Raw genomic sequence first — 226,098 nt, 5'->3', positions numbered from 1 at the left:
GATTATGAATCAGCTGTTTCTGGGGTATAGTTATGTTATGAATCTTGTTAGCTATAAATACTTATGGCTTATAATCACTAAAATTTTTACATATCGCATGGATAGTTAATGCCATGTTTATGCAACTACGTCAGATGATAGATGAAAAATTAATGTTTCAAACAATTGCTAAAGGAATCTTTTCGAGAATGAATACGATTATTTGAGAATTAAATAATACATACCTAATATTATTTATTTTTGTATTTTTTAAAAATACGTCGAAACGAAAAAATAATAATAATTAATAATGTTATGTAGCACATGCATAACACTACAATTTAAAATAAACAAAAATATTTTAACAAGTCCTAGACAAAACAAAAAAATGATTTTTTGAATGAAAAAAGAGGGTATTATTATGTTCATAGAAATAATCGATTAAATATTGCATAAATGTTTAAGGCTACCTTCATACAATTTTGTCAAATGATAGATGACATATTTTGGTGTAGTAATTTTTTTTTTTTTTAAAGGTAATTTTTTTACTTTTTAGTTATTTTAACTTCTAAAAATATATACCTTATTTTGGAAAAAAAGCCAAAAACAGCACAACTATACGCCATTTGGGAAACTAATTTGAATTATTTAGTTAAATCAAGAATGTATAAAGGACTTCTTTAATAATATCTGGACAATACAAATTCAAATAAGTGAATTAATAATAATCGTAATCATAAATGACAATATCCGCCACGTCCTCTTCATTCAAAATTATAATTCGTCATAACTCATATGTAAGTCATACCAAGGTTAATAGAAATATAATGTTAGCACAATTAAGATTATTTGATGATGCAAATAAAATATGTGAAGTATATATTAATGGAGAATAGTAGAAACGGCGAAAAAGTCAAAGTTGTAGGAGATTGTGGAACAAGAGCAAAGAAAGATTGTGCAGACAGTGTGTTCTCCAATTTCCTCATAAGAATGGGAAAGTTTGCCTTCCAAAAAGCGTCGAATGCACAAGATTTGGTAAGAGAGGCCACTATGCAAGAGTAAGAAGGTGTCTAAAAGAAATTTCTATTTCGATCAACTCTATTCAAAAGTTTGAACTGAGTAAATTATCCATCGATGCCTTGAATGTCCATGGAAATTACTTCAAAAATATAATAGCTACATATGACAGTGGTGCAATTGTATCTGTCGCTAGATCAAGAGTTTTAAATAAATATCGATTCCAACCCAATTAAAGGAATAGCGTATAGAATATATCTTGAACTTAAATTATTTATTTATTGACATATGAAGGAAGAGGGATTGTTGTATATTACACTGGTCAACAATTTTTTTTTTTTTTTTTGCATGGACTTTGACAACAGATTCTTATAGAATTTGGACTGCTGATTCCGAATATATGCTTAGATTTGCCACTTCACATCAAGTTTTTTGTGGTATCTGATATTTAATATTTGTGGATGTTTACATAAAAAGCCTATAATGATACCACATGTTCCTGTTATGTATGTATCTTTCTCTCTCTTTGACTCGAGTACTTAACGTGTTTTAATATATATCTCGATGTGTGCTAGCTCTTCCTTTAGCAATCAATATATCCTTTATTTCATCCAATCTATACCACCAAAACTCTCATTGGATATTATTTCTTGTGTGGCTCTAATTTGGATTAAGTAAACGTTGAAGATTATATATTAAATATTTTTTAAATCACCATCATAGCTGTTTACAAAATCCGAACACATCTGTATAAGCTAACCATGTCTACATCCTCACGGAGAAGAAAGTGCTGTAGCGACCCACATATATTCTGCTATATCTGTGGATGCTTCACGTTATCACCTCAAAGACGGAACATAACTCACATCGTTAAGAGTGTGTACCTTGCTTATTTTAAAGTACCGCTTGGAGACTAAAACAAAAAATGGGCACCTCACATAGTATGTACGACTTGTCTCGAAACTATGAGATCTTGGTCTCAAGGAAAAAATGCTGAGCTCAAATTTGGCGTGCCGATGATTTGGAGAAAACCAACAAACCACCTAGATGATGGCTACTTCTGCCTTGTAAATGTTAAAGGATTCAATAAAAAGAACAAGCGATACATGACATACCCTAGCATCTCCTCCGCAATATGGTCAGTTCCTCATTTGGACGAAATAACTGTACCTGTTTTCCCCAAGTTAGCAGATATTGATGATGAAGCACACACTTCAGTCGATGATGATGATGAAGAGGATACAGATGCAAATTACACACCATTGGGTTCATTGTTTGGTCAACTTTTTCTGTATAGTCAACTTGAATTGAATGACCTGTTCGAGATTTGAATTTACCTAAACAATCTGCTGAGTTGTTGGCTTCCAGACTACAAGAGTGAAACATGCTTGCTCAGGGCACAAGTGTCACATCTTATCGTAACAGAGATGCAGAACTGAGGAAGTTCTTTGATTCCGACAATCACTTTGTATATTGCAGTGACATTGAAGGGCTTCTTGTGGCTATGGAGTTATCTGCGTATCATTCAAGTGAGTGGAGACTCTTCATTGATAGCTCAAAGTTTAAAGTGTGTTTTACTTCACATTGGTAACATATATTAATGTATCCCTATGGGACACTCAGTCTCCATGAAGGAGGAGTATGGAAACATCAAAATAGTACTTGAACGATTGAAATACCTCGATCACCAGTGGTTAATCTATGTGGATTTAAAAATGGTGAACTTCCTTTTGGGTCAGCAAGGAGGTTACACAAAATACCCTTGTTTCCTTTGCTACTGGGACAGTACAGCTGACAAGGATCACTGGGTTAGAATGGAATGGTCATCAAGGCATACGTTGGTACCTGGACAGAAAAATGTCATTAATGAACCACGTTTTTAATCGAAAAAAAATAATCCTTCCACCATTGCACATCAAACTCGGTATTATGAAGTTGTGATTGTTTTCAATACATATTTTCAACCTTTTCGAGTCTTAGTGATACGAAGAAAAAGGCAGGGATATTCGACGGACACCAGATCAGAACATTACCAAGGGATATACATTTCATTGAGAGGATGGACGCTGTCGAATCTCGAGCGTGGACTGCACTTACTAATGTGGTACAGGGTTTTCTTGGGAACAAGAAAAACGACAATTACCAAGAGATTATAGATTAACTTCACCTTAGTCTACGAGAGCTAGGGTGCAGAATGAGCATCAAACTGCACTACTTACACGGTCACCTGGACACGTTTCCAGACAACCTTGGAGATGTTAGAGACGAACAAGGTGAGAGGTTCCACCAAGACATTAAAGTCATGGAAAACAGACATCAAGGTCGTTGGGACTCACATATGATGGCTGATTACTGCTGGAGTTTGATGAGGGATCATTCAGATGCTCTACATTAGAGCGCGTCATCAAAAAGGAAGTTTACCCCAAAAATGAACTAATATGTTTGTCTACAAACAAAAATACAGTGTTCCTGCATCTACTATTTTGATATAATATTCTATGTTTGTAATAACCTTTAATTTTGTCAAATATGTGTTAGTCCTTTCATGTTTTGTATTTTTTTTTAGTTTTGTATATTAAACAAAATTAGATTGTTGTGTCTTGTATTGAAAAATAAAATACACCCTTTTAATCAACCTATAGTTCAAAAAACCTCATGTGATAACCAACAACTAGTGACACATTGAAATCAGCAGTGAATATGCAAATAAAATTACAAAAAACAAAAATAATGTATTATTTTTCTTTCGTAAATTAAGGATTTTTGGTATGTGTTGTAGTATTTTTTTCATCACGCCGTTGTTCAAAAACTTGATATGATAGGCAAAAACTAATGACAGATTTGGAATCAACAGCCAAAATGAAGTTAGATTCACTTTAAAACCCCCATGCAAGAAAAATTGTGTGGGCCAGTGTTATTAATATATTACTTCCCTATAAATAACTTTATAAATGTTCTGTTATATTCTGTAAATTTATGCAAGACAAAATATATTGTTAGTTAGAAAACATCAAACCCATCATTACAGGAATTATAATAATTATAATTTTTTGATCATGATTACAAAGTAAATATTAATTGGTCAATAAAAATTACTAAGAACACTATTTGGATTTTAAATAAAACTTTTATTAAAAAAATCAGTAGCAAAAAATAAATACATATAATTTCATTAAGAAAAAAATAACAGTATGTTAAACAGGATCCAAATAAGAGGTATAAGGAAATACATAAACAACTAGAAATTAAATTTTAAATGATAAACTGATATGAAATCCACAGTCATAAACTGTGGATCACTAAATCATGGAGTAAACCATCATTTCTGTATCGTTAAGGACATTATAAGCAATCGATGTACGAATCATTTAATCATACCTGGAGTCAAATTGTGCATAAGGTTCATTATTTATTGAGGCTATTAGTCAACAATAGGGATAGTTTCGAGACATAAATTAATATTTGTAGAGTTATATATAATGCCAAAATCATATTAAAAGCTCTTCATATAGATGTTAATAGTTGATAGTAGGATATTGGTCAAGTAAATGTCATCTATCGGAATAGATACTTGGTTTGTTTAACATATTAGTAAAGTGAAAAAGAGGTTTTATAAAGTAGTAGAAAATTTTTCTGATCCAAGGCACCATAATTAATGGATTATATATTATTATCACAATAATATAGACTTTGGCATAAAAGAGATTCATTTATAGGCTTGAACCTATTCCCCCCTTCTTTCTTTCAATCATTCATTTTTTCGTTCAATCGTTCATTTTTGAATTATTTATTTAATGTTTATCTATGATAAAAAGTCCAATCTACAAAATACTCATTAATATATAAAGACCTTTTTGTTTTCAATGCATAAAAATGAGCCTTAAGGGCTTAGCGTACTAAAAGTAAAACAAGCAATCCCAGGTGTCCTAAAATGTACACGGTTACAATATACTTGTAAAATGATGCTCTCAATGTTTCGAAAATAGTGTCTAATTTATTCAGATTGTTTTTTTTAACAGACTTATGATAGCCTCCATGTTTTTTGTTTTTAGGCAGCACTTTTATTCATGGCAACCTCCAATTTATTTTCAACAGCTTTCCTCCTTTAAAAAACACCTAAACATACATATTTTTTAGAGTAACCTTATTTACTAGGAAGACCGACTCGTTGTATAGACAATATAGGCAAATACTAAAGGTGCTGTTCATTCAGTGAGTGTCATAATAGGCGCAAGGGGAAAAAAGGTGATCCCGAACCTATCCTGACTTTTGGGTCGATTTCAATTTCTCCAACATGATAGTTGGGCCATAACCCTCAGAACTAGTCAGGCCTTAATTTTTAATTGTCATGGCCAATAGTGTTTCTGTTTTTTTATTTTCTGGCTGAATTATTGAACTATTTAGAAGAGACCTCTTTTGGGTTTTAAATGGTTTTGCTGATTTTTGAAAACTGTTAATTCCTTTGTGTTCGTCGATAGTGTTAAGCTCTCCAGACAGGTGGGTTTCTATTTTTTTTTTAATCTTTATTTTTAGAGACATTAATGCAAGACTTTTTTTAAAACTCTCCGAATTCATTTTACTTATTTTTTTTTTTTTTGATTGGATATTTTTTTCTTTATTCTTTCTCCTCAATACTTGCTGACATTCCTCTCTCAAAAGAAGTCCGTTTTGATTTAATTTGTTCTCATTTGTCTTTAAACTTTGGAGATCTTCGAATGTCACTATAAGTAAATCCTTTGCAATTATGTTTTGACTCAAACTACGATTATACATGTTTTGTTTGTCATCCAAATTGCAACTCTCTTCCTCTAGTTCTTCTTGGAGTTTCCCTCTCCATCACCCATAATTCTCTCTTTTATTTTACAGACATAAAAGTAGTATTAAATATTTAGAAGACATAGGTTCTTCTTTTAGCATTCTTCCATTAAGACTAATATCCAACGACGATTATCATATAAAATCAAGTTCTTTGAGGTTATTTGCAACCAATGGGTCTAGAATTAGAAATAAAAGACATATTTTTCATCCGGTCTAAATATAAAAAAGAAAATATAATGTACATTTCAAGTTCCGTAAATCAAAAATCCTATATTAGGATTAGATTTGCTCAAAAGAAGCAGTATAACCTTCGATATCTCACGAGATCATCTATTCATTCAAGGCTATGATGCATCTGGAAAAATATATAATCAAATATCCTCGATTAATATAAATAAAACTTTCATTAAGTAAGAGTTCCAAAGCTGTTTAGGATTATCGTCACATTTAGGAAGTTTAACATTTATAAGAATATATCTCCATGGATTGTAACTACTGGAATACTTGTACAATGTAAGCCTCGTAGATACAATAAAGAAAGATTAAAAGCAGCCAATTCAGAGTTTGATATGTTACTCAATGCAAAAATAATTGAAAGATCACATCAGATATTTGGCGAATATGCGTAGATTATCAACTTTTCAATAATCAAACAATCCGCTACGTCTATGGAACATATCACATTCATCATATCGCAAAAAATGGTGAAATGTTTCCACAGGTGACAATGTAAAAACATAACACAAAGTTCCCATGTGCTTTTAGAAGATAGAGACGAAACTATAGTTTTGACCCCCCTCTGTTCATTTTGATACATTGGAATGTCATTTGGAATAAAAAATTCGGAGCAACGTTTCAAAGATATATTGACTCCATAATGCAAGGGTTTAACAGAGAATATGTATATATGGCCGGTTTATTAATATCTAATGAAGTGCTTTACAGATATGCAAGCTACTAGAACAAAACAATCTAATACTTAATATTAAGAACTGAAAATATACTACATAATTGGGGTACAATATTACGTTTTATAGAAAGGAATTAAACAGAGGTGAAAAAAATAGTCTACTTTCGATCGTGAGGTACTCTAGGGTTATCAAATAATAAAACAGTACAATCACATAATTGAAGGTAGTGAAATTGACGCTTTACATATTCCAAGCTGATAGTGGATGCCTTGAAAGTAAAAAATCCAAATGGGATAAACCTAAAATGAGATATTTCTCTCTAATTTCAGAATTTTCAGCTTTGCTGGTTACTCAACTTGAGCTACAAATAAGGCTATAAAAATTCCATAGCCAATATTTTATATTTGATCGAAGTTAAAAAGTCAGTTGTATCGGTAATGGATAAAGAAAAAGGAAAATCAATACATGAAAACTAAATGAATTTATTAGAAAGTTTGTTCTTCTCATTTTTATGGTTGTATTAGAGTTTTCGAGAAATTAGAAAAAAAAAAAGTAAACAAGGCACAATTCTTCGAACTTTGATACGTAAGTTTCAAATTATTTGGAAGGAATCACGGAATTACTACGGTTACGATCCGTTGCGGAGAATCATTGGCATTCGTATGCCGTTCATTTCTTCATCAAACGACCGTGAAATTGCTTTTAACGATTTAAAATATAATATAACTACAATTATTATTCCACAGTCAATTTCAAACTTCTCAAAACTCAGAAAGTCGTTGCCTCAAAGGGGACATTGGACATCTACGGGAACCTCCTTAAAGAGCTAATCGAACTATATTATAATAATTTTCCAATACATTAATCTCAGTCCCACATACTAAGGATAACATTAAGGGCTGAGAGAACATTTACTTACAAGACTCGACGGAATAAAGGATATTGAAGCTCCAGTGTCGATAAGAGCATAAATTATAAGACATTTGTATTTCGTCTATTAGTATTACATATAATATATCCTTGTATATATTGATGTAAATGTATATTATATATATAGAATAAAGTAACAATTTTCTATAAATTTTCAACAAAGTACAAATATTCAATCAACTAATTGTAAGTCAAAATTTAGAATATAAAACCTCAAAAGCATCGTCCAATTTTTTATTTTAACGTGTGTACTAGGGTGTTGTACCCTTTTTCGGTAATCTGATTTTCTGTTGTGTATTGATGACAAATATATATTTGAAAAGGTTAGTCGTGAAAGGCCATTTTGGTAACCTCTAGTCTTTAAAAAAAAAAACAACACATTTTTAATAGAAATTATATATTTGTGAAGGGTTTGAGATTGTTTTAATTTCAAGTTATGTAGCTGAATTTCAAAAGTTTCATTAAGATTCCTAATACAATAAATTCTGGTATAATTTACTTCTCTTAAAAAAGAAGTGGTAGAAGAGTAAATCTCTCAATATTAACAAAAATATTCAAGGCGAATAATTTTATGGATACAATAACAGCAACTAGTGTAGCTGTTGAAATAATTGTTCAATTATAAGCACGAAAAACACTCGTATATGATATATAAAACTCATAATGTCCTTGCTCAACAATCTCCTCAATATAATTGATTTAGTAACTCTTCCTCCACGACAGTATTGTAACTCACCTCTTCCAGAAGCATCTACAGCTCCCGTTCTTAATAATAACACTACGCCTGTCGAGTACACGACCGGAAGAAAGGGTCTCCGAAAGTAATATCCAGTGACCATTGGTACTCCAAGGACAAGCAGAGGAACCAAAAGTCCTAATGGAAATATACACTCTACCCCCCAGTTTGTTAATATATATTCTAATTTATATATACTTTTGATTTTTCAAGAAAATATTGCAGAGAGAAATCTGTTTTTAAATGTGGTTTTCCACCACACTGATTGGAGACTTGAAGCATAGATAAATATATTTAATTAAACAAAACCTATAAGACAGGAAATCCTCATGACGGTTGCAGGTTATCACTGGTAAAAGAAGTCACCTTGTAGCCGATGTCGAATGCTGACAAAATTATGATTTTAATTATATTTAGAAACAATCTTCCTAGGGTTAAACCAATTTACAGTTAGATAAAATGCCACTACTTGTTTACACGTTGTCTGAATTCCTGTCAGCATTAAACATCAGTTATTAGGACAACATTTTCATCTGTAGTCTGCCCAAAAATAGATTGGATCCTTGAACTTTCACCTGTAAAAGAAAGTAGCCGAGATTAAAATATGTGTATAACAACACATATAAAACAATTCAAGTACCTTCATCAAGATCATTACGCTTACTAGAGGCATAGAGTGCTTATGTTCCATTGCTTGGGGAAGTTTGGGCCGTCAAACTCCGTACATTAAGTCAAACTTCTCTGCTAGTTGCTCTCTTGACTTCACAGAATTGGTTGTAGTCCTTGGTCTTCACACCTTCGATAATATAAATTGAATGACATGGCTCCAGGTAAACGACGCTTCTGTCTTCGATTATTCTCATAGTCAATGTTATTTTTGGTGAAGTGCTCAAAACATAGCAAATGAGAGTTAGTTCTTTCTTCTGAATACACGTATCTAAGTCTTCCCTTCTTTAGACTCCATTGGAAAACGATATGTCAGGGCCTGGGAACTGTCCAGTAATAACTCAAGTGATTTTGGAACCCAATTAAGAGCAAGCAGGCATTCTTACAAAATAATGACCAACTCAGCACAATAATTCTTATTCACTATTGACTCTTTCATAAGCTTCAGTTATTATTATCACCTGTTTATACATTCAGACTCTCCTACTTGTCAAGATTGGGACCTATAAAAGGATATGAACAAACTAATAATTGAACTTTACTACTTGATGAACAATTTACTCACGTGTTAGGCATCTCATAAAAAATCTCATCTTTAAAATTAAGTTCACCTTTTGTGACCTGCCACACATTTCTTGAGATATAACATCCCAGTGATGCCCTCCTCGCCACCATCGTCTGAAACTTTGGTACTGCTTTGGACGTTATCCTCAAAACCACATTTTAGTTGTCTGGCAATTTTGCTGCGTTAGTGCTCTCCCAGTATTTTGGAGAATGCCCATCGCCAGGAATGCCACTACATTCTTTTACACTCCCTGAAGTCGTGCTCTCATTACAGTGAAGCTAGAAACTCCCCTCATAGTGAAACCTCTGAGCGATAAGTAGAGGCCCAATCCTATTCTGTACTTTATACACCTCTATTTGCTGTTATTATAGGGTTTCGTATTGTTTTTAAATATTTATCTTCCCTTCTCCTTGTCCATTGGAGCTCCAGAAGTTCGACTTGTTTAGATGATATGAATATATCATAGTACCTTGTACTCTATTTTCCTTTTTATTTTCGTATGAAGGAATGATCATTTTTACTGTGTTAAAATAAAGGTATTTAAATCTTAACACAGCCCTCATAATAATTTCCAGTTCATCTGAACTTGGATATTGCATACGGATTCTTCTTTTGCTGGAGTGATTGGGAACATTCATAACCACGTTCATGGGTTTATGTCCTTTAGTCAGGCTAAAGGAAAGCTGAAAGGACCACTTCATCATCGCTATTGCAGGGTGAGTAGTTTCATTGAATTTTAAAACATTGTTTATATTATTTAGGCCCAAGTCCTTTTTATTTCCCTAGATCATTCTATTTTTACTTCTCCGTATTTCCTTGAAGTGGTCCACTTGCTTCCATTATCTTTCAATATATGCTCTTGATCTTTGTTTTTGCTATCTGGCTTTTCCATGCCGTTAGATTAGTAGTGATCACGTAGTTTCCTTTACAGGCTACATGCAAAGACTTTTTCCAGGGATAATTGACCTGAAATGCTCTGTTATATCCGGAGAACAGAGAAAAGGTTGCCAATGAAGCTTCACATATATAATACCTAATCCCCCCCCCCTCTATTTCTCCATTTGCAGCTTCCTACGTATTTTGTTACATTTACGTAATCAATTTCCATTATTCCCTTTCTTGGCACACACCTCGTTATATGCTTGGAACTATCGTTGTATTCCAATATATGATTCTGTCAAGTGTTTTGAACTTATGTTTTCTAATTGATAAAATCATTAATTCTATTTTATTGTATATTTTTTAAGCATTTTTTATTGTCATTTTCTATAGTGATGATATTTCCTGATATTGTGGGCTCTTTTACCAAACAGGATTCCTCGAATAGTTTCCCTGGTGCTCCCATATTCGTCATTACTTGAGTCTTTTCGTCATGTACTTTTAAGCCCGATCTTTCTTCGAAATAATTAAAGACTCCGCTTAGGTATCACAAGTATGACTAAATTGACTGACCACTCATCAAGATAGTCACATCATCTGAAATTAATAGATTTGTAACCTTCTTTCCTCTTATTTTTGTTCCCACTCGATGTTTATCTATCATCTTTTGTAAGGGGCTAATTACTCTGGAGAAGAGAGATGGGCTCATAGGATCCCCTTGGCATGTGCTTCTCTCGATATTTATTCTTAGTTCACTTTCAATATATATGACTGATTTCCCTTCTGTATGCATATTCCTGATTGCCTTTATAAATACGGGAGGAAACCCCCAAAATTTAATTTTCCTCCATAATGCCACATGCTCGAAGGAATCGAATATTTTTTTGGAAATCCAATAAAGGAATGGTCAGGGACTTTCCTGACTCATTTCTCCCCTTCCCCTGTTGCTGCTTTGAAGGACATAACGACAACATTCGTTTTCAGGAGGATTTTATCTGTGACTGGCCTCAGTCGTTCTGTTAGGATCCTATAGTATATTTTGTATTCTACTTCCAGGATTGTTCTGCATCTCCAGTTTTTAATATTTTTCGGAAACAAAGATATTTAACCACTCTATTGAGGTTCGTGTAACCCTTTTCCGAAGAAATTTTCTATGAAGAGGTTTGAAAAAAATTCCCAACAAGAGCTTGGTATAATTCTCCAGGAAACCCTGACAATCCAGAGTTTTTTTTCCTTCTTTAAATTTGTTGTAACGTACTCCCATACATCTTTCTCTGTGAATAATTTTGTAAGTGTTTTTCTATCTTTTAGGTCAATATCATCTTTCTTTGCTTTCTGATGAAAATCAGATCTGTTTGATTAATATAATTCCTGAAAATATCACTCCACGTACCTTCCACTTATTTTTTTTTTGGCACTATTTCTCCTTCCCATCCACCTCTAATAACTTCATTTTCGTTGTTCCCCTTTTTTCTTCCAGGCATCTAAGTAAGTTATAATTATATCTTATAAATGACATCATGTCCTTATATGAGCTCCTCTTATTTTTATATCCAACAATTCTTCCAACTCCCTTCGCCTTCTTTTCTGCGCCTCACGTCGACTACAATTAGTATTTTTTGACCGTCTGGTAAGACATATTAATTGCCTCTTTTAGTTGAAAACCACCATTTATATCCCCTTGTAACCAATATATGCCCTCCCTTAATACTTCAATCACTTACGTGTCCTTGAGCATTTTTTTATAGGTATCAAGATATATATATTTTTTTATTTAACAACATCAATCGGTTATTGAAGATATCGTTATAAATACAATATACAAAATGGAACTATATTAAAATATAAAACTATGAAGGGTGATCTATAGTTTATAAAATGTATAAAGTAGAAGACAAAACTAAAAATTTGGACAAAAAAAGTATATTTTCATACTCTTCGAGGTAAAGGTAAGGGAGTAGTGCAATCAACCCATAATATTTCTGTAAATCCTATAATTACAATCTTGACATTATCTTGATCTTTGTTCCATATTCTGAATAAAATCGGCAACTTGTGGATTAAAGGAAGAATTATCTGAGGAATATATATTCTCCATTGCGTTGGCATACTTTGTACAAATGCATTTCATTTGGAGAATAAGAGTCCTTCTTCGATTGCCCAAGTCGATTTTTCAATATTTTCTTTGCTATCGTATTTGTAATTGTCGTTACAGGTAATCAAATAAGTGGTCAATTAACACAGGTTAACCAAGCCCATAACTACGGTGTATGGAGGTTACTGACTATGATATTATTTTCTCTAATTTGTCTCAAGACTACATTATTTGTGATTTTTTTTTTTTTGATAAAGTTTTGAATTAACAATATTCGTTGTGGTCAATTTCTGCTCCCCCAAAAAAAAAAAAAATAGTTATTCGTCATATTTTGCTCTGTAGTCAAAAATCTTTGCACTGCAATAACTTTATTACATCCTTTTTTTCCAATTTTTCGTTCCTCCAATACTACAATGACGTAGTATCGCGATCACTCTCTGTTGACATTGCAGTGCAGTAATTTAAACAGTTCAGAACTATTGAAGAACCCTCAATTGTTTATCTACGAAATCCTCTAGTTCTGACGTCCTTATTATAGAGCCTATAGTCCAGGCGAAGTATATAATACTGATGACTTTCGTGAGAACTACATCAGCCTTTAGATGAACCCGAGTCGTCAATAGCGTAGACACCAGCCAATCTTTTCTTTTGTATTTCTAATTCGAGAGCATCCTCAATTTTCTTTTCCATGATTTCCCTTACAGGTATCACTAAATTACATTAATAAAAAAATGGAAGGACGTTTCCGTGCAATCCTTGCAGAAAGACCAGGGCCTTTCCGTCTCATCTTTTTTCGAATATTGGGTGAAGAATGTTAACGTAATGAGACAATATCGTAACCATTTCTCTCTTGAATCGTTGAATGGGTTTCTCAAGACCGGTCTCAATCTCAGTTTCTCGGTTTTTTTTCTTCTTTTTCTCATTATGCTAATTTGTAGGACCTTTATTTTTAGTATATCCCTCAACTTTTTTGGGTTCAAGAGACTGAGGAAGAGTGAAGATTATTGGGATAGAAACATAAAAAAAAATATTGATATAAATCAGAAGATTTCTATTTGTTCAGAGAAATACCGAGTTACTTGAAGAACTTTTATCTACTTTACGAAAAAATTAGCCTTATTGGAAAAGTTTGTCGCCTTCTAAGAGCTTATTTCTATCTTGGGTTATTCCACTTTGAAGTAATTATGAACTCGTAAATTTTAATGACACTTCAAGAGCAGAGACCAATTGATGATGTACTTAGAAACCTGACTTTCCTAAGCCTTCATCCAGAAAACATTGTCACAAACAATAGGATCGTTGCTATTATCAGATTAAAACAAACATGCATAAGCCCACACAATCCCTTCTAAATTTGAACCTATGATAAAGGTAGTGGAGAAATAAATAAACAATGAATACGGGCTGGACCTTATCAAGAAGACTAGGTAGAGGCTATTACTGTCAAGACTCTATCTTTACAAGGAGTATATGCAAAAACTTACGAGAACCAGAAGTTTGGTAAAACTCGGAGAACATCCGGTATGGATGATTTAATAAATAGGCAGTTTATAATTTTATATCACGTTTAACAGTGAATAATAGTTACTTTTTATTTTACCAATTAAGGATTAATATTTCGGTTAATACTTCATTCCTCTTTTTGGCGTGTGTTTCCTTTTCTTTTTTGATAGAGTGATATACTTGTTCATAATTGTTTTTTTGATACTAAATCGTAATTTTGCTTTGTTTTTCTTATTTTACTGATCTACTTCCAGCTTTGAATTCTGAAATTTAATATTGTGTCTTAACATTAAATTGAAAATTGTAGCAATAGTCGCGTCATAGCCTATGAGGTGTTCTTTGTTTTGTAACAATCTACCTGTTTTACTCAGCAGTCGGTGCAATACATAAGATTGAAAATTCTAGCAATCCCGATTACATGATGGTCTAAATTTATATTTCTATTAACCTTGGTATCTATAACATAATTTTATGTTTGTTGTGTGTGCGTTTTCATTTTATTTTTAAAATGAGATAATTAGACATATGAAGAAAAGAAAAAAAAATATAAATACAAGAGTAAGTTTGCCTGGTGTTGCCCAGGATATTAAGAAATTAAAATTAATTCTGAACTCTTCTGCTCCATATAAAACAAACAATTAAGCCTTTAAAATTCTAAGAACTATTCTTGCTACATCTTGATATGAATCTTTGCATACATTTATAAAAGGATATTATAAGGGTTAGAGAACAAAAAATATTCAAGTTGAAGGTGATTCCAGTGGAAGAGAAATATAAGATTACATCAATCAACTCTATGGAAGGAAACAATAGACCTTCAACTTCACAAAATAGTTTAGAGAACGGTAAAAAGGATAAGAAGGCCCAAGAACAGAATATTATAAAGGAAGGGAAAATGCAATGAATGAATGGGATTCAGAGATTAGTTATGGGTATGTTTGATAATTTTGGTAAGAATACAAAAGCGTGTGAAGAGAAGAGAAGAAATACTTATGGCATCATTGATTAAATAATATACATTTTCTTCTATCAAGAATGTTATAATTCCCGCCTTTATTATTCAATATTAATATAATATAAGATGGTGATAGTCGATAGAGAACTGAATAAAGTGCCTAAAATAACGTCACTCTGCGTCTGGATTTCTAAAAATGGAAGCTCAGGAATTTGGAAAATACTTACTGGATGAGGAACAGATGGATTGTCGGATTTATCGATATAAATGTGCCTTTTGTCCCCTGTCTAGTATTACAAGCCACTCATTATCCTCTTTTCATATCAAGAGTATGGATATGCATCTATAAAATCAAGTTAACGATAAATACATCAATTCAGATTTTAACATTGATCTCACAAAGATGCTTCTTGCATGTACAGGGTGCGTGCACAAAATCTGTCACTTAAAAAAACAAAAAACTTATTTTATAATATTTATTGATAAAATAAAAACAAATATCTTTATTAGGATATAGAGTAGCTATCTATTCAATATAGCCGGCCAAAACCTGCTCAATGCGGCTACAAAATCGAGAATAGGCATTTTGGATCTGCGCTGCTCCTATCTCACTGAATGTCTCCTTGATGTAGGTGATAAGAGACTACTTGGTGTTATGGGAGAAGCGGTTGGTCATGTTCTCTACGTACGACCAGACAAAGTAGTCCAACGGGTTCAAATCCGGTGATGAGGGAGGTCAAGAGGAGAAGGGTACAAACGCAAAAGCATTGCTTTTCAGCAATTCTTGCGTCCGCTTAGATTTGTGGACCGGAGCCGAGTCCTGCTGCCACATCCACAGACTGTCGCTGACAGCAGACTTGATCCACGTCCACATAACGTCCTCCAGGACCTACAGGTAGATGTCCTTGTTCACCCTCAGTCCTGTCTCGAAGATGTTGTGCGGCATGACATGACCCTCACTTGACACGACCCCAAAGACCATGACAGTGGTCGGAAACTTGGTCTTCATGACCCTGGGGACGTCTCTGTTGTTCACGGCAATCCAGCTATGGTTCTGAGAGTTGTTGATTTGATCCTGAACAAAATTCTTGAGTCTTTTCAGTCAGAAGTTGGGCTGCTTGACTTTTGTACGACTTGAACCTTAAGTACTCCTTCACACAAGCCCTCACGGTCCATTTGGCCACGACTTTGTAGATGAAAGTGACGTCCCGGACAATTCTGGTGCTCTTCTCCTCCTTCTTCTTCCCTTCAACAACGTCCATCGGGTCCGATGACTCCTCCAACTGCAAACTCCGACTTTGACTGTTCTAACTGGCATTAACAAAAGGCCAGAGATGTCAGCATTGCTTAATTTCATGTGATCGCTAAGCATAATCTCAATAGCAGCGCATCTACGATCTCTCTCATTGAACATATTGACTTTTCTTGGGCACTTAAAATGATGATATCGCTACAAGTGGTAAACAATAATTGAAGCCTATGTCCCGGAAAATTTTAACACCAAAAACAGACGGATCAGACATCAGCTGATGGAGTAATGTCGTCTTAAATATGCAGCAGATTTTGTCCACGCACCCTGTAATATAACCTTATCTATTGCTAATCATCCTACGTTCAAAAAATTTATGTTGAAATACACGGTAAATTCGTCCCTTCCCGAAGAAGCATAATTAATTAATGGAGGATGTTGGTAATGATGTCATTTATAGAAATACCCCCATTGTAAATTGTGAAGTTAAGATAATTTTCAGCATTTTTAGAGTCATCCACACCAAAGTACGAAATGGAACTCTGAATTTTGTACCATCTAACAGTAAGTATTCATTTTTTTTTAAATATAATCATAAAATATGATTCTATTTTAGCTAAAAATATGAAGAATTATGATACATAAATCATTAAAGGCAGAAACAACTGCTTAAATGGTCACAACAAAGGTGGTAGTAGCTTTGGATGGTTTGCAACTAGTTTGTCTGAAACTAGTTTCTTCACTTAGACTTAGGTATGTTCTTTAGTTTTTCCAATATTCCATAGTCAATCAAAATTACTTTTTTATTACTTAAGGATTAGCTTTGGTTGATAGGCTCAAGAAATGATGTTCAGAAATCTTATAAAAGGTAAAAACAATTGCTTTAATTGTCACACCAAAGGGGGTAGTTTTATTGGGTGTAGCATTATAATTAGTAATTGTGTGTATCCTTCATGATAATAGTATGTTGTTATATAAGCATAAATAACGGGGGGGAAATCTTTTTTGATATTCTTAATAAGGAGTAATATTGCCGGACATTACTACATAATTAGCTTTTGCACTAAATCTTTACGATGGATTTAATTCTAACATTTTTTTATCAGTATATTTATTGTCCAATTTTATAATTTTGACATTTATTTTATTATTAATAATTATTTAGATCTCATGAGTAGATCTATCCTGTGCACAATTGTATATAGCAACTTCCACATGAAGAAAAAGGGGGGATGATCTTCTTGATTAAACTCCACGTCTGGTTTGTGTTTTCCAACCTAAAATTATGACATAATTAACTGAATTCCTATGTCAGACCAAGAAAATATTAATTGGATCAATCTATTATTTGAATATTCTGTATTTATAATTTATTGTTATTATTAGTTATATGATAGTAATTGTTTAATTTTTTATATTTAACATAAATGTATGATAGTTTATTTTTTTGTATGTAGATTATATTTAACTTTAGCCTTTTTTTTTAAACTTGGTACTTCAAATATATTTCGAAATTTTCTATATTGTCGTTTCATTAGTTATTATTCTGGGAGTATGGTTCATAATGAATTACAATTTCATGGAGTGTGACGTTTTCAAATCTACTGTAACGGATAAAAAACGTCTAAGTAGTATATCTTTATTAAACATTTTGCTAATAAATACTTCCGTTATACCCTCAAAAATCATCATAAAGCAGGCAGCTGATAATCACTTCGGTATTTTAAACAATGATAACATAAGTCTTTTTTTTCATTGTCAAGACAAGACTGAAGATTTAATGACGTCACTGTTGATACACATAACCACTGATGAATGTTCTATGTCCCGCCGGTATGTTAAAAAAAAGAAACCGAAAATTAACATGGTAACCCTCACAATTTGAAGAACGTTTGAAAGTAGGGCAGCTTAGCTGTCATGACGTTTTATTAGATTAGGTGTGAGTAGCCTGAGAGAGATGGAAAAAAGAAAAAACAAATTCTTCTCCGTATATACATTAGAAAGAGAAACTGTGCTCGGCCAAGAAGAGGTAAACACTTCAAGCCTAAATACTGAAAATTTAGAATCTACTGGTATATAATTTTTTTAAATAAAAATTACTAATTAGGAAATGATAAATTAAACAAAAATTAATTTATCTATTTATAAAGAGACGTTATGTTATGAAATACCATTAGACAGTTCAAAGTCTTAATTATCTTACATAAATATTAAATAAAGGCTTGATACAGTTAAATTGTAGGTAATGTAAATGCTGTTTTAACCATAAGACGACTACAGTTTAACTAATTTTCTTTGTGTTTTGGTGGGTCTTCCCGAAGTTCTTTTTTTACAATAATTGCAGCAGTATTTTTGCTCATTACATTATAGAGAATTACACAAGCTTTTTGTAAAATATTAATCCATTAATGCCCTACTTCACATTTCGACCTCAATATTGTCTCAATAGCTGTTTCCGAAATATTAAGCATCCTCCAGTTAAACGTAGAGACGAATTTTGCTCTTAGATTTGAGCCGTTAAAGTGGCAATGCTTCTCCTCATCATGTTTATAAATAAGATTAAAGAGCGAATATGTATAAAAGCATGAGAGGATTAGCATGCCCAAAGGGTTCGAAAGCCTTCCTCGATTTCCAATTTTAATGAACCTTTGTATTCCAGCTTTTTCAAAGTTTGGACGTAGTAAATAGGATCCAAGAAGTTAATTATTGGGAACAACAAAATAGTCATTTCGTTGAAAGTAATTATATACATTTTTAAAATATGCATTGCCTCCCGTAGACTTGATCATGAAACTGAAGAATTTTTCGGTTGTTTGGTTACTTTCTGAGCTTTTGATCTTTGCTTTCAGATGTTTCAATTGTCAAAAAACTGAATATTGACTTAAGATATCTTGCCCATAGAATTGAAATAGTGTTGGAGGTAAAAATTTCCTCGTTAAGAGCTGGACTGACATTCTGCCACATCATGGAATAGAGTGAAGTGAAGGAGAGTATCTTTTGGCCTAAGGAGACTTGAAGATAATGATCATTTGTTGAAAAAAAGAAATCATAGCTTCGAATATTGTAGATGATTAATGTCTGCAGAGTTAATGAATTGAAGGAATTGGTTACAAATATTATCATATGTATCTGTGTCTGTTTTAAGCTAATTTGATCCCAAAAAAGTAGCAATGTTGATGGCTTCCGTTAGAGTGTTTGATTCTTTCAGAAAATCTTAGACAGTGGGATACACAACTTTTTTTGAGTTGAATATGATAATGTTATATTTTGAATGACAAGTCATCTTTCACTTCGAAGCTGGCACAAATATCCAATCCTTTGGCATCTGAATGGATTATTTTGACCAGAGCAACATTTGAGACTTACAGTAAAACAAATATTGAAGGCAATGTTTGAGAAGAGAACTCCATGTAGAGATTTTTTGCCGAGTGGACTGTTTCTTGCAAAAACATATCCGTTCCTTATGCTTTGAACCGTTCGTAACTGGAGTCTTTGGCTAGAAGTTGAGGCTCTCGTTGGTCTGGTGTAGGGGTGGGTAGTGGTGACAGGTAGGTAGGAGGATTAGGCCATTGTGATGGAATTGCATCTTCTTTCAAACGTCTAAAAGGTTAAAATTATTCAAAATGTAGACATCCAATTGTATAATAATATAAACTAATTACCTGAGTTCTCTTTCTCACGTCTTGTGTCCACATATACAGCGACGAAATCATTGGACTTATAATGTTTGCAAAAAAATCTTGAACTAGCTGATGGGCGTCTAATGAGTAACAATTAATTACTTGTGTCTCTCGGAATGGCCGTTAGCCACTTTGCCAACATGCTAAAGTCCATCATTGGGAAGTGATGCCTGTTCACTTCAGAATCCTTACTTGCACTAAAACTACACACAGGAGCAGAAAACGTATAAACCATGGCGGAGACAAATTTGCCGGAGTATGACCGATAACTAACAACATGATCAACATGAAAAGGACTTGTTTGAAAAATGACCTCTGAATGGGAGGTAAAGGGCGTACGATTTTTAAATTGCACTTCCATGAGTTTCTAGTCTTCCTTGGAAGAAGTAAGGACATAGACAAGGAAGGTGATATAACTGGAAAAGTTATTATTTTACCAAGGTTAATAGAGACACAAGTTTGTACCATAGCACATGTACGACTGATGTTTAACTTCCACCACACTTTTAATATTCACGTCATATTAGATGAGGGGTTGCGTGTTTTGTCGAAATAGGGTTTTCCTTCTTAGCATTGGTAGGATACATTAAATTGAAAATTCTAGCAATATTGACGTCTTAGACTATGAGTGGTTCCGTGTTTTGTCAAAATCTGCCTGTCTAGGCTAGCAGTCGGGACTATATATAAGATTGAAAATTCTAGCAACCCAGATTACATGATGGTTAAGGGTGATAATTTTGGTAAGAATAGAAAAGCATGCGAGGAGAAATAAATAAATACGCATGATTATCATTAATTAAATAATATACATCTTCTATCAATCAAGAACGTTATCATTCCCGCCTTTATTATTCAATATTAATATAATATTATATACTGATAATAGATAGATAACTGAATAAAATGCCTAAAATAACGTCGCCTTCTGTCTGGATTTCTGAAATGGAGGCCCAGGAATTTGGAAAACACTTATAGGATGAGAAACAGATGGCTTGTCAGATTTGTCGATATAAATGTACCTTTAGTCCCCTGTCTAAAATTACACGCCACTCATTATCCTCATCTCATATCAAGAGAATGGATATTCATCTAAAAAATCAAGTTAATGATGAGTACATAAAGTCAGACTTTAACTCAGATCTCACAAAGATGTTTATTACATGTAATATACCCTTATCCATTGCTAATCATCTACGTTCAAAAATTTATGGAGAAATACACGGGTAAACCTATCCCTTCGCGAGGAACCATCATTAGCTTAATGGAGTATTTGGTACTGATGTCATTTATACATATAAAAATGTTTTGAGTCATCCACACCAAATGACGATCAATTTATCAGTAAAAAGTACAAAATATTTACATATTTTTAAATGGAACTCTGAATTGTGCACAGGATAGATATATCTCTATCGACGAAATTTAACTAATTATTAATAATAAAGTAAATGTCAAAATCATAAAATTAGACAATAAATATACTAATAAAAAAATGCACTCTGGATTACAATGGAGGACTTGAGATCCCATTACATACATCGGATAGATGATAAGATATCTCGCTCAATAATTGAAACGTAGAAGCACAAACTTGGGGGGCTTGATAAAATATGATATTAGAAGGAATAAATGACATTCTTTGATGCACCCCTTTTGACAAATTGAATGCCCAGAATTGGACTAAAAGGAGTGTAGAGTTTGTGGGCACTTCAAAGTCAGTCGTCAGAGACTCTTCTTACCAAAGGCATAATTTGAATGATGGACCTAGAGCTGCACTGGGAAATTTTGATTTTCTTATAACACAAGAAAGCAAATCATATGACTTATACTGGGAAAACACTCTGCGTGGGAGCATGTGGAGGTACCATTACTAATACACCGAAATCAACTTTCTAGAACAAATTAATGACATCTAACGATATCTTTGGCCAGTAGTTACGAATGGTCACTATTTAGAAATCCAGAGCTCAAAATAGGTCTTCCCAATAAGATCAGAGAGGAACTGGGTCTTATGATCATAAATGATGTTATTACCAAGGATAAATTTAGTTATACAATTGTGTGTATGCTATGCAATTCCCTTCTTAGAGTCTTCAATCCCACACAAAAATCACTTCCGCTAAGAATAGCATATAGTGAGAAGAACCAAACCATTAAGGAGTGAGTGAGAAAAAAAAGGCCTGGCATTCGACCTCTGCAACACTATAAAATACACTAAAATTAATATAATGTGCCAGAAATAATATGTGATGTAATTGTTTGATCCCTTTCTCACTCACAAAGGGACACCTTACAAGGAGTGCAATAAAAAGAAAAAACACTTTTCTATGTTTTTTGTGACTACAAATCACTTGAAGTAATATCTGTTATAATGTGTGAAGGACACACTCACTAACTTTATGTCAAATATTATTAAAACCGTAAATATACTCTAAAAATGTGATTATTTTTAGGGAATATTGCCCATCAAAAAAGAAAAAAATATTTGTTTAACGATGTGGCTGTTCAGCTCAGAATTTGATACAAATCTATTAAAAAATTGTAAAACATGATTTCAAAGTCCAATTTTGAAGAAACTACACTCCACAGAAATAAAGCATAAAAGTGAAATTTTATGGGAATTTACCTTAGTTACTAGAAATAAGGAATATTTTTTTGGAAATGGGACTAAAAAATAGCAAAAAGGGAATTATACCTATTTTCCTAAGAAAATAAAAAAATGATCGAGATCTGAGAAAAGTAATTAAAAGTTTCGCCTCGAGGTCATTGATCTCTTTCATGACTTTTAAAACCCAGTTATCACTTTCTCGAGGAGGTTCATAACTGATGATATTATAATTAATATACTAGACCATATTATTTGATCTTCTAACCTAACCAATTTTCTGGTGGATTTTTACAGTGTTTCCTAAATATATATCCAACTACACACCTATCATTGCCAACTTTAAACTGAAAGATAAAAGCTTGAAATCATTTAGAAACTCAATGTCTAACTCTAAGACGATCATCTTATAAAAAAAAAAAGGAAATATATAAAATAAACTGATTTCAGATTCTTGCTCGATAAAAAATTACCTTCTCCCTGTTCAGCACTTGAGTGGCTAAAGAATCGAGACGTATACTCATGACAAAAGGCAAAGTCGGAGATTCAAAAGATTAAACGGTTGTGAAACGTCTTTAATGTCTTACAAGTTTTTAAGAAGATAGAGTTGATATTAAATTGGAGCTAGATATCATTATAAAATATTGATAGAAAATTAAAACGGAGTCAGCACTTATGAAATAAATATAAAATGCTCTCCTTTAACCTCAACAATACAAAAATAATTAAAACTAAAGGAAAATTTCCACACTAAAGTTAATTAGTAGTTACTTCACAAGTGATCCAACAAATTACGTGCTATTATGAAAATATATATAAATGTTGTTGCTTTGAGAAGGATAGTATTTGTACCTTCTGTTTTAGGTGGAAGAAATCCAGGGAAAAAATAATATCAGAAGATATAATAATATTTAGAAGGATGTCACCTCGGAATTCTCGAATACCGTAAGAGACAATTCGGAGTCTCCCATTTCTAGAATAGAGATTCAAAGTTTATTAAGTACTACAAAAAAGATTGAATTCACCAGCCTGCCTTTTAAGTTTTATAAAAAGTTAACCGCACAACTGGGACCATTTCTGGAAGTGGCTTATTGTGAGATTTTGGTTTGTTGTAAAATTCATGAGTGACGAAGTTTTAACGGTCATACTTTAAAGAAAAAAGAACACTTGCCGATCGTTTATTTACTTCAACTTCACAATGGAAACTTTGCGTCAAAGCGTCAAACCAATATGGAAGTCCCTTAACTTTGACTGGATAATGAGATTTATAAATAAAAAGAAGTGCTTGGCGTTGTTACACAAGAGAAATTTTACCATACACTTGGACATCTATTGGAAGAAAAAGTTTTATGGGACCTCTGGAATTATTCAATCGACTGCTATAAGTGATGAATATTAGAAGAAGATGACTGAGTCCTGGAAATTTATTTCCGACTATGTTCTTCAGCTATTGAGATCTGACTAACCAGTCCACTGCAACTCAAGATGTAACTCAAGAGACTAGTTTTTTCTAATTCACAATTTGACATCAGTAAGCCAAATTCAGATAGCCACTGTGATGTTCAATCCAAAGACTTTCTTTGAGTTCGGAAGAATGAAAAGAATAATTAGTCACGCATATAATAATCTTAAGGATATACTTGCCCCATGTTGTATAGTACTAGAGTACATAATATCCTTATCTAAAATACAAAAAAAATAATGCGGGTAGCCACATAAAAGAAATATCTACTAACATATTATAGAGTCACTTCCTGTACCCTGGCTGGCCTCGAGTAAATGGGATTTTCAACGAGCCATGTAATTTTTTTATGAGCTCTAAAGTAGGATGGTTTGCTTCTTGGATGGCAACTTTGTCCCTCTTTGTAAGTAAATACAAGAGATAGAAGAAGATAGGAATTGTACATTCTGTGACTTGGCCTTGTATACTGCACGACACCTACTTTGTGACAGTTGTACGGTAGAAAACATAGTAAAGTTAGTTAAATTACTTCAAATTTTCTGTGTCCATAGCGAAGTTCCTGGTTACATCTCCTCTATTATTAAGCTATTTTAAAATATATTATATAATATGTTTAGTCCAGCTAGCCATACATGCTGCCCACTTACATTGAAGATATCCATTCATGATGAATATGGAATTTCATTATTTAAAATATGATTTGTATTTACTTTAATTGAATTTGTAGGAAGCACGGTATTGATAGTGAGATCTTGAGATGAATGGCCAAGTTAAAATTATATCTCTTCTATTTTTTCTATCTGGCTTTGTTCCTATTTCTTGCAGAAAATATCTGAAGAGTTTCTGTATTTTCGTCTCATCAAAAATACTGACCCTGATTTTCGCAGATATAAGTTAAGTTGTATCTAGATTTACGAAAAAACGAAGAACAACTGTCTGGATAGTCTCGAAAGGGGTCTTAGCTTCACATAGTGTGTACGGTGTTTGTTGAACATCTATTTCTTCGGGTAAACACTTGGGTATGATCCATGAATTCGAACATGTAGATGTGCAATTATAAGTCTTTTTATGTATTTGAAGTATAATAGGATAAAGATGGTATTTATTTATATTAATAATTTATAAATTCTGTTTAAATATGTCTCATTATATTTTATATATAGATTTTTAATTATTACATTTTTCGCTAATAATTTGTTGAATCCAATTGTAATACTTAATAATATTTACTTCTGTGTCGTATCGTTTGTCATCATTAATTTGTTTGATTTTTTATTTATAACTTCTATTAAAATCTCTTATTAATATTTTTTGTAATAGTCAATCGTTTTTGAAGTTTTTTATTTTATTTTACTCATACCTTTTAACTTAATATTACAAATATACTTTATAATACTTTAACTTATAAATTTACAGGTAAACTAATGCTACAGCTTAAGTGTTATCCATTAGTTTTTGATTAATCATTGTATAACATATCATATTAGCGACTTGAAGGAAAGAAATTTAAGAGATCTAAATATCAATAGATCAATAATATAGAACTAGGAAGTTTTTTTTATGTGGTTCAAGAAGTAAATCCTGTATTCCTAAATTTGAAAATTTTGACTACTTTTGATATGAATTGTCTAGTGTTAATTGAAATATAGAAGATTTTCCTTTTTATAGCAAAATCACATGATATTCTATTTTCCAAACCCATAACTTTAATCAGTAGTACCATAAGTATCACTCTCGTGTTATCCTCACACTCACTCGAGCCCAGCCATACATTTGTTATAAAATAAGTTATTGATCGACAAAAGTAAATAAATAGTTTAGAAATAATAATAATAATTTAATACTATAGTTACAGTTGTTATTGTTAATACTTATTATTATGTCTATATCAATACTGAAGCATTAAGTCAACTAGATTAAGACTATTTTTCATATTTTTTCGCGACATATATCATTTCCTATGAGGTCAGACAGTTATTAACCGTACGTTTTCAACATTAGGATCAATAAATGTTTCTTACAAAAGTATGACCAAAGACCAACAAGTATCTAATACTGTTCCACCTATTACCTCGGAGTCTAAACCGGAATCCGATCATAACTATGGTAGGCAAGCAGATACAGATATGCTTTGCCTACACCAATAGCACGTAGGGAGACAGACAGGTGTAATAACTCCAACGACAATAATCTAAATAAATTAAAAATACGTTTGGGTATTGATCAACACCGGCTGTTCCCAGACGATTATCAGGGCGAGTGTTTGATAAAGAAATTAATGGCAGTTGATGGATTCATTGTGTAATAATCGTAAGGAATGGAGAAAGAATTGAGGATGGACGTGGATCCAAAAGAAATAAGACGGCGCTCATATAAACCTGGCAGAGTTAAATACATTTGTGAGAGGGCTAATATGGTAATGAAGTGGGGGCGGAAAAAATATCCATTAAGATCGACTCTGCTACAGTATACTCATGGGTTACGACATTAAAAAGGGAGTAAAGAAACTAAGATTGTCTGGAACATTGGAAATGCTTGTCAAAAGAACCACTACTTGGGGAGCTCCTGGTTGAGTATGGGACAGTTTGGGATGTGGAGTTGGTCAGATCTGATAGAAACTTAGCCAACACAATGAAGAGAGCCCCCAAGACAAGGATGGCAAAATGTGCCAGGGATGAGAAGGAGTTGGAGGAATTAGTGAAGAGAGGCCATGCGATGTACTATCCTGGGATATACACCATACTACATTTAGGGAAACGATCACTGGGCGAATTACTGAACAAGTTGGTTGAGAAGACAGTAAGAGAATGCGATAAATGTAATTCTATCGACCCAACGTCAAAAAGGTTTGGTGGAAGCTTGTTGTCAGTGGAATTAGATTGGCATAGATTAGTAATTGACGTCACCCATGTTGGTTAAGACAACTTTCTTATTGTAGTAGACTGTAGTCCTGGTGGGTTTGCTGTATGGAGAGCTCTTAACAGTGAGACATAAGATGAGGGGTTTCACAAAATTGGAGAGATATTCAGTCAAATGGGACTACCAAGAGATAACTTTTGTGATAACCTTTGTGATAATGACAGGACATTTATATCAAAAAAGTTTACATCAACCCTCCAGAAATGGAACGCAAGTCTTAAGTTCAGATGTGCCTATAGACCGTCAGGAAATGGAATATTCCTAATTCAATAACATTTTCTTTTGTAACCTTCCTTCGGAGGTATTTCATGACCTCTTGGAGGTCCCATCAATTTATTTAGTCTAGAAGGCGATTATCCAATTATGTCTACGAAATAATTTTTCAGCAATCCAATTTGGTACATGAGATCCTGACAAGACATCTAAGACATTGAAAGATGCGAAGGCTGCTACAACTTCTATAATGGACCAGCTGGATGCCTTATAGAGGTGAGTTAGATTTGACTGAGCTGGACAAGTATCGAACTGTCCCAATTCTGGATTAATTAATGAATTTCCATCAATCAATCCACTGAGAAGACCACATACAATTCAAGGAGTTAATTCTTGAGGCTTGAAATTTTATATCATGACAGAAGATTTTCTTGTCAATAAGACCCAGGTCTCTTGCCCATATGGATTGGAAAGATTCGAAAACCTGATGGGAAGGCATTTATTTCATAGGAGTAGAAGAGGACCGAGTGCACAATACTTATTTTTGGAACACGAAAAAAGGGAGGATAATGACAAACTTTCTTGTTTTACTTGATTTTCTCAACACCAAACCTCCTCCTCAGGGATATCCTGGGAAGAATTGAAGTCCTCCAAAACCAAACCTGGAGTAGGGAATGTTGGACAAGCTATCTGACAGCGTTCAGCTTCCCTCTACACTTCAACCCATGCAAAGTACTTATTAGTAGAGTTTTAAGAACCTTCTATTTCTTTAAAATGAGTATTTCTAGATGACAAGTTGTAAAGATTACAAAGTAGATAATTCTCGGAAGATTCCGATAGATTAATCTTATCGCTGACATAATTTATAACTCAAATAATTAAACTCTAGCAATTTATTAATTTATACTATAATATTTTGTAGCATGTAGTTACATTTATTCTCTTGAAGATAGAAATAACAACAAATTACTGCCTCTAGCGTACAAAAAAAGACATTTTTTACCTGTTGATCACATGGGAACTTGTTGCACTACTTGGCTTGGGACTAAATAAAGGGGACTTGCATCTTATTTTCATACTATACCTTAATAGGTATAGAAGAAAAAGATGAAAAATGTATGATTAGTAGTAGCATTAGTTATATCCCAGCATTGTGGGATATAATAAGTGATTTATGAATATTTTTTAATACATATTTTTTCAATTAAAAGAACTAGTATCATTATGTTCAAATTGAGTATATATTTTTAATAAATAAAGAAATGAATTTATACTAGAAACGTTACATGAAAATCAAAAAATAAGTATGAATGTGAAAATAAAAATATCACATAATTTGTAACCACCGATCCAATTGTTCCAACTACCTATATTTATTTTCAGTTTTTCTAATTCTGTTATGGAAGAATTTTAAGCCAATCTATTGTTTTAAATATCCAGGTACATAGCCTCTTCCATCATTAAGTTTTTTTAAATTTAAGATTACGAACCTTTTTGATTTCTGAGAAATCAAAAACTCATGGTGTTGAATTTTCGGGCGAAGATCATCGAAACTTTTCCAGGTAGTGTTAATAGGGGTGGTCATAAAAGGACATGAGATTTATTAAATTTATCTATGTTAAATGCTAGTCAACTTGACAATTTGATATTCTCATAGACCAAAACTCAACAAATTTTATTTACCTCGACTAATCCATGACGATGATTTACAAAGCTATTTGTCAATTTATTAGAGATGGGGGATGGATTGAAGTGTAAAAAATGAAATCATTTTCCTAATTATATTTCTCAAGTTGAATTTGAATGTATCTAGCAAAAATGTCATAAATGAGGGTAATAGTAGCATATCCATGTGTAAAAAAGGTCGAATTCTCATGGTGCAAGTTCCATAAAAATTACTAAGTTATCTTCTAAATCTAGATTTTTCATTTTGTTTTGTTTTGTAAAGTATTTACTCTAAAAAAAGTGTTTTATTCATATCTTAAAATAATAATACATTTTCAAGTATATTCATCCCATATAATAAATCAAAGAAAAGTAGGATAAAATATAAATAGTTAACTTTTAATTTTGAACGTCTGTATCTATGCCATTAATGAATATTTTTTAAATATCTAATAGTTGAAATGGGAAACATTTAATAATAAACTTTATTATTCACTCAACAATTCACAAATATATTTACGCAGATAACATCCAAAAATAATATGCATTGCTGCGTTAAGTATCGAGAAAAAAAGGCTGCATATTCCTTAAGAGTCTAAGAATGACTTCTACTTTTTTGAAAGAGATTTCTGCCTTATGTACATCGAGGAAACTGGAGGACTCTTAATAATGAAATTTTTCTTAGAGTAAGAGACGAAAAAAAGTAAACTTAGGAAGGAGCAGGCTTCAAGAGTTTCAACGGAGGAGAAGTGGATGAAAAATTTAAGGAATTTTTAAAAAATTATTGCTCTGATAGATTAGAATTTTCTAAGATTTAGTCGAGGACTTAAAATTCAAATTTTTCATTTCCAAATAACTACTAATATCTAATATCAGAATAGAATATGTCTTGTAGACCAAAATATTGAAAGAAGAGAAGTATTTTTCTGTACGAGCCTACTCTGACAAAAGAGACTTAGTAGTAATAAAGAAATCAGGCGTGAGGTTGAAATGTCCAAATTTATATAATTATCCATGTAGACTGAACATCACAAAGTCCAACTTATAAATGGAATTGATATAAATCTGATTGCAATGAGTGATTTCTGCATTATATACAATACATCAAGGGCATTGAACGACTTTTATTAATGAAATTATTTTCTAAGAGTATGAGACGAATTACAGTTGACCATCAAAAAATAAAAGAAGGAGCAGTGGATGTAGGATGAGAACTCTCTTTCTATACTCGATGATACTACATAAGATCTGGAGGAATTACATCTACACTAGTGTGCTGGGTGAGAGCTAAAATGAATCAAATCCACGCTTGGGAATACATACATACACTTTAGAAATAGAACATATAGAAATAAAATACCTTGTTCACCTAAGTCTCTTATTTACCTGCTTGTTAATTGGGAGAAAAAGGAGGGAAACTAAATGTACGTAAATCAGTTATTCTAAAACTCTGGTCTCTACATCATATTACGATCCATTCTGTATAGAGCATGCAAGGTTGTTAGGATTTTTAGTTGGATCCATTTAATGAACATTGTAGGGATGCCCAGAGCCTTCTTTAGGTCAGTATAGGGTTGTTTAGGCATTACTCCTCTCCAATTTATTACTACAGGTATTACAATTATATCATTTATTTAATACTTGTCACTGAATTCAAGATGGGCAATTATTGATTTTTTAAACAGGACGTACTTATCTCTTTTTCTCGATCCGCAAGTTCACTCGCATCTGATACAATTTACGGTCGAATCCACCATATAAAATTTGTCACCCTTAACATTATAATATCTGGCTTCAAGCAGGATCTCTCATGCGCACAACGTTACCATCCTGGGCAAATTGGGGGTTTAATCACTGGAGGAGCATAATAACCCCCCTATCTGTACCTGTACCAGCATAGGCATATTATAACTCCAGACCTCTATCATGGTTTTGTCCCTTGCTGTGCCGTAGCACCCGAGCTCTACCGTTTGCTAGGGCCCGGCTAGAGATGAGAAGCTCTTTCAGCCCCAACCTTCTATCGAACACCCTAGCATGGTAAAACTCTTTTGGAGTATCGTGGGACAGCCTTACCCACTCTCTTACTAATATCCTTATCAGGAGGTAACACCCCTTTATATCTGTAAATCTTTCCTAGGTGAGTGAGTAGTTTAGATGGGGGACGAGATGATCCCTTAGACCTATATATCTGTGGAAGACACGGAGCTCACTGGCCTCAAGGTTTCTTATCCCATCCCTCAACTGGTCCAATATGATGGCATAGATCACTCCCAACGGAACATCAGTTTTTTATGGGGTGAAGAGCACCCCAAGGTACTTATACATTTCATTTACTGCCATTTGGGCCACGCTCTGGCCATCTATAACCAGTTTAGTGTCTGCATCAATAGAATATCTATTTGTTTTGGAGTTATGGTCAATGTAACTGTGCACTTTTTATAGTTTGCTTTAAGCCCTACTTCCTTACATTGACCCAAGAAAACGTCGCAGATTTGCTGGAGGCTTTTAAGGTCATCCGAGAAGAGGAGATATTTTATTGTTTCTTTTCCTAGTTTATAGGTTTTAAAACCTCTTATTGGGATTTTGTTCATTTCTACAAGGCACCAATCCAGGACGAAGTTAAAGAGTTACCCCGAAAGGGTGTCCCCCTTGCAGGATTCCTGACTTGAACTATATATTCTTCCTACCATGTAAGGTGGCATAGATATTCGTTATATATTTCAGGAGCAAGTGTGGGAGGCCTATCCTTGCACTGACCTTGAACAAATGACTCATGTGAAACTGAGTCAAAGGCCTTTGCAAAGTATATAAGGGCCACTAGCACTCACCTTTCCTTGTTTGACTTTGTGGCTAATTGTAGTAGGGTTCTGAGAAAGAGGGAGTTCTTTGAACCTCACAAAACCCCTCTGACACTCACAGTACTTGCTTCAAACGATTGGCAATAACCTTGTGAAATATGTGGGTCACATTAAGCAAAACAGTGATGGGTCTGTAGTTCCCCATCTCTATCAGGTCCCCCTTCTTGGGAATGAAGGAGGTATTGCCACAAAGAACCTCCCAGCTAGGAGTATTTGATTATAACATTTGGTGATCACTGCGATATGAGGGATCTAAACATACTCTCATCCATAGCAAGATTGTCCTTCCTTGCACCTTTGGATGGGAGGCAGTTCTTGACCTCATCCTCAGTGATTGGCCGTTGCAGTTTGTACATAATAGCGTTGATTACTTCGTGCTGCCTGTTGTCAGCTTTTGACATTAAGGAAAAATTATTGGCCCATCCCTTCAAAAAAGCCTCAGGTATTTTATTATTTTTGAGGTGGGATGGAGCATTTCCGTCTATCACGGCTAACAGAGTTTCCCCAGATTATTTTTTAGTGAGTTGTATAGGTGCCCTTTTGGTGTAAAAGTCCCCCAACCCTTGTTTATTGCTCACCCCATTTGTAGACTTTTGTTGCTTACATTTTTGATTTTCTTTCTGCTCTATACAATTGTCCTTCGCCATTCTACCTTGGTACCCCCCCCCACCGAATCACGGATTAGTAAATTAATAATTTAGTTAAATGTGGGCCCTACCTCCACTATGTTAAATGTAAACAAAACACGCAAATACTAATACATTATGACGTCACTATTACAAGCGTGGTGGAAGTCAAACATCAGTCGTAAAAACATTATGGTATAACCTTGTATTTCTATTAACCTTGAGTGAATCCACCTTTAATACAAAAACTTGATCTTGATGAAATATAAATAAATTATTTTTTTCGAAGGTGTTCATCAAGATTTGTAACGTAAAATGGATTTTGACCTTTTATCTAAAGTTTACCCATCAATCATATTTGCAGAAGTAATTATTAGAGTGCATTTAACGGCTCTAAAAGTAGTTATAGGTCCTAAGCATAATCCTAAAACCCAATGAAGACGACGAGCACAAAAACAGATTTTATTACACTGTGAATCCGTTCAAGCATTCCACTGAATTGAAAAGGGTAAAAAGTTGTCCTAAGTTGATGAACACTACTAAATATGGGATATGTTGGAAAAATTCTTCTTAAAATTGGGTTCCACGATCTGTTTTTGTTTGCCTACTTATCATTTTTTATAAAAAAATAGAAGAAGAATAACAGATCGTCACCTATTTGTTATAACTTATAAGAATTAGGGGAACATCAAATCTAGAAGGATGGCCCAGTATATTATTGTGGACGGCTTGAAATCTACAAGATTAATTAAAAAATTTATTTTCGAGCTTTTGAATATACCTACTGACGCTTTAGTACCAGGACGTGACAAAAAATGAAATGAAAAAAAAAAAAAAATGTTTGGTGGTGAATGTAGGAATGCATGGACGAAGCATAGTATGTAGTTGATTTTTCACAAAAAAGCTCAAGACTTCCGAATAAAGAAACTTTCATAAATTTGTTTGGATTTTCTGTAGCATTAAGGATTTAATTTTTTTTCAGATAATATGTATCGTGGGTCCGAAAAACATTCGATTCAACGGCATTTCTTTTAAAAAAGGTATTGATTTAGAAGTTGTTGAATATTTTTCTTAAGAAATATATTTATGAAATTAAATATTTTAGCTTTCCTTCTAAAATAAATATAAGTCATAAAGTATTTCATGTTGTAATATTTATATAGAAATTAGTTAAGTTATATTGATTTGGAGAGAAGGAGAGAAAATAAAAACTTCTCCTTTCTCATAATTATTAGAAAGCGCAAAATTGTATAAATTTAATGAGGGCCCGCCAAGCGTGTTTATAGTTTATATTTATTAGTGATATTCTTTGTTATAAAATAAATATTCCTTCTCTGTTTTATTTTTGTGTTAGTGAATGGATGTGATAAAATATGTCTGCCAAATCAATAAATGATTTTCTAATACGTATGTTTGTGTGTGTTGTGTTTTTCTTGTTATTTTCCACTGTCAATACTATTTCTTCTGAAAAATGTCATCAATATCGTATAAACCATACTACAATAGACAATAAATTAGCTTTGAGTCCAGTTGTATTTCAGGGACGTTTGACTTCTATGAGTACGCCAGTAAATGATTTGCATTTTGTGTCACTGCGTGTACTCAAGGTTATCAAAGGGAAATTGAGTAAGAGACTACGAAAACAGATTCGTCTTCTATTTTCATTAGGAAAAAGGAAAAGACAATTTGTTAATAGAAATAAGGAGTGTAAAGATCCTCCCATCTTTAATCCTAAATCGTCGAGAAAGAAGTACATTTTTTTCGTTCAAAAGATAAAACCTGGAAGCTATGTTGCATTAGCCGAACCTGAGATTTTTAATCGTAAAGTTAGAAGAAATATTAGGAAGATTCTCTGCAATAATTGTTGTAAGTTACAAACAACGAATAAGACTGAATTAAATAATGCCTATACTCACAAACTGCATTCTTGATTTTTTACACATCAGGTTTTTAAAAGCCGCTAGTTTGTGTCTTCTCATTTTTAAATCCTATAAACTTGAAATAAATCAACTTTATTTTATAGATAAAATATTTATAGTACAAAATTGACATAAAAATATATTATCTTCATTTTATATTTTTAAGTTATATTTATTAATTAAAAATTGATATTCTAAATTTAAAAAATTATATTCCCAATAATTCAATCATAATGTGTGTGTATTATATATAAAAATGAATAAATAAATGAATTAACTCATTTTTTTTTCCAAAATATAATTATTTTTTATAAAATTAAACTTCTACAGCAAAACAATTTTTTTATAAAACAAGAGTGTATTGGAATATTTATAGTTATTAAGGTGTAAATAGCCTGATTTATTTTATTTTTAATAGATTCAAACTCCCAATAAAGCAATAAAATAAGGTGAAAGGTGGGTTTTTCTGATTTGGTTAAAAGTGGCATTTTAAATACCAATACTTTCAATCAATGATAGTTTTTTTATATTTATCTTGTACATTAATTAAAACTAATTTGATTTTTGTAACTTTCGATCTATAAAATATAAAACCTTGATCTCATATTCATTGATATTATAAAAAAATCTAATTTATTATATAAATGTATCAATTTATTAAAACTTAAAAAAAACCCTGAATTCTATTAATACATAATATTAGACAATATTTTAGAAAAAAAAATCGAATGTTATCAAATATATAACAGTTTAGATTTCGGCATTGTCAAAACTTACAGTTTCAATGCATCATTTTACAAACATTAATCTCGATACAAGAAAATGTTTAACTTTTTTTTACTCTCCATTTCTATATATATTTGTATTCCATTTATCTTAACTTTGATCTTTTCCATTCAAAAATATAAAAACAATCCATGTTATTGATAATTAATGTAATAATAAAAATGCCAGTAAATGATGAAAATTACTCTTTCACACTTTTAGTGGACAACTCAAAAAAATAGAACAAAAACAAAAAATAACCCAGACGAGTTAAAATATTCAACCAATTACATCACTGGTTATAGGTGAAAGTCCTTGTTGGGCTCAGAGTACAATTAAGGATCGACATGGGAGTAATTCCTAACTATATATTTGCTAGATACGGAGTGGGATTAGTATTTGTTCTGTTACTCTCATAACAGTTTGCAACTAATCTAATAAGTTGTTCAAATATTCTTCAAGTTGCAGGGGCTACCATGTTCTGACTTTTTAACATACTTCTATTGGGATGTGGGATCCCCTAAGATATCAGGCAGCTGAAGTGAGAGAGGTACTGATTGAAATGTGAGACCTAACCAAACACCTATAATTATACATGTAAATCCGGTGTGTTTTTTAACTGGCCTGTTAATTTGTAATTGGTACTATAAAGAACAAATTTTATTTTCCTTAGCAGTTGCCATTACAATTTAATTCCTGATTAGTGAACATCCTTTCCTAAATAGATTCAATTATATTCAAAACCTGTTTGAACGTTCATGTGTGCGTCTTACTGGGCATAACCATGATGATTTTTTGTAGATATATAATTGTAAGTCCTTGTTGGACTCAGAGTAGAATTGGTGATCGACATCGGAGTAATAGTAGGAAATATGATTGTTTTTATCCTTTTTCCTTCCTCTCTTGTCACAACTGATTGTAGCTGATCTAATGAGACGTCATGAGCATTATTCTTTCTCTCCTCCACAACATTCTTCAAATTGTGAGGGTGACCATGTTGATTATCGGCTTCTTTTTTTTTAGCATGCTCATTCCACACTGGATTTTCACGTTTGCCTTTAATAAAAATTGAGGCTCAATCTCTATCAGAGATAGTGATGGAGATAGGAGATAGTGTCATACCACTTCACGATTTGTTCAGTGGTGGTGTATGATTCTAGAGAAGTAAAAATTCACGCATTTTTAAACTGGTAAGGATTAAATTGAACAATCTCCTTGTACAACTTCAGGGAAGGAGTCAATTTTTAAAAGCCGAATGCGCTCATTTTCTCTTCTCTATATTCGACCTGTTGAGTCAGATACAGCATGTGAGCAAGCAAATTATGAAAGTATGTTTATGTTGCGGTAATTTTCCATGAGAAAGCCGAGAGAGGTATCTGCAATTACAAGGCTACAGGCTTTGTGGCTTTCAACAAATCTTTCAACAAATGAATATGGAAACTCTCTTAAATTAGAAAGTGCGAATGTCCACATAACGGGATTTCTAATACGAAGCATTTCATTAATGACTAATACTTTAAAATATATATATATATAAAACAAAAAAAGTACAGGAGGGGATATTTTTAGCAATTCTTGATGCTGCAACATCAGCCATACAGGGAAGATTTTCCACATTGGAAAAGGTGAGAGAGTGCTGGCATATTGCCAAATTCTCATTGATAATGAGATGACAATCAATGTGTCGCTCTTATTAATGCACTGCACTTTATGGAACAATCTAAGTTGAATGGCGGAGAGCTTGAATAGGAGCACAAGAACATGTCAGATTTACGATCAAATATATTTTCCTTTTTTGAGCTTTGTGTGTAATCTAATAAATAAGTTATTACGATTTTATATTATCTTTTTAGGGAGGTGGCTGCAGGTGTAGTTCGACTAGAGTGTCACGACAGCTTGGACCACCACATCACATATAATGTATATAGGGGCGAAGTTTTACTTGAGGACGCTGTTATTTCTTGATCTCATGTCACCTGTAGGTGGAGGATATATATATATTAATAATTTTTTTTTTACTTTTGTAATATTGTAAGATTTTCAAGTTTATATGGTATTTATAACAAAAAAATCACAAAGCAGTAGCTAAAATGATGCCATGCGATAACAACACCTTCAAGCGATCTATATTAATCTATAGTGAGCAGACTCACAATTGAGGTCTGGATCCTCTGTGTCATTCTATGAGCTACATGCTATTGACAATAAATAATACTGATATAATTCATCAAATTACAAGTATAAAAAGTAATTTTTCTTTATTTTCTTAAACTCAATTCTATCTTTACATTTCTCCTTACTCGACACATCAGCTAATCTACCTTTAGCTATTGCATAGTTTAATTATTTAATTTAATAACATTGAGTTCCCATCTAGAGCGTATCCTGAAGTTAAAATTATAAAAATTAATAATAGCAAAACAAAAACATTTCCTGGATTGTTACTCAATTTGTTGTAAAAGTATTGAAGAATTTTTGCAGGTTTAATAATTATTTTTATAATTTCATTAATATTTTTTTAGAATATTATTATTATTCTTATTTCTGGCATGCATTCAGTTACATTATTGTAAGATAACACTTACAATTTAAACAACATACAATAATTTACCATACGGCTTGTGGTTGAACTGTATTACCCCTAAATATTTTGCCTGAAAGGTTAGAAATTTGGAATAAATTAATTAAATAGAGCGACGTAGCTTAGTGGACAACAACTTCGAGAGAAATGATTCTCTTACATTCAATGTGTGTAGTTTTGGTTGATAGTTCCTGTAAGAAAAGGAAATTGACATAATATATGTCGATTTCAAAGACAATTCTTAGGTCAAATGGAGTAATTTTATAACTTAAATACTTAATGGGTGCAATTCTATCAGATTAATTAAAGAAACATAAAAAAACCTATTTGTTATGGACATATGATTAAAAACTAACTGATAAATTGTAGGTCGTTTACAAAGTTTAATCATATCTGAGGAGAAATGTCAAATCACACAGCTTGGGAACCAAGTATTTCTAGCTTTTGATTAGTTTGATACCTAGTCAAATAAGGAAACATGCAGAATTATGACTCATTCTGATTAATGTTAGCGTAGATATACTTGATTTTGTTCCGCCCCTTTTCTGTATTAAAGGGTGAATTTACCATGAAAGGAAAAAAGAATGATATTATTTTGACGAGGAATAATAAAAATTAAAAATTAAAAAATTTAACTTTTTTTTAAAATTTAGAAATAAACAGAAAAACATACGAAACTAAAGCAAATGCTTCATATAGAAAAGACCCATATCACAAAATACACGTTTTTTCTCTTTTTTTTTAATAGCTATCAACTTTATTTTTAAAATTAAGCTTATGGAAAGTTTCATCAAGGGCAAATGAGTATTTATATTGAAATATGACAGATTTAAGTTAGTCTGAGTTTTTTTAAATCCATTTCTCCCAGGATCTTTCAAATAACTTAAAGGTTTTCATCTGAACAACTCAGAATTTAATGAAAATTAGTATACATGTAGATTTGTACCAGCAATCTTTCCTCCTTATTTTTTTTCAAGTAATCGTATCACTAGTTCATGAGATATGAGACCTTTTATACAGAAGGATATTAAATATAAACATAATCTTAGTATTTATTGATATAAGTCAACAGTTACAGGATTATATTGAAATACTAAAGTCTTTGAAAAATCGTAACTATCTTTAAGGTGAATGTTAGGAAAATAATCCAGTATGAAATTTGCGATGCTCATAACTCTCATTATGGATCAAATGGAGTCTTAAGATTTTAAACTGAAATGAAATAAGTTCTCCCTTGGAAAGTCTTCTTTCTACTTTTGCCTTAATTCTCTCAGGCATGGTTTTTACACTCACTGTAATTAAGCCAGTATAACCATCCCTGATTATTGACTTTTCTACTATAAATTTATTACAAATGGAATGGTTGTTCTTGAAATGTCTTTCAAGGTCATCTCAAATAGAGTAGGTTTTTTTATTTTTTTAAAGAACTTGATATTAATTTTTATAGTAATTTACTGTTTTAAATTGAGTTTTTCAAAATTATTTATCTTAAATATACTATAGGAATTTTTTACTGTGCAGAACATGGAATAAATTATATAGGTATGTTTGTATAATTTCATTCTCAGAACTAGTATGGCTTATAGAATGTGTCTTTCACTTGGTTAACATTTCTGTCTGAACTATGGCCATATCTATTCGCGAAGATTTGTTTCCACTCGATCATAATTCATAACAATCTGGATTTTTTTTAAGTTAAGAAAACCAAATGAAACATCACTATTAGTTTCTTTGGATTATACCAGATGAATATATATATATATATAAATAGATAGATGGATGGATAGTGGCTAGTTAATATTTAAAGATTAATATTAAGAGTCAACTTATCATAATTAGTATCCCAACATCCCTTTACATTAATTATAGATTGATAAAAAGAAATAGATTTTTCATTAAGTCTGTAACTATAAGTAATGAAAATACTGTATTATAGGATCTTATATTATAATGATTTTTTATCTCTAATTGGAACTTAAAGTTCATATTCGAGCAAATGTAAGTACAGATCTAAATACTTCTCTCATATTTTATCCGATACCATACGAAAGAACGTTTAAAGAAATGAATAATTAACAACTTTTCCTGTAAGAATTCGATACATTCCAATATTTTTTAAGCAAGTTACACAATTATTCAAAGAGTGTAAAAACTTCATTGAACCATGTCTTTTTTTTTCTATCTTTGCTCCCTTCCTCTTAACACGTAGCAACAAAATCTTAGGAAGGTCCGTAGTAAATTTCGGAACTCTAGATATGATTGGATATAAATTTTTATGTAAGCAAATACAAATACATGGATAATTTAGTTTAAAAAATCCCCAGTCCATGCAGGCAAGCTGAAATAAATATAGTCGGTCGAAATTGGGAAATAAGTTGTAAATTTCCTATACACCTTAACAAAAGGGTGGGATTCCATTATTACCTTTTCCCATGTTTGTAGTAGATCAAGAAGATCAATGAATGTCTGACATGTTTTCTTTGCATTATGAGGCTAAAGTAACATTTTTAAATGCCAAGGTATACTGGAATTATGAGATTAAGCGCACTCTTAGAATAGAGTATTACCACTTGCGAAATTTAACCTTTGATTCTTGCATATCATATCGTTAAAATTTATTTTGAAAAAGCCTAAACCTCGAGACTAACTGGGCTATCAAGAAATCCAAAGAAGCCCTTCTTTTTTGTAAACTGATAGATAATGTCGACAATAGAAGCCAATGCATACGTTATAGACGATTTCTAAAATATTCTTCGGGTCACAACCCGCGAAAAAGAAATGCTAAACAGTAGATAATTTGAAAAATCTGTTCCTATCATAATGTATTGATAGATTTGGCTATTACAAATCACAGAACACTTTTCTTTTCATACTGAAGGATCGCGGTTTAATTTTATTTCAATTTGGAACATGAGGTTTTCTTGTATTTAGCTAAGAACAAGAGTAAAATATCAATCCTCTTCCTCTATTGAGATTCTGTGTTTCTTCTACATGCATAGTCGTATCATATATGAGTCCATAAAATGGCAAAATTCTTTTTAGCTGATACCTTTCACCAATATAATACATGTATTCGAGGCATAAAGAATATATAAAATATAAAGAAGTTTTATGAGGAGACAAAGAAATTGAATAATCCATTATGACTAATGATATTATAATGGATGGTGGATAATTAAGTGATTAGCACTTATTCTATTGTAACTGATGTAATATTTGTTTATTTTTATATTATCTTATTATATATTATAATGGTGATAGGTATTTTATCAGATGAAAAGAATTGGGTTGATTGCATAAGTTTGCCCATACGTCATACTTTCTCCTTCTATCTCGAAATAAGTACAAATTTGAAATTCAATTATTGCAACCTATAGATAATAAGGAAATAACTTTGCCAAGCGAAGAATATATGATTGCCATTGTAATAGGAGAAGAGGAGATACTTTTTCAAAAAATTTGGGCAATTGGCACTTTGGAGGATCATGAATGTAGGTGGAAGGTATCATTATTTGGAGAAGGTTATGAGTTTCTCTCTTATGGAGTATAAAGGGGGAGGGGAAAGAGGGACTCGGAGTCCATCCATAGACTGAACAAACAGGCCGGAGGATATCACATCGTAGAAATAATCGTAGTACATAACATAATGAGATGTGATCTCCTCCAGTCTCATCATCAATCCACAGATAGACTCCTAGTCCTTCTCCTTCGACTCCAATAATATAATTTTCGCGTTGGTACATTTAACAAAGTTGTTTCGTTATTATTAAAAGGTTTTGATAATTGAATTGAGCTTTCCGCTGTCTCTGTCTCCAATTTTGAGATAGAAAGAGAAAGTATGTCGTACGGCCTAACTTATAAATATAGTTGATAATATTGTAGAGAAAAACGCGTGCAAGGAGGAGGGGGGAAAAAGACATATGGTATCATTGTTTAAAATACTGATGTGATTATCATCTGCCTGCTTTATTATGATTTTTGAGGGTATAACGAATGTATTTATTAGAAAAATGTTTAATGAAGATATACTACGTATAATTGACTTCGACGTTTTTTATCCGTTACAGTAGATTTGAAAACGTCACACTCCATGAAATTGTAATTCATTATGAACCTTATTCTCAGAATAATAGCTAATGAAACGACAAAGTAGAGTATTTGAAATATATTTGAAACTCAAAGTTTAAAAAAGAAGGCTTTAATTAAATATAATCTACATACTAAAAAATAAACCATTAAACATTTAAGTTAAATATACATAATTAGACAATTAAAATCATATAACTATTAATAATAATAAATTATAAATACAGAATATTGAAATAATAGATTGATCCAGATAATTTTTTCTTGTTCTAACATCGGAATTCAGTTAAATATGTCATAACTTTAGGTTGCAATACACAAGCGAGACGTGGAGTTTAATCAAAAAGATAATCAGCCCTCTTCTTCATGTGGAAGTTGCTATATACAATTGTGCACAGGATAGATATATCTCTACCGATGAGATCTAACTAATTATTAATAATAAAGTAAATGTCAAAATCATAAAATTAGACAATAAATATATTAATAAAAAAATGTTAGAAATAAATTCATCGTAAAGATTTAGAGCAAAAGCTAATTATGTACTAATGTCCGGCGATATTACTCCCTATTAAGAGCATCAAAAAAAGATTTTCCCCCGTTATTTAGGTATGCTTATGTAACAACATCCTATTATCATGAAGGATATACACAAATGTTAATTATAATGCAACACCCAATGTAACTACCCTCGTTGTTGTGACCATTTAAACAGTTGTTTTGTCTTTTATGAGTTTTCTGAACACCACTTCTTGGAGCCCATCAACCATAGCTAACCCTTAAGTGATAAAAAAGTAATATTGATTGACTATGTAATATTGGAAAACCTAATTATCATACCCAAGTCTTAAAGCGAAGTAAGTAGTCTCAGACAAACTAGTTGCAACCCATCCAAAGCTACTACCCCCGTTGTTGTGACCATTTAAGCAGTTGTTTTTGCCCTTTACTGAGTTGTGTATCATAATTCTTGATATGTTTAGCTAAAATAGAATCATATTTTATGCTTAGATTTAAAAAATTGAATACTTACTGTGAGATAGTACAAAATTCAGAGTTCCTTTTCGATATGCGTAAATACTTTTTACTGATAACTTGATCGTCATTTGGTGTGGATGACTCAAAACATTTTTATATGTATTTCTATAAATGACATCAGTAACAACATCCTCCATTAATTTAATGATGGTTTCTCGGTAAGGGATATGTTTACCCTTGTATTTCTCCATAAATTTTTTGAACGTAGATGATTAGCAATGGGTTATATTACATGCAATAATCATCGTTGTGAGATCAGAGTTAAAGTCTGACTTGATGTATTCATCGTGTTAAATTGATTTTATAGATGAATATCGATACCCTTATTTTTGATGAGGATAATGAGTGGCGTGTAATTCTAGACAGGGTACTAAAGGCACATTTATATCGACAAATCCGACAAACATCTGTTTCTCATCCGGCAAGTATTTTCCAAATTCCTAGGCCTCCATTTTCAGAAATCCAGACAGAAGGCGACGTTATTTTTAGCATTTTATTCAGTTCTCTATCGACTATCCCCATGTAATATTATTATATTAATATTGAATAATAAAGGCGGGAATGATAACGTTCATGATTGATAGAAGAAGATGTATATTATTTAATCAATGATGCCATAAGTATTTCTTCTCTTCTCCTCGCACGCTTTTATATTCTTACCAAAATTATCACCCTTACTTATACATTGTACCCAAACAATTTTTCTATTTTTCCTTTTTTTTAGCATTGCCATTTTTTCCTAAAATCCGAGAAAGGCATTAGCAGATTTCTGCTGTTTTACATTAAGTATTTCCATTATGTATAATCCTGCTGATTGATTATGTCATAATCTTTTCTTTCCTCTTCAAGTTTTTTATACGCTGAGCATGGTTTTTTTCTTTTAACACCTTTTCCTCCGCATCCTCTTCAGAAACTCCTGATATTCGATAAGTATTTTTTAAGTCTGGCCTGTAGATTCTTAAAAAAGGGAACTATTATCCAAAATAGAATCCAGATCTTTTGAAAACTGCAATACTGTGGCACATGTACCTATAACATTATTACATGATGATAATTTAACAATCCTGTTAAATTTTTTTATCGTTTGCATGGCAGAAACATCAAAAGAGCAAACAAGTCTGATTTTCATGGTCCTATGAAACACCTCTTCTTCAAGAATCTATTTGGGCATTTTGTAAATTCGTGTTTCAAAAGGCTACATAATTCAATTTCAACTATTTAATGATTCTGTGCCAAAACTGGTAGTCTTAACTCTTGACAAAAAAAGGGAAACGAAAGCAAGATGTATTAATGCTTAATGCAGTCCCCCTCTCCATGAAACTTTTTCCTCTGAGGATGGATAGATTTCCACCAAAGTAAAAAGTCAACTACTCTAGAATGAAGCTCAGCTTTGTTCGGTTTTCTTATTTGGCTAAATTTTCCTCTTACAATCCCCTAGATACTGGAATTCGAGCATCTCTTGTTGAGGATAAAGTATCTCCGGTCTCTTCTTTTTCATAATTCATAAAGAAATTTTCGTCTTTAATGAATGAAGATCAATCTAAGCAAATGAAAAACCCTTTTATATTTATAATTTGTCCCTCCATTAACTCAAATATTTTTATAATTGTAGTTTATGTATAATATTAATGCTCGGATAATACCTAATACTTTACTTAATTATAATTACATATACGATATCAAGTCTTTTATTTTATTCAATTAGAATTATAGTTTCTCGAAGAGGATGTATGACTTGACATATACCAATCCAGCATACATATTTTTTCACTTACCAATAAATGTAACATTTTCATGTCTCTTTTTTTTTTTAAATTAATTGATAAGAAAAATCTATTATATGAAAATAAGGATATCTCAGATACAATAAAAACAATACAAAATATAATTTTGAAAATAGTACATACCTATATTAAATATACATATATACTTATATTTCATAATTCAAGGTAAAAAATTTCTTTTATTACATTTTATTTTATTCAACATCACTACAATCTCTTTTTATGGTCTAGGAATAATCAGCTAGTATATGCACATGCCATCTTCCCTCAAAGTGTTTTTCAATTATCGTTAAATCATGATAAAATCTTTCCTCTTATTCAAGACTTACATCACCAAGAGTATCCGAAACCTTGCAAGATGGCTATGAAAGAAATTTATTTTTATACACGTTTTAGATCCCGTGACTTTATAGTCCTTCATCATTCTATTCACCTACTCTTTGTAGCGTGTGGCTTTGTGGTTCCCTAGAAAGTTATCCACCACATTTTTGAAATATACCCAAGCATTCCTTTCCGTATTGGTCATTTTACTAGCAAACTCTTCATTCCTCATGAGTTTTCGTATTTTTGGTCCGCCAAACACACCAATGTTTATTTTCTCAGTTGAAAGTTTAGGAAATTTCGATGCAATGTATTTGAAGCATTCCCCATCATAGGATAGATCTTTGATAAATTGTTTAATGAGTTTTAGTTTTATGTGGAGAGGGGTGAAAATAATTTTATTCTTGAAAGAATTTATTCAAGAAGGAAACACACCATTTTGAGATCAACACAGATTATCGACTAATTATTTTTACATATTTAATTAGTTCAAGTACTTTCTGTATGTCCCCATACACTTCAAAAAGAATAACAGAATGTTCAATTGGAATTGTAGCAAATTATTTCCAATGTGTAGAAGGACACATTTTAAAATATTTTTCGAGCTTTCGATAAATTACTTGTATTCATTGGTTCGATAGACTATAAATCATCATTCATTTAACAAGCCAAGACGGTTGGGGAAGTGAAAAGGGATTGGCAACCCTTTCCATTATGTAATCACTAGTGATGAAAATTTGGTTTATTTTTTTGGAGTAGGTAATCTGAAGAGTTTTTTTTTTATCCTGAGCTGTTGCCATTATTATATAACCCCTGAGTAGATAACATCCTTTTGGACTAAATTTAATTTAATTTTAGAAGCTGCTTTAACATTAGTGTGTGCTTATTAAAGACCTGAGGATTTCTGGTGGAGTTATAATTGTAAGTCCTTGTAAGACTCAGAGTAGAATTGAGGATCAACATCGGACTAATTCTTGCCAATGTCCCTAGTATATATTGTCTCTCATGGCAGCTGATTGCAGCAGATCAAATGAAACGTCATTACAGCTACGCTGCTCTCCTCCACTACGTTATTCAAATTATTAGGGTTAGCATGTTGATTTTCAGTTTCCCTCTTTTTTTAAGCATACCTAAAATATACGCGATTTCTATCAATAACAATAACGATCCCTCTATCACTTATCACTTGTATCAAATACTTCATCAGCTTTCTAACCCTCTTTATCATAACCGAGTGAATCTTTATTAATAAACAGGTGTTGTAAATGTCATGACGTCATTAACATGAGTGGCGTCACTATTACATTATATAAACATTCATATAATATGATATACATAAGTCTAACTATACATATAAGCTATGATATTCATTGTCACTACGCATTACAATAAATTAGAAGATGACTTCCTACCTTTATACTATCAACACGTCAATCATTTTGTCTTGAAGTTTAATTCGTTCAAAAGGGTTTTTAAGATCATTTTCACATTTTTATTAAGTTAAAAAGTGTTATGAGTTCTGAAACAGCATTCGAAATCAGGCATCTTCATTCCACCAATAAATGGATCAAGCGAAAGCTAAGATAATTATCTTATCTTCTTAATAAGGGTGTTTCCAACTCTCTAATTGAGCTGAACATTTTTGCTCATCTGTCACTCAACCTTTGACAATGGTGAAAATGAAATGGAGAATAATAATACTGATGGAAAATATCTGGATATAAATAGAAATGGCGTCGACCTGTAATAGGGATACCTTCACATACAACAAGTTGGGTAATAGGGTAAGAGCCGATCCCACGATGGGAGAACAAGGTTCCAAAGAACAGCAAAATAAAAATAACAAACTTAGAGTCAAAAATACTAACTCCATAAAAAATAATAATCAGAAAGTGCAACTCTCTGCATATGAAAAACTAAAAATCAAGCCCCTCAAAGTAAGAAACGAGAGAGGGAGGGTCATTCTAACGAAACTCCTCCATCCAAAAGGCCTCAAAGCTCAAAGAAGGAGTCTGCTGAGCAAAAAAATGTTTCCACAATCAAAACCTAAGCGTAAATTTCTATATGCAGAAATTGCCAAGGATGCCACAGAAATCCCCATTGTGTGCAAAAATGATGATCATATCTCCTTTGTTGAATGGAACAAAGTAATAAAAATACTTGACACATACTATATACGTATCTTATGGAGGCGGAGAAAATGATAGAGGAAAAAAAATGCCAAGAAAAAGCTTACCGGCTTCATCAGACGGGTCACAGAAAACCTTTGGGATGAGATACTTGCTCAGATTAATTGTATATCAATGTAACTCCCTTCGTATTAGAGGTAAGCTCGAACTGACCAAATCTGAAATAACACAGTTAGGAAAAGTCCTACCCCTTGATGTGGACCAAGCAGAATTTGACGATCTGCAAACTATTGACTTCACCCTAAAAGGGGCTTGCCCAGCTAAGGTGTGCTTTCAGGGCCCTCGGAACGCACCAGTAACTCAAGAAAGTGAGGAAACTTTGGAAAAGGTGATAGACAAAGACGAAAATTGTAAACCTTGTGTTGATTAGACTTATCAATCATACACAACTACCATTGTTTATGATTGTGCAGGTAGTTCCACGGAGGAAATTATAAATGTACAAAAATATTAAACAAATTATTAATAATAACCATAAAAGTGAGTAGGACTTAATATCAACTTCTTCTGTAGTAGCATATATCCCCCTTTGTGTGGTCGTGTTCTTTGCCCTATGTATGTATAGTTTTGTAATGTATACATATCTGTATTATTTTATAATGCATGTATGTACTATGGTAAACTGAAATAAGTTCATGACTAACTATCAATAAATTATAAGGGTCTAAAGAAGAGTGTCATATTTCTACCTAAAAAAGGAAATATATTGAGTTCAGAACAAGGTACAGAATCAATTATAACAATTTTCAATCATAAAATAATTCTAATAATCCATTTTTGAATTAATCTGTGCATCGACACAAACTAAATATGGATTTCCATTCAATGGGAACAAGTCTGTTGACATTGACTCAAATATAAGAGTTAATACTTGATCGGGTACCATGCTCTCTTTACATTAGGTTGATTGCATGGGTAGCATTTCTCAATCATTATTTCAATTTTGTTATTTATTCCAGGCCAAGATATTGTTTCTGTGACTCTTCTTTTTGTTTTGGAGATCCCTCCATGAGGAGAATGAGTAAATCTGTGACAGGCATTAAGGATTACAATTCATTTACCTTTCAATAATAAACCATCATCAACTGATAAGTTTTTTCATTATTTTTAAATAATTTAAGAAATCTATTTGCTTCTGTCTTCTTTTCACTTCCACCATTTTTGACAAACTTAACTAAAACTTTGTAATATTCATCAGCCTTGGCAATATTTTGAATTTCTTCAATTATTGGATAAACGAAACCAATATTGTGAATTTTTTCCTTTTACGAACAGTATTTTTATCTATGCTAATCTTATTATATCTGTTATATTATTTTTCAATATATCTTCTTCAGGGTTTGCTACGGAGGCACATTACAATGTATTTGTTACTTTATCTTGATTATAATCTGTAAAAAGTTTATATTACTATTTAAAAATCAAGTAAAATGAAGGACCTTACTAAGGATCAAATATCTTTTTATTTTTTATTCAAGTGTTTATATCCTAGTTGAAGTTATAGAATAGACCTTAAATTTCTATTTAAAAAAAATTGACATTAAAAAAGGTTTGATTTTGATTGATTTTTGGTCAATTTAGTTTTTTAATATTTATTAAGAAATTTAATAAAATACGATAGTTAGGTTATGTGAATATATAACATTAATATTCCAGAGAAAAATTAAATATGCTTATTTATCAATTTATTGATACTTATTTTTTATTTTTTTTTCCTTTATTCGCCGTCCATTAATATGTTAATACATACATAAACCGGCAGCTACACGTAAATACTGATACAGGAAAAAAACGTTATGGGTTAAATTTTTAGATCTAGTGTTGAATTTACATCAAAATTCTAGGTTTTGTATTTTTAAAAGTAAAATCGGGATAAAAAAAGAATAAAATTCATATCACCATGTAAAATTAAAATTTCAGCGAAACATAAAAAAAAACATGCAATAAAAAACATGAAATAGACTAAACGTGTTTGTTAATTATTTTTTAAAATTTTACTTATAATCTTATGGGTTTGCAAAGAGAGAGTTGGGAAAATTTTTATTTCTCTCCCAGTCATCGTCCAGGAATTGTCGAGTCCCAGAGAAGGTATCTTCAGTGATAAAGCTGCATATCTTGCTGCAGCTGCCAGTAAATTACTCCTCATTTCGTAGGGTTTTAGCAGCTCGTACGTTGTCATCTTCTGTGTAATAAGAGCCTTTGTATTGAGAATGGCAAAGTCTATTGCTTTAGCGCTGCGTCCTCAAAGTCCAAAAAGGATTATACCCATCCAAGCATTGGACGCACATTTTCAGAGGTTTTTCAGATTATATATTATAAAACGTTTTAAAATAAAGGGAGCAGAGATCTGGAGTTGGGCCGTAAACTTCCTTCAGCAATTGTTTTTTGCTAAGTACCAAACTATCCTTTGTTTTCCATTTTGACGGAGACTAAGTAAGGCTTGGTATTTTTTTTTTGCATATCCTATCAACTTCAAAACCTTAGTAGGGCCTGGACTTTTTTAGATGCCACAACTTCGACAACTTATGTTCTTTCAGAGATCTTAATAGAGGGTATCTGAATCTACCATCAGGAAAAGGTACAGGTTGTTGATAATCGTGTAACTTAAAAACTTTTTCCCTGATGGCAATAACTTCTAGATCTTTTGGGTTATGTAGATTTCGGAAGACAAACTTTTTCCAAAGATTTTTTTAAATCACATCAATTTTTGTATCGCTCTCATAAACTAGAATGGACTTCCAAAGAATGCTTTGACCTGCAATCCAAACATGGGATATCCTGGAAGTGGTATCTTTCAGGATATGTCCTACACAAACATGATCCACTAATAAATTTCAATATGAGTCACAGTTTGGCGCCGTTCAATGTCTGGGCTTCTTGTTAGTTCTGTTAAAATTGTAATATAAATATTAGGAATGATAATGGAAAGTCTTGTAATGCAACCTCCAAGTTGGCTTTTCGGTTTTTTAATCACAGGAATGTAACTTTTATGCAATAGAATAATGAACCATTTTTCTTCTTCAATAATTGCTCTCTAACCTACAAAAGTGCAAGATGTGGATTTATCTTGAACCCAAGGTACTACGAATTTGCTGTACAGATCTATTCGTTTCTGAAATTGAGGTTTCTCTATTTACATAATCTTGGAGGAACAATTGAGCAAATGTCCTTCCAGTTTTTTTCATCTTCGCTGTCTCTATTCCAAACGAAAACGATACCCAAGATCTCAATTTTATTTTTTACACATAAGGCAACTCTTCGACCTTGAGAAGGGTTCCACAGTCCAATGGGTAAGATGGCAGTATTTTTTCTGTTGATAGAAAGACACGAAACCTTCTGAAATCTTTCGATAAAATTAAATAAGACTTAAATTCCACAAGTTGTGGCTCAAAATTACCATCTATTGTTAAAGTAACATCGCCATTGTAGGAAACTATCACGTGATTCCCTGCTGGCTTTAAACTAAATACAACAAAAAAAATTAAAACACCTTCGACCAGGTCCTCGACTGCAGCAACGAAAAGCAGTCGAGCTAAAGGACAGCTCTGCCTTCAGATTCTTCTTAGCGAAATTAGTTCACTTTCCACTCCATTAATTGTTATAGTTGATGTTCTATTATATAATAATTCTAGTACTGGATTAAAAACTTCCTTTGTAGTAAGGTTATTAGAAATACAAGGTTACACCATCATATAATCAGGCTTACTAGAATTTTTTAATTTGATATATTGTACCGACTGCTAGGCAAAATAGGCAGATTTTGACAAAAAAACGTAACTACACATAGTTTATGACGTCACTATTGTCAGAATTTTCAATTTAATATATTTTACCGACTGCTGGCAAAAAAACAACAGATTTTGAGAAAACACACAGCCACTAATACACTATGACTTAAATATTAATAAGCATTGTGGAAGTCAAAAATCAATCGCAAACGTGTTATGGCATAACCTTGTATTTCTATTAACCTTGCTGGGTAGGAGCTTTTTAACAGCTTTTAATATTTGTTCGTGTGTAATAAAATCGAACCTTTTTGAGTAGTCGATAGCAATTACAGTTCTAAATTTTTGCCCATCTGCAAACGAGTCAATACAAACACGAATATTTCGAGAGACATCATATATTTACCTCTTCTTTAAAAAAATCTTTTTGTTGAACCCCGATCCTTTTATTGATAATTTCCCCCACTTTTTCATCTATAACCCCGGACAGAGTTCTGCATGAATCATTGAGCACCGTAATGGGTCTACAGTGGCTAAAATTGGAACCGTCTCCCTTCTTCAGAATTATAGCTATTCTTCCCTTTGTCAGTGAGCTTGTCATCTAGCCTTTATTTTTCATCGTTTTACCAATTCACAAAAGAAAAGGAACAACCTCACTCGGAAACATGGAGTAAACATTCCCCATAATTCCATCCGGACCTGGAGCTTTACTATCTTCATATTTTTGAATAATATGTCGAGTGATGATATTCTCCCTAGTAAGCACTTTTTGTTCATGATTCAGCGCTCTTTTTCGCTTTTTTGGGAAAATAAGTCTTCCAGAACAAACTATAGCCTGGAATCCAGAATGAAAGTATTTTAAAATATCTTCAGCTTTTAGTTAGCATTTTTCGATCAGAAACTATTTTTTTGACATTAAACTGTGACCTTTTTTTCATTTTAGACAGATAATTTAATCTTCTCAACAAGTTGTTTTCTACAATGTCTTTGACCTTGATTTCCACTTACACAACCTCTGCCACTCTAAAAGAATTATTTGAGTCTGCCATAATCGAATGGGCAAATAGTGAACTGTTATCAAGAATGTTTTCTATTTGAACTTGGTTATTCTTGGAATTCCTTCGTTTTTCGAATAAAACTTGTGATGTCATTGTCCGGATTATTTTTGTAAGATCATCGACTGACGCTTCTTAAGAGTAGATGGAGGAATATCCCTTTCTCAAATTACTTCTCATTCTCTTCCTGAATCCATGATCCTCTATAATCCATCTTATAATCCTAAAAAGAACGTTTGGAGGCTGATATGTAAATTTAATTTATATCATTCTATGATCAGAAGAGGGTTCTGATCGATAAAGTGCGTCCTTAGCTAGGTGGAGAAGTTGCAGAGAGATAAGAGCTATATCAATTTTCGAGCTTTCTTCTCCTCCTGAAAAATAGTAGCTCCCGGGTAAAAAATATTTTAATTATATCAGTCATTTCAGTTTGTGAATCGTCTCCTTTAAGATACAACTGTTAGGGTAAGTATTAGGATCTTTGTCAACGATCAATATAAGAGGTATATAACTATCCACATGGTCATCAATGACTTCTTACTGGAAGGCAATATGTCTTTCATTGGGTCCTACGTATTACTTAAATAAAATGCCACATCAACGTTGTAAATACGAATTTTGTGCCACTCACTAAAAAAATAATATTCTTTGATGCAAGATGTTACTTTAACATTTCTTTTATTTACTAAAGTTATGAATCCCCTTCTTAAACAATTATCTGTAAAAAAGTGGAAGAAATTCATCGGTAGGCACCAAGGACAATCCTTTCTTCATGAGGAGGACACAGAAGATTTTATATCCTGTAAGTAGATTATATCAGCATTAAATGATAAAATCTGTTTCATTAATGCAAGTCTTTCTCTCCTGTCCCTTCCTCCTCTGACGTTCAGGGAGATTATTTATTTAATGTATTAGTTCATTTTTATTTATAAATCATCCTATGCTTTGGGCTGCTTTGATGGAGTTTTATTTTTGTTCGGCAAATATTCAGAATCTGTTTGATTTCTTTTCACTGAAGATTGTGAGCGAGTTCGATGTTCTAAAATAGCATGCACTTGCAAGTCCATGTTTGATATATTTGTATTGTTGTGACCATTTTTCTTAGAAATATCTTACAATTCAATATAAATTGAGTTACTCAAAGGGGAAAAATTTTCTTACGATTTTTGAACGACAGAATCCTTTTTGCCTAGTTCCAGGTTATTTATAGAAACATGCTCGGTTTGAACAGATTTTTCAGTCTGTACAATTACAATTCCTACTAGATCCTCCTTCCAAAGAGGGAGGTTGAGTCCCCTCTGAGAGTCGTTCCTCTTTTGATTTTGCTTCTGATGTTAATTGCTCCTTATTTTCGATACTAGCACCTTTTTTTTCTCCGGCAGTTACTTCCTCAATTAGAGGACTCTTTTTATCAACTTACGGTGTTTAGGGTTAAGCCAATCAGCGATTGTCATTTTAAGAGCCTGTTGATACTCGTAAATTTGTAATCTTTTTTCAGTACAATATTGTTTCATATACTCAAAAGTGAAGTATTTATACACTAAAGTTTGACTCCTGAAAACTTGGTTTTTATTAGGTATCTTTGAATGGGTGCAATCTGTGGTATGGTTGTGGGATCAGCAATTAACTCCACAATATATCGCTGTCACGGCAAAGTTTCTTATAACTTCCATATTTTTCTTCAGCCATAGTATCTGAAGGGTTCTTCTTTTGGTAATGGTCAACGATCTCAACAAATTTCTTCATCCACTCAACCATTTTTTCCTCATTGACCTTCTTGTAAGTATTGATCAATATCACAGCTATTGTTTTTCTTTTTATCCACGTAGATTTTATCAATTCCTTTAGGCTTGAAGATAACTGTCTCAGATGCACCATTTACATTCTTCACTTTTACTTTTTGTTTTCTTTAAGATCATGGATCCTTCTTCTGACATCAACAGGGAATCTATTATAGATTCCGGCTTGACTTTTGGCAAAACTCAGATTAGCTCCTGCTAGTTCGTGTTCAATAGCAAGATCATACCCATCAATATGCTTAATATTATCCGCTTTATAGGGTAACCTTTCTTCATTTTCCATTAAGAGAACAAACGTTTCCCATTTAAAACTATTTCCCAAGTTCAGTCGAAGTGCAGTATCCGTGTGAAAGGATTTTTTTTTAGAACATTTGCATATCCTTCGCCATTTTTTGTTTTTATTTTGAAATCATCCGGGGGTGTTACGAAGAGAGGAATGAGAGAAGAAGAAAAAAAAAAAAGGGAACAATCCCAATGGATTATTTAAATCTACGAAAGCGGAACCCCAGTAGATAAAAGTCCAAAATAACGCCGATAATGGGGTCTCCTGGCACTTTGAACACTTTTAAGATGTATACAAAGGTCTAAACACACCTTGAAACTACAAAAATCGAAATTATTGATGCACCAAAAAAAAAAAAAAAAAAAAAAAGACGTCTGCACGCTGTTCATAAACATACGTCACCTCCAACAATTTTTAATATGAAGCATTTATAAACTTGTTTTAAGCCCCTTATATCTTAAATATTTTTTCATATTATTATATATTATTTCTTAAAAACTCATGACGAGTTCAATTTTTTCCACAAAATAATATGGAAATTTGTATTCAATGCAACCTAATGAGCTTATTTTATAAAAATTCCTTTATAAACTAAATTGACCAAAAATCATAACGGCAGTTGGAACAGATCTTTTTGGGTAGTCCTTCATCACTCTGCTAGCTTCATTGAATTCAGAAATATTCAGCATTCTTAAAGGAAGAAATTAACTATTTAGCGCGTGTGCTGATGCAACATAAATATCATACGGATATCTACTCACACTTACAAAAGGGTTGTTTCAGTTTGACATATTCTTGTTGAATAGTATATCTAATAGGGGTTTGGTTGGTATTTTTCATTTATGCAACAAAGAACATTTAAGGGTTAAAAGTCTAATATTAATAAGTAATAGCTGATAGGTCAGGTGTGATGTATTTTTACTTGGATATATTTATATCGTGGCATATTAGTTTTAGTTACAACTTGTAAATATAGTAATTTTATTCATCTATCGTTTAATCCGTACCCTTTTTACCTTTTTAGTGTGCAAAGGGATCTCAGCAATAATAATATACATTTCATTAGTTCAGTCCTCCATCTTTTGATTTATTTTCGTCCTCAAAGATGTTTCTTCCCCTCTCCAATTTGTAAATCAACTCATAATATTTCCTCTAAGTTCCTTAAATTAAAATATAGTTTAGACAAATTCAATTTTCAAATTATAAATTCATCTCTATGATTAGCGCACGTCCCCACGAAGAATACAAAATTGGTAAATTATTAATATTTTGAATTTAATTAGTTAGAACCTCATTTATCTTTATATATATATATATATATTTTTTTTTTTTTTTTTTTTGGGGGGCAAAGGAACTGATCGTGATATAATTTGTTGGAAGACAACTTCTTATAACCCATTTTCTTAAATGATGGTTTCGAGAAGTTTCCAAAGTGATGGGTGCTGGCACTGAAAAGCCAAATACCAAGAGTTTACAGAGTCATTTGTTCTAGGCAAAGCTTCTTCTGTACGTATATTCATATTTAATCAAGCTAGTGGATTCTGTGGCTCTCTCTAGTTCTTCCCATATATCGACCGATATAATTGTTATATTCAAGATATTTCCTGTTTTAGTCTGAAAAATGAGGGAAAAAATTATATAAGCCCATATAACTTATTCATCTCTCATAGTAATAAAATATTATTGTTTTATTATTGAAAATATTCAATCTCTTGCTTAAAAAATTAGATATATTAAAAAAATATGCATCTCTAAGGATTTATGTTCCATTTTATATTTTGTGCGTGATGTTTTTGGGTATTTTTTGTAGGATGTATAAGCGAACAAGCAACATAATCCTTTTATTTCTTATGATAATTATGTCTAACAATGCCATCCTCACCTGTAATAAATAATGATATGAAATAATTCTGTGCTTCCTACAAATAAAATTAAATAATTTTATTTGAAATATATTTGAAATATTCAAATTCCCTACTCTCCATGAATAGATTTCTTAACTGCTTCAACCTGTGAACCACTTCTCAAGCAAGGAGTCGACTATACTCTTCTATGAGGCTTGGTAGTTTTTTTATGATTAATTTTAATCTCATTGTACCTTGAAAAAAACGGAAAGCTCAATTTGAGCATCTCTTATGATGAATGATGAAGTTAGAAGTACCTTCCCATGAATCCCACTGCTTGTCTTTTGTCCTAACTCTTTCTAAACATATAAGTCTACTTCTTTTATTGTCTTAATGATTAAAGAATTATCTTCAGCCTTAGCAATAGTCAAATTAAAAGTTCATTAAAATTTCAAATTTGTCGTAGTTAGATTGCCTCTATTGTTTAATGTGTTTTAGATCTATGGTTATTACTTCATGTAGTAGTAGTACCTAAAAAACAAATCTTTATTGTATATTTCACATCCATTTCAACCCTAGAACCCCATTGTTATATATGGATTTATATGATACCCCCAAAGGAAGGAGTTGATCGACTCTTGTATATATCTTGTATTCCCTGTAAATATCGGAACTCAACACTTCTTTTGAAGTATAAAATATCTCCGACTTGTATCTCTTAATTATTATAGAACACGAAAGTTTTTCCGTTCTCAATTAATGAAGATCAATCTTAAAAAATGGAAAGTAAATCTAAATAAAGAAGTTATCTCTTCATTTACCCAAATGTTTTTGTGTGTTATATTGAATATACTTTAATTTAGTGCATAAAATTTTAATTTTTCCAAGATGAGTATTTGTTAGTGGTTCACTTTTGAAGAATTTATTATTAAGGATGCCTCATCCTCCCTTGTATATATATATGAAATATATTTACTGGAATATGTACCATTAACATCAGGAATTTTAAACTTATATTAATTGATTAAGAACCTAAATGTGGATAACTATACATGTTAAGCATGAATGAGTCCATCTTTTTCCTATTTTAACACAAAAAATCGTTATTATCGCCACTACTTAAACTAAAGACACTGCACACAATGAAGTTGGGTTGATATTTCTTTCATTTCAAATAAACTTTGATAATTTATTGTGACAGTAATTTCAACATTCACTTCCTCGTTGATTTATTTTTTACATTATATTTAGAATGTATGATAATTTTCCACAAATATCTCATTCTGAAGCTTAATACAAGCTTCATCTTCCACCCAGTCTACTTTTATTTTTGTATGCACACAATTTATCTGTAATCATTCAAATAGATTGTCTATTTTGGTAGTCATTTTGTTCTTTAACTTATTTCTATCTGATATTTTTTATAAGATGACTGGAGCGTATTCTGTTTTCTCTGAAGCTTCACAGTAGGAATATAAGTCAATTCATTTTCTATTGTCAAAATATCATAAAAACTGCATGATTTTAGTTTTTGTTTCTACTTATTCTAGATAGGTAACGTTAAGTTTTCAGAAGGTTTTTATGTTTTGTTTTGTCCTCAGAGCCTTGTTATAAGGAGATAGTGATTTGAAGAATTTTTATGCAACACCTTCAACTCATTCTTTTGAATATAGTTGGTAAAGCGAAAAGAAAGTGCAGTCTACCTTGTTTTAGACTTTAAAAATTTACGGAAAAGAGAGGTAATTTGGGGTGTTTTAATTCGAGTTTTAAGAGCATCAGAAGATGTAAGGATACACAACCTCAAGGTGTGCTACATTTATCTTACTTCTCGATCGCCCATTTTTTGTTTTAATCTCTCCAGGGTTCCTTTTTATCTTTAGGTGAGCAAATAATTATCCAATATTCTGGATATATATTCTTCCGATATAGCTGAAAAAGAAAACCAAATCGGAGTTTGGAACATAAGTATAAAATATTCTAGATCTTCCTTCTAGAGAGTAAACGACCACCATAACAATATAATCCGAGTACATCAGGGTTGGACTTAAAATTTCTTTAACGATCACTATATCTCCTCTTGATGGCAATGTTGTTTTACAAAGGTTTTATAAGATTTAGGAAATATATTTTCAACAATGGATACTTTGTCAATGCGAGTTTTAACAAAGACAAGATAATCTAGAATGGACAACGTGTTCTAGTATTGGGAAGTTTTTATGCACTAAACGGAGTGGTAACGGAATTTACATTATACTATCTTCGGCCAAAAAGGTCTGCTGAAATTGTAATATTTATTAAATAGCAACTGCAATTATTTGAACCAAATCATGTCTTATTTACTGTGACTAGTGAATAGCAAGAGATAGTTTGTCTCTCTTATTTAAAAGAATGCTCGGAAAATACTCCTCCAACAAGTGCTCTCTCTTTAACAACTTCCAATTCAACCCAGGAATTTACATCCGTCTTCATGAATGACTTGACCTAAGTTCCATCTCAGGGCAGTTGTTTGCTCCAGCCCGGTACAAAGACAGTCTCTCCATATATCTTGTATGGCAAATAAGAGAGCTCCGAATTTGCCCAACCAATCTCATCCAACGACTTTAGTAAGGTTCAGACTCATATTTACTTCTTGCAAATATACATATTATATTTTGACTCTTGAAGTAAGAATAATTCATCATCCTTCCCACTAGGAATTAGATAGGGCCGATTCCAGAAAAGATTTGAGAAGGTAGCACGAGTTCCCGTTCCAATTATTTCTACCACAGGTGGTTTTCCTTCTAAGGAGATTTAGTTAGGGGTTGAGGAGATACTTGTTCCCATATCCCATACTATTCCAGCATAACGACGGTACACTCCTCTGATTTAATCAATAACTTATAAATAATAACTAATAATTAAAAACTTATTATTTATTACAATATAAAGGAAGAATGAAGATCCACTGCTGATTTACTTGTTTAAATGAAGTAACCGAATTCAATTTTTTATAAAGTATTTAATGTGATGATGACTAAACATCAAATTGCGTGGCGTTATATTCAAAAAAATCATGCAAAATATACGTTATCAAAAACTTAACACTTTTAACAATATTATTATTTTACCAGAATAAAAATAAATTTTCTGCTTAAGTATAATTTTTTATCCATAAAATTATCATAGTAATTACTTATTCAATAAAAACAGCTAGAAAAGAAATATGAAGTTTTCTTGTTTTTCTCTTTAAAATTCTAGGATCTTTCGTTGCTGCCTCTAATTATATGAACATGTTTAAGATTATAATTTTCAATTACGCTATTAATATATCGACCATACATAGAATATTCAATTTTTTGTAGTATTTTTAACAAATTCTTCATCTTATTTTTTTGTAGCAACGTTTACAATTTGTTTATACAATATATTCCTCTCCCAAAATTGTAAAATTTGACTTCCATTCGGATGTGGGTAGGTTCTTAACATTTTGACTAAAGTTGTAAATTTTTTAATATTTGCGGAAGTTTTTATTTTTAACACAAATAAAACGTAGAATAAATTAAAATATCACTAAGAAGACATCAAATAATGGTCCGTTTTGTAGGTAAAGTACTTTGAAATACAGTTAATAATTCCCTTCATGATGTAAAAAAGGATATAATATTGTATTTACAAAAAAAGTAGATAAAATATATTAATGCTTACAAATAAAGTTGACATAGGGCAAAATAATAAGAAAAATTAATTAATGTCGAAAAAAAAGGAAGAAATTTAGCAAATTTTTATTATGATGGGAACAAAATAGGAGAGAAGGAAAACAAGTAAAAGTAAAATACATTGATTTTTTAGCCTCACTCTATTATACAAGCTTTTCAACAAAATTTTAACTTGTACACGATATCTTTTTATTTATATGATATGTACAAGTTGACATTTTATACAAGCTGGTCTTATAAATTACAATTCAAATATTAGACCAAATAATAATTCACTTTTAATTATTATAATTTAAGATGATTGAATTTCATTAGAATTGGGCAACTAATTATTTTATGGTGAAAATTATAAATTGATATGGATTTTGTTGTACATTAAATAATCCAAATAAACAATGTTTAATCACTAATAAAATATACATACCATAAATAAGACATATTAATTGGAAAAAATAAAATGAGCGGATCTCTTAATAACTACTTACGAAAGGGGATTATATTATATCCGAATATAAGTGAGCTCGCACATCTAGTGGCGTAGATATTAGGTGATGGTGAGGGGGGATATATATCCCCTTTTAACGTAAGAGTTAAAAAGAATAAAATAATTTTATTTTTATTCATTAAAAATTATTTCTCTGTCTTCCTGAATAAACTAAATTAAATTACTGAAGCAAGTCTTTAAATTCAAATTTCATAATCAAATTCCTAAAATTTTTATTCATCAAAAACAATTATTTTCTGTCGATTACACATAAACTCTCCCCATTTTTGATATTTTATATTTTTAAATGGGAAATTTATAATTGAAAGTTCCTCCGATTTAGTATTTTTGCCCTTCAGAGGGAAAAGTCTGTAAAAAGGTTGTGTGTGTGACGTCACCTGCTCTATTAATATGACTACAAGAGGTTGGTGAATACTACCAAAACTCTCTGAAAAATAATGAATGATTACAATGAATAAAAAAAGCAGAGAAAATAACACATAATCAAATATAATCGTACTTAACCACAGTGAATACGAATCTATAATTAGATTTACAGATTAAATCGGTTTTTTAGAATTTTTTTTTTGATTTTTTTTTTTTTTAGTACATTTACCTTTTTATGGGTTTGAACCAACTTTTGAATGTAAAAAAGGATTAATCCACATAAAAATTATTTTATTCTATGAAATGTTTTTGTTGATTGCAAATAGGTGGTTATGATTTTTAAGACATAAGATATCTAAGGAACAAATTCTCTTTTGTAAATGAAGTCCTCATTATTTACACATTTTTGCAGAAAAATCATTGTAACCCCAAGGCGCTATTCCTTTTCAAACAAATCTTTTAATCATTATGATGATTTGTAAACCTTTATATTGTATTTCCTCTTGATGGAGGATTAAATGTAAGAACATGTGTTTTTTTTTTGTTTTGTTTTTTTTGTTACTGACACAGTTGTTACTTCCTTTTTTTTTTGTGAAATAATAACTGATGTTTTTTTGCTCTTGTAATAAAATGTTCAAATATCTCAAAACCTGGATCGCATTCATTTTTTTGAAGCATTCCCTTTATTACATACTCTAATCGTTATTGGGGATGTTAAAATTGTCTAAATCCTCGTAGGTGTAAATCAAAAAGAAAAATATATGTTGGCAACTTTGATATACTCATAATAAAAAAACTCACTATAAAAACTACAGTGCTCTTTGCTCGCTAATACGTTTGAATTTTCAAAATAGGGCTAAATAATTGATAAAAGCATATAAGGGGATAATAAATGCTGATAAAAATAAATTCATGTCTATTCCACCAAGGATGAAAGAGTATGTACTCCATTAAATGGATATCTTAAAAACCGTTTCTGCCAGTCTGAGATTACATGTGGTCTAGAACTATCTTCGCATGATTTTCATCCATTTTTAATTATTATATTGTGTGTTTTATATTTTTTGTTTGTTTAAATTTGAGATGCTCTCAATTAACTTACAATTGTTATAACGAATACGGATCTAATATCTATTTAATCACCGGTAGGTGATCATTAAATCAAATCAAAAAAATAAAAGCACTATTATTTTGCAGATTATTACCATATACTTATTTTAAAGGTTTGCTCACGATGATTTCGACCTATTTTCTCTTTCCTAATCATCATACGTACACCTATAAATAATTGGCTTCCAAATTAGTGAAAGAGGTAAGTTTTAGTGAAAAAGGATTGCTGTTATTGGGTGGCTTAAGCTGATTGATTTTAGATGGGTGCATGTAGTACATAGCCATGACTACGACAATCCATAGAATACTCAGAGAGAAACTCATGTAATTAACTCGATTGTTACCAGAGGAGGAAGTATCTCCCAAAACTGGGTCGTCAAAACAATAATTCTCTATTAAAATTGATTGCTTCAAAAAATGGAGTTATACAAGTTTAATATGACCATTTACTGACCATAAACTTCTTGAATCAACATTAAAAAGAAAAAAAATTAGCCAAGTCAGATGACCAACAGCATTATTTGTTATAAATTAACGAATTTGTTCAAAACCATCCACCATAGTTAAAGCCAATATATTCCCTGACTACACTTTGCACCAACATTTTTGCCCTCCAGCTAAAACTTACATTTACAATTGTCATAGAACACGAAAATGACCATGAAAACTTCCAACTGCTATAAGTTAGATCTGTATACCTTATTTTTTTAAATCACGTTTTTGGAGTATTATTTTGATTCAGAGTAATATTTCAAAGTGAAATAATAAAAGATTTGCCGCAAAAAATAAAAAATAAACAATTTTTACTTATTTTTTTCAGTTTTCCTTTAAATTTTATTATAGAGTATTAAAATAATAAACAAAACAAAAAGAACTAAGTTACGTGAAAATTTCCAAAAGTAAATGAAATATGTCAATTAGATGAGTTAATCTGTAATAAACAATAATCAAATACATTAGATAAAAATATACTCTAATTGGAATTAATCTACTTGCCTGTAAAATATTAGTTATTTCTTACAATTAGTCTAATAATAGACTTAACTATATTTAATTTCTGATTTTTTTTTCACTTAGCCTAACATTGCTTATTTATTTATTATTATATAAGAAAATTAAAATCAAACTAAAAAAATTAAAATTGAACTTTTTTTAAGGCAAATCTTTTGAAGTATATGGTATATTCTTTATTTTTATCTATAATATAAGCAATTGAAACAAATATGTATAAACACTTGTTAATTATACAAAATATTTTTATTATATACCCTTGGAACATTAAGACGGTACCCCTAAACTTTGATGTAGATGTGAATGGACTCAAGAGCTTCATGGCTTGCGTTTGGGCCTCCATATGAGTTGGAAAAGAAGAATAATGTCTTCTCTGAGAGGGGGATAAATGATGATAAAATGTTTACCGTGCAATTAAAAATCTCCACAGAATGAAATGAAAAGGACTGTGGAAAACTTTATAATTAATAAGACACTTCACGCATTCGCAGACTGCAATCTATATGCTTAAATATTTTGTATCCATCAACCTAGAAAGGTTGATGAATAGGGTAGAGAAGTACATTATAGGTCTTGTTCTTTTTGGAATTTCAAAATTCCGACTATGTCTCTCACAATGAAAATTCTTATATCAGAATGTGAGTCATATAATTTTGCAGGAAAATAAATGCAGTATCTCCCAATGACTTCACGTAATCATAGAAATATTTTAAAAGGGGTTTCAAGAAATTTAGGAGTAAATTAGGAGTTATTGCTGTTGAGGCTGTATGGTATTGATCTATAGCTCACAAAGGTATATCATTAATAACACTCGCTAACTCTATAACCAGTGTTTCTATTTGGTAGATAGTTAATCGATGTCTTTGAACAATAATTCTAAATTGTTTTTTAAATATGCCAACCATCCTTTCTGTGACTCCGTTTTTCCATGGGGCATTTGGTTTTGAGTACTCCCATTGTATTGGTGAGTCTCCGTTAAATGTTTCCTCTTTGACTTTATCGAACTTTATATTAGCCAACAAATCCTTTCGATGATCGTTAGCTTCTTAGGACAATTTATATGGTATTCCACATATTTCCACAAATCGTTTGAATGCTTCAAGGAAGTCTAATTTCGAACAAGATCGTGCAATTTCTATATGTATTGCTCTTGTATGGAAATACGTAAAAAGTATTAACCAAAAATTTTCTTGTCTTTGGATGTATACATTTTTTTCTTAATTCTTTTATTTTTGTTGATTTTTCATCATTTGAGATCATTTGACATTTTTTATTTGTAGGTATCAATTCAAACATCTCACTGACACAATCATGCATAGTAATGAGAGAACCCAAGTAGTCCACTCCAACATTGGACCATGGTTTTGGGAAATTTATTCCTATAGTTGAAAGTGGAGACATTCTAGGTGACTCATATATGAGATATCTATATCTTGGTGTTTTACATGATCTCATAATTGTTTTACGTATGCTAAATTACCTATAACCCAATATTTTTGCTGTAAAATATTAATAGTCTGTTTTTTACTTACATGAAGTCTAGACTGATGCAAGTTTAATATCTTCCTTTTGCAATTATACTTTTTGGTATTATTATTGGATTTTGAACTTTGTGTGATAAGGAAGAAGCCCAATGAAGGCGACTTTTTAAATTATAACTTCCTCTTTATCATTCCAAAAAACTGGTAGATGTTTAAAGGGATGAACCCTTGGGTAATTTGTTTTTACCATCAAGTTTTCCTTTTTTAAGAATAGCTATTTCTTTATTTAAGTGTTTTTCTTGAGTTTTTCATTATGGAGAGATCAGCTCATTCAATTTCTTAACTTGTAATTTATTTTTCCAAGTTTGAATTAGGTTTTTGAACTCTAACCCATTGAGGCTTTTTCATTTTCTCAGCTAACCGCTTAATTCTAATTAATATTTTAATGATTTTATTCCAATAACTTACATTGGCTAATTCAGGCTGTCGACAAAATTGTAAATTGACGTCTTTTATTATTTTAAGACTTGTATTTATCGAATAGATTTGTATCTTCGTGTTCTCAATATTTGAATATTTTCAGCGTTGATTTGATTGAAATATATATCTAGGCCTTTTTTATATTTAGGGTAAGACCTCTGCTGGGTAAATCTGCCGGATTCAGTATCCCTGGACAAAATCAAACTGACGAATCTTGAACATTGTCAAGGATTTGAATTATTCTTCATTCTTCCCAAACTTTACAATTACTTTTTCCTCTTTGACCCCTTTGTAAATTAAGTAAGAAATCTGAAAAATATGTTATATTTTTATTTGTTATTATTCCTTTGTATGTATTTTGCAAATAAAGACCAACTCTTATTGCAAATTGTAAAGCCATTAGTTTTGCTCATGCAATGATCAGTGTATCTTCAATTTGTGCTCCTTTACGTAAGTTTTTAGGCATATTAGATGTTTTTGATAATGCTAGCTAATATGTTAGAGTATTTGTAGCCAATTTAGATGTTATGTAGGCTGCTATTCCCATCCCTTTTTTGCTTGCATCTCCGAATATAGCAATAAACTCAATTGTGAAAATGTGAGTTCTTTGAGTTTAGGTATCTGAACGATCCAGTGATTGAAAAGTTGTACAGCTTTTTTGAGACAGGATCTGGGATGAGTTAGTCTTCTTTATTTTTTATTGTTTTTGTTAAGAGATTTTCATCCCATGATGTTTTATTATGCCATAGCATAGGTAGTGTTTGATTGAATTTTATTATAAATTGGGACATATACCCTTGTGTATAAAATATTTGACTGACCAGAGATACAATATCTCTTCGTCCTATCTTTTTTTGCTTCATGATTAAATTGCTTAAATTTGGAATATAGATCAAATTTATATTCATTTGTTGTTTGATTTAATTTAAATCTTAAGATTGACACATCTGATGAGACTATTTTATCTTTTTCAATAGAATCCAAAACATATTTGCTATTGGCCGTAATTTTATGACCTTTAACCCCTCCACTCTAAAGAATAATGAGAATCTTTTTTATAATCTGAATTATTTTTATTTCTGTATCAGCCCCGATTAAGATGTCATACATATAGAGTTTTTGTTAGGATTGTATCTACTGCTTTAGGGTATTTATTTGTCCATCTTTTAGAAGTTGATTGGAGACAATAACTAGTGATATACACATCCAAAGGGGATTCTTGTGAATCGAAATAACTGTGAAGGCGATTAATTAGAACTGCTCTACAAATTCCAATTATATTAGATGTTACTTGTTTAGCTTATGGTCTGAACAGAATAGCAACTCTCCGTCCTGATTACTTCTAAAATACAAACACTGTCTTATATATTTCTTTTTAAATTCAGGTGATCTAAAATAATGGAATGTTACACCAATCACGTCAATTGAGAGAAAAAGTATATTAATGTTATGGATGAAAACAATGATGGAATCTAAAAAGAAAAATATTTTTGAAGAATGATACACTTTTCTCAGAAATAATGTTAATACAAATTTTTTTGAATCCAATTCAGGTAACCATTAAAACATTGAAAGAGAGATTGCCGCAACTCCCAGGTGTAACTATCGTTTAAAATCTATGACGATATATTACCCTTTAACCTTTGATAACTAAATGTCAGGAGATGATAGAGAAAAAACAAGGGATACATCAAATAGAGTGAATGAACACCAGAAACCATCAATTACGATTATGAGTTTTTTAAATACAAAAACGTTCCTATCGTCAACTTGGATTCTGAAAAGGGTTTTAGTTGGATGTCGGTGATAAATGTAACAAAAAAGACCCATTTGACCGAGGTCACATCAAAAGTATGATAATAAGACAAAACATTGAGATTTACTCTGCAGATAGTTATTTTATTTATAAGTTATAAATGTATTAATATTATTAAATAATTCGAAATTTTAACTTTCATTTTAAATATTATATACATATTACAGCTGGCAACGTCTTTAATAACGAAACGGATGAACCGTCATCATAAACAACGGTTCCGATAGCCAAATTTAAGTACCTACAAATGTAAAAAAAAAAAATCAAGTAAATAATAATAATAATACTTGTATGATTTATAAGAGCACTTAACTATCTTCTTAGTAAATATCCAAAGTTTAATAATTATATGTTACATTTCACAATATCCTTAACCTGATTTTCTATCAAATTATGTACATTCATGTCCGACAACACACTGAAAACTCTCTTAAAACCACAGTTAACCATGGGAGTGTTTTTGTATTTAAAAAATCAGCTATCTTTCGGAAGCCAATTCTCTCAATTTGATGTATTATATGAATATTACTAATATTATTAGCCTTGCTATTCTGTTCAGATCATAAGCTAGACAATTGACATAATATTTTTTAAGGCTGGACTTCGGCTGTTTTAATTCAATATGATATATTCAATTAAAACCTTCAGTCTTTCGCCACATTTGTAATCATTTTATTGTCTGCTTTTGTCACATCTTCCAAATTAATGGGATAATGACGACCCAAAAATAAACATCTAAAGTACCAATCAACACAAAAGTCAAAGATCGCTGTCGAGTTTTGTAGTTTCATCCAATGCAAGAAATATACACTTCCCTTCAAGTTCTTTCTTTATCCTGGACAACACTTCATTAATTTGAGACTCAACCGACAAGGTGATTAAGAAGCGATAGGGAATTAATTTTATAGTATAAATTTCCAAGAACTTAACAAAATTTGAATGATTCACGATATGGAGTGGAATATTGCAGGTAATATTGCTAAATCTGTAATAAAATTGGAATGTTCAGAATTGTAATCAATTATGTGACTTTATACAGTACCAAATTCCTTTCATAAATTTGAGTTTTACTGTGTTGTTCTACTTTAAACGTATTCAGGACTATAGTTCCATATTTACAAAGACGTCATGCAAAAAACCTCAAATGATCTTCGTAACTCCATACATTTTTACCACTATTATCAACTATCCAGGATTTAATATCTACACTTTATCTCAAATTTAATCACTATACTACTTTACATATTTCTAAAACATATTAAATAATAAATAAGTATTTATAGTTACAGATTACTTATTTTTATATGATCATGAATTATGATATGTTTTCTCCTCAAGAAGGAAAAAATAATGATGACAGCTTCGATTACAAGTTTCTAGTAATATGAATTGCCAAAAAGCCAATACTGTTTTTTATGGACATATAATATTCATGTCTGTTTACAACAAAAGTGGTTTGAATTATTTTATTCTTATTTTTGAGAAACATGTATTTACCACAACTATCTATGAAAAGAAGATAAAAAAAAAAACTAATAAAAAACATTACTAACTGTTTTTTTCCTTTCCTTCACATTAAACCCATAAAAGTTTCCCTACAAAAATTATATCCCTATTAAAAAGTCATGTTTGTTCAAATTCACAAGATTTTTTTTGTTTAAAGAATATATAAGCAAAAACTTTATAAGAATGTTTAGGGCAAAAAATAAGCAAAACTCATATGATATTTTCTGAATTAGTTTAAAAAATGGAAATAAAAATATCTATTAAAATATTATGTGTACGTCCTAAGCTACTTCTCCCCTCCTGCCTCTATGTAAGGTTAATAAAAATACAAGGTTAGACCTTCATGTAATCGGCCTTGCTAGAACTTTCAATCTGATGTAGTGAGCCCACTGCTGGGCAAGACAGGCAGATTTTGACAAAACATACAACCACTCATAGTTCATGACGTCAATATTGCTAGAATTTTCAATTTGATGTATCGTAACGATTGCTGGGTAAGAAAAAGAGATTTCGACAAAAAATGTAACCACTCATCTACTATGTCGTCAATATTAAGAGCGTGGTGGAAGTTAAACATCAGTCGCACACGCGTTATGGTATAACCTTGTATTTGTATTAACCTTGCCTCTATGTACATTTTTCAAACTTTTCAAAAATCACTCTTTAAGGCTGCCTACGTAATATGGGAAAAATAAATTTCCATCTTAGTGATAGAGAATAATTTTTTTGAATTAAATTAATTGATTTTTATCATTTAAATATCTAAAAATGGTAGATTTTTTATGGTTTTCACATTACATTCCGTGTACACACATGATAAATGAGGTTACCCGCCTTAAAAGATATAGTTTCTCTAGCAATCAAACATTTTCTTCTCTAGAACATATTTTTCTAAATGATAGTACAAATTCTTACCTCTAATAGCACAAGTTTTAAGAGTGAAATAGCATCGTGGTTACAAGTTATTTGAAAAGTGAAAGCAATAAAATATATTTTGTCAAAAGTTCAAGTATGTTGTCATTTTTTTCACAAATAGTAACATAAAAATTAGCTCAACAAATTTTTAATAAAATTTCAAAATATTTTTTCAAAAATCAAAGTAGGTTGTCATATTTTTTTATTCTGGAAAGTTTTTTACTTTACTTTCCCTTTATGCCTGTGTGTGAATAATTGGTCACATGATAATTTTTGGGAAAATCTATACGTACTCAAAGAAAATTAAATTTTTTTGGAAAAAAAGTTTCAAAAATTAAATTTCAAATATTAAATTTTGTCAAAAAAAAATTCAAAAATCTATAACTATTCACAAAAAATTTCAATTTTTTATTTGTAAAATACAAATATTAAATATCCCACCCTAATATTCATCTTTAAATAGTTATTTTTTAATAGTTCTATTTAAGAGGTAAAGCGGAAAGGGTTAAGAAAAATTCTTCAAAATAAATCCTGAAAAGAAAAAAATAATCTTAAGGTGGGCTCACTAATTTGCTTACACAAACGTATCATTCCTTTTGTGTTATTATGATCGTTAAGGCCAGGCTTGTGAATGGAACGCAAAATTGAACGGCGTTCTATGGAACGTACTTTCAATGAACGGAACGCTGACAGGAAGGGATTTTTTTTAACGATGAACACTAAAAATGAGATTTTAGCGTTCCGTTCCGTTAGATAATAGTAATTTCGGAAGGGGTTTAGGTGTCCACGGGATAAGTATCATAGAAACTATGCAAATTCAGGGGCAATTTTTGAAATTGGGGAGGTATCTAAAACCTCCACTCCTGCAGACGCCCCTGATATTAATATTCTTGTAAATGTGAATTAACCACTCTAGAAGTACATAATTATTATTTATTTCTCTTTTATACAGTATTGATTTAATTTCTCTTGTACTTTAAGTACAATTAGCGGTGCCTTAAAAGGACCATAATCATTTCCTCGTTGAAATGAATGATAATATGTTGGAAAATTTATTTGATGTTCAATTTTGAGAAAAATTATTCTAACTTCCGTTGGGGTTAACGTGCTACAAATATACAATTTCATTACAATAACTCGGTATTATTAAGAGTTGGTGAATATTTATATATAATAGATTTTAATAATTAATTATGACTTAATACATCCATATTTACATATCGAATTAAGAGGATATCGATATGAATCACAATGGACATAGCTATTCTACTTCTATGAAAATAAAAGATGGTTATTCTAGTCGGCTATTTGTCTTTTGAACTTTAGTTTGATTTTTTTATGACTTCCATTGATATTTCAGACTAAAAAAAGCATTGCCACTCCAGTCATATATGAAAGCGTTCTCATGTTTCTACATTCAATTTAATTTATCAATTTCATTTGGAGTATTCGACTCAAAAAATTACGTTATAAAGAAATAATATTTTCCTAAAGTTATATTGAAAAACGAATATCTAAAACAAACAAACATGAATCACGTCAGTAAAATATAAACAATCCATTATTTATATTTAAATTTTGTCATCGATATAAATACTATAATTTTATTATATGGTAATTGTGAATAATATTATATAATAACTGTGAATAACATAATCAAATTAATTATCCTGATCAAAGCGATACTACTTAATATTTAGTACCACTGAAGGAATTTTATTATGTTACATAGCCATATTGAAATTTGATATAAAAAAACCACTTAAAAAATAAATTAACAGAAGAAAAAATTGAAAAAATTACCGTCAAAGTTTTAAAACTTTTTGTTCTTACGCCTTCGTGTTAAAATAGTTAAATATAGTTTGTTTATTAACCATATTCACGATTTTCTTATATAGTTTCTTACAATTTTTATTGTTCAAAAACCTCTTGCAATGTCTGAATTTTTTTTTTTTTTTTTTTTGAAGTAACTACTTTCTTTAAAGATTGAAAAATAAAAATATCACATTGATTTGAATTGAGCATTAAGGAAATACTTCAAGTTTACAGCTTGTTTATTACTTTTGAATATCCTTCTTTAGCTTCAGTTATAAGATTTTATGAATCAATTATTACTTTTTTAGTACTTTATGTAGTGGCGATAATAATATTAATTATTCTACATTATTTTTCTATTTTATTTTAAATTGTTCTTTACCATCATTGTAGTAAATAGATCGCTTTTGCTCGCATTTCAGTTAAAAGGCCATATGTTAAAGCGATTATTTCTAATTCGGGGCATGAAATAAAGGAAAGTGGTCAAGTAAAACTAAAATGTATTCTATCTCAGACTGGAGTTCCTTCTTCTACAATATCATGGACTTTAAACAATCGTAAGCTAATGCAAACAATTCGGCACAACATCCGAACAAAGAAAAAAAGATCTATTCTCAGGATTCAAGGTATGCTGAAATCTGATTCTGGAGAATATAAATGCAAAGTGCATAATATAATTGGATCATCGAGTGCGTCATGGCAATTAACAGTCAAATCATCAAGTATGTACAAAATACCTTATGTGTATTAATGGAGCAATGTATAATAAAATTTCCAACAATTAAAAGATGTAATAATAAAAGTAAAGATAATTTCAAATAATAAAATTTTAATTATTTTATTAAAAATAATATACGATTTATACGATAAAAACTTAGATTTTTATTTAATAAATATGTTATATCTTATAATGAAATTTTCAATTTATATAAAATAAGCTAAAGAAAATATTTAAACTAAAATATAGTTGTTCAATGACATCACTTGTTTAAAAAAATTTAAATGCAAGTCATGGATTTCTTATATTTTACTAAAGTTATCAATAAGCACTTTTTTTTGTTAGCATTATCTTAAAATTATCTTGAACTAATTTTGACCCAGCCGTTAAATATATTTTGTTGAGTGTGTAATAGTAATTTTATGTGGTGTAGCTTATGATAAGCGCTTTTCTACTAGTAAAACATTCCTATATAGCATAAGGGTAGCTACACAAAATCTTGGTTTTATATAACTTTAAAAGCCTATCATTTGGTTCTTTACCCCAATAAGGAAAAAAGATCAAACTTCTTTATTTTTATAACCCTTGGTAAATAAAATATCAAAATTGAAAAATTGTCTAAATAGTTTGAAAAAATTAAGAATTTAAATCATAAATGAGATTTAATCTACAGCTTCTTGATTTCATTTCTGTTAAGTACTTCGAATTTTAATTTAATACATCAATTTATAAGGAAATGTTTACAAATTCACTGACGATAAAGAGCATAAGGGTATATTGAGATATATTATATATTAAAAAAATAGCTTTAAGATTAAATTTATAGTGGAATAGTCGTAATGTGAATTTATTTGTATACTTTTTATTTTAGCTACAAATTTACTTATTTTGTGTCTTTCATATAATTTTCTAATATAAACTTTAATTAGTTGATTGACTATGTTTACACACTTGTAACTATTGTGCATCCAAAATTGATTTTGTATAGCATTTTCTCACCTACAAACAAGAAATGTTCTAAATCAAAGAACCTCCTCCGCTTGAGAAAGAAAATTGTCGAGGAAGATTATGATATACAAAATTTTAAAAATAAATTGCAATGGGTCTGTTCCACAATTAAACAAGTCATAACGTCATTGTTTTGGATATATACATTTCGTCCTCTTGCTTGATACGTTATGGCTATTTCATGATGTACTCTTTTTGATAAATAAACGAAGTAATATCTTCGTCACTGATTTTTAAACTTATGCTAATTCTATTTTTACGATTTTAATAATGATTGAATTAGTATGTAATACATGAATATTGTCTGTAATATGTGAAAAAATTAAGTTTAAATTCTCGATAATTAAAAAAGTTATAATCAAGTGTCGATTTGTGATAACTCGATTTGAAACAGATCCTGTTTTATTAACTTATGATGACTCAGTTGTATTTAGCAAACATATATAGCAGGGAATGTATGTTTCACATAAGTGTCCCAAAATTGGTAATTATAATTAATATAGTTTAAAAGTTATTAGTGAATTAAAAAGTTAAAATTCTTATTTTTTCTCCACCGAGAAGTGGCGAAAACGAGTTATCACAAGTATACAAAACAGCAACGAAGTTAGTCTATATTTATGCTCGGTTTCTAAAAGAATAAGAATACATTTTCTTGTTGATCCCTCGTCTTTTATATATTATATATATATAGGCCATTTTAACATTTATATGAATACGTTTTTGCTTTCATATAGAAATACAAATTTTAGCTACGCTTTTAATAGAATATTACTAAGCAATATTATAATACAGTATGGAATAAAATATTATGTATATTTAAATATTACGAAATATATTTATATACATTTAAAAAAATGGTGAATAAATAATATGACGGTGATCGTTTTGGCAGTAAAATAAGAAATATATAGCAGTTGGTATAATTTACTTATTTGGCTAATTACTAGATGATTTGGGGCTTTTCTTCTGTTTCTTTTTCTAGGAAAAGTTGCATAATATAATAAAAGTAACAACATGAGTATAGTTGATAATATTGTAGAGAAAAACGCGTGCAAGGAGAAGGGGGGGGGGAAAGACATATGGTATCATTGTTTAAATACAGATGTGATTATCATCTGCCTGCTTTATTATGATTTTTGAGGGTATAACGAATGTATTTATTAGCAAAATGTTTAATGAAGAAATACTACGTATAATTGACTTAGACGTTTTTTATACGTTACAATAGATTTGAAAACGTCACACTCCATGAAATTGTAATTCATTATTAACCTTATTCTCAGAATAATAGCTAATGAAACGACAAAGTAGAGTATTTGAAATATATTTGAAGCTCAAAGTTTAAAAAAGAAGGCTTTAATTAAATATAATCTACATACTAAAAAATAAACCATTAAACATTTAAGTTAAATATACAAAATTAAACAATTAAAATCATATAACTATTATTAATAATAAATTATAAATACAGAATATTGAAATAATAGATTGATCCAGATAATTTTTTCTTGTTCTAACATCGGAATTCAGTTAAATATGTCATAACTTTAGGTTGCAATACACAAGCGAGACGTGGAGTTTAATCAAAAAGATAATCACCCCTCTTCTTTATGTGGAAGTTGCTATATACAATTGTGCACCGGATAGATATATCTCTACCGATGAGATCTAACTAATTATTAATAATAAAGTAAATGTCAAAATCATAAAATTAGACAATAAATATATTAATAAAAAAATGTCAGAAATAAATTCATCGTAAAGATTTAGAGCAAAAGCTAATTATGTAGTAATGTCCGGCGATATTACTCCCTAATAAGAGCATCAAAAAAGATTTTCCCCCGTTATTTAGGTATGCTTATATAACAACATACTATTATCATGAAGGATATACACAATTGTTAATTATAATGCAACACCCAATGTAACTACCCTCGTTGTTGTGACCATTTAAACAGTTGTTTTTGCCTTTTATGAGTTTTCTGAACACCATTTCTTGGAGCCCATCAACCATAACTAAGCCTTAAGTGATAAAAAAGTAATATTTATTGACTATGTAATATTGGAAAACCTAATTAGCATACCCAAGTCTTAAAGCGAACTAAGTAGTCTCAGACAGACTAGTTGCAAACCATCCAAAGCTACTACCCCCGTTGTTGTGACCATTTAAGCAGTTGTTTTTGCCCTTTACTGAGTTGTGTATCATAATTCTTGATATGTTTAGCTAAAATAGAATCATATTTTAGGGTTAGATTTAAAAAAAAGTTGAATACTTACTGATAGATAGTCCAAAATTCAGAGTTCCATTTCGAAATTAGTGAATATTTTATACTTTTTACTGTTAACTTGATCGTCATTTGGTGTGAATGACTCAAAACATTTTTATATGTATTTCTATAAATGACATCAGTACCAACATCCTCCATTAATTTAATGATGGTTCCTCGGGAAGGGATAGGTTTACCCGTGTATTTCTCCATAAATTTTTGAACGTAGATGATTAGTAATGGATAAGGTTATATTACATGCAATAAGCATCGTTGTGAGATCAGAGTTAAAGTCTGACTTGATGTATTCATCGTGTTAAATTGATTTTATAGATGAATATCCATACTCTTGTTATGAGATGAGGATAATGAGTGGCGTGTAATTCTAGACAGGGGACTAAAGGCACATTTATATCGACAAATCCGACAAACCATCTGTTTCTCATCCGGTAAGTATTTTCGAAATTCCTAGGCCTCCATTTTCAGAAATCCAGACAGAAAGCGACATTATTTTAGGCATTTTATTCAGTTCTCTATCGACTATCCCCATCTAATATTATTATATTAATATTGAGTAATAAAGGCGGGAATGATAACGTTCATGATTGATAGAAGAAGATGTATATTATTTAATCAATGATGCCATGCGTATTTCTTCTCTTCTCCTCGCACGCTTTTCTATTCTTACCAAAATTATCACACTTAAACATGGGGTATATTAAAAAAATTGTAGAGGCACTCATTTTGTTCTCCAGAAAAGAGTAGGGAATTTATAAGTAATGCGTATATTATTAGGTAAAAATTTATGTCAAAATGTCATGTCATTTTTAAAATATTTTATTTTTTAAACTTTTATCACATACTTCAATATTTCAACTACCATTTGACGAAATTTCATGAATCTGTCATGAACTATCTATGTGATTTTGTATGTCGAAAAATCATAACATAGAAGTTGAGAAAATGAGAGTAGTAATTTCTGTCGCTGTCAGTTAAATATAGGAAAATATTGAGATCACTGAAATTAAAGAAAAAACTCCATCAAATCATGTTTGTTATAGCCTTCAAATCATTTTTTTTGTTTTTTGAAAATCATACATACCTATAGATATGTATATATTATTTGTTCATTATCATATGTACAGACTTCACGAGTACGATTATCATAGTACTGAATAAATAATAGTACTTTCACATCATTCTGACAAGTTGTTCACTGGGTAAGTCTAATCCTGAATTTGGCCCACTGATGTCACAATTAATGATTTAAGAAGAAATTTATCACGTGAGTTACTTCTTGAGTTGAAGTTTACTGGTTCATCAGATCCTAATAGTTGAAAAAGACTGTAGATCTCCAGTGCTCTAAATAGTTAATTTTACCGTTACTAGGAAAGCAATTATTTCATTAATTAATTTTGTTTACGTATAGACGGAATCATTATGGGTTCTCCATTTATCATTCGGTACCCTCTGTTTTCTCCCTTCCCACTTTTTTTTTTCCTCTCCTTCTCTCTTTTTTTCAGAGAATATGTAATGAGGACGGGAATATTCGTAAAAATAAGGTGCGTTCAAAAATAATATAGGGTAATATTGTTAAAGTGACATGTCAGCTGTTGATGTTTGAGTTATAATTTTAATACATCATTCTACTGCTGAACTTTTATAATAGCTATTAATATTATTATGAAACTATTGATTAAGTTATCATTCAAATATTAGTGATGAACTGCATGTAAAGTATAAAGTAATTTATAATGATTTGGATGGATCTTTAACACGAAGCATTTGGATACATGGATCCCAAACCCCCCATACTTTCCTTTTCTACTTTCTGATTCCTCCCATCGGCTTCATGTTCAGTTCAAGAGATCTCGTCTCTTAGTGCCTCACTGGGTGGATATCATCTCCTTTAATTGAAGGATCCTTCATTGTGCAAATGTCCTTTACATAAAGGTCTGGGATAGTCAATACAAGATCTTTTATGGTATCGTGGTATACTTCTATAATAAGAACTTAGTAGTTCCATAAAAGACAGAATAATTGAATGAAAGACCCAATGAGAAACAGAGAGAGACCCCATCCACTGCTCATTCATTGAAATTTTTTTTACCTATTCTTTTTCTATATCCCAATCACAACACACTATTTTAATTTTCCAAAGATTTTATATTTCTTACTTAATTCTTGGAAGACAGAACATATAAGCAGAAAGTAATAACTAGTGCGTATGATCATGAAAAACGTAGAGTAACATTGAAGGATTGTTCCAGGGATATCGAGGCATAAGTCTTTGGTGGACTCAGAGTAGAATTGCTATTCACTAGTGATGACTAAGGACGTCCAACATGGAACGTCCAAAACAAAATTACGTGTGCTAAATATATAGAGAATGTACTCTTTTTAAATGAATATTTTTCTACAAATCTATTCCTCTTGTATTTTGAAACTTAGTTCAAATTCACACCACAATACAATTAAGCTTTAATTTATTCTGATTATAAATATGTATATACTCACATTGTTCAATGAGACTATAATATCTCTTGATTGTTGCGTATAAAGTATGGTGCAGGTAATAATTCTTGTATCTTAATCTATTTTGGTTCAAAAACTGGATAATTAAACCATAATTAATTATACAAATATAATAAAGATAACTATGTTATAATTGACATTTAAAAAACCAATCTAAAATAAATACAAAAATTGTTTTTCATTTTTTCCCTTTTAATCTTTTTTTTTTTTTTTTTTTTTTTTTGCTGTTTCCTTTTCTCTTCTTCTAATTCATTTATCTAGCAACTTCCTTACTTAGTTGCAGGTCTTATATTCTACCATGAATGATGAAAGTATTTAGTGTTTATTGCCTAAGTCATGCAAGGAGGTAGCCATCCTCAGAAGTAAGGGGATTAATCTCATCTAGTGGTACACATTTTATTATTTTCAATCCGAAATGGCATTGTGCGAAATAATTAAGACTAAACATTAATAAGAAACGTTTTAAGATTTTTTTTATAATCTATTCATTAGCCCCAAATGAAAAATGTCTTCGGATTGAAAATACAGTTCTATATATAGAAAGGTAGCCAATGATAAATTTGAATGATCCTGTGGGGGTCAGAATATGATTCTTTCATAAATACACAAAAATATCTATATTCAACTTGTGAGAGTTGAATATAGGTACTAATCTACTCTTATCTTTTCGACTATATTACCAATGTTAAGTTTAAAATATCTTTATTCTAATTCAGTAAAATGATGATTCGTTTTTATGAAAAGGAAAAAACAGGAAAAGAAAAACAACGTACAAGGAACAAAATTAATATTATCTATAAAAGTCGAACTCCAACAAAAAAAAAAAAATAATATAAATATGCAATAACATGGAATTCTAGAGACATCGAAGACTAATACCATTTCTCCTGCGTTTTTTTCCTTCCACCTTGAGTGCTAATAATTTATACTTTCATTCAACTATGTGAATCTTCTCTTTGATGTTAATAAAACTTTATTATTCTTCATCATTAGTCATTACTCATTAACGTTCCCATATATTCATCATCTCATAAAGATAAATATATAATATCATTGGACAACAATAGTTAATTTTGAGGAGTTTTGCAAATAAAAAATTAATTAAATTGGTTCTTCAAATACTCTTAAACATCAGCTTTTCTCATTATAATAAGGATTCTCTTATGAATTATTCTATGATGATATTGTATTAGAATGAAGATTATGTTACTAAATTTGATCTCATGTTTCAGGTGTTTTATAAAATCATGCCAACTTGTTTTTGTGTAACCACTTGTCGAACTGGATATAAAAAAGAACCTAAGGCACATACCATTTCTCTTCAATCGTTCCCAAAATATGAATTCTTAATATTACCCGGCTTAAAGCCATACCTAGTCTCTCCCTCGTCAAGACACAACACTTAGGCACCTTCTAAGTATTCAAGAGTTTGTTCCGTCCATTTTCAAGATAAGGATTTTGTTACGGAAAGTCAACATGATCGTCGGAAGAGTTGAAAGAAGCAGTTGTCGTCTATGGATCCTAAACTCCGGAACCGTTATTTAAAACCGTCGGCTCTTCCTAGAATTTCCCCTAATCTTCCAAAATATTTATCTACGGGAAAGCGTGAGAGGAAAACAACGAAAGCTTCATCATCAGCTAGGCTTCCTGCTGAAAATTTATGCCTTATCCAGGTGGAAGAAAATTTATTGAAAATTGATCTTGGGGATGATTTTGAGGACTTGTGCTCCACATTGGACGTTAAACAACTTCCAGAAAATGTATGTGCAAAGAAGATAGAGGACTGTATTCAACTTTACTGCTTGGAAGGTTCATCCGAAGCATTCGTTGAAATAAAATTCAGTCTAAGTATTGAAATAGATCTTACATTCGCAATTTTTAACAAAAATGTCAAAGTGGATCCTAAAATTATTCAGCATCTAATGATCAAAAAAAGATTACTTCCATAAACAAGCTTCAAAATATGCTGTCCTATATGAAATCTCCAGGCTCTCCATCAATGCAAGAAATAATTTCTAATTCAGTTAATGATATGAATATGCTTCTTCAAAATTGGTCATTGGACATCAACTCTCAGCAACGAAAGAAAATAATGTTCATCTGTGAACACTCGTCCTTCTAAAATCCACTCCTACCTCGACGCTTTTCTCTTATCTATTTATCAACTTCCCTCGTTTGGCACAATACAAGTCCTGCACTTTATACACAATTGTCCACTGATAGGATAACTTTTCTATCACCAAACTACTTGAAAAAACTCTCATCGTCTTTTACTATGAATTTTTGACTATCTTCTTCACCTAATCACTACTTGTCTACAAGAGCCAAGTCACTGTCTCATAATAAGAAAATAAATGTGATTTTGGTAGATGAAGTTTATAGGAGTCTTGACTTGTTTAGATGTTTTTATTTATTCATCATAGTACCTTGTATTCTTTTTCATGTGTTTTTTCCTATCTATTTTCGTAAGAAGGAATGCTCATATTCACTTAGTTAGAACATTGGTGACCCGTCGTGATATCATATTTCCTTAAAAATCTCATTCTGATGGTCAAGATCATGCGGACAATGCCCCTCAGATCCAACAAAAAAACGTGGCGGAAGAGGTCATCAGCTCAACTCTTGCCGTAGTAGAACTACGTCTTCTGAAATTCTTGGCGATGGATCTGGAAAATTGGTTTCAAAGAATTGAACTGGATTTTTGGATGAGGAATATCAAAGAAGATCAGGCCAAATATTTTTTTAGTGGCTTCTGCATTACCTGGTGAAGTTTTTATGTATATTCCTGTTAAAAAGGAAGGTCTCATGCATGATTGTGAAAAAAAAGGCAAATTTACAGAAATATAGCCGTAGACCTTCAGATAGAATTTAAAAAATTCTGATTTATTGTGCGATTCATCGGGATTTTTCCCTGGGGAATTTATAGATGAAGTTGAGCGTCTCCTTGACGAGGAATGCGCCCATGATTTGCGTCACTATGATTGACATTCGCAATCCCTCATGGACACCAAGACAGTTCCGTACTTTTACATTCATAGGAGAATTCCATTTTGATACTGAACACGTTTCTGGAAAATTAAATCATACTGCAGACATTCTTTCTAGAAGGAGAAATAACATCACAGTAGGCCCAACCTTCATTGAAGAAAAAAATTTTTTTTCGTATGAAATAATGGTCATGGTCATTCAGATAGAATAAAGATATTTAAATCTTAAAAAGTTTTTACTGCACAAAGAGTGGAGTTTTTTGAGGAAGATTAACATGGCAGGATGGAGGTCAAATTACAAAAAATTTACTTGTTTTAACGATTAAATCAAAGGGTTCAAGTTACCGGGATACTGTTGCACTTTATCCTATGGTTAACCTCCATTCTGAAAAACTTCATGACTTACTCATATAGATGAACTCAGAGCTTTTGAATATTGGTTCAATGTAATAGCTGTTTCTATGGACAATGCCACTCCTATCAGGAAATGTTACCATAAGTATTTTTGTAATGGATCCTGGAAACCACAAATACCGAATCCAGCAACTCCAGATTCTTTTCTCTTTGATAGTACTCATAATTTCGAAAACTTGTATAACTATTTCCAAAGGAGAAAAATATTAAGATGTCCTAATTTCGGTGCTATTTACATCTCATCTTTAAATTTTCAACAGATCATTGACTTATACAAAATAGAAAAGCATAAAACTGTCAAAATTGCACATAGTTAATGACAAAAGCGGTGTATCCAACTTTTATTGAAAAAACCAACGCCAGTAAAGCGCTAGTTTTTTCAATAAGAGCTGCAACTGCGCTTTCTTTCCATGAAAGCGCAGTTGAAGCTCTTCAGTATTACTCCTCAACGTACCCTGCATAGAAAGTTACTGAAAACTTTGTCTCCGTTGTAAGAAAGTATTGGAATATCGTAAATTGTAAGAAGTCTTCTGTGGGAGTTCAAAAAGGGACACTTCAAATGAACCACACAGCGCAGCACACGATAATTTTGAATATGTTTTGAATTTCAATGCTTCGCTGATTCTATCCAGGTAGAAACAAAAAATCACCAAATGAGATTTACAATGGAAACCTTTCCAGCCTTGAAGCAAGCTAAAAGTGCAGCCATAATGATTGCTCAACATCTACTTATGAACTGAGACTTTAAATACGTTCTTCTCGGTGAAGTACAAATTGATTTTATAGAATCCAGATTCAGCTGGTACCGTCAGCTCTCTGCAGCAAGCTATTAGGTTACAGTAAGACAAATACTTGACGTTCAGAAGAAAACTAGAATACTGCCACTTACTAAATTTGATGGGTTTAATATTCAAGAAATAAGGAACATTCATTCAAGTGGATCTGAAAATCAAGATGTGGACATAAAAAAGTTCAAAACAATAATTTTGGCTTCAGTCGAGGAAAAGGAGATGACTCATGACCTTGAAAGAAGTGACGAAGCTCTTTTTTATGTAATTTCTGGCTATTGTACGTTCACAAACTTCAAGACTGAAATGCAATGATTGTTTCGACTTTCTTGTATCTTCAAAAGATTTCCCCTTGGGTATTTTCAGTGAATCTGGTCTCGAAGAGTCTAAAGATCAACTATCAGAGCAAATAAACAGAGGATGTTTCTATTCTTCAACATAATTTTGTTTTAATATAATCAACAAAGTATTTGTGGTGTATCAAATTATAATATGAAATAAAAAATCAAGGTCTCAATTTTTTCAATGTCGAAATTTAGGAAAACTTTATTCTACTCCATGTTGTGAACTTGTATATTACTTTGAGAACGAATTATGATATAATTGTTCTTCTAATAATTCATTACAAAGTTTATTTTCTCATTGTTCGATTCAATTACTTAGTATTATGAAAAAAAATAAAGTAGAAAGCTTAATAGTGACATTAATATTAAAAGATCAGCTACACACACACCGAAAAATTGTAATAAAATTTAAAAGATTGTTAAGTTATCTTCCAATCAATAATAAATCCTCATATATTAATAAATTTCTCTCAGATGAAGAAAAAATGCTTATACATTATTTGCGAACTCTACTTGGTTAATTAATATATTCTCCTACAAAAGAGTATATAAAGAGGATCCCGTCATTTCCCTGAAGCGGTAAAAGATAGTCGTGGGTATGGGATCCCATTCTTCTCTGGGGCTCAATAAGGGTTGATGCTTCATTGGTGGAAGCCTGACCATGTCCTTCCAACGAGGAAGCAACTAATGGTCGTTGGATGGGATGGCAATTTTTTCATGGATCCCCTCTAATCCTCCTCCAGAGGACTCACGTATGTTGAATTGACGTTTGGTGATAGTTAGATTCCATCAATCCAACAAAGCGTTTATAGGAAGCCCAAGGGATAAAATCCTACTGTCCTCCGGAGGAGTAATGTTAGTTCGTTCCTTACTCTGCGTGAGTCCAACTCCGTCCATTATACGAAGTGGCTCAGGTGAGCAGTGAAAGTTCGACTGTCAGCCAAGAAAACGGCTATAGAGCGCCTTTGGTATCAAATATCAATCCTTTTCTATAATGTAATGTCCTCTAAGACAACATGGAAGCCAGTATTCCTGGAGAACAAGGATCCTCAGGTATAAAAGTAGATATAACTGATAATAAACAATAAACAAAGGGAAACAAGTAGCCAGTAGGAAATGAATTATAATAGTCTGTCTTCTTCAATCCTGTAAAAGAGAAGAAGGAAAATTTAACCCTCAACGTGGAATAACAAAAAAACGTGAGTCTTCCATGTCTCTAGAGTTCCATGGCAATAATAAATTTTAAAAAAAATAGTATATCAATTACGTTTTAATTTGTGTTCCTTGTTTTGAGTAAAGCTTTTATTTGCTCTTTAGTTTTAGATTAATTTATGTGAAGATAATCAAATCATACTGTATATCACCATCGGAAATGACTTTCTTGTGAAGAATCCGCCTATTATATACAAAACGTATTAATTTATCAGTCTCCAATGATAATATAAAAAAAAAAATTGAAATAACATCCTATGTGCGCTCACCTTTTTTTTTACTCAGGATTTCCATCTTTTATCATGATATGCAATTGCTCTGCCCATGTGTGCTGCATTTCGAAAGACCCTGATCTCTTAAAATGTTTTTGAAAATGAAAAACCATGCAAACAGACAAAATGACTTAAGGGTATTTCAAGATATATAATTATAATAATAGGCACAAGACATAAACAGCGAGTTCAGGGTTTTGAAGTTTACATTTCAAAGCAAATGACTTCATCACTGCATCAGTGGATAAATCTTGTGATAGAGGGAAACCCCTCCAACACCGGTATGCAATTTCCTGTAATCCCATGAATATTGTGTGTGTAAGTGTATCGCTGAGACATCTTATATTTTCTGATTTTCCTTCAAATATTATTGGAAGAATGTGTCTTATGCATCACCGTACTACGATATTATGGCATAGTTCTGATGTATTTCTAGTAATGTAATTTTAGTAATCAATAATTAATTTTTTACCTAAGTAAAATAATAATGCCTTGATTTTTCAACTATTTTTATGCCAAATGAACTTATTTGAAGTTCTTAATCAATATATATATATATATTCCTAATGCAATAACTTATAAGTAAAACAATAATATAAAACTTATCTTGTCTAGTTCCATATTATAATAGTAGATAATCAATAAATTTACAAGGATCTACTCTGATTTACAATTATATACTTATCTAAAAGGTAAAAGGCGAAAATTCTTCGTTTAGAGGGAGATTTTAACACACCCACGACTTATTAAATAATGAACAAAAAGATGAAAGAGCACATACATCCCCCGTGTTTCCTTTTTCTAATCGGTAAACTTAGTTTTTTCTTAAAACATATCCCTTCTTTACATGTGCGTCAAGATGGGTCACCACATCTATCATGCATTAGAAGTAATACATTTATAAACAATAATTTTCTGAGAACTTCCATATCACAACTGGCTTTTTGAAACAAACAAAGATGCGGTGTATTTTCTTTTCAGCTCCTTCATTAATTGTCATAAATTGACTCTTGTATGATTTAATGATACTGATTCTACGTATTATGAATTCAAAAAAGGTATCATATACGATTTTGACTTTTATATCAATTCATATTAATCAAGAGCCTTTCTTTAGAATTCGTGTCATTTCATACTCAGTCAATTGATACTTACAGCGATAAAATTATCAATTCAATGTATATAATCTAATATATATATATTATCTAAATGATAAATAAAATAAAATGCTGAAGGCTAGGAATTATAGGTTTAAAAAAAATTCCTTTCCTTTTTGACAGTTGAGGTGGAGAATGCATAAAATAAGCTAGTTATGTGTTATAATTTTCTAACTTTAACAATTTCTCCTTTAAAAATCAATTCCACTCGATATATATATATATTTGAGGATATTTTAATTGGTCAGATAGAGTTGCACTGATTTAGTATAATTAAACATTATTGTATTACAATTACTTTATCTGACCTAGGAATTGTTTTTGAAGTTCATAGAGTTAATGTATATTTCCTTCTCTCCGTCAATTCGTCAAAGATGTTGAGCATATATCTTTTCACACACATCACACAGATAGGGATTAACGGTAGCATCATCTGAGTAGTTATGCCCGTAGTTAAGAGCACAATACTTTGAGTAGGGTATTTGGCAATTTATTTCCTTGTCTTTTGGAGGATGTGAATCCTCTTTCGTGGTCTTAAGATACCGAACAGCCACAATATAAATTTTTGATTTTAAAAGATGTATCTCTATTTGAAATCGCAATTCTGATGCCTCAGTGCATAGATGGACCGCTATAATATTATCGTGAATCATCTAAGATTATGTTGACAGAACATGGTCTTGATTTTCAATAATATCATTTCATAGCGGCTTTACATCAGATTTCAAGCAGGTGTACCATATATTTTTTTGACAAATGGTGGTGCTGAAAAAGCTTTTAGATTGAACTTAATAGTCCAAAAACTATTTATGTTATGGTTCACTCTGCAGAACATGCACAATTACAATGTGCTGTCGGTGCTTGCTGCAGTTGGTATATGGTATATTGGTACATATACAGCAAGCTTATTTTGAAGCAGAGCATGTAAACCCCCTCTTACTCTACTCATTGCAGAAGCTCATCATACCACTGACTAAGTAGATTGTCAATACAGTAGCCAGCAATAGAAAAGTGTGCCAGTATCTAAGAGGTTATCTACAGCATCAAGTGAATGCTAGTAAAATAACCATAAAAATGCTTCTCTAGTATGGAATTGTTGAACAAGTCATTCATCAAAGACAATTTTTCCACATTGTAGCTACCTTTAGTCACTTTTGACTTAAACCCCTGAAAAGTTTTCATTTTTCTTGATATTTTTCTGATCTCTTTAAGCAACATGTCTTCCGATGTTTCTATGATTTGATATTGGATATCTCTTGATATCAATGTTGTATTTTTTGAATATTCTTGGTAACGCATTCTAGCTTATCATATTTCTCAAACGTGTAGTACATTATCTTTAAGAATATACCTAAAGCAATGTCATCATTATCTTCCCCGTGTATCAAAGCTTCTGAAGTCCCATAGAGCTCAACTTGTTTGCATAGAGAAACTTAGCATTACTTAAAATATTTTTTCCATTTTTTTTTCAAAGAGTATTTAAACAAAAATAAGGAAAGAAGGGATTTTTATTAAAAAAAACTAACTTTAGTGATTACGAAAAAAAAATGGTGTGGGGTGAGTTCTTTCTTCCTTTTTATTCAATATTTAATAGGTCGTCGTAGAAGTAAGAATCCTCGCCTATCGTCGATGTAAATTGATTTTTTAATAATGCAAAATAAAATAGATTATATGAATTTAAACATAATTAAAATATTTTTTCCGTATTAATATTATTTTAAAAGTGGAAGGTTCTCCTCTTTATAGCAGTAACTCATTTTCTCCCACTACCCCAAATCATATTATAGGTAGGTGATATTAACTATGATCTTAATTGTGTAACACTATTTCTCATTGGTAGTACTGCTATATTTCCAATGTAGGAAACAGAAGCAGGCATCTCACACTACACAAGAATGAAGCCATACTCGCGTTCAGTATCAGACAGAATTTTCTGATCTCAGTGTTGTACTCAATGTACAATTTCTTTAGATGCTAAGGATTTCGTTTCCCCAGTATTTCCTGAGGTTTACATATACGGGAAATTGATGCAAACCCCACATTAAATTATTTAATTATGTTCGTTTCATTGAATTGTATTTAACCATCAAATTAAACGTTGATACATATTGAAGAATCACACGACGATTTATGCATTGCAAATGATACGATATATCATCCGATAATAAATGATATCCAACGAAATACAAAATATTTTGAATAATAGAACTTTACTATTATAACAATTTTATATACTCCTATTTTTTTTTTTATTCTATACAAATAATAACAAACCTAAATTAATGTATACATCTGGAACACATAATACATATTTGGTACTTAAAAAGGTAAATAAGGGATAGGTATTAACCCAAAAAACTAACACTTTATTTATGTATCAAATAAATAATTTTTAAACGGTTTTATACTTGCATAAAAGCTTCACATTTTGAATATAATATGTGTTTTTGAAACGGTATGAAATTTGAAATTGCAGATGTCTCATTTTTTCTAAAATGAGTTACATTGATTTTAATGATTCATGAATTGATTTCTAATCCATGGGTTGGATGGTTTATTTCATAATTATATAACCACAGAATCATCTAAAATTAGGTTATTCATCACTTCTTATTTGAGCTTTTTCTCGTGGGTCGGATGTGTTTACAGAATTCAAAAAAGAGGGACAAACAGTCTCTAAAAAACAACAATTTTCTTTTCCAGGATTTATCAAAGCTGAGAAAAGATATAAAATGAACGAGTATTTGCATAGCCTTATTGAAAACAGAAATTCTGTTCACCAATTTTAGGCACTAAGGAGTTAGTGGAACATGATAACCAGCCATTCTTTGAAAAGGGAAGAATAATTTACCTGTATCAAAAATAGGCTTGCGTTTTAGGTCATGGAGGGTGAGAATGTTTTCGTCCGTAGCAATTTTTTCAAGCTCACTTTGATCTCGAAGATTCTTAAAAAAGGTTTTTTGTTCAAGTTTTGGTGAATGATGTTGATAGTGTTATTTGAATTAAAACAAGGAGTATTTTAACAGATGATTCTATGGTAAGCTACCTATTCCTTTAATAAATACAGAATATAGTTATTTGAAAAGTAAGTGCCAAATATGAAATTACCTCCTAGCATTAGAAGCGTATCAAAAATTTCTCCATTCCTGTTGAGGCTTAACAATTATATCTTTAAAAATTTTGAGATAGACTTTAGGAAAAAAAAATTAACTATTAAGACAAGTCCTCTTCCTAATTGAGACCGCGATATCTTTAGGACGGGGATGCAATGTTTATGGAAGAATGTACCAAGCCATTTATCTTCCTCCATTAACGACTCCTCGCCTACACAAGGGATAGCAGAAGCAATATATATATAATCTGAGGAATCAATTTGGTATGATATAAATTAATTATCTTTTGAAAATTAAATTTTCCTCACTGGAGACAGGCTTTCGAGTTGACTTTTATACAATTAGAAGTAACAGATTCATCCCTTTTCCGTTCAACACCCAATATATTAACTGTGTTAACTATAGCAGAGCCACCTATTTTTAAATCCGAAGAAGGATACCAGTGACATATAAAGAGCATGGAAGTTGTGTTAAAATTCACCTTAATTCCCGAAACCCTAGTGAACTTTTCAAAAGCAGTAAGTATAATTTCATCTGTCTTTCCCAATTGTTTAATCGAATTTCCTTCAATCATAAGCGTAAGGCATATATAACCAAAATGAACCCCGAACCCCATGTTTATACGATTCAAGTAAAGGTTTAAATTTTTTATTTTAATTACTTCGAAAAAAGATTTATTATCATCGGTTCGCTTTTGTTATTTTTGCTTTGTAATTGAAATTTCTAAGCACTGCTAGTATGTCAAAAAAAGGTATATTAACTTGGACAATTTAAATATTGATTTGGGGGGAGAGCAGCTTCGCTGTCATGGCGTTTTATTTGATTATCTTAGAAACAAGTAAGAGAGAAAAGGAAATAAACAGAATTTCCACACCTTTTTTTAGCAAGGACATAGATAGATATTCCTTAGATATTGATCCTCAATTCTACTCTCTGTCCAATAATGATTTACATATAACTCCCAACAAATCCTTTGTGTTACTTTCCATTATTATTAAGCGCAAGTAGTTACTTTTTACTCATACAATCTCTCCTAAAAAGTAAAATCATAATCATAACAGGTTTGAAAAAAGAAAAAGAAAAAACACTGCTGAGATTGCCAAAAGCAAAAATATGTTGACTCGAATAAATCCTTGGAATTTACATCTCTAGGCATTTTGTAATCTGAGAACAAGACTTATGGGCTATTGAATTAACTCTCTTGCTAACATAAGCTGTTTATTATATGATTGGGTAAGGGAACTATGCCTACTCGGACTTGAACCGGACACTGAAGATACATATCTGAATATTGTATCTAACGGATATTAACTCCTTTCTTTAATTATATTTACTATTTAGAATGAGTAATTATTTATGAAATATGTAGAAGATCTATAATGTAAATAAAAAATAATTAATGATAATTATTAATATAGCTAGATACTAGTATATTATAAGAAATATTTTTTTTAATATTTGGTTTCTTATATTGATGACAACTTCGATGAAAATGTATAACAGGCTCATTCATAAGTACACATTTTAATTGCACATACAAATTTGGCTATAACATATACGTCATGAACGGATACCATCATCCCTATTGATTTATTTCCAACCACGAATCATCTACTTATATTATAAGAGAAAAGTGCTCATATTTTGTATAGAATACCAGTTGTGGCTAGGTAAGTATGTGTATGAATTGAACAAAGCATCTCAATATATACATTCAAATTACTCGAAGGAAATATTAAACATAATTTTTAAAACACTCCTTCCCCATCAATAAAAAAATAAGGACCGTATTACTAATAAGTCCAACTAATATCTGGAGTGGACTTACGGTCAATTACTTAACCTTAAGTAAGGCGAGGTGTATTTTTTCTACTTAAAAATCAAATGGCAAAACCTAATTTACTTTGTGAAATATTACTCCTTCTATATTTCAACAGCATCTGAGAATCTATATGAAGTCAGATGGGATATTCCACGTCAAGTGTACACACCCTCACGGCATGACTGTCACCGATTTTGAGGATGTTTGGTGTGCAGGATTTACTTTATGAAATAAGAGAGTGTGTGAAATATTAGGATTCTGTAACACACCTGGGCTGTTCTAGGCCCACTCAAAGTTGGGTCTGATGCATTGGACCTGTATTGTTTAATAATATAATTACTCTCATAGTGGCTCGATTTTAACACAAATTAAGTCAAAAGATGCACAAGAACACAAACTTAAACTTATATTCAATCGTAATGTTATTTTAATCAAAACTAAAAGTTTGGAGCCCTGGTGCAGCCTTCAAAATAGCGCCCTGCCAAGTAACAAACCCGATTTTGTTTTAATTTTCGTAGAACATGTATCAGTATATGTTTTCAAGCATATCCAAAATTCAGAGTGGGATCTTAATGGGATCACTTCCAACAAGACCATTATTTAGAATATATAGCGCCACTTTTATAACATATTGGTATGATTGTTCTATATTTAAACTCGTATTATATATAATATACATATTTTCTGTTGATTAATTAAATAAAATAGGATTCCTATTTAAGTATAATATGGTTGAAAATTTATATATTTTATAAAATAACATTATGATATTGATTGTTGAAATTGTACCTCGTCGATGTTCAAATTTCAAGGCTCCATCTTTAAATCTTTCATGCAATAATTCGTTAGGGTTTCTCCGGAGTTGAAGAAATTGATGGAAACTCATGAAGTTAAATCGGAAGTTGGGACAGCTCAATACTGATCTGCAAAGGGAATGTTCAATTTTTTTATATGGAAAATAGGGCAAAATGCCCCCAGACTACAGGTGACCTATTGATGGAACCTTCAAGAGGAGACTACAAAAGACGCCGTTATTAAATTCAGAATTTATTAAGTTTTTAGAGTTTATCTCATATGAAGAATATATATTCCATAATAAATTCAAACAAATAAATTATATAAATCATGCTTGAATTTGTATTCTTTCTTTTCAACTTTTGTATCGCCATCGGAGAGGATCTTCTCATGAAGAATCCGCATAATATGTACAAGATGTAAAACTTATTAGTCTCCAATGATAATATAAAATAAATTGTAACAATTTATCCACAATTAGCAATTCTAATTTATTTCTTAAGTGGTTTCCTATTAATTATGTGTTTCTTTAGTTTTTATCAACTTGTATATCTTGGTCATGACTATTTACAGTATCTATTAGTAATTTGAATTGATATTTATAATTATACGGTCACGTCATGTATTGCAAGCTCCTGGTATAACAGCAAATTTAAGGTCAATTTTCTATGGAAAAATTCTCTATAAGTAGCTTGTAAGAGGAATTCGTGTACACCACTTATCAAATTCCATAAGAAAACTTAGTACCAAAACGAAAATCCAGAAAATATATTGGTGATAATGGAAGCGAGTGGATCACGGAAACACGGAGGTCAAAATTCACTTATATAAGGAGATACGAAGGAATCCTGTCTTAATAATATAAATGATATTTTAAACTGTATTGAAAATACTCACCCTACAATAGTGATGCTGAAACGATGCTTTCAGCTCTCCTGATTTAAGCTCCATAGGTGTACACTTTTATTATTCAAAAATGGTACATGCAAATTTGCGAATAATTTAAGCAAAAGTTATGCCTTCAGGTATATTGATACGTAATTTTATCTCTTCTCTCTTGCTTTAACCTCCCATTCGAAAAAGAGTTGGCAAGCCTGGACGTTGAAGCATCGGTATGAATTTCTTAACATTCATTGAATTTTCGGAAGATAGGAGAGCAGCAGTCTCTTATACTTGATTATCATTTTACAAAGGACGACTTCGAAGGAAAAGATGCTACCGAAAGACGTCCTTCCTCAACTTGATAGTATTGATCTTCCTCGGGGACCTCCTGATAGGAATGAAACTCCTATAAAAACATGAAGATGAGAATGATCAGCTAGGTGTACGACAGTCGACAGTAAAACCTTAGAATCCTTGCAGGGGAAATGATCGGCAGAGATTGACAAAGCTTTTGAAGAATTTTTGTTGCAATAAAAATTAGTCTTAGCGTTATCAAAAAGCTGGTCTTCTCCTTAAAGGACAGGTTCCAGGGCTTACAGACTAAACCATTATCAGAAGACTCTAATAGATTAATCTTAATATCTGGCATAACTAATTTCTAACTAAAAAGTAACTCAACTTTACTGTATAAATATTTGTAAAGACAAAAATATCGATAAATACTTGTTATCGTCTTCAGTATAAATAAAGGAATGACGTAATATAAATTATATACGTATTATTATACTTATTAATTTTACTACGTAGTACGTACCATAAATAAATGTGTGACGTCATATACAAACGAGATCTTGCGAAACAATATGAAAATTCTGACCATATTATTTCCTTAGGCTAACGGTAGCGTTTCGATATTTGGTTTAAAACTTCAATGCTGATGAAATAACAAGGTATCAATATTGTAAGAAAACCAATTAGGTATTGACATTTGATTTTAATCATAAAAAAAACAAAAAACAAAAACACTTCCTCCGAATATGAGATTGAGTGATTGGCCCTTGGTCCACTCCAGATATGAGTTTCATTGGCCGTGGGAAGGAGAATAATCTAAATTTAAAATAGCTTTGGTGTAAGGGAAATGTTGTTACTACTTTTATATCAACATATATTTTAATTATATTATGTGTTTTTAACATAATTTACGACAAAAGAATTATTTCATTCTTCTTTTAGAGACAGATGTTTCAACTCCGACGACTTATCAAACGATAAATATATTTTTTTAAATATATAAACTATCACTATTTATGGAAGTCATTTTTTAGGGTTTTCATTAATAACTGATTTCATGCTGAAGAGTCTTATATGTAATTTAAGTTTAATCCCTATGCCTTAAAAGTAGGGACAAAGTTAGGATTTTTAAACTAAGGGAGCCATTTAAGGGTGTCACTAAACAAATCTTGTAGATCGGGGTTTTTTTTTTTTTGGGGGATTTGGAGGTTACAGAAAATCTGAAACAATAAATTTATTTATTATATTCTCATAACTATAAGTTAAATTAAATTACATTTTTACATATTGGGATTAATATATTTTCATAAAAAAACTATTCCATACACATATACACTTATGCATGTGAATATTATACAAAATAATATAAATATTCAATATTGGTATAGATAATTCTCATTTTTTTCATCAGAAGCTAGCCCGTCACATCAAGTATCAGAATGCCCAATAGAGTCATTTTGTCTTAATCGAGGGACATGCTTATTTTATGAAATGATCGGTGAACTAGTATGCAAGCAAGTAAATTCAAATTAATTAACTCACTAAAAATATATCTTGCTTTTTTTAAGATGTAAAGAAGGATATGCGGGACAAAGATGTCAATTTAAAAAAGCAAAAATTACCCTTCCGTTTGATGAAAGTAAATGTAATTATTAATATTAAAACCATTGTTAGGTATAATCTAATAATTTAATTATTTTAGATAAACACTCATGTGGTCTTTACAGCCATGATTATCATCTGCGTGAGATATGCGCTGTATGGAGAAAATCGCCAGACATGAAAGAAATGACGTATGATGAATATCTAGAATGGCAACGAGTTGAAAAAGAACTAAAAAGTTTAAGGAAAAAAAGGAACAAGAAAAAATACATCAACTTCAACAGCCAGGATTAAAAAAAAATCATAATTTAATACATTACAGATAATATATTTGTTTTATGAACAACATTGAAATTACTTTATATACACAAACATTAAGTCAACCGTCCGATCTCTAAAATATTCGTTTATAATGTATTATGGCATTTAAAATGTTCAATTATTTTATAAAATTTATATGCATTGTATTCACACTTATTTAGCTTTTTGATACATTTGTATAAGCACTCAATTAGTTATGTATCAAAAAAATTTAAAAATGAGCTTTGAAAAAACTTGTATTATTTTAGTTTAAAAGTTTAGCAAAACTTTTTTCTCTAGACGATACACATATGAAATATTAATATACAAAAAATATAGTTACACTCTATAAATTCATTTGATATTGAAAAGAATATATTACAAATGAAGTTAAAATTAATTCAAACTATATTATATAGTATGATTTGATATTATTGTCCACCATACAATTGTTCAATGAATTTTTTAAGTGTAAACAGCGTGATTTTGAACGTCAGTTATAGAAGAGCAAAATACTTTTTTTGGGTTTCATATTCCTCGAAATAACTTAAAAGACAGGGACAAGAACAAAATAGACAAGTATTAGTCTTATAAAAGCAGTTGGAGAAATATACAAAGAAATCCTCCCCAATCCTAGGAGAGAAATAGTTTTTCTTTATTTGCTCCCTCTACTAAATTTTTTATTATATTTTGTAAGCTTGAGGATAATTGAAAATTTACAATAGTAAGATGAGATTTGCTGAGAGATGGATGATCCCCTGTCTTTTCAAAAGTAATACCATTCACTTGTCTTTCTTACTTATATCAACTGACCTTTATAATGTTAGGTACCTATAATTTGTATATGAAGATATTCTCGAAGCTGTACAAAGCTTAAGATAAGGATAAGATTCCAGTTGTTCTCCTGGCCCTTTAAATCCAAATTCATTTATGTACTATGTGGTCTGTTAATGCCTATAATTGGAATCCTTCTTTTAGTTAACTCTCAACTTTCAATGTCTACACTCACATACATCCTGCTCCGCTACCTTATGCTTCCCATTGATAACAGTGTTACACTATAAATTCAGTGTTTAATGAGAAGCTATATTGCATCAGAACCAACAATAAACTAGAATAATTTTATTACAACAATTATTACTACTATTTATTTTTAGAAAATACAAATATAATACACACATGATATTTAAGAACTTTGAATAATTTAAGTCTTTAAAAAAATCTGTTTCGAAAGAGACTTTCGTATAAATTCTTTTTTTAAATGCTCATGATGATGCCTAATTTTAGAATATGTCAAAATAATATGTTTTTGTAATTTAAGGATATGGTTATTTAATGGTGAGCTGTCAAGACTATGAGTTTCTATAGAGATTTCTAAAACAATTTTTGATGGATTAAGAAGACTTCCATTGGATTTCCTAGTAATTAAAGAATTGCGTTAGTTACATGGATTATGACAGTAAAGAGCTCCAAAGCATTCAGGGCATACTAAGTACTCGGAAACTGACTTCACTAAATACCCACTGATGTAAGCAACCACACATTCTTTGAATTGTGTAAGATTTTGTACAAAAGGAGGAACATCGCAATAGTAGTAGTATTGGAAAAGTAAATTTCTTTTTTCCGGGCCATATTTGTTAATCAGGGACCAATCTTCATCTGCCAGGTACGATATGACTTCTGATTCTGTCTTCTTGTTCTTCGATGTTGTGAAGAGTGCAACAGTATCATCGAATCTTATGCAATGGCATCTGCCGTTACAAACATAATTTCTGACTAGTAGGCACTTATAAATAGAGGAAAACTTTGGAAAAATTGGTTTATTAATATTCCATAAATACGATCGTAAGGCACAGAAGAATAATTCGATATGATTCGGAAAAAAATAGGAATAAATAGGGTCTAAAGTGAAATTATTATGTCTAAATAGGATGAGCTGACAGTACCGGGTATTTTGAAAACGAAAATGTATTGAATTTAGATACCAGAACCAACCGAACCAATAAAACGGCACCGGCCACAGGGCTGAACAAAACCAGGTACCCGGTCGGTCCCTGATAGATAGCTACCTTAAATAGTTTTTATGTTAAAAGATACTTCATCATTTTGGATTTTACAAAGGAATCGAATATGCAACTTATTGAAGTTATGGATGCCATGAATCCAAAAAAAACTGTTTTTTCTTCATTTTGATCAAAGGATTACAAGATGTATACTTTAATTCGTTAATATAGCATTTCTTCAATAAATGGTTTCCAAAAGACTTCATTCCCAATACTGAGAGGAGATTTGAATCCTTTGGCCAAAGTATTTAAACTGTTGTTGTAATCAAATAGTTGATCAAATCTTCAAATTAAGTTGACAATTCATTCTGAATTTTTAAATACTGTCAATTGAAGGATTTATCCCAAAGTTATATCGCATCTGCTGCAGACGAGCTGAGAAGTTGAGTAGCCAAGTTTACGTAATACAAAGTTAAAAACGACATGTTTATCAATTTTTTTAATAGATTTATCAATTTTCTTAAAAATGAACATTTTGTGTTATGTCAAATTGACTAGAATATTTTCTTCAGATTCGAGAGCTTTATTGGTCTTCGATTTAAGAATATCAAAGGAAGATTGAGTAAAACCCAGATCACTATCTGCATTAAAATTACAGTTTCGAATAGTACTGAGACTAGTTAGGCATAAATCAAAGGTCTTTCTTACATAACTATATGCTTTTGTCAAGTAGAATGACTATGTAAAAGCAAATGCTCGAAGCTCCGCTGAGTAACTATTGCGACTTCCTTCACGACTTTCAAAACACAAGTACTCTCTAACTTCTAAAACACTTTAAGTTTATTTTTAATGAATGAACTATCATGTGCATTCATTCTTAAAATTCATTTCAGTGGTTAGTTATACATTTGACGTATTGAAAGCAGGCCTGTCCCATTGGACAACAATAACTAAGAAGTATTCTGTTATAGAATGGATAATTATAAGTGCCTATAAAAGAAGAATTTTGAAACACAAATAAAGAAGTTCTTTGCTATGATTATTAATTATAGGCAAGTACATATAAACTATATCCTTTTCAATTTTGCAATAAGGAAGGATTTTTATCAAGGTATCGGGGTTAAGCCTCCCAATTCCCGAATAAAGAAAAATCTGGAGTTTCCCACTTTTTTTTAAATCTCCACTTATTAAATAACTCCCAAAACTACTATTCCAGATTAAATCGAAGGTTCCGATAAAAAGGGACCGGCTTAGGTTTCAACACTTAGGGGCAGATAGCGTGGATAGGTTTCGAGAGATTTTGTAGAAGTGCCGAATTATACATGTCATTGCAATATATTTCTTTATAGAGGTTATTACAACTTTACATGTGCCTCTTTTATCAGCACATCATAGGTAAAAAAAGTTAATATTGTTAGCCAAAAAGTATTTCTATTGCCAGAATACGAATATAAATATTGAAGATGAAATTAAAGTTTGTGAAGTATGTGTTTGTGCAAGGTTTAGGGAGCAATGTACATAAAAAAGAATGGAAAAAACGTCTACGAACATCAATGAAAGATTTGCTACATGGATTTGTTATAGTCGACATATTATCTTAAAGGTTTTAGAATCATTTTCCACTTGTTTTGAGTAAGAAAAGAGTCCAGCTTCTATAATTGGCCATGTATATCACGGACTCAACCTAATAAATGGAATCATTCCATGATCCGTGATTTGTTCGTGCGACAGGAATTTTAAGGAAGTATTGCGAGCTGGCATCCCCTGGTATAGGTGTTTTCGGGCATCTTGTAGGAAAATATATTTAATTAAAAAAAAATTATTTTTTTTTAAAGTAACATTTCTTTTAAACATTCTATTATGATCCTCTATCTATGGTCAAAATTACCAACGTTTTCTACTACTTCAGACCAAACTGGTCTTTATAAACATATAGTTAAGGATATTATAGAAAAAATCTTCTTGTTATTATGGATATACATTTTAAATGTCTATCTTACTTTACTTATTTAATTTTAATATGATGATATAAATCAAACTTAAATATATATATCAAAAATTGTTATTTTATTTGTATCAGGGTGGTGGAAGTGGTCATGAAAAAATAACTTAGGCTTATACAAACATTGAAAACATATAAATTAGTATCATTCATTCTGATCTACTTCATTGATTCATAATCATTCAAATTATAATTAGAAAAATAAAAATTTGTAGTATCTAATTCATTAATTTCATATATCTATACTTTTCTATGTTACAGCATATTTAATATCAGGGTTATGTCTACGGAAAAAAAGTTCTTGGTATAGAAAGAGGTAAATTAAAAAAAAAGGAAGAATAATTAGGAAGAGAAAGTGGCGATGGTAGTTTTATTAAACGTACCCCGCCCGGTTATGTGTCATTTTAAGATGAAGTACCTCCAACTTCTCCGACTAAAAAAATCCTCGTAGTTTGATACCGAGACTTCATCTGAGCTTAACAGCGATTGATCACGTAACTTCATGGATTGAAGTGTTTTTCTTGGTTTTGCTTCTTCAGAATAGAAAAATTTGCTGGGGATTGCACCATGTCTTAAATGCCTCCATTTTCGATTTATTGCATGAAAATATCTTCTTCTTTGATGTGAATAGAACATCTTTTGTTTTATAGATTGCATCATTGTTTCCATACATACCATTAATATACTCTTTGACTGAATGGAAGTGCTTGGCGTAGTAGTCAATTGTTTTAGATCACTCAAATTAAAAGAAATATATATTCACTTCAGAGAGTGTTTGTATTTTAAAAGAAATGAGGTCAGAGTGTTGCTATTCTGTTCAGCCTATGACCAAGACATGTAATATGCAATATAATTGGAAAATTTATGGTTAATGCTTTTGGATGCTTATATTTAATTGGTGATTAAACCCTTCAGTCTTTCGTCTCTGAAATCCGAGACAAGAACATTGCTGATACTTGTTACAACAGTAATTGTAATCATTGGATACCTTCCAAATTAATGAGATAAGGACGACCCAAAAATTAACTGTCTAAAGGACAAACCAACATTGCAGTCATGGACTGCTATCGAGTATCAGTAGTTTCATCCAATTCAAGATATCTATCCTTCCCCTCATTTTTTTTTATTCTTGGTCAACACTACTTTACTTTGAGACTCCATTGACTTTGTGATGAAGAAACAAGAGGGAATGATTTTTACAGAGTAAATTTCCATAAATTTAACAAAAATTGGATGATTCACGATAAGGAATAATGCAGGAGACAAGCATTTAAGTTATATCTTTAGTAAAATTGGAATTTTCAGAATCGGAATTAATTATGTGACATTTATTGTAGTGTCCTTTTCTAGCAATCGTGGAAAAGGCTACTACAAAGTTTACTTATATTTTTTAGTTTGGATTAATATAAGATCAATATTTGATAAGCATTCCTTCTCAGGATACAATTTAGTGGGAGTCAAATGAGAACACCGCTGTGTTCAATGGGATAACTATTAGGCCTACCTTAAGTTGTTGTTTTGGAGTTTAGGGTTGATAATAAGAATCACGTAGTACGTTTGCACACTGCACTTATTTATTACTTAGTTCTTCGGAGATGATCTGGCGATTAAGTCTCCTACATACATCATAACATATATTTATAGACGTTTGGGGTATAATGCTAGTTGTTCTAGAACTCTCCAATTCCCCTCATCACCTGCTCCCAGCATGTGATGTTTGGCTTTGGTGATTCTCATCATACGCGTCTCATATTCAGACACACAACTCAGCAATAAACCTCTCAACATATCATATATCACCATACATAATATTAAAATAACAATAACTCATAATAGCTTAAATCTAAGAAATATATATATACAATAACAACAATAATTCCCATCATCATACATAATACATCCAGTTGGTGATACTACAGATGCTCCCTCCTTGAGGAAAAGACGACCTCGTCTTTCTTTCCCGATATACGGCCCTTCAGGATTTAACTCACTCCTGTACAGCTCTTCTAGCTCGTACCTTACAGAGCAACGTCACAAAGAATCCTGAAAATATAATGATTAATAAGGTTTCAATAACCACTATACCGTAAATCCAAAAACGATTCTCTTCAACCCTGGCAGTTCTTGCCATTATCCTCAACTTGTCTATAGATATTGCTTTCTGAGGTTCCGTCAATAATTCTAGCTTGTCCTTGAGGCTTGATTGTCCATTACCATAAACCCAGCTTTCATGGAGGTTTAAATCCGCAATAACATCTTCCACCTCATCCAGAATCATCATTTCCACGACCCTCACCTTGATCTTACTTGTCACTGGTCTTTCTCCAATCAAGTAATCACCAATCCTCACATTGCAATCATTCCGAAATGTGATCATCCATTGTCCGGACCCAAGTGCTTCTCGACGTTTTGTTGTCCTACCAGAACCACTTGTACATGACGCTTTGATCCTTTGTATCTTCTGCACATCCACGAATATTTTTCCATCGTTGATTTGCGACACAAACACGTCATCCGATTTATGTAACATTATGTCACATAATCCCTTAGCCAATTTAAAGTTACCATGAATCAATGCAGGCAAACAACCATTTTGTCCAATTCTGAACAACCTTAAATGTGGACACAGACGAATATCTTCAATATGAATACAATCCACTAATTCATCTGTTTCAATTTCCTTATAAATACCCTTTATGTCATCAATCACTAAATATTTTCCTATTGGTGATCGATATGACATCCGAACTCCTTCTTCTATTGTCATCGGGAGTTCCCTATACTTATATAACTCGTATAGATTATCTTTGTAATATAAGGGTAATCGAACCGCCACATCTAATCCGTTTGCCGTTCTTTCCAGTTGCACAGGCAGAGAGTAAAAATTCCCAATACTCTCACTTTCAACTGGACTGATTGATCCATCATGATTCCTTTCTTTTACCATATCCAAGATCTTCCCCACACCATTGATTGATAACAAGTCTGGTGTTAATCTCCCGGTCATACCAGCCTGTATTCCCCTGATCCATTTGTTGATCTGTTCTGAGATTGTTGTCAACACCATTATCATTGTTTCAACCCTTTCTACTTCTTGTAGCTGATTGTGAAGCATCATTGTGACATTCTTAAGGATATCATACTTTGTGGCTAAGTTTCTTATTGCTCCACGGATTGCCCTTAGTTCTTCTTCTTGCTGTGCCAAGGTATCCAATATCTCTGATTCATACCTTGAGTGATCATCACTTGAGAAGAACTTTGTGAACAACCCCTTAAGCATCCAGCCTCCCAATACTCTGAGGCCCACTATCACTTGCCTTTTCGTTTTTCCGTCATTCTTATACCCACATAACATCATTACTTCATTCATGTGTGTGCGGATATATTCTATTCTTTGTTGTAGAGCATTCGTCAATGACTTGGGAATACGCACAATGTTCATATACTTAATTGTAGCATGCATACTCCCCAGGACGTTTTCAATTCTTCTGTTGATTTTAACCATTGGTAATTCCGTCCTGACCTCTATCAATTGTACTGAAGTTCCCACTCTACCCATTTCCTCGAATAGAATTGACGAGTTCTTCCTTTCCATTAATTTCACTTTCTGAATTAACTTGAAGAACTTCAAACACAAAAGTAAGTGATAATAATAAAATAAGTAACTTCATATTTAATTATATTTAATTCTTTTCTTTTTTAAAAGTTCAAATCACAATTAAATATTTATTACTTATTCCTTTTTAAGGAAAACTATTTTCCTCGCCCTCTTTCTCCTGTGGAACATCTGTAGAAGATATATTACTTGTATCTTCTAGTTCTCTTTCAGTCTGTTCCCCTTCGCTCGCTCTCTTCACTTGACTCTATACGCGATTCCTTTTTACCTTGTGCGTGGGGGCTGACTGGTTTCCTTTTATATGACTTAGGGCGTGTTTTCCCATCTAGCAACGCAGCTAGTTCATCAAAGGCGGCACTTAATAATTTCTTTGACTTCTGTTTATATTCAGGCGTTGCTTTTCGTTTTTATTCTTCTTCTCAACAGATCCTTGCATCTTATTGGGCGATTCTTCCATATTCCTTACTTCTTTTCTTATTTCTTCCGCTCCTGCTTCACTCATATATACTTCCTCGAGTTCATCCATATTACCATTTTCATTTTTATCCTCTTGTTTTCCATTCTCCTCCTCATCATCCCTTTTTTTTTGGAAGATCTTCTATATCTTTATTACTTACGGATGTAGAAATCTTAGGAATTGTTTGAATTTCAGGAGAATCAGGATATGAAAATTGAATTACTCGATCTAAATGATTACTTTCGTTCTCTTCCGTTAGTCTAGAGTCTGAAGGTCTATTTCTTTCTGTTCTATAGAGAGGTGTATTAAAGGGAATCAATTCTTTAGAAATATCTTTTCCCGATATTACCCGTAGTCTGTCCTTAGCTACTTTTTTAGGACCCTTGTTTGTTCTAATCTCAACCATTCTGTCGTTTATTACCTTTAGAACCTTAAATGGTCCGTTTTGATAAGTAGCCAATTTACGATTCTTGTCAGTTTGTGGTGCCCACAAAAACACCTCATCGTCAACATTAATTACCTGTTGGACTACTTTTTTATTATAAGCCTCTCTATTCTTTAAATGACTTTCAAATTGTTGGACTCTAACTTTTTCTAACGCATCAGTAACTGTATTTACCAGTTCATTAACTGATGTAGGAGCATTTTGCATATTTGAATCTAATTGAACTGCAGGAACCACTGGATGTGCTCCAGTTACTAAGAAAAATGGAGAATATCCTAACCTCGGTACAATTAGGAACCTTATTTGAGCCAAGGCTCCCCTAGGCATTTATGCCATTTATTATCAGGGATATTTTCTTGGACCATTAATGTTCTAATAGCTTGTCCAATATCCCTATTTAATCTTTCAACCGGGTTAGTATGAGGTTGATAAGCTTGAGTTTCTGCTTTAATGACTCCTAACTCATCGCACACCTGTCGCATTAATTTAGAAATAAATTGTGAACCCCTGTCTGTTACTAATTTCATACCCGTTCCATACCTTGGGAAGAATTCAGTTAATAATATCTTACAAATATTTTCAACTGTAGGTTCCTTCTAAGGGAACGCTTCTGGAAATTTAGTACATGCATCAGTGATTGTCATTAAATACTTAGGATCACTGGCATAACCGTTGTACATCGGACCCATCAAATCCATGTAAAATACAAGGAATCTTTCATTGATGGCTGTAGAAGTTTGTCCCATTTTTTCCAATGGTCTTTGTCTCCTTTCCTTTGCACAAACACAGACTTCGCAACCTTTTATTTCATCCTCAATATTTCTATCCATATTTGTCCAATAGAAATATTGTTTAGCTAATAATTTTGACTTTGTCATTCCAGGATGCGCTGATAAAGGATGTACATGTACAGTCGCAATAACTGTACGTATATCTTTTTCCGGTACACAAATTCTCATATTTCCATTTTCCTTATCCTTCATATACAATTTACCATCAATTAAATGTAATTGATTATATATTCTAAGATAAGCTTTAATTTCCCGCGACAATAATTTATTACCTTGTGCTTTAATTTCCTCAACCGTTTTGTTTTTCATTAACAAACCCTTAATATATTTCATGCAAGTATCATCACTTTGTGACCTATAAAAATCTAGTTTTATAAATTTATCTGTTGAGATATCATCAATTTCGTTTTCATTGATTTCTTTTCCCTTATCTTGTACCTCAATCATCTCTTGCTCTATTACCTTGATCCTTTCTTGTTCTTGATCAAGTTCTTTTTCCTGCGTCGAGTTGTTACCGCAGCAACATTTGCAATGGGTTTGCCTATAGCTTTCATTAGTTTGAAATCATATTCATTGGGCTTTTTACTTTCTTCCGTTACACCTTCTTCATGGTCGGGTCTTCTACTCAAAGAATCAGCATTCTGATTTCTTTTTCCAGGCTTATACTTAATTTCGAATTCATATTCCATAAGCCTCTCCTTCCATCTGTGTAACATTCCAGTAAGCGCAACTGATTTCATGAACCATTGTAAAGGTTGATGATCAGTCCTGATTTCAAACTTTCTTCCCATTATAAAATACTTAAAATGTTCTACAAACTCGACTACAGCTAGCAATTCCTTCTGCGTTGCAGAATAATTTCTTTGTGATTGATTAAGGGACTTGCTACCGTACGCAATCGGATGTTCTTTACCATCATCCCCTATTTGCGTTAACACGGCGCCAATGGCAAAATTTGAAGCATCTGTTTCAACAATAAATTCTTTTGAAAAGTCTGGGGTATTTAATAATGGTTTTACCTGCAACCTTTTCTTTAATTCATTAAATGCTTCATCTTGGCTCTTAGCCCACTGCCATTCTACATCTTTGCGGAGAAGTTTTGCAATTGGTTCAGCTATTTTAGCATATGATGCTATAAATTTACGATAATAAGAGGTCTTGCCCAAGAAGGTTTGGAGATCCCTCTTGTTAGCAGGAATAGGCCAATGCTGAACAGCTTCTACTAGTCTATCAGCCGGAGCAACATGTCCTCCCCTATCTCGTGCCCTAACCAATTCGTCATAGGCGTAAACAAATCTGTTTTCGTAGCCTTTACCCTGAGATTAGCCTTCTCAGTCCTGAGCATAAATTCAGCAAATCTACATAGTGTTTGCATGAACGTACATCCTAAGATGAGATTGTCATCAAAGAATCCGAGGAGTCCTCGCCGGTCTAGTTGTGGACCATAAACTTGACGCATTAATCGTGCATATGTCCCGCACGCATTCTTGGGTCCAAAAGGCATCCGAAGGAATTTATAAGTCCCAAATGGGGAAACAATTGTTAACTTGTTCTGATCCTCTTCTTTCACAGGTACCAAAGTATGCCCCAAATGGGCCTTTCCAATTTGTGGAAACAATTGTTAACTTGTTCTGATCCTCATTCACTTATGGTCGGTTCAATTATTCCTTCCTCAATCCATTGTTGAAGTTGTCCTTTAAAACTTTCTTTCACAGCTGGATTCATAGGTCTAACCTTTGCCTTCACCGGTTCATTTTCACTAGTATCCACCACAACTTTAATATTTCCGTGCGGCCTACATTGGAGGAGTCTTTTGATAATATACCATAAAATCTATATAATAACTCTTCTACTAGTGCCCGTTCATTACCGCTCAGATAATCATTCTTTCGAACTCTCCCCCCAAACATAATATTAATTTCATTTTTAATTTTCTCCGCCTCACTAGCTACTCTTTTAATAGGTTTTCCAATATATTGAAACAATTTATCTAGTACTAGTGAATAATTAATATTAGGGTCTAATTTTTCAAGTTCTTCAGATGGAGGGCAGATTTTCTCCATCTCCATTGAAGCTAACAAATTTTCATGAGTTGGCGTGTAACGCTTCAATCGTCGGATAGTTCCTATTTTTCTTCCTGGAGCTATCCGCCGGGGTTCTTCTTCAACAGTCGAAATGACTAATTTTACTCGACTATCGCCCCGCCTCGTCATCCTCACTTCTGTTAATTGTGACTCAAGATTTATTTTCCAATCTTCTTCAGTTGCTGTAAACCATACAATATTTGATGTGCCGTCATCAGTTACCTTGTACCCTTTGGCTGTAGCCTCAATTATTACCGTCTTCTCTACGGGAATTACCGTCTTCTCAGTAATAATTACCTCAGCAACTTCTTCACAGTCAATTAACATTAAAGTGGAGACAAGTTCCATTGCCTCGTCAGAACCCAGATATTCTGTTAACCGAATTTCTGTCCCGCTAGTCCCAACCCTAGCAATGATATCCTCACCTAATTCTAATGATATGGACAGCTGTCTCATAGTTTTCAGTGATAGTATAAATGGCACCCCTAGCCCACGAACTACTAGAGGGTTTATCTTCCATGGTTCTTCTAAATTTTCCACCATGATTACAACCGGTTCAGTAGGAATACCAATAATATCTAACCTATTATCCCCTACTGAACCCACTACAATGTCCGCCTTTTTCAGGTCCTTGCAAGTATTTGACCTCCTCCATAATGCCTCGTCAATAAGATCGAGTGCCGGTTTCCAGTGTCTGCTAATCCCTGAAACCGCATACCACCCAACTTGGCCCAGAACCAAATTGGCTGACTACCTGGCAGATTTAAGCTTGCTAAACTCGATTCAGCAAATTTGCTCATTGTAGTTTCTTCCCCAAAGTCTTTTGGATGCGTCAGATCCCCTTTGGTATTTGTGCTGTCCGCGATGGCGTCGCTTTGGGAAATAATACCTAAGGGGGGTTCTTCCCCCTTAGGAGTTTCCCGGCTTATTTTTAGCCAAGGGGCAATTTCTTTTAATATGCCCCTCCTTTTGACAGATAAAACACTTTGGTTTCTGTTTAAACCTCGGTGCCGCAGTAGCGCCCTGTCTTTCTTCTTCCTCCCTTTTATACTTCTTTACTATGAAGCAATCCTTCATTTTGTGACGACCCTGAGGGTGGATCAAGCAATGGTCTCCTTGCGTGGGAAGACTTATTGCATCTACCTCCATGGGTTCAACCATGGCGTAATGGGGCTTTGGGGCATTTACATTGGGTGCTTTACTTGGCACAGCTCGTCCCCAATCCCTCTTATATACCTTTTGGTCGATATAATCGACCTGATCCGCCCTCTCATAGTGCTCTACATGTCGAAGCACTTCTTCTGCCGTCATCTCAGGATGGTCATAATTTATTTTCCTAGTAGCTTTTGCAATTACCCTATTTAACAGGCCCTGCAAAAACTGCTTCTTAATCTCATTTGGAAGGCCGCCATCGCCTCTTCTTTCCCCCAACACTATTAATGGCGGTGTCTAACCGCTCCATTAAATGTGTTCCGCCCTTGACTATCTCCAGGGGGACCCCTAAACTCTCGTCAAAGGTAAAATATGTGTCCATGACTATGTGCCGGACTGTCTGTTCCACGGGACCACACATGGCCTCCGCCGCCCATTTACACATGAGAATCTCATCCACCCCTGTATCTTTCAGCTGGGACAAAGCACCGATTTTCCAGTAATGGAAGTCAGTACTACCATCATACGCCTTCAGGGGGTTCTTTTGGTTCCCCTGAAATTGTTTTGATGCTTTATTGACCTGTTGGCCAATATACAATTTTAGCTGCTCCCTGGTTAAGGTCTGTGACCTCGATGGATTGAGATTGTCGCCTGATGTCTGCATTTTCTGTCCTTTAAATTGTTAAAACTAATAGGTCAGTAATTTTATAAAAACTTAATTTGGCAAGACAGCGATTTACTATTTATCCTGACCTCAAAGCGTAATCAAAACTTATTTCAGAATCAAAACGCGAATCAAATGGGCGTATCACTATTCGTCTCACCCCAGCTTAGTCTAAAGAAATATATATAGATACATGAGTTTACTAATTATCTCTACCCCTTGTGTTCTTCTAATAATATAACCTTCAATTTAATTATTCATCTCCAAATATATATCTGCTATAGATGCCCCACACGGAGTGAACATGTATGTCAGATTATATTCTTCGATCCCACATACATAAATATATACATGTAAAATTGAATACATAAACACAAAATAATTATACAAAAGAGATAACATATATAAATTTGTCTATATACTCCCACTCATCCCATTCCCCTTAAGTCACATGATAATTCAATAATTTTTAACCGACATTAAATTCTATCATTGACTTAAATTTATTTTTTGGGTTACTAATTACATATTTCTTTAAGAAATCTACAGTCAGATCTAATAACTACCCTCCGTAAATTTACTGCACTAAACTGTAGGGTGGACAGTGATTTTGCGCATTGATTCTACTTTAAAGGAATACTGAGAAACTTTTCCTGCCCTGTCCTCTACCGCATTAAGATTACGTCACTACCGTTCTCCTCGGGAGGCTTTTCAAATATTAGGTCCTATACCGTACTTACATCTTGAGAGATGTTTACAAAATCTACTTTTACATTACTTTACATTTGCGATTTTCGGCCGATAACAAAAATAAACTAAAGCAAGAGCAAAAGTTGCTCAAGACTGACAGCATCCTACTCGACTGCGCCAATTTGTAGTGTCCTTTTCTAGCAATCGTGGAAAAGGCTACTACAAAGTTTACTTATATTTTTTAGTTTGGATTAATATAAGATCAATATTTGATAAGCATTCCTTCTCAGGATACAATTTAGTGGGAGTCAAATGAGAACACCGCTGTGTTCAATGGGATAACTATTAGGCCTACCTTAAGTTGTTGTTTTGGAGTTTAGGGTTGATAATAAGAATCACGTAGTACGTTTGCACACTGCACTTATTTATTACTTAGTTCTTCGGAGATGATCTGGCGATTAAGTCTCCTACATACATCATAACATATATTTATAGACGTTTGGGGTATAATGCTAGTTGTTCTAGAACTCTCCAATTCCCCTCATCACCTGCTCCCAGCATGTGATGTTTGGCCTTGGTGATTCTCATCATACGCGTCTCATATTCAGACACACAACTCAGCAATAAACCTCTCAACATATCATATATCACCATACATAATATTAAAATAACAATAACTCATAATAGCTTAAATCTAAGAAATATATATATACAATAACAACAATAATTCCCATCATCATACATAATACATCCAGTTGGTGATACTACATTATATAGTTCCAAATTCCTTTCGTGAATTTGGGTCTTACTGTGTTGTTCTACTTTGAATTTCTTCTGGACTATAGTTCCATAATTAGAAAGACCATATATTTTTACATAAATTATCAGCTATTAAATAATATTTATCAATTTATTTACCCTTTAAAAGTTATTATATGAATATTAAATAATTTTGAAATAATATATTTATTTAAAACAAATTATACTTTATTCAATGGATAAATAACTAATATTGGACCTAAAGTACAATGAGAAATAACTTTGAATAAACACAATTGTTTTTTTTGAATATATTTATTAGTGGCATTAGATGGTAACTATTTTTTTTATTTTAATATGCGTAAAGGATGATTACAAACTATCAAATTAATATAATATCTATTTTTAACTAGTACAGTAAACAATTTCATTTATGTTTATATGAAACTCGAGTAAATATGTCACATGAATATAAATTTCAATAACGTTTTTATAATTTTGTTGATCTCAACGATGATAATGGAAATTATTTATGGTGTATTTCGTAATATTGAATCCGATTCTTGGCAATAAAAATTTTGCAATTAATAAGAACTAAATTATTAATGATATCACCGCAAATTATGGAACAAAAATGTGTTGATAACTTAGGATTCGATAGATAAACTAAAAAAAGCAGATTCTTGTGCATAAGGTCAACTCTCTCCATGCCTTTGTTCATAGCATTACAATTACAGGACAAAACACAAATAATCCACGCTGGGTCGTTTTCATCTTATTTGACAAGGCCCTTGATAAACACAAAGTAAGATAATGTGTTAATACTTAATAGCTAAGTTCTATTAATACTAATACCATAGGGAACCTGTTCCTACCTATACACTATTGATAGATACGAAGTTGGATTGAAAATTTACGTGAGGTTATGAAAGAAGCAGAGTAACACTGAGGATTTGTTTTGAAGTTATAGGTCTTAGTCCTCGTTGGACTCAGATTTGAATTGAGGATATTCATCGGATTAATTTTTTTCTATGTACAAGAGTAACTATAAACTGGGATAGCCACCGATTTTTTACCTGTTTAAGTGAAGAGTATTAAAAACAAAAAATTAATTAACTCAATAGTTGCTGAAATATCATAAAAAAATTTATGAATAGCCAAATATGATATATTAGAGCACTATTTTTTACATATTCCCTTAAATTGAGACCTTTTAATATAACGTAAGGTATAACTCTGTGGTATCAATGATAAAAAAATGAATAACTAATATGAATCTTAACCAAAATGTATTTTTAGAATTTCAAATGGGTTATCAAGAATATTCAAATAAAGCTTTTTTTGGAAGACATAAAGGATAATTTAGCAGCTTTTCTTCGTTGATGTGATGTTGATTCTTTTTTCTGCTTCAGACTTGAACGAATTTCATAACTTTCTTGACAATAAAAAATTCCTGATATTGACATTGAATACTTTGCATGAAATAACACTCAATAAATCCTGATACTTGTGACCAGATTAACATTTTTTATCTGGAAGTGAGAATACACTTTCATCGTCATTAATTCTTTGGATCACCGCACAATTGAAAATATTAGTAGTAGATGAATCGTTGAACAACTTTTTATTAAATCTGGCCTCTTCAAAATGCTACTTAGGAATTTGTTAATTTAACAAATTGGCAAAAAGAGAAAATTCGAAGGGGGTGTAATAAGTCTTCCTCTATGAATCAACTCAATTAAACTGTTTTTCTCAGCTTCTCCTTCAGTGGTAGGTTGAATATTATTGACATCAAATGAACTATCTTTAAATTAAAGATTATTGCTACTGGAACAAGAAATTTTTCTAGAAACTGACCTTGCAATGTAGTAAAGAGTAGCATTGAGAGCGGTATCTTCATTGGTAACCCCAATTTCGGTGTTACAGAGTTCGTTGCAGATGTTAAACAATAAATTTAACTCTCTTTCACTTTCCAATTCATTTGTGACTTCAAATATTCAGGACAACTCGGTTATTGGTATATTTAAAAAAACTAGCATGCAAAGTGTTTTTTCTGCTTGAAGAAGTTGTCTAATTGAGTGTTTAAGACGATGAATAGGTACAATGGAACCTGGGAGAAAAGCTTTGAATCTCAGATTTTCTTTTATAATGATTCCTCTTTCTATCACAGGGAGTCTATTTTCATCCTCAAAAAAATGGCAATAATATTTATATTTTTGTGTTTGATTTGACGAACTTGAAATCCGCTGAGTACAGAAATGTTCCCTTCTGAAGTGAAGAAAAAGAAACCGTGAAAATGATTCTAAACAAAAAACATAGGGGGAAACCAGATTCATGTATTACCTTTCAATAAGGAGCTGACAGTTTCAAATGGAGGGATTTTTTCAGCTTCGAAAAAAGCTCTAGACACTGAATCTATCCTTTCTTTCCCTTTCTCAAAGCAAGAAGCTGAAGTGGTGGTAGAATGTATTCTTGATGTTAAAGAAGTGGATAGATAACTTAGTAAATTATTATCAAGGTTAATAGAAGTACAATGTTAGGCCATAATTATAGTTGATAATATTGTAGAGAAAAACGCGTGCGAGGAGAAGGGGGGGGCGGGAGAGAAAGACATATGGTATCATTGTTTAAAATACTAATGTAATTCTCACTGATAATCACATCAGTATTTATCAGTTGCCTGCTTTATTATGATTTTTGAGGGTATAACGAAAGTATTTATTAGCAAAATGTTTAATGAAGATATACTACGTATAATTGACTTAGACGTTTTTATCCGTTACAGCAGATTTGAAAACGTCACACTCTATGAAATTGTAATTCATTATTAACCTTATTCTCAGAATAATAGCTAATGAAACGACAAAGTAGAGTATTTCGAAATATATTTGAAGTTCCAAGTTTAAAAAAGAAGGCTTAAATTAAATATAATCTACATACAAAAAAATACACCATCATACATTTATGTTAACTATACAAAATTAAACAATTAGAATCATATAAGTAATAATAACAATAATAAATTATAAATATAAATACAGAATATTAAAATAATAGATTTATCCAAATAATATTTTCTTGTTCTGACATGAATTCAGTTAAATATGTCATAACTTTATGTTGCTAAACACATGCCAGACGTAGAGTTTAATCAATAAGATCATCACCCTTTTTTTCCTAATGTGGAAGTTGCTATATGCAATTGTGCACAGGATAGATATCGATGAGATCTAAATAATTATTAATAATCAAGTAAATGTTAAAATTAGACAATAAATATACTAATAAAAAAAATGTTAGAAATAAATCTATCTTAAAGATTTAGAGCAAAAGCTAATTATGTAGTAATGTCCGGCAATTTACTCCTTATTAAGAGCATCAAAAAAGATTTCCCCCCCGTTATTTATGCTTATATAACAACATACTATTATCAGGAAGGATACACACCATTATTAATTATAATGCTACACCCAATACAACTACCCCGTTGTTGTGATAATTTAAGCAGTTGTTTTTACCTTTTATGAGATTTCTGAACACCATTTCTTGAGCCTATCAACCATAGCTAATCCTTAAGTGACAAAAAAGTAATTTTGATTGACTATGTAATATTGAAAAAACTAATGATCATACCAAAGTCTAAGTGAAGAAACTAGTTTCAGACAAACTAGTTGCAAACCATCCAAAGCTACTATCACCTTTGTTGTGACCATTTAAGTAGTTGTTTTTGCCATATATGTATAATAATTCTTGATATTTTTAGCTAAAATAGAGTCATATTTTATCGTTAGGTTAAAAAAAATGAATACTTACTGTTAGATGGTACAAAGTTTAGAGTTTTATTTCGAAATTAGTAAATATTTTATACTTTTTACTGATAACTTTGATCGTAATTTTGTGTGGATGACTCAAAACATGCTGAAAATCATCTCAACTTCACAATTTACAATGCAGGTATTTCTATAAATGACATAATTACCAACATCATCCATTAATTTAATGAGAATTTTTCGGGAAGACACGGGGTTACCCGTGTATTTCTCCATAAATTTTTTGAACGTAGGGTGATTAGTAATGGATAAGGGTATAATACATGCAATAAGCATCTTTGTGTGATCAGAGATCAAGTCTGACTTGATGTATTCGTCATTAACTTGATTTTATAAATAAATATCCATGCTCTTGATATGAGATGAGAATAATGAGTTCGTTTAATTCTAGACAGGGGAGTAACGGCACATTTATATCGACAAACCATCTCTTTCTCATCCGGTAAGTATTTCCAGAAATCCAGAAAGGAAGAGACGTTGTTTTAGGCATTTTATTCAGTTCTCGATCGACTATCAGTATCTAATACGATATTAATATTGAATAATAAGGTGGGAATTGATAACGTTCTTGATAGAGGGAGATGCTTATTATTTAAACAATAATGCCATAAGTATCTATTCCCTTCTCCTCGCACGCTTTATATCCCTACCAAAATTATCAACCTTACGTATTTGTAATTATAAGTATCAACCAAGGTTAAAAGTTTCAGGTAACTTGTAAGAACAGTTATTGTAAAGAATGCCATAGAAATAACAATAAAAAAGTGAGAAGATTTGCGTTGGAGTATATACTTCGCACACCTTTAGAGATCAAGGAGGTTTGGGCTGATGTTAACATTAAAGAATTATGAATCATCCTCACAGATTGGCAGTCATCAGATCTGGAAACAATGACCACCACAGGTGTAAACAATGAACTGTACTTTGTTGAGGGCTACATAGACTTTTTCTTCAAGATGAAGCTCAATGTACATCATGCACATCATTTCTGGGTGTTGGCGACTCTCCACTTGACACTAGTAAAGCTTTAAACCAAGAAGTGAAAAGCAACCGTTACCTTGAAAATATATTACGGTCAATATGGCATATGCATGGAAGCACTTAAAGGAAGACTGTAATGTTGAACCTAAATAAATAATTAGTATTAAGAAAATTGAAAAATTATTTGCTTCTAATGTCTTGTATTCCAATATGTTAAAATTTGCAAATTTTGCTCTCTTTAAATCATTAAGGATAGATTAAGACTAATTTATATACACTGGACCTTGTTTTTTAAGTACTATGTGCGTAGTAAAATTATGTATATGATTAGTTCTAAATTTACTGAAATAAAAGATAAGAAAACGTTTTTCTTCCTTGTAAAAAAGCTATATTCCCTCCGTTTATGTGCAAGAAAATAGGAAACGCTAGGGACTTAGTTATCCTGGAGAGAATAGAAGAGTAAATAAATTGTAAAATGTGTCTTGTATTCATTGTATGTGTATAAATGTAAAAATTATTTCATTTAATATTATAACTATATTGACAATATTTTAGCCAGTTTCTTTCTGTATTCAGGTTGAAATATTATTTTTACTGGACTAAGATTCTTTCTGTTAGGGACATTTAAAAAAATGATTTACATATTTTTTTTTTTTAAAGTGAGTCTTTGTGCATGAATTATTGATTTTTATTACTTTATATAATGTTAATAAATTAATTTATTCATTATAGATGTTGTTTTATTGAAGTCATATACTTGTTCTAACAACATAATCTCCGTACATCTCCATTTAATTAGTTTTACTCCTTGGCTTGTCTTCAAATTATGCCAATTATCAACGATAAGTCAATTTATAACATTATGGGCTTCCTCTATCTCTCTCCTGATCATTCGTATCTTAAGCTTCTCTCAAGCAATATGAAGGGGATACGTGGATCCATGTTCGCTTTTGCCTTTCCTATCCACCTCATGCACAAGATTCGGTTTGCTGTGAGAAAAATTTCGGGATGGAAATGCTGAAACGTATCCAGCGGACCACTAGAAACAATTCTAGAATGTTTCATGAGTTCTTCCTTTCTCTTGAAGAGATAATTAATATTAACTGGGTCGTTATCACCTAGAAGTGGAAGTGCCCTACCAAAAATGAATTCCATGATGAAGACAACCTCTTCCACTAAAGCTCATGGGGAAAAGCTCTAAAAACCTCTGTTGGACCCTGGTAAGTCCTTCCTCTAACTGATACCCTGTCGTTTCTCTAAAATACATTTTTATGTTCATTGCGTAAAATTCTTGGGTCGTTCTTATTCTCTTGAACCAGGAGAAGTTCAAATAAATTGGTAATTCATTATTGATAGCATTTGAAGGTAAATATAATTTTTTTCTTTTCTTTTTTGATTGCCGAGAATTGCTACCATGCCATGATCAAAGCTACATTTCGACAAATAACTATCAGACTCAATAACGTTGGATATTCTTGCAGAGAAGAATCAATTTTCAATTCAATTTCCATTATATTATTTTCAAGAAATTTAACTGATAAATATTTTCCTTTTTTCTTATTCATATATTAGGTCTTCTCGAATTTGTTGAGTGAGAGAATTGTAACAATGAATTTTGAAATCTTATGTCCAGAAATGTTGCTATGATTAGACTTTTGTCCTTAACATATTTTTTTAGTCTTTACTTGATAGATTTATTTAGTTTTATAATAGGAGTGCCCAAGCCTGAGAACTGAGGATCCTGTAATGCTTTAAAGAGTTTTAAATAATGCTTTAAACCAAGTAGTGAAACGCGACTGTTATCCTAAAGAAATGGGTATGGTCCATAGTTTTTTGGAGATGTCGCTTTTCCTATGATGTCATTTATTTATTTATACTGTAGACGACAACATGTTGGGTCTGGCCTCTAGACCCCCCTAAAATAGTGTCTGGGTGGGTATATCAGAAAACCTGGACTAACAAAAAAATTCGATCGGAAATTTGAGGTCAGACCTCCCCCCTAAACGTACATCGAAAAACTGAAAAATCTACATTTTTTTATCCCATAAAGGTACATGGACAAAACTTGCATCAATTTAGAATACTAAGTTAGGACATCATAAAAAACAAACACTGGCAAAAAAAATCTGTCAGAAAAGAGAGGTCAGAAATACCCCTCCCTCCCCCCTCAAAAAAAAAGTTGCCCCAAAGACGTTGAATTTACAGTTTATTTCCCCCCTAAAGTACATAGAAAAAACTTGCATCAATTATATAAATGCATAATTATAATATATGCATATAATTATGCACTGTAAAAGCCAAGACTGCTATACAATTTATTTCCAGGAAAATTAAGTCCGACCCCCAAAAGTACCCCCTAAATTATAACAATATGTTGATTCTGCTTTATCAGGACATTATAAGAATCCAAATCTTACAAAGTTTTCAGTTACACATTGTATTACAAACTTTATAGATACATATTTAAATTAAAATTACAAAGACATTTGCCATGGATAGTGTGGATTTAAGTTTTAAAGTATCCACTTACACCATATCCACAGTCAGTTAGTCATGTAGATGGAACAATGTAGTCTCAATTGTCAACTACCCCTCCAGCATCAATTGCTTCGTTTTTCCTGCATCTTCAGATGAAATGCTATTCCGTCCAGAATTAAGAATATGATTTCATCAGATGGGGACATTATTATTTGGTTTCTGAGAAATGGCTATATCCATCAATCAAGAACTGCGAGAGAGATTTAAGAGCTTCATGTTCTATTGTATTCCAAATTACTAGAACATCACAGAAACGCCCAAGTAGCTGAATTCAATCCCTCAGAAATACCAGTTTTAAAGAGTTATTGATCAAGTTCTTTGTCAACTGTCGGGAGGATCATAGTTTGGCTTGTGTGTTGTAAGAGAAAACATTATTTACTAATTCAGGATATATATACTACTGCTACAAATTAGTCAATGGAAGAGCCGTTAGAAGTGTAGAAGCTGGGCTGTACAGCGATTATGAAGAAGCTGATAGTCGTATGTTTTACCATCTTGCAAACACACAGTCTTCAAACAACGTTGTTATCGGCACATCTGCCACTGATTGTCTTGTAATTGGCCTTGGCTACTGTTCCTCTTACGACCCTTCATTGAAGATATGGATAGAAACCGGATTACAAAACAACAACACTCAGCAATATATAATCATAACTCAGATGCATGCAACACTTGACAATACATTCTACAAATGACTACCTGCTATCATGTGACTATATATCGTCCTTTAATAGGAAGGGGGAAATGAGACCTCCAGAAAAAACCTAAGAAGCACAGTCAGCTTTTACGCAGCTTGGACTGACATCTGGAATCAACACATCCACTATTGTCTCTGTATATTTTTTTTTGTTCGAGATGTACACCAAGAAGAAAAGGACATCCGGAAATGAAGTACGGTTACAGTTGTTTTTGAACAAGCACACACCAAAGAAAGCTGAGGAACGAACCACATGTTTACAGAAGTTGGATGACAGTTATTTACCACCATGTTCAAGATTACTACTCCAAAAGATACGTTGGACTCATTTAGTTGCAAGACGGTGGCTTACTGCAACTAGATCGACCCAAGCAGAATTATTTCCCAAGGAGTATGGATGGAAGAATGTTAATGGCTGCTACCAGTTGCGTGGTTCATATATTGGATAAAAAGGGTGAATTCAGTTTAAAAACTGAAAATTCACATGGCAGAATTTTGTCCAACAAATTCCATTCCGTACTTCAAAATTACATTTTATCTAAATTTTAAAACTGGTAAATGGATATCATTGCTTAGTGATCTTAATGAAATTCTACTGCGTTTGTGTTTTTTTCATCAAGTGCATGTTGACGAAGACGAAGATTCTAGTAATAAAAGTGAAGACAGTGACGAGGAGATTTTAAATCCAAATGCGAATGTCTTTATAATTTTTATTTAAATATGTCTTTATAATTTTTATTTAAATATGTATCTATAAAGTTTATAATACAATGTGTAAATGAAAATATGGTGAGATTGTGATTGTTTTAATGTTCTGATAAAGCATTATCAGCATATTATTTCAATTTAAAGGGGGGATGGGTACTTTTTGGGAGTGTCTGTCTTAATTTTCCACAACGGAAATTCGTTATCAGTCTAGGTTTTTTAAAATACCTTGAGATAATACTAAACATTGATTCAAATTTTGTCTACGTACTTTATGCATTGACATAAACAGTAAGTTTTACATTTCGTTGGTGTACATTGTGGGGTGTCTGACCTAAGGTTTCCGATCGAATTTTTTTGTCAGTCTTGGTTTTTAATAATATCTGAACATAGTAATATGCATTCGTGCAAATTTTTTGCATGGTACTTATAGTTCAAAAAACCCGCCGAGAGGCTATTTTCAAGGGGTTCTGGAGGCCAGTCCCAGCAGGAGGATTAGGCTGAAAATAAAATTCAATATTCTAGGTGACATAATTAATTTCAGGGGTCAAACCTACTGTACCTTATAGGGTAAAATCTTTGCTGGCAGGTTCTCTCTAAAGGTGAGGCAGCAGAAAAATTCTACGCTTGTTTTTTCATTATTAAGAGAAGAAGGAAAATTTAATGACGTCACTGCTGATACATGTAAAGTATTTAAAGTTCAAATATCTATTGATTATATTGTAGATAAATCATAATAATAAAAAGTAGAGGGAAAAAAAAGAAAAAAAAAACAACAACTTGGTTCTCTTTTTTTTCTTATCGTCTAGTACAAAAGAAAAAAACGAAACAGTTTAAACAAAAAAAACCAGGAATTAATTTATAAAATGGATCTTGTAACGCGCACAGCTGGAGATTCTGATAGGATCTTGGTGATTCCAAAAGCAGGACGGAGTCTATCGTTGGAGACATTGTCGACTTTGGTGCCCCAGTCCAGTTTAAAATAACGATCGTATTTTCCAAGGATTTTAAAAGGACCCAAGAAGATAGGAGAAAGAGATTCTCTGATTGGCTTATTTTTAAGAAAAACGTATTGAGCCTTGCGTTTCTCTCTCTCTGAGTTACTCGTGGGGGAACGTGAGCTACCTTCTCCATCGTGACGAAGAAACGCCCCACATCGACGCCTGCCTGAGGAATAGGAAACGAATCGAAGAAGCCTGAAGCCAAAGATCCAGAGCGACCAGTAAGTAACTGGAAGGGCAAATATTTGGATCCTGAGTCCCCACAAAAGAAGAGTCAGAGCATTCATCCCATTCATCCCATTCTCTTTCTCCTCTAGTATCCGTGCAACTAGCCCTGTTTTTAGGGATCTGTGGAACCGTTGAATAAGCCCGTTTGATTCAGGATCACATGATACACACCCAAATAGCACTTGTGAATTGCGGGCCCCTGTCTGACACATTGATGTCAGGTCCTCCAAATCTTGATATCCAACCGTCCAAGAAAGTTCCAGCCACTGTACTAGAGGTGATATTAGGAATTGGGATCACTTCCGACCACCTCGTATACCGATCCATCATAGTTAGGACATAGCGCTGTCCTTTAAAGAGTATCGACGGGCCAATTATATCAATGTGGACGAAGGCAAGTCTCCCTGATGGTGGATCGAAAGAGGAAGTGGGCTTGGAGGTTCTACAAGGCTTCGTTGGTTGACATGCGATGCATTCTTTAGTAAATCTTTTAATATCAGAACGTAATTTAGGCCAAGCTTAGAAAAGTGATACTCTTCTTAAAGTGTATTTGAATCCCAGATGATTATCTTTGTAGCTTGAATGAATCATTCGTCGGCGAAGTTCTGGAGAGGACACTACGACACGAAAGAAGTCTTCGTTCCCGAAGCCTGCAAGTAATGTTCCTGAAACACACTTGAGACAAGGTTAACTTTAAAATTTAACAATTTAGGATCATGGAATCTTTGATCTTCAATGACATCCTGAAGAAAATTGGGACTTAATTTGATGTTGTTGACATTTCTCGAAAGAATATTCGCGGTGTGGTTTCATTTTCCTGAAATATGCTCAATCCTGCAATTCAACTCTGCTACATATGCAAATGTACGGAATCGTCTTGGAGTCCACGAGGGGTTGCGGATGTCTATCGCCGACACTAAAGGGTTATGATCTGTGAATACTCTAAAATTTTGTTCATCTCATACCCGCAGAAAATGTTTGATGCTTTCCTTAATAGCAAGTAATTCCCTATCAAAAGTTGAATATTTCTTTTGCGTTTCAGATAAGGCTTTCGAACAAAATGCTAGTGGTTGACAGCGCCCATTCCATTTCTGTTCCAGAACGGCTCCCATACCAGTATCAGACGCATCTGTTGTAAGAGCTAAAGGTAACGAGTTGTGCCGGAATGAAAGTTGAGTACTTGAGGATAAACTGTGTTTTATACCTTGAAATGCTCTTTCACATTCATCATTCCACATGAATTTAAATTTTTTCTTCAAATCTGGATATAACATCACTGTCCATTTTGACAAATTTTTTATGAATTGTGAATAGAATTGTGCCATGCCTAAAAATCTCTGTAATTCATCTTTAGATTTTGGAGATCAAATTCTTGCAATAGCTTCAACTTTCGATTTAAGAGGTTTAAAACCCTCTGGTGAAATATAATGGCCAAGGAACTCAACTCGCATTTTTCAAGAAAAAGTACCAAGCCAGAAGTTTTTAAGCTGCAACAAAACTGCATTTATGGACTGCCAATGTTCATCCCTTGTCCCAGAACCAATCAATATATCATCAAGATACACTAAGACATTTTTAATTCCCCTCAAAACAGAATCGATGAGTCGTTGGAATGTCTAGGCAGCGTTTTTAAGCCCATACGTCATTCTCAAGTACTCATACAACCCAAATATCATAATGATAGCTGGTTTACTGATGGAGTCTTCCCTCATGGGTATTTGATTGTAAGCTCTGTGCAAGTCCATTTTACTAAAAAATTTCATCCCTCTAAGGTTGGGCACGAAATCCCTTAAATTTGGATGAGGATATCGATTTAGATCCATAATGTTATTTAATTGAAGATAATCACCACACATTTGCCAGCCTCCTTTGGCTTTAGGTACTACATGAATCGCTGATGTAAAATTTCAAGAAGATGGACGAATTATTCCCTTCTCTATAAGTCAATTTCGTTTTTAACAAAATTGAGTTTAACACCATCCAGCTTGGAAGATTTTGCAAAGCAGGGAGGACCCTTAGTTTCGATGTGATGTTCAACTCCATGAGGTGGGTAAGATTGAGCGAATTTTTTATCAACGAAAACTTCAGGGTATTGAGATTGAACCCATTGGGCTTCTGATAATTCTGAAATGATGCATGGATCATTAAAAAACATTTTCTTGTTGAATAGCTCAATATTAATTTTGTATAAATGAAGAAAATCAGCCCCTAAAATAGGACAGCCTCTAGATACAACAATAAATTTCCATTGGGAAATATATCTACAAGAAAATTAATTGAATTTATATTGTCTTTCATTATTAAGATATTTGAAGGATTATTTAATGCCTCGGTCCGATGCAACCGAGGACAATTTAATTTTTTTGAATCAATAAATTAAAATGAGAATCAGGACCAGAGCACACAGTTGCATTCAAACCAAATTTTGAATGAAAATAACATACTTTTTTAAATTTTGCAGATGTTGAGGACATCGAAAAAGCTTAATCAAAGGAGCGACAGTAGGAGAAGAACATCGACAATAGAAATGGAAGTGTTCGTGACTTTCTTCGCAGCCGTACACATATCTGCTAAATTCTTAGTCATAAGTGTTGATTGTGCTCTGAAATATCCCTGTTGTTCCTTTGGAGCATTCCTTATTAGTGCCTCTTTAATCAAACTTTCACTTAAATCCTTTAGGTATTCCGCATTCAGAAGACGTTCAACCTCATCTTTTACCTCCATGCTCGAGAGCTCGGAAGTATCAACCATCATGTCGACTGCTCTTTTTATCCTTGCGGAAGATGATAGCCCATACCGGACTAATATGGATTTCTTCGCTCCCTCATAAGTGAGATTCTCCTATAATATTGAAAACCTCACCCGGCAATGCTGACGCCATAAGAATATATTTAACTTTGGTATGACAAATCCCCCTCAACGCAAAATCCAGTTCAATTCTCCGGAACCAGTTCTTAACATCCGAAGAACAGAACCTAGGAAGGCAGAGTTCTGCAACGGCCATTGCTAAATTCGCCTCTTCCGTTTTAATCGACCATGCTTGTTTTTGGGGAGACACAGGTGGTGAAGTTTGCTTTCGGGGCATTTTTCAAATCACGTCGGGGTCACCAATATAAAGTATTTTAAGTTCAATTATCTACTGATTATATTCTAGATAAATCATTATAATAAAAAGTAGAAAAAGAAGAAGTGATCAACTTGATCAAATCAAACTTCAACATACACATACCACTCTGTCCTTTATAATTGTGAAGTAATAATTTTAAAATCTCGACTTAATTTAGTGTAAGGCAACACAAATTAAGTGAATAAATTAAATATATATTTTTAAAATTTATTTATAATGTACCATTTGCTAAACATAGGAGCATGCCAAAAAGGATAATAAGCAAAAATAAATTATTAATATTTATAAAAGTAAATCATTTCCAATACTTATTTCAATTGTTATGAATATTGAAAATATCCATTCTTGATACTTTATAGAATAATAAAATCAATTTCAAAACTAATTATTTAAAAAGACTAACATTAATTTTCATAGAGTATATATTAATAACAATGAACTATGGGTATGTATGCTTATATTAATATGTTTTATGTATACTATATAATTTGCCATTTTATTACATACAAGAGTGGTGAATTAAAGAATATCAATTACTAAAAATTATAGCATACATATTTTTTTTACATAAATACATGAATTATAAATATTAATTTCTAAATTGACCCATCTCTCTTAAGTTTTTTTAGATTAGCAGTTGCGTTCTTCAGTTTCAGCTTTTTATTAAGATTATTTACTCTAATTCTTGTCACAAAGATTTTCAAAAAGGATATGATGACTTCTTTTGGACAGTTAATTCATTAAATTTATGCTTAGAAATCAAATAATATCTAGAAAAAAAATTAATTAACATAAGTTGAAGCACATACATTAAACTACAGAATATATATAAAATATCAATAGCTATGTACCAAAAATTAAAATTAAGTGAAATTATAAAAGTTAATATTGTCATGATTGTAAAAATAATAAGCGCAACGATTAAATTACGCAAATATGTTGATTGAAATTTTCATGAAATTTTGTCAGGTAATAGATAATAGTTTAAATAACATGAATGTTTAAAAGAAAAATGGACTAGAAGTACCATTTAGAAAATAAAAACGTTTATCCATTAATAATATTTCATACATATCATCATTAATTAATTAATTAAAATCAATAAAAAATGGTTTATTATATTTTGTATTAACATTTTACTTTAATGACGTTGTTCATATTAAAAGTTGAAACATTTTTTAAATTAATAAATTAAGTATATTTTATTTTATATTTATATGATCATTATAAATTATCAATAAAAATAAGGAAATTTTAAGACTTACGCTATCAAAAAATAAATTATTATTTTTATTTAATATGCTACAAGTTAGAATTCATGGATAATTCTAACTTGATTATATGAATTTATAAACATTAATTCTCAAAGCAAAAATCAGGCCATAATTGATAAAAATACATTTCATAATCAGTTACATTATCATATAATTTATTTAATGCCCAATACCGACTTTATAAATTGATTTTTCTTCATGTCAGTCTTCTATTTTAAAGTTGTATCATTCTTTGATAATACTTACATTCCAAATGTGTTTACCACGTCTACCTATGCATCTACCATTTAATATTGTAATCAAATCTTCCTTATTTTAATCACTAAGGTCTGAAAGTTCAGACATTACTGTATGTGGAAATACGTTCTTTAATTTAGCTTGCATTTTTTTCATTCTTTAAATGAAGTCACATAATCTTTTTCTAGATTTATTTTTATAATTTATAATTGTACTTCATCATGATAGTCCATTTATGCACTGGGAGCTTTTCCCGTTAGATTTTCGAAATTTTCTATGATTCCTTCAGCATCTATGTTCTGACTTCTGACGGAAAACTCATCGACTTTAAGAATATCATTAAGATCCATATCGAAATATTTGTTAAATAGTCTTTTTAAAACAATGTCTATTGCTAAGATACACTAAAACATTAAAATTTTATACATTTTTTGTTTCATTAAAGGCTTATGGGTATTTTCATTGTAATACTAAGTTTTGCTCCAAAGAAGTCATATTTAATTTTAACTAAGTCATTAATATCGGCAATGAGAACATTTCTTTAAATAATTTTATCCCACCCACATAATTTATTCCATTATTAATAGAGATGTAAATTTTTTTCATCCATGGACCTGATAACTGTTTTCAAATTATCCTTAGTAATTGTAACATATTAAATATAAATAATCATATATTTTTTTGATAGCTTAAGTCTTAAAATTTCCATATTTTTATCGATAATATAATGATCATTTAAATTAAAATAAAATATACTTAATTTATAAAATGTTTTGAACTTTTAACAGGAACAATGTCACTAATGTAAAATGTTAATACATAATATAATAAACAATTTTTTATTAATTGTAATAAATTAATAATTATAATATGTATGAAATATTTTATAACAAATATCCCTCTTCGCTTCGTATACATATAAAATAATATATAATTTTATTCTTCTTCTCATTACGTGAAAACATAACATGAAGATAAGACATACTTCATAGCCTTATTCAATTATTAATATGAAAAGGAGGGGTGAATTTCCAATCAAAACCATAAAATAACAAAATTCTGTCAATTTTACAAATTAAATATGAATCCTATATAGCTATTATTAGAGGCATATTTACTTCAATTATTTTAAACTAATTTTTGATATATTTTAAAAATCCAAATTGTTTGTCCTCCTTTTCTCTTAATAGATTTTTTTGTTGTTGTTAAACTTACATTCATTCCCCCATCATGGGTGAATGCTCAAATAAATACAAAAAATCATGGAAACATACAATTCTTTAGATTTCCCTTTCCAAAAAATGCAAGAACTGACTAGAAGAAGACAATGTTTATCTAATTTGTATCTTTACCTATAAGCTTCACGAAGCTGGAACTATATAACAATTCTAAATACTATTGAAAATGAAGAAGATAATTTTCAAACAGAGATACATTCTATAGCTTAACAGTTGAACAATATATCAAAACCAAAACAGAGAGAATTTTTTTTTCAAGTATATTACTCTAAACGCAATTGCTAAATTAAATACAGAATCTAAAATTTGTTGTTGATTCTATTTCAATAAGGTATTATTTTTAAGATACTTGAGTTTCATTAAATAATTACATCAAACAATATATTATAAAAGTTTGGAACTACATTTAATCCTAAAGGTTGTTTGCTAAAAGCAACCCTTGTACATAGTCGGTATTTGAATTTATTAATGTTTTCTTATCACTTAAAACGCTCACTACATTTTACGAGTGGAATGAATCTGAAATAATGTTTACAATTCCATGATCACAGTCTATATGTAATTATGTTCCTCTTTACCATAATGACTTGTTCTTTAATGCTGGGAGTGACGAAGTAACACCACCTTTTCATAGATTCCATTCGTCAAGGAGTGAAAGTCAATACAATTTACAAATACATTGCATATGGATTGACTATGTTTGGCATTGAATTTAATAACAGAATTGGTGATAACAAGACTAAAGATTTAACACAGAATAATTCTTCAATTTCATTTCTCAAATGGATTTATGTGAAATCAGACAGTCCAGTAATGCAGGAAAAGTTTCTCAAATCACAATTTCTGAAATAATATTTCAACTTCCTTCGAGGTTATTAAGTCCTTATGATCCATTCAACCACAAATATCACATTTTATTAAGACTGAATAGTAGCTTACCAATTATATGTTTCTACTAACTATTTAACATTATTATAAAATATATATCACTGTAGTGTTGATGTTCAAGTTGAATGGGAGGGTCTTATAAGGCCAAATAAATTTTAGAAGGTAGGGTTGAGGAAGATATTGTTAACATTACATAATGAGATTCTTAAGGGGTTGAGAGACTTATAAAATTAATTTTGCATTAAGAGTAGAGACCAGTACTCTAGTAAAGTCAATCTTTTCATAGTCCTTGTGCATTCTATTCCAAATGTTTCTGAGTCAGACGAATCTATGAAATTGAATTCGAATAAGAACTCGAGTATTATATTATTATTAATTATAAAGAGCCCTAGACGTAAAAACAGGGACAGCACCCTTCACATCCCCATGTAACCGATGCAGACGAGATCAATTAGTAAAATTCCTATTCATAATTATCTGAATAGGGAAGGATCCTATAGCAGATAACTTCATTGTAGATATCGCCAGCAATGACACAGAATTTCTTGAGTTTATTTATCCCCTTTGTATAAAGGAAAGACTCCTGAAGGTGAATATTTGTGGGTTCCATATGTTAGTAATGCTTCATCTACTTTTGAGAGTAGTTAAAAGTAATCCTTTGTCATAGAATACATTATTAATAAGTGGAATTAAATCCTTTTGATGCTCCAGTTTATTGAACGCCATGATGCTTACCACGAGTTTATTCTAAGAACTGAATGTAAACAAAGTTTGTTTAGGGTATCTCAAAGAAAGGTTGCATGTTTGGTGAACACCCAGGTGTTAAGAAATCCATGTCCGGGGACGCCATTTGACCTCATTTCCATCTAAAAAAACGAGCTTTCCCTTTGCAGACAAGTATTGAGAGCTGTCCCAACTTCTGATTTAACTTCATGAACTTCTTTCCCTCGAGTCCCTTTAGACCCAGCATATGACATCCTATCTGCGACAGCTGACTCTAAAACATATTTTTCTTTTTCCTTTTTCTTCAATTATTCACCCTATTTTTCTTTTTGGCTTATAACAAAGAATGAGCTGATGAAAGTGGAAACTCAGATGAGATGAAATTAGCTGAGCTGAGCTCTTAGAAGTGGTATAAGTTACTTAACTAAAACTTAATAAGTATTAACTACGGAGTAATCCATCAGCAGTTTTCAAGGACTATAGTCCATTGAGTATTAGTTATTACTCCCAAGAATGATTGGGAAGTTTCGTGATGCAATTTATAATGCAATGGGGGTGGATGAGGTTGGAGAGAAAGATATAAATAGGAGTGGGAAATGTGTCAAGTATGCATATCAGCGTCCTTCCTTTTTATCTCTTAAAAGTTTGGATGAAATTCAGGTAGCCGAAGATCATTTAGTACGTCCTATTTTAGTTCCTCGTGATACACTCCCATGGGCTTCAGGTTATGCTGAAACAATCAACGCAGGAAAATCCTGTCACAATGAAGACCAAGCCGCTGTGTATCGCTCTCAAGTGAGTGGATCATTGACTTATACATATTTTGGTATTTTTGATGGGCACGCTGGACCAGATTGTGCTGTAGATGCCTCTCTTGAACTGCACCAGATTCTACATTCCAAGCTCCTGCAGATTGCACACCATTTGGACTTGTCTTTTGTAGCCCCAGAAAGGAGAATCAGCGAAGACTCTCTCATCATTGGAGCCCTCGAATCCGCCTTTTGGGATATGGACCATCTTATAGGACAAGACAAACTCATGTATACTATGTCTGGAGGATGTACTGCTCTTGTAGCTTTGTTTATTCTTGGAAAGTTATATGTAGCAAATGCTGGAGATTCTCGTGCTCTTTTATGCAGAAAGAGCGAGCCATATCCTATGTCCTTTGATTTTACTCCACTTTCTGAAAGGCAAAGACTCCAAAAGTTATGTTTTCTAAAACCACATCTTTTGGGATCTGAATATACACGCCTAGATTATTTTCAAAGACCAATGGAAAAAGATTTGGGTCAAAATATGTTGTACAGGTAAGATGCTATTCATATAATTATTATAGTTTGATTAAGATCGCCAATAGGTAAATACTATTTGACACATATATCATGACTTGTTTTATAATTTCTTGAATATTCTATATCAATAACAATACATAGTAAAAAATTTCATAGTGAGCAAATAGTTTTGAATTTTTTGTTTGTTAATAACATCAACCTTGTAATTATTCCGGAAAATATTTTTTAATTCTTTAAAGAACATGTGATAATCATTCTTTTAATGCTTCATATTCCTAAAATTTTTAATTTGTTAGATTGTCTTCACCCAACTAGTTCATTTCATCCAATTTTTTAATCAATTAAACAATTCTTATAATGATGTACTTAATATTTTTTAAATTGACCAATCAGTAAATTTTTTTTTCATTATTACTATTTTAGTGTGAAGTAAGTTTTATAGGAATGAACTGTGATCTGACACAAAAGTTATCATAATGAAAAGATTTCTTCTTATAATAATAAGTCAGAAAAAGATCCCAAAATCATATTCATCATTCTTTTTATTGAGTATATTTCTATTTCAACCATACCTGTATGAGATATCTTCATTTCCGAATCTTAGATTAGCGATTACTTTAAAAAGTTTTGCGACAGATTAAATTCCATACTCATACATGCAAGAACTATTTTTCTAGAATTCGATCTTCAAAATATAAGTGTTTAGTTATAGATCAGTCATCAACAGTATCAAATTTTTACTGAATTAAAGTCTATACCTTAAAAAGTTTTATTAATATATCATAATGAATAGTTATCAATAGTCATAATTCATATTATTATTTTCAAGATTAAAAAAATAGCCATATCATAAAAAAAGAAAACAAAAATCAGTTCATTTTTTTGACGTTCCGGAAAACATGTTAAATTTTGCTAAATTAGCTGGAAATCTGTCATGATGGCAATACTGCATATATGAACGTTATACTAAAAAATCCAGTCACAATGGAATTTTAAATGAAAGACAACACTTTTTCTGTATTTTAATCCGTCAAAGATAATGTAGACGAATAACATTTCTGATGTTTGATATTGAGATATTGAAAAAGAGCATTGGGAATAAATATCTATGAACTAAGAGAATTGAAGACGACATTTTAGCATTCTTAAATAATTCATTTTTCCTTTATTTTTTGACAGATGATTATAACTTAAAATCGAGTCAGAGCTTCAACATAAACTAAATCATTCTTATTTTATATAAAAATGTAATCAGATATGTACTTTTACAACTAAAATGTCTAAAAAATTCAGTTGTCAATACAACGTGATACGAGGATTGTTAGGAGGAACATGCAACTGTACTCATGATTCCTTTATTTGTTAACCAATTTTTAAAATTCTAAATCGAGATAAATCTTAAGAACGAATTGGATATATGGTTATTTTATTAATATTAATGACCTACGTTATTTCGAGGGTCATTGATAGGAAAATGCAAATAATTTGCGTTATTCAGTTTTATTATAAAATTACAGTTATTCAGTTTGAGTTACTCAACTTTGAATCAAGTAACAAATAAAGTAAATTGCAGTAAAATAACTAGATGTTTATTGACCAAATGTTGGTTTTATCTTACTGAATTGAGTCCATTATTTAATTAACAATTATTAACAAAGATACACTGAGCTAGTAGTATACTTTTCAGCGTGGTATCAACAACTCATATTAATTTATTTATTTATCACACAACAAATACGTTCAGTATTTGTTCTATACAACGAGATTATGTGATGGTTCTGGACTCTAATCTTTCGAAAGGTTGGGTAGCTTTGATTAAAGTACCTGTTTGATCTTGATAAAATTTAAGTTTGAACTCCTTACATTCTAAGCAGTTTCGAGTCTTTTTCTTTATGTCTTCGATTGAGTAAGGAAGGTTTCTGACTCTTACGAAATGAGGCAACCTAGTGATATCGGGGTGGCATGGATTTTGATGTATAATTTTCATATTAGAGAATAACGAAGGGATAGGGATATTTATAGCTGAGGTCCTTGTGGAGACATTCAAAGGAGGTCTGTGTCTACCAAAAGGGAAATTAAACAGAGAATGTAGTCCCAGGAAGTTGTACCATAGGATACAATCACAGCACAAATCCTCCATCACTAGCAGAGTGATATTATCAAAAGTTTGGTTTTTAAATCCCCGCAATGTACTTTCCTTTTATTCTCGATATTAAGTTAGTGGATGCCATCATTACTTTACAGTATACTTAGATTATGGGCCAGCCGTTTAATCGTGTAAGTCCTTCATCAACAAAACTTTCTGAGCTACCGGTATCTATCAACGCCGACACAGATAGGTTATTTACAGATATATTCAGTACAGTTGTCTTCAGTCATTGAGTATTGGAGGTAGAGGCCAGAATTAAGGCCGATGAAATACTACTGACCTTTAGAGAAGACTTGAGCACTTTAGCGTAATGTCTGTTCTTTGAACATTTTCTACATTCAGAGTTCCTAGCGGGACAAACATTTCTAGGATAACTAGAATAGTCACAGAACAAGCAATAAGATGAGTTTTCAAGCCTAGAAGAATTATCAAACATCGATATAATCGGGAGTTGCAATGGGTGCGACCGAGTTAACAATAGAAACTTGAGGATGAGGCTGAGAGTAAGTTACAGAGTGTTTCTGGGCCATGTCAAGAGACGATGCCTGTTCATAGGCAGACCTCAGACCGAGTGATGAGTTCTCAAGTAACCGAAGCGAATGTGAGAAGAATTCAGGCCATTTATAAGAGTCTCTCACATAATCTTCCCGAACTTCCTCTGGATTAGAGGCCTTGAATTCAAATTGTTTTCCCAGCAATTTCTAGGCTTGGAGAAACTCATTTAGAGATTCACCACCGGCCTGTTTTCTCGAGGCTAATTGATACCGTCCAAAGATTTCATTTTTTTTTCCGAATGATAAAGAACTAAGATTTTTTAATGCCTCTTTACAGTCTTAAAATATTCATGGACGGTAGGACTTGTATAGTGGTTCAGTAATGGTAGTTTGTCTCCTGAATCAGATTCTTTAGTAAAGACTTTCGATAGAAAACTTGCAAATGAGTTACGCCAATTGATCCACTTTTTATTAGCTGAAGGTTCGCTGGGGTCAGCATAAAATCTTTCAGGCTTTAAATACTTTTCCATGACATGGCAGAAAATTGAGAAAAATAAATTGTAGTAAAATAACTAGAAGTTCATTTACCAAATGTTGGTTCACTCAATTGAGTCCATTATTTAATTAACAATTATTAACAACGATACACAGAGCTAATATTATACTTTCCAGCGTGGTAACAACAACCCAAATTAATTTATTTATTTATCACAGAACAAATAAGTCCAGTATTTTTTCTATACGACGAGGTTGTTTGATGGTACCGGACTCCTATTCACCACATAAATATAAATGCATTCGATAATTTACTATTCTTTGACCCTATTTCATGCTGTAAATGTGACGTTTTCATGTTCCAAAGGACGGATATCTGATGAAGAACAAATCAGGAAATCGATATTAATGTATTTGATCCATAGAATATTTCAATATTATGATCGCATCGAAGGATTATAATGAAGAGCATGTTTTCAGATCTACCAACTAAGAACCTAATCCTACCAACATCAATTTTATTAATCCTTTCCTATCTTTGAGAGACCATTCTGCCTCTATGGATATTAAAAAAATCATTAAAATTAATCAAGATATTCTAAGCAATAATTACAATGTTATTTTTTTTTAAATTTTTGCGAAAATTTTTTTAATTTTGGGTTGGAGGAATGGCCTTATCTTTCTTATGAAAAGAAAAAAAAAATAGATAGAAAAAGAGAAATTCAGTTTTTAATTGAATATGTTAACAACGCATCACTAGTAGATCACTAAATCATGGAACATTCTTCGGCATCCATATTTGCTCAATTTTGAAAATCTTGGAATATTATTTTTATTCGGCATATTGATTGCCAAGAATTACCACCAAGAATCTAAATCCTTGCTCCAAGACTTCGATACAATAAAAAATGACTACAGTAACACAGCATAAAGTTGATAATCCTCCCTCCCAAGGTGATGAGTTCGATAGCCGGGTACTCGGAGATACTCTATGGGATCCTTAGTTTGGGTTAGAATACGCAAAGAGGAAATAACCGTTAATAAGATATTGAAGGAAACCATGGAATTGATAGCATCTCTCCATTAAAGTTACATACTATTTCTATCGTTTATTTTGATGAAAACATAATTGGTAATTCGTTTGCTTGAAGTGAAATATGAGCATGAAGAGCTTGCACGGATGAGTTAACTTGAAAGACTTACTATATTATTGTTAAAAAGGTACACGGTATAAATAAAAGATAATATCTGATGAAACAATTAAATCCAACAATCTATGATAGAGAGTCCTTGATTACCAACTGAGAGTCTGAGTCTGGGACTGTAACATGCAATAAAATAATCTAAAATTCCTAATGAATTTAGATACTATTATTTTTGTTTATTCCATAAGCTGGTTTCAGCTGGTCGACCGACACGAAATCTGTGCGGTGTCCAAAATCAATTCTGAGCGCTCTTGTGCCCCTTTCCACTACCTCGAACGATACTATATATGTTGGAGTTAAAGCTGGTCTTATTGACTTATTTTTCAAAAAACATATTTTGCTTCCTTTCACCATCCCAACTCTGATTGTACCCTAACCGGTAGTTCCGCTTGGCTCCTGGGGATATAGTGTTTAAAATGTCCTTAAACTTCCGGAAGAAGCTTTTTGTGTCAGAAGGATTTGGTAACTCCAATAGAGACTCCTCAAAACCTTACTATTACTAATTACTGTACATTCTCTCAATTGTACTCAATAATAATCTTCGTAGATATTAAAAATAATAAAAGAATTGTGTTGAATAGTTTTCTAGTAATGTCCATATTATGTAAATAAGATTTATTTGGATTTTGGGCTCTTATTTGTATTTTCGACCTCTATTTGCATTTTCGACCTTATTTTGCATTTTTCCCGCCTTTTTTAGGTAAAAAAAAAATTCAGTTATTAGAGTAAAGGGAGGATTTAGTGCGAGTATTGGAGGAAGAAGAGAAGAAGAGGAAATGGTGAATCCATTGGCGCCATGAATTATAAAGGGAAAAGTAACTGGATATTCAAAAATATCTATCTTGCCAAAAAAAACTATTTAGATTTTTTACAATCCGTTTTTTCTCTATAAATATAACCGGACATCCAATAGAAATTAGAATTTATTTTCCATATAGTTCTTTAAAAATGTTTTTATTATTTCATCATTTTATAAAAAAAAATATTGGATCAAAATAGAGAAGGTTTAACAATCTGGACTAGTTTTTATATTTTTAAATAGTAAATATATATTAAAAAATCCTTCATTTTCTTTAAAACATACTTACATAGTTTTAAAGTAACCTTGTGTACATTTTTAGCAAAATAAGTAATAATGATTTTCTTTTTCAATAAGCCTTAAAAGATGCATGTCCTCATATGAGGACGTCCGTCAGATACGTACATTTAAAAGAAAATTTCTTTTTGAAAGATATAGTGCACCAGTTATTGCGTTGCATATAATTTATGCATTAATTTCTATGTATTTGCTTTGTGTTTGTGTGTTCTTTGTGTTTGAGCTTTCAGTGAATAAAATTTTCAACAGCTTCGTCAGTGTGTTATAGGTCAGTGAAACAGTTTGATGATTTTCAATTGCTGGTTTTTGTTAAACTGTTTGAAAACACGAGTTCATATCGTACAAGACTGTCTCTCTGTGTAATTGAAGTATTGTCACAACAAGAAGAATCGTTGATTGAGGATGAAGAAAATACTTTGGACATTGCTATCAATCCCCCAAATGTGGACGACCTAACGGATGACGAGGATATTGATGACGATCTACTAGGCCTTCCACAAGTTACAGACGTTACTGGAACTATTGAAAGACTCGCCCTAAGATTATATAAAATAATTTGATAACTATAAATCCAAATTGTTTTGGTGTAAAAAGGACACTGTTTATACATAGCTCCATCAAAGGCAAGGCAATGAAATATTGAAACTCGATCATCTTACCGAAAAAATGATGGGTTTAACACCTAAGGAGATGTTTGACAGTCTTTTTAGTGAAGCAATTTTTAACCATATCATCACTGAAAGCAATCGTTATGTGATTCAGGATAAGAACAAATGTTCATTTTCTTTATATACTAAGGAATTGAAAATATTCATTGTAATATTGATATTTTCTAGCTATCATAAACTTCCTTCCGAGCGAGACTATTGGTCATCTTTGGAAAATTTAGGTATAGATTTGATCAGAAAAGCCATGCCCAGGGATCGATACCTAAAAATTAAACAAACTCTCCATTTCTGTAATAACGAAGAAGCTGCCGATAGCAGATATGACCGTGGTTTCAAAATTTCACCTATATTATCTATGCTTCAGAAGAACTTTACTAAATTTTGAATTTTCGAGACACTTATCACTGTAGATGAGATGATGGCAAAGTATTTTGGAAAAAAATCATTGAAGCAATTTGTACGAGGGAAACCAATAAGGTTCGGATATAAATTATGGACACTTTGCGGACCATCTTGGTATTGTTACAATTTTGACCTCATATGTGGAAAAGAAGACAAAAAAAAAAAAATTGTGAAAGCTCCTTTAGGATATAAAGTTGTCACAAACATGCTGAAAGTCGGGAAAAATCCAAAGCAGCATTGTGTATATTTCAACAATTTTTCACATCCGTTCCTATGCTAATGCATTTACGCCATGCAAATATTGCGTCTAATGGCACTTTGAGGAAAAATAGAATTACAAACATACCTCCCATAGAAGATAAATCTTTGTAGAAAAAAGCAAGAGGGTCCTTCGGTTTTAGATTGGAGTCGAATCAAGGAATTCTCATAGCAAAATGGAAAGGTAGTAGTAATGTTACAGTCGGGACCAGCTTTGATAATATAGAAAACTTATCAAATGTAAATAGATGGTTACCTGAAGAAGGCAAGAAAGGTACTATCATGAGACCACAACTAATAACAAATTATTCTAAATACATGTGAGGAGTCGATCTTCATGATTGGCTGGGTGGGAAATATCCCATTTCCTTCCGAGTAAAAAAATGGTACTGTGCTTTGCTGATTCAACTGATTGATATGGCAGTAACGAATGCTTAGATTATTCACAAACAGGTAAATAATAAAAAAGATTGTTTATCATTAAAGGATTTTCGAAGACACATAACCTTAGCTTATTTGAAAGGAGACTCCAAAAAACTATAGTAAAACCAACGGATCCCATCGAAGATATTCGTTATGACCAGGTATCTCATTATATCCGACAAACAGATATCGTATTGGTGTCGTATGAAATCTTGTATATCAAAAACTAGAACATATTGTGAAAAATATAACGTTACACTTTGTATTAAATGTTTTAAGGCGTATCACATGAAATAATCTATGTATATATTGTGATCTATTATCACTCTACTTTAACTGGATGCCCTCATATGATGACAGGCCATATCATTAGAATTAATAAGAATAAATACAAATTAAACTTAAATATATATCACTGGAACATATCAATAGTAGTAATGTTTTTAGTTACATAATATTTTATATTAACTTTATGGCAATTCTGTTGAAAAACAATCACTTTTAATGATTTGTACCTATATAACAGCGTCCATTATTTAATGCAAGGACTCCTGTAAGCAGGACAAGACACAGCGCTCACGCGTTTCCAATATGGGTCTTTGTTTATTCTATATAGAATGTCTCTCTTGAAGTGTTTTGCTACAAAACAAAGAGTTTTTAAAAGTATTTTGCTAGGGAAAATAACAAAAATGAGGTTATATATTTGTAATAGAAATGGCATTTTATTAGTACTTTAATCAAAATACACATTAAAAAATATAAAAAGAAAAGGCACTATAAAAAAGTACAAAGTTGGTCCAAGTCTACAAGTCGGAAGATTTTGATTGAAATTTAGCTTTTTTTTCTATTAGCTTCTGAATTCTTAGCTGCCATTCTCTTTTTTGTTAAAAATCGGATGTTATTCATTTTAGCACTTTAACTTTTACCCATGACATGAAACAAAGCGAATGAAATTATTTGAAGAAAAGCTGACCAGGAGTGTCCTTCCTCGCACTTTACTCCCACAACGGCAATAATATGAGAGTTTGAACTGTCTTGCATCCTGTCAGTGAATGTGGCAACAAATGAAGCTCTAGGATTTGGGGTGCCAAGTAAACTGTCTTTCTCTTCAGGAGTAGCTGGGATGTAAGAGAACATGGAGTGAGCATAAAGACAGGAGAGGTAGAAAAGGTCGGATGTAGTCGACAACCTCCCTCTGTTCATTATGTCGATGAATTCATTCAGGTGTACATGCTGATTGGTTGGGCTATCAAAGGTTATTGAGTCTGGAGATGTGTCTGAGGAACATTAACTCTTGGCATGATGTACAGCTGATCTTCTTGAAAGAAGAACCAATAAACCCGGCAACAAAGTAGAAAGCATTACTCTCTCCCTTGGAACCTAGGTCCTGGAGGTCATCTGGTTACCAGTTAGTCAAAATAAGCTGAGCTTTTACCAGGTCTTCATCCAGCAGAGCTTTAATTTCTGAAGTAGTCATACCTGAAAATTTAAAAAGTAAAATATTGTAATGATATTGTTATATTGTAAAAATAAGTAATACCTAAATAAATAATCTTAGCATTAACAACTATCTTATTTACCTGAGAATTTGACAAGACTCAGAATACGAATCTTTTTCTCTGCTTCCAGGATCTGTCTCATGCGGATGTAGTAGATACCTTTACTTAGTTGGCTGTATCAGCCGAACCTTCTTTCGATGTGATCAGACTGGAATATGCCGAGTAGTACATAGGAAAGTCTTCATCTAGGAAAATATACTCTGCCAGATCTGCTGCGGCAAAGCACGTCTGCTTTGTTGCTAGGAAGATTTCTGTTGTGAGGCCAGGTTCTTTACTGTTTTTGCTACTCGATGATAAAGACGACAAAATCTCTCAAGAAAGAGAGGCGAAGTTTCTTCTTCTCAGAGATTGGTTCCCGAAGATTATCTCTCTTTTCGTAACCAACTCTAGGTGTTTCTGAGGAGTTGAGAAACTTCACTAACTCGTTGAGAATACCTTCCTAAGTCTCTGTTTTATTCAATTCTTCTTTTCCTCCAAGAAATGATGTCAAATTGATAGCCTGAATCACAGTGTTGACCTTGCCTTCCGAGGTGATGTGTGAAATTGCCTTTTTTGTCAATCAACACACCAGAGTGGTACATTTTGAATGACATATCTGTCTCAAACTGGATACTGGCTACTACTTGGGGACCCAATTTCTCATCATGGGATAGCTTCAAAAGGGCAACACTTGGTTTTGTGAGGAGGATGAAGTCTGATGGGAGTGTCTCCTTGGCCAATTTGTCACTAAGTTCTTTGACAAAGAGGACTTACTCCTCAATCAAGAGTTCAAGTTCCAGATACTGTTGTAGGTCATTGAACGTTTGAGCCCTACGTGATGTGGTCGCAGCTTGAGTTGGCCTTGATGAGGGGTAGTTGGGGCAGTTTGGCCATAGGGATGGTACTACGTCTGGTTTGAGGTACCTATAAAAGAAGGGCAGTTATAACGATATGCATCAAAAATGAGCAGATGTCTTACCTCTTATTTAGAGCCTTGCCATGGGTCTGACTTCTTTTAGACTCAGAGTCGTTGAAATTTAGGGAACACAGCTTTGTACTTTTGGATGGTCCCTAATCGGTCTTCTTCAGATCTGTTTCTCTTGGAATGGCTCATAGCCAGGCGGTATCAAGTCCGGGATTTCTCTTTTTGTTTGGCCAGAGATGGATCGTAACACCAGACTGCTGTGACTCGTTGTCATAGTTCTTTCTACACCCTGAAGCACAACACTTAGTGGGCATGATTGGAATTACAAAACACAATAAAGATGGCGTCCACAAAGTAACCAATAGTTCTCAGTTATTACTTATTATCTTACCAAACACGTTGCATTGTTTGTTTTATTAATAGACACATGTAGCACAAGTATTTGAATTCATGTTTGCTCTGGCCTGTCCTGCTTACAGGAGGCTTTGGTCAATCTCATCATTAAAGAATGACAGCGTGTAAAGAAAAAACTAAGTATAGCGATTAGAAAAAGAAAAGAAGGTTAATTTTCTCTCTCCATAATAATAAAAGAGGCAGCTGATATTAACATCGGTCTTAATTCAGTAATACCATAAGTCTTGCTCCCACTTTCTCTTGGCGCTCTTTCAAAAGAACCATCTATAGTCATTTCTATTTCTTAAAAAAAAAGTAAAAATTAACTTACTAAATCGTTGATTGCATCTTTCGATACTTATTAGATGTATTTCATTGGTTACGATATTTTTTCCATTGAGATGAAGACATCTATCTAGAATAGGATGATCGTTCTACCCAGTTTTTTCCAAAAAGTTACGTGATGTGATTGACCTTTGTTTTGGTCTTGAGACTTGACATTTCGAACAACTCTTCAAAATTTGGCAAGGATTGCACAATATCTTTTGTGGGTACATTTGGATAAAACATAGTGGATTATTTTCTTTTTTTTTGGTTACCATCAACAATGCACATATTTAAAAAAAAACTGAATAAATTATATTTTGGTTCAATATTGGTTATAATAACATAGAGTTAGGTACAATTTTTTATTATCCCATTGATTTTTTCATTGTGTTAATAAGCAATCACGACAATTAACGATACCTTTTAGTATGGTAAGGAAGTTTTTTTTTTTGTTTTTTTAAGTGCCCACATTGTCATTGCAATGCTTAACTCCTCTTTCTGCGCTATCATTTACAACAGATAAGTTTTCCACTATTCATTTTATATTTATATAGCTATTGTTATATTTCCATGTTGATGTTAAAAAATCAGAAATGATATTTAAAATTTGAAATAACCGCCAACTATCTGGCACAATGAAATCGTAGAAATTAGTCTTATTTTCTTTCGATACATTCGTAAATTTTGATTTCCAAATACTTTTGCATGCCTATTAAAGAATTTCAAATGGTTTTCTATTTTAATATTTTATCCTATATTCAGTATACTACTACTTTCTAATGTAAAAAGACTAATTAGAAAAAATACTTATACTTATATATAAAAATGTTGAATTATAAAAAAAAAATAAGATCCATAAACGATAATTCAAATTATGTACCCTATAATATCAAGCAAATACTTCTAATTAGTCTTTTTACATTAGAGAGTAGTAGTATTCTAAATATAGGACGTCCAGTAATGATGAAACTGTATTCAAATATTTTTTGTATCAATAATCTTTTATTTCTTGCACTATTTATATCTAAAAGTCCCTGGAAGCGTTGAATCCTATTTGTCTGCTGCTTCGTGAAATGTTGAAGGCACGAAAAACTATTGCAAATGTGGTTTTAATTAGTTCAAAAAAAATTCACTAACTGTTTGCGTGATTCATATAATATATCTTTGCTGATTGCTAGATCATGTTAGGGCTACATGATTGGGCGGTAAGAAAGATTATGCGCACAGTTGTACATAAGTCACTAAGTCAAAGTATGAAGTCTATACCTCTCATTAATGACTCAGTTCAAGGAAGAATGTATTAAATTGCTGAAAACATAGAAGATAAATTGGTCATAATTTTTGCTACACCGTAATTTAGCTTGCAGTTACATGAGTCCATTTTACTAGGAAATTAATATGTACTTCTCGCTTATGTTTTTTTTGTTAATGATGAAAAGTTGGTGCAATAAGTGATATTTGTAAGAAATCGTATAATCAATACTAAAGGAGAGTTCATGGATAAATTTTTCAAAGAGAAAAATAACCCACTTTCTAACATTCTTGTGGTTCAATAGATCGTCGAGATGATAGGTCCTCATCGTTCCTTCATCAGTTTCTTGAAAAGACGTACCTCGTGTACTTGCAGAGCTTTGTGCAATCTACACGCAGCATCTGGTAGCATAAAAATCTTAGTGGTCGACTACCCACAAATCAATTAATACTGTTATCACTCCAGAAAAAATAAGAACGAGGCACATCCTCCAAATTCCAGACTGTTTCGACAACTTGACATTGCTTATGATGAATAGTTTTACCTTTTCTTCCTACACACAGAAGTTACATGACTATCTAAGGGAAACTTCTTGAAACTCTCTTATTCTTTTTTCTACTCTAAAACTGGCCTTTGTGATTATCGAAAAAACATCAAGGAAGACATTGTAAGATATAACAACAAAATTCAATTAAATTAATTTGAAATTATTATGATATTACACCAATCATTTCTAAGTTATATCTATTATCTCCACCTTCCTATCTAAGTGTAAGTTATTGAAACGAAATTTAGTCCGCCATGAACTTTACCAGTTTCCAAGCCACTGTGAATTGGATAAAGAAAATAACATATCAGATTATTACCTTCAAGTGTATTGTGCTCTCTTGGAAGAGTTGCAAACATACATGTCTGAACTATATCAGGATTTTTATAGCGAATAGTACTGGATTGTCAATCCATTCTTAGAAATCAGTAGTGAGGAAACAAGGGAGGTAGTGTAATATTTAAAAAAAAGCAAGGACCATGGGTAAATTCTGTAAGTTTGTTCGCTCGTCATAGTTTTCTTTCTATCTTGGAATTGGAGGCAAGGACAAGGGATAATTCAAATTCAATGATTGAAATCTTTTAATAATAAGCAAATATCTTCGCTAAGCGAATAATATAATATTGCGTTAATAGAAGAGAGATCTCGACTTTTTCGAGATATTTGGACAGTTAGCACTTGGGGATCACGAAAGTAAATGGAAGGTCAAATTATGTGGAGGAGGTTATCTGTAGACTGAGGGATGAGGCCGCAGGAGATCACATCTAACTAAGTAAAGTAATACAACTTTTTCTTTTATCTACCATGAACCAATACAGTATAATTACAGGATGAATGTAATTGGTATCATGAAGAGGAACTTCTATGTAATCAAATCCGATAACTCCTGTAACAGAAAAATTAATATAAACATACATAAATAGAAATATATAGTACTAACTCTAATGATTGTCTAATCCTACGTGGAAACTAATTCGAGTAATTATGATCGATTGAGTCTATATCCATTTCCTATACAAATAATATATTCTTAGTTTCAAAGTTATTTCATTACTATAAAAAGGGCGCAATAATTGATTTAAGACTATCTGCTGACGCTGTCTCCAATTTTGAGAAAGAAAAAGAAAGTATGACTTGCTGGCAAAATTATAAAATGTACCCAAGAACTAGATTGAGCTAAGTCCAAAGTTCAACATTTTTGGCTACATAAAAAAGTATGTGACTTCTATCTACTAATATGAAAGATGGTGAAAATATAGTTTATTGCTGTTCCATCATCATCATTGGATGGAACACACAAATACACCCATCCCAATATTTTCATTTTGGAAGAAAAAGGTGCTACAAGTGTATATTGGAACCAAGGGGTGCCAGCCGAAAAACTTTGGGAAACCCTTTCCTAATCAAAGGTGAAGATTTTTTTGGTTTTTTAATAACATTCATTTTCAATATTATCTTCATGGCCATCAATTATCCCACGGAGTAACCATTTTAATTTAAAAAAATAAATATATTAATCTTGTCTCAGAGTTGTAATAATGATTTTACACTCAAATTATGGTTTTAGCATTAGTAGATTTTTTGAATGTAAACAATTTTGAATAAAAAAAAGTTTGCATTTTCTAGCTTAACTTTTCTGTGTGTTGCACTTTTTCAAAGAATAGCCACTAAATGAATAAATTTCAAAACTTAGGCGGCATGATACCATTTGAGACCGTTAGTATTACTGACATTTTATCCTTTTTGAAATCTTACATGTCAAATTTTTTAAATGAAGTTATGAAGTAAAAACGACTGTAAACATTAGATCTCATGAAGAAAAAATTTAATCTTCGATTAGTGGTCTCAGAGTTAATTCCAATTACTCGATTTAGACCAATAGCAACAATTTAGAATCCATTAATGATTGACAATCATATGACATCAATTATAGTACTCAAGCTTAATTAACTCATCTTCAAAGAATTTTGTAAATTTCAAATTACCAAATCACTACTTGATGAGTGATCGTATTTATCCATATCGACAACTAACTAAAAATGAAAACTAACGAAAATTTATTTGTTTAGTCATCTAACCTCTTGTATGGACAACTGTGATGCACTCATACGGTATCTGGATGAGATGAAAATTTATTACAATTGTAGTGGAGGAGAATGGAGTAAAACTTGTATTTTGGTAGATATATTGTTGCAATTAGAATAAACACATTCTTATAAATTACACTATCCAACAAAATCACACTTTTTTGTGCACAAGAACAGCATATGCTCAACTTAGTACAATTTGATCCCTTGATTCCAGGCATGGCCTTATTTTTTCTCTCATGGCTTCGTGCCCTTCACAAAAAGGCCATACTGTTTTTGTTATTTTTGGCTATTTTTAAGGTTCAAGGCTGTTGTAAGCCCTCAGTGTTGAAGATAGGGATAAATTATATCAATATATTTTAAAGCCAAATGTAAAAAAATTCCAAACAATTTTTAAAATGTCTGCATCATATAGTAGGCAGTACTCTATGAAATTTGGGTTATATTTTCAAAACCAGCTTGCCTGTCTTTTTTTTTGTTGTATTTTATTCCAATTAAGCCAAATGTAAAAAAAAAAAAAATTGAAAAATTATCATTATTGGCGGTTTGCACCCTAAAGAACTGAAACGAACCATAATTTCCCCTAAAAATTCACTGCGTCACTTTATTCCTCAATAACATCGGCTGTAAATCTCTTAAAAAGTTGTTTGATAACTCTTTTCCTACTAATTACAAACCAAGGATTCCAAATATAGCATTAGTTTTGTCCTATCGCTTGTAGATTTATAAATTTTTTAGAAAATGTTCAACCGCAACCCATTTTTTTCACTAGTTAACGGTTAGCTGTAGATCTTTTTTCGAAAATAATCATCACACAACTTAAAAATTCATTACTTGTATGCACCTCTAAATATGTTTTTTAACATTTATATAAGCACAAATTGCAAGTATTACTGGTCATTAGGCATAACTCTTAACATGTGAATCAGTATTACTATGTTGGATATAACATGTAATAATTCAAAATAATGTTCAAAATACTTGTAGAAAGATTGAGTTGATCAAGAACATTTATTCAACCATTTGAAGTGATGCCTTCTCAACCATAGAATTGATAACATTATGATTTCTTAGGAAAATATCATAAATCTGTTGTTTAAAACATCCCATTCGCCATCTCTATCACAGTCCAGAATAGAAGCTAAGTGCAAATCTAGAGTGTCTATTTTCTGGGATGTTTCCATGTCAAATTGTTGCCCTTTTTCACTCTTACAAGATAATCTATTTGGAATGTGCCATCATCATTCCTGTTCTCACAAGAAACAATATACCAAGTGTGGCATTCACCCTCAGTGATAAAGAGTACCATAGTACTTTCCAATTTCAATTTCCATATCATCTTCAGTTCCAACTTCTGCCGCATTAAATTCAAGAGCTACCTCAACATCTCTGTTTGTTGGTAATAGGCCACTAGAAAAAGAAGATTCTTGTTCAGCCAAAAATGTACAAAGGTTGACTAATCTCTCTTTATGTTAGTTCTGGTTGACCTTGAACATAGTTGGATTGTCCAAAACATCCGACTTGTGCATATCGCCATTGTATATTGATTCATTTCGTACAATCTTCTCTTTCATGTCAGCATGGGAGCGGAGAATATGGTGAAGCTCATCAACACCAGTTGAAGGGCCACCCCATCCTTTGCAAAGCTGGAGAAGCTTTAGTATGTACTGACTCTTTTTCTTTCCCATCTCGATTTTTTAGCAAATGTGATCCTAGCAAGCTGCTTCTGTTCATTGTACCATTTGTTTTCCATATTATTTAGTACCTTAACAACATGAATGGAGCCTTTGCCTGTATTTTTACGGGAAAAATTCGATAGCAGAAGAGTACAGTCATTTATAATTGCTTTGTCAGTGAAATTCTTGTTTTTGTATTTGGCAACTGCTGCTCGCTTGCCAAACTCAGCCAAGTGCCTTTCAGCTTCAATATTATTAGTTGGTAACCCACTTAGTTGTACTGTAGTCAATAAGTTGAGTTCTGTTGCACGAGTTTGTTTCCCAAGACGATACTTTCCGAAACTATATTCTCTACCCACCTGTCTGCCAAATACCTCAACAGCATCAGTGTACATCTTTTGCAATATCTTCTTTGACAAAGCTGATGTTGGGTTGACGACTGGCATATGAGGATAATGGATGATATAGTTTTTCAAAGTCTGAAACCAGCAGCAATCGTACTATTTCCACATGCTGATTACTCAAATGTGTTTCAATAGGAACATCCTCAAATAAGGCAAGCTTTGAATGATAGATCCAGCACAGTAACCAAGTTTATTGAATCTTCGTTCATGGTACATGGCGATGTGCATGACCTGATTTTCTCTTTTTAGAATGAAATCAAAGAGAACAGCTGGGTTAGAGCTTCGTGCTGATTTTTCATGACTAACCAGATTCAAAATGCATGTAATGGCACACTCAACAACAGTTGTTTTACCACGAAGAAATGATTTCACAACTGTGATGATCCCTTCAAGTTTTATTCTAAACTCAAGATCGTTTCAGTTTTTTTGGGTTCAAACTGCCAAAAATAAAATAATTTTTTTTCTTCACATTTGGCTTAATTGGACTAAAATACACACACAAAAAAAAAAAAAGACAGGCAAGCTGGTTTTGAAAATATGACTTATTACTCCCTGCCCCAACATCATACTTTTAACTCGAACTATCATTGTTTAAAGTGGAAAATATGTTCTTTTTATTCTTGAAGCACATAGCTTCAAGACAAATAGAATCCAAAAGTTTAAAAGGGTGAACTTTGATTTTTTTAAAATGAGGCTCTCCAAAAACGCTCAAAATCGTTGTTAATTTGAGATAAGGCCACGACAATGTTTCAAAGATAAAACTCATTTTTGAATTGATTTTATGACAAGTTCATAAATATTCATATGCCCCAACTATAAGAGATAAAAACAAAAAGAGAGAAGAAGAAATGAGAAAAGAAAAGATATACTATACAATTTATTATAACATTTAGCCTCATGTCTCAAAATGTATAAATAAATTATTTCAAGTTTCATGAACACAAGAGGACTCGTTGCATACACGTAGTAAGTGGGCGATTTAAAAAAACTGTCATTCAAGGGGGTCCTCGGAGCAAATCCTTTCCCCCTCCCCCTAAATTTGCGTTTTATTCATAGAGAAACCAATGCGATAAAAAGGAATGTATAATATTGAAAAATTATCAATTAGTTAAACAAAACTTATGCAACATTTTTTGTTAATTTTTGTTATGAAAAAAAAGAAGAAGTTATTTGTTTTTTAAGTGATGATTTTTATAAATCACGCCATTCCTCCTAATTCATTGACTTAACCACTCTACATTTAAAAAATTTTTTTTTTTTTTAAGTGTTTCATCTTTAGATGATTAAAATTTAGAAAAAATTCAAAGATATCAACCTTAAAATATTTAAGGGCAATTACTTAGGTCAGTGTAAACTTTTTCTTATATTTACCATTACAAATAATTAAAAAAAGTGTTAAATAATTTTTTTAAAGCTATTTCATAACTTTTCAATAATCTATTATGCTTACCTACAAGTATAAGACTTAGTTACAAAGCTATTAGATAGCTATAGAAAATATATTTTAAATTTTATGTAATTTTTTTATGAAAATAAAAGAGTTAACAGTCAGAGATCTTTTAAGGACATGTGCTGTGAGTCTTACTATAGAAAGAAGCACCAACATATTACAGAAATCAAGAGGATGAAAATAATGTAAGAGCAAAGAAGTTTACATTAGGATAAAAAAAATTATCCATGTCTTGCATAGTTCCTGACACTGTGTTGAAGCTGTGATTGATTTATTGAATTTTTAAAGTATATGTATATACAATTTTGTCAAGTTTCATTTAAATAAGTTGATTTATTAAAAAGTTATTAAAAGTTCTATAATTCATTGCTTGACCCGCCATTTTTGTCGTGCACCCTGTATATATAAGAAAGGATGGTAATAATGTCTAAATTGTAGTGAGCGTAAGAACCAAGTTGTAAGAAATATGACCTAAGACGAGCACGATAATGGTTGTTGTTGCAAATTGAAGCGTGACTTTTATTTTCAAAAGCTTTCATCCTTAGGGATGTGAATATTGGATAAATTGAGGTGAGTGATTATGTTAGAAAAAAGTATATAAAAGAGAAAATATGAATGCTCTTATGAATTATTTCTCTACATTTGTTAAATTATTACGTATCATCGGGAGTTTATAGCTATCTCTATCCTTTCTCAAAAGTTAGAATACAGTTTAATGTATTTTTTTTTACGTTAGGACACTACTCTGGTCATAATAAATCTTAAAATACATATACATGAATCAAGTACTTGTCTGTTTGTTTGTTCAATGGATGTGGCTTAGGCAGTAACCAATTTGACATTGGATTAATGTACCAGATTTGACCCCGTAACGGTTGTGTTTTACTACTGAAATGTCCTCTTCAAAATGGCTGATTAAAAAATCAGTCTATAAAAATAAGTGATTCTGTGAACCATTTACTGCTACCAATGAGCTATCATTACTGAGACAATCTACAATAAATTAGTCATCGTAACCAGGACCAGAAACGAGTTTAAAGAACATTGCATACTCAAATTGACCTTTTTTCTCAGTAATGTTTTGGCACCATTGCAGTTTTATAAGCTATTTAAAACTAGATGTATCTGTGTTACTTTCAATTCACTGTCATATTTACCGACAACATTTATTAGCCAAAACTACCGTACTGCATGAAAATGTTTTCAATTATTCATAAATACTATCGTAGAAATTCGTTTAACTCTAGTTTATATTAACAGTTGTGTCAAAAAAAAAAATGACGAGCACTTTAATAAGTTACTGTTACACACTGCCTTTTTTTAGAAAATTCATATGAAATGAATTTTCAAAGCTAAGCCAAATTTCTGTTAAGCCATAATTCAGAACTTATAGATTTAATTCAGGGTATTTTTTTATTTTTCTGATGGTACTACTGAAATAACACAAAAGTTTGAGCTATCTTTACAATGGGAGATGTAAACTAAAGGCTGCATTCACAAAAATGTTTTGTAGAAAACTGAGATATTGCTACGGATGTTAACTTGACTGATCGTCTTATGATTAAAATGGTTTGTCTCTTTAATTCCTCTGAATACACACACTTTGCACTTTTTAATGTATATTTGGAACAACACAGCGTTAAAAAAATGTACGAATACTTAACCCTGTCTCCGATTTTTTTTTTTTTTTTTCAAAATTGAAAAAAAAACCACATTTGTTTACTACTGATGTTGGCTGATGCAGTATGGTCCCGTATGGGACCGCTAGGAGAATATGAGTAAAATAAAAATTATTTTTTAGCGTTTATAATACAGTCTATATATGGAAATGTATCTATATCATTGGTAATAGCTAAGAATGGAAACATTTAATTTATATTTTTGAAATTCCATTTATTATCTGAAACCATTACTGTGTATAAATTTTTTTAAAACATTGAATGCATCATCCCACAAGGGATTTACGTTATTGTGATCGTGAACTTGAGTTACAATTTTCCAAAGTGCATCTTTTTCTTCCACCATTGGGAACTGGTTCAACGAAGTGCCCAACCTGATCATAACGAGCTTCATTTTCTCCCGGTTTCCACGATGGCTTCCTTCCAATAGTTCTTGGACAACATTGATATTTTAGAAGATATAACATAACGATTTCTCTTCTAAATGACAATTGATCCAAATTTTGACCAGCATCTTTTGCAATAATCCATGCATTTTGGACTGCAGCGTCAACCAACCAAGTTAAAATCGGCCACCACCATTTCTTATCTCTTATTCCAATTCGGTATGCATTAATATTTAGATCGATACGATAGTTCCGCCCAAATGCTCATTATACTGTTTGATTACAAGAGGTATTTTAACAAGTATATGTTTTTTGAAAACCTTTGACCATCTCTTTACAATGCCTGCTGGATTTTCTCCAAGGTTGGTGGATGCAGCAGTCACAATAACATTGGCTTTCCATCTTGTGATCTTTATGTGAAAGTTATCAATATTTCCTGTTATTGCATCATGGGCGCCTCTTGACAATTTATCGAAATCTTTCGGGGGTCGGATTGGACATAGCTTTTTAAATAGATTAGTCCATAGGGTTCATTTTGCCTCATATCATCTACGTTGAAGTTCATTCAGTAATGGCAGAGATGTAAACAAATTATCAAATAAAAAATTATAGGAAAGTCGGCTCTTTTCATCACTGTATAATGATAGGAGATGAATGACTGTGGAAAAGCATTTACCGAATTTTCCATTTCACTATTACCTCTGTATGTTTTCCCTTCATATACATCGGATGCACACAAATAACCTCTAGATGTATTTTGACACCACACTTTATAACCAAAACGAATTGGTTTATTTAATATTGCTTGCTTGCACCCATTTTCCCCCAAAATACTTCACCATTGCTTCATCATGGGATATACATTTTGAAGTTATAAAGTGTTCCGTAAACTTTTTTTTTTGCAAATGTTGTATAAGAGGACGTATTTTGGTAAACTTTTCTGAAGTATCCGTGATATGAGAGGCATTAAAATGTAAAGATTTTAGAATTGTATCAAATCTATCACGTCTTTTTGAGTTGGATACAGCAGTATTGAAAACATCTAAATTTCTTGACCAATACATGTGTTTTTGGGGTAGACTATTATATCCAGTCAATAGTAATATAGCTAAACACACCTTCAGCTCCTTGATTTCCACTTTTACATCAGGCCAATTCTTTTTTAAGGAGTATTTACTCATTTCAATTTGAATATACATAAGGATATCATCTCCGAAAAATATTGCAAATAGTTCTAAAGGAGATGATGACGAGTACTTGGAAAAATTGTCTTCAGGAAACAAACCAGATCCTCCAGTGTTGTTCTTTTACAACTTTTTGTTGCTTCCCTCTAATATTTGTAGATGAAGGAGATTGTATATCCCTATGTCCTTGAGGATCATATAAAGTATTTCTATTACGAGGACGCAATTCAGCAGGTGCATGTAGTTGCTGAGTCGACAAATTGTCGGCTCTAAGGATCTCATCACAGTTTTTCATCTCCCGAATCATCATCCGTTAAATCTCGAACATCAGGTGGTTCAATGAATACGTCATTTTCCCCCTGATCCTCAAATAATAGATCAAGAACTTCGTTCATACATAGTTTCCTTTTCAAAAAATATAAATTAGCATTTTGTTCATGTATTCTACTAGTGATCCCAAACGGGACCACCAGATTGAAACTCATTTTGAACTTTGAAAAAACTATTGCAAAGGCTTAAAAAATTCATCAATTGGATAATAGTTACCTAACAAGATAATATTATTGTCAATATGCAATATAAATAATAATACAAATGAAATATATCTTACTTTCTACACTTCACCATCTTCGAAATAATTTTGAAAAATATGATTTTCATAAACACATTGTACCTCTCACATGTTATTATGAAATGACGATAGAAAAAAATTTATTAAGTACAGGAAATGTATTAATCTATATATTTAGCAAGTTAATGACCCATATAAATGTAAGTTTTTGATTCTAAACATCTCTTCATTTTAAAATATTTTCACCAGGAGAGAATGGGTTAAAGGAATTATAAATATGTCAAACGAAAGTTGGGTTTAAATACAAAATACCATCCAGTACTATCAAAGTTACTGCTAAGTATTTTAATGGTGAATGTGACATTGACTTTTTCTGTCAATGTACAAAGGAAACAACTGATCACATTTTGTGGGAGTGTAAGTACTTATCGAAAACTTGTAAAAACGTTGGTTAATAACTTATTCAATCAACAACTGGGCAAATAAGACTTCGTCTCTATTTCGAATATTGGAAAAATTGATCCACTAATTATAAAAATGCAATATATCATTTATAAACGTACTAAAAAAGATAGCAACCTCGATGGAGTTTACTAACAGGGCGTGAGAATGAACAATAAGGTTCAAGTTAAATCCCTAAGATGACGTTATTTGTAACAGCAGTACATTTTCTCTAATTACTTCTTATGATAAGGTCTGAGGATAAAAATCTTTTAAATTATGGATTTAAAATCTAATGATTCGGACTGGGCATTGACGGAGATGAAGTGTGAACTTTCAAGAAGAGGTGCACGGACTTATTTGAGGAATATCCAGTTGATTGAGCATCTTCAGTCATATGATCTGTGTTGAGATCGTCGGCTCGTCTGTTCAGATTTCTGAAGGTAATCCAATGCCAATGAATTCTGAGGCAAAACTCCTCAGAATTCAAAACTACCGTTGAATGCAATAGATACGACATGCCCCTATAACAAATGCTCATATTTGACGCTATGTTGTCCACCGCCTGGTAGGATGTAATACTTAGAACCAAGATATTGCTTCAATGTGTTGCTATGTGGATCAGTAATGGCTATGAGCTTTTTCCAACCTGATGATGAGAAGATACTCTTTATGTGAATCGTAAGAGCCGAAATGAAGAGGATTTTTACTACATAAAGCTTGTTGTGACAACTTCAGGAGATGTATTAAACAATAGCTATAAATATGTGCAACTGGGGTTGGGCATCACGCTACGTGAAAGCGCCTAGTATCCGTGCTCCTAGTTTTGGAAGACTTTGTCTCTAATGGAACCGTTTATGTGTTAGTCTTGTACAGAACAAATAATTCAAACTGCCAATAAATGAGGTCGTGGGGAACCTATTCAAAGAGAAGAAATCGGTTGCTCCAGTTACATCACCATTACAAATTCATCTCTTAATTTATTCCATTTACATATTACGTTGATGATTATCCTAGACTAAACGATCCGTAATAGAAAAGCATATACGGGTGACCTCGCATTAAACAATAAATTATAGCAATTGGTCAGGCATCGACGTCTCATAGAGATATATATTTGGATCTGCTGATTTCCAATCAGCCGTACTTTATAACAATTCATTAACTTAGCAATTTACTCATTTTTAGGTAAAATACTGTCTTTGCTAATCCTATTAATTGCTTAAAAACAATTTTCCTGTCATTTACAACAGTGGATCGTATAAGATGATTGATTCCTCGCATTGGAGTTGGTGTAATAACTTTAGTTTTCATTCGTAAAAAGGCCTTGCAGCCTCGGACGTAATAGAATCTCCTTTGGAAATTCAAGCATCCTTGAGAAATTGAGATCTTCTAATTATTTGACGATCACTTCATACGGAGGTGAGAAGTAGGAAACTAAAAATATTGGACTTATTCCAACCATTATTTTAACTGTACTAGAGTTTTTAAAAAAAGCTCCAGGTCGACCTTTTATCTTTTCCATTAGATGGGTTATTTATTCTTGCCTTAGTTACATATAGTATCAGGAAACTTCAATTTAAAGTCATTCGTCATGTAAAGGTTGGTGATTTCCTTGGATAGAAACAGATCAATATATTTAATTGATAATATTAGAAATTGAGCCACGTCTTGAAAACTTTCCCTACAGAAGTTCGATGTATTTTGAACAATATCTAAAGCTCCAAATCATCTTTGTTCATGATTCATGAGGGTTAAGAAAGGCTTATCCTTTTGTGATCAATCAAGATTTTAATAGTTAAGATGATCGACAGCAGGCCCAAGACATGACAAATTTTTAATGGGTTAAGACACCGATGAGTCATCAACAAAATTTTCAATAGAAAAATGGATCGAATAATATTTTCTCTAGTAATTAAGTGATGAACGTTCTTTGATGTTGTGGAAGTATTTATTATCCCTTCGATATTCTTTGTCCCAAGTATTATTAGAACTACCTTGTTTCCTAATTTTCATTCAGAATATCCATTTGAATATCATTGAATTCCTAATAAAAAAAATAGTAATAAATGGAAATAACTTAAAGTTATGAATCTTCAGATTGAGCTTCTTTTGCTTTACCATTAAAAAAAATTGTGTATATATTCACTAAACTATGACGTTTTTCTGTTCGTATTATGACGAGCTAAGTATCCTTGCTTCACTTTTGACCACAGCAAAAGGGAGGGATCTGGCTTAAATTTCAAAATAATGTTTGATCTTCTTCCAAGTTCTTCATAGTTTTGCTTCCTGGAAATCATCTGACTGGAAGTGGACCCTGCAGATGATGGATGTAGGTAATGGTTTCCAAAGTCTATCCTTACTATCTATACAAGGGTAAATTCTTTTCATGACAATCTGGCATTTTAAAGAAAGGCTCCTCTCTTAAGGAAATTTGCACCCACTTCTTCTTGAGCAACCAGGAACAACACAAGATGGGATATCCAGAAAAAATGTTGGATTTAAAATACTCCTTTATGGATGCAAGTAATATTTCATTTAGTATTATATTCAAAACAATAATTGTTTACTTTGATTTAGGCTCCTTCTCAGTAGTGACATCGCGGTATAGTTAATAAACTCAAAGCTCTCACACCCTATTGTTAAACTTTACGTGAGTGTTCTAATGCAAAAAAAATTTTAAAAATAATGACCAATTAATTATGTTTCTATGATGATGTTAAATTTAATAAAAATTCTGATTGTGCTTTATATTGCTTAAGTCTTTTTAATTTTCATTTGTTTACAAGATATATGGCCCATCAACACAAATGCAAGCTCGAATGATAAATATCTATTTGATGTTTAATATTTCCAAAACTGACACCAAATTCTGAATCTTTTGTCATTGCAGTCCTTGCTCTCCTATCGCAGCCGCAAAGAGCAGTGAGGCTGAATGACAACTCTACGCTCTCTCTTTTTCCCCAACTGGAACTGTCGAAGATCCCGAAGCATGAATTGTTCTAATTGGGTTAAATAATTTCCAACACAAGTGACTAATCCATTCTTGAAGTTGCTTGACCCCTTTTCCATGAGACAAAATCACCGGGTCTAAAAGAGGGTCGTGAGTCAATTAAATTTAATTCAAACATAAGTCTATCTAGATATTTTTATTTAAATTTAAATTTCTGAGACTTTTTAAGTCAACGTTAATTAATGTACATTCAGTAGATATTATAATTTTTATGCCTGTCACTCCTACTTCAGTAAGATTTGGTACATATGGGGTATATAAGAGATTTAGAAATCAAGGAAAGAACTCTATTTGTACCCAAGCCGTTAATTACATGACGAGGATACTTTAGCTTTGATGTCCTGAAGTAATAATACCTAAGCAAGAGAGATTAAGAAGTACTATGGAACCTCTTACATTGAAACTACATAATGGGGTACCCTCAAAAAGTTGCTTTCTTTTGCAGGTTTCACGAGTTCCCCAAATTTTTGAAGACTTCATCTATTTCACCAGATTACAGATCTTTATGAGGAACTTGATTGTAATTTTTTTCTACAAATTGTAAGATTTCCTGCTAGATCTTTACGATCAGCTCTAAGCCTCTTTTAGTTCCACTAATTCCACCATCCTGTTCACCTATTTCTCTGATGATAAATGCATCCTCTACGCGAGATAACGCAGCACTAATATTTTGTTCTTTTTTCAGTACTAAAACTAAAATACAGTGAGGTGTAGGACAAATATGAACTCATTCAATAAGGAGCTAATCCAGTTTCAGTGTTTCAAAGATCATGTTGTCAATTTCTTGAAGAGTTGGCCGCTTAGGAATACGACCTTTTTAAACTGTTGTGATATCGACAGTAATTTTACTTTTTATTGCTTTGTTTGCGAAATATCGTGGGAACCCTCCACGATTAGAAGATTTATTCATATTCACCAAATTTAAAGGAAGATTTCTTGCTATGAAATAATAAACAAACTCTATTCAACCTCTTTAAGAGAATGCGAAGGCTATGAAGACGATGCTGAGGGAGTCTTCTAATCCACTTCTCACTAAATATACACTAATTCATAGTTCACTTGAAATACTATTCAACAAAAAACTACAGATTTAACAGCATGCAAATTCTTTACTAAATCAGAGCAACGGCACAACTTACGTCATTTCACTCTTTCTTTCTTCTTCTTTTCTGATTGAATTAAGTACGGAGTAGTTGAGTTTAAGTATGCTCATGAAAAACGGAGAGTAACATTGAGGGTTGTTTTGGGAGTTCTCTTCTATAGTATTAAAGCAAAATTGTATTTTATCCGACACCTAATCACTTAGGCGTCACCGGGTACTACTGCTCGTATCTATTTCTATCTATTTAACATACACAAAATAAAATTATGCTTTTTAGTATGCAAATACCTCCCAAATTAGACAACTTACCAAAAGGCACAGGGTAAAAAAAAGTATGAATTATGATTTACTTATTAAATGATTGACTGATAAGTCCAACATTGTCAGTCAATTCTTCAATGCTTCTGCTCTCATATTATAAGCAAATATGTTCAAAAAGCTTTTTGCAGATCCAGACATTACTTATTTTTCTATGGACTCGGACTGAAACGTGAACACTGAAAAGATGGACTCAAATACAGCTCTGAATATTGGATTTGGTGGATTTTTACTCTTTTCTTTAATTATATTTACTACATAGAATTAAGAATTATTTATACATTTTGAAGAGGATCTATAATGAAGATGCAAAATTTATAATGAGAATGATGAATATAGGTAGTTGTAGATAGTATTATATCTTAATATTTGGTTACTTATATCGATTGTACCATGTAGGGTTTATTGATGATAATCTAGATGAGAATGGGTAGCGGCTTCATTCATCATTACACATTTAAGTTGTGCCAATAAATTTCCCTATAAAATAGGTTTTATATCCTATGAATGGATAAAGCTACCGTTATTTTTTTATTGATTGCAACACTGTTTTCACTCATGCCTTTGAAACTGAATTGAAGTGTTCGCCGTAGTAATCAATCGTTTTCGATCACCAGAATTAAGAAACAAAATGTTCACTTCAGATATAAAAGTGTTGGTATTTTCGAAGTAATTAGTTGTACAATAAGCTGTACTATCGATAATGGAAACCTTTAGTATCTTGCCACTTTTAAGACTTTTTAGTTCAATACTTGTAATTGTTCTATTGTCAGCCTTTTAAAATTTTTCCAACTTTATTAAATAAGGGCAACCTATCAACACTGCTGTCATGGAAAGTAATATCGTCTTAGACAAGAAGATTATTATTTCTTTCAAGTTATTTCTTAATATTTGACAACAATTATTTACTTTGGGGCTCCATTGACTTTGTGATGGGGTAACAAGAAGGAATGGCTTCATCAATTTAATGTTCCATGAATTTTACAAAATGACTATCAATATGGAGTGGGACATTGCAGGATACATGTATCTTGTTTATATACGAAATAAAATTAAAAGCATGAGGACTTTATTCAATTATATTCTTTGAATAAAGCTTCAAATTATTATCGTGAATGCGGATTTTATTATGATGTTAAATTCGAATTTTCTAAAGGCTTGGCTCCCAAAATTATAAAGGCCATATGGCAAAATTCTGGAAGCTTAGACATAAATCTAGCTTTTTTTCTCCTTCATTTTTGTCAAAAAGTAATTAAAATTACTATTTATATATAAAAGTCTAATAAGATTGGACGTTATTTAATGTTGAAAAATAAATATAAATGTTATATTTATTTTTTCTTGTTACATGCATAATATTTTTTTTTAAATGTGTTACAATTCATCATCATAAAAGTAAGTAACATTGGAATTGTAGTTAATAAAGTCTTAGAATGAATACATTTAAGAAATGAAACTACCTATATAATATACGAATAATATTTTATACAAATGGAAATATTTTATTTTATCTTACATTAAGGAAGTCTTCAAGCCATCAAATTAACCTAATTTTTTAATTTTAAATTGCACATCATTTTTATTTAATTATTATCTAAATTTCAGAAATTTTTATCACAATTATACATTTAAACAGTTTTTTTTTTGTTTTTTTTTTTTGGGGGGGGTTGATGATGGCGAAGGAATTGTTTTTTGATGTCCTACATAATACTGAATGCGATTCCTGGCAATAATAATTTTGTAATTAAATGGCTAAAATGATTTCAATATTTAGAGGACATGACAATTTAATATTGTAATAACAAAGATCCATACCTTCAACTCCTCTCATGCCTTTATAGAAAACAATGCCATTTTAGCATACTAATGATCCAGGAATGGATTATTTTCTTCGAATTTGAACATTTGGTAAGTCATTCAATCTTGATAAAAACATATTAATATTTTAACCATTCTTTGCAATAAAAAATGGGGTTGGAAGTTATTATAAAAAGTCTTTGTTGGATTAAGAATAGAGTTTAGGATCGACTTCGAAGTAATTTATGCCAATGTTTCAACTTTATACGGAGTAGGATTTCTGTTTACTTCCTTTCCAAACGTCTCAGAGCTGCTCATAGCTAATCTAATAAAATCCTTATATAGTGCAAGTGAGGATCGTTTATATTCGCATTGTGAATGACAATTAGAATCATCAAAAGGAATACTGGGAGCAAGGCTTGTTCGTTATGTTCTTGACTCATTTGAAAGTATGAATTTACATATGGGCATATTTTATTTTAGACTGATTCTCAAGTTGCCATTTCTTCGATTCGAAAAGCAAACTTAAATTGAAAGGTATTTTGTGGGAATCGTGCCGAAGAAATACATGATTTGGTAGGGAGCTTATGTTGGAATTATATGCCTAGTGAACAGAATCCTGCAGACGTCTTTTAGTCGGTGATGCTCAATAAATTCTTTGGAATGTGAGACTTTATGTTAGAAATCTGGAGTTCTAGCAATCAGTGGCTAAATCAGGATAGTATAAGTGGCCATGATGTATCTCTAATTGAAATGGAGAGTAAAAAATCAGTGAATACCGTATTCAAAAAGATGAATTATTTATATGATCGTTTCCAAAGTTATTGGAAGTTGGTTTGGTTTGCACAAAGTTAATAGAAATAGAAGGTTAGACCATCATTTAATCGGGTTGCTAGAATTTTCAACTTTATGTATCGTACCGACTGCTGGGGAAAATAAGGAGATTTGGAAAAAAACATGCAACCAATCATAGTCTATGACGTCAATATTGCTAAAATTTTCAATTTAATGTATCGTAGCGACTTCTGGGCAAGAAAAACTGATTTTGAGAAAACACACAACCACTAATACACAATGACGTCAATATTAAAAAGCGGGGTGGAAGTTGAACATCCGTCGTACATACGTTATGGTATAATCTTCTCTTTCTATTAACTTTGGGTTCGTAGCGTGGAGTCTACGATAGTTTTGTTGGAATTTGTAACATTTTAGTTTTCTTATAGCAGTTGAACTAAAGTAAGCTGAATCCAAATTATTATTTGTTTTTCAAAGGGATTAATTTCCTAAAGAGTATGACGTATTATCTTTTGGCCTGAGACTTTTAAAGGACCTGCAACTTTTGTCCTAAGACCTTGCTAGGAGATTAATCAGGGTTGAAGGTCGTATTCACTATGCTAAAGAGTTTTAAAACACCAAATTATCAATCGTGGGAGTTCTTTTCTCATTAAGAAAAGAATACTTTGTTATCATCATGTCACATTCGTCAATTAAAACTTCGTTCACCTATCACTGAAGAAGATTTTGGGTTATCAGTGTGAAAAATGTAGTAGCATCTGTCATTTTTTGCTTGATGTGTAATCATCAGGATACTACACTCTTGACTCAAATTATGTCTACCCTCCTAGAGGAGAGAATTAACATTGAACTGCCATTTACTGACAATGGTATTGATTTTGAAGGACCTTTATATATTTAAAGAATAACTCGACTGCAAAAGCATAATTTCGTTTATGAACTTAGAATTAGTATTGCAAATGTCCATTTAAAAATTTATCGAAGTGTTATGTCAGATGATCAATCGAAGAGGTGTTCCGAAAAGGATAATTTTGGACTTCCTATTCTATTATTTGGGATTTCCTTACTCCAAGGAGTCTATTTCGTGAGGATTTTATAAGTGGCTTATTGAATCTGTAAAGAAGACCCTCAATACTTGAAAAAGCTCTCTTGTCATATGATGAGATATACAGTGTAAACTGTCTTGACTGATATGAAATCATCTATTAATCCCCTTTTCCTCAAATTTCTTAGTTCCCATACTCGTAAATTGGAATCTATCATTCCATCACATTTATGGACATCTCGAACTTTAGGGATTCTTGACGATTTTTGGGTCAATTATGGAGACTTGAAGGTTTGTTATAAGTACCTGAGTCGTCTTGAGGATCGTTTTTGGAAGTGATGATGCAAAAAATGCTTCTAAGGTTTTTCGATAAGATTAAAAAAATTTCAATGGACTCAATACTGTTGTTATGTTTTAATCTTCTTCTTTTCTTCTTTGTTAATGATTGATCCGTAACATTGGGGCAATTAATCATCGTCGTTTTGATTTTGTAATTCAAATACAATGAGAAAAGGACTTGGATGAACAAGATAAAGTGACCTATTAGTGGAAGTAAATAATAACTTTCTCGTCCTTTTGACGGAATAAATTTATCTAATCTTATCTCCTCCTTGGATAGTAGCTGCCCAGTGGAGGTCAGACCTGTGTTTGTATAAAATTCATCCCTGCAATTTCATCTTCTGTTAAAATTCAAAAGTTTGTTAGATTTAAAAAGATAGAGAAATCCACTCATAGACACCCAGGACAAGGCTAATCCACCTCAAGTATTTCTCAGCCTTCTTCATAACATTTAGTAACTCCAACGGTCCCATACAAACTCTCTTACTGAAGGAAAATTCGATTATCTTTTAAAATAGTTGTTTAATTATCTGAGCCCAGATTCTTATTCCTAATCTTTTGAACTGAGAAAAAATTGAGCAATCTCTACACCCTGTCGATCCTTAATGCACTGAGACCCCATTTACAAATTACAGAGTCAATCGAGCTCTGAGAAACGTACGGGTGAGATTGGCCACAAATCACTTTTTCGTTTATTTTGTAAATATTTTTACCAATACTATTTCTTTCCGAATTTTAGAATAATATCTATAGTGGTTTCAATAGATTGAAGTAATATGTCTGCATCCAGTGGTAAATTTGTGAGAGCATCATAGTATGAAATTTGTAAGATAGATTTCATGTCTTCGCGTAAAAAACTACATGAAACTCCGAAATGAGATGAGAGATACTACCGTTGTCTTCCAAGATTGAAAACGTCCGGGTCAGTTACTGAAGATCTTTGATGCCTAACCAACGAAGAAATTAAGTTCACATTGTATATAATAAGTATTCCCATGTCTATTTATAAATTAATTTAGTCTTTCCAAATAGACAATCTTATTCGGAACGATAAGCTATGGAGCTAACATAAAAGTAATGATCATATACATTATTGCTTAGAGGGCCTAAAATAGAATAATGAATATAATCCAAAGAAGTATATTAATTTATAGAATCACTCCCCTCTCTCGATACGAAGCACATTTATCGTGGAACATTAATGTCGTTCTAAAAGTATTTCATCAAATGACGTACGTTCCATTCTCGGTGAAACTATATGATGGAGTATAGAAAATTAGTAAGCATTTTAGGCTTACATAGCAAAAGATAAAGTTAATATTCCAACAAATGTCTGGGGTCTTGGATCTTTAGACATTATGTCTATTTGGCAAACATTAAACTTCTTCTGTATCAAAAGACTCCTCTTGGGGAGAGGGAAGGAAAGAAATATTATTTAATTTTTTTCATTACCTCTATAGCAGGTATCAATAGTCAATTAAATGATATGGATTGATGAATTACACTAATGGCTTTAGAAAACAATATATTACTTTGAGATATAAATTATGAGTTACTTACTTTACTCACTTATAAGTCTAACGTTGTAAGTCAATTGGCATGAAAAACTATAAATATATATATATATTAGCCGCAAGGTGGTGTGACATTGTGTAACTTATTGTTTAAACTAGTTTTTAAAGAAAAATGGCACATGCTGAGAAGAATTCTTTCAGCGCCCTATATTAAATATTACTGTCATTCAAGGAGTTTTATTATTTTGCTGCAAGATGGCACTACTCTTTGTTGCTTTGTTTGCAAACGAATATAAGGAAACTACAACTAATACCCCATTCTTAACTCTACTTCTGCTCGAATATATTATATTTAATTTTGACATATCTCATAATTATTAATATTCGTTATTTTTAGATGAAATAAGAGTATGCAAAACTTCTTTGGAATGTGTATGATTTTTTAAGGTCCTTCATATTATTCATAATATTCTTTTGTTCACCAGTTAGGATGTCAAAGAGAAAACTCAAAATAATGATATTATCACATATTTTGTAGGATCAAACCAATTCAGTGTTAGCCAAGATGATATAGTAAACTTATAAATATGTCAAATATAACACTTTAGAAGAAAATAATAATTTTCAATAATAACATCAAACTAGAGAAACATTGACAAAAAAAATAAATATTTGGAAGTTTTTATGTCCTTAATCTTTAGACATACCAATTCCAAAGCTCGATTATGCCAACACCTGGAAATAATCCAGAATACGCTCAAACATTTGTTTAAGACTCGCTTATGGCTCAAGTCGATATTTTCAAAGCCTATGCACCTACAGTGGACCCTGCACTAGAAAATAGTGAACGCTGGCCCTGTACAAAAAAGTATAAGTAACTATAAAGCATTAAATAGGAAAAGAATGAAATGTGGGGGAGTGCTGTTGGGGTTGGCTAATTATTAAATATAATAATTTATTATATATTACTAATATTTTGTCATAGTTCCAATTTGGTAATCTGTTCTCCTTTATGAAGTGCATGGGATCATTAAGAAAGTTATGGAGCTTATTGAATATGAAAGCCATCATTGCTTTGTTCTTGGGCATCAACGGGGATGCATGATATATTCCTGTTTTCTGTGCTTAAGAATACCCTTGGGTTAAGACCAAGGGTCACAAAACTATGTCCCGCGACGTCAATTTACCCGGCTCGCCGACTGTACTTGAATTTGTTTGCTAAAACGTATGGAACACAAAACTCTGTGATAAGTTTTGAATTTTAATATTATGTTTAGAATACTAAAAGATCGTGATTTCTATGTGCCTCAATTTTACTATTGTTGTGCATTTTATTCTTATTATCTTGTAAATAACTATTGAGTACTTTTGTCCTGTTCCGTGTATTTCAAGTAATATATATACAGTGTAGAGGTAGTACCTACAGGAACAACATGGATTTTCTCCATCTCCATTTGGATATCCCACAATTACGCTTCTTTCCCGTTCTTTCCTTCTTAGATGAACAATTATTTTCAAAAATGAATTATGTGACATCAGCTCATCGAACGCGATTGATTGATGAACATTTGAAATCTTGATTCAATGCTGGAGTTCCAAACCAAAGTTTGGTGATATTTTGAAAGCCAGATTTTTGTTTCACAAATCTCACTTACCTTTTTCTGCTCCTTAGTTTTTAAGATTCTGATCTGTGCATAATATGTCCAATGTATCTGTGGTGTGCTAACATTCCTTCTTTGATAACTTTTAGTAAATAAACATTTTGTTTTTCGTTTTTTGAACAGTACTCAGCATGGAATGCTAAAAGTAGTTTTTTTTGTTTTGTTTTTTTGCCCCAGGCTTTCGTTCTGGCTTGCAAGCCTTGAACAGAATGATTATGGGGCCCATGTTTCTCATTCTTTCCGTTATCAGACCTGCAATAAAAAAGGTTTGGTGAACCCTGGCTGAAGACGAATGGGTCTTTAAGACTAAAATTATAGTGTCATTAATGAGTCCCTATTATATATATAATTAGAATTGTATAAAATATTACCTGCCGGTTTTAAAAAATATGAAACTAAAAAAATGATATTATAACCTAACTATTTGAAGAAGGATGTTTATTTCTGGGGAAGGGGCTGCTACGTTAAGATATTGAAATACAAACGAATAAACATTATATTGTTCATTATAGCTATAAGAACAAAAAAAAAAAAAAATCACAGGAGCCTTTAAGTGGGGGAAAATGTTTTTGTAGGACCTGCAAGCAGCTTCTTTGCTTGATAAAGCCCATTCTTGGAAGCTTTGCTCCAATTACGCATTTTTATATGTTTCAAGGTTTTATGATGATGAAACAGAAAACTGGTTAGCTTGTAAATAACTATATTAGGAGCAGATATATGACAAGGGGGATTTTGGAGTAGAAATAATTGGCAACTGCATTATTTAGTGAAAGATTACATCCATTATCATAAGAAATACTATATGTTAAATCTATCTTATGAATGAATTTGGGAAATAATTTAGTCAAACTTAGTAAATTGTACTTATTTTATATTTGGTAGTGAGTGCATATTATGCCCGTCTTTGTACATCGAATATATATAGCATGTCTAAATTCCGTTTTTCTAGTTGTGTGAAGTATTATGAATAAAAAGACAAATAAAAGTAATTTTCGTTATTGTTATTTTTATAATTTAATAAGCCTCTTTCATTTTGTTTTGATAAAAAAATTTATTAAGTTATGTATTTTTATTAATCTAGGGATGCCCATATGACTGGCTGGGCCTATAAAAAAATTAATCATCATGATTTAAAATTTCCTGTTGTTTACGGTGAAGGAAAGCGCAGCCGTCTCTTGGCAACCATTGGAGTAACACGTGGGTTTGGAGACCATGACCTTCGAGCACAATCATATGATAAATCTAATATTTTTATTAAACCATTTTTGACTTCCCAACCTGAAGTGAGAGTAATAGATATTGTAAACTCTTGTTCTAATGTTGACGAAAATGATATTTTGATATTGGGAACAGATGGTTTATGGGATGTTGTATCTAACGAAGAAGTATCTAAAATAGTGGCTAGTGGAATTAAAGGTACTCAAGCATCTGGAAAAGAAGATACAAAATACAAATACATAACTATCGCTCAAGAACTTGTTATGTCTGCTAGAGGAAAGTTATCAGTATGTGGCTGGAAAAAATATGACAATACTTCAGCTACAATTGATGATATTTCTGTATTTGTAATTCCGCTTAAAGGATACAAGGATGAATATGAAAAATATATTGACTAATATCATTCTATAATTTATAGCTTATAATAATCTTCAAAGACTTTGAAGATCATAATATGTAAAGTTTTTAGAAATAAATTATCTATACATGTATTACGTGTACACGCATGATGATAGATGTGGTAAGTCACCTTTGTAGCTAAAAATGTTTAACAATTTCACAAGTTTTTTACCTAAATATCAACAAATTATTAAACTTGAGTACTCACATTTTTATTAATGTCAATATGTGGTAAGTTAATACCAAATTAAGTTTGAGTAAAAGTAACTTTATTGTAAAATTCCCTTTTTATTTATTTACTTTATAAATATTAACAATCAAATATGTCATAGACATGCTTTGATTAATTATGGGATGTATGCTAAAATTTGTCGGATGGAATGAGATATTCAAGAATATTATTATAATTTAGTGCCTTCAATTGATAAATGTGACTATAATTGTCCTATGATTTATCATAATCATATTATTAGATTTTATTGAGAAATAGTTGTCATCAGAAAAAACGAATTGATACAGGAAAGCTTTACTGATCAACAAACAATAGTACTTTTATTTATTTCAATAATCTTAATAATATATTTTGTATTCTGTTCGTCGCCATTTTTGTTAAGTTTCTAAGTGTTGTTACTTATTCAATTAATTATGTCCTGCGAAATTTCTTCCACTTATGTTGATGTTCGACCTTTCCACCATGCTGTGATATTTCGTTGTGTGGACGAGGAAGAGCAAGAGATTGTTTATAATTTTTCCGAGATTGGATTTTATCTCCAAAAGCTTACTTTTCTTCGGAATCAGTCCTTAGAAATGTCTACAATTTTCTAAAATTATTTCACATCTTTTGGATGAAAAAGAACACAGAATGAAGCTCATTATTGTTGGGAAATATGTAACATGTGTGCCAAACCACATTCTTTCTTGATGGAAATGTCGAAAAGTACCTTTGTTAATTTACATACTCTTTCAAATTTCATTTTGATATTACCAACATCAATTGTTCATGATTATATATGTGAAGAAGCTCTTCTAACCGAAATAATATCTACAAAGATATATAATTCCTCTGATAAATTGTGAGAATAAGAGAAAGATAGTATTTTTATATTAATTTCTTGAGGGAATTATTCAGCATTTTTCAAGCCTTTCTACCTACATATAACTCATCTTAAATCAATTTAATACCCAAACTCACGTCCTCCCTCATCAGTCATCACCAATATAACTTAAACGATATTTAAATAAAGGAAAGCAAAATTTTGTAAATTATATTCAAGTAAGTATTTTGAAAAATCAGCTGTCATCGATTCTGAAGTTTTTTATTTATTTCATATATAGTGTATAACACATCGAGATTAAAGGTATAGACACACAATCGAAATATCCAAATAATTGATCCCAATGCACATGTTCATAAAAATATTTATGAAAATATGAATACTCAATAATTAATTATTATTCTTTAATTGAGTAAAAAGTGAAGGAATGATTAGAAAAGCAATATGTTTTACCCGATACTATCCGATGGATAACTACTAAAATAAAGGAACTCAAAAATCAACTCTGTTTAAAAATATTCTGTCGTTAATATAGACAGTTTCTGACTTACCGCCTTGTTTCTGGAGATTAATTTATGTGTAAAAAAAAATATTTTACTGCAAAATATTTTCAGAATGGCATAATATGACATGGCCGCACATGTCAAAATTAAATCTTGAGTAAAAGACAAAACGAAAATGATTCAATATGGCAAAAAAAAAGTTTCTGTTTTGAGTTACAAATAATGTAATTAAAATAATACAAATGTAAAACATTAAATTATTTTTAATTCCTTTTTTTAGGAAGTATTTTATTGAAGGACGAGTAAGATATGGAAATATTATTATATAGTTTCTTATTGCACATCACTTAGGTCAACACAATACTTAATATAACGAGTTTAGTTTTAAACATCAGAAGATGTTTTGTTGCAGTCTCGGTTGTGGTTATAAAACAACAGTGAAACGCAAGACTTGTGACCATGAAGAACATGATGGAGAAACGGTGTCTTTTTTACTCTTCTCCAAATGATCCTGGACTTATGTCGAAGTCATTATCTTCAATCTCACGGAAAAATTAGAAACCCACCCAATATACAAAAAATTGCAGCAAGCATTTCAAAGATGCTTGTTTTTTCAAATATAAATGTGACTCTAACATAAACAGAAGAAGAACAAATTTGGAATTAAAGAGGAAGACATTGAAATTGGATGCCATTTTGACAATATTTCCTGCCCTCCATCTTATTATTCAAAAAGTAATTGTGAACCCAGGCCTTCTCTCTGCTTCTGCAGCTAGTAGGTAAATCTAAATTGGAAAAAATTTATGGATTCCTTAATTCATAAGTATGTATTTATTTATTATAAATATAAAATTGAAGGCAATCGTCTAAATAAAAAAGTAAACAAGTGATTTGAAGAAGAAATTGTTAAAAATTTGAAAGAGCTGGAAAAAAGCTGGATCGTTCTTGTCGACCCGAAAATATTCAAGAAATATGGAATAATGACAATTTTATCCAACTTGAGCAATTTTATAGAGGAAGAAGAATATTCGTTAGTCCCGGATTATGTCACGGAATTGTTGAATACAATCATTGACGGAAATAGTCAGCTAAAATTTATCTCTGCGTTCAAAATCGTTAAATGGGAGGCATTATTCTACACATACTCTTGGAATATCAGTGTTATGGCTATATATGATAATATTGTAGAGAAACACGCATGCAAGGAGAAGGGGGGAAAAATACATATGGTATCATTGTTTAAAATACTGATGTGATTATCATCTGCCTGCTTTATTATGATTTTTGAGGGTATAACAAAAGTATTTATTAGCAAAATGTTTCATGAAGATATACTACGTATAATTGACTTAGACCTTTTTTTCCCGTTACAGTAGATTTGAAAACGTCACACTCCATGAAATTGTAATTCATTATGAACCTTATTCTCAAAATAATAGCTAATGAAGCAACAAAGTAGAGTATTTCGAAATATATTTGAAGTTCCAGGTTTAAAAAAGAAGGCTTTAATTAAATATAATCTACATAATAAAAAATATACCATCATACATTTATGTTAAATATACAAAATTAAACAATTGGAATCATATAACTAATAACAATAAATTATAAATACAGAATATTGAAATTATAGATTGATCCAAATAATATTTTCTTGTTCTGACACCGGAATCCAGTTAAATATGTCATAACTTTAGGTTGCAAAACACAAGCGAGATGTGGAGTTTAATCAAAACGATAATCACCCTTCTTCTTCATGTGGAAGTTGTTATATACAATTGTGCACAGGATAGATATATCTCTACCGATGAGATCTAACTAATTATTAATAATAAAGTAAATGTCAAAATCATAAAATTAGACAATGAATATAATAATAAAAAAATGTTAGAAATAAATCCATCTTAAAGATTTAGAGCAAAAGCTAATTATGTTGTAATGTCCGGCGATATTACTGCTTATTAAGAGCATCAAAAAAGATATTTACCCCGTTATTTATGCTTATATAACAACATACTATTATCATGAAGGATATACACAATTGCTAATTATAATGATACACCCAATGTAACTATCCCCGTTGTTGATACCACTTAAGTAGTTATTTTTGCCTTTTATGAGTTTTCTGAACACCATTTCTTTGAGCCTATCAACCATAGCTAAGCCTTAAGTGATAAAAAGAGTAATATTTATTGGCTATGTAATATTGGCAAACCTAATTATCATACCCAAGTCTTTAAGTGAAGAAACTAGTCTCAGAAAAACTAGTTGCGAACCATCCAAAGCTACTACTCCCGTTGTTGTGACAATTTAAGCACTTTTTTTGCCATTGAATGAGTTGTGTATCATAATTCTTGATAAGTTTGGCTAATATAGAATCATATTTTAGGGTTAGATTTTAAATTTTTTTGAATACTTACTGTTAGATAGTACAAAATTCAGAGTTCTATTTCGAAATTAGTAAATATAACTAATAAATAGTAACTTTTTACTGATAACTTGATCGTCATTTGGTGTGGATGACTCAAAAATTTTTAATATGTATTTCTATAAATGACATCAGTACCAACATCCTCCATTAATTTAATGATGGTTCCTCGGGAAGGAATAGGTTTACCCGTGTATTTCTCCACAAATTTTTTGAACGTAGATGATTAGTAATGGATAAGGTTATATTACATGCAATAAGCATATTTGTGAGATCAGAGTTAAAGTCTGACTTGATGTATTCATCATTAACTTGATTTTTATATGAATATCCATGCTCTTGATATGAGATGAGGATAATGAGTGGCGTGTAATTCTAGACAGGAGATTAAAGGCACATTTATATCGACAAATCCGAAAAACCATCTGTTTCTCATCCGGTAAGTATTTCCCAAATTCATGGGCCTCCATTTTGCAGAAATCTAGACAGAAGGCGACGTTATTTTAGGAAATTTATTCTGTTTTTTATCGAATATCACCATCTAATATTATATTAATATTGAATAATAAAGGCGGGAATGATAACGTTCTTGATTAATAGAAGAAGATGTATATTATTTAATCAATGATGTCATGCGTATTTATTCTTTTCTCCTGCAAACCTACTAGAAACCGTTTGTACTTTATGATTGAAAGTATTTTTGGAAGATATAACGATGTAGTTGCAATGATTCTAATCAAAAGAATTGACTCCACGATAATTAAACATTGGTTTTTTAAAGTTCTTATAATCATAACTGATGTTGGATTTAAGCCAATGGTAATTTAGTAGATGGCCATTCAGTCAACCAAAAAAATTTCATGCACGAGTTAGGAAATGGGAAACTTCCTTTATTTAATGAAAATTAATTATGTCCCCTTTGTGAAAGAATATATCCATTATTCGATATGGTTCATAGATTTAAGAATTTTTATAATCTTATAAGTAGGAAACATTTTATTTTTTGATCATTTGATACTCACTATGAAATTTTATACGTTCATTATGATCAAGTTGTTTCTATTTATCATCAAGAAATGGGTATTGGAATTTAATTTGCTCACCTGCTAAGCCATGAAGTGTTGTTTCCTCAACCAATCAAAAAAAAAAAAAGTATCCCTTACATTGATTTTTTTTTTTTTTTTTTGCGACTCCACCATCGAGGTTTTAGAACATTTTTGAACTACAGATATTTCTTGTAAAGATTATTTGGAGACTGTAATGCTCTTTCTGATTTTTAAACTTTTCTGGAACTGTGTAAATGTAAATTATTTTACATCCAATTTCAAATTAAGAGATGTTAGAATGTTACCAATAACTTCAGAGAACTGGGATCAAATCAATATCTTCATTGAAAAATGTATTTAATAAGGTGAAAAAATTGGAAGACACCATACTAATTGCTCAAAATAAAACAGAACTTATTTTCTTAATCTCCCATTTTGACATCTCTGATTTTAACAAACATGTGGGAATGGAAATGTATTATATTATATAGGTGGATTTATGGTCCATTCTTTGTTGAAGGAAGTAAACAATGAATGATACAATGAACTGATTAGCGCGTCCGATGATTTAATCATTATAGTGGAGGACGATGGCGGACACAATGTTATCTATTCCTTTTTATATGAACAAAATAGAGGTGGTCTCAAAATGCCAAGCAGTATATTATATTTAACCGCGGTTCATATTTATAATGCCTGATCATATATGTGAATGTGAGGTATTAAAAAAAGAAGATATTATAATTCAAATACTCAAAAATAGTTTTTATTACAGTTTTCGATGAAACGGTGGAAAGACATAATAATATGAAATGGATTGTTACTTCCAAGTGCGATAATGGCCATTATTTTCAAAATTTGGTCCATTTAATTTCATCAAAAATGCTCAATTTATTTTTTTTAAACTATGCAAGAGATTTAAAGAGCCAGATTCATTCTTTACGAAAGAGAAAACAGCATAAATATGATGATTCTGGCAAAAAGTTAAAAAAAATACAGACATTGTAATTTCTGATCATTGTAACATGGCTAGGTTTCTTATCTATATAAAAGTAATAAAATTTAATTTATATCATTTGTTTTTGTTAGATTAATTCAATTTGATTAAAAGTTTAGTAAGATAATCATTGATCATTATAAGACTAAAAGAACAAATGTATTTGAATACATTTTTACAATAATAGTAAGTTCCAAAAGAATGACAAAATAATTTTGTAAATAATTAAAAAAAACAAAAAAACGAGTGCGTTCTCCATTTCTTTAGTACTCCCTGCCTTGTACCACATATAGCAAAAACTTTGATTCCTCATTTATGAGGTTTATTTCTCATGTATTGCAAAGATAATAGAAATACAAGGTTAGACCATTATATAATCGGGCTTGCTAGAATTTTCCATCTGATGTATTCTACCGACTGCCGGCAAGAAAGGCAGATTTGGACAAAACACGTAACCACTTATAGTCTATGACGTCACTATTGCTATAATTTTCAATTTAATCTATGGTACCGAGTGTTGGGTAAGAAAAAAAAGATTTTGGCAAAACATGCAACCACTCATCTAGTATGAAGTCAATATTAAAACTGTGGTGGAAGTCAAACATCAGTCGTACATGCGTTAAGTTTCTATTTATTTTGTATTTCTATTAACCTTGATGTATAGCTTCAATGAGTTACGTGCCTGGAAGGGTATCATCATTTTGTCCACCAAATTACGTTTTTCTGGTTCAATTTTATCACATTAATTTTTTTAGTTATTGTTGAGAGAGTCAATAGATGGTCTAACTTCGAAAAGCTCATCATACTGGAAATCTTTTATGTGTTTTATATTTTCCTTATTCTTGTAATGAAGAAAACTTCTCAGCTTTACTAAAACCATTATATACTAACCCTGCATCTCCTTTTAGTTCCTATTTTGAGCGAAGCAGATTTAAGAGATAACATAGAAGTTTATCAAGACTTTGATAATATAATTTATCCTCAAATCATTAAAGGTGAGATTGATGAAGATATAAATAATGATGAAAATACATTAGAACAACCATTTAATGATTCACATTTTCCTAAAATCTGTGAAGTGAAGGGTTTATTTATATTGCTGGATGTGTGGCGAAATCGTTACATCAAAAATTTCCCACTCTGGGCTGTAATTCTTCCAAGATCCAGGTTCCTCCAAGCTAATTTTAAACAATAAACTTTCGAAATATGAGTGCCTGTGTTCTAGCTAAGTCTAAAAACCTTGTCAAGCAATTGCTTGGACATTGGATAGCCAAATTTTTTTTTAAACATAACTGTAATGCTATTGGGAGCCAAGTTTTCTTCGTTGGTCAAATCCACAAAGGATCAATATCTGAACTGTTTGACTGTGGATTAATCAGTTCTATTTCAATAGAGTATTCGCTTTACGATACCTACGTTTAATTAAATCATGGGGTAACAATGCATATTATGATATTTTTTTAAATTCATGATCCCTAGTAGATGTAATTATGTTACACTTTTTCACAATGACCTATTCTTTAATGCCGGGAGTGACGAAGTAACACACTCTTTTGTTAGATTGAACTCTACACATTTTCCAAGGGGTCTTCATGTAATATCTTTTATTTGATGAAGAATACTCATGATAATTTATAGCCATCCTAACAAATGACAGTTAATACAAGTAATTATAATATATATGAATTGAATATATTGTTCTTGGATGATGACAAGGATGAAGAGTTAACACTGAATAACTAATAAGTAATAACTAATTTCAACTTAATTTTCCTAACAGATTTGAGTGAAATCCGACATTTTTCTCCGTTCCTCGCTGTAGTCCACTATGGCAAAATGATCCTCCCTAGAAACTGAGACTTAGCTTGATATGCTTTACTACAACGTGGAAGACCCTCAATGGGTTTGAATGCCTTGTAATAAAATGGAGACCTTGTCAAATTGTAGAATCAAGAATGTAGATTGTTTGTTTTTATACTATGTAAAATGTTAACAAAACACTATGACGTCACTATTAAAAGCGTGGTGGAAGTCAAAGATCAATCGTAAACAAATTATGGTTTAACCTTGTATTTCTATTAAACTTCAGATGTACAAAAGTAGCTACAAAAATTTAATGTTTAACTATGAGAATAACTAATTATGTCTAGTTGAAACCCCAAACACATATTAAGATAATTTTTTAAATTAGAATTTATTTTTTGTCGATGTTTTATATTAATAAATGTATTTATGCATTCTAATTTATAATTAATTGAAAAATGAATGGAATAGTTAAAAAGTTAATACAAAATTTAAACCACGTTATTATTATAATTCTTCAACTGTTTATCATGTAACTAAATATCAATTATTTTTTAGGTTTCTTTTTTACCCAGTTCACTAACTCAGGACTAATTAAGAAGGATGTTGGCTAATGGAGGGTTAAGGGAATAAAATTTGTAATAAAAATTATTCGATTAACTTTTCCATCCTTATATTGTGTGTGATGGCACCAATGCCTAAGTTTTATTATATATTTATGTTATTTATCTTGTAAAATATTGTAGTTCGTCATTAATACTACTAAACAAAATTTTAATATATTTGTGGTTGAATATTTTTATATAACTTTTGTTTGAATGGAAGAATATACCTAAATATAGATCTGGATAAATAATTAAACTGGGGAACACGAATTTTGTTCAAATGAATTGAAGCCAATGAATGAATTTTTCTTTGAGCGAAAAATACAAAACTGATATACCATTATAGTAATTCGGGACTATTATCGTTCAAAGTCATTTTTTAGCCTTAAGACAATCATCAAATTAAAAGTTCAATTAATAAAACATAAGTAAAAGGTTTTCTTTAATTATTCTATAAGTGTTTTCATTAATTGTGTATCTTATTTTGAACTCGATACATTAACTTTATTAGGTGGAAAAATGAAAGAACGATACTTTATTTTAGATTCATATAACATATTTATCATTAACAGTGTTAAGGAATATAATAACATATATGATAGAAAAATATTTAATGTTCAATTTATAAAAAAACCTATTTAAAAAATATGCATAATCCAGAACTTTTGTTCGATTTTGTATTATTTAAGTGGTCCAATTTTTTGGGGGGAGTAGTAGCAAATAAACAACATTATTTTAATATATTTTTAACGATTTCAATGTCAATTTATATAAAATTATTAAGTTTTAGATGATGCATCATATCATCATAAAGAATTCTACCAGCAAAAGTAAAATGATTTGATACGTGATTTAGGAATAGGAGAAAAAACATCTAGGTTCCTAGCTTCACAGTTGAATGAGATAAGGTTGCTAAAATCATAGGTGAGTGTCTAATACTATCCAAAACGAGGAACTAGTGTTCTATAATATGTACTTTAAAAGTAAGATGGGCCTTGTTTATTGGCACAACATTCCTGGCTTGTTAAAGAAATTAGGAGTTCCAGATTATAGAACTGAGGAATGGAATTATCTATAGATAACTCGAATAATAGTAGGAAATCTGTTCTTCTACACAATGGAAAATATTTTTGGTGCCATCCCAATTGGGCATTCTGTTAATCTTTCTGAATAGTAGGGGGAATTAGGAATGATCTGGAAGTAATTGAATATGATGAACTTAATAAGACTATCTTTGTTGTTCTCAAAATAGTGTATTTTCTTTTTGGCAAACACCGTGAATTTACGAAGTATCCCTGTTTTCTATGTTTATGAGACAACAGAGCAAGAGACCACCATTGGATTAAAACTATTTGGTCTTAAACATCAAATTTAAACGCAAGAGATAAAAATAATATTTTTGAGCCACTAATTCAGAAGGAGGAAATTATTTTCACACCTCTCCACATAAATGTAGGCTAACATGATGGTGATTGCTTCATTTACTTTACCTCAAAAGTTCCACTGCTAAAATAAAGGGTGGTGTATTTGATAGGCCAAAATTCGAAAACTCATTATGGATGAATATTTGGTGGGTAAAATGACAAATCAGGAAAATAATGGTTGGATTTCTTTCAAAACTGTGGTGAATAACTTCATAGGGCAATAAATAAAAGGGCAAATAAATAGGGCAACCATAAAGCAAATAACTAAAAAGAGTTAGTGAAAAAATGGGGAAGAACGAAGAAGCCGTGGGATGTAACATTAGTATTAAAGTTCATTTCCTTCATAGCCGTAAAATAGATATGTTGACTTGGTCAAAGTCAAACAATGCCCCCTCTACTAGAAACTAGAATTCTAATTTAATAAAACAAGAGACTAAATGTGGAATATGTTATTTTAATTATGTAAAAGATGAGTTATTATCAGAACATCAATATTATACAGAGTTGATCTTATCTAGTAATCCAAATATTATTTTTCTCAATTTTTCAAGAATAAAATTTAAAAGAGAGGTTTTGCGAGGACATTTATTTTATAAAAACATCTGAAAATAGTACTTGGCACAAATTTTATTCAATAAGTGAGCCCCCAGCTCTAATAATTGCCTGAATTCGAGGCCTAAATGCCTTGCAGACCTTGGCTACATAATCAAACTCGAAATTGTCTGGAGGTTTAGTTGTGATGTAGCGGCTGTTCTACTTATTCACAATGGCATCAACGGTGAAATTTTTTTCATCAGAAAAGAGCAAAACTTTGCTCGAATTTTTTTTTGCCATGAAAAAATTTAGAATCTTCTTTGCTCTTTCCAACCGTATCATGTTGCTCTGTTCAGTGATAAGATGTCTAGTTTTCCCGCTCTGTGATTTTGCACCAATGTTATTCCGGATTGGAAATAATAAAATGTGTACCTCTAAATAAGATCAACTCTATACATAAACTTTAGTCATACAATTTAAAGATACATACATATAAAAAAACAATTTATTAAATAAAGAGACGAATTTTTAATACAGTTAGTTGTGCTTTTCATTTGCATAGATCGATTTAGTAAAGACAGGAATACTTTAAGTTATTTACGAGTTAAGACAAAAGAAGAGATGCGAGATACTTTATCCTCAACAAAAGATACTCGGTTTCTCAAATATACGAGGATAATAATGGGATGGAAATGTTTCTAGAAGAGATCCAAACCAAGGCAAGCTTGATATGAGAATATCTCCTTACTTGGGTAGAAATATATTCATCCCTATATAATAGTTATGAATATATACGAGGGTTGAAACTACGACTGGATCTATTCATATGAAGATTAATATAAAAGGCTCTAAATTTCAAATATAAAATATCGATATAGTAATTATAATAAGGTACTACAACAATATGAAGTTATTACTATAAAATTAAAGTATATATGAAAAAAAAGCGAATTTAAATAATTGAATCATTCTAATATATATAAGTTTGATATTTAGATAAGCTATATATTGGACAATTGTAAAGATAATTAATTAAGACCTGAAGAAGTGGACTTCTATGCTCTCCAAGAGTTAGGATAACAGTAAGATAGAAGGAATCGATTGAAGATACTTCTAATTTGATCATTCATCTCCACAGACGTTCAGATTCGGTATTCTCCTAGGGACGAAAGGATGAAAATTCATCGGAGGAAAACTACGAAGCTTCATGAGAGAGTAAAGTTATCATCTCCTTTGGGCAGGAGATTCCAGTATACAAACAATGAAGAGATAATATTTTATATTTGAAATATAATTAATAATTATTTGATTTTTTTATATGAATTTGTAGGAAGCGCCGCAGTATAATATTGGGGTATTTTTTACAGGTATGACGTCATAATATTTTCATCGAAATCGTAAACAATAAAAAGATAATGGATGTACTTTTTTCCTAGTACACCCCTATACTCAATTGGATCATTTGAAAAACATAAAATTACACATAAATCTTTGTAGATGTATATTTTATTAGTCATTAATCATATAATAGACTACTTTCAGGTGATACAAAGGTGTTTCAGCAAAACAAAGTGTATTTTAAACTTGTTTGAAAATTATAACAAAAATGGGCTTGAAAAGTAATATAATTTTTTTTTTAAACCCAAAATCATTGTTTTTGGTTTAACATTCATGTTATAATAATTAAAAATGCATTTTCAGCTCATAAATAGGTGTTTTATCAAAGAAATAACACATTTTATACATTTTTGAGGAATTAGACCAAAAGAAGGTGTTAAATTTTCACAAAAAATCCAAAATTGGATTTTTTAAATGGAAATTTGTATAATAACACCGTCCAATAAAATTACGCTTTTTTTATGCACAATAACAGCATATGCTTTATCTGGTACGATTTTATCCCCTGATTCCAAATATTCCAATGTTGAAAATTTGTAGTTAATTCATGAAATGTACGTTAAGGACGTAAAAAGGTTTCCAAGAAATATTACAAAGAACATTTTTTTTTTCAAATAAAGCTGTTTTTAATTCAAAATTCGTGTTGAAATTATTAAAAATAAAATATCACAATGTATATAGGTGTTTCAACAAAGTAATACAGCATCTCAGGTTTTTTCGACAAAGTAAACCGAAAAGAGTGAAAATCACCATATTTTGTTCAAAAAACTAAAATTGGTGTATTGAAATAGAAATTTATATAATATTCATTATTTTTTTGCATTTTCAGGACGTATATAGGTGTTTCATGACAGAAAAACGATTTTTCGTGAAAATGGAGCGAAAAATTGCTAAATGAGCAATTTTTTTTTTAAATAGTTGTTTTTAAATAGAAATTCGTATATTAGTCCTTAAATATTGCGTTTTCAGTTAGTATATAGGTGTTTACTTAATTAAATGTCTTATTTGAAGTTTTTTTCGGGGAATTACACCGAAAAATGGCTTCAAATGAGTATCTTAGTTGAAAATTTGTGTTTTACAAAATTAAATAAAACACTTTGATACGATAAAAAGGTGTTTAGCAAAAAAAAAAAAAAAATTCAGACGGATTTAACAAAGAAAAGTCTTAGAATGAAAATATTGTTTTTCAAGAACTCAAAAATCCATATTTTATTTAACAATTTGTGATTAAATCAAGAAATATTGCGTTTTTAGTACGTGTTATTGTGTTTGAGCAAGAATTACTGCATTTTTAAACTTCTTTTAATGAATTATACCAAAATATGGCTTTAAATATGGATATTAAAAAAAATCCAAAAGGGATATTCTTCAAAAGTTAATGAATTATACCCTATTCTCTATGAAAATGATGTCCAATTTTGGGAAAAACTACTTTAATACTTATGATTTTTACGAAGCATTTTGAGAGTAAAATATCTATAATATTTCGGAGAGTATGTGCAATCATTTAACCTAAATCAAGGCACAATTTGTCACAGAACAACTACAAGTTATTAAAGCAACAGGTATTTCACTAATTGATTCACTTGTAGAACTTGAAAGTGCTGAAAATATATTTTTATTTCTGTTAGATTAGACATATATACCCAAATTAGTATATCTAAATAACCAGTGGATATTTTTTACTTCTGATTTAAATTTGAAGTCTACATATATATTTGCTTAAGAAAAGTTTATTTGAAAATATCAACTATGAAATTCTATATGATTTAATAGAAGAATTCAATATTTCCCAATTTTGGCAGTGAAACTGAGCTCCAACCACCAACCATGCCATATACTTATATTGAAGGACTATTATGTGAATTTTTCAGTTAAAAATACTGATTTTTGATTTTTTTGAAAAAAGAGGCTCATTTCATGCCCTCTTTAGGTCTGATTTGTCGAGAAAGGGCTCGGATGAGATATATTTTGCTTTAACACCTTTAATAGTCCTCAAAGTGCTATATATCATGAATAAAAAACGAATTTTTGGATAAAAACACAAATATTTTATTTTTTTAAAGAAATATGCTCATTTTAAGACCTTTTTCGTTCTAACTCCTCCAAGAAACGTTCAAGTCATTTTTTTTTTGACTAAATTACCCTCAATGTGATATATTTTAGTTTTTTGAAAAAAATAGGCTGCTTTTAAGTACTTTTTAGGTCTAATTTGTCAAAAAACTTGTTAATGCCTTATTTTCTGCCTAAAGTAACTTTTCAAAACTCAAAGACTTTTATCCTTCCTCAAAGTGCTATATTTCATTATATAAACAAGAATATGAAACTAAAAACAACAATTTTGGATTCCTTGACAACTTAATACGATATATTTCATGATGAAAGCAAAAACTTCCAAATGAAAACACAGATTTTGGATTAAATAAAATATTTACTCAATTTAAGCCATTTTATGATCTAATTTCTAGAAAAAAAGCTTTAAATATGCTATATCGTTGATAAAAAACATTGATTTTTTGAAAAAAATTATGCTCATTTTAAACATTTTTTCGATGCAATATCGCGGGAAAAAAAAGCTTCAAATGCGGTATTTTTTTTATTAAACAACTATATACCCTCTGTAAATACTATATTTAAAGATTATTTTTGCGATTTTTTATTTAAAACACTGATTTTTGATTTTTTTTTTAATTTGCTAATTTAAAGACTTTTTTTTATGTAACTTTTGGAAAAAAAGTTTAAATTAGTTCTTTCTTTGATAAACCACCTCGTAATGTTCTCTCTATATTCAGTTTCCAATTTTCCGAAAAATGTCTCAAATGAAATTGCTATATTTAAAATTATTAAATTACGAATTTCTAAAAAAATTATGAATTCGGGATTTTTTGAAGTAAATCGGGGGAATATAAGACCATTTTCTGTCTAATTCCTCAAAAAAGAGCTTCAAATGCAGTAAGTCTTAACTGAAACACCTATATACGTTCTAAAAATACTATTTTTAATCATTTTAAGCCATTTTTTTGTGTAATTCTTTCAAAAAAATTTTCAAAATTCACTAATTCTTGCTCAAAACCATAATATATCCAAAAGCGCAATATTTATGAATTAATTGCGAATTATCGAATAAAATATGGATTTTTCATTTTTGCTAAACAATATGCTCATTTTAAGCCTTCTTTTGGTTAATTCCTCAAAATAAGCTTAAAAAGTGTTATTTTTTTTTATTTACAAACACACCTTTTTACATAATCAAAGTGTTATATTTAATTTTTTATATCAATAATTTTCAACTGAAAAGAATGATTTTGGGTTATTTTAAAATATGCTCAAATTAAGCCATATTTTGATCTAATTACTAAAAAAAGCTTGAAATACGATATTTCTTTATAAAACACCTATAGACGTCCTGAAATACTATATTTAATTATTATTGTTTAAATTATCATTTAAAAACACTGATTTTTTTTTGTTTTTTCTTAAATGAGGGTATTTCATGCCCTTTTTCGGTCCAATTTCTCTAAAAAGGTCTCTAATGAGGTATTTCTTTGCTGAAACACCTTTATTACTCCTCAATGAGCTATATTTTATGCATAAAAAACGAATTTTCTAAAAACACACGAATATTTGATTTTTGAAAATAAATAAATAAATAAGGTCAATTTAAGACCTCTTTTGGCCTAACTCCTTGAAAAAAGTTTCAAGTTAGTTTCTTTTTACAAAATTAACTCTTAATTAAGAAAACTAATCCTCAATGTCTTGTATTTATGATAAAAACACAGATTTTGACTCAAAACAAAGAAATTTGTATTTTTTAAAAATTTGATAATTTTAAGCCTTTTTTCCATTAAATTCTTAGAAATATGTATTAAATGCACCACTTTTTTGCTCAAACATCTTTATAGATATATTTAATTGTTTCAAAGCAAAGTTACGGATTTTCTGTCTACATCCTCGAAAAAAGCTTAAAATGCGGTATTTCTTTGTTAAAATACCTATATACATTTTGAAAATGCTATTTTTCATGATTTCAACACGAATCTTTAATTAAAAACACCGTTATTTGCTTTTATTTGATAAAAAAAAGTTCTTTCTATGCCATTTTTCTGTAATATTTCTTGGAAACCTTTATATGTCCAAAACGTGCTTTTAATAAATAAACTAAAAATTTTTACACCATAACAAGGATTTTGGATTTTTGAAAAAAATGCACTTTTTTTTTTTTCTAAGAAAGCTAAATTTCTTTACTCAATCATCTTTTTACGAAGAAGACAAATAAATTCATAAAGCTTAAAAGTATTGCATTTGATAGCTGAAAGTATGAACTTTAATTATTAAAAAAAGTGCTTCTCCAAAAACACACTCTATCGTTGTCAATTTAATATAAGGCCACAATCTCCTTCTCCTTCCTTCAATCTTCATGATTTCATTATAAAAGTTAATATCAAATGCAATACTTTGAAGCTTTTTGAGTCTGTTGGCCTTGAAGCTATGTGCTTCTGAATAAAGAACACCTATTTCCAATTTTATTCAAAGATAATTCGAGTTTAAAGTATGATGCAACCATTTTAAAAATCGTTTTATAATTTTTTAATTTTCGCCTTTAAAATATATTAACATAATTTATCCTTCTCTTCAACATAGAGGGCTTAAAACATCTTTGAACCTTAAAAATAACAAAAATGTATGGCCTTTTTCTTAAGGCCACCAGATAATCAGAGACAAAATAATACAATATATGGAATCAAGGGATCAAATCGTACTAAGTTGAGCATATGTTGTTCTTGTGCATAAAAAAGTGTGCTTTTGTTGGATGGTGTATTATACAAATTTCCATTTAAAAACACCAATTTTGGATTTTTTGAGAAAATTTGCCTCTTCAAATCCTTCTTTGGGTATAATTCCTCTAAAAAAGCATCAAATGCGTTATTTTTTTGTTAAAACACCTATTTATGACCTGAAAATGCATTTTTAATCATTATAACATGAATTTTAAGCCAAATATAATGATTTTGTATTTTAAAAAAAAATGTATTACTTTTTCAAGCTCATTTTTGTTATAATTTTCAAACAAGCTTGAAGTGCACTATTTTTTGCTGAAATACCTTTTTATATGACTAAAACACGAACTTTTAATTTAAAAAAAATTATTTTGGATTTAAAAAAAAAAAACTTTTAAGCCATTTTTTGTGATTATTTTTCAAGCAAGCTTAAAATTTGGTATTTCTTTTCTTAAACACCTTTATAAGTCTTAAAGGGGCAATATTTAATACGGAACTTCAACTAAAAGCAATATTTTTGGGTTTTAAAATAAAATTTGCATTTTTTTATGCTTCTGTTCGGTCTAATTTCTCGTAAAATGCTTTACATGCACCATTTCTTTACTGCAACTCTTTTATACTTTTTTTAATTTATTGTATCATGATTAAAAACGAAATTTGAATAAGTACCAGGATCTTGGATTTTTCTCATGTTCTCATTTAAACCTCTATTTCAGCATAATTCCTTAAAAAAAGTTTTAAAATGCAGTAATTCTTACTCTTTGACTTGTCTTTGTTACATCCCTCAGAACTATTTTTTTAAACACCTTTTGATAGTATCAAAATGTTATATTTATTTTTGTATAACACAAATTTTCAACTAAAAATACTTACTTTAAGCCAAATTCCCAAAAAGAGATGCAAATAAGATATTTATTTAATATACCTATATACCAGCTAAAAATGCAATATTTACGTATTAATATACCAATTTCTATCTAAAAACACAGATTTGTAAAAAAATATGCTCTTTTTAAGTTACTTTTCGTTCCATTTTGTCAAAAAACGGGGTTTCTTTCATGAAACAACTATTTACGTCCTGAAAATGCACAAAATTAATTATTATTACATAAATTTCTACTTCAATTAACCGATTTTAGTTTTTTTTGAACAAAATATTGTGATTTTAACTCTTTTTGGTATACTTTGACGAAAAAACTTCAAATTTCTTGGCTCAAACACATTTATAAGTCCTCATTGTGCTACAAATGATTAAAATACGAAGTTTGATTTTTTTTTTGAAAAAAATCTGCTTATTTTAAGACTTATTTCGGTCTAACTCCTCGAAAAAAGCTTTAAATCCGTTATTTTCTGGCTAAAGTAAATTTATCGAAACTTAAAAACATCTATTTTTTCTCAAAGTGCTATCCTTCATTATATAAACACAAATTTGAAACTGAAATCAACAATTTTGAATTTTTTGACACCTTTATACTTCCACAATGCTATATATTTCATGATAAAAACAAGAACTTCCAACAAAAACACAGATTTTTGTTTTTTTTCAAAATATATACTCCATTTAAGCTATTTTTTAAACTAAATCCTCAAAAAAAGCATTAATTGCCAAGAAATTTGAATTTGTAATCAATTTTCTCCAAAAATGAAAGTTTTTGCTTGGCACAAATTTTGTAGACGTTTTGAATTTACAATGTATATTAAAATTAAAATTATTTATGTTTAAATGATAGATAAATGCCATAAATTTTGTGCAAAGACTGTTTAAAAAATATGTATCAAGTGCCAAACGGAATCGAAAATTCACACTTTTTGATAAATTCCGTCTTTAGGTAGCAATACCTACTGATAAGAAAATACTACAGGGTTGATTTACATATCATTTTATTTGAAATTTAAGAAGCTTTAAAATGATAGCTAATTTATACTACTTGTTGTACCGGGAAATTAAAAAAAAAAAAAATAATATTACGCCTACTCTATTATTTTATTGACGTGTGAAAAATACCGTCCTTCATAAAAATTGAATTTAAATAAATACGTTTGGAGCTTATTTCTTTTCTTTATTTTGGCTTAACTACTCGAAAAAACCTTATAATACATTATTTTCTGGCTAATGTACCTGTATCAAAACTCAAAGACCTTTATCTTTCCTCAATGTGCTATTTTTCATTATATAAACAAGAATTCGAAACTAAAAATAACAATTTTGGATTCTTGGACAACTTTATGCGATATATTTCATGATGAAAGCAAAAATTTCAAAATAAAAATACAGATTTTCGATTTAAAAAAAAATACTCAATTTAAGCTATTTTTTTATCTAATTCCTCAAAAAAAAAAGCTTTAAATACGCTATTTCGTAGATAAAAAACGTTTATACGTCCTAAAATACTTTATTTAATGATTGTTATGTGAATTTTCATTTAAAAACACTGATTTATGATTTTTTTTTTTTAATAGGCTTATTTTATGGTCTTTTTTTAGCCCAATTTGTCTAAAAAGGGAGTCTAATGAGATATTTCTTGCTGAACCACCTTTTATTAATGAATGACGAATTTCTAACCACAATTACGGGTATTGGATTTTTTTTTTTTTAAATATCCTTTTTTAAGTCCTTGTTTTGTTCTTTTTCATGAAAGAAAGCTTGAAATGAAGATGTTCTCTGCTCAAACATCTTTTTAATTCCTAAAAGTGGTATATTAAATTGATAAAACACAAATTTTCAACTTAAAAACTGCATTTGGTTTTTTGAAAATGTTAGGTGATTTTAAAACTGTTTTTAATCTTTTATCGAGTTAAAAAAAAATCAAATTTAGTATTTCTGTTCTTAAATATCTTTATACGTCAGTATAAGCTCTTTTATATATACTTTCACACATAAAAAAAAATTATATTTTATTTTTCTTTCTTCAAACCTGATTAAACACGAATCTCCATATACAAAAAAATAAATATGTCGGTAAAAGAATGCTCATTTTAAGCTCATTTTTTGTTGAATTCCTCGAAAAAAAAATAATTTATGGGGTTTTCCTCTGATTAAACACCTATCCTCAATGTATTATATTTTTTGATATATTTTTCCATGTAATTTCTCGAAAAAAAAAATTAAAAGTTCAAAAACCTTTATACATCCATATCTGTAAGTAAAAACATGGGTATTTGATTTTTCAAATGAATATCCTCATTTCAACCCATTTTTGGTAAATGGGCTTGAAAAACGCTTCTAATACACTATTTCTTACTTTAAACACTTTTAAATTTTCTCAAGGTGGAATATGAATTATTCATGTTTTTTAAACATGCTCATTTTAAGCACTTTTTTGTTCAAATTTCTCGAAAAAAAAATTCTAATATATTATTTATTTGCTGAAATATATTTATACGGCCTCATAGTTTTCTATTTCATGATGGAAATACGAATATTCCAATTTAAACAAATATTTTTGATTTTTGAAAAAAATAAGCTCATTTTCTAACTTTTTTTGTTCTAATTTCTCGAAAAATACTTAAAGTGCATTATTTCTGAAATCACAAACCTTTATATGGATTCATGGTGCTATATGTTATTATTAAAACAGGATTTCAAAATAAGAAAGCAATTGTTTTTATTTTTGCAAATAATATGCTCATTTTAAGCACATTTTATGTCCAATTTAAAGATAAAAAACAATATACATATGCGTAATTTTGTTTCTTCACACCTTCTTTACACGTCCTAAAAGAGATTAATTTTATGAATATAACATGAATCTTCAAAATAAGAAATGGTTTTTGACTTATATGTATTCAAAACGATATATATATTATTATTAAAATAATCTCCAACTAAAAACACTATTTTTTTATCTTTAAAAAAACAAAACGTATTTTAACCTATTTTCGGACAAATTCCCTGAAAAAAGCTTTAAATGTGTTAATCATTTCTTCAACACCATAAAAGGTTCTTAATATGCAATATTTAATGATTAAAAAAACGAATCTCTCAGATCTCACACAGATTTTGGATTTTTTATAATATTTGCTCATATTAGGCATTTTTCGGTTGAATTTTTCAAAAAAAAAAAAGTCTCAACCCCATTATTTTTTGTAGAAACACCTTAATGCGTGTATAAATGGATATATTTCATTATTAAAAGACAAATATCTAAATAAATACAAGTTTTTATTTTTTTTATTTGAAAATAATATGTTTATTTTAAACCAATTTTCGGTCTAATTCCTCGAAAAAGCTTCAATTGCATTATTTCTTAATTGAAACACCGTTATACGTACTCAGGGTGCTATATATTATCATTAATACAGGAATCTTAAACTAAAAACACTAGTTTTTATTTAAGAAAATATAGGCTCATTTTAGCCCTATTTTCAATTCCTCGAAAATATCATCTTATGGGTTATTTATTTACTTTAACAGTTTTCTATATTCCTTAAAATAGTATATTTTATGTATAAAATACGAATCTCTAACATAAAAATTAATATTGGATTTTTGGAAAGACATACGCTCATTTTAAGCATAAAAAGTTTCAAATGCGTTATTTCTTAGCTCAAACAACAAGCACGTACATACAATCCTATTTTTTATTATTAAAGCACAACTCTCCAACTAAAAACATGGATTTTTGATTGTATGACTTTTTAAGTCCAAATTCTTCAAAAAAGCTTCAGATTCATTATTCAAACATCTTTAAGTTCTCTATAGCATGATTTAAACATGAATATACTAATAAATTGATGAAATTTCATTTAGAAAAAAATTGCTCATTTATGAGTGTTTTTGGTCTATTACTCTAAAAATACTTCAAATGCGTTATTTATTAACTCAAACACTTTTATATCTACTCAACAAACTATATATTATTATTAAATCATGAATTTCTAACTAAAAACAAAACAAATTGATTTTAGATCATAACATGTTCATTTTAAAACCACTTTCTGTCTAATTTCTATTTTTTTCAAACCTTTACACGTCTTAAGAGAGGTAAATTTAATTAATAAAACATGAATCTGCAACAAAAGAAATTGGTTTTGGATTTATATGTTATCAAAACGATTTATATTATTATGAAAAGAGTTATCTCCAACTAAAAACACTATTGTTTGATGTTCCCAAAACAAAAGCTCATTTTTAGACTATTTTCAGTCAAATTACTTGAAAAGAGCCTCAAATGTGTTAATTTTTTTCTCCAACACCATAAAAAGTTCTTAATATGTAATATTTCATGGTTCACGAATCTCTAAGTAAAAGCACAGATTTTTTATAATATTTACTCATTTTATGCCTTTTTTGGAATTAATTTCTAAAGTAAAAAAAGAAGCCCCAAATGCATTACTTCTCAGCACAAACACATTAAAACGTACATAAAATGATGTATTTCATTATTTAAAGACAAATCTCCTACTAAATACATTTTTTTTATTTTTTGAAAAAATATCACTCATTTTATGCCCATTTTCTGTTTTATTCCTCGAAAAAGCTTCAAATGCATTATTTCTTAAATGAAACACCGTTATACGTACTCAAAGTCCTATATATTATTATTAAAACAGGAATCTCAAACTAAAAACAATTTTTTCATTTTTGAACATAACATGCTCATTTTAAGCCAATTTTGTTATAATTCCTTGAAAACAGCTTCGAATTTGTTTATTCTTTTCTCCAATATCATTAAAGGTTCTTTAATTGCATTAATTTCTAAGTAAAAGAATAGATTTTTGATAATATTTCCTCATTTTTAGCCTTTCTTGGTTCTTTTTCTTGAATAATAGTCTCAATGGCGTTATTCTATGCTCAAACACCTTCACATGTTCTTAAAATGTTATTTTTCATGATTACAACTCGATTATCCGAGAAAAAACATTTTTGCTCATTGTTTCCGGGTTTTTTTTTGGTGTAATTTCTCGAAAAATGCTTTATTTTTATGCTCAAGCATCTTTATATTGTCTCATAGCTTTCCATATAATAATTGGTACACAAATCTAAAAAGAAAAAGAAAGAAGTTTCATTTTATATACTTTTTTGTCTTATTTCTCGAAAAATGTTTCAAATGCGTTATTTCTTAACTCAAAAACCTATATACAACTCAAAGTTCTATATATTATTATAACAACAGAAATTTACAACTAAAAACACTATTTTTGATTTTTTGAAAATAATATGCTCATTTTAAGCCGATTTTCGGTAAAATTACCTAGAAAAAGCTTATAATGTGTTAACACTAGAACGACGTATACTAACGACCCCCCCTATAACGACGGTGGATATCAAAAATGATACACATTTATTTTTTAATATTTGTAACTGTTAATGGTTGATCAAATTAAAAGTAATGTGTTAATTTTTATTTTCTCCGAAGATTTATTATTTATTTAAAAAAATAAACATAACTTTTATAATAACACATATAAAGAAATTAGCATTTTTTTACAAGTTACAGTTGTTTTTCATTACCAATACAAGGGTTGCATACGAATCTCTTACATTTACAACAGGTTTTGCTTGACTAAGCGCCGTGATTTTCTTGTACAATTGACTGTACACCAGCTTCTATTTTTAGTTGAACAGTTTGATTGTGATTGAAATAATTGATTATTTTCTTCTATATCATCTTTGATTCATCATCTTCACCAATAAGTTCGGTAATCAAATTATTCAAAAACTGGCGACAAGTTATTTTCTTACCAGTCACTTCTCTGTACAAGATAACAGCATTTATACCAGCAAAATCCAAAATATTATAAAAAACTTGTAAAGGCCATCGGCGAGAGGACATTTTTGTGGAATAAAGTCTTGCCATTTGACCTAGAATATCAACTCCATACTTAGTTTCATTATAATACTGGATTGATTCTGGTAACCTTTTTCACACATCTAAAACACTTTTTTGAACAGAGCTCAAAATTAAAACATTTTGTTTTTCTCCCTTGATAAGAAGTCAATGTTTTGCCACTATTTACAAAGATTAAGAATGAAATTAGTGCTTGTTTGGTAGCTTTTAGTTCAGGAAGTATTTCTTTGCGAGGACGATTCATAGTTCCTAAAATAGTCGTCCTATTTTTCTGAAGTTTATTTGCAAGAGACAATGACGTAAAGAAGTTATCTGTTGTAACATTCCTCCCTTTACCCAAATATGGCTCCATTAGCTTCATTACGATATATTCTGATAAAGATTTATTTGTTGGTCTTTGAGAAACTTTTCCCAAGTAACAAAATCCATTTACCAAGTATTTGGACGATGCATCAACTGATAACCAAAATTTGATACCAAATTTATCAGGTTTTTTAGCCATATATTGGGTAAATGGATATCTAGCTTTTGTTGGGAATAGTTGCTCATCAATGGTAATATTTTCACCTGGCCTGTATGATGACTTACAATTTTCGACAAATTGATCCCATACCATTGAAATCAAGGCGAACTTGTCGTTTTGAAGTATTTGTGATCTTGTGGAACGAATATCAAAGTGGATATATCTCAATAATTCCTTATATTTGTCGCGAGGGATAGTATTCCTAAAGAGATTGATCCCCAATTTTCTTGACCAAATGACTTCTGTTGGCTGCCCTTTGGATAAGATTCCTCTCGCATACATTATTGCAATCAGTTTTACTATTTCTCGTTTGCTGGTTGTCCATACATCATTCTTAAGTTTTGAACGAGCCTCAACTATTGTACATTTTACAATGTGATCAATAATTTAATTATCGATCAAGAGTTCAAAAGCTGACAATGTTTTATCTGTAATGATATTAAGTTTTGCAAATGATGATGGACCTGAGACTTCCTTCAAAATGTTTTCTTGGCTAAAACGGGCTGAAATTTCTCTATTTCCTAGTTGTTTGTGCCAAATTGTGTTATCCTTGCCAACATACATTGACTCTTCTTATAAGTCAGTTGATTTATGTTTCTTAGAAGACGGGAATTGAGTCACTTGATTGAATCCTGGCATTTCTTGAAATATTAAATATACAAATTAGTTGTTAATAAATAGATCTCGTATATAACAAAACTAATAATGGTATTCAAGAAAATTACTTACCGACAGGCTTGTCAAAAACATCAGAATAGTCATCAGAATAGTCATCAGAATAGTCATCAGAATCAGAAGAACTTGATTGAGGTGGTTGGACATATTTTTCATCTTTTTCCATTTCGAAATCCTCACCTTCTGAATCGAAGTACGATCTGCACTCAAAATAATGTCTTATTTCTTCAATGGATAATTTTTTCTTGGACATCCTTGCACAATAAAAGGTGGAAGCAGAATGGATAGTTGAGAAAAATCTACGTTTATATTTATGCTCGAAATGTACACGATTCCTATCTAGAGAAGTTTATTCATGTTTGAACTTGCTTCAGCCTGTTCAAACATGCTTGAGCCTGTTCATAAACAATTGTAGAACAAACATATTATTTGAAATGATTGGGTATCAAATATGATACCCATGTCTGTCTAGGTAGTGTTCACCGTACCAACGAAACAAATACTAATTTTAATTTATAATTTAAAATTAAGATAATGGACCTTATCGATAAAAAATAGGCTCATTTTATCCCTAGTTTCTTGAAAAATGCATGAAAGGTCCATTATCTTAATTTTTAATTGGAGATTCCCGTAATTAGAGGGAAAATGGGCTTTAAATAGTATATTATTTTCAAACATCTAAATATTGTTATTAGTTTGAGATTCCTATTTTAATAATAAAATATAGCACCTTGAAAACATGTAAAGGTTAATATAGGAATGTTAAGGAATAACTCATTTCATGCATTTTTCAAGAAACCAGACTAAAAAAGGGAACACAATGTGCAAATGTTTTGTCAATTTTTTTTTTTTTTGTAGAGATTTGTCTTTAAATCATTGAATAAAGCATTTGAACTGTGTGTTAATTTGTTTGAAAAAAATTTACACATTTAAAACGTTTTTTGCTCGTATTTCTGTAGAAAGGATTCAGATGCGTATTTTTTTGCTCAAACTTTTTTTGAAAATTTTTAATTAAAATACAAATCTTCAACGAAAACAAAAAAAAAAAAGCCCTTTTTTGGTTTAATTCCTTGGAAAAAATTCCAATTTCATTAATTTTCTACTCAAACATCTTTTCACGATATCATAGTGCTATATTTAATGATAAAAACAAAAGTCTCTAACTAAAGGCAATTTTCTTTGATGTTTTAAAATAATATGCTCATTTTAAGCCCATTTTCTGTGTAATTTCTCGAAAGAGCTGTAAATGCGTAATTTCTTTGTTTTAAAAACTTTTTATGTTCTCAAAGTTGAATATTTTATGATTAAAACAGTAATCTTTCAGTAAAAAATTGGATTTTTGTTTTTTGAAAATATAAGCTCATTTTAAGCACAATTTTCAGTCAAATTCCTCGAAAAAATCATATTATGCGTCATTTCTTTGCTTAAACACCTTTACATGTCCCTAAATGGTATTTTATATAAATAAAACACAAATATCAACATAACAAATTAATTTTGGATTTTTTGAAAGACACATACTCATTTTAAGGCTTCAAATTTCTTTATATTATGATTTAAACACGAACTACTTATTAATAGAAAAAATTTTAATTTTGAAATTTGTTTGCTCATTTAATGATCGTTTTTGGTCTAATTACTTGAAAAATGCTTCAAATGCGTTATTTCTTAACTCAAACACCTTTAAACGTACTCAAGGTGCTATATATTATAATTAAATCACGAATCTACAACTAAAACAAAAAAAAATGATTTTTGAAAATAATCTGTCTTATTAAAAAAAAAAAAAGAAGCTATATATACATCATTTTGTTTCTTTAACACTTTTATACGTCCTAAAAGATGTAAATTTTATGGAAAAAAATGAGTCTTCAACATAAGTAATTTATATTGGATTTTTAGGTACAAAAAATTATTAACAATTGCATCATTCTTTATTTAAACATCTTTGTATAGTATCAAATTTCTCTATTTCTTTGTTTAAAAATCTTTTTGTTTTCTCAAAGTAGAATACTTTATGTTTGTAACACATATCTTCGAGTAAAACCATGGATCTTTGATTTTTGAAAAAAAAAAATCTCCTTTAAACCTATTTCCGGTCTAATTTCTCAAAAAAAGCTTCTTATACGTCATTTCTTTGCTTAAATACCTTTAAACGTCCTCAAAGAGGTATATTTTAGAAATAAAATGCAAATTTCTGAAATAAAAATGGATTTTTTTTTTTTTGAGAAACATATGCTCATTGGTAATTGGTACTCTTTCTTGGTAAAACTCTTCTGAATTTTTTTTTTTAGATGCATTATTTCTTAGCTGAAACACTAAACACATAAAAAAAATTCTATTTCTCATGAATAAAACAGGAATCTCCAAATTAAAGCAATTATAATGGATTTGAAAATAATATGCTCATTTAAAGCCCATCTCGTGCAAATTCCTCTAAAAAAGGTTTAAATGAGTTATTTCTTTGCTTAAATACCTTCACACGTTTTTAGAATGATATTTTTTTAAATATTAAAACATGATTTTCAAATGTAAAATATGGATTTAAAAAAAATTTCATCATTATAAGACTCTTTAGGTCTATTTCGAAAAAAAAAACAAAAAATGTCGAATGTATTTTTCTTTATTTGAACCTCTTTATACGGCATCTAATTTCTCAATTTCATGATAAAAACACCAATCTCCATATATAAAAATAAATTAAATTTTTGGTACAAATATTCTCATTTTTAGTCCATATCCTGTCAAATTCCTCAACAAATCTTCTAATTTTGCTGCTTAAACAGCTTAACACGTCCTTAATGTGGGTATATTTTATGATTAAAACACAAATTTCTTACAGAAAAATAGAATTTTGGTTTTTTATATGTATATGCTCATTTTCAGCCCAAATTTGTTCAAATTTCTAGAAAACAAACTTCAAATACGTTTTTTCATAGCTCAAACAACAAAAACTTACAAAAAAAAAAAAAAAAAAATGCTAGCATTTATGATTAAAACAAGAATCTCTAACTTAAAACAGAGAGAATGGATTTTAAAAATAATATGCTCATTTAAAGCACATTTTAGTAGATATTCCTCAAAAAACGGTTAAAATGATTTTTTTAAATAAAATATACTCATTTGAAGCCCTTCTTCGATAAAATTTCTAGAAAAATAGCTTCAAATACTTTATTTCTTAGCTCAAACATCAAACACGTACAAAAAAATGCAAGTATTTTTGATTAAAACATGAATCTCCAACATCAAAGAAAGATAATATATTTGTAAAACAATTTCCTCATTTTAAGGCCAATTCAGTGCAAATTCATCAAAAAAGGGTTAGTATGAGTTATTTCGTTGCTCAAACACCTCCAAACGTTCTTAAAATGCTATTTTTTTATGATTAAAACACAATTTTCCACATAAAAACATGGATTTTGGATTTTTTGGAAAAATTTTACTAATTATAAGCTTTTTTAGGTCTAATTTCAACAGATTCAAGTTTATTTTTCTTTGCTTAAACCTCTTTTTACGCCATATAATTTCTCTATTTCATATCTATAAACAAAAATCTCTATATATAAAAATATTTTTTTGGTAAAAGTATGCTTATTTTAAGCCCATTTTTTGTCGAATTCTTCGAAAAAAATGTTCTATGGTTTATTTATCTGATGAAACATTTTTACACGTCCTCAATGTATTATATTTTATGATATATTTTTCCGACTAATTTCTCCAAAAAAAACTTCAAAGACTATCTTCAAAAACCTTTATCCATACATAAAGTGGTAAATTTTATGATTAAAACTCACACCTGTAATTAAAAATATGGACATTTGATTCAAATTCGGTCAAATTCCTTAAAAAAAGTTTCTTATACTTCATTTCTTACCTTAAACACTTTTAAATAACCTTAAAGTGGAATACAGATTGTTCATTTTTTTTTAATATGTTCATTTTAAGCACTTTTTTGTTCAAATTTCTTGGAAAAAAACACTTCACATACATTATTTCTTTGCTGAAATATATCTTTATACGGCTTCACAGTTTTTATGTAATGATTGAAACACAAATATTCCAATAAAAACAAATATTTTTTGATTTTTGAAAAAAATAAGGTAATGTTACACCCTTTCTTTAAAATACGAATCTCCAACTAAAAAAACAAAATTTAAAATATTTTTAAAAAATATGCTCATTTGAAGCCCTTTTTGGTCAAATTCCTCGAAAAAAGCTTCAAATTCGTTATAGTTTTGCTTAATCACCTTCCTACGTTATCAAAGATCTAAATTTTATTATTAAAAGCCAAATATCCAAATAAAAAAAAGAAAATTTAGGATTTTTGAAAATAATATATTCATTCTAAGACAATTTTCAGTCTAATTTGTCGGAAAAAGCTTCAAATGCGTAATTTCTTTGTTCAAACATCTTGAAATGTACATAAAATGTTATATTTTATGATTGAAAGAAGAATCTATAAATAAAACCAACTTTACTTTATTTTTGGAAATAATATGCTCAAATCTCTAAATAAAGCCAATTTTCTTTGATTTTTTAAAATAATATGCTCATTTTAAACCCATTTTCTCTGTAATGACTCGAAAAAGCTGTAAATGCGTAATTTCTTTGTTTTAAAAACTTTACGTGTTTCAAAGTGGAATATTTTATGATTAAAATACTAATCTTCCAGTAAAAACATGGATTTTTGATTTCTGAAAATATAAGCTCCTTTTAAGCACCATTTTCAGTCAAATTCTCGAAAAAAGCTTCAAATGTGTTATTTCTTTGCACTAACACCTTCACACGTTCTTAAAATGGGGTGGTTTTTTTTTCAAAGTTGTTGTTTTTTTTGACAAAAAATTCGCTCGTTTTATGCCCTGTTTCGGTCTAGTTTCTTGAAAAATGATTGAAATTTGTTATTCCTTAACACAAACACCTGTATATGTACTCAAGGTGCTATATTATATTATTAAAATAGGAATATCAAACTAAAAATTTGGATTCTTGAAAATAATATACTATTTAAAGTCCATTTTCTCTATAATTACATGAAAACAAGCATCATATTCGTTATATCTTTGTTGAAATATCTTTAAATGGCCTAATAGTTTAAAATACGATTCTACAAGAAAAAAAATTACTCATATCTTGAAAAAGGATTCTAATTCGTTATTTTTTGCTCAAACTTACTCAAATGGTCTCAAAGTTCTCTAATTCTTGATTTCAAACTAAAACAAAAAAAAAAAATGATTTTTGATATTAATATGCTCATTTTAACGTCATTTTTAGTTAATTACTAGAAAAAAAAATTCTACTTCATTATTTTTTTGCTCAAATATATTTTTACATAATAATAGTGCAATATTTTATGATTAAAACACAAATCTCTAACTAAAGCCAATTTTCTTTGATTTTTTAAAATAATATGCTCATTTTAAACCCATTTTCTCTGTAATGACTCGAAAAAGCTGTAAATGCGTAATTTCTTTGTTTTAAAAACTTTACGTGTTTCAAAGGGGAATATTTTATGATTAAAACACTAATCTTCCAGTAAAAACATGGATTTTTGATTTCTGAAAATATAAGCTCCTTTTAAGCACCATTTTCAGTCAAATTCCTCGAAAAAAATCATCTTATGTGTCATTTCTTTGCTTAAAAAACTTTACACGTCCCTAAATAACAAATTTAAGCATTTTCTAGAAATAACACCAAAAAAGGGCATAAAATGAGCGATAGGTTTTTTTCAGAAGATAATCTTTTAATCTTGAAAAAAACCCCACCACATTTTAAGAACGTGTGAAGGTGTTAGCGCAAAGAAATAACACATTTGAAGCTTTTTTCGAGAATTTGACTGAAAATGGCCCTGAAACGAGTATAAATATTCAGAAATCAAAAATCCTTGTTTTTACAGAAGATTAGTGTTTTAAATATAAATTATACCATTTGTAGAACATCGAAATTTTTTTTAAAACAGAAAATACGCATTTACAGTTTTTTTGAGGAGTTAGACGGAATATGGGTTTCAAATGAGGCAATTACTTAAAAACATAAAAAAAAAGTCTTCAGTTAGATAATTTTGTTTTAATTATGAAATATAGCACTATTATAACGTACAAATAGATTTGAGCAAAAAAATAATGAAATATATTTCTTTTTGAGGAATAAACCAAAAATGACCATAAAATGAGCATATTACTTCAAAAATCAATTTCTTTTTGTATAATCGTAATCTAAACTATTAGGCCAAAATTACTCTTTTAATAATAATATATATCGTTTTGAGTACATTTAAATCCAAAATCAATTTCTTTTGTTGAAGATTCTATTCATAAAATTTCCTCTCTTAAGACGTGTAAATGTGTGAAAGAAACCGAAATTAGACTGTAAATGGGTTTAAAATGAACATATTATTATCTAAAATCATTTTTTTTTTTGTTTTTAGTTAGAAATTCCTGATTTAATAATAATATATAGTTTTAGATATAAAAGTGTTTAAGTTAATAAATAACGCATTTGAAGTATTTTTAGAGTAATAGACCAAAAATTCTCATAAAATGAGGAAATTTTTTTCCAAATGAAATTTCATCTATTTATTAGTATATTCATGTTTAAATCATGATATAGAGAACATAGAGGCTGTTTAAAGATGTTTGAATAATGAATTTGAAGCTTTTTTGAAGAATTTGGACTTAAAAAGTCATAAAATCAAAAATTCATGTTTTTACTTGGAGAGTTGTGTTTTAATCATATAAAATCGGATTAAAAGGTAAGTGTTTGTTGTTTGAGCTAAGAAATAACGCATTTGAAACTTTTCATGCTTAAAAGGTGCGTATATCTTTCCAAAAATCTAATATTAATTTTTTATGTTAGAGATTCGTAATTTATAAATAAAATATACCATTTTAAGACGTTGAAAATTGTTTAAGCTAAGAAATTACCCATAAGATGATTTTTCTAGGAATTTGACTGAAAATGGGGCTTAAATGAGCATATATTTTCTAAAATCAAAATTTGTGTTTTTAGTTTAGATTCCTTAGATATTATGGTATTTTAGTTAAGAAATAATACACTTGAAGCTTTTTCAAGGAATTAGACCCAAATTGTGTTTAAAATGAACATATTATTTTCAAATTAAAAAAAAACAAAACACAATTGCATTTAGTCTTTAAATAATGAAATATAGCCTTTTATGCACACGTTAAGGTCTTTGTCCAAAGAAGTAATGCATTTGAGACATTTTTATGAGAAATTCAACCAAAAAAGTCTTAATATGAGCCAATTTCGTCAAAAATCCAAAATCTGTGTGAGATCTGAGATTGCAAATTAATAACGTTTTCTGGTGTTGGAAAAATGACTTAACACATTTGAAGTTTGTTTTCAGGAAATTTGACTGAAAATAGGTTATAAAATTCAAAAATTCAAAATATTTTTATTTATTTTGAGATTCCTGTATTAATAATAATAAATAGCACCTTGAGGACGTATAACGGTGTTTCAATTAAGAAATAATGCAATTAAAGCTTTTTCGAGGAATTAGACCGAAAATGGGTTGAAAATGAGTACATTATTTTCAAAACTAAAAAAAATCAAATTGTATTTAGTTGGATATTTGTCTTTAAATAATAAAATATAGCCTTTTATGCACGCGTTAAGGTGTCTCTGCAAAGAAATAATGCATTTGAGACTTTTTTTTTTTTGAGAAATTCAACAAAAAAGGCTTATGAGCCATTATTATCAAAAATCACAAATCTGTGTGAGATCAGTGAGATTCGTATTTTTAATCATGAAATACTGCATATTAAGAACGTTTTATGGTGTTGAAGAAATGATTAACATATTTAAAGCTTTTTTCAGGGAATTTGTCGAAAAATAGGTTAAAATGAGGATATTAATGTGAAAAATCATATATCTATGTTTTTACTTACAGGTATGATTTTTAATCATAAAATTTACTACTTTGTAGATGGATAAAGCTTTTTGAACATAGTTTTTCAATTTTTTTTTTCCAGAAGTTACATGGAAAATTATATCATAAAATATACCACGTTGAGGACGTATATAGGTGGTTAATCATAGAAATAAACCATAATTTTTTTAGAGGAATTCACAAAAAATTAGCTTTAAATGAGGATACTTTTACCGATAATTTAATACTTTTATATATGGAGATTCGTGCTTTAATCATGAACAAGAGAAATTATATGTCATATAAAGAGGGTTGAAGAAAGAAAAATCCATTAGAAGTTTTTTTTTTTTGTGAAATTATACCTAAAAAAGCCTATACGGACTAAATATTTTCAAAAAAAATCCAAAATACATGTTTTTATGTGGAAAATTGTGTTTTAATCATAAAAAATAGCATTTTAAGAACATGTTAATGTGTTTGAGCAAAAAAATAATTCATTTTACCTTTTTCGATGAAGTTGCACTAAAATGGGTTTTAAATGACAATATTGTTTTTAAAATCCATTATTTTTGTTTTAAGTTGGATATTACTGGATTTTTTTTCATAAATAATAGCATTTTTTGTACGTGTTTGGTGTTTTAGCTAAGAAATAACGCGTTTAAAACTTTTTTTCTGAAGATTTTTACCAAGAAAGAGCTTAAAATGAGCATATATTTCTCAAAAAATCCAGAATCTATTTTTTATGTTAGAAATTTGCGGTTTATTAATAAAATATACCTCTTTCAGGTATAATAAAACGTGTTTAATCAAAGAAATGACGTATAAGAAGATTTTTTTAGAGGAATTTGACTTGAAATGGGGCTAAAATGAGCATATTTAAAAAAAAAACCAAAAAAAAAAACCCCATGTTTTTACTGGACGATCTGGGGTTTAATCATAAAACATACCACTTTGATAACACAAAAAGGTGTTTTAACAAATAAATAGGGTACTTTAATGCCGTACAAAGATGTATGAACATTTCGCAATTGAATCTTTTTCGGAAAATTAGACTGAAAATGGGTTTAAAATGAGCAAATTAATTTAAAACAAAAAAAAGTACTTAGTTGGAGGTATTTTTTGTCTTTAAATGAAAAAATATGGCATTTTTTGTAAGCCTTAAGGTGTTTGTGGAAAGAAATAACGCATTCTTGACTTTTTTTTTTGAGAAATTCAACCGAAAAAGGAATAAAATGAGCAAATATCAAAATATCAAAAAACTATGCTTTTTAAATAGAGATTCGTTTCTTTAATCATGAAATATTGCATAGTATAAATTATAAAATAGTCTATCATGATCTTGGAGAAAATCATTTACGAATTTGAAGCTTATTTTGAAGAATTTCTCGAAAATAGGTTTAAAATGAGCTTCATTTTATTTCAATGATCAAAATATAGTTTTTTTAGTTGCAGATTCCTGTTTTAATAATAATATATATCGTTTTGAGTACATATAAATCCAAAATCAATTTCTTATCTTGAAAATGCATGTTTATTCATAAAATATACATGTTTTAGGACGTATAAAGGTGTTAAAGAAAGGAAATTACGCATATATATCTGTTTTGAGAAATTAGATAGAAAAGGGGTTTGAAATGACTATAATATTTTCAAAAGCATTTGAAGCATTTTTCTAGAAATTAAACAAATAAAGGGCATAAAATAAGCAAATTTTTTGGAAAAAAAAAGGAAAAAAGAAAGAAAGTCTTTTGTTGAGATTTGTCTTAAATTACGAAATATAGCATTTTAACTACGTGTAAAGGTTTTAATGCAAAGAAAATAAGTATTTAACACTTTTTCGAGAAATTTAATAATACTGAAATTTTGAATTTTGAGAACCTTTTATGGAATTGGAAAAAAGAATTAACATATTCGAAGCTTTTCCCAGGAATTATAACGAAAATGAGTTTTAAATGAGCTTATTATGTTCAAAAATCAATAATAATTTTTTTAGTTTGAGATTCCTGTATTAATGATAATATATAGCACCTTGAGGACGTATAACGGTGTTTCAGTTAAGAAATAATGCAATTGAAGCTTTTTCGAGGAGTTAGACTGAAAATGGGTTTAAAATGACCATATTATTTTCAAAATATTTGACAAAAAAAAAATGTATTTAAGGGGATATTTGTCTTTAAATAATAAAATATAGCCTTTTATGCACGCGTTAAGGTGTTTGTGCAAAGAAATAATACATTTGATACATTTTTATGAAAAATTCAACCAAAAAAGTCTTAATATGAGCCAATTTTATCAAAAATTCAAAATTTGTGTGAGATCTGAGATTGCATATTAAGAATCTTTTATGGTGTCGGAGAAATGAATTAACAGATTTGAAGCTTTTTTTAGGGAATTTGACTGAAAATAGGTTATAAATGAGTATATTATGTTAAAAAAATCAAACAGAACACAAAAAGTTTTTAAAATACAGAAAATATATTTTACAGCTTTTTCAAGAAATTTCGACGGAAAATTGGCTTGAAATTTGCAATATTTAAAAAAAAATTAATTCGTTTTTATTTGGAGATTTGGGTGCACTTTAAGTACATATAAAGGTGTTTGATTTAAAAAATAAATGTATTTGAAGCATATTTCTAGAAATTAGATCAAAAAAGGGTATAAAATGAACGAATTTTTTTCAAAAATCAAAAAAACGAAGTAGTTGTTTTATTTTTTGAAGATTCGTGTTTCAATCATGAAACTAAAAAAAAACCAGGAGTCCTTCAAAAGATATTTCAGCAAAGAAATAATGATTGATGCTATTTCAAGAAATTGGAACAAAAAAATGTGCTAATCGAAAATTTCCCACCCTACAAACAGAACAGAATTAAGATAATTTATGGGTATGGCTAATTTAATAACATTGTTTACCTCAAAAATGAGCAAAGTTGTATGACAATTGAGAGACTTGTTGAAGACAAAGAATGAATTCAAACGGGAGTTAGTTCATTCACATGTAATGTACAATATTAAAAGATATTTTACATAAGCCATCAATCCTAAAACTGTTTTATCCGTTGAGGGAAACACGTTTAAAAATTCCAGCACACAGTAGTACATTGAAGAAATCATTTCATGATATTCCAAAAATAATGCTTACAATAAATCCAAATTCTATTACGACACCGCTTCAACGGATTTGTCTACATTGGCTATTGGTAGTCGAGTTCGAATACTGAATCCTACAACAAAATTATGGGATGAAGTTGGAAGGATTATTAAAAGACAGAATTGTACATACCAAATGCGTCTAGAAAATGGTTGTATATATGTGAGGAATAGGAAGTTCCTAAAAATCACAAATAAAGATGGAACATCGTCAAATCATATTGAATCCCACAAGAAAGGAAAACTCCGAGAGAACCCAAAAAAAAGAAAAAAAAAAAAGAGTAATGTTTCAACATAGTTAATTTATTATGAGTATGTTTATTGTTTGTATAATAAATTAAACTTAGACGCATGAAACTGGTGGAAGAAGAAAGAAAGGAAGAACATTATTGGATCGTACATACGGACATGTTAATACGAGTTTGCGATTTGAAGGGAAGAGGGATTGTTATATACATTATTTATATGTAAGGGTGATAATTTTGGTAAGAATACAAAAGCGTGCGAGGAGAAAAGAAGAATTACTTATGGCATCATTGATTAAATAATATACATCTTCTTCTATCAATCATGAACGTTATCATTCCCGCCTTTATTATTCAATATTAATATAATATGAGATGGTGATAGTCGATAGAGAACTGAATAAAATCCCCAAAATGACGTCGCCTTCTGTCTGGATTTATGAAAATGGAGGCCCAGGAATTTGGAAAATACTTACCGGATGAGAAACAGATGGTTTGTCGGATTTGTAGATATAAATGTGCCTTTAGTCCCCTGTCTAGAATTACACGCCACTCATTATCCTCATATCATAACAAGAGTATGGATATTCATCTATAAAATCAATTTGACGATGAATACATCAAGTCAGACTTTAACTTTGATCTCACAACGATGCTTATTGCATGTAATATAACCTTATCCATTGCTAATCATCTACGTTCAAAAAATTTATGGAGAAATATAAGGGTAAACATATCCCTTCCCGAGGAACCATCATTAAATTAATGGAGGATGTTGGTACTGATGTCATATATAGAAGTACATATAAAAATGTTTTGAGTCATCCACACCAAATGATGATCATGTTATCAGTAAAAAGTATTTACGAATATCGAAATGGAACTCTGAATTTTGTACTATCTCACAGTAAGTATTCAATTTTTTTTTAAATCTAACCATAAAATATGATTTTATTTTAGCTAAACATATCAAGAATTATGATACACAACTCAGTAAAGGGCAAAAACAACTGCTTAAATGGTCACAACAACGAGGGTAGTAGCTTTGGATGGTTCGCAACTAGTTTGTCTGAGACTACTTACTTCGCTTAAAGACTTTGGTATGATCATTAGGTTTTCCAATATTACATAGTCTATAAATATTACTTTTTTGTCACTTAAGGATTAGCTATGGTTCATAAGCTCCAAGAAATGATGTTCAAAAAACTCATAAAAGGCAAAAACAACGGCTTAAATGGTCACAACAACGGAGGTAGTTACATTGGGTGTAGCATTATAATTAGTAATTGTGTGTATACTTCATTATAATAGTATGTCGTTATACAAGCATAAATCACCAGGGGTCTTTTTTTTGATGCTCTTAATAAGGAGTAATATCGCCGGATATTACTACATAATTTTTATATCTAAGATAAGTAATTAAGGTTTAAAATTTTACTGCATGGATTAACTTTTCTTTTCTTAGATAAACATGAAATAAATGAAAGTGGGATTCTAGAAGCTGTTCGTACTAAGATTGGAAGAAGATATGGATTTAAATCTAACATTATTTTATGATTTTGACATTTACTTTATTATTAATAATTAAGATCTTATCGGTAGAGATTTTTCTATCCTGTGCACAATTGTATATGCAACTTGCACATGAGGAAAAAAGGGTGATGATATTTTTATTAAACCCCACGCCTGGCTTGTGTTTTGCAACCTAAAGTTATGACATATTGAACTGAATTCCGATGTTAGAACAAGAAAATATTATTTGGATCAATCTATTATTTCAATATTCTGTGTTTATAATTTATTGTTATTATTAGTTATATGATTCTAATTGTTTAATTTTGTATATTTAACTTAAATGTATGATGGTTTATTTTTTAGTATGTAGATTATATTTAATTTAAGCCTTCTATTTTAAACTTGGAACTTCAAATATATTTCGAAATACTCTTACTTTGTCGTTTTATTAGTTATTATTCTGAGAATATGGTTCATAATGAATTACAATTTCATAAAATGTGACGTTTTCAAATACACTGTAACGGATAAAAACCGTCTAAGTCAATTATACGTAGTATATTTTTATTAAACATTTTGCTAATAAATTCTTTCGTTATACCCTCAAAAATCATATAATAAAATAATATATATAAATAATCATAATACAGCAGGCAGATGATAATCTCATCAGTATTTAAACAATAACACCATATGTCTTTCTCCCCCCCTTCTACTCGCACGCGTTATTCTCTACAATATTATCAACTATATTTATATGTATCTGTTTGTAATCTTTTTTTGTTATTGCGAGATACTTCTTACCGAGTTAAGAATACTAATAGATATGTAATACGTGCATACCTGCTAGAAGTCTATCGTATTTATTCCGTAATTATTCTAAGAAAATATCAGAGATAGGATCGGATAACACAAATATATAGCACCTTGAGTACGTATAAAGGTGTCTTTTTTGTTAAGAAATAACGTATTTTAATCATTTTTCAAGAAATTACACCAAACAAAAAAGGGCATAAAAAGGGCATATTTTGTAACTCAGAAAATAGTGTTTTAATCATGAAAACTACTATTATAAGAAGGTGGGAAGGTGTTTGAGAAAAGAAATAACACTTTTGAAGCTTTTTTCGACAATTTGCCCTAATGGGCTTAAAATGAGTGCGTTATTTTCAAAATCCATTATCTTAATTTTTAATTGGAGATTCCTCTTTTAATCATGAGATATAAAATTTTATGTACGTGTTTGCTGTTCAAGCTAAGAAATAATGCAATTAAAGCTTATATTTTTCAAAAAATCCAATATATTTTTCTTATGTTCGAAATTCGTGTTTTATTTTTAAAATATAACATTTTAGGAATTGTAAATGTGTTTCAGCAACGAAATGCCGCTTAAGATGATTTTTTCGAGGAATTTGACTGAACATTGGGCCTAAATGAGTTCATATTTTCAGATATCAAAAATCCATATTTTTACAGGACGATTAGTTTTTTAATTGTTAAATAAGATATACCACATAGCGAACATAGAAAGGTTTTAAAACAGAAAATACGCAGTTACAGTTTATTCGAGAAATTAGACGGAAAATAGATTTAAAATAAGCCAATTATTTAAAAAAAAAAGTCACTTAAGTTTATTGAAAAAAAATTGTATTTAGTGGGAGATTTGTCTTTAAATAATGAAATATAGCATTTTATGTACGCATTAAAGTGTTTGTGCTAAGAAGTAATGCATTTGAGACTTCTTTTTTTTTTTTTTTTTTTTTTGAGAAATTCATTCGAAAAAGCCATAAAATGGGCAAATATTATAAAAAAATCCGATATTTGTGTCTATACTTAGAGATCCGGGAATCATGAAATATTGCATATTTAGAACTTTTTATGGTGTTGGAGAGATTAACACATTTGAGGCTCTTTTTAGGTAAGTTGACTGAAAATAGTTTTAAAATGAGGTTTTTTTCAAAGATCAAAATATAGTGTTTTTAGTTGGAAATTCCTCTTTTAATAATAATATACATATATCGTTTTGAGTAAATATACATCCAAAATCAATTTCTTTTGTGAAAAATTCATGTTTTATTCATTAAATTTACATCTCTTAGGACGTGTAAAGGTTTTAAAGAAACGAAATTACGCATATATAGCTTTATTTCTTAGAAATTAGATAGAAAATGTGTTTAAAATGAGTAATTAGACCAAAAATGGTGAAAAAATGAGCAAATTTTTTTCTAAATTATATTTTCATCTATTTATTAGTAGATTCGTATTGAAATCATGATTTAGAGAACTTTGAGGGCCGTATAAAGATGCTTGAACAAAGAAATAGTGAATTTGAGTTTTTTTTAAAGAAATTGGACGTAAAAAGGCTTAAAACGATTAACTTTTTTCAAAAAATCAAAAATCTATGTTTTTACTTGGACAGTTGTGTTTGTACAAAGATGTTTGAAGTAAGGAATAATGCAATTGTAGCTTTTTTAAGGAATTAGACCGAAAATGGGTTTAAAATAAGCATATGTGCAAAATTCAAAAAATTTAGTTGGAGATTTGTCTTTCAACCCTGAAATAAAGCATTTTCACTACGCGTTAAGGAGTTTTTGCAAAAGAAATACTGCATTTGAGACTTTTTATGAGAAATTCAACCGAAATATGCTGACAATGAGCAAATATTATCAAAAATCCAAAACCAGTTTTGAACATAAAAAATTGCATTATTAGAACCTGTTATAGTGTTGGAGAAAAGCATCAACACATTCGAAGCATTTATCAGGGAATTTGACCGAAAATAGGCATTTTTATTCAAATATGAAAAGATAGTTTTTTTAGTAGGATATTTCCAATAATAATATAAAGCGTTTTGAGTATGTATAAAGGTGTTTGAGTAAAGAAATCACATATTCGAAGAATTTATCAAAAATTTATTTATAAGTAAATTCGTATTTAAATCATGAAAAAGAGAACTTTAAGACCATATAAAGATGTTTCAACAAAGAAATAATGAATATGAAGCTTTTTTAAAGAAATGTTACCTAAAAGGGCATATTATGAAATAATTTTATCAAAAAAATACAAGATCTGTGTTTTACATGAAAATTTATGTTTTTATATTAAAATATAGAATTTAAAGAATATATTAAGGTTTTTTAAACAAAGAATTTTCGCATTTACAGCTTTTTCAAAAAATAGACCAATTGAGGCATAAAATGAGCGATTTTTTTTTGAAAAATTGTTTATTTTTGTATTTCAAGTAGATTTGTGTTTAAATTATGAATCGGAGAATTTTGAGCAAAAAATAACACATCTGAAGCCTTTTTCGAAGACAATATGCACAATAATATAGAAACTCCATGTTTATTCTTAAATAATTGGGGTTTCATAGAGAAATCAAGCTAAATAATAACGTGAAAAGATATTTAAGAAAAACAAATAATGGAATTGAAGGTTTTTAATCGAGGAATTTGTCCAAAAATGGGCTTTAAAAAAAAATGTTTTTGTTATTTTACGGAAATTTGTGTTTTAATAATGAAAAAGAGAACTTTAAGACCCTGTAACGATGTTTGAAAAAGAAATAATCCATTTAATGCTTTTTTCAAGAAAATATTGGGAAAGACGGGCATAAACAAAGTATATTATTTTTAAAAAATCAAAAAAAAATCTTTTTAGATAAATATATGTGTTTTTATCATGAAATATACTATTCTGAGAACGTATCAAGATTATTGAACAAAGAAATAACAAAATAAAAGTTTTTTTTTGAGGAATTAGACCAAAAAAGGCCATAAAATGAAAGAATTTTTTCCAATGTTAAATTTTTTGTGCTTTATAAGTAGATTCCGTTTAAATAATGAAATAGAGAACTTGAGGCCATAAAAAAGGTGTTTGAATAAAGAAATTATACATTTGAAGCTTTTTAAAATAAATTGGGCCTAAAAAGGCTATTAATGATCAAGGAATTTGGCCCAAAATTGGCTTAAAATGTGTTGTTTTTTTTTCAAAAATTTGGTTTAATCAATAGTTATATATAATATTTTGAGTACGTATAAAGATGTTTGAGTAAAGAAATAACCCATTTGAAGTATTTTTTAAGAAATTGGACAAAAAAGGGGCACAAAATGAGCAAATTTTTTGTATTTATATGTAAAATTGTAATAAAATTATGAGATAAAGAACTTTGAGGCCGTATAAAGATGTTAAAACAAAGCAATTAATGAATGTGAAGCTTTTAAAAAGTAATTGTTCCTAAAAAGTCTAACAATGATTAAATTTTTTCCAAAATCCATATTTTTACGTAGAAAGTTGTGTTTTAATCATAAAAAATTGCATTTTATGTATGTTTTTTTTGTTTGAGTTAAGAAATAAAGCATAAAAAGTTTCTCTTTGTTAGGGAGTTTGACCTGACCTTAAAACGGTTTAAAATAAACAAATATTTTTCTTCAAATTTTTATTTCTTAAGTTAAAAATTCGTATTCTATTCATTAATTATATTGTTTTGAAGACGTTTTGAGGTGTTAAAGCAAAGAAATGACGCATAACAAGCTTTTTTCCAGGAATTTGACAGAAAATTGACTAAAATGAGCATATTTTTTCAAAATTCAAAAATCCATGTTTTTACTGGAAGATTTGTGTTTTATTAAAAAAATATACCACTTTTTGAACACAAAAGATTTTAAACAAAGAAATAGATCATTTTGGACGGAACAAAGAATCTGTTTTGAGAAATTAGACAGAAAATGGGTTGAAAAAGAGAATATCAATTTCAAAAGATATATAAATTTTTTAGTTTGAGATTTGTCATTAAATTATAAAATAAAGCATATTAACTACTCATTAAGGAGTTTGTGGAAAGAAATAAGACATTTGAGACTGTATATGAGAAATTCAGCCAAATGAGCCATAAAATGAGCAAATATTATGGAAAAAAATCCTAAATCTGTGTTTTTACTTAGAAATTTGTGTTTTAATGATAAAATATAGAATGTAAGAATGTATTAAGATTTTCAACAAAGAAATAAAATATTTTTAAGCTTTTTTCAATAAATTGGGCAGAAAATGGGATTAAAATGAGCATATTTCTAATAATAATATATATCGTTTTGAGTATGTATAAAGGTTTTTGAATAAAGAAATAACATATATGAATGATTTTTTGAGAAATTGGACCAACAATTAGCATAAATTGAGAATTTTTTTGTAATTGTTTTTTTGTATTTATATAAATATTTGCATTTAAATCATGAAATTAGGAACATGTAGGCCAAGTGAAGATGTTTGAACAAAGAAATTGTGAATTTGAAGCTTTTTTTAATGAAATTGAACTTAAAAATTCTTTTAATGAACAAATATTATCAAAAAAAATCCAAGATCAGTGTTTTTATTAGAACTTTGTGTTTTATAAAAATTTATAGAATTTTAAGAATTTATTAAGCTTTTTAAACAAAAAAATAAAACATATGAAGCTTTTTTCAAGAAATTAGACAGAAAATGGGTTGAAAAAGAGAATATCAATTTCAAAAGATATATAAATTTTTAGTTTGAGATTTGATAGCATATTAACTACTCATTAAGGAGTTTGTGGAAAGAAATAAGACATTTGAGACTGTATAGATAAAATGAGCAAATATTATGGAAAAAAAAAAAACCTAAATCTGTGTTTTTACTTAGAAATTTGTGTTTTAATGATAAAATATAGAATGTAAGAATGTATTAAGATTTTCAACAAAGAAATAAAATATTTTAAGCTTTTTTCAATAAATTGGGCAGAAAATGGGATTAAAATGAGCATATTTCTAATAATAATATATATCGTTTTGAGTATGTATAAAGGTTTTTGAATAAAGAAATAACATATATGAATGATTTTTTGAGAAATTGGACCAACAATTAGCATAAATTGAGAATTTTTTTGTAATTGTTTTTTGTATTTATATAAATATTTGCATTTAAATCATGAAATTAGGAACATGTAGGCCAAGTGAAGATGTTTGAACAAAGAAATTGTGAATTTGAAGCTTTTTTTAATGAAATTGAACTTAAAAATTCTTTTAATGAACAAATATTATCAAAAAAAATCCAAGATCAGTGTTTTTATTAGAACTTTGTGTTTTATAAAAATTTATAGAATTTTAAGAATTTATTAAGCTTTTTAAACAAAAAAATAAAACATATGAAGCTTTTTTCAAGAAATTAGACAGAAACTTGGCTAAAAATGAGCATGTTATTTTCAATATCAAAAAATAGTGTTTTTCGTTAGAGATTACTGTTTTAACTATTATATATAGCACCTTCAGTACGTATAAAGTGTTTGAGCAAAGATATAACGCATGTAAAGCATTGTTTGAGAAATTGGACCGAAAAAAAGGCATAAAAGGCAAATTTTATAGAATTATTTAAATTTTTTGAACTAATATGTTTTTCAAAAATACAAAATCAACTTCTTATTTTAAGATTTGTGTTTCATTCATAAAAATACCACTTTTACGACGTGTAAAGGTGTTCAAGCAAAGAAATTATCAATAAGATGCGTTTTTGAATAATTTTTCTTAAAATGACACTAAAATGAACATTTTTTTTTCAAAAATCAAAAATCCATGTTTTTACTGGGAGATTCGTGATTTAATAATAAAATTTACCTCTTTGAGAACACAAAAAGGTTAAAAAAGAAGAAAATAAGCATTTACAGTCTTTTCGAGGAATTAAACTAAAAATGGCCTTAAATTGAGTATATTATTTTCAAAACTAAAAAAAATTCATTGTAATTAAAGATTTGTGTTTTAATCAAGAATTAGAGACCTTTTAGGACATATTAAGACGTTTGAGAAAATATAAACCTTTTTTGATAAATATATGTGTTTTCAACAACAACAAAAAAAAAACCTCTTTTAAGACGTATCAACATTTAAAAAAAAGATATAACGTTATAACAGCTTTTTAGAAGTAATAGACCAAAAAAAGTCATAAAATCAAAGAATTTAAAAAAAATATATTTTTTATTGTATGCATCAGTAGATTCTTATTTAAATCATGAAATGGAGAACTTTGAGACTGTAAAAAGATGTTTGAGCAAAACAATTATGCAATAAAAGCGTTTTTGAGGAATTAGACCGAAATGGGATTTAAAATCAGCATATTATTTGAAAAAAAAAAAAAAAAAAGTTATTGGTTGGAGATTTGTCGTGTAACCCTGAATTAAAGGATTTTAACTACGCGTAAATGAGTTTGTGCATAAAAAATAACGCATTTGAGACTTTTTATGACAAATTCAACCGAAAAATGCTGAAAATGAGCAAATATTATCAAACATCCAAAATCTGTGTTTTTATTTAGAAATTCGTGTTTTGAACATAAAAAATAGAATTATAAGAATCTGTTATGGTGTTGGTGGCAAGAATCAACCCATTTGAATAATTTTTCAGGGAATTTGACCAACAAATTGCATTTTTTTTCAAAAATCAAAAGATAGTGTTTTTAGTAAGATATTTTTAATAATAATATATAGCGTTTTGAGTATGTATAAAGTTGTTTGAGTAAAAAAATAACACATATCAAAAAAAATTCGAGAAATTGTACCAAAAAACGGAATAAGTTAAGATTTTTTTTTCAAAAATTAATTTTTTTGTATTTATAAGTATATTTGTATTTACATCATGAAATTGGGAACATGTAGGCCGAGTGAAGATGTTTAAACAAAGAAATAATGCATTTGAAGCTTTAAAAAAAAAAGAAATTGGACTTAAAAACTCTTCTAATGAATTAATATCATCAAAAATAATCCAAAGTCAGTCTTTTTATTAGGAAATTTGAGTTTTAATAAAAATTTATAGAATTTATTAAGATGTTTCAACAAAGAGATAATGCATATGAAGCTTTTTTCAAGAAATTAGACTAAAAATGGGATTAAAATTCCCATATTATTTTCCAATTAAAAAAATAGTATTTCTTTTTGGATATTTAAACTTGGATCTACTTATAAATAGAAAAAAATTTAATTTTTGAAAAAAAACTCGCTCATTTTATGCTTCTTTTTGTTGGTTTTTTGGTGTGAATCTATTTTCCAACACCACAAAAGATTCTTAAAGTGCAATAATATTTCGTGAATAAACCATGAATCTCCATTTAAAAACATAGATTTTGGATTTTTGATAAATTTGCTCATTTTAAGCCTTTTTAGGTTAAATTTCTCGAAAAAAAAGTCTAAAATGCGAAATTTCATTGCACAAACACCTTAACACATATAAAAAAAATACTATATATCTTGATTTATAGACAAATCTTCAACTAAGAACTATTTTTTAGATTTTGTATATAATATTCTCATTTTAAATCTACAACTTAAGAAATTGATATTGGTATTTTTGAAATATATATGTTCATTTCAATTCCTTTTCATGTCACCTTACTAAAAAAAGCTTCAATTGCATTATTTCTTAGGTCAAACAACAAACACGTACAAAAAATGCTGTTTTTATTATTAAAACACGATTCTCCAAGTAATAACAAAGATTTTGGATTTTTTGGTAGAAAAATAATCGTTATAAGCCTTTTAATGTCAAATTTCTTTAAAAAAGATTGAAATGTATTCTTTTGTTCGAACATACGGCCTGAAAATTCTCTATTTCATAATTTAAATAGGAATCTACATATAAATATAAAAAAATAAATATTTTATGCCCTTTTTAGTCCAATTTCTCAAAAAATGCTTCAAATACGTTATTTTTTTACCCAAAGACCTTTATACGTAGTCGAAGTGCTATATACAAACACCCATTGTCTGTTTAATTTCTTACAAACAGCTTCATACGTTTTTTTTTTTTCAGTGTTATTGCTTGAAAAAGCTTAAATTGTATTATTTCTTTATTCAAACGTCTTTGTACGTCCTCAAAGTTCTCTATTTTATGATTTAAATAAGAACCTAATTATAAATACAAAAAAAAAAATCAATTTTCAGAAAAAAATCCTTTCTTTTAAACATATGATTCTCCAAGTAAAATAATGGATTTTCGAGTATGTGGAAAAAAATTTACTCATTTTTAGACCAAATTCCCCGAAAAAAAAATCATATTCATTATTTCTTTGTTCAAAAGTCTTTATATGCCCTTAAATTTCTCTATTTAATAATTTAAATACGAGTCCAACTATGAATACAAAAAAATCGCCTAGCTTATGCTTGTTTTTTGTATCATTTCTAAAAAAGGCTTATATGCATTAGTTCTTTTTTCAAACTCCTTTATATATACACAAAACCCTATAATTATTGTTAAAAATTTGAATATCAAACTAAAAACATTATTTTTTTATTTAAAAAAAAATAGTCATTTTACGCAAATTTTTGGTCAAATTCCCTGAAAAAAGGTTTGAATGTGTTAATTCTTTTCTCCAACACCAAAACAGGTTCTTAAAATGCAATATTTCTTGTTTAAAATACGAATATCAAAGTAAAAACATAGCCTTTTACGGACAACTTTATCAAAAAAAAGTATAATATGCGTTAATTATTTGCACAAATTCCTTAACCTGTAGTTATAATGCTTTATTTCATGATTTCAAGACAATTTTCCACCTAAAAACTTTTTTTTTTGGAAAAAAATTTCTCTTTTAGCCTCATTTTCGGTCAAGTTCCTCTAAAAAAGTTCGTTATGCGTCATTTCTTTGCTTAAACACCTTTAAACGTCTTAAAAATGTATATTTTATGAATGAAACAAAAATTTCTAATATAAGAAATTGAATTTCTTAGAAAAGCTATGCTCATTTTAAGGCCTTTTAAGATCAAATTCCTTGAAGAAAAAAAAAGCTTCAAATGCGTTATTCCTTAGCTCAAACAACAAACACGAACATAAAATGTTATTTTTTAAGATTAAAGCACAACTCTCTTAGTAACAACAAAGATTCTAGATTTTTTGGAAGAATATTAATCGTTATAAGTCTTAATGTCAAATTTCTTTAAAAAAGATTCATATTCATTATTTTTTTGTCCAAACATATATATAAGGCCTGAAAATTCTCTGTTTCATGATTTTAAAAGGAATCTACATATAAATATAAAAAATTTGCTCATTTTATGCCCTTTTTTGGTACGATTTCTCGAAAAATTCTTCAAATGCGTTATTTCTTTACTCAAACTCTTTTGTATGTAGTCAAATTGCTATATATATTATTATGATGAAAACAGTAGTGTCTAACTACAAATACTCATATTTTGTCTATTTTCTTAAAAACAACTTCATACGTTTTATTTCTTGTTGAAACACCTCAATAAATTCTTAAAATTCTATATTTTATTGTTTAAACACAAAATTCCAATTAAAAACACAAATAGTGGTTATTTTTTATAATATTGGCTCATTTTAAGCCTTATTCAATTGAATTTGATAAAAAGGTCTAAAAAAAAATTATTTCTTTGCACAAACTGCTTAACGTGTAATTAAAATGCTTTATTTTATGATGAACTTCTTTTTTTTTTTTACTTTTGAAAATAATATGCTCATTTTAACGCATTTTTGGTCCTTGAAAAAGCTTTGATTGTAATATTTCTTTATTCAAACGTCTTTGTACAATCTCAAAGTTCTCTATTTTATGATTTAAATAAGAATCTAATTATAAAAAAATTATTTTCAAAAATCAAAATCTATGTTTTTATTGAAAGATTCGTGTTTTAATTATAAAATATACTACTTTGAGAACACAATAAGTTTTTTTAAACAAAGAAATAGATAACTTTGCACATTTTATGCCCTGTTTAGGTCAAATTCCTACAAAAAAAAAGCTATATTTGCGTTATTTCATAGCTCAAACAACAAATACCTACATAAAATACTTATTTTAAGATTAAAGCACAACTCTCTTAGTAACAACAAATTTTTGGTTATTTGGAAGAAAATTAATCATTATCAGCCTTTTAAGATTCAAATTCATTATTTTTTTATTCAAACATCTTTATACAGTTTTTATGTTAGAGATTCGTATTTTATTCATATAATATACATTTTGAAGATGTGTAAAGGTGTTTTAGCAAAGAAAAGATGCATAAGATGCTTTTTTTAATGAATTTGACCAAAAATGGGGCTATAATAAAGCATAATAATTTCAAAATTAAACCTATTAAAAGAAATAAGACAAAAAATGGGCTAAAATTGAGCATATTATGTATAAGAATAAAAATCTGTGTTTTAAGTTAGAAATTCGTTATTTAATAATACCACTTCCAGACCGTATTACGATTTTTGAGCGAAGAAATAACGCTTTTGAAGCTTTTTCCGATAAATTTGACCAAAAAAGGGGTAAATATGAGCATATTTTGTTATAAATTCAAAAATTTGTTTTTTATTTAGAAGATTTGTGTTTTACCAGTAAAATTTACCACATTCAGGACGCGAATAGTTGTTTAACGTAATAAAGAACGCATAAAAATCGTTTTTCGAGGAATTTGACTGAGCATGACTGAAAAAGTGAGCATATTTTTAAAAAAATCATAATATTTGTTGTTATTTGGAGATTCCTTTTTTAATAATGAAATATAGCATTTTATTTTCGCATAAAAGTGTTTAAGCACAGAATTAACGTATTTGAAGCTTTTCGACCGTAAATTGTCTTAAAATTAGCTTATTTAAAAAAATCCTAATTATGTGTTTTTGATTGGTAATATGTGCTAAAAACATAAATTATAAGACTTTAAAAAAGTTTGAAGATTTTTTGGAATAAATTTTGAATATTTTTTAACGATATTATACTACAAAAAAGGTAAAAAATTAGTTTATTTTAGTCAAAATCGTGTTTCCCAATGAAATAAAAAAATTTGAGGACGTATTCAGGTGTTTCACGAAAGAAATTACACATTCAAAGTTTTTTTCGAGGAAGTTGACCGAAAATAGGTTTAAAATTGGCAATTTTTTCAAAAAATTCATAATCTAAATTTTAGTTAAAGATTCGTGCCTTAATCATGAAATAAAACATTTTATTTACCCATTAAGGCAAACAACAAAGAAATAATGCATTTGAATCTTATTTTCAGAAATAAAAAGGAAAATTTGCTGGAAATTTGCAATTTAAAAAAAAAATCCAAAATCTTTAATTTAGTTGGAGATTTGTAATTCTTTCTTGAAATATAGTATTTTATATATGCGTACAGGAGTTTAAGCAAATAAATAATGCATTTGAAACTTCTTTCGAGGAATTTGATCGAAAATAAGATTTAAATTATCAAATTAAAAAATATATATATATAATCTTTGTGTTTTGTAGGAAATTTGTATTCTAAAATTAAATATGGCATTTTCTGTATTAAAAACTATATTTCATAATTTAAATATGAATCTTCATCAAAAATCAAATAAGCTTTTAATACGTTTTTTCTTTGCTCAAAAATCTTAATACATTCTAAATGTGCTATAATTCATGATTAAAACACGGATTTCTAACTGAAAACACAGATTGTTGATTTTTTGAACATATATGCTCATTTTAATCCAATTTTTCTCCAATAAGGTTCAAATCCATTACATTTTAGTTCAAATAACTTAATACATCCTTAAATTTATTTATCACGATTGAAACACATATCTCCAATTTAAAAAAAGAAATAGGGATTTTGAAAAAAAAATTAAATATTTAAATTATTTTTAACTTTAAAATCCTGTAAAAATCTTCTAACCTTCTTAAAATGCCATATTTCATGATTAAAACACATATTTTCAAATCAAAACACTGATTTAAGATTTTTTTGAAAAAATAAGTTAGCTTAAAGTTCATCTTCACATGCCTAATTTCTGTATGTGAACACATTAACACGTACATGAAATGATATATTTCATTCTGAAATACAATTTTTTTCAATTCAAAATAAAGATTACGAATTTTCGTCCAAAAAATATGATAATTTTAATCTTATAATATAATTGTTAAAACCGGAATCTCCTACTAAAAACAAAGATTATGGATTTTTGCATAACATGCCTATCGAAAGCCTATTTTCCATCTAACTTCCGGAAAAAAGGTTCAAATACGTTATTTCTTGGCTCAAACACCATTATGCAGACATAAAAAGTAATATTTTATGACTACAACAGGAATCTCCAACTAAACACAAATGGTTTTCTGAAATAATATGCTTATTTTAAACACACTTTTATCCAATTCCTCGAAACAACCTTAAAACATGCTATTTCTTTTCTCAAACACCTTAAAATGTTCTTAAAATTCTTTATTTTATTACTAAAACATGAATTTCAAGTTAAAAACACATATTTTTTATTTATTAAAAAAAAAAAACACGCCAAATTTGATCCAATATATGTCAAATTTTTTACAAAAGCTTCAAATGTTCAAATTTGTAATTTCTTTGCGCAAACCCCTAAATACTTTTTCCAAATCTTTTATTTCATTATTGGAGCACAAGTCTCTAAGTTAAAAAAAAAAAAAAATTGCCAATTTCAAGCATCTGATTTCTGTAAATAAGGGTCAATTGTGTTGTTGTTGTTTTTTTTTGCTGAAAAGCTTTTATGAGTATATAAAATGCAATATTTGATGATTAACACACTCATCTTCAACTAAAAATAAATACTTTTGATTTTTTGAAAGTATATTCAATTTTTTAGCCATTTTTGGCGAAATTCGTAAAAAAAGCTTTTACTGCGTTATTGCTTGGCTTTAAAATGTAAATTTGTTATCAAAAATCTATATTTCTTTATTCAAAAAAGAATCTCAAACTAAAAACAAAGATTACGTAATTTTTGAAAAATACGCTAGTTTTAAGCCTATTTTCGGTCAAGATCCTTGAAAAAGCGTTCAATGTGTAATTTCTTTACTCAAACATCTTAAAACGCTCTTAATATGATATATGTCATTATTAATACACGAATTTCCAAATAGAAACACAGATTTAGGATTTTTTTTGAAAAAATATACTAATGTAAAGCCAATTTTCTATCTCATTTCTAAAAAAAATTACACATACCTAATTTATCTATCTAAACACCTTAACACTCACATAAAAGAATATATTTAATTCTGAAACACAATTTTTTTAAACTCAAAACACCAGTTATGGATTTTTTCGAAAAAAGATGTTTTTCTTATTTTCTGTCAAATTCCTCGAAAATTTGACAGAAAAAATTTGACGGTAAAGTCACAGATTAGGTATTTCTTGAAAAATATGCTGATTTAAATGCCCAATTTTGGTCAAATTTTTCGACAGAAGCTTCAAATGTGTAATTTTTTTGCTCAAACACATTATACAGAAAAAGTTTATATAATAGAACAGACAACAAAAGCAAGATGTAGAAAAAACCACTTCTCACGACATACCTGGGATCGGTATTGGCAACCTTCTGAAACGTCATAAACACCGCTTCTCCTGTAACAAAATACAGCCAAGTTCACCTCTAAAAAAAGAAAAAAACATGGAAGAAAGTTATGATCCGAACTGACTCTCAATCAGCAGTTGCCACTGTGATTAATCCACTTACCACAAGTGATGAAGTCAATAAGTGTAAAGAAACCATCAACCTCGGAAAAGATCATAATAGAAATAATCATTGAATGGTGCAGAGGTCACAATTTCATCACAGGCAATTAATTGGCTGACTATCTTGCAAAAAGTGGAACCGTGAGTTACAACTGTGACTGTGTTGGTGAAAACACTTGATGACTTCTTTTACAAAATGTGGCGTAGTCGTTTTAAAAACAATCCGACCATGAAGCACACACATGTGATGATGAAAGAACCAAGATCAAAACCAATTAAACTTCGACGTGAATGCCTTAAGCTAATTGTTCAAGCTTACACAGGACATTTAAGTAAATGGAAGAACATAAGTGGACTCTGCAATATCTGCATGGAAGAGACACACAGTGCAGATTATCTTGTAAATAGATGTCCCCCTCTCTCATCGGAGAGAATTGAAGCTATGCAAGAAGAAGAAGAAAATGGCCAAATACTTGCAATTATGAAATGTGTTAAAATGAAGAAAATTATTTCAAATAATTTTAATATTTAAAATGTAAGAAGGAACTTCTTTAACAGTTGTGACACTAATTGTTTAGTTGCGTTCTTCACTAATACGTTTATTATTATTATATTTATTCCAATTGTGAACAGTAAATATAATTTTAACTAACTAACTATCTTCAAACCTTCTCAAAATGTTATACTTCTTGGTTAAAAGACGAATTTTCAAACTAAAAACAAAGATTATGGATTTTTTTTTAAATTTGCTAATTTTAAGCACATTTTTCATTTAATTTCTTAAAAATATCTTCACATGCGTAATTTCTTTATCCAAATACCTAAATGGTACATAAAATGAAAATATTTCATGATTAAAACACGGATCTCCAACTAAAAACAAAGATTATGTATTTTTTCGTAAAAACATGATAAATTTAATCTTATTTTCTTTCAAATTCCTTCAAAGAAGATTCAAATGCGTTGTTTCTTTGCCCAAAAACCTGTACCCATAAATATAATCCTATATCTCAAAATTGAAGCACAAATCTCCATTAAAAAACAAAGATTATGTATTTTTTTTTAATTTGCCAATTTCAAGCACTTTTTACTTCTAATTTCTGAAAAAAGGTTGAAATACGTTATTTTTTAATCTTATATATCACGATTGAAACACATATCTCAAATTTAAAAAAAAAATGGATTTTTGCAAAAAAAGAAAATACATTTTTAAACCTTTTTTCAGTTTAATAACTTGTAAAAATCTTCCAATGCAAAATTTTATGTAAAAACTTTCTGAAAATGCTATATTTCATGATTTAAAGACGAATCTTCAAACTTAAAACAAAGATTATGGATTTTATTGAAAAATTTACTATTTTTAAGCCCATTTTACATCTAATTTTTCAGACAAATATTCCAATTCGTAATTTATGTAGCCAAACATATTAACATGTACATAAAATGCTATATTTAATTCTACAAGACAAATTCCCAAATAAAAACAAAGATTTTGGATTTTAAAATAAGGTAAATTTTATTGTTAAAACACGAATCTCCTACTTAAAAAACTAATTTTTGACTTTATAAAAAAATATGCTCATATTAACCCCACTTTTGTTCAAATTAATCGAAAAAAGCTTCAAAAGCGTTATTTCTTTCCTCAAAATCTTAATACGGTCTCAATGTGTTATTATTAAAAAACAAATCTCTAACTTAAAAAATGGATTTTTATTCTTTGAAAAAATATGCTCAATTTCAGCCCATTTTTTGTTTATTTCTTATAATAGGTTTAATATAAAAAAAATTCCCTAAAACATTTTTATACGTTATCAAAAACCATATTTCATAATTTAAACATGAATCTTCATCAAAAAACAATATTTTTTGATTTGAGAAAATTATATGGTTATTTTAATACCATTTTCTGTTTAATTTCTCGAAAAAAATCTTAAATGTGTAATTTCTTTATAAAAACTTCATTACATATTCAAAAAAATTTATAATTTATGATTAAAACACGAATTTACAACTTTAAAAAAATATAAATTTTTATAAAAAATATATCAAATATAAGCCCATTTTGTGTCACATTTATCGAAAAAAGCTTCAAATGCGTTATTTTTCTTTCCCGAACACCTTTATGGGGGATTCTGGATTTTTTGATACAATATAATAATTTTAAGTGTATTATGTTCAAATTCCTCAAATAAGCTTTCAGTACGTTTTTTCTTTTGCTAAAAAATCTTAATATATTCTAAATGTGCTATAATTTAAGATTAAGACACAGATTTTTAACTGAAAACACAGATTGTAGATTTTTTGAAAATATATATTATTTTTAACCCCATTTTTCTTTCTGATTTCTCAAAAAGGTTCGAACCCGTTAAATTTTAGCTCAAAAGTCTTAATAGGTCCTCTAAATTTATATATCATGATTGAACAACATTTCTCCAATTTAAAAAAAAAATTACACATTTATAATCCTTTTTTTTAGTTCAAAATTATTAAACCTTCTCATAATGCAATATTTCATGATTATAACACATATTTCCAAATAAAGACACTGATTTAGAATTTTTTGAAAAATATAATAAATTTTAGCCCATTTTCTTAATGCGCACTTTATATATTTCATAATTAAAACAAAATCTCCAACTAAAAAGAAAATGCGTAATTTTTGTATCCAAACAACTTAACATGTGCATAAAGTGCTATATTTAGTTTTAAAAGACAAATTACCAACTAAAAACAAAGATTATGAATTTTTTGGAAAAAATATACTAACTTTCATTTTACGTTCGGTCAAATTCCTCGAAAGAAGCTTCAAATGCCTTATTTCTTTGCTTTAACACCTTTAAACATATATAAAATCCTATATCTCTAGAAAGAAACACAAATCACCAACTAAAAACAAAGCTTTTGGATTTTTCTTTTAAAATTTGACAATTTCTAGCATATTTTCCTTCTTTTTTCTGAAAATAAGATTTAAATGCGTTATTTCTTTGTTCAAAGGCCTTCATGGGTAAATAAAGTGCTATATTTCATGATTGTAAGACCAATCTTCAAACTTAAAACAAAGATTATTTATTTGTTTGAATTAATTGACTAATATTATCGTATTTTCCATCTAATTTATCAAAAACATGTTTACATAAGTAAATTTTATATCCAAATATCTTTACGTATACATAAAATGTAAAATTGCATGATTAAGGCACGAATCTCCAACTAAAAACAGGTTATGGATTTTTTTTGAAAAAATATGACAACCTTAATCTTAATTTGGGTCAAATATCTCGAAAGAAACTTCAAATGCAGTATTTCTTTGCTTAAACACCTGTACATATATATATAATCATATATCTCAAGAAAGAAATAATTTCTAGCATATTTTTCTTCTTATTTCTGAAAATAAGTTTCAAATGCGTTATTTCTTTGTTCAAAGGCCTTAATGGGTAAATAAAATGTTATATTTCATTATTATAAGACGAATCTTCAAACTTAAAACAAAGATTATTGATTTGTTTGAATTAATTGACTAATATTTAGACTATTTTCCATCTCATTTCTCAAAAATATCTTTACATGCATAATTTTTATATCCAAACATCTTTAAGTGTACATAAAATGGTATATTTCAGGATTAAGGTACAAATCTCCCACTAAAAATATAGATTATGGATTTTTTGAAAAAATGTCAATTTTAAGCCTATTTTCGGTCAAATTCCTCGAAAAAAGCTTTTAATGTGTTATTTCTTTCCTCAAACACCTGACTACGTCCTCAACATTTTTATTTAATTGTAAAACACAAATATTCAGTTTAAAACATACTAATTGTTTACGTTTTTTTTTGGTATAATATCGTAAAAAATATTAAAAATTTATTACCAAAAATCTTCAAAGTACTATATTTAATGATTTTAGCACATATTTCCAATTAAAAACACATAATTAGGATTTTTTTTAAAAAGAGCTAATTTAAAGTCAATTTATGGTCGAAATTCTTCAAATATGTTAATTCTTTGCTGAAACACCTTTATGCGTAAATAAAATGCTATATTTCATGATTAAAAAAGGAATCTCTCAATAAAAACAAATAATATGAATTCTTTTTAAAATATGCTCCCTTTTTCAGTCATTTTCAGTCAAATTTAAAAAGAATTCATATGATTTGTTTTTATATGGAGATATGTGTTTCAATCATGATATATAAATTTGGAGCACCTATTAATGGACAGAAAAATGGGATAAAAATTAGCATATATTTTCAAAAAATCAACAATCTGTGTTTTCAGTTAGATATTCGCGTTTTAATCATGAATTATAGCACATTTAGAATTTTTTAAGATTTTTGAGCAAAGAAAAAACGTATTCAAAGCATATTTAAAGAATTTGAACAGAAGGGGACTTAAAATTATCATATTTTTTCTAAAAATCCAGAATTTTTGTGTCAGTTGAAGATTTTTCTTTTAATAATGAAATATATTATTTTATGCACACGTAAAAGGGTTTGAGAAAAGAATAAAATGGGTTTGAAGCTTTTTTTCAAAATATTGTAGAGAAAAAGGCTTTAAATAAGCAAATATTATCAAAAAGTACAAAAACAGTGTTTAACTCAGAGATTCTTTATTACATCATGAAATATAGCGTATTTTGTACCCATAAAGGTGATTGGGAAAGAAAAATAGCACAATCGAAGCTTTTTCGATAAATTTGAAACAAAATAGGCTTATAATTGATATGGTTTTTTTTAAATCTATATAATTTGATTTTTGACTAAAAAGTTATAATTTTAAAACCTTTTTGTGGTTTAATATCTACAAATAATTTTTTTTTCTCAAAAATCTTCATACTTTCTCAAAATTCAAAATTTCCTGATTAAAAAAACATTTTTTTACATAAAAAAACAGATTAAGGAATTTTTTGAAAAAATATGCTAAAGTTAAGCTTATTTTTCTTTTAATTTCTCAAAAAAAAAAGAAGGTATACATAATTACATAATATACTAATTTTCTTATCCCAACACCTTTACACGTACGTTAAATGCTACATTTCATTGTTAAAACACGAATTTCCATCTAAAAACAAAGATTCTGGATTTTATGAAAAATATGCCAATTTCAAGCATGTTATACTTTTAATTTTTAAAATTTTTTTTCAAATGTGTTATTTCTTTACTCAAAGACCTTTATGTGTAAATAAAATGCTATATTTCATGATTAAAAGTCGAATCTTCAAACAAGAAGCAAAAATTATAAATTATTTAGAAAAATTGGCTAAAATTAAGCCCATTTTCCATCTAATTACACATTATGCTATATTTTTTTATAATTAAAACTCGAATTTCCAACTAAAAACAAAGATTATAGATTTTGAAAAATATTTCAATTTAAATACCTTTTTCGGTCTAAGTTTCTCAAAATAAACTGTGAATGTGTAATTGCATTACTCAAACACCTTAAATATGTGTTAATATTTCCCAAAAAACATCCAAGGACAGTTCAAAATGAAAGATGGATCACGACAGTATCAACTCCATCAAATGAATTTAAGAGATTTGTCGTAATAATTCTTAATATTTATGCTCCAACATTTTTTCAAATGAAGGAGTATCTTCAAATTGAGTACGGTTGTATCATTTTTCCTTTGCTTTAAGTCAAGCAAATAAATATCTAACAAAAATGGAAAATGATCTTGCTGAAACTTCATTCCGAGTAAATTCATTCTTTGCACACCCAGAAAATATAATTGAAGTGCTTTATTTGATAGAAAAAAATGAAATTGCTAATAATTCATGATTCAAGGTCAAACTTATCTAAGAATTCTCAAATGTCAGACTTTACAACCTTAGCTCCAAATGAGTAAATCTAGTTAATTTAATTGTATTGTATAGAAATGTATTGCAATTAAAACTAACCGTCTGAATTTAATACAATTTATATGCCAAGTAGCCATTTATACTTAGTTTCCTTTCTTTTTTTTTTAAATAACAGGAGAGAAAAAGAAAGAATAAATAATTAAAAAATTGATCACAACGCAAGAAGTATTACTTTATTTGCTACTGTACATGGATTATATAAATGAATGAACTAAGTTAACATGTTTTTAACCAAACAATCGATATTTTAATAAAATAAGTTTTTTTTTTCATGCAAACTTGTAAAAATAATTTTTTCTTGATACAAAAGTGAAGAAATAATTTTTTTTTCCATCAAATTTTGATCATTTTTAGAGGAGTTTTATTACTGACCAGAACCTTTAACTGGAATTCTGCCCAGAGAAAAAAAATATTGAATGGTATTCTTACTTATACCTAAATTTATTGCGTGATAAGTTCGGATTTTGGTTTGGTTAAAGTTGGTTTCACAGCACACACTCTAATGTAGCTAAATATAAATTCATTTTTCGGATTTTATCCAAATTACTTATTAGTTTTATGACCTTAAAACTGTACTTTACAAAGTTAAAATGTTATATACCTATTGCTTTAAGAATAAAAAGGTTTTAATGATACCGACATTCGCAAGTTTCTTCTTTTTACTTTGAAAAAGTATTAAAAAAATTCAAATTAACGAGTGAAAAAGTAATTTTTTTTTTTTTGGGGGTTGGGGGGGTACCCATATTTTTTTTCCCAGAGTACTTACAAATAATTTTGCAACCGATAGTTGGGCTAAAATGTAATTTCCACATTTTCAGGAATTAACCCCCCCCAATTAGACATATATGTTACGGGAAATGTGAAAAATCTGTCATTTTGCAAAATGCCCGTTAGAGTGGGCAATGTATAAAATTTCCAATAGAGTAGTCAATTTACTTTTATTAACATTGTCAAGTAAAATAATTTTGGAAAATTGGATTTTTAAACAATTTATTGCAAGTAATTTGATCATTCAGGATAAAATGAGGATCCAATTTCATTGCAAGGAATTTCATAGTCGTGTGCATTTTCATTGAAATTTATACTGTATTCGGACAATCAAACTCATTTATGATCAAAGGTGGGTTATTACCCATCGACCCTCCTTCCCTGAGCATCAAAGACCATTTAAAAATCACATTTTATAAAATACTTCATACAATAAACTAAATAATGCAATTGAAGCTTTTTTTTTAGTAAGGTGACATGAAAAGGAATTGAAATGAACATATATATTTCAAAAATACCAATATCAATTTCTTAAGTTGTAGATTTAAAATGAGAATATTATATACAAAATCTAAAAAATAGTTCTTAGTTGAAGATTTGTCTATAAATCAAGATATATAGTATTTTTTTTATATGTGTTAAGGTGTTTGTGCAATGAAATTTCGCATTTTAGACTTTTTTTCGAGAAATTTAACCTAAAAAGGCTTAAAATGAGCAAATTTATCAAAAATCCAAAATCTATGTTTTTAAATGGAGATTCATGGTTTATTCACGAAATATTATTGCACTTTAAGAATCTTTTGTGGTGTTGGAAAATAGATTCACACCAAAAAACCAACAAAAAGAAGCATAAAATGAGCGAGTTTTTTTTCAAAAATTAAATTTTTTTCTATTTATAAGTAGATCCAAGTTTAAATATCCAAAAAGAAATACTATTTTTTTAATTGGAAAATAATATGGGAATTTTAATCCCATTTTTAGTCTAATTTCTTGAAAAAAGCTTCATATGCATTATCTCTTTGTTGAAACATCTTAATAAATTCTATAAATTTTTATTAAAACTCAAATTTCCTAATAAAAAGACTGACTTTGGATTATTTTTGATGATATTAATTCATTAGAAGAGTTTTTAAGTCCAATTTCTTTTTTTTTTAAAGCTTCAAATGCATTATTTCTTTGTTTAAACATCTTCACTCGGCCTACATGTTCCCAATTTCATGATGTAAATACAAATATACTTATAAATACAAAAAAATTAATTTTTGAAAAAAAAATCTTAACTTATTCCGTTTTTTGGTACAATTTCTCGAATTTTTTTTGATATGTGTTATTTTTTTACTCAAACAACTTTATACATACTCAAAACGCTATATATTATTATTAAAAATATCTTACTAAAAACACTATCTTTTGATTTTTGAAAAAAAAAAATGCAATTTGTTGGTCAAATTCCCTGAAAAATTATTCAAATGGGTTGATTCTTGCCACCAACACCATAACAGATTCTTATAATTCTATTTTTTATGTTCAAAACACGAATTTCTAAATAAAAACACAGATTTTGGATGTTTGATAATATTTGCTCATTTTCAGCATTTTTCGGTTGAATTTGTCATAAAAAGTCTCAAATGCGTTATTTTTTATGCACAAACTCATTTACGCGTAGTTAAAATCCTTTAATTCAGGGTTACACGACAAATCTCCAACCAATAACTTTTTTTTTTTTTTTTCAAATAATATGCTGATTTTAAATCCCATTTCGGTCTAATTCCTCAAAAACGCTTTTATTGCATAATTGTTTTGCTCAAACATCTTTTTACAGTCTCAAAGTTCTCCATTTCATGATTTAAATAAGAATCTACTGATGCATACAATAAAAAATATATTTTTTTTAAATTCTTTGATTTTATGACTTTTTTTGGTCTATTACTTCTAAAAAGCTGTTATAACGTTATATCTTTTTTTTAAATGTTGATACGTCTTAAAAGAGGTTTTTTTTTTTGTTGTTGTTGAAAACACATATATTTATCAAAAAAGGTTTATATTTTCTCAAACGTCTTAATATGTCCTAAAAGGTCTCTAATTCTTGATTAAAACACAAATCTTTAATTACAATGAATTTTTTTTAGTTTTGAAAATAATATACTCAATTTAAGGCCATTTTTAGTTTAATTCCTCGAAAAGACTGTAAATGCTTATTTTCTTCTTTTTTTTAACCTTTTTGTGTTCTCAAAGAGGTAAATTTTATTATTAAATCACGAATCTCCCAGTAAAAACATGGATTTTTGATTTTTGAAAAAAAAATGTTCATTTTAGTGTCATTTTAAGAAAAATTATTCAAAAAACGCATCTTATTGATAATTTCTTTGCTTGAACACCTTTACACGTCGTAAAAGTGGTATTTTTATGAATGAAACACAAATCTTAAAATAAGAAGTTGATTTTGTATTTTTTGAAAAACATATTAGTTCAAAAAATTTAAATAATTCTATAAAATTTGCCTTTTATGCCTTTTTCGGTCCAATTTCTCAAACAATGCTTTACATGCGTTATATCTTTGCTCAAACACTTTATACGTACTGAAGGTGCTATATATAATAGTTAAAACAGTAATCTCTAACGAAAAACACTATTTTTTGATATTGAAAATAACATGCTCATTTTTAGCCAAGTTTCTGTCTAATTTCTTGAAAAAAGCTTCATATGTTTTTATTTTTTTGTTTAAAAAGCTTAATAAATTCTTAAAATTCTATAAATTTTTATAAAACACAAAGTTCTAATAAAAACACTGATCTTGGACAATCAAACTCATTTATGATCAAAGGTGGGTTATTACCCATCGACCCTCCTTCCCTGAGCATCAAAGACCATTTAAAAATCACATTTTATAAAATACTTCATACAATAAACTAAAAAAATTAATTAATAAATATGACGCAAAAGAATGTTATGATTGAAAACAATCAGATTGCATTCGTTGTTTAATCATACAAGTACTAAAAAGTGTCCTCACTCTTTCTATGTATTTTTTAAAATATTTCTATGACTGTATATATGTTTAAACAATGGAATGCCATTACTGTTGCGTCATTTTTTTAGCTAAGCTTTTTCAATACTTTGTCTATTCACCACCTACACAAATACCCTCGCACACACAATGAACTTTGTAATTAAAAAAGTATGTATAATAAATGGGAAGTTATTTTAATTTCATTCTTGTAAGACTTTAGAAGTAGTGACTCTCACAGCTTGTTAGTGAATATATTTGAGAGGAAGAAAATGGCTCTGTTTTCCGTTAAACAGGACGTTAATTATAAAAAATTAGATGACTCTCTTGTAGAGAAGTCAAGAAATACTGTTGTCCTTCACAAGGAATTATACAAGAAGGTATATAAGTAAAAAAACGCCCTTTGACGACTGAAACATTGAAAACATATTTTTTTTTTTGTTATAATACAACAAAAGATCGATTTAATAGGCCACGCTAAAAATTGGACACACTAGAAAAAGATAAACTTTTTTGTGACCTTTTACCTTGATAATGACCTTAAAACTTTACTTTATAAACATAAATTGTTATATAAGTATTGCTTTAAGCATAAAAAGGATTGAATGATCCCAACATTCTTGAGTTTATTCTTATTACTTTGGAAAAATATTAAAAAAAAACCGGATCCATTGGGGAAAAAAGTCTTGCCCAGAGTTTTTTTTTTTTTTTTTTTTTTTCAGATTGCTGAAAAAATCCCATCCTAAAAGTTGGGCTAAAATTTTATTTTATTTTAACACCCCCTCCCCTAATATAACGTGTTGGGTGCAACTTTTTCCCATTGTCCTCCTGCAAAATATGATTTTTTGTTTTGGTTGTATCGTTCTTTAATTTTGGATGTAAATTTCATAGATGTCCCAAATTTCAAATTGCACTATATGAAGCATCATTGTTCATATGCCCATTTCGATAACTTTTGTCTATAATTTAAATCCATTCACGTATTACAATTATTAATTACAAAAGTACTAAATTAATATTTAGTAACAAGTAATACTATAAAATAATTTGTAGTTGCCTCAAATTTCTACAGAGGATCAGTTTGCCACAATGGACTACAGCGAGGAACGAACAAGATTGTTGGATTTTACTCAAAACCCTGAGGATAGCATCTTTGTTTTTTTTTTAAAGTAGTCCCAGTAATTCACCATTTAAATCCCTTTTATAATCATTTTCCTCAAAATGATTCTCACAAATTTTAGGGTATTTTTCTATTTTCTTTCGATGACATACACTTTCCCATTTTTTTTCTCCTTGAGGGATCTTTTGGAAAATAATGATAAACTATGTTGTTAAGAAAATCACAAATGATAACTGCACAACTGTGAGTTACATTGCGCGAATACATTGTACTTTTTCAGAATGGCAAATAGGTATTATTATTATGATAATAATGATCAAGTAGTAATAATATATATATTATAAAATGTAAATAAGATATAATATCATACTCCAGGAATACTAAACTTCTCTCTCTTGGCCCACAACGTACTCCCAGTTCTTAATTTTGGCCTTTTGTGAATTTGTATTTGGTACACTATTTATTCTCTATGACGTCAAAATCTCCCTCTCTTGCCCAGCAGACGGTACGATACATCAAATTGAAAATTCTAGCAAGCTTGATTACATGATGGTCTAATCTTGTATTTCTATTAACCTTGGTGCAATCCACTTTTACTAAATAAACTAAGCCCCCCCCATTTGTATTTCACTCCGATTACGAATTTTTATGTAGTAAAATTTACTAGAGGATTAACTCTCCGCTAGTCTCGCATTTCAAACTATATTTTAATAATCCAAACTTAATTTAAGCTCCTCATTATCCTTATCCAAAAAATTTCTATTTGGCTCGATTAAAATGAGAATTCCATCCTCTATTTGAATCCCCTGATCAATCAAATTGATAAAAATATTTTGAATAAAATAACAAATAGCTCACTAAATAGTCAAATAAATAGATAGATACCAAAGAGAATATGATTCAAATGGCTGTTGATCACAAAGAAGAAAAGAAGGAACAGACGTACGGTACATTCAACTCCCTCACACCTCACATCTATCATATTAATACTTAGTAAAAGATATCACGTGTAAATCCGTGCATCCAACTCCGTCTGGGAAAGGAATATAACAAATACACTTCTGCAAGATAATATCATTTATCCCATGGATACCTCCGATACATATTTGATTGATGGTTAAATCTCTCTCCGAATAAAAAATGTCTAAGTACCGTATGGAGTCTCTCAAGGTTCGAGTCGCTTGACTCCTACTCATCACCATGGGAAAGTTCGTTTTCAAGCATAAATAATTCTTATGGATCCCCTAACAGGAGCTCATACCAGTTAAGTTTAGCTAGATTAAAGCGACTATTCTACTTGAAGTGGGGAGTTGACTCTTGAAGTCATTTGGATGAATACCTTTTATTGAGGGAAAAATTTGAGAAGACGACAGTAGAATCTTTAGCCATTATTATGTTCCACCTTTCCCCATGCTTTATAACCCAATCAAGGAGATATATTAGAACTAATTAATCAATGAAGAACTCAAATTAATTCCTTTATGAATTGTATATTATAATATTAAATTAATTGATTAATAAAACTATAAATTAGACAATATGAAAACAATCTTTAATCATTGAATCAATGACAAAATTAATTTAGCAATGACAAAGTGACAAATTGTAATTTATTAGTTCCTTAATCATGTAGGAGCTCAGCTTTGTTTTTTATTCTTAAATATATAAGAGTTATCGAGGTGCATGGTATTGACTTCCTTGCTTATTAATAAATCGAACATGAATCTTCCAAGTTACTGAATGAAACAAACAAAGAGAATAACTTGGATTTTGTAAAACAGTAATGCAAAATGTCTAAGTGATGATGCAATTAATAATTAATATTGATAAATAAAATCAAACAATGTAAAAGGCTAGAATGTAAACATCATCTATCGGAATATAATTGATAATGTTTGACTGTTGAAGACAATTCCTCTTTATAATTGATTCAATATATTATCGG

At 30.2% G+C, this 226,098-nt stretch overlaps 3 protein-coding genes and 11 long non-coding RNA genes across 34 annotated transcripts; 7 read left to right on the top strand and 7 right to left on the bottom strand.

Moving 5' to 3' along the window:
- Positions 1–14,336: 14,336 nt before the first annotated feature.
- LOC139906880 (uncharacterized) lies at positions 14,337–17,824 on the top strand. 2 transcript variants are annotated; one of them, XR_011782987.1, is made up of 4 exons: positions 14,337–16,867; positions 16,920–17,056; positions 17,119–17,171; positions 17,469–17,824. It is a non-coding gene; the product is annotated as an uncharacterized lncRNA (long non-coding RNA). The 2 variants fall into 2 exon arrangements; XR_011782986.1 differs by having other exon boundaries at positions 17,119–17,824.
- Positions 17,825–33,553: 15,729 nt separating this feature from the next.
- LOC121126754 (pro-neuregulin-2, membrane-bound isoform) lies at positions 33,554–97,151 on the top strand. Of its 10 annotated transcripts, none has more exons than XM_071892012.1 (6): positions 33,554–34,197; positions 47,971–52,593; positions 70,840–71,139; positions 92,434–92,536; positions 92,591–92,667; positions 92,725–94,114. In XM_071892012.1, exons 2-6 carry the CDS (start codon positions 52,443–52,445, stop codon positions 92,916–92,918), a joined length of 825 nt encoding a protein of 274 aa, XP_071748113.1. In that variant the 5' UTR covers positions 33,554–34,197; positions 47,971–52,442; the 3' UTR covers positions 92,919–94,114. The 10 variants fall into 10 exon arrangements, 6 of the variants coding, with proteins under 6 accessions (XP_071748113.1, XP_071748112.1, XP_040578014.1 ...); XM_071892011.1 differs by having other exon boundaries at positions 33,555–33,738; XM_040722080.2 differs by lacking the exon at positions 47,971–52,593 and having other exon boundaries at positions 33,563–33,738.
- Positions 41,747–45,361, bottom strand: LOC139906721 (uncharacterized). Its single transcript, XR_011782526.1, has 3 exons — positions 42,713–45,361; positions 42,523–42,662; positions 41,747–42,460 (listed from the first exon to the last, which is right to left on the bottom strand). It is a non-coding gene; the product is annotated as an uncharacterized lncRNA (long non-coding RNA).
- Positions 72,791–92,216, bottom strand: LOC121126756 (uncharacterized). 6 transcript variants are annotated; one of them, XR_011782521.1, is made up of 6 exons: positions 91,196–92,216; positions 75,513–91,137; positions 74,421–75,428; positions 74,228–74,367; positions 74,040–74,165; positions 72,791–73,106 (listed from the first exon to the last, which is right to left on the bottom strand). It is a non-coding gene; the product is annotated as an uncharacterized lncRNA (long non-coding RNA). The 6 variants fall into 6 exon arrangements; XR_011782522.1 differs by having other exon boundaries at positions 74,421–76,784; positions 76,928–91,137; XR_011782523.1 differs by having other exon boundaries at positions 74,421–75,772; positions 76,928–91,137.
- A 1,330-nt stretch (positions 97,152–98,481) lies between the features above and the next one.
- LOC121126753 (uncharacterized) lies at positions 98,482–103,795 on the bottom strand. The gene is made up of 2 exons (XM_040722075.2): positions 100,663–103,795; positions 98,482–100,554 (listed from the first exon to the last, which is right to left on the bottom strand). Exon 2 carries the CDS (start codon positions 100,522–100,524, stop codon positions 98,917–98,919), a length of 1,608 nt encoding a protein of 535 aa, XP_040578009.1. The 5' UTR covers positions 100,525–100,554; positions 100,663–103,795; the 3' UTR covers positions 98,482–98,916.
- A 366-nt stretch (positions 103,796–104,161) lies between these two features.
- Positions 104,162–107,584, bottom strand: LOC139906720 (uncharacterized). The gene is made up of 2 exons (XR_011782518.1): positions 107,184–107,584; positions 104,162–106,146 (listed from the first exon to the last, which is right to left on the bottom strand). It is a non-coding gene; the product is annotated as an uncharacterized lncRNA (long non-coding RNA).
- Positions 107,585–110,713: 3,129 nt separating this feature from the next.
- LOC139906718 (uncharacterized) lies at positions 110,714–111,357 on the bottom strand. Its single transcript, XR_011782516.1, has 3 exons — positions 111,221–111,357; positions 111,106–111,158; positions 110,714–110,817 (listed from the first exon to the last, which is right to left on the bottom strand). It is a non-coding gene; the product is annotated as an uncharacterized lncRNA (long non-coding RNA).
- A 4,972-nt stretch (positions 111,358–116,329) lies between these two features.
- On the bottom strand, positions 116,330–117,126 carry LOC139906719 (uncharacterized). The gene is made up of 2 exons (XR_011782517.1): positions 116,901–117,126; positions 116,330–116,838 (listed from the first exon to the last, which is right to left on the bottom strand). It is a non-coding gene; the product is annotated as an uncharacterized lncRNA (long non-coding RNA).
- On the top strand, positions 117,121–121,079 carry LOC121127268 (uncharacterized). 5 transcript variants are annotated; one of them, XR_011782508.1, is made up of 8 exons: positions 117,121–117,560; positions 117,657–118,025; positions 118,080–118,223; positions 118,280–118,543; positions 118,610–118,714; positions 118,922–119,281; positions 119,340–119,613; positions 120,029–121,079. It is a non-coding gene; the product is annotated as an uncharacterized lncRNA (long non-coding RNA). The 5 variants fall into 5 exon arrangements; XR_011782512.1 differs by having other exon boundaries at positions 117,136–117,560; positions 120,247–121,079; XR_011782510.1 differs by having other exon boundaries at positions 117,136–117,560; positions 117,657–118,070; positions 118,145–118,223.
- On the bottom strand, positions 120,892–125,207 carry LOC139906717 (uncharacterized). Its single transcript, XR_011782515.1, has 3 exons — positions 125,067–125,207; positions 124,525–124,987; positions 120,892–121,464 (listed from the first exon to the last, which is right to left on the bottom strand). It is a non-coding gene; the product is annotated as an uncharacterized lncRNA (long non-coding RNA).
- Positions 125,208–125,320: 113 nt separating this feature from the next.
- Positions 125,321–161,689, top strand: LOC121127269 (protein phosphatase 1H). The gene is made up of 2 exons (XM_040722602.2): positions 125,321–126,361; positions 161,062–161,689. Exons 1-2 carry the CDS (start codon positions 125,568–125,570, stop codon positions 161,594–161,596), a joined length of 1,329 nt encoding a protein of 442 aa, XP_040578536.1. The 5' UTR covers positions 125,321–125,567; the 3' UTR covers positions 161,597–161,689.
- Positions 147,258–151,147, top strand: LOC121127270 (uncharacterized). Of its 2 annotated transcripts, none has more exons than XR_011782513.1 (3): positions 147,258–150,772; positions 150,826–150,922; positions 150,977–151,147. It is a non-coding gene; the product is annotated as an uncharacterized lncRNA (long non-coding RNA). The 2 variants fall into 2 exon arrangements; XR_011782514.1 differs by having other exon boundaries at positions 147,763–150,732; positions 150,808–150,922.
- A 5,431-nt stretch (positions 161,690–167,120) lies between the features above and the next one.
- Positions 167,121–167,704, top strand: LOC121127272 (uncharacterized). Its single transcript, XR_005867723.2, has 2 exons — positions 167,121–167,348; positions 167,405–167,704. It is a non-coding gene; the product is annotated as an uncharacterized lncRNA (long non-coding RNA).
- Positions 167,705–196,432: 28,728 nt separating this feature from the next.
- Positions 196,433–199,387, top strand: LOC139906716 (uncharacterized). The gene is made up of 4 exons (XR_011782507.1): positions 196,433–198,344; positions 198,398–198,537; positions 198,600–198,689; positions 198,749–199,387. It is a non-coding gene; the product is annotated as an uncharacterized lncRNA (long non-coding RNA).
- The last annotated feature ends 26,711 nt before the right edge of the window (positions 199,388–226,098 follow it).

The sequence above is a fragment of the Lepeophtheirus salmonis genome, chromosome 12 (assembly GCF_016086655.4).
Source record: "Lepeophtheirus salmonis chromosome 12, UVic_Lsal_1.4, whole genome shotgun sequence".
Taxonomy (NCBI): domain Eukaryota; kingdom Metazoa; phylum Arthropoda; class Copepoda; order Siphonostomatoida; family Caligidae; genus Lepeophtheirus; species Lepeophtheirus salmonis.
The sequence above is the reverse complement of the archived record's forward strand: the minus strand, read 5'-3'. Positions and strand labels throughout refer to the sequence as shown.

Excerpts from the sequence above, each read along its gene's own strand:
- LOC121127269 (XM_040722602.2), top strand. The coding sequence starts at position 125,568 with ATGATTGGGAAGTTTCGTGATGCAATTTATAATGCAATGGGGGTGGAT. Across the intron at positions 126,362-161,061 it reads GGTCAAAATATGTTGTACAG|GGATGCCCATATGACTGGCT; the intron begins GTAAGATGCTAT and ends TTATTAATCTAG.
- LOC121126753 (XM_040722075.2), bottom strand. The coding sequence starts at position 100,524 with ATGGAAAGGAAGAACTCGTCAATTCTATTCGAGGAAATGGGTAGAGTG.
- LOC121126754 (XM_040722077.2), top strand. The coding sequence starts at position 33,705 with ATGTCTGCCAAATCAATAAATGATTTTCTAATACGTATGTTTGTGTGT. Across the intron at positions 34,198-70,839 it reads GATTCTCTGCAATAATTGTT|TTAAAAGGCCATATGTTAAA; the intron begins GTAAGTTACAAA and ends CTCGCATTTCAG. Across the intron at positions 92,537-92,590 it reads ATCGGTGAACTAGTATGCAA|ATGTAAAGAAGGATATGCGG; the intron begins GCAAGTAAATTC and ends GCTTTTTTTAAG.